At 38.9% G+C, this 270,017-nt stretch overlaps 15 protein-coding genes across 38 annotated transcripts; 6 read left to right on the top strand and 9 right to left on the bottom strand.

The window, feature by feature from the left end:
* Window positions 1-1,309: 1,309 nt before the first annotated feature.
* Window positions 1,310-8,976, bottom strand: LOC141798807 (chemokine-like protein TAFA-4). 2 transcript variants are annotated; one of them, XM_074680664.1, is made up of 5 exons: window positions 8,250-8,976; window positions 8,027-8,146; window positions 6,292-6,447; window positions 5,920-6,044; window positions 1,310-3,194 (listed from the first exon to the last, which is right to left on the bottom strand). In XM_074680664.1, exons 1-5 carry the CDS (start codon window positions 8,251-8,253, stop codon window positions 3,183-3,185), a joined length of 417 nt encoding a protein of 138 aa, XP_074536765.1. In that variant the 5' UTR covers window positions 8,254-8,976; the 3' UTR covers window positions 1,310-3,182. The 2 variants fall into 2 exon arrangements, with proteins under 2 accessions (XP_074536765.1, XP_074536764.1); XM_074680663.1 differs by having other exon boundaries at window positions 8,027-8,976.
* An 802-nt stretch (window positions 8,977-9,778) lies between these two features.
* LOC141799914 (NEDD8-activating enzyme E1 catalytic subunit-like) lies at window positions 9,779-15,478 on the bottom strand. 4 transcript variants are annotated; one of them, XM_074682333.1, is made up of 18 exons: window positions 15,402-15,478; window positions 15,261-15,299; window positions 14,475-14,598; window positions 14,291-14,371; window positions 14,118-14,200; window positions 13,776-13,856; window positions 13,616-13,659; window positions 13,464-13,528; window positions 13,215-13,370; window positions 12,656-12,758; window positions 12,438-12,548; window positions 12,237-12,290; window positions 12,051-12,087; window positions 11,876-11,957; window positions 11,672-11,772; window positions 11,522-11,585; window positions 10,409-10,463; window positions 9,779-10,306 (listed from the first exon to the last, which is right to left on the bottom strand). In XM_074682333.1, exons 1-18 carry the CDS (start codon window positions 15,419-15,421, stop codon window positions 10,218-10,220), a joined length of 1,389 nt encoding a protein of 462 aa, XP_074538434.1. In that variant the 5' UTR covers window positions 15,422-15,478; the 3' UTR covers window positions 9,779-10,217. The 4 variants fall into 4 exon arrangements, with proteins under 4 accessions (XP_074538434.1, XP_074538436.1, XP_074538435.1 ...); XM_074682335.1 differs by having other exon boundaries at window positions 15,237-15,299; window positions 15,402-15,442; XM_074682334.1 differs by lacking the exon at window positions 15,261-15,299 and having other exon boundaries at window positions 15,402-15,455.
* Window positions 15,479-16,545: 1,067 nt separating this feature from the next.
* On the top strand, window positions 16,546-20,148 carry LOC141798715 (PRA1 family protein 3-like). The gene is made up of 3 exons (XM_074680520.1): window positions 16,546-16,805; window positions 17,446-17,663; window positions 19,055-20,148. Exons 1-3 carry the CDS (start codon window positions 16,624-16,626, stop codon window positions 19,228-19,230), a joined length of 576 nt encoding a protein of 191 aa, XP_074536621.1. The 5' UTR covers window positions 16,546-16,623; the 3' UTR covers window positions 19,231-20,148.
* Window positions 20,149-21,014: 866 nt separating this feature from the next.
* On the bottom strand, window positions 21,015-24,251 carry lmod3 (leiomodin 3 (fetal)). Its single transcript, XM_074681902.1, has 3 exons — window positions 23,853-24,251; window positions 22,122-23,732; window positions 21,015-21,278 (listed from the first exon to the last, which is right to left on the bottom strand). Exons 1-3 carry the CDS (start codon window positions 24,138-24,140, stop codon window positions 21,231-21,233), a joined length of 1,947 nt encoding a protein of 648 aa, XP_074538003.1. The 5' UTR covers window positions 24,141-24,251; the 3' UTR covers window positions 21,015-21,230.
* Window positions 24,252-26,002: 1,751 nt separating this feature from the next.
* Window positions 26,003-50,277, bottom strand: frmd4bb (FERM domain containing 4Bb). Of its 3 annotated transcripts, none has more exons than XM_074682346.1 (24): window positions 50,061-50,276; window positions 40,750-40,815; window positions 38,741-38,835; window positions 38,515-38,607; window positions 38,217-38,301; window positions 37,818-37,874; window positions 37,700-37,722; window positions 36,545-36,628; window positions 35,769-35,834; window positions 35,410-35,467; window positions 35,237-35,323; window positions 33,645-33,721; window positions 33,340-33,478; window positions 33,108-33,249; window positions 32,722-32,855; window positions 32,434-32,550; window positions 31,421-31,649; window positions 31,289-31,342; window positions 31,028-31,175; window positions 30,627-30,794; window positions 29,717-30,501; window positions 28,177-28,312; window positions 27,845-27,964; window positions 26,003-26,838 (listed from the first exon to the last, which is right to left on the bottom strand). In XM_074682346.1, the coding sequence occupies exons 2-23, from the start codon at window positions 40,813-40,815 to the stop codon at window positions 27,847-27,849; spliced, it is 2,961 nt and encodes a 986-aa protein (XP_074538447.1). In that variant the 5' UTR covers window positions 50,061-50,276; the 3' UTR covers window positions 26,003-26,838; window positions 27,845-27,846. The 3 variants fall into 3 exon arrangements, with proteins under 3 accessions (XP_074538447.1, XP_074538449.1, XP_074538448.1); XM_074682348.1 differs by having other exon boundaries at window positions 30,627-30,701; XM_074682347.1 differs by lacking the exon at window positions 27,845-27,964 and having other exon boundaries at window positions 50,061-50,277.
* Window positions 50,278-57,604: 7,327 nt separating this feature from the next.
* On the top strand, window positions 57,605-94,722 carry LOC141799312 (microphthalmia-associated transcription factor-like). 8 transcript variants are annotated; one of them, XM_074681522.1, is made up of 10 exons: window positions 57,605-57,826; window positions 77,255-77,492; window positions 86,835-87,050; window positions 87,147-87,242; window positions 87,828-87,945; window positions 88,051-88,143; window positions 88,232-88,285; window positions 88,401-88,476; window positions 89,850-89,997; window positions 91,032-94,722. In XM_074681522.1, exons 1-10 carry the CDS (start codon window positions 57,723-57,725, stop codon window positions 91,425-91,427), a joined length of 1,539 nt encoding a protein of 512 aa, XP_074537623.1. In that variant the 5' UTR covers window positions 57,605-57,722; the 3' UTR covers window positions 91,428-94,722. The 8 variants fall into 8 exon arrangements, with proteins under 8 accessions (XP_074537623.1, XP_074537620.1, XP_074537622.1 ...); XM_074681519.1 differs by having other exon boundaries at window positions 88,229-88,285; XM_074681521.1 differs by having other exon boundaries at window positions 77,252-77,492; window positions 88,235-88,285.
* A 5,210-nt stretch (window positions 94,723-99,932) lies between these two features.
* LOC141799819 (forkhead box protein P1-like) lies at window positions 99,933-112,642 on the bottom strand. Of its 4 annotated transcripts, XM_074682191.1 has the most exons (17): window positions 112,492-112,642; window positions 110,010-110,150; window positions 106,257-106,406; window positions 106,075-106,164; window positions 105,420-105,458; window positions 105,041-105,161; window positions 104,538-104,640; window positions 104,344-104,451; window positions 103,942-104,029; window positions 103,536-103,613; window positions 103,233-103,428; window positions 102,955-103,031; window positions 102,742-102,843; window positions 102,504-102,631; window positions 101,145-101,199; window positions 100,817-100,977; window positions 99,935-100,728 (listed from the first exon to the last, which is right to left on the bottom strand). In XM_074682191.1, the coding sequence occupies exons 2-17, from the start codon at window positions 110,133-110,135 to the stop codon at window positions 100,566-100,568; spliced, it is 1,785 nt and encodes a 594-aa protein (XP_074538292.1). In that variant the 5' UTR covers window positions 110,136-110,150; window positions 112,492-112,642; the 3' UTR covers window positions 99,935-100,565. The 4 variants fall into 4 exon arrangements, with proteins under 4 accessions (XP_074538295.1, XP_074538294.1, XP_074538292.1 ...); XM_074682194.1 differs by lacking the exon at window positions 110,010-110,150 and having other exon boundaries at window positions 99,933-100,728; window positions 112,492-112,601; XM_074682193.1 differs by lacking the exons at window positions 110,010-110,150; window positions 112,492-112,642 and adding an exon at window positions 108,762-108,912 and having other exon boundaries at window positions 99,933-100,728.
* Window positions 112,643-115,728: 3,086 nt separating this feature from the next.
* On the bottom strand, window positions 115,729-119,717 carry eif4e3 (eukaryotic translation initiation factor 4E family member 3). The gene is made up of 7 exons (XM_074682434.1): window positions 119,172-119,717; window positions 118,165-118,237; window positions 117,398-117,492; window positions 117,248-117,308; window positions 117,092-117,158; window positions 116,829-116,984; window positions 115,729-116,734 (listed from the first exon to the last, which is right to left on the bottom strand). Exons 1-7 carry the CDS (start codon window positions 119,336-119,338, stop codon window positions 116,688-116,690), a joined length of 666 nt encoding a protein of 221 aa, XP_074538535.1. The 5' UTR covers window positions 119,339-119,717; the 3' UTR covers window positions 115,729-116,687.
* Window positions 119,718-120,584: 867 nt separating this feature from the next.
* On the top strand, window positions 120,585-125,487 carry LOC141799990 (serine/threonine-protein phosphatase 4 regulatory subunit 2-like). The gene is made up of 9 exons (XM_074682433.1): window positions 120,585-120,733; window positions 121,700-121,781; window positions 121,920-122,090; window positions 122,261-122,354; window positions 122,467-122,504; window positions 122,615-122,689; window positions 122,851-123,000; window positions 123,092-123,378; window positions 124,360-125,487. The coding sequence occupies exons 1-9, from the start codon at window positions 120,700-120,702 to the stop codon at window positions 124,647-124,649; spliced, it is 1,221 nt and encodes a 406-aa protein (XP_074538534.1). The 5' UTR covers window positions 120,585-120,699; the 3' UTR covers window positions 124,650-125,487.
* Window positions 125,488-127,401: 1,914 nt separating this feature from the next.
* guca1b (guanylate cyclase activator 1B) lies at window positions 127,402-128,733 on the top strand. The gene is made up of 4 exons (XM_074681849.1): window positions 127,402-127,605; window positions 127,959-128,108; window positions 128,223-128,337; window positions 128,609-128,733. Exons 1-4 carry the CDS (start codon window positions 127,402-127,404, stop codon window positions 128,731-128,733), a joined length of 594 nt encoding a protein of 197 aa, XP_074537950.1.
* Window positions 128,734-130,124: 1,391 nt separating this feature from the next.
* oard1 (O-acyl-ADP-ribose deacylase 1) lies at window positions 130,125-131,827 on the top strand. Its single transcript, XM_074681870.1, has 5 exons — window positions 130,125-130,439; window positions 130,569-130,734; window positions 131,157-131,215; window positions 131,311-131,423; window positions 131,537-131,827. The coding sequence occupies exons 1-5, from the start codon at window positions 130,266-130,268 to the stop codon at window positions 131,682-131,684; spliced, it is 660 nt and encodes a 219-aa protein (XP_074537971.1). The 5' UTR covers window positions 130,125-130,265; the 3' UTR covers window positions 131,685-131,827.
* A 1,284-nt stretch (window positions 131,828-133,111) lies between these two features.
* LOC141799569 (synaptotagmin-2-like) lies at window positions 133,112-205,282 on the top strand. 5 transcript variants are annotated; one of them, XM_074681841.1, is made up of 11 exons: window positions 133,112-133,185; window positions 133,412-133,475; window positions 165,781-165,848; window positions 188,004-188,219; window positions 188,559-188,719; window positions 192,667-192,804; window positions 195,132-195,299; window positions 195,776-195,943; window positions 197,338-197,455; window positions 197,793-197,926; window positions 199,289-205,282. In XM_074681841.1, the coding sequence occupies exons 4-11, from the start codon at window positions 188,024-188,026 to the stop codon at window positions 199,502-199,504; spliced, it is 1,299 nt and encodes a 432-aa protein (XP_074537942.1). In that variant the 5' UTR covers window positions 133,112-133,185; window positions 133,412-133,475; window positions 165,781-165,848; window positions 188,004-188,023; the 3' UTR covers window positions 199,505-205,282. The 5 variants fall into 5 exon arrangements, with proteins under 5 accessions (XP_074537942.1, XP_074537945.1, XP_074537941.1 ...); XM_074681844.1 differs by having other exon boundaries at window positions 133,175-133,316; window positions 192,676-192,804; XM_074681840.1 differs by having other exon boundaries at window positions 133,175-133,316.
* Window positions 205,283-207,227: 1,945 nt separating this feature from the next.
* Window positions 207,228-230,325, bottom strand: LOC141799570 (protein phosphatase 1 regulatory subunit 12B-like). 4 transcript variants are annotated; one of them, XM_074681845.1, is made up of 12 exons: window positions 230,250-230,325; window positions 227,040-227,130; window positions 226,746-226,946; window positions 226,551-226,662; window positions 226,341-226,471; window positions 215,511-215,527; window positions 215,279-215,408; window positions 214,735-214,839; window positions 214,578-214,628; window positions 214,375-214,425; window positions 210,270-210,521; window positions 207,228-207,716 (listed from the first exon to the last, which is right to left on the bottom strand). In XM_074681845.1, the coding sequence occupies exons 1-11, from the start codon at window positions 230,267-230,269 to the stop codon at window positions 210,387-210,389; spliced, it is 1,044 nt and encodes a 347-aa protein (XP_074537946.1). In that variant the 5' UTR covers window positions 230,270-230,325; the 3' UTR covers window positions 207,228-207,716; window positions 210,270-210,386. The 4 variants fall into 4 exon arrangements, with proteins under 4 accessions (XP_074537946.1, XP_074537948.1, XP_074537949.1 ...); XM_074681847.1 differs by lacking the exon at window positions 210,270-210,521 and adding an exon at window positions 213,566-213,636 and having other exon boundaries at window positions 230,250-230,324; XM_074681848.1 differs by lacking the exon at window positions 210,270-210,521 and adding an exon at window positions 213,566-213,633 and having other exon boundaries at window positions 230,250-230,324.
* Window positions 230,326-232,073: 1,748 nt separating this feature from the next.
* On the bottom strand, window positions 232,074-237,986 carry LOC141800063 (uncharacterized). Its single transcript, XM_074682525.1, has 5 exons — window positions 237,444-237,986; window positions 235,428-235,912; window positions 234,952-235,018; window positions 233,845-234,421; window positions 232,074-233,754 (listed from the first exon to the last, which is right to left on the bottom strand). Coding segments are annotated over exons 1-5 (1,410 nt in total). The 5' UTR covers window positions 237,723-237,986; the 3' UTR covers window positions 232,074-233,752.
* Window positions 237,987-241,227: 3,241 nt separating this feature from the next.
* On the bottom strand, window positions 241,228-259,197 carry LOC141798758 (immunoglobulin-like and fibronectin type III domain-containing protein 1). Its single transcript, XM_074680585.1, has 24 exons — window positions 259,191-259,197; window positions 258,247-258,306; window positions 255,894-256,016; window positions 255,588-255,727; window positions 255,331-255,430; window positions 255,053-255,095; window positions 254,756-254,930; window positions 254,089-254,245; window positions 252,021-252,293; window positions 251,435-251,890; window positions 250,190-250,292; window positions 248,697-248,842; window positions 247,970-248,094; window positions 247,337-247,478; window positions 246,946-247,239; window positions 246,114-246,410; window positions 243,429-243,608; window positions 243,219-243,347; window positions 242,812-243,120; window positions 242,411-242,496; window positions 242,087-242,279; window positions 241,712-242,008; window positions 241,315-241,641; window positions 241,228-241,232 (listed from the first exon to the last, which is right to left on the bottom strand). Exons 1-24 carry the CDS (start codon window positions 259,195-259,197, stop codon window positions 241,228-241,230), a joined length of 4,167 nt encoding a protein of 1,388 aa, XP_074536686.1.
* Window positions 259,198-270,017: the final 10,820 nt, after the last annotated feature.

The following is a 270,017-nucleotide window of genomic DNA, read 5'->3' as shown; positions in this document are numbered from 1 at the left end:
GAGGGCATGTACACATGTGGGCATGTGTAGACTGTGTATAGAATGGACAGCATGGCTCTGCCTTTTACCAATGTATGGTTTTGACGCCATAATACCCAGGTCACAAGCGTTACCATTGTGCAGAAATAGTCCGCGCAGTAGAGGCTACGGGGGAACTGAAAGAATCTGAGTGGAGCCAGGTAGAAAAATAATATTTGATCTTTCTTTCTTTTGAAAGTCTTATCTCTTCTTGGCTCTCCCTCCCAACATCTCCTATTTTTCCTGAAAAAGTCCCTAAGAACAGCAGCTGTCAGGCATCATTACATGTGACATAAAACAAACATGTAATGATGAAACAACATCATTACATGAAAAAAACAAACGTTTCAGAAAAGGACCAATGTGAGAAAAAAATTTATGAGTTTTTTTTTTTTTTTTAAGTTTGACCACAGCCCATTGACCGAAAAAAAAAAAAAGGACACCCGCTCGCTCGGCTCGGAGTGAGGGCTCCGCAAAAACTGTTCCCCCTGGTGGCTGACTGCAGTATAGATTAAAAAATTCAGCTTTCCAGTCATTCCAGATGGGCTGTGGTCAAACTTCAAAAAATTAGTACTCCTCATAGAAATTTAAGTCCTCTTTTCTCCCCCCCCCAGAGGGAGCAGCTTTTGTAGCAACCTCAAATCAAGCCGAGCAAGATGACGGCCATTCATTTTTACAGTCTATGATGTATACACATTGAGAAAAGCTGGTCTTTACCGCAAAATATACATTTACTGCCTGCTTAAAAAAAAATAGCTTGAATGGTTTACCAATTACTTGACAGTTTAGAAGTTTTTCAAAATTGATGGACAGAGGGGAACCATGTAGCTGTTTATGACGAGGCTGAGCCTGCCTGGATGCAGCCTCCTTGACTCCCAGGGGTCAACCAAAGTTCAGTTGTGTTCAACATTTTAAAAATAGCACCCATTAACATTTGGCTTCAAAACAGGTGACTATGTCCTTGTATTATTCAGTCATTGAATTTTTGATGTGGGGAAAAAAGAAAAATAAGAAGAAATCTTCCATTCTAACACTGCACCACGTGCCAAAACAGAAACTTAAACTCAAACTGGCTTTTAGATTGTGTGCCAGAAAATGAGTTTCTTAAAGAATTATAGGCTTGTACATTTTGGAAACACATCAGGGATTGCACAAGGTTACTTAACATCAGTATCTCATTCCATTTTGCATGAAGAACTAAAAAATTTTTTTCCAACAATGAAGTGTCTCCCAAGAGAAAACTTTTCTAAATTGTCAAATATGTAAAAATCAATGACTTAATTCAAGCCCTCAGTGTTATTCCACCATGTGGTTTAATGATTTTCAGACAATAATGAAGAATCAGTTGCCTGAAGCTTTCAGATGATGTCTTCATATTGGCTGATATTTCAAAATAGATACTGAGTCATAAAAGACAAAAACATTTCAAATTCTAACTGAGGTGGTAAATTAAACTTTTTGTTTAAACACTAATAAGTTAGAAATACATTCTACAAAAATACTGAATAGTGGAAGTTTATGTGCTGATAGGAATTTACATTTGAGGTATTTTGTAAACAGAATATGATTTCCCAGTAAACATGATTACCGTGTCTGATCATGTTGGAAATAGTGCTGCAAGCTCCATCAAAGGCATCTCATTTATACAAGTGGCAGCAATATGACACGTAGTAGTGGGGGAGACGTTGCTTTGTACAGAGAATAATAATTTGTGATAAGCATCCATTGAGTCACACACACTAGTCTAGAAAATGACATATATCATCCCTGAATCCTTAGGAGTTAGATGACAACATTTTTTTTTCCAATACTGCATGTTTTTGTTATAAATATAGTTATTATATGAATCTAAAATGACATGGTTTTACCATTTTTAAGACATTCACAACACATTAAATTATAATAAGAGCTTGAGTGTTTGAAAAGTCATGCATGAACTGCCTTGGACCACATGACAGCCTAGTGAAGAATCTTGTCAGTACCAAATAAGAAAAAAAGCATAATGCATAATTGCATTAAGTCAATGTTGAGCATACTGCTCAGAATTCAGCTGCTTTAAGCCAACACAGCATGTGGTATTCATACAAGCCTGATGGGATGATTCTCAGCTACAGTATGAGTGTTATTTCAAAAAGTCTCCTCACTGGAAAGGTAAAAGACTGAGCTCAGGAGATAAAAGAGAGGGACTCAGGAGGGGTCCACAAGGAATATTATTCATATAAAGAGGACGACTGATGAAGTGGTAATGACAGTAAACACTGTGTTCTGTTACTCGTTACCATTTGCTTGGAGGCACAGAATTTCCAATGTTTCCCATCATTACGATGAGCGGAGTTCCCTCCACAGGAGCACTCAGTTTAGAGAGACAAACAAAAGCATGATGTAAATACTCTCCACAGTGAAGGAGCGCCTCTTCTCTTCCCTCTCCCCTTTCTCCCCATGATTAGCATTTCAAACAGTCCTTGTTTTGCATCAGAGCTTCATGCTTGTGTGCGTGCCATTGCAGCCTTGCAGGTGGTGGCCTGTCCAACCAAAAAGCAGCCTTTCTGTGTGTGAGTTGTAGTGTAGGCTTGTTTGTCTGAGTGCCTCTTCGGCATAAGGAGGAGTCCATAGGGATGTGACCTCTTTACAAAGCTCACAGTAAGTCTAAGGGACAGCATTGTCAACAAATGCTACATAATCATAAATTTCTAAGTATTTGTGTCTTTCTGCTTTGATCGGCACTGAGAGTCACAAGCCACTGACTGGATTCACTTTCTGCCTCCTGAAAATCCACAAAATCTCTTTTTAAGTGTCTGCCAGCAGGCCCATCCAAACTTTGATTGAGTGCATCACAATGTGCCCAGCATATCAAGCACTGAGAAAATGATACACACTTGCAGTAGCTGCCTGTTTGAATTGGGAGAACAGAGCTGCCTCATTTTATCTTAAGTCAATTGCTAATAGATTGTCCACTCCATGGGATTAACCCCAACAAAATTGTGTTGCAGCCAAAAGAAATTAAAATAATGAGTTCCTGGGGTTTCTGGAGATATCTAATTAAATCTATATTGTTCTTCGCTCTATCTGACGGAGCGTTCGCTGTCCTCAGAGTCCAGTGTTAGTTGAGGTGACTGCCGCAGGCTGGGATGAGTTGGTGCTGATTAGATGAAGGTTCTTTCTCGCTACCGTGCCACCTAAAAACAAGAACATAAAAGTTACAACACTTAACAACTCAAGTTTTTTCATTTCTAACACAATTATTTTACTATGAATGAACTAATGTGTGTCTAGACAGCATGTGTTCCTATTTTAACCATCAACAGATATCTTCCAGCTTCCCACATGTTAAAGATCCTTATACTACACTGAATCATGGTGCCTGTTCAAAATCTATAATGAAAATCCCACTAAGTCATAGTTTGCTTTGTTTTTAAGTTCAGGATGCCAAGCAGTTTTAGAGGCATGGGGGTTATAACAGCAGCAAAAGAAAGAAATGTAACTTTTCGGTGTTGGATTTTTTTCCTTTATTTGCTGTAATACCACAAGTGACCACTGGACAAAATAGGGAGCTAGCTCCAACAACATCACCTCATTCAAATCCTATTACTATTTCTATATTTGCATGTATTGTATCTAGCCATGCATAACCCTTTGCCTCCTACTTATATTTTTCAAAGTAAGTTGCGTGGAATTCATAATAAACGCAGCTCCTTCAGAAAGATGTGGTATATAATATCCTTAATATGAAATGTAGTTTAGCCTTAGTTTCATAGCATAACATGATGTACACCACCTCTTGCACTAAGACAGCTGGGATAGGCTCCAGCCACCCGAGACCCTGAACAGGATTAAGCAGTATAGAAAATGGACGAATGAACTATTTTTACTGCATCAAGTTATAATAAACATATTAAAGTACCTAAATACAGAGATCCCTTAATTGTATGAGCTACTTGCATTAAAAAGTCACAAGAGACAGAAATGTATACAGTTTACATTTCAAGCGACAACACTTGAAAGTTGGAAACAAAGTGTCCCAGTAACAAATCCTTATCTATCTTTGTTTTATAACATACATGGTGCACCATGAGGCTCTGACTGCTGAAAATGTTTCAAAGAGGTCTAAGATGTTGAAAAAAGGTTCAAACATGAACATTTTTTCAGCATCCATGTATTTGTGGACATCAGTTGAAGATCTATTATTAAACCAGATTTTACCAGGACATCAGCTCCTGACAATCATTCACAATTAACAGCAGTTTTGAAGTCTCACTTCATAAATCTTACATCTATAATTGACATATTGTGGAATTTAGTACAGATCTTTGAGAAGAATCCATTTTTGCATAGCAATTCATGACAGATGTCAAAGCAACAAACCACCATCCTCACTTTTTGGCTCCACCCCTCACAGAAGCATGTAACCGCCTCTGCTCACACCCACCCAATCACTGGCGAGCTTTCTTGTGAAGTTCTCCGACAAAGGTGTCAGGGATGACTGACAGGCTTACAGGCTTTCACATAACACTGCTGTCAATCCAAAACAATCGCTAACATCAAGGTAAAGGCAGTAAATGCCATCGCAGCAGTTAACTTTGACTTCTTTTTAACAAAACATAAAGATAACAAAGACTAATTGATCTGTTAAATAATCCAGTGCATAACACACACACACACACACACACACACACACACACACACACAGACACACACACACACACACACAGACACACACACACACACAGACACACACACACACACAGACACACACACAGACACACACACATACACACAAACACCTAAATAAAATATAAATGAAAAGAGCTGAGTTTTAGTCCCGCATGAAAGCCTAGAGATAGTAGGATCAGGAATGAATAAGCATCCAGAGGTCTCTGTACCTACAGCTACTGAGCCAAAGTACAACTACATACCTAGTTTTCTTTTTCCTTTTTCTCTGTTGGAATATAAAAAGCTAGTAGTAGATATGATATTGAACATAACATAACTGTGTTGAAATTGCATTTTTTTCAAGCAAGGTCAGAAGGCTGGACATTAATTATGGTGTACTAAACTAGTAGATTCTAGTTCTTTGTGAAACGAAAGAGATCTGATTCAATAATTATAACCCATTATTAAGGTAAAGCATTTCTGAGGCTGCCCATATTGTAAGCATTTTCCTTTTGGCACATGTTGCTGCTGATGCTCTTCTAATAATTTCATGAAATTTTGAAAGTATGACCTTTCCTTTTCATAGAGTATTCATACCCTGTGGTTTTACTCATTTTACCACTGATTAAAAGATCTGACTATTCCTCAGCAGCTGTTCTCTTCTGCTAATTCTGTTGTTTGATAGTATAATCTGATGGACCACATGACTGCTGAGTATCTTTTGATCACTGGCAGCATGCTTGCCCCCTTTTTAACTATTAAACATGTCCCTTGGGGACTGTACATATAAAACAGCTTCTTATGAGAAAGTGCATGTCTTGATGCAGGAGGTTTCTTTTGCCCGTCAGATTTAATTACATGGGTTTTAGTGTTCTGAATTAGTTTACAGCTTATTTCATGTTTGTCCTCTTGGCCCCATCATTCAACAGCTTATAGAATTAGGTTTTCTGAGCCCACTGTGCCGAGTGGAGAGCAAGAGGGTTGATATGGCCAATGGGAGCAGTGATTATACTTGATTGTGAAATCCTTCAGCATCAAAGGAGGGCTTACTAAAGAAAGCTTTATGATGAGCATTCACAAGTCTGTCGGCCCCTGTTTGTATAAGAGAAATGCGATAGAAAGGAGATTTACTGTATGGCTGCACATAAGGGTCTATAAATACCGTGTCTTGAACTAAATCCATTTTGTGTTATGTCCTTTGTACAGCACAGGTGCCGCAGTGACTCAGACTAATGCAGGCCCCCTCCTCACCTTTGTGGTCTTCACTTTGTTCCCGGAGATGCACGACCAGCCAGTGAGGTCAGGGAGAACTCGGCACTCCTCCCCCTCAAGACACGGCTCCATTTTACACCACCACTTCTGGCGCACAATGGACGCTAGAGGAAAATACACCACAGTAGAAGGTCACTTTTTAGACGGAAGGACTCAGAAAAAAACTTGTTTGGGGAGGAAAAAAGCTCCATTCAAGATGCCACACACTCTGGTCCTTAAAAGCCTTGACTTTAGCAGATATAGTGGACTCTGGTAAAACTTACTCACTGGCTCTGCTTTGACTTTTAGTATTCATATCACAACAGAATATGACCAATTTTAAGGGGTAGAAGAGGGTCCAAGCAACATTACCCTCAACACAAGAGGGCAGAGCTCTCGTTGTCCCTGCCACCTGTCCTGGAAAGCAGGAGCACTTCACAGTCTGAGAGCGTTCTTCAATCTTGTTCTTATTGCAGCAACGATGAGCTGCAACCACTTCACAAGTCCCTGTCCTCTCCTCTGATGACCCTGTGGAAGAGAATTTAAAGGAAAAAGAGCATTATTTTGTGGTCTGTAATCCTTTCAGTAGAACTAGCCAGCTGTTACTGAAAGTGGTAAAACTGTATTTGATACTTTTTCTCATAATTTGATGTTAAATTCAAATATACACATGCTGAATTTGTCTAATTAATACATTCAGGAGACAGAGTACTATGCAGAGCAGCAGCTTTAGCCCTGATTTAGATTTGTGTAAAGCTACAGCCCCACCAAGTGGATGAAAAGTGTCATGAACGGGATGTGGGCAGAAGTATGCATCACACATCTGCTTCTGCGTCATTGCACATAGCAGGGGTGCAACAAAGTAGAAAAAAAAACAAATATGCATGCAGATAGGTGGAAAATAACTGAAGTGTCTGCCCAAATGCCTGCAGTATTAAAGGTCTATTTGTTAAAAGGGTGTAAATGCAATCAAAGAAGGGCTCAAAATGCAAAAACCATTAGGTGTATCTTGAATAATGCACTTTTTTGTGATGCAAGGCACTCATTCCCAAATGAGTTTTAGAGCAGAATATTGAACATTTGCACAAGCTACATTAAGTCTACTTTAATGAATGAATATTTTTAATATAAAATGAGTAATAGGTGTTGTTTATCAAAACAGTGTCTCTCTACTTTTAAACCTATGACACGAATAAACCCCTAAATAAGCAACTCAAGTATAAACAAACAATATACAAGTAAGTTTTTTTTTCCTCTGGCAGAATTGACAATGTTTGTGAGAAGCACTGTAGAAACTGTCCCGGGGTGAAATTTACTTTAATTTTTGTCTGTGCAATCATTAATAAGATATAAGTCAAATTGTTATTATTTGAGTACGATATTCCAAAGAGATTGTTTCAACAACAGTTACAGAAACGTAGCATTGGTAAATTGTTCCATCCCTCATCTTAAGTGTCTTAGTACTTTCTCGCCACTGTGATAATAAAACCTTGTCCCTTCCCCTCCTCCTTTGTTGTGCCTTTGCAGGGGTTAATGTAAAGTTTATCAGATACCCTCTCAATAAACTTAGCATAATTAGATTCAACTAATGATGCAGAAGAAGTACAAATGTGTCTCCAAATCCATTTTGCTGCAACTAAATTTATCCCCCATCCATTATCTTTACCATTTTTCCTTTTCAGGGTCATTGGGGATGAAGCCTATTCCAGTTGTCACAGGGCAGGAGGTGTGGTTCCTCCTGCCCAGGTCATCAGCCTATCTCAGGGCTAACATGTAGAGAGAGACAACTGTACACAGAGACACTCACATTTCCAGGCAATTTAGAGTCACACCTCAACTGAAGAAAAAACCTGAGTATGCACACTCCACACAGATAGTCACATTCCCTGCCGAGGATTCAAACTAGAAAGCTTCATGCCAGTGGTGTCAGTGAATTATCTCTCACTGCAAATAGGAAAATATGAATTGCAGAGTTTTACAAGTTTCTATACTCAATGAAAATCCCTGTGATTTATATGGTCTTGTTGCTTTAAATTTTTTCTTCCACTGGGCGGTTAACCTCAAGCTACAATGAGTCCCTGAGGGGAGAATTTGATCTGACACTTACCTGTTTGTCCTCGGGTGCTTTGGTTGCCAGTAGACGTTATCTGGCTGCAGACACCTACTACACAAAGAAGCAGAAGGCCCCAGAGAAATGGTCCAGCCAATATGACCATCTTCATTGTACCTGCATAAACACGTTTCAGGCTAGCTTTAACAGAATTTGATGATAGTTTCAGGGTAGTGTTTGAACATATAAAGTAGTGAGTAAAATAAATGTTCAAACTTACCCATGCTCGGTATTGATTCACATGATAAGCCTCTGCAGAAGTACCAGCTAGTATTTTGGGCATCCTCAAGGAAACCACGGAGCCTAGAGACTGGACGCTAAAGTTCGCAGCAGATTAGATCCACCAGCTCTCCAAGTTTTCTGCTGCGGTTGGAGCAAGAAGAAAGAAATCACGAGACCATCCGCGCGCTGCACAATAACAAACCCAGCAGACAGACATGACAGCTCAAAGAAAAGCTGCAGTTTCACACATCAGCTCCTGTCCCTGGAGCTACTGTACCTTTCAGAGAGAAAGAGATGTGTTGGCCTGTGTGAACGCAGAGGGAGTAAAGCCTGTCAGCTTTCCCCGTCAGGAAAATTAAAACTTAATCAAGACAGAAACCATCTGTCTCCCGGACAATATGCGGCCACTTTCATTAGCGCCCTAAGAAGCTTAAAGTGGGTATTGACATCCTGTCACACGAAGGATAAACCGCCTCTGAAGGCCAAGTACTGCGGTTTGTTCAGCTTTCTCACCAGATATTTTATTCGAGGGGTTTCTTCAAAGAATAACTCGGAATAAGCAACTTTATTTGTGCTGTCACTCTGCCAAACAGAGTGGTGAGCTTTCACACCTGTTAGTTTGCTTCAAATATGATGGCACATGAAAATTACTGTTTGTCAACCGGTTATAAAGTACGTGCACATCAAACCCATACGAGAAAACAAGCCCTTTCAACAGTCTCTCTAAAATTTTCCTTTACACTTTATCTTCATGTCTTATTGATTAGTCAGTGAATTTTACTTAACATCAAGTTTAAAACTAATACCTAGATAAAGTTATGAAGCTCAGAACAAAAACAGTAAACCTTGATTTGGAGTAACAGAGGACCATTCTTGCCATAAAAGGTAAGTCATAATAATGAGATACCAATGATAAGATAAGTCATAATTATTGATAAATTACCTAATAAACTGGGATGCCAAGTCATGAGATATCTTAATAAAATAAAGTCAATTTTATGGGGTATTACATCATCTAATATAAATAAGAGGCTAAATCATAATGATTTATTTCTTATCTATTCATTTTTTGTTTATTTGTTTTTACTGGCAGAGATGGGCTTCCATACTTTTAACTATCTTTCAAGTCTGAAAGATGGTAAAATTGATTTTCCCTTAAGTAAGCTAGCAGTTTTCTGGTGCTTTCAGTCTTCATGCTAAGCTACGTTAAGCTTTAGCAATTACATTAAACACAATTTGTGGGCAGCTACTGGCATGCTGCTCTGTCTTTCTTTGCCTTTTTCAACACAGAGATTCCTAAAGGTGCTTTGTGTGGACGTGAGAAGGATGCAATATGACATTTACATGTACACTGCAATACACCAAAAAGAGAACAGTTTCCTACCATGAAGTTCACCAAGATGTTCACAAAGTTTATCAAAAGGTTTTTAATTCAAGATGGAAATTTAGCACTTTGTTTTACATTTGATATTTACTTAAAAAACAGGTAATATCATCTTAAATAGATGCAAGCTTTCTTTCCATATAGTTCTTCTTTAATGTAGTTAAACCCAGTTATTTTAAAAATTAATGTAACAGTGAACAAGTTGCTAATGAATGAATGACTGAATAAATATGACAAAAAAATCTGGTGAGCGACACCTCTACAGGCATGATAATAAAACTTTATTAAAGCACAGTGCACGTCATTATACTCACTTGATTGACAAGAAATAAGCTACAACGTAAACTAATACAAGACAAATACACAAAGAAGTAAACAATGTTTTTAATAGAAAAGACTATGTTGTTAAATGAGTCATTACGTATATGACAGCCAATCCTACTCCACTTGGGAGATCTTACTCATCTTATATACATAATCACAATAAATGCGCTACTGCAGCATCACAGTAACCTTGTGATGCATGACCCAGTTTGCTTTCAGGTGCAGTCTGACACCAGTGCTGTGGACTGTGATGTATGTTTAGGGGGTGAAATTAAGCTTGAAGAGGACTGTCTGGGGCGTAGTGACATCTGCAACTGCTAGTTCCTGTCCATCCGATAGACCCAACTCTGCGCCAGAGAGGAAACGTAAGCCAGGTATGTAATCATGACTGTCAGCAGGTTCAGCTCACTTTGAACAGACTGAATCATTAGAGGGCAGTTTTTTCTCACCTTTCAAAGTCTTGCAGAGGTTTGGCCTGGTTCGCTCCTCGATTGATTTAACAGACTGAAATAAATGGTATTAAGTGTTAAAACAGGGCCAGATGACTAAAAATCATGCTACCGTCTTACACTTAAAGGTCCCATATCAAGCAAAAATCACTTTATTAAGTCTTTTAGTGAAATTTGTGGGTCTTTGGCTTTCCTCCCAGCCTACAAAATGTGATATTTAATGACAAAACCTGTACTTAGTAGCGCTTGTCAATGTAAAATCCTGACCTAAAACAAGCTGTTTGGATTTTGGGGATTTGCTGACATCAGCAATTCAATTTTTTGACCAATCAGGAACAAGTCTGACCTGATTGGTCCACTGGAGCAGATACCCCCGAACCCCCTCCCCGCTGCTGGAGAGAAGTTGAAGAGCCATCACTGCTTTGTTTTTGGCTGTAAACAGCCACAAAGTTCCATGCACAAGCTTCCCATCTCGGAAGAAGACAAGACTAAGTGGCTAGAGTTCATTTATGAGGGAAATGTGCCAGCTACACACAGTAAAACTGTGCATGTGTGTGCTAGTCACTTCACGGCCGACTGCTTTTCCAACTTTGGACAGTACAACAGAGGGCTAGCGAATAGACTGGTCCTGAAACCAGGCCCATTACCATCCATCTGCCAACAAACCTCGGACTCTGGAAATGTGAGTATTTTAAATGCTGTGTGCTGTGGAGCAGATGTAAGAGCTTTTCCTCAGTGTCCCCCCTGTCTCTGTGTTAGCTTCAGGATGCGCTCAAGCTGCGATTAGCCTGTTGTTTTAGCCTGTAATGTTAAGGTAAACAAGCTTCACTATTTTCTAAACATTGTGCACTCGGAGCTTGTGGTGACGCTCTCAGTGAAGTGGAAGAAGGGGGCGGTATCAGCGGTGGCTCATTTACATATGAAGGTCACGCCCACTAAATCAGACTGTTCTGAACAGAGAGGCTATGAGAGCCTGGAAACAATGCTGCTGCGCTTGATTTATTGGCTTTTTGGACCAAAACATGTAACTATCATTTCAGAAAGACATCAATGATCCATATTAAACTGCAGAAAAGGAGCATAATATGGGTCCTTTAGAATTCAGGATCCTACCTGCAAATACAGTGTCTTGTTCTTCCCTTCCAAAGTTGTGGTGATAGCAGGAGATTTCATTTGCCTGGAAAAAAATTACACAATCTTAACCTTATAACTGCTTTATTTATCAAAAGAGACATAACTAAATGTATCTTTCAAATAACTTACAAAGAGGCATTTTCTGTGAGGTACTCCAAGACCTCCTGTAATTTGGCAGAAGGAGAGAACTGGAGATCCTGAGGCACCTGGCTGCAGGCCGAACAGTTTTCCTACCCGTGAGAAATGATAAGGAGAAAACTAGTCCTTCTTTGTACGAAGACATGCACTCAAGGGAAACTGTGCTGACAGACACTCAGGGCACACCAAACAAACCTTTCGTTCAGCTTCAAATGTGTAGGTGTACAATCCGTCCACATCGTTAAATACCAGGTAATTATTTAAAGGAATATATGCACTGCAAAAATGAACACAAAGAACAAAACTGATGTTAGATATTATGTTCACAATGAGTCCTAAAGTGAGAAATGCAAACTCATAAACTCCTTACCTTGTAGCAATTTTAAAAACTTCAGTGGCACAGGCAGCTGCAGGCAAAAAAAATGCACATATGCGTTAGTCTGATCTCATGTATGCTACTAACAATTAAAATGAACCATGCATCTCATATCTAATGACTAGATACAGATGTAGATGTATTATGAGATTCTGGGTTGCAACCAGAAGCCTTTCATACCAGCAATAACAGCATTGGTTGAAGCTACAGCAGGGATGATCCTCTTCACAACTCCTGTAGCACAAAGAACAGACACAGGTTTAATTTATGGGATAACTGTAAAATACAATGAGAAGGGTATCAGTCCAACCAAAGACAAAGAATCCTAGTTGATGTAATGCACAATCTTTGAACAGATACTTTATCCGTTCATGTTTTCACCTTGAGTGAGCCTGTATGTCACTCCTGTGATGTTGAACTCTGCAGCTCTTTCTTGGGATCGATCATACACCCACTGAATGTGCTCTGGATTGTCTCCATCTAAACCGGTTTCTGGTTGGTTGAGAAGAAGATCCAGCTTGTCAAGTACTGATTTTAATTATGTCCACTTCTGGAGCTTTTAATTATTTGAAGTACAGAAATAGAATATTTAAGCTTACCTCCGAATGGCTTTTCTTTGGGCCACTGCAAGATTCGAGCATATTCAATGCAATGCTCTGGCAGCCTTGGCATTGATGCAATGGTGCACATGGGGAAGTTAATCTGCAGATTGTAAGACAATTGTAAAAAAAAATGAATTTAGAAATCTTAAAGAGATGCCACTCAGCAAAATTGTTCAAATATTACTTAAACAGTTAATCTTTTAAGTCTCTGTCAGTTTATTTCTTACAACTTTCTCTGTAAGTTTGAATAGATTTTGGTGCAAAACTGTCACAGCTGTGTTCATTTCACACATTGCTGAGCTGTGTGCGATTTGTTTTTCTTACATTTCTTTTGTTCATTCATTTTTTTCTGTTCAGTTTAGTTGTTATAACTGCCATTTTTTTACAACCCCCTGTTTTCTCAGAAAAAAAAATAGCTGTCACTGCAGATCGAAATGTTCAACATCATTACAAGCTCTACATAGAAACCATCTCTCATTTCAGTGAAAATACTAGTTACTAAAGTTGTATGCACTTTCAAGAAGCAACTCTAAGATTATTTCTGTTGGAAAGTCACCTGTGGCGGATAAAGCTCCAATGTGCAGTCGATGCAAGCAGTCATGCCGGGCAGAATTACTCGAGCATTTCCTTTAAAGCCCTCTGTTCCTCCATCGATGAGAGGGATGATGGAGCTGGGGTCCAGGACTCCATCTTCATAGCTTAGGAGGGATATCTAGACAATGAAGCATAAATCATACCGACACAGATTTCTTAAATCAGCAAAGTCAACAATGGAAAACAATCAAGTGTATTCAAATGTTCCTACAAGCATCCCGTTCATCCAGCGTCTGGCGATGATGGAGTCCAGTCCGCAGACAATGATGTGGAACTCTGCAAAGATAAATCCATTTTTAACCTGAGAGAATCTCCCAGCTGGAAAAGCTGCTAATAAACAGACCTTAAAAGAGGGATACTCACGCCTGTAAAAAGACTCATCAAAGTCTTGGATCTTTTTGAAGTGACTGTGTTATTTATAAGGAACTTAATTTGTTCTCCTTCAATATGTCTATCATTATTTGTAACTAGTGCAAACTGTGAAACTGATAAATAACTTTAAAAACATTGCTACAAAGGATACGGAACAACTTTACATCCCGGGACGCGGCTGTTTACGAAATCAGCAGCAACTTCTGCCTTTGGTCGTCCAACATCTTTGGGCCTAAACAGATGCATAATACTTTTACTATAGAACATACAAAATGCTAAAAGTGATCCTATTTCATAATAATGAAAGTTACAGTAATACAATCACCAAGAGAATAATCCATATTTCTTTATCACAGATTTCAGTCACTTTTGATATCATATTTTATGAAATAATCTATCTCAGCATGCCGGCAAAGTAAATTTACCACACAATCTCCCTGTAAAATACTAAACTACAGTTAAAACTGTCTGAGAAAACTGATGAGAAACATACCTGAATAGAAACTGTCTGTTGAGGTTAGACACATCAATTGTGTCCATGTCAACCACGTGAATAAGGCGAAACCCGGAAAGGGCCTAAACAAACCCAAAAAAAGCTGTAAGAACTTACTCTAACATGATATGGACAGATGCAGTCCGTGTTTGCTCAGGAGAACTGTGTCCTACCAGATCTTTGAGAAGCTCACATCCAAGTCCACCAGCACCAATGACCAAAATCTTACATGTCTCCAACAAAAACTGTAAAGACTGTAAAGTAAAAAAGAAGAGCATATAAAAACATGAACATACAACAGCAGTTTACAATAATGAGAGTGAACCCACACAGTGTTGTTTTAGTGCTTCCCTTCACCTCTGTGCTTGGCTCAAAGTCAGGATGTGTGAACGGGCCAGGTCGCTCCAAAAACTTCTTTACATGATTCCACCGACCGTCCCAGTCGCAACCACCATCCATGTGTCCGCCATCTACAGCCATTCTGGACACCAACACAGAGACAAGACTGAACTTGTAAAATAACTATAAACATTTGTCCCCTTCTTCTCCCTGTAACACCATCTGTTAAACTCATGCTGAAGAAAACCCCTACAGCTCAGTTGGGCAGGCAAAAAAGAAAGTTGTCAGTGAATTTTTTAGGGGGGCATGAAAGATAAAACCTTTAATTTCACCCAGTTTATCACGTGAACAATAGAAAGACTTTTTACTTTCCCAGCTTATTACAATTAATGACATGTATTGACTTTTCTCTCGCGTGCTCTGTTGGCTTATCTATTTATTTTCTCCCAAAATTCCTCTCCCAGTGCATCCATAATAGTACGTTATATTCATAAATGTCATTCTTAAGTATTTAAATTAGTACATTTGATGCCTTGCGTGGACAGAAATGCATTATCGCTGTGGTACAAATGACCATGTTTGGGTAATTCAGAGACCGATTTTTTTGCAGGGAGTAGGATACAGAACTATCGCAGTAGCAAGTTGAACTTTGTGAATTGCAAATCAACTCAGTTTTTGTCAACGGGGATGCCAAAATGAATAAAAAATGTAGATTTTTATGTCTCCTGGCCCAGCAGACGCTGCTCACAGTGCAACGCAAACCTGCTGCCAGACAGAGACCTTCAATTAGCATTCGTCACTAACTTCTCAGTCAGGTCCTCTATTCTCCTTCTTTTCTTCTCCCTGGAAGGAGAAAATATAACAGGACTTAAGCATGCAGACTTTACAGCAGAACGCGCGGGTTTAACAACCATTTAATTGTATTTTTCGTCCATTGAGACTTACGGCTCCTCGGCATCCGCCATACTTTCACGGTCCCATGTCCTCGATTGAGACTGATGTGTTTCCGGGGGTTAAAACTGCGCTCCCTAGCTGCAATGACGAGAAGATACACAGTGCTTTTAAAAAGTATGCAGACCCCTTCTCACTTTTTTATTTCCCACTTTTGTTATTTTGCAGCCATCCACTCACCGCTCTTATTTTGTTAGTTTTTGTCTCTTTTTGGGATTTGTTGACATCCTGAATGGCTGAAATATAGTCCTTACCACGGTGGTATGCTTTAATGACAGAAACATTAAATAAGAAAAAAAAAATTTCCTATTAAGCATGTATTCATATATTTATACATGCTAAATCCCAATATTGATAATCTGTGCCAAATCACACTAAAATATGAACGTTTATCCGATAGATTGTGGTATTAGGCTGCAGCATAAAAGTGAAGGGGTCTGAAATACACTGTGTTTAGGAAGTGTTTGTTGAACATACTTTTTTAGTATATCCCCAAAACAATAGGATCTTCGTAAAAAGTAGACGTCTCACCACATGTGATTCAAACCAGTCAAGACAGCATATTTTGTTTTGTTTAAATGTGAGATTTACTTTACTTGAAGTAACAAAAAAACAACAGCATATCGTCCAACTGGCAAAAAATATATTTGCAAAATTTTGTTACATTTTAATTCTATCTGATAAATTTTCCACCCTTCTACATTACCTATATGGTAAAAATATATATATATGTATAAAAGCTAATGTTTCAGCTATTTTTGATTTATGACTATGTGTAAAAAGAAGCGTTAATAAAACATTTTATTTGCTTTGGTCAGTCCTTCCCAGTCAGAAAGTCATGAAAAGTTCCTTACTTACAGATAAAATATGCACGTAATCTGAAAGTTTTCAAAGGTAAAACTTCATTGAAAAATTAAAAATAAATTTATTTTGAAAGAACTTTACCTGAAGTGGTTTGATTCTTTAAAACCTTTCTTTCTTTCTTTTTTACATACTTGTCCTTTAAATTTATTCCTCTGAAAAGATACTTCTGCGCATTCTACAGCGCAACCACAAATACTTCATCTCGAATATCTAACTCTCGTGAGACCTTGAGCGAGACTACAGCTTCTCGTTAACTCCCACTGATGCTCTACGCTCAGACGCAGATCAGCTGACCTGTCAAAATATCACGCAGCTTCTGTTGTGGGTATGTTTGTGTGTACACGTTGAAGTCATGGCAGCCAAGATGGAGCTCGCACCCCTCAGACCGTGGGATGATTTCTTCCCCGGGATGGACCGGTTCGCCAAACCTGAGTTCGGGGATTTGACAAAGTGGAACAACAGAGTGATCAGTAATTTGCTCTACTACCAGACCAATTATTTCGCCGTTGCAGTGGTGGTTTTTCTCATTGTGGGGTAAGTCCTGTTAGCATCCCAGGCTAGGATCTCTGGCGCTGTGTTTAATTAGCCTGCATACCGTCTATCCCCACCCTACATGACCACTCTGGCTATTTCTGAAACGTAAAGCACGGATGTGCCAAGCTTTGCGCCACTGAGGCGTGAAGTATTTTCTCCCCTCTTTGGTATAGCTTAGCTTGTTAGCTGTTACACATTCATTTTACAAAAATCCTCGACACTAGCTTCAAGTTTTTGTAGGGAAAAGCTGTAACAAGCTTAAATGTATGTAAATGCTCCAAAGTGTCAAAGAATGCTGTCAAACCCAGCTCCTCTCATTTTAATTTAATCTGACGCATGTGGCGATGACTATCTCCAATGATACACTATACTGCCTCGTAGAAATGGCTCATGCATTTACACACTATTGTTTCTACTTGGGATTTTGTGGAATATACACGCCGGATAGATAGTTTTCTTGGATGATGTAGTGGAAATAATGAGGCCTCACTGCAGGCATATGCCCTCAAGTGGTTTACATCAGCTGTCCAGGATGTTAGCAGTTTTTCTTATAACCAGCAGGTTGTGCTATTTTTTAATTTAAAAATCCTCTACCAAATTAAATACAGGAATAATGAGTCATTCTTCTTTTTCAATGCAGGTTCCTGAACCCATTTGGCATGTTTCTAGGAGGACTGGTGGTGACGCTGGTCTTCATGGGTTCAGTTTGGGCTGGGGAGAACAAAGCCGTTGTGAAGAACTTTAAAAAGAAGAACCCCACTCTGTTTGTTGTTGCTGTTATGGTCACCAGTTACTTTCTGCTGTCACTGTGCGGTGGCGTCATGGTCTTCATCTTTGGAATCACATTCCCTTTGTTGTGTAAGTTTGTTCCAAAGGCTTTTCTCTTGACCTTTGTAAAGGGAATTAGGGAATTAAGTCATAAAAACCACTGCTTAATAGCCATGCAGTGCACCCCATTTACTTTCCCTGCTCTTAGTAGTGGTTGAATTTCAGATTTAAAAATTCTGTTTCGTTTGTTAACATTTTCCAGCCTGTGTGATATTCGTAGGGCCCATTTTGTGTATGTCATACTATCAGTCAATCAACTTTATTTATATTTCACCTTTTGTACAAATAAAATGCAGCTCAAAGTATTTTAGAGTTATTGAAAATAAATATTGCACTTAAAAGTATTTAAATAAAATAATGGCGAGACAAATTTAGAAAAACAAATTGTACAGACACAACTCTAAAGATTCTAAGTGAAATATTTTGAAAGAGTCTCAACTAAAGGGTGGAGTTCACTTAGTAATTTTACACCTGTAAAAAGACTCATAATTTTCACTCAGCTGTTTTAGTTTCTTTTGGGTTTCTCCTTAGTCGTAATTGTAATTTTTTAGGGCTTGGACTGATAAATTTAGCTTTTGTGATGAGGAACTACACACACACACACGTGCGCACGCACACACACACACACACACACACACACACACACAGATCTTATAAATGTCCAGTGTAAAATCAGCTTATTTCTCATTCTTTTTCCAAAGAACTTTAACTTTTTTAGTATCTTGGTAGACTCTGGGTTCGACCTACTCACCACTGAATTTTATTTTGTGTTCCTATCAGTTTTGTTGCAAACGCTTGTTGGCTAATGCTAAACCATGAAAATGTCTCAGTGGAATCTGAGTCACACAGAAATTCATAACTGAGGTTTCACTGTGGGTGAACAAGTTTTTCCAAACACACTCTCATTCTGACTCACTGCGAGGTTTGAACTTTATGCACAGTATCCCTGAAATGTGTTCACTCATGATACAAATTGCAACACGAGGCCAGAGTTGCTTCGAGAGTGATACAGTAGCTCAGAGGTATTGTATTGAATTTGTTTGGGTTCTCTAAATACTTCCAGAGTCAGACCATCAGCGGAGTGGTTTGGATAATTGATGGGTGGGATCGTTGGAGCAAATGTTACCGCTCTAACATCACAGCTGATAGATGAGACAGTTTGATGGCTTCCCAGGAGGCTCGCCCACTACTGCCTGTGTTGACGGGTTGCTATGGGTTGTTGATTTGGACAGAACCACTTTTACCATCTGATGTCATGCGTGCAGTATCTGCCTGGCATGGGAATAAAAGACACGTTGATCCTCACATCAGCTTTATATCTGAGATGCAGTATCACATTATATTTCTTCTTTTCCAACATGTATTTATTTATATTCCCATAGCAAACTCATATCAATAACTCTCTGTTGTATTCCCTATAGTAATCTTAATCCATGCCTCGCTGAGACTGCGTAACATGAAGAACAGGCTGGAGAACAAGATTGAGGGTGTTGGCCTGAAGAAGACACCCATGGGCGTCATCATGGACCTCCTGGATCAGCAGGAGGAGAGAATGAACAAGATTCAGGATTTCATTGAGAGCAAACTGAAGGAATGAAGATCCAGCCAAAGGTGTACCAAGGGAAGTCAGTGTCCTAGAGTATGGATCAAAATTCACAGAGCAACATCCCGAGTGTCAAATTTGTACCCCTCATGTACATGTAAAGTTACTGATGTTACCATTCCCATACTTTTTACCCATTAGGTTAACCTTATTAATTTTTGCTTAAGTGTTTGTTTACACTATTAGAGGATGGATTATATATCATTGTCTGCAGTTGTGCACAATCACAGTGTGGATTGGTTAAGGAAAGTCAAAGGGCACCAAAGCTACCAAAGGTTTGAGCATTCCTGTGTCAAAAAATGATCCAAGAACAAATTAATTACCCCGTTAAAAATGCACTTTGTTCCACATTTTTGCCATCTTGTGTTTTGGCTGAATAAAAGCAGAATGTCTGAAGACTATATCAAATGCAGTCAGAGTTTAAAAATAATCCTTTCAGTTTGCTACCTCAAAACAAGCATGCATGATTATGTTCTCACTGACTAGACAACGACAACACAACAGAGCTGAACACCTAGTTAGCTGCTTTTAAACAGCAATAACTTCCGTCATGTCACTCCACGAGCTGAGGGGAAAATAATTGAAGGCAGTTAGCCTCTTGTGAAGACTTCGTATGGCCGACTGATAAAACTGGAATTAAGATGTTCCTTTTCTCAAAAGATTTGTGCACACAGCACCTAACCATACAGGCTGGCCTGAGTGTATCCATTTTAATCACAGCTATGCAATACAGAAAAATGAATGGCAAGAGCAGCTTTATTGTTTGAGTATTATGTCATGGTATGTATAAGCGTGTTGTTGTTTTGATGTGTTTTTATTTAAAAAATAAATAAATAGCATGCAGAGATCTACATAATATCTGCAGAACACAAAGGTCATGAATTGATCAATAAGACCAAGTTGTGAATAAATTACTTACCTTTAATTTCTCCTTGTTTCCTCTTCATTTACAAAACTGCGACAATTATATGATTTTCTCAATTGTTTTGGGGATAAAATCCCTTTTTTCTTTAAGTCTAAGTAAAATAAGGCATGCAAAGTGTTCACTTTGATCTCAAAAATATTGGCAGCTGTTTTTCACAACCTGCAGTTTGCACGCCACCTTCACATGTAGCAATTCAGCAAGATTGTGTTATCTATATCATCAATCATTTATGTTTTTATGTGACTTTTATTTCTTAGAATTGATAAGTTAACAAAACTTGAGGTTACATTCATAAAAAAATAAGGAAACCAAATATACACTACAGCCTTTTTGTAAGTTCCTGCAATAGATCTTGAAAGATCAGACTTTTCTTGCCTTTGTTGGGTCTAATACTTATGTGAAACAAAGTGGTAGAATTTAATGACACAAAGAGTGAAGTTTATTATTATTCAGCCAGATCATGACAAAATGAATATTAATGAAACTGTCATCTGATAGTCTAATCTGTGTGGCACCAGTTGCATAGGATTATGATAGTTTGGGGGGCACTATATAGCCTCTTTTCTTATTCAAGAATCAGAAAATTAGCTCAAATTGAATGTAATCATTTACTGAAGATCCATTCAATTTGAAACTAATAGCACTTTAACTCAGTGTTTTTACATCTTAATACAAAAATGGAAAAGAAAATCTTGTGAAGTTTTTTATTTATTTATTTATTTTACATGTTTGCTTCACCGTCTCTTTTATATCTCTGTAGTATGTAACATGAATTGCTCAAAAATCTTATTCTAAAGTCCTTAATGTATGTATACATAAAAATGAAATATGGACAAGCTATCAGAGTCCTCTGGATACAGACAATATCTTTAGAGCATGGCTTTTTGTCAGGGGTTAAAATGAACTGTGCACAAATATAAAAACACAAAAGCAGAATAACCACAAAGCAATATCTTTAATGTCTCATTAAACCATAATCTACGGTTCTTTTCAATCATACTGGTATGGCTAAATGTGTGTGATACAAACAAACAGTATGGTGATGAAGTCAAACAGATGAAGTTGAGCCTCAGAGAAGACTTGTTTCCCTTGATTCCAGGACTTTAGGGAGCGGCACCTGCAGGCGGTGACATATGAAAAATAGAATGATGACTTAGAGTGAGAGTGCAAGCTGAAATCATGCACCGTATGAAAAGAGAATGAAGATGCGGTTTTCGCATAGTAATCAAAATCTTTCACATTTTCCTGGTTTTGGACAGTCTTACTCTCACAATGAATGGAAGATTTATGATCTTTATGATCCTAGATGAGAAAATTACTCAATCTCATGTTTCAAGCCATCTTGAGATTGTTTCATTAGCTACATTGTGAGAAAAATGGACAAAAATGGCAGTGTGGCTGCCTGTGATTGACAAGTTTTAACCACAACAATTTGTTGATCACACGAGGCATTACATATCCTGTGATCCAAATATGGCCACTTCCTGTTTCAAATATCACTAGAAGCTTGAGCAGTTGTAACTCAAATTAGAAACATGTTTTATTGTGGCAAATTTATACTTTCAACTAGGGCTGTAACTAATGATTACTTAGGTAATCGATTAACTGTTGATTCAATTTTCTATGAATTGATGATTTGTAAATAAAATGTGCACCCTTAAACTTCAATTTATTCTATTAAAAAACACACTTTTCAAGTATCAGTGAAACTACTTTTAAAAAAGAAACATGTGACTTTTATTTGAAATGCAGTACCATCACCATGGTGCTCCCCTGCAACGATGTGAAGTTGATGCAAATTTTTCAATTGACACATGTTCTGGCTTACCAAAATAAAATGCCCCTGGTAATTTCTTCAGCCAAATCACTTTCTCTGCCATGTTTCATGTGTATCATTTTTTGCTTCAAATACCCGCCACAGAACTACAGCTACACTGATAAAAACGTTTTCGATACTCACAGATTTGAGATACGCCACGTTGCTTTTCTTGATCTCATTCAGCAGATCATCACGTGGTGTGGGGTCAACCTTTGGTGGCACTCGTCTACGAGGAACAGGCTTCAAAGTCTTAATCAGGGCGTTAAGGTTTGGTTTTTCATCCGTTTCTTCTCCACTACACACAGTTTTAACTTTGGGAGTCTTCTTCAACTGGAAACTTGCTCTCTCCGGTCTTGAGTTATCCCTGGGATCCAGGTCCAGAAAAGGGTCGCGTTTCTTGGGAGTCCTCTTTAACTGAACATCTTTTAATGGGTTTGATGGTTCAGCACTACGTTGTTCAGGCGTGCTTTTGTGCTTGAGCTTCTTCTTTGGCTCAGACTGCTGGGCCTGGTTGTGGGTTTGAGGGGCAGCGCTTACTTCCGCTGAGGGTGGGATGAGCCCATGCTGCTGCAGGAGTTCCAGAGATGGTATGTAGCCCAGCATCTCCAGTAAACCAGGTGGCAGGTTAAGGCTGTTCTCATACCTCTGCATCATCTCTTTCTCTTCCCGTGCCTGCTGCAGCCGCTGCTCCTCTTTCCTCAGCTGCCTCTGGCGATCGAGATTTCGGGTGAGAAGATTTGTCACCACCATCCTGGGCCCTGGCAGCTCAAAGTGGTAGCCCATTTTCAGGAGCGTGTTGTTCGCCTTGAGTAGGCGTGAGATCTCCATCTCAGCGTGGTGACCCAGCATGTGCCTCTGGTTGTGGAACCGCAGTTCTGTGAGAGTCTCGTTGAATTGGAGGCAGCGGATGATGGCAACAATACCCTTTCCGGTTATGAAGTTTGACTCAATGTTTAAAGTCGTGATGCTGCGATTCTCTCGCAACATATTTGCTAAGTTAAAAGCGATGTTTTCATCCACACCAGTGTTGGCGACACTGAAGGTTTTTACATGCTTGTTCTTCTTCAAAGCATTGACGTAGTCTAAGAGCATCTCTTTGGGAATGTTTTCAATGTTGTTGAGGTTCACCTCAGTGACAGATGGATTGTTTTTGCGGATTTTGTCGAGTGTGGAATCCAGGTTTGTCTCATTTCCAGAGGGTCTTGAACTCATCTTTATATTACTGAAGGCCAGCTTTGGGATTTTTAACTTGTTAATTTTTATCTCTTCCTTTGGTGGGAGATTGTCATCAGTTTGATTAGTCTCTGGCTTTTCCTGGGACTCTTCAGGACACAAAGAACCAGTAGATTCAGTCACCTTTTCCTCTTCAGCCCGAGATTCATTCTGTTCTGGGGCTAAGCTTACAATTTTCTTGTCTGTGGCTGAAAAAGACTTTTCTTCTGTTTTGGTTTCTGGTTCTTTTTCTGTTTTGTTGTCTGGAGGACCCACATTTTTGTCTACACTGACGTGTTCATTTGTGGTCACAGGTGACTTCACCTCCTTTTCAATTTTCTCCTCAGTCTTAACCGTCTTTTCATCAGTCTCTTCAACCTCTTCAACTATTTCCTCAATGATCTCCTCAATAATTTCCTCTCCATCTGCACCATCTGTAGCTTCTTCCTCAATGACTTCTTCTATCACTTCATACACTTCATATTCCCCATCATCCTTATCTTCCTTTTCTTTGTTTTCTGCTTCCTCCCTTAAAGTTCTCTGATGGAAACAAATCAAACCCAGGTTTTAAGCAGGTTAAATTGTGCCTGTAACATTTTGACTTTGAGCGTGTTGTAGTCTCTAAAGACAGACTGATAGTTTGAGACTTTGGTATCTTACCTCACTGGGCAGCAGAGTAGCAGGGACTCTCTCCTCCTCAAGCATTCGTTTGGACTCTTTCTCCCAGTAGAGGTAGTCAACCAACGATCTGTGGTCAAACCCCCCTGTCGGAGTTTTCTCCGTCTGGTCTTTCTGTCTCTGTCCCACCGGTACATTCTCATCTGGGGCGATCATAACATCCATCTCACTCTGGAGCTCCTGAAGCTCCTCAGGTGAAAGCATAGCAAGGATTTCATCTTCATCGATGTCCTCTTCATTGAGGTCTTCAAGGTCTCTGCTGTCTGACATATTTGTGCTGTGAAGCTTCTGTCTGCTGCTAATATCAAAAGAAGGGATAAAGCCTGTTCTATCTGTGACTCAGGACAGAGCTAAGCCAGGAGTCTCTGACTTCAGCAACAAACCTCCTGCCTCATGTGGAGTCTAAATTTAAACCCGGAGAAGTGTGTGGAAGATATTTTAGGGGGGAAAGACATGCTAGCATTCTTCTTTGAGCCCCCTGCTCCCAGCTGGCTCTGCCGTCAGGATCTTTTGGGATGACAGTTGCTTCAGGCAAAGTGTTGGACTGACAGCAGCAGGTGAAACATTTTCATAGTGTCAGTGGGGGGCGGGATAAAAGCTATACTGCACACTGAGCTCCTCCCTGTCTAGCACAGCTTTCTTTTGGATGTAGCTCTTGGAGTGTTGCACAATAACAATAAACATGAGATATAGCCAGGTGAGGTGTTATATCCTCCGGGAAAGTGATGCCAACATGGGAAGAAGAGACATTTCTTCTGTCTGACATTTAGATCTCACAGAACAGATGATTCAGAGCGAGCAGGATTTTTTAGTGTCATTAACATCCATGTTTTATTTACTCAAGAAACAGGACCTCATGGGGACAGACTGGTGTTTTGACAAACAGAAGCACTTGCTAACCTTTGCATGGAGCCAAACATGATGCTACTGCTTTTTCTGGTCTTTATGCTACGCTAAGCCAAATGGCTGCCAGAGGTTAAAAATAATAAAAGTACAAATGCTAAGTTAATGATCTCAAAGCCACAACGAGTGTGGATTTTAGTGCCTCTTGTGGTCAAAACTGAACCTCATAGCTCTGCTTATCTTCTTCTGTGTTTGAAACCTTAACCCTTGCAGAGGTTACATTAAAAGTAATTTTAAAGGAATAACAAATCTTTCAGCTGATGCTCTTTTGTCGACCATACCAGGGTCTCTATTTCTTTAAGTCCAATTTTGTTCTTAATCAAGCAACTGTTTATGTCACTCACTTGAATGCTTTAAGGAGAATTCTTACTATAAATATCATTAATGTACAGTACAGAAACACATGATTGAAGTTTGTTCAAAATATAGCATTTAAATTTGATTATGTTTTGAGTACCATGTCTTTTTTCACTTTGATCAATGCTTCTGTGAGGAATTTTAAAATTTCATAAAATAGACTGTAATTAATTTTGTTTTTTTGTGTTGTGTTATGTTGCTCTGTGTTACTTTGCGCTGTTACGTTGCACTGTGTTACTATGCACTGTTTTGTTGCACTGTGTTGCAATGTGCTGTGTTTCATTGCACTGTGTTACACTGTGCTGTTGCATTGTGTTGTCCTACACCGTGTGACATTACATTGCCCTACATCGTTACAATACATTTTTACGTTACATGGCTACATTACATTGTTGCATTACACTATTGTGTTACAATGTTGCATTGTTGTTGTGCTACATTGTTGCATTACACTCTTGCATTACACTGTTGGGTTACATTGGTGTGCTGCATTGTTGCGTTACATTGAGATGTTACACTGTGACGTACAGTGTAGTAATTGGTTTCACTTCACTACTAAACTGTGTTGTGTTGCACTGCGTGGCATTACATCACATTTAGTTATGCTGAATAGAATATATTTAGCACATGAACTCTGTCCACAGGGGCGCCGAAATCAGCCCAAGCTCAACATTCCTTTACCTTACATTTTTTTAAACATGTATCTTTATCTTTTACGTGTATCTAGAATTATGCAAAAAAAAAATTGGGATCATATTTTCAAAAATATCAGAGTGCGCACTTAAATCTCTTTTGCTTACGCAACATCACAAGCTGAACAGTTGTTTACTAATCCTCTCAAAGACAGTGACAACAAGTGTTTATTTGTCACACATGTATTTATTCACATCCTTGTTCCCAGTGGAAAATATTTTATGACAACATCTAACATATAACTACACAATGACTGTACAAATGTGTGAGAACACAAACTGTGAGACATGACTATGGTTCTGACGGCAGTGGTCTTCTGTTGATATAAAAACAAGTTCTTATCAAAAATCAAAACTCTTACCATGCATCTTAAAAACACATTACTGCACCAACAAAGACAGATGGGTCTATAAACAATATTGACAGAGTACATTCAAATTGTAAAGAAACAAAGAAATGGAAAGTCATCAAATACACAGTCTGCTCTAATGAAGGATCGTTTCATGCCACGTTGTGGACACGTTTAGACTTTGTTTTCAATTCTGATGCTCTAAGTTATCATATTTCACTGAGATGAGAGTATTGAAAATGTTTTTTCTTCTATAATCTACTGTTTTATGAGGCAGTAGCTAGTTCCAGTTAAAATGCATGGAGTTGGATTTCAGTTAAAAACACGTGTTGCCTTTTTTTCACATCTTGAAAACACAATAGGGGTTTGATTCCAGTGTGGTTGTGCAACACCTTAAAGTTTCCTGACACATTCTCATCTGCCTGTACAATTCATCCAATCCAAGGCACATGGAAAAAGTCATTCAAGAGTGTCATCACTGTGTTTGGAGGTTACTTCAGCATGAGGAAAGAAAACATGTAGATTCTGCCGAAAGCCAACCGAGAAAATGTTTGTGTCTGCTTGTGTTTGATCCCCCTCATGTGCTGCTGGCCATGGCTTTATTTTGCCAAAGTTTGGTTTGGTCCTTTTCAGCGGATACTCATGTAACTTCCATCCAGGTGGTATCTGTATAGGAAATAACATTTTAAAAAATCAAATCACATGTTTTACTTTTAGTTTGAAAAGCAACACACAGCTAACACGTAAGAATAAAGTAAAAAGTGGAAATGGAAGCGCGGTAAACCGGTCACTGTAATGGACAAGATGACATGCTCTGCTGATGATCTCCACACTAATGAGATACATTTTTCCAATTTATGAGGGATACAAGTTATGATCATCTAAAGTAAAATCTACGTTTTAAGAAACAAACTCATCCCAGCAAATTGGGCTAAAATGTGAGGGTGTTTGTCCATTTGGGGTTTCTGTGATGTAAAGATGCATTATCTGTTACTCATTTTGACTCCGGCTGACTTTTCCTCTACTGCCATCATAAGTTAAAAACTGTCTGATTATCTGACTTTAATAAAATGTCACAGTAGCCAAAGGATGAATTAGCTTTTATAATTTGAGCATTTATCATCTCCTTTGGGTGATTTTATTTTCTCCCTAAGCCATCACCAAGCTCAACAGCCAATTTTCCTGTAGTTTGTTTAAGGCCAATGATCTGCAAAACTAAAGACATTTTTGTTATCCTTGAATCTGTATTTAATGACAATTACTCCTGCACACCAATGACCCAACATGAAATAATGACTGGGATCAACTGTGTATGAGAAAAGCATCAGTATGTGAACTGTCTAATTGTTGTTAAAGCACTGCTCTGCCTTAGCACAGCCATACATTCTCCCTGGCCCGATTGCGGTGTCGAGAGTTTTCTGTAAACTTGTTAACTATCATCTTTTTGATCTTAAAAAATATCCCCCAGGTGTACTCTTGTCTGTCAGGAGCGAGATCAACCAGATAATGAGACATTTTAGTGCCTGAGGAAAAAAATCAACAAACCACAAAATGACAGAGCTTATGGTTCAATGTAATCAACTATGGAGGAGTGGCACACAGATGTCAATGGAGCATTAAAATGGAGATGACTTCCAACACGACACAAAGATGGTATCCACTGCGGTCTCACCCTTAAGTGCTAGAATGGTTCTCTGTTGGTTCATCTGCACTACTGGCTTCAGAGCCAACCACTTCAACAGACTCAGATTTTTTAGCCATTTTGTCAGATACTTTGTTGTCTGGAGAACATCTGCACACGTAAGCATTCATCACAAGTAAACACAGGAAGAAGAAAAGGCAGGGAGAAGAAGAGAGCAAAGTTTTAAGAAAGCAAGCACAGTGTTCTCTGAGATCACAAGAACATATTTCAAAGTAAAGAAGAACCACTATAAGTCTGTGATTCACTCCATCCTTCCTGTATTCACAGCACAGTTTGGAGTCAAAGTGAACTGGAGTACTCACCTGTGCGTGGGACTGCGGTTGTAAGGTGAAGCATGAGCTCCAGGGTGTGGGTAGTGAGGTGTGTCGGGTGAATCGTATTCTGTCAGGCCCACTGCCAGCTGGTTGCGCCAGTTACCTGAGCTTTCCACCGAGGAGACTGAAGACACAGAAGAAGCAATAAGTCAATTTATACTCCAGTGAAACTCAGCAATGATTGTTTGAAACACTCCCTAGAGCAGCTGCTGCTTTTTGATTTATTCTTTTAAAGTTTATTTTTTAATGACACATTTAACACAAGAAGAAGAAAAGGCAGACATTGTAATACAATGAAAAACATAAGCCAAATCCAGAATTTAAAAAACTTAATATCTGTGTTATTTTCCTTCATTTAAAATCTTGTGTCTCTGCTTTATTTTGGCTGTGAAGGTTATGCCAGGAATCCTTTTTTTTTAATTGTGAAGTTAAAAACAAAAATCTTACTTTAAAACTAGGAACTTGAGAATTAAGGTAGAACACTGCCTTTTATTTCTTAATACTGACCCAACAGAATACTAAGTTTTGTGTCAAAGTTCCTTTTCCCCAGAGTTATGAGAAAAATAAGATATCAAAGTCAGAATTCTTTTTTTTGTCACAATACCTGAAATAAATTTCAAAGAAAAAAGTTTTAAATTTTGACTTTTTATTTTGGGTTAAAGTCAAGATTTTTTTCACAGAAGTCTTTTTTTTCTTTTTAAAGAATTCCAGGAATAAAGTTTAAGTCCTAAGATTGTTCTTTATTCTGCTCCCGTTTATTTCATCATAAAGGTCAGGCATCTGAGTAGATGTCTAAATTCTAGCTTTTTAGTTGTAGTACTGGGATCAATGTCAGAATTACTCAATTTTAAAAGAATTCTAAAAACAAAGTTAAATATTCTGAATTTTACTCTAAGTTCAATTAAAAATTAAAATTCTGATATTTTTTTCTCAGATTTCAGACTTTGATTCCAGAATCTTCACAGCACAGTCAGATTTATTTTCTCAAAAAATAAAAAATAAAAAAAAACTCTGAAAAATAAATCTATTGAACCTAACCCTCCTTTGTAAAATTCTAACTTAAAACATTTCTGTTTTATAATTTCAAAGATTCATGTTTCATTTAATTTATTTTCTCAGTTTGGGACTTAATCTTAAATTGCTTCACTGAAGAGACAAAGTGAGGATATTTTTCTCTCCGAATTGTTTTCTTGGCAGTCTGAAAAAGGTTTGGGCACAGCAAATGAAGCTTTTTACTCACACCCACATGAATAAACAGAATAAATTACAGAATTGAAATAAATAAAACTATTTTGCTTGAATGAACAGCCCTTTCAGGCATGTTGGAGAAACTCCTCTGCAGGTTGATATCTTTCATGCTCCAAACAACGTTTATTATCCAGGTGTGTTAAAAGCTTGATTCTTATTGGCCAAACCAAAAGGCCAAAACAACTCGGTCACTCCTAGAGTAGTTTTATTTTTTTGTTAGGGTATTTTCCTTCTTTTGCAAAAACATTTACTTTGTACCTGCAGGAGGACTTTCACTCACCTGATGAAAAGGAGGTGGTCCTGCTGGAGTGGCTGAAGGCAGCTGGCATGGTCTGATAGCCCAAGCTGAGCTGAGAGCCGTTGTCAAAATCATATCCAGCCAGCATCCCCCTCCCTCCTTCCCTGTGGCCCTTGTTCCTGTGATACCAGCCTTTCAGATGCTCTGCCACCAGGGCCTTCTGCATGTTTTTGGCTAGCAGCTCATTTCTGGGCCCCTCTCTGGTGCGCGGAGGCCTCACTGTTGCGTAGGGATTCTGTGACAGCCCGTCTGCCCGGTCACTGCTGTAATGCCTGAATCTGTCATGTCCGTGATACCCGTTCATTTGGTAGGAAGGGTTGACGTTGTAGTGGCCTTCTACATCATTCTCATACACGTAGGCACCGTTAGAATAAGGCTCCATGTCCGGGGAGGGGTATCCGGAGACGTAGTAGGCACTGGGTGCATAGTGTGCAGGAGTCTCACAGGAGTAATTACAACCAGAATGATGCTGGACCAAGTTTGGCATGCTCCCAGTATTACCATAGACTTCCACCTTCCTGTGCAGACGGTGCATGGTGGAGTTTCGGGAGTCCAGTGTACTGTAGTGGGAGTTGGCCGCCCCACAGTAGTCTAGACTGGACTGGCTGGTGTAGGAGGAGCAGTCCTCTAACACCTCAGTGCTGTTGCTACGGTGGGCTGGAGACAAGATAAAGACGGGCTTCTCTGAGTCTGTGTCTTTTCTTGCGTGAGGCTGCGACTCCAGACTCCCACTGCGGTGCCTGAAGCAATGAGGGGACCCCTCCGACCTGAGGAGCAATAACAGTTCTTAGTTTATCAGAAATGGATTAGAATGAAAGTTTGTGAAAAGGTTAGTGGATTGGAGAGGTGCAGGGATTTGAAAAGGAAAGGGTTGAAAATGCAGGGTGCACACCTGAGCTGGTTGCTGCTGTAGGCATTGCGGGTCATAACCGGGGTGGGCGGCATGCTGCGTGGATCTCTCGGAGGTCTAGGGAGGGTTTTATAAGGACTACTGTGAGTGGAGGAAACCTCTCTTGGATTTTGGTAGCAGTGGGAAGCCTCCTGGCCTTCAAAAGCTAATCTGAAGGGGTGTGGTGGTTGAAGAGGATCAAATAAAAAAGGGGAAAAAATAAAAAGGTTGGGATGTGAGGAAAGGAATGAGGCTGCAAACATGACACAGCAAATAACGTGGGCTTTGCCAAAACATGATATCATTGCTTCACTCTAGGAACAGATTGGCTTTTCAATAAAACTGAAAGTTGAGCAACAAGGTCCATGTGTGGTAACAATAGGTTGCAGAAAATCTTTCCTAACCTGCTGTGGTTCTTGTTGTGGTGATTTTCTCGAGGACATCCCTGCCGCTCCACATCATATTCTGCTCCCAGCGATCGCATCGGGCTAAGCTGAGGGGAACCTTGGACTGACCGGGACCGAGGCCTTTGACTTGCGCTGTCTGAGTCATCTGAGCACAAAGGTAACAAAACTGATACTTGATCTTCCAAAAGGAGATGTTATAATAATTATAATGTCAGCTCATTTGATTTTAATGCAGTAGAACATGTTTGTCTTGCTCACCATCATCCAGAGGGAGACTAGACAGGGAGCTACAGTCTGATCTGATGAGTTCATCTGAGGAACAGAAAATAAACTCTTATTCCAAAGCAGATAATTTGGCTGAATGATATTTTTAATTAACCTGCTCTGTACCTGCAATGATAACTGAAGCCCGTTGCGTTGGCTTTTTTCCCTTCTTGATTCTATACTGGTTCATCTCATTCTCGATTTGCTGGAGTTTGTGCATGGCATCCAGACAGTTTCTCCTCCTCTTCTTCTTCACCGTCGTGCACAGCTCTGGCTCGTTTGCGAGCTTCTTGGCCGCCTCCACAATCTTTTGCTGCAGGGCGAACCTGCTCTCCAGGTTCCTCAGGAAAGGATCCTGCACCAAACAGAGGCAGCAGAGAGGAAACAATAAGTGACAGGACTTCTGCTGCATAGTTTCATCAGACAATAACTGGTATTTGCTTATCCATTAATGACATCTTAAAGAGTAAATATAATAAAGATTTGGTTTTTTTGTATAAAAGTAAAAAATGCAAAACTTTATGCACTTGAATTACATAAAGCAGCTGACAATTTTCACATTCCTTAAAAACACCAAAACCAATTAACTCATGTTGTCTCTCACTACTTTCTCTTCCAGTGTGAAACTGGGCCTGGGGCCAGTTAGCTCTCTCCAAACTCATAAATCTTAAAAGTCGTGTCATGAATATGACATCTCTGAGACAGGAGGGGCCACTGCATTTTATTGGCGACAATTTTCAACTGCGGGAATGGTGTGCCAGAAAGTATTCACTGCACCAAAATAGTAAATGTGGGTTGGCATGGAATGGAATGGAATGAAGTACAATGTAAGTGTTAATTGTAACAAAGGAACATGCGACTGGGTGGCTCGTCTGTGCAGTTGTAGCAGCTTCCAGAGAACAATGGAGCTTAATTAAAGCAGAAAATAGGACACTGGTTGGAATCGAAAAGATCTGTTTGTAGGATTAGTTCATTGTTGGCTCTGGGTGTTATGTGGGACTGATTGATAGAACAGTAAAATTAAAATGTCAACACATCAGTCATTTAACCTTGTAAAGAAAAACATGAGCTTTCCAACATTTTCACTCAGAAAAAAAAACACTGACAGCTTTTGAATGCGATGAAAGTGGAACACAGACCTCATTGTAAGGGAAAAGGTCATCCAACTTGAAAGCAGTGCCAACGCGCCGTCTGACCTGTGGCGGTCTCTCACCTGATGAGAGGGGATACTCTTTTGGCAGCTTGCCAGTGAGCTCCTGGAAACACAAAACAACACAGTCCCTAAATGCTCAGTTGAAGCAGCAGAAACCATCAATCTGGCAGCTGTGCAGCTACACAGTTTAATAATGGGAATTCAGCCTACTAAATGTGGCTCTTGAAAACACAGTCCCAGTTAAAGAGGAGTTGTAAAATGGAGGATTTCTTACCGCCTCTCTCAGGCAAATTTTCTTCAGCTCTTTTGTTTTCTTTGCCAGAATATCTTGGATCTCTTGCTCTTTTTTCCTTAGCTCAGAGAGTTTCTCTTTTTTCTGTTCTTCACTCATTTCTGAGTCTGCAGAACCTGTAAGAACAGAGCTATGACAGTTAACCTGCATAGCTAACAATAAACACCCTTATACACAGGAATTGGGTTCATGTCATAACACTTAACATCTCAGCTTAACCTCTGAACATAAACAGCTCAGAGTTTGTGTCTACATATCTTAGCAAGGAGAGCCTAGAAACACAAAAATGACCTAAAATTGGGAATTTTGTTGTAAAATCACAAGTTGAAAAGAAGTTTGCTTCTTTGAAAAAGATCATTATAGCTAACCTGTAGACACAAGGCTTCCATTGCTCGCTGTTATCAAGTTATTCTTCAGTCCTGCATCTCCCAGTCTGTTTATCTTTGCTCCACCGTGCTCTGTGAGATCCATGGCAAGTTCCTCCAAACTTCTTGATGTTCCTAATTTAGCCTGAAAGAGTACCAAAGAAAATGTTCAAAACTGTATAAAAAGATGTTCAGTTTTGAAACACAATCTAAGAGGGACAGATAGTGGGCTTACTTTGCTTTGTTTTCTGTCCAAGTAGAACTGATGCTGGCTAATAGCCATGACCCAAATGGTTTTGATCAAAGAATGGCTGGCATACCACGTGTGGATGAGTAGCCCTGTTTGTCCAAATGTGCGTTTGGTTACTGCCCTCCTGTTTGAAGAAACACACCAAAGAAGAAGTCAGATATTTAAAAAGAAACATGTGAATGCTTTTATGTGAAGAGCAACGCTAAGTTTAAGGGTTTAGCAATAGTTAGCAAAGACAAACGAATCCATTAATAAGCTTGCTGTTCAGGAATTCTTCCGTGAAAACTCACCTGTGTGGATCATTAACTTCCACAGCAAATTTCTTCTCCCGAAAGTACAAATTCTCCAGCTGCTTCCACTGGTACAGCTGGAGGTTAGGATGAAAAATGACAATGAAAATGTGCATCCCATTCACAACGTCATAAACTCAGAAAAGGGAAGTTTAGGGCGTTGAAATTATCAATTTCTCTCCTCATGAGTACGCATTCATCCATATTAACCTGGCCATCAAAACGTATTAGGACATTGGACCCGAGCTGCAGGTGTTTTGGCTTGCATGTTTCAACCACAGTCATTAAAAAAAAGCCAGACTGTAACGTGAGCTATCATTACGGTCTAAACCACAAAGCCTGCCAAGTCTGCAATAATGCAGGTGTGAAAAAAATGAAGAAACGCCACAAGGGGACATTACAAGAAGACTCATCACAGCTTATAACACTTTCCATGGCTCATCATGTCTCTCCACGTATCAGCCAGGTGCTCACTGACAGGAGCAAGATATGAACAATCTATTTGGGTTGGTGACTCACAGTATGTCTGGACACAATCTGGATGAGACATCCAGTCACAAAGACGCAGAAAACGGTTCAACATGTGAATGCTTGAGGGATTTCTGTATCATAGAGCTGCCATGTGTTTTACATTTTAAAAAAAGAAGAGAAAGGCAAACACAAGCTTTGTTCTTCCAGAAATATACCATCATATGGATGGTTAACATGCAAATCATAAACCAGTATCTTATGAGACAAAAATTTGTAAAACTCACAGTATTCTCTCAAAAGTCAGACAAAGATGTGAATATCCAGTCTTACCGGTATAAAAGACCTTCATGAGTTCTGTGTCCTAAGTTTAAATCCTCACAGCCTCTGTTGTCAACACAAACACATACTTCATTTCTTCTCGTGTCAGCTCCTGACTTGTCTCCTCAGGTATTCCCAGAACATGCATGATGACGCCCCAAATCCTGCCCCTTTGCCTTTTACATCACCAGATCCCTCCCTTTTCCACTCCTTCCACAACACACAACCAGCTGCTTTCTTGCACAACTTTAGGAACGCAGAATACAAAGATAGATTGCACCATGCCGAGTGATTACCAGGCTCGAAGAGAGTGACTGTGCCAGTAATTCAATGCGCATTGTTCAGACTTTTCCAACTCAGCTTTAACAGCATTTCAGTGCAGGTTAGCACCCAGCTGCAGAGGCAAAAGAGTGACACACTGGACAGCATAGCTGACAGATCACTCATATGGGTGTTTCTTTTGTCAACTTACAAGCTAAAACAACTCACATGAAACCAGAAAAGCAGGTTCAAATTGTACAGTATGTCTTATTCTGAAGGACAGAAGCATATGTAAGACAGCTCTCTAGACTGATTTTTCTCTGAATTTTCAAGTCTAGCCTCATCTGCTGCAGTTGAATCCCAGCCTTTGTTGAGGTAAAATGGATGATGCATGACTACTCGAGCGAGTGAATCATGTCTCTGTGTGCAGCAGCAGCAGAAGTAATCCTCACCCAGATCCTGAACTATTATAACAATGGTCAGATTAGAAAAGGAGAAATACAAAGAGTTATTTTAGAGATGGAGCAGCAGGAAATGTTTACCTTTCTGGGTTTTAATTTGTCCTGCAGGTCGTACTGCCCGATGCCCTTATAACTGAGCCCCAGCCACCACGGGATCCCTTGTTTATCCTGTGATGCAAGAGCACAGCATGATGGTTGACTCAGCTTCAGATATAACAGCTGCCATTTCCCGTAAATCATAGCAGAAAACCTACCTTGACTTCATAATAATGTACGCCATACGTGGGCAAGGACTCCACTAACGTCAGATACCTAGAACAAAAACAGTTTTATTAAAACCACCAGCTGCTGCACAAACATCTGCATGTGGTTTGCCTTGAAACATAAAAAGACAGAACTGTGAATTTGATCAGAGTGATTCACTGGACTCCGTCTAAAGAAGGGATATTGATTTCTATCAGATGATGAGAAAAGGCGTGCCAGAAAACGAGTGAGAAAAGGGAGGGGTAATTGAGGTGAAAGGAAGATTGATGGATCCAAAGCTTAACTCGTGTAATTAAAAGTGTTGAACCAATTACAGCAAAGAGGCCTCCACATTTGTTTTAATACTCACTGCACAATAGCCTGTCCTCGTGAGACTCCTTTCAGCTGTTTGTAATGTTCAATCACTCGATCCTCACTGTGGTGTCACAGAAAAAAGACATAGTTTTACACTTCACACATTGGTTGAGATTGTCTGTGTCATACTTATCATGTGTAAGCCTGTAAATCAAATGTAAAAGAGATAAATAAAAATAAAAGAAACCACAGTTTCTTGTTAAAAATTACAACAAAAAAGGAATAAAAAGAAAAAAAGCTGCTGAAATTAGCATCTATTTTCAATGCTAACCAGTTGAAAAACGCTTTATTTATGCCAAATTTGAGAAAAAAACATTTTTGTTTCATTACACGAAACTTACTTTTTTGGGGTGGGGGGAGCGCAGTTGTTGAACAGATTTTCACACTGCCCTGTAACTAGCTAGTTAGCCTAACTGACACTTGTACAACACTTGTAGCCAAAACATACTCAGCAAAAACCATTCTGTTAACTACAATACTTCTTAAAGTTATTATATTTGGAAAACTGCAAAAGCCTTTTTTAAGAACACTTGCTACCTACACACACAACAAGTTAATTATGTATCACTGTCTGAGCTTTTGTGCGCAAGCTAACATGTGTCCAGAAGAGTCATGCAAACATTTTAAGCAAGCTCGAGCTTGACACCCTGTGTTTGCCATTCTTTATCTTTAAGAGCATGTTAGTAGTCTTAATCAATGAAAACAAGATTTGATTTATTTATTATTATTTTATTCATATTATCATTGACATTTGGTGGATGTGTAACATACCAGTATGCTAGCGATGGATGCTCCTTGAGTACTTTAGTAGGAAGAGTGGGCAGTTTCTTCAAGTCTGCTCTTGTATTATCATCACTGAAAAAGAAGGTTAGAAATTTTTTTGGAAAAACCTCTCATATTTTTTGTCCTTCTGTAAAATGTATAAAAGGAGGAACATAAGCTCACTTTTTCAGGCATCTGTATGTTGGCATACACGTTATCTCAAAACAATAATATCTGCAGTTTACATATCCATTCCGCAACATTACACTTTATTTTTTAAGATGACATGAGTTTGGAATAAAAAAAAAACCTCCTTATTTCTGTATCAATTTCTAGTTTACAGAGGAAATTATGCCTTTTTTGAATATCTGCAATACTTAAGACATCCAATTAATACTCCCCTTTTAGCTCAATTTTGGTCTCCACCAGCTCTTTATGAGAAAGCTGGGCCATATCACTAAATAGTCATAAAATTTATAATAACAATTTGCACTAAGTATTCTGTCATTGGACATATACAGTAGTTTTTCACATAAAACACATAACTTCCTGCCTGCAGCACAGGAGCTTTTGCTAAGTCAGATGATGGGTCATAGAAGTGCTCGATTTTCACCAAGGTAAGTGTCCCATGTGACACCAAAAGTTAAAACTGTTACTCATCTGATGTAATATTAGTCACACATTCAACTTCCTTATTTCATATTTTCCCTTATCTTACTGTCTTGTGTTTGGTTATCAATCTCTCAAAAGGTGCACTCATTTTGCTTTACATTAAATAAGTAATTAAGAGAATTCTGTCACAGTTTGAAAATAGAAGTACATTTTGATTAAAACCAGGTGTTTTCTTGTATTATTCTCTTTCAACACTACATGTTTAATTTCTAAATGCTGCCCTGTTAAATATTGACAATGGTTGCTCTCTGCAATTCATAGCTGTCTCTGCTCTGCAACCCATGACTTCTATCATCACCGTGAGATTCATTAACTGCCTGGTGCAAGCTTTCTCAGCCCTCTGTGGTGAGCCTCACATAACACTGCTATTGATTTCTGTTGTCTGCACTCTGTAGAAACAAGTGACCTATTGAATGTCTTCACAAAAAGTTGGCTATTAACTTGTCCTGCTGTTGTTAAATACTTCTTACACAGCTGATAATGTGCACTTACCTCGTGTAGTCCCCCTTCGCCTCCTGGTGATAAAAAACACATCTTATTAGATTACATGCTATAAATATTTAAAAGACAGCCATTAATGTATGTAAATGAGATTATAAAAAGCACAAACCTGTAAGGCATTTGCAGCCAATTTGAAGACATTATCGCTTTCCACCTCTATAACCTCCTGAGACACAAGAGATGCACAGCAAGAAATAATCAGTGAAGAATATGTGTAAGAAAGCCTTCAACATCCAAACATAGCATCTTCTCTGTGCTGCTTGACAATAACCTCTGCTTGTTCCCCGAATGAACCCTTGTTTTTGTATTTTCTTAGACTGTCTACTTTACATTCCAGCCAGCAGAGTGAGAAAACTGTACCCTGCAGCCACTGTCTGCTGAGCTGAGGTGCTACAAGGGTCCAGAGACAGTGAATCATCAGCAAGCTGCTAAAGAAGGAAAAAAAACTACTGGCAGAGAACATTGTATATCACTGAAACCCTCAGGAATGCAAGAAAGCAAGACTTACATTATAGACAGCAGATTTTGCGTTCAGGAAGAATAGCTCCACAGTTATGATGTCCTTAAGCTGTGTGATGTTTTCAACATAAAACCTAAACAAGATTTTAAAAAAAAGATGCAAAAAAATTAAAGATTTAACTGCCTATTGGAAATCTTTCCTGGTTGTATTTTTAAAAGAGTGTGACTGGCAGTTTTTTTTTTTTTTTTCAAAAAGCCACCAGCTTCACTCCATGTCAACAAAGTAGCACTCCCTGCTGGACAGCAAGTGATTTGCATCAAAAAAAAAAAAAAACATGAATTATTACCTGACCAGGAAATTCAGAGCAATGGTCCCGGACTTCTTGGAAAAATCATGTTCAAGAACCCTGCGGTCCATCTGCAACCATTTACGCTGACCACTGCAGAAGAAAGCGGAACAGGGGCATCAGAACGCTGTGTTTGGTGCATACACACACACAGACACACACACACACACACCATCTGTAAATATTTAGAGCACTAAAAAGGCAGTAAACTTAACGATTTACATACTTGTCATCAAAAAATGCAAGTCCAAAGAATTCCTTCTCTTTGAGGTTGAAGTGGGAGGAAACCAAGTCGAGGAGTTCGTACGACAGCAGCTTGGGCTGTGAATGACATTCAAGATTTAGTTTAATGACTTCTCTCACTCAAAAAACAAGATAATTATCCCAATTGACATTAGTGAGAGACACATTTTCCTTAAGCAAATGTGCAACAAGTATGCATAGGCACACTAGAGTGAAGATTTTGCGTCTCGCTTGTGGATACTGTAACAGATATAAAATGAGGTAACCTCCTGGGGCGGTCTTCCCACCTGCTGACTTGAGCTACAACCCAGTCTTACACTTTTCCACTCAATTTACATTGAGCATATCTACTCAATGCTAAGTATCTGTATGAAATTGCTTTCAAACTTGAAATGACAGATTTTATTAGAGACACTTGGGGCACCAATATGGGCAACTTCTGAGAAAACTAGCTGCCTGTTTGCATCTTCTAGATACAGAGAAAAATTTGTCCCTACATGGAGTACAGTTTCAGGTCAGTTATTGATTAACCTTCAGATTTACTCTCCTCGTTCAGTTTTTGGCTCTTGAAAGGAAAATCTGGCTCCTGACGAAGTAAGAGTCATTGTAGTTTCTGAAATGGCTATAGTGGAAATTAACCTTTTGCTTTTAATTCATTTCTATAATTAAGTAGCTTTTTAAAATCAATACTTCTACTTTACTTTGAAGTTGACTAATTTTACTTCTTTATACTTCTATACCTGAGTAAAATTAGCAAACTGCATGGCAGCCATGTTACTGAATGATCAAATCTTACTTCATAAATTTGTCTTAATGCAAGACTACATGTCTCATTCCACCTGACTAAAGCAGCATTGACATGACAGGTCAAAAAAGGAATTTTCTCTTAAGATATTTTATGTCAACATTTCTTGATAAGTTGCTTGGTTAAAATGGTTTCAAATATTTCATGATTCAATAGAATTTTCAAAAAAATGCTTGTCATATTTGCAGCTATTTCTGCATTAAAACCATGAAAGTTGAAAATGCCAATATGAAACTCACATAAGGATCACTTTCTTAGCATTCATTTGACCTTCCTGCCAACAGCATACATACTTTCACCATCATGAGCTGTAATGTTCTGAATGTACTATTTTTATTTTCTATGACTGTTCCTCTTTCCAATCCCAAAGCAATAAAAGCAGATGGCTTTCTAACATGGGTCTGGTTCTTCTCAAGGTTCCTGCCTGTTAAAAGGAAGTTTGTTGTTACCATTTTAATTTTCTAAATGTTGCAAAGTGCTCCACTCATGGTGGATTAAATAAGATTAGACTAAGTCCTGACTGTGAGATAAGAGTGCATCTCTTTTTAATGTTATATCTTTGTCAATAATAAAATTTAGTGATGTCTAGACCAGCCCTTTTGGTATCTTCTTCTGTCATCTAGAGATAACAGTCACTGTAACAGTCTTTATAACTAAAAAAAAAAATGCATTGATAAAAAAGCCTCTCTGCAGAGCCAGCGTGGCAGGGACCATCTACAAAGTGCAAAACTGAAAGAAGATGCTGCTGTTGTATTTAAAAAAAAATTGAGTCAAAGCTTGGAAACATTAGCATGACTTGCAACAACTTGACAGCCTTTGGTAAGTCATGTGATGGGTCACAAAAACCCAGGATTTCACCAAAGTTCGTGTTCCATGTGACACAAGAAGTCAAAGTTGAGATATTTTGTGTAATGTAATAAATGTCATGCATTTATCTTCCTCCTTTCACAGTTCCCTAAAGCAGTGTCTTGAAACTGAGGTAATCATTACACTTCAACATGTTGCTCTGGTGTCTAATCCTAACCAAATCACAATGTCTCCACAACATTAAACATCCTGAAACAGTCAGATGTTTGTTCTTTGTGGGATCATCGTCACCAGAAAATTGTTTAATGAAACACAAAGTCATTTCATCCCCTTTAAAAAATATTGATTATAACCACTTTAAGTCAGGAGGGCATTCATACCTGAACCAGCAGCTCCAGCTTTCTGTCATCCAGCAGCAGCACTTGGCAAAGTCTGCCCTCAGTCATCTGCCAAGAAAACAAAACAGGAAGTTCAAGACAAAGAAACCAAGCTGTTCATTATCACAATGCACACTGATGATGAGTATTGGTAATATTTACAGAATAATGAAAGCACAATCTACAACAGGCCGCAAAAATCTTCAACATTTTATTCTGCAGAAATGGCAAAATAGAGGTAAGACAAAGCATTTTCTTTATGCCATGTGTATTTCAGGAGCCAAACTGATCAAAAGCCTGGAGGTAAACACAGACAAAAGAGCTCACGTTGTTTTTTCACAATAAATCCATTGTCTCAGGGATTTGTTGCTGCAGCAACCAAAGAAGGATTTGAGGTCTCATTTTGAACATTTCAGTTATCTTTCAGCCTCTCAGCCGTTCTGGCACGTGAGGCAAGAAATATCAAACAGACAGATGTAGATTGAAGCACTTGTTTGGGGCATTATATCAGTAAATGTACCTTTTATCAACTTTACTCTTTAACATTTCAGTGGAAACTACATGAATATGACATACATTCATTTTTTGACTGACAGTTTGCAGCATTCACACATAAAAAGTTACAAAAAGTGGTCCATTTCTAAAATATAACGAGTCAGCAGGTAGAGTATTTATAATTGCATCAGTAGAAGTAGGCTGCAAAATCATGATGCATAATTCAATAATATCAAGTTTATGCATGAAAAGTATCAAAGCTTAAAAGTAAGCATGTAAATACGAATTTTAAAACTTGAATATGGAATTTTTTTACTGGGGAATTTAACATTTTACTCCAGTGTTTTGTACATCTACACAATTGTGTCCTGGTTACATCATCCATCCCTCTTATTATCTCATAAAACTCAGCACTAAAACAATGAGTATCCACCCAACATGCAGCTGTTATACAGCAAACCAACACCTGATACAAGAATCTGACTGAGCTCTGCATCCATAAAACACAGTTTTGTTTTGCTTCCCATGCCAGATTAACAAAAAGGCTAGCTTTTTTTAAAAAAACTCATTTTCCATACATATAAAATGCTTCTAAATACCAAATGTACCTAAATGACCCAAATGACCTACCAAGAAACACTGTAACTGCTGAACTCTCAATAAATCAAAAGGCCAGTTAAAATGACAGTTTGAGGCTGACCAGTTTCACAGCAAACCCTGCTCAGGAAGTAAAAAAAAAAAAAAAAAAAAAAAAAAAAGCTAGAAGTCATGTCCAACATGATTCTCTTCATCTGACAGAATGAGGCTGAACTTCTAACACATGAACTGAGCATCTGCTGCACTACCTGGGGAACCTCTCCAGAGAGAACACAGGTGTAGAGACATCCCCGACCAGACCCCATCCTCTTATAAAAAGAGTGTCCTCCTGGATCCAGACCCATAGAGTTGGTAGCTCTGACTGAACAGCAGCAGGCAACAAACGATCGAATTCAACCAGCAACTTGTTCCTCTCAGGTTATTGACCAAGGCCTCTGCTGTGTGTGAGGCGACGGCTTACACAGTGTGACCACTTTATGAGAAATCAACAGCTGACTGAATGAGATCAGGCTGGGTCAGACTCCTGACCACGCTTGAGGGTTTACTGCTTCTTAACAAACACAATTAGGGTCAAAGAAGCATAAATGGTCAATATAAGGTAGTTAAGCTTGTCTTTATGGTTGAGTTTCCACAGAGCAGATTCCTCTGGCATGCCATTCTTTGGCTGAGTTGGAATCTAAATATCCGGTTTCTCTGTCCTCCTGCTCCACATTGCAGCTGATTTATTTTATTCAATAAAGGAAGCTGGAGAGGTTCCCTTCTACAGCAACTGAAACAGCTCACCAGGCTTTACCTTACACCTCTCAGTTACTCCTCTCTCACATTGCACTGATAAATGATTAAACAAATTGCTCTGCTTCCTGAATGGGATGACGCACACAACTTCTACAGTAAATTACACCATCTGTACCGTTTAAACCCACACTCTGTCAATTACATCCCCTGAATAATGTGTCTTTCTACTCTCCACAGACATAAATCTGCTTTCAGGATACAGATTAAATGTGCACATTCAATAAATCCAATTACTTCTGAATGTGGCTGCTTGTGACAATCAGTAGCGGAGTTATCCACTTGAGTTAGTTATGACCACACCATAGTGAGGTCATGCTATCTGTGACTGTAATAGGCATGACATTTCCCCTAGCTGGCGTGAACAGCAAACGCACCAGCCACTAGATGGTGCATGTTTCCTCTGTGTGGAAAAGTAGTTTGCACACAGAAAATGGCCTCTAGAGGAATTTTCATAGGCAGTTATTAGCTCAGCAGATGAGAGCCTTAATTCAGCTGGGATGACTCGTACTAATGCAATATAGATGAAGAGAGGAGGAGGAGGAGGAGGAGCCCAGGTTTTTAGGAATCTACACCGTTAATCATCCGAGAGCTGTAATCACTACAAGAGACGCTATTTATATCAGATGGAGCAACCCAGCAACCCTGATGAACCCAGCAGTTTCTATGTCACAACACACACCAGCCACACTCAAACACAACAGTCAGAAAGACCTGAACATGCTCTGTTTTAAACTGCATAATACTACTGTAGCATCAAAACCCTTACTTTAATCATCAAGTAAATCTTAATAAACAGTTAAAATAACCAATTCATTAAGTTGGAAATCCAATTAAAAACCTCTGAATCGTTCCCTTGTTTGGTCCTAACAAGAAAGATATAAACTAGATATAGACCAGTTAATCAGTTGAGCCAATTAAATCCTGCAGATTAGTGGCATCTTGAAATAATCAGCATTGACCTGAGCTCCTGAAGCCAATTAAAAAACTAAATAAGAGATGTCTGCAGACACTGCAGGCAGTCTGGTCAGTGTGGCTGCTGTTGATAAAATACTACTGTTTCTCTAAAATTAGCACACTTTTATCATCCTAAGTGATATACTCTATTGTGGTGTATTAAGTCATGTGGCTGAATTTTGCTTCTAATGTACTGTAAATATTGTATTAATATTAAGAATCCATCCAAAAATGACTCAAGCTGAGATATCCAAGTTTATTTCACAACAGTAACGTGATATCTGCCGCATTATATATCCCCATCACACAGCCTGCTCTCTTACAGTCGGCTCGGTCATCAGGCCAATTAAAAAAAAACTTGTCCAGAGCTAAAACATTTTTATTTAACAGTATTTATTCCTTCAGCTTTTTTTATCCCTTTGATCTGCATGACCAAAATTATCGTGCTAGATTGCACCCCTGTTGTTGGTATTGAAGCCATCAATCTTTATCATCTGTTGCTATGGTATTACTTTGTTCTGTTGTCTCCAATCATCTCTTTTATTGTCAGCCAAGCAGTTATTTCAGCATGTGTTAAGTATAATAAAAAAAAAAAACACCTGCACTTGTTTTATAGTTTATTTTGTGAAAATTTAGGGCTATTCAAATTTGAATTCAACGTTAAATCAATTCACCCTGATGCAATGAGATTGATTTAAGTCTAACTTCTGTTTTTTACTGAATACAAATTTAAAATCCAACAAACATATCAAAATTATACAAAACGTTAACAGGGCAAAATAGAGAATAACAGAGTCTGTAGTTTTATGTCTGTCTTTTCTTTAAATTTGCATTGGCTAACAATAGTAGAGCTAGCACCAACAGCTTCCATACAGGTCCACATGCCTGTGCTGGTTTCTGCTTCACTTGAGTGGTTATATACCAGTTTACCAGTAAACACATCTCCATTCCAGAAAATCATTTCACTGACCAATCACATCATACTACGAGATACCTTTTGGCATCTTAGCTTGTTTATATCCAGGTAGTAGAGCATTACAGTGCTATAGCATGAACCAGAGCATTTCAGTCCAACATTATTAAAAAATTAACATTTTAACCAACTACTAATTCTGGTAGCATCTAGCAAGGATGATGATATTTAATCATTTAGTCAATTAACGTGCACATCCACAGTCATAAAACAAGGAGAAATGGCCACTTCTTGTTTTTTGAAGTTTGGATCGGCACGTTTGACCTTTTTGTTTAACAAGTGATTTAGACATTGATTTAATCATAACCACTCACTAGGGATAGACTGATGTTGATACCAATACTAACATCCGATACCAGTCAGATGATGATTCAAATTGCTGGACTGAATATTACAGCAACAAGGCATCACTAGGTCCATTCATACATTTACATCTACACACCGGGTTATGGAAAGCAAAGTTTCTAAGATGTAAAAAAAAAATTACTGAAACAGTTTGATTAACTCTTTGCTATTAGCATATTACAAATGTATCTCTCATTATGCACCTTTGTTATAGTAGTGAAGCAGACAATGTGTTTTAGTCAGTCAAACACGATCTCTTTAAAAGGTCCACCTTTGATTCTGTTTGGTTTAAACAGGGATTGAAGCTTTTGTTGGAAAGACACTAAGAGAAGAGATAAAAGAACCTTCAGTCTTTGTCTCTCTAGAGACTGGACAGGCGCTGGTTGACTATTGAGCCGCAGGGTTTGGGTTTGTCTCTATAGACTGCAGCCTGAGGTTAGCATATAGACAGCTCGTTATAGTTTGCTATCGTGAAAAATCCCAATGGACACTCCTGAAGGGTGCAGTTGTGGCTGCTGTAACAAAAAACAAAAAAACTTCACTTAGTACAAGATGTAGTGATGTAAATCTCTTCTAATTAACAGATGGTGTTTTTGTCTCTTTACAGTTGAAAAATAACATCACATCTTTCTCCTGGAACAATTTCTGTCTCTCAAGAGAACTGCCTGTCAGTGTTAAATATGTCACACTGGTTAAATGTCATGTCCAGACCGGCCCCTGTCTTATCTCAGTATCCCGTTTTCATGAATTATTGATGAAGGTTGGTATCACATACAAGTCCGCGTCTGCTCCCTATGCTTACATGTCCTCCTGAAAACACCTTCTACTATTGTACAACAACAGAGATAATCATGGCTCGTAATTTCTCACAATATGATTGGTTCAAGTTTGCAAGAAAGCCTATATGTATTTACAAAATGTGGCAAAACTTAAAAAAAAATTGGGCTTGGGGTAGAAAACATCAAGAAATACCCAGATATGTTTGTAAAATTGTTCTAAATGCTTCAATGTTATGTTAGAAAAGATAAATGAAGGTTCCTATAAAGATGTAAATGCTGTAACCAACCTCTGACACCTGACCCTGACCTGTAATAACATACAGGTCTGCATTATTAATGCTGACTTCACTCCATTTGAAAAAGCTTTTTTACTGTCTCAAATCAAACCTTACAGAGTGATCCAATAGGTGTGTTTGCAGCACCCTGGTTACATAGGCTGCAGGGTACAGCACCAACTATCTCAAACATCTTCTGATATCTCATCATGACTCATTTTGTCGGCGGTCAAAAGATATCTGTCCACATCGTCTCCAAATAGAACCAGCCTGTCAGTTTGTGATATCCGGGAAATTCACGAACACAATGAGGCTCAGGATATTACAAAAAAATTAGAAAGTAAAAGAAATATTCATTATGTTCTTCTGACACTGTACCTCTTTGACATAACACAAGCAGGCTGCATCACAGAGGAGTGATTCATGTGAATGATGTCATCATGCAGTACAAGTTTTTATTTCCAGCCTGAAAAGGACGTCTGGACATTGTGATATATTTTCTTGAGGCTGTCCTACAAACACAAACAGGCTGGTAGGACATTTGATTAGCGGTCATAGTGATAGGAGCAGTCAGATCTGCTTCCATCATTCTCTGTTAGATATTTTAAATACATTTACACTTTGTGTTTTCTCCAGAGCTGCATGGTTTTTAGACCTTCATAGTTTTAGCTGCAGTTGTGAGAACTGACCTTGAGGGATTTTGCCTCTCTGAAAGAGAAGAAAAACTGCTAAACAAAAGGAGGGACCTGCATTTTATTAAACCTGTTTGGTTAAAAAAATGTTCACAAAAACAGTTTTTTACTTATGTGAATCCCCAACACTTAAAGTGCTTACTCTACCTTTGCCAAACCCTAAAAGAAATGAGTTTGTTATCATTTCTCTTTTTACAACGTGCTAAGAGATCACAGACCTGCTAGCTGGCAACTGGCTAGCTAGCCATGCTGCTTGCTGATTGGTAATATGTTCACAGTGACATTGCTGGCTTGTTTAGCAGGGATGTACGTATATCATGTTTCTCAATCAAAAAGACAAAAAATTAGTAATCCAAAAGATGGAACTAGATTTTCACTTTACCTGCTAGGCTCAAATATTCACTGAAACACACCATAACTTCTTTAGATCATTAACAAAGCTGCAAAAAATTAGCAAGAAAGAAATTCATTGTTAAGTCTATCAATATTCAGCATTTAAACTAATGCATTTTAAATAACTTAGCCAATCAAAAAGGACTAAATGCTAAATCCAGAATGCTAGTACACTCACAGTGCTAGCTTGTCTAGCACAGTTACTATCTTCATAGAGCATGCCAGTAACCGAGTGTGTTAATAAGGAAAAAATATCAGGGTGCTGGTCAGGCTCAGAGCTGTCTTCGTCTCACTGGTCATAAGAAAGATGAGTGATTTTTTGCATTTCATCCCACCTCTCTGCATATTTCCAGTCTCCTGTCTTTCTCAAATCAAGGGAAATAAAAGCAGAGAGAACCTTTTTTTTTACAACCGTATGACTAGCTGATAGCACCAGCATAAAAGCTAAAGGGTAGCAAGTTATTAATTCATCCTCCAGAGGCTGAGAATTTCTACAGAAAAGTTTAACCAGTCGATGTTGAGACATTTTCACAAAAATGTCAAACTGTAAGTCAATAAGGAAATGTATTAAATTCAAATGACATTTTTGACTTTTTTGGATGCAGCTGCAGACCCCTCTGCCATTCTTCATGTCCAAACTTCAAAGTGTTTGTTTGGATTCTCCATTTTTCCTTCCAGCACCGTAACTCTCCACCCACCTGCCTACCAGTCTACAATTCGCTCAAGATTCTTTCTAAATAAACTGGACCTTCCCATTGTGTTGATGCCAGTACGGATTCATATTACTCCAATTTGTTCCTTGGCTTCAATCACATTTTTTCTTAATGATTTTCTTTTTCACCTAAACCTGCTTGCAGTTTAACAGTTTGCCTGCCTGTAAACCAACCCAAACCTGCCCATAAGTTACCCATAAATTGAACCAGTTTGCCCTTAATCCTCTGTGCTTGGGTCCTGTCTGCACTAGCAATCATGGCATCACTTGTTTCTCCATCTGTGCATGTGATCACTACACAAAAGCCCACTATTAAAGCTTTGACATCTCATAATTAAGTACGCACATCAAGAGTAGTAACACACAATGTGGACTATTATTATTTTTTATGTGAAAGCAGTTCCTGCAGAGACAAGAGGCTACAGTGCTAAATGGTTGATTGGCTATGCCATCATGAGCACACTCTTTCACTTATACAAAAGGATGGAAAACGTGGGTACTTATTGTTCTTCACTTCTCCCCATATCCAGGTATAATGCATCCTCTTAGTTCGGAAATTATATTTCAAAGTGTACATCTGATTTAAAACACACAGATTTGTTCTGAAAGCAGTGCCACCAGTTGCCCTCATTCTCTGCATGGGTTTCCAGCTGTCCCCACTGGCACTCCTGATATCAAACTGCAGAGTTTTATTGGAGGGAACTGCAGTGACTTTCTGCAGAGCTCAGGGACGAAGCAGTGAGGCACGGACGTGAAGGGGTGGAGAAAATGGAACATGACCAAATTGCTTGATGTCGACCAAGGACCAGAGTGTCTGCAGAGACTGAAAATCCTCATGTCATCCCAGCTTTGACAGGGATGCAATCATGTTATCTCCATTGTCTGTACTTAGACTGAAAACAGTGGTCAGTTGGTATTTTGTGACTGCAATAATCTGCCATGTGTAATTTATGAATTCTGGACCCAAATCCTGGCGTGCCAACCTGTTTCACTTTAGTAAAGCTGCCTCAGCTTTCACCTTATTATATCAGCCTTAATCCCACTGTGGTAAGTGTATGGCTATAAGATTACACATCCAAAAATAGATCCTCTCTGTCTGTCTGTCTTTAGCACATTTCTCAGAAGGTCTCAGAGGCTTTGATTCCTAAATGGAAGGTTTCCAACTGATCGCTGAGACATATCTCAGACAGACAGAGAGAGGAGCGTCTCTGCCTTGTTAGGCTTTACACAGTTGACAAGTGAGAATGTTCATGTGAAAAATACATTGAATCCAGATTTGAGTTTTGACTCTAATGAAATGGAGGATTAAACCAGACTTAAGCGCCTTGTGAAGAGTTTGCGGGACAGTTGACATGTGAGATGGATGACACAGGACATCCTCTTTTCCACTGCAGAGGAAGAGCGACAAAGTTTCATGCTGCACAAGTGTGTCATACAAATGGAGGCATCACAAGAACAATTCCTGTTTACAATGTCTGATGCTTTAAATACTCCAAGACATGTGTCTCTTCCTCTAACTCTGAGGGAAAATCAGCAGGTCACTGACAATCTTTGCAGGGTTCATCTTTGTTTGTCACCAGTGGAGGAAAGCTGAGAAATGAATTTGTAAGAGGAAAATCAGGAAAGGACAAATAGGTAAAACAGGCCTTCAACTATAAATACAGCCTTATAAGAAAAGGCTTGTAAATGTAATCAACTGGGGGCACACATCTGCAAATTTCAAATGCAAAAGAAACAGATAAAAATAAACTACAATCACGAATATGAGCCAAAATATTGCAATTTCTGACATGCAGGCAGGATCCAGAGAGCTGCAAAAGGGTTAAGATGATGATTCATCCAGCATTTTTAATATTCACCCTACCTCACACTGCCTATATCAGCCGGCTTCTTCAGAATAAATCACATCAGTGTCATCATATAGCTTCAAAAGTACTTTTTAACACAACCACACATCTTAAATTAGCACCTCATATTCACATTGTCCCAAATTTTAATTTTAGCCCACCTCAAGGCCAGTTTCCACAGTGCAGGGAGAACAATGAATGAGCTTTACAGAAGGTACTGATCGAGGGTGGTTCCTACCTGAGCCCCATCATGACTACGCTGATGTGTCAAATAAATCCGCACAGCTCCTTGTTTCATAGAGGAAACACATCGCACACAGAGCCAAACCCATGCTGATGTGAATTCAATGGTGCTCTCTTTCCCCGGATCATGCGAACATGCCTCGGTTTACTTTGTCTCCTCACAGCACACATGAACCGGGCGAATTCAGCTCCATCGTATCGCACACAGCCTTACCTTTGCGCTCCTGATATCCTGCTGTAGTTATCGATAAGGAAGAATCTTCCTCTGCATAGCTAGCCGATCATCTTCCTCTCTGTTCAGCTTTCACCCTGGAAGCCTCCGGCAGAAAGAGGAGCCGCCGTGCAGCCACTGTCCGCGCTCATCCTCCGGTACAACTGTAGCGCACACACCCGCCTCGTATCGAGCCACACTCACCACGCCTTCACCCGCCGGCTATTATGTGAACAAGCCCCGCATCCCCTCCCTTCTTCCCTCGACCCCTCCCTCGCTTCTCTCCCCCCTCTCTGTCTCTCTGCATCCAGCAGCTGCCGGCCGGCCTGCTTCACAGTGAATTCCCACTACAATAAGGTGTGATTACTAGGAGACTGTGTGATACAAGTCTCCTCATCTTTAATACGAAAACTTAGACTTCATGTCACGCAAACGACTTTAAGTCACATAGTAAAGTCTCATTCAAAGTAGGGGAGACCAGGTGTGGTTGTGACACTTAGCTCGAGCACCTGTAACTCACCGAGTTTTAGCGCTAGGGCTCTCGTTTTTGTATACAGCATACTCATATTTGTTTACAACAAATGGCAGAATAAAGATCATCATGAGTTGATGTCAGAACCAAATGTGGAGATTGTAACACATGCTGGGGCTAAGTAGTAACATTTATAGAAAAGACGAAAAAATAGAGGCCACAGCACGTGAAATGCTCCAAAAAAGAGGTTAACTGAAATGTAAGTTCAATCCAGATGTTCTCTCTCTCTGACTTATCATAACTCCTCTTCCACTTTGACTCAGAGGTGTGCACATAAGCACTGTGTACATGTTTACAAAAAAAAAATAGCCTGAAAGAACAAATCTCCTCAATGGCTCATATTGATGAAGACTCATGTATAAATGTAATCAAATAACTCCATTAAATGTTTGCAGTTGATATATGGCCATACAGACGTGGTAGCGTAGCCGTCTTGGCTTGGACCTACCAGACCTTACTGATGAAGTCCTGTGACCCCGAGAGGTCATGCATTAGTATATTGTATGCTGGTACACTGTATTGAAAAAAAATGACATGACTGCTCCCAAAAAGTGAAGCAAAATATTTAGAGCGCCCCCTTCTGACTGACTGTGGTAGAAGTTGTAAAGCTCTTCTCCTTCATGTTGTTGTACATATCAGATTAGGTTTTTATTATGCCTGTGTCGTTTTGTGTGACATTTTATTCTGTCTATGCATTCTGAAGCACTTAACAAAGCTAACAGTCTTGATGAAACCATTACTTTATTACCTCATAATCCTTTTTTTCCTCTGCAAGCTGGACGCACACATTTAAAGCCTTGAAAATCTCTTCATGGGATCAGGAAGTAAACGGATAAACACTGGAATGATCATATGACTCTGGTGCTATCACCATGACAAATGATGTTGTCACAACTCCCCCTTCATTACAGCCATGCCCTGTCCCCCCTACTCACTGATGTTCATAAAAGCCTCATTTGACATTACAGTTCAGCCCACTTACAGGCACATAATCCCTGTAGGTAGTATATACCTTTCCCTGGTTTAAGGGTGACGTATAGAAAACAATAGTTATGGTGAATAGGATAATAAAAAAGAAACCTTGGCAGAAAGAATGTCTTCACATACATACATACAGATGAATACGATTACTCTCACTACTCACAAGTATCTGTGCATTGCCACAGGGTTACCTTAAAATATTTCAATTCTAAAAGTAATGCAACAGAGTGGCAACATGAAAGTATTTGCATTTTTCAAATCATCTCACGAAAGATTTCCAAAATACTCACCAAAGAAGATGTTCTTTAATGAAATCAATCAATATGTGTGCTTCAGTATATGTCATGCTTATGTCAAGGCATAAAGCCAATTATAGATTAAAAATCGGGAGTTGCCATTGGCCCTAAAACTTACCCTGCAGACACCAAACTTGAGCTAATGGAAAATAAGACAATGAGACAATGACAATTAGTCAAAGCTAAGAAAACAAATTGTGTAGTTGCGGCAAGAATGTAAGTTTTTTCTAAGACAAAAGTCTCAGAATAGTTAAAGATTTACATACTTAATTAAATCTAGGATTGCTTTTATTCTTTATTTTACATATTCTCACTTCAAAAAGTCTTAACTGTCTGTAAAAGAAATATTGCTGTGAATAAAAGTGAAATGATTGTTCTTTTGAATATCAAACGTCAAAATACTTATTAAAACTGCTTTCAAATATACATCTTCCTGATGATCTATTTTTGTTTTATCACCACATTTTTGGTGTAATTTCAGGGGAATTTCAGAAGTTATTTGGTGCTTTCCAGTTCTAAATTCCCACACTCCTATGACTCTGTTTTTGTTGCATAACTTTTTGAGGTGGTTAAAGTATCATAGGGTTAGGGTTATCATCATGTGACCTCACCTCAGTTTCCGTGTTTGAGAACTGTGGGAATTCAGACAATAAAACAACCGCAGTATTTGTGGTATTTTGGCACAGTTCTTGTAAGTTTTCATTATGATGTATGCGTCTATGAGGTTGGTAAATATTATTCAAGTGAATTACCGGCAAGCCAGTTAACAGTTTGTTTTGTGTATCTTTAAGCCTGCTTGGATGCCCCAGTATTTGCACAAAGGATTCTTTTTCAAACAGGATCTTCAAGACCAAAAATAAGCTGCTTAGGAGGACCCTGCTTGTATTAGACGCAACACAGTTTGAACATCTTTTTGCCCCAATATCTAGTATCTCGATCAATCATGGCTGCAACATGTAATTGTTTAAAACTGCCAAAAATTATTTTCAGCATGTCTAAGGGCTGAAACCTAATGCTGTGTTTTGTATAATTATACTATTAACAGAAATAAGAAATAAGAAAATTGCAAAAAAAAATAAAAATAAAAAAATTAATAAATGATACAATTAAGATAATAATATAACAATAATCAATGAAAATACAGAGTCCTTCTGTTTTGATGTCATGCTAAGAAAATACGCTGTGAATACCAGTATGACTGCTGTTCATAGTCTGCCAAACCAACCATGAACTTGATGTGCCCATACACATCAGTCAATATATTTGACATATTCAATTCAAAAGATGAATTACTACTAACCAGATCACCAGTGTGTTTCACATAGGATCTTCACTCTGCTGAAGAGTGACGGGGCCCCTGAAATATTCATTACTGTCTTTACATTTCCACTGAACCTCATACAGCAGCTTCTTTAAACATGTATGTTTCCATGACACACGTCTCCTATGTAGCTGATCACTAGTGAAAAGAATAAAGAGTTTTATTTGATTCCAATCAGGAGTTAAGTATTTGTATTTTCACAGCTGAATGTTCAGAGTCTACAGTAAATTCTGCAGCCTGTCAGCACAGTGAGGATCCCCACCCCACCCCCCTCCTCATGCTCTTGGATTTCTGACATCAGACATGAATAAGTATCTCATTAAGATCCCCCAAAACCATCTGCCCAGTGAGTCTCCTCCTTACAGGGAGATGTTCCCTTAGACAAAAGAGTGGGATTCCCTCATTGGCCTCGTTATCCTCATTAGGAGCTTAATTCCTCCATCAGTGGCAGGCTGTACTTGAATTCTGGGAACTAGAATACATCTAAACAGTCTTTTTTTTATGTAGAAATGGACTTGCTTAAGGCCAACAGATCCAACTTGACTCTAAATACTTCACTATAGAAGCTGGAATTTAAGAGGAATGACCAAAAAAACCTAATGATAAGATTTGTTTTAATGGAATTTTATTTATGTATGTGTATTATACCCTCAGGGGTTGATATTTTACAATTAAATCAGCTCTCCAAAATATGACCCCTTTCCATTGTTTGGCATCTAAATAGCCAATATGTTCTTTACAACCCCTGCATACAAGCTGTTTCTAATAGTGTGGGCCTAAGAATATGCGTGTGCATCAGTGTCCATCAAAGCATAGTCAAATCATGCATGACAGATGCTTTATGCAAATTAACCCACACCCATCACAATAGAAGCTTAAGGAGCTCAACAACAACCTAATGAAAAAAAGAAATATTCATAATTTGAGTTTTTAGCAGAAATTAATTTTCTTAAAAAAAGACCCTGGTTTGAAAGTCCTAACAACATATTTATATATTTTTTAAACTTACAGAGATGACTTTGTGTGTTTATTATTAACCAAGGAAGAAAGAACCTTTTAAAAAGCTTGAAAAGGCAGGGTTTCCTCATTATCTAATATCAATCATTGTGCTGTAATTTTAATTAGTTTGTTATGAAAACTGGCAATTAGCTTTATTCCTTGACTGATTTTTATCCAGTCTCCAAATTAACTGAATACAGAAAACATGAAATCTTGATGAATATGCTGAACACCCAGAGACACCTTGATCTCATATTTCAGGATCCTCTCAAACGACTGCAGGTCACTTCTGATTGGCTGACAGGTGTTTTCCATGAAAGAAACCAAAGTGAAAACAATAAAACAACTGTCCATTCACACCTGAGCTGAGGCGTTTCTCTGCTATTGTTGGCCCATGTTACTTACAGTTCATGCTTTGTGTGTTATTTGTCAGCTATGTTTGCATTGGCTTTCACAGCTTATTAAATCTGCACAACACTGTGTAAACGCTGCAGTATTAGCCCTTATTTATGTCTGTGTGTTATCTTGTGGCAAATAGCCAATATGTCGATGGACTTTTGCTGTCACTCTCCAACACTTTATTTGACTGTGTGTTTGACTGTGTAGCCCTCATGCAAATGTTGTAATGTCAGTAAGCTTAATGTGTAAACACGGGGGATGCTGGATACAACTAGGACATAAGGTGAAAGGTCACAGAGTATTTTTCTGTTTCTTGCAACTGTGTAAGAATCCAAACACTCCTGTATGCATCCAACATCAGTTTTTCGCTTGTAACACATACAGCTCTGTTATGCTCTTATACTTTGATGAGTAACATTGATTTATTTGTTAGTTGCAAATAAATCAAGGAAAACAACTTTGAATGGAGCTTGAATGATCATGATTATGATTATGAAAGATATATCCATTACACCCACTTGGGTGAATTACAAAAGGCATCGTAGTCTACAACTCTGTGAGCCTTACTCAGCAGGAGTCCCTGGGTAATCACTGCCGCCATTCACCCCACAACAACACCCAGAATAATATGCGTTGTCTAGTCTATTGTTTATCTGTCTTTGTCCTCTTTGGAGGAATGTGAAACCCCGCCAGTCAAGCATCGTGTCTCCAGCCTTGATAGTAACTGTGTACGAAACACAGAGAAACTCTGATTTCATTCACTGTCTTGCATCCTGCATGTGTCCATATCAACACATCATTATGGGCTCAATTTTTATGGCTTTTTCTAAAGTTGCACTTTTCCTGGGAGGCACACTTGCATGCTATTTGCATTTGTAAAAAGCAGACCCAAACCAGTTCAGCAAGATGAGGCAAATGCAAATATTGAACTTGAATTTCCATTCTGAGATAGAAAGTGCCCCCTCTGGGCCAACAATGTGAAATTATCCTGGCTTAATACTGCCACCAAGTGGTGCGTAGGAGTCAGATGAGGAGCAGAAATTTGGTAAGAGCTGCACATTAAGAGAGGAGAATGTCAGAAGTGGAGTTAACCAAGACTCTTCTGCACATTAAACAGGGAAATAGAGGCTTGAGGTTCAAAGAGTTTCCTGGTTTGTTACGATTTGAGCACAACACAAGCAGAATCACAACAGAGATGTTACATTTAGACAAAGGAACATTGAAATTTTTGATGGTTCTGCAAATGTTAAACTTTTTGTAAAGCTTTTTAAATATGAATAATGTGAAATTTTATTCCTGGATCGAGACATGCCCCGATTGATCAGTCGGTGCCCATTTCCTTAATTTTGGGGGATTGGTGATCGGCACATCCTTACATATGAAACTGATCTTTTATACCGCCGGGAAGGTCTGACACCTTTTTGCTCCGAGACCTAAAACTCAGGACACTTTATTGTTTTAAGTTAAAACATAAAGATTTTATTGATTCACAGGTATTGTTCAATGCTTTTCAATAAAATAAGATTGGAGTATTGAAGGTATATGCTGTCCGTAATAAAAAATAAAAAAATAAAAATCGGCCCAAATCGGTATTGGCAGGTCAGGCTTTTTAAAGATCGATGATCAGTGCCCCTTATTTGAATCCTAAGGTTTTTGCAGAAGCAAAAATGCTTAGAGTAAATCCTACAGTGGTGGCTGAAATTATTGTAACACTTGGCATATTTATGAGATTTCAGTTGTTTTGCTGAATTGACCATTAGATACCCATGAAAGTCTATCTCCTAATCTACAAAGGCATCATTATACTCTTTATACCCTCGAAGTGAACCATCATAAGGAGATTTAGGTGATTAAACTTGTAGAAAAAAACATTGAAAATGATGGACTGACCCCTTCAAGTGTGGATCTCAACCTTATCCAGCAGATTTGAGTGACTGATACAATAAAATAGACAGATCTACATTCAAAGAAACCTGGTATAACATTTGTGTTCAAATCCTCAGGGAACACATTACCACTGCGGCAGAGGTACGTGCTGCTGGAACTGCAGCCAAAGGTGGACATACCAAATATAAAAAAAAAAACATTTGAAGTGGATAAAAACAGTAGGACTCACTGTTGTGCTTGGAGCAACCATCTGCATGTTTCATGATCATGCTTTGGAGGCCAAAAGGTCAATACTTTTAGATCTGTTAGGTGTTCTAATTAATTTGGATACTACTTTATATCATAAAAAGAACATATTCTGATGGAAATTTTATTTTCATCGTACATGACATTATGAATTTTTGATCCATATATCAGCATGTAGTGCTTTTTATTTCCAGGCCCTATAGTTTGACCCCTGAGCGTAATCATTATAATAATTGACCATGTATTGATTCTTGTCCTCTTATGCAACACTGGCTTTACTTCCACTCACTGAATCATCTGCCATCAAGTTGTCATGTAACCTGCGTTATTGTTTAACTGTACAAGGGTTTTGCAGAACTTAAGTTCAGAAAATACTCATTCTACTTAATATCTAACTGGAATATTGTGCTATGTTCATGTTCATTTGATGTTCATATATCAATTAAGAGAAAAAAATAATGAAAATTTAAACAAAAGATTCAAAAAATAAAATTAAAGTACAAAAATTAATAAATTACATAAATATTTGATTTTTAAGTGATAAACTTCACGATGACTGAATGCTAATGGTCAAAATTAAACTCCCTAGACTCTAAATTAGTGTTTATACATAATTCAGATCAAGCACTGTGATAGTGAAAATATTTTGTAACGCACTAATTGTAAAACAGAAGAATTAAAACTCAGTGGCACTTGGGTTTATATTTGGGAACTAACAAGGATCAGCAAAAGTCCCCACGGATGTTGCAGCCAATGAAATCCCCGCTGACACTAACAGCTGCGGTGCATTCTGGGAGCTGCTGTTCACGCTCCACCGGCAGCCAGTCAACAGCGCTATGCTTGCTGCCGTGTTGGACTACAGAGCTCCGGGTCCTGGACAGAGGCGGTTTGCGTTGACAGCGGTTGTTGGAACTGACTGAGCGAAGTACGGCGGCACAAATATCGTCCGTCTGCCTGTTTTTTTTTAAGTGTTTTAACATTTCAAAAAGTTGACAGCTGCAAGCATGCAGTCTGAATCGGGAATAGTTCCCGACTTCGATGTTGGAGAGGAGTTTCAAGAGGAACCGAAAACGTATTACGAACTGAAGAGTCAACCCTTGAAAAACAGGTCAGTTGTTCAGCTGAGGGGACAGTTATTTCCCACGCTGCAGCGGTTTTTGTGTTTGGGTGATAATTAAGCTGCGGGCTTTCAGGATGTTGCTCAGAATCTGTGCATGTGTTAGGCTTGTTCACTGATATCTCTAAAGCTTCTGCTCTGCAATGGGATTCAACTTGCCTGTCATTCCTTATGGTTATCCAGCTGGCATGAAGTTATGCAACACTTGGGTGTTGTCTTGTCAACATCAACTTCAAATATTAGCTCTGAGTGGAGCAGACAGGTCAGGTTGAGATGCTGCTGCTCTGCCTCACTTTTGTCCAGAGATGATGTGTACACATTAAAACTGATGGGCGGGTTTGTTTTCATATGGATTCTCTCTGAAATCTCTCTGGTATATCTGGTCATGGAAGTATGCTGTACGTGGGAAAATGTTACAGGACATTATGCAATTAAAGAATGGAATTTTCAAATAATACTGTTACTTTTAAGTCAACCCAGACTCAGCTACAGTGGGAATAATGCATGTTGTTGTGAAAGGTTGTATCTAAGTAAACCGTTAATATAAACTATTTGAAAACCTAGCAGAGTGAGTGTAAGATTCTCTGAGAGCTGTATTTTACAGAAATAACTCTAAATTCTGACTAAAAAAAATAAAACAAGTGTTGCAAGACACCTACCTACAACGTTTCAGAACATAAACAAAGCCACTGTGTGAGTTATGCCTTTTTAGCTATGAGAGGTTAAGGCCTTTTCAACAACATCATTACCACGTTGAGTCAGGTCTGTGAGGTCAGATTTAACCTTTTATCCGATTCCTGGAGTCACTTCAGTGAGTGTGAGGTAGTCTGACATGTATGTGTCTGTAGTATTTGATACTAAGGTGATGTCTGTTTAGTCAAACTGCCAAGCACAAGAGTTTAAATTTGGACTGAAAAAGTTGATAAAAAGTAACTTCTCACAAACCTGTTTAATAGCTGAAACAAGGAGACAGTTTGCTCAGATTAAAGGTGTCTTGCCTTCCTGAATCTAAGGTCGGAGGGAGCAGCAAGTTCAAACAACTGGGCATAAATACTCAAATGGGGGACACAATAGGACTGGGGTGATGTGTTTTTGTTTTTGATTCATTTCCGATATTTGGGGTGCCAATTCAATGTAAATTGGGATTCTTTGATATTTTAGATTTTTGCCATTTTTAGTTTGCTTTTTTATCATCAGACCATGTCTACAGACTATTTCAGGAACCACATTTTCCCAAATAAATGCACACCACATGTGATTCAGTTTGTAGGATTCATTCAGGGGATCTGACATCTCAACTTTTTTCCAACCCATAAACAAAGGCAAAAATGAAGGATTTTTTTTTTTAAATCCTGGTATAAAATTATTAAACCAAAGATCCTGATACTTTAATACGATTTTTTTCCCACCCCTAGAACACAACTAGCTTAACTCACTACAAACATAATGAAATGTACCCTAAGTACCTCACGCTAATGCAGAGTCCTTTACCAAACCAAACGTCATTTCACACAAGAAGACTTCATCTGCTATTTCTCACCAGCTCTTTTCTCAGTATGTCATTATTAACTAATCATATAAACAAGAATGTTTCTAAAGCTCAACAACCATGCTCCCGCCTCATAGTTTATCACAAATCTTCATCACTGTTCTGCTTCTGTTGTTCTGTCGCATGAAGGCAGATATGAAACTCAAACATGCTAGACTTCCTGGCTGGAGATCATGGTGTGTGACCTTAAGTAGGGTTCACTGTGATGTAACAGGATATAATGATCAAATTTAGAGGCAGACAAATCCTGAAACACTACAGTGCATCTGGAAAGTACTCACAGTACTTCACTTTTTTCACATTTTGTTTTATTACAGCATCATTCTAAAGAGGAATAAATTTATTCTCTCTTTAAAATTCTACGCACATTGACCCGGAATGACAATGTGAAAAAAAAAGATTTTGTAATTGCTGGCATCAGTAAATTAACAAAGTTTTAAAGACAGGCTGTGAATAGTTTTGTACATGTGATTTCTTTGCTTTTTATTTTGAATATTTTTTTTTAATTTAAAGAAATGAATAAAATTGTGTGTGTATGTATATATATATATATATATATATATATATATATATATATATATATATATATATATATATATATATATATATATATATATATATATATATGTGTGTGTGTGTGTGTGTGTGTGTGTGTGTGCGTGTGTGTCAGATTCCCTGAATAAATTCTACAAAGTGACTCACATGTGACGCAAATTTTTTGAATTTTGAGATATTGCTCCTGAATTGAAATAGTGTGTAGATATGGTCTGGTGATCAAAAAAGCAAACTAAAAATGGCAAAAATCTGAAATATCAAAGAATCGCAGTTTAAATCGAATTGGCACCCAAAAATCGTAAATTAATTGCATCTGGACAAAAACATATCATCCCAGCCCTATTGTGTCCCTTATTCCAGTATTTATGCCCAACTGTTTGAACTCGCTGCTCCCTCCAGCCTTACAGATACTTACACGCATATGCACATATACGTATATTCAAATGAGGTTGTAACATAACAAAATGCGGAAAAAGTGAAGAGCTAAGAATACCTTATGGATGCTTGTGACACGAAGTCTGACTTCAGTGCAAAATGTGGTGAGCTTAAATCGTAAGTGGGTACAAAGTATGTTATCAGATTGGGACTCGGCTAGGCTAGCTGTTTCTCCTCTTTAAGCTGTAGCTAAGCTATCTTGTTGCTTTTTGTAGCTTAAAATTCAGGATTTAAAAAAAAGAGTAACAACAGTCTTTTAAGCTAGCTGTTATAGAAGTGTACTTGATTAAGCTAGCCTTGCTGTTTCTCCTATTTCAGTCTTGAAGTTGTAGCTAAGCTAACTGGCGCTCTCTTTGTCTCTTTTACTTAATATTTAAGACATAGCTAAGCTAATTTGCTGCAAATTCAAAATAGATAAATGAGATTAGCATCATTTTGAGCTAGCTGTTGCAAGTGATATGTGACGGAGAGATTGTTTGAACTTTTACGCACCAACATGTGATGAACTCAGTAGTAGCTAGACGTTTTGACCTCAGTTGCCCAAACTTAACAGCTGTGGTTTTCATATAACTAGGTTTAATTTGAATGTCGTCCAGACAATCTATGTTTTTTCTTTTGAGATTTTTTAAGGCATCATTAAACCACTTTTAAGCTGTGATATAACAGTGTATTTGTGAAACTCGCCACTTTGCCTCAGTGAGGATGACGATAGTGATGACGACAATAAATCTATTAACAGGATGGTGTGTGGTTATCTGTATCTGGTGTCTAAATGTCTGTAATGCTGTTTAGCAGTAGCTTCATTGTCAGGGTGAGACATTGAGAAGACAGTACACCACTGTGTGCACACAGAGCTCTCAGTGCAGATGTTTTGTGGATTCCAGTTATGTCTTCCCCCTCTGGCTCTTGACATTTTGTATCAGATTTATAGTTTATCTCCTTTTCTTCAGATGAAACCAAAACAGAAGTTCAGAATGGGGGAAAACAGTTTATCTCATGCAGCTTTAACCTTTAACCCAGTTCAGTGTTCTTTAAACTAATTTCTTCATTAGCGAAATGTCATTACAGTGTTACATGTATATCGCTAGAGTCTGAGCTATGTTGATGCAGGAAGAGCAGTGGTCTAAACTCTGGTTCTGGATGATCACAGATTATTTTATATCATGCTTTTTCTCTGGAGTATGTGCAGTTGTCTGAGTTGTTGTCGATTGAAGGTATCCCACTTCCTCTTCCCATCACATGAGAATGACCCAGCATAATAGTAGTCACGAGAACTGTGTGATGAGACACTATTGCGCAAAATGGATATAATTAGCGTGATTGATTTTTTTAACTTGTGTGATGTCTTGGCATGTCCGCCCCCACTATGCAGTTTCTAGACCTACAGTTTGAAGTGTGGCAAAATCAAATGTCATTCAGTTTTGCTGTCCTCTTGTGAGTTCGACAGAGCGTTCAGACAGCTGCCGACGATGTGACAGACTTCTGGTGCCTAATATAGAGGTGAGACAGGCACTGGAGCTAGTCTTCTATGCAGTGTAAATAAGAAGTACAAATTTAGCAGTGGATGTGTGATATACTAAACTAAGGGTGATTGGGTGTTTTTTTGCAGAAAGCTTGGCATGCAAAACTGAAGAAAAGATTCAGGCACTCTCAAATCCAAACTGAAAGTCACGATAAAATGAAGCTTTGCTCTCTTATGCAAAGATAAGCTGGATAAGAGGATTTTTTTTATTTTTTTATTTATCTTTATATATAAGGCCACAAATGATATATATATAGTTGTTGTTCTGTTACCTATCTAAAATAAGCTGTGATTTTCTCAAAGCCTACATATATATATATATATATATATATATATATATATATATATATATATATATATATATATATATATTTCTGAACACATGGGCGGATCAGGACATTCTTATTTTTGAACACAGAGAACGTAAAGAACAGATTTGACTCTTCAATTTAGTTTTTGGCCTTTAAAGCCTTGAAAAAACACATCTTTTTTGACTTGTTGGGTGATTTTTTTTCAATTATGTCTTAAGCAAAAAAAATTAGACATATTTTTTATAAGAGATGACACATTTTCAAACATGATATATGTTTTTTTACTAGGGTATCTATTATATTAGTTTAAAGGGTCCAGCATTGTTGTTGTTGTTTTGTTGTTATTGTTTGGTGTTTAAATAAACAGTTTTATGTCTGATAAAATCAGTCAATCATCAAAGTGATCATGTTGCATGTTATTATTCACATGAATTAGGGGGGAATTATTGCGGCTGTTATAACTATTATGATAAGCATTTTAACCCTGAATTAATAAGTGTTTTGTTTGGTATAGAAAGAGTCATATGTAAGAAGAGTTGCATCCTCTGGTTGACAAAATAGATAAACCCAGTACTGTATGTAAAAAGAGCTTTTTGCATTTGTTGCAAATGCAGGAGTTTGTAGTTATCTGCTGCTAAATGGAACTAGTCCTTAAGTAAAGAAGTTTGTTATGTTGCACAGTGCAGATATATTTTTTTTAACCGATTTGTTTCTGTGACGTGGGATAGAGAATGTATTCACGTGTAAGAATGACTGGTGTGAGTCAGACAGCTGAGTCACAGGCTGAAGGTAGGGGGACTTGGTGTTTGGACGGCCTGTCCTGGTAGAGATTCTTGGACAGAGATGCCAGAGACACCAAGTTTCATCTCCAGTTTAAGACGGACAGCAGGAGTGAATGACACAGGCAGGTGTTCTCGCTGAAGTAAAAGATGAACAGAACAGCTCGCTCTGACCTCTGAGCTGCATCTGCACATGATCTGTATTTTTTTTTTTAATCTCTTGTGCTATTTACACTTTACATTTCTTTTCCTGCATTATGCATTGTGAATGTGATGGTGAAATGTGACCTTTTATCAGCCTCTGTTGGTGACCACAAGGGACTACAACACCTAAAATGAAGCACATCCTACAAAGCAGGAAATGTCCTGAGCAGAAATTAGGGAGGTGACATGCTCTTCCTACTGGAGGTTGTTTTTGATCAAGTATCAACCCCTGTTTAATCTCTATCTCTAAGGTCAAATGTGTAGTCAGGGGCTGGGATTTTAAGTATGAGAAGTGTTTAAACACTGCATGTTCACAATTAGACTTGTAGCAGCACTTCTTTTATTGTGTTGCTCTTTTGCATCATTTTTAACAACAGTTTTCTCCAAGTAAGAATGCAGTATGTTAAATTGTTTTAATTACATGAAGTACAACCTGCTGACTGCCAGATCAAATGTTAAAACTCAGAGATTAGAGATAGAAGAATGATTTTCATCATTATCTACTAAAGCCTTGGACAGTTTGTACTTGTGAGAGATAAAATAAAGCATACTTTCTACTTTAAATCAATTTTTGTTATTATTAACATTATTCCTTGTTTAAGATGAAAGAATGAGAATGAAACTATTATGCTTTTATTAGAAGCACATCAAAGCAGCTCAGTAATTCAGTAAATTATAAAGCTTCTCTCTGCAGCTGGAAACTGCAGCTGCGTTGCTATTAGCTAAGATTGTGTTTAACTTCAGAGAATTCATTGACATCATAATTTGCTCTTTTGTAAATTTTTGTTCTTTATCATATTTGTCAAAAAATGTGGCTCTTGAAGCTTGTGAAGCTGATTTTGTGAATGAGGATGCATTATGGCATTATGCATGGCAGATAGAGCAGTTTTCAAAGTAATAAACTTAAAAAGGCTGTGAGGAGTTTGTAAGTGATCTTGATAAAATCTCCCTTCTGGGTATACGCGCGATTGTAATCCACACTTAAAAATAAGATTATCAGCGCCAATAATACAGGTTAAAATTTACATCGAAGCGTGACTTCGTAGCTTCCCAGGTTGGCAGGACCAGATTGATTTACAACAACATCTAAGTCTCTATGACAACACCATGCCGTCTGACAAAGTTTAGAAGTGAGAAGATAGATCTGTGTTTTTCTCTGCTAAAAATAATTTCTGTGATTAATTTTGTGGTAATGGTGGACATAGGAGCCTAACTGTCGGACAGATAAATGACAGAAGAGCAGAAGAAAGCCAAATGGGAGAGTGACAGTGCACAAGCTAAAGGCTAACACAGGGGCTAAGCTGTTTGTGATAATGTCCATTCCAACCCACATGCAGCAGTTATACTGCAGTGGTCTGTACAAACTTGGGAGTCAGTTGAAAAACGAAGAGCCACATTACGTTAGCTCTGCTTGGTAGATGATGGCAGGACATAACCAGGATTCACTCACGTTACACATTATTGACATGTCTTAAAGCACCGGGCTGCCAGCTGTGCTAAGTATAGACAGCTACTAAACTACATACAAACTGACAGTGTTTACTTGTTGTCATGTTAGCCTATAGATACACCGGAGCACCAGGCTAACGACAGCGCTGCTTATGGCCGGCTACTACAACGTTCACTTGTTGACACGTTTCCATATTATTACATACTGTACTGATAAACACCTTACTTTGGCGCGTTATACCCCGTAAAAAGTTGTCTTGTACAAAGAAAAATTGTTTCCAGTTAATCCCCTTTTAATTCCAAAGCAAACACACACACATCATTTAAAGTCATTACAACAGTGTAAGTGAGACTGTGGGCCAGAAGGTAGCGAAGCAGTTCAATCAAAACAGATCCTCCTCATGGCATGACAAAGCTCAGTCAGTGGAGTTTCGGTCTTGGGTTAATAGTCAAAGGATTAGTTCTGAATCATCTTTTCTTTCAGATTGTTTAGACAAGTACATTTCAAAGTTAGAGAACATGTTGACTGTCTGTTTTACCACCATCTCCAACAAATCAGCCGTTAAGAGTCACAGCAAGGGAAGCTTTGTTATGCTTCTTAAATAAACTTGAAAGCCTCATGGACTCATCAGCTGCAGCAAAGTGAGTTAAAACTGCTTCCTGACTGTCCTTGGATGGTCTGTTTTTTTCTTTATTTAACTGAGAGTGAGGAGAGGGAGATCTATGTCTTTCTGAAGGACACAGATCCTAATTCAACAAACAAGACCCAGCAAATTCAAGTTATACCAGCTGCTCCCAGCTTCCGGGAAACACCAATTAATGAACTTCTTAATCATACTGGGTGTTTTTTTGTGTCATACCAGGCCATATACCATATAATGATTAGTATTTGTTATCTGTTTGGCATTTTTAAATGAAAGGTGTTTGTTCTGAAGCTTCTTCAATCATGGGAGGCTGAAAGGAGCAACAGTGAGTTACCACAGGGGCCAGTTTTGCTGCAACTTTCCTAAGAAGATAGTGTGAAACCATGAATCGTTGGATTTTTTCCAATCAATTTCATGCTGAGTTGGACTCATCTATATTTAGATGTTGGGATGTTTGGGCCTTTGTAGAGGAAAAGAAGATGACAGGCCATGCCAAAGTTATGTACTTTTTCACATTTTTTTAATCTTCTTATTTTTTTCATTAAGTATATATATATATATATATATATATATATATATATATATATATATATATATATATATATATATATATATATATATATATATATATATATATATATGTATATATATATATATATATATATATATATATATATATATATATATATATATATATTTATATTTATATATATATATTTATATTTATATATATATGTATATATATATATTTATATATATATTCTCCATCCAGAAATGTCCCGCTGCAACCAAAAAATCAACATACAGGCAGAGGAGAGGGTTGAGGCAGACACAGACACTAACACACGCACATGTATAGAGGCCTTTAGGAGACAATTGAGCAGGATCCTGTAAAAAAAAAAAAAAAGACATTTTGTTTTTTAGGAAAATTCAGAAGACCTTACCTTAAAGGTAAGACAGTTAGTTATTTGAACACAGTAGTCACATTGTGGCTTCCCTTTTGGACTCTTTGTATGATGTTTTATGTTGCTTCCTGTGCTGTCCATTTTAGGGTGTCCACTTTATTAATCTGACACAATTTCTGACTTATTTTTAAACCAACTATTGCACTATACATGTATTAGTCATGTATTTGACGAGTCGCACCAATGTAAATACTCTGTGTCTTCCCTGAGTTGTTTACTTGGTTCAGCCGCTCACCTTATAGTTGTTCTGTGTTTTTTCTGTTTTCTGTTTCACCTATTTTGAAGTAAAATTTGTTTTAACAGTTTTTCACTCTGGATCTCAGAGGTACAAACCTTACTTGTTGTTCTAGACTCAATAGTAGCTTGTTTCAGAATTGCTCGTCGGTATTTCTTTCATGGTGGAGATGCCACCTGCAGCATGTTGTGGGGTTGTGATCAGCATGAGAGTCTGAGCAGATCAATGTGCTGTCATGTAGGATCATAATCCCTGCAAGTATTCCAGCTGTGAGGTTGTGTAGTCTACCAGGAGGCTCTTGTTCTGCCTTGAGAAGAAACACCTGCAGTCTGCTAGAGATTACAAAAGAAGACAAGATTGTTATCATCAGCTGTTTTTTTTGTGTGTGTGTTTTTTTTTTTTTTTGCTGGGTTGTGCTCTTTTGGCGCAGTTTTTTCACAGAGATCTCACCAGTTTGTACTTTACTGATCCCCTCTTACAGCTCTATAATAACAAACCAGCGTATATCCCCTCTTTTTCCAAATGATTAAGCAGACTTGTGTTAAAGCTGAAGTGCAATGAGCTGAGAGATGAAAGAGCAGACCCTGGGTTTCATCTGTAGTTATTTAGGTTTGATTGGAACTTTGAATTTATAAGGTATTTGAGTATGTGTGGTTGATTTTGACTTTAAGCAATAATGTTTTATAAAATGGCCTCATGGTACTTTAGATTCCTCTTGAGGCTTGTTTCGTTGCATATAAATGTACTCTGCTGTGAATATTTTTTTAACAGTCAGAACAAAATTAAATTTGTAAATATTTATTAAATACTTTTTAATTTATTTTTTCAGTGATTTATTAGATACTATGCTTATATATTAGTTGCTTTGTTAGTGATTCTGCTTAGTGAAAAATATCAGTGTATCATTTGGGCATCTTAAGAATGCCTTGTTAAATGGCATTAAACTTATTGACAGATTCACTGGACCATTGGCTTCCAGTATTGTGAAATATATTTGAACAAACAACTTAAAATTTGTAAACCCCTGCGAGAAATTTTTATTCTGTCCATGGGAAACACTGCCAAATTGTTTTACAGAGCTTTGCAAACAATAGCATTGCTAGCATCACCAGTCTTTGGTCCTCCTTGCATGCTAATGTCCACGCACCTGTTTGATTACGCATTGCTCTTGTTAAGTTAGACACCACTTGAACCGGACACAGCCTCTGTTTTCTCGATCAAAGTGGCGCCAATTGTGCAGTGCTGCGAGATGTCACCTTACATCTTTCAACTGTGTCTGTTTACATCTAGGTAGTAGAGCATTATGGTAATATAATAGTAAAGATGTACTGGAGCTGCAGCCCCAGCTGGTGGTGGTGGGCTGTTCTACAACTTAGACGCACAACATGTGATTGGCATTTTGAGACAAAAATGAAGAAAATAACTATGCATCTAATAACTAGCATTCCAAGAGCTGATAAGAAATTTTGATGAAGTTTAATCAATAGATTGATTAAGCATGCATAACCTAAGTTGCTGTTTTGGCACAACATTACTGGCAGATGCTGACTTAGGTCTTAAAGCTGTTGCATGCTTTTGAATAACATCTCCTCTGAAACCCTCTGTGGACAAATGGTAAGTCCTATTTCTTTGCTGGTCTCCCTGTGAACATGTTTCAGTCAAAACTTATTGAAAAAGTTTCTCATCCTGCTTTACTTTGCATGGAGAACTCACAGTGGACCTTTGGCCTCGGAAAATTATAAAAATAAAAAAGTTTAAAAACCTAAAGCAAAACAAGCTTGTTCTGAACTGCTTTTAAGGTGACTAAGTTCAAAAATTGAATTTAAAAAGTGTTATTTTCCCCTTGCCAATAGATACATTTCTCAAAAGTACAAAGGAAGTATCAATGTGACACTTTTGTTAACTGAGAGACAAGCTTAACACAGGAGTTTTTCCACAGTGCAAAGCCACCTTTCAGGTGTTGTCACAAGTTAGTCAAGGTGCCACACGATATTGTAAGGTTGCACTTCTTTCTATTGCAGAAACAAGTAATACAGCAAGTATGTATTTTTACTACATCAGTATCAACATCAAATGACCATACAAATATGCTGCATATGCACACATTAACACACAGCTATAACAGCTGATGGACAAAACTAAACAGTCTCCAAACAATCAGAGGAGAGTTTATAACTCGTACAGACAAATGGCAGCCTTTTGTGCGGTTACATAAGGACACATTCTCACATCCTGATTACAACCAGATCAATTATCCGGCACGCATTACTGCTTTTTGCTGTAGCTGAGGATAAATCTCTTGATGTGGTAAGACCAGTGCCACACAGGAAGGATAAAGAGATATTAAAAATGTTCTTCACTTTTGACAGACTCAGGCCATCATTTTTCCACAAAACATTAATTATGAATCTGCAGAGAAATCAGTACATGGATGAATGGGCTGAATCATTAATGACAATGCCATAAAGGAATGTTGTGAATGAACTTTACACAGGCATCGTGTGAACAAGACATCGAGAGACATTAACAAAACTTTGAGCTTTATTGATAATTATGAAACCAGCTGAATTTTCTATAACTGATGACTTAAGCATCAAAGATGAAAACTGTTCCTGTACCTAAATAAAGCAAACATTCTAGAGACGGTTTTGGAGTGTAAGCCAGTAAAACTTTGTCACAGGCCGTCAACTGAACAGCTTGGACACATGCCTGTCAGTGAAACAGTATCTGAGTGGTTTTAAAGCAGTATGTTGTTGGGCAGCGTGTCACCCTCTCCTCTGCCGTCTCACTGGACGGGGCTGGTCCACTGTCTCAGACTCTGAGCGGCGATTGGAGATTCCAGACCGGGCCCTGGAGCCTCCCCCCTCTGACACACTTTCAGCGCTGCACCACCGGCATGACTTTCAGTGCTCTCCAAGGGCGGGTAGTGCACCTTCAGGAGAAAACAAACAAATATGGAGGCCGTAGGAGTGCAAGTGTACAGACCCTGCTCATTTGACACTCAGTGAGTATTGAGCCTCGACAGTGACATTGTTGGCCTGTGTTGAAGCAGCTTGTGGAAGGTTATCACTACTTTTTTACATGAAGGACAGTGTGCACAGAGATATGTGCAGGCAGTATAAACAAAAAACTTCTGCTTGTGCAAAGTGCTTTGTTTTCAATGATTCTGGCTTTAACTTGTTAAGACTAATAAAAAAAGCAAAACTGATTGTTTTTTGAAATTTGCAGTGCCAAATTGCTGTTAAATATTTTCTTTTTGAGCATAATGTAACCAAGTTTTATATTTTAAAAGTTATACTAACCTTTGTAAGCAGCATGAAAAGGTTTTTGTATATGTCAGTAAATTATAATTTCAATGTTATACCATTGTTGTCCATTAGGCAGAGCTCTTACCTTGAGTAAATTAACAGCATGGGTGTTAAAGGTGCAGATATGTCTGTTTCCTTTAAAAGCTCAATTTTCTTTACTACGCTGCTTCTTACTGAATGCGAAACTTCATCTCCTGCCTGATTTCTGTACAAATGTCTGACATTAAAACATAAATAGTATCAAAACCTAGCTCTAATTGTTCGACTAGTAATGAGTTTGATGGAGCAGTATTGGGAGCAGAATCAGAGGAATCATGAGGTGTGTGGGTGGGGCTCCACAACACTGAACATCCATTGTTTTTTGTGTTATTTTTTCTTTGAGATACACATTAACATGCAAGGAGTTGTACACACACACACACACACACACACACACACACACACACACACACACACACACACACACACACACACACACACATTAGTGAAAAAGTTAAACAGGACAAAAGAGCTTTTTATGTGTTCCAGTGGTCTGTTTGGCAAAAAGCCACCATACAGTGGAGAGGAAAAAACAGAGAGAAAGAGAGAGAGAAGTGGAGCTTGATTCATGAACCCACTTACACTGAAAAACACACATGAGCAGATCAGATTAACAGAAATTTATGAAAGAAAATCACGGGATACTACAATTCACCATTAACATCTCGCATAACCTGAAGACAAAAATCTACTAGATGTAAACACAGTGGATTAACCCATTGGTTCATGCTCTTAATTTAACATTTGCTATCCTGATTTTATGGACTGAGAAGTGACAGTATGTGGGTAGAGTTGTAGTAATCACTAAATTATAAGTGGTGGTTGGCTTGGTTGGCACAACACATCAATATTATGCCAGGTTTGTTTGTTTTTTTAGATTCTAACTTTGGCAAGAAGGAAAAGACAATGGACATATTTACATTAAGAAAGTAAAATACTGACCCGTTAAAAGTTATAAAACAAAATGTTTCCATTTACAACCTGAAAACCATCTTGAGGGGAAAAACATTCTAAAAATAACTACCCAAATGATTATTTAATTCAATAAATGTTGTGAGAAGAAGGATTTCATTGATTTTCAGATTCATTTTTGAAACATGTTATTAGCCCCCTGCAGGCAAGTAAAGAAAAGGTAGGTTTCAGTAATTTCTGCATTGGCTTTACTTTGTGGACCAATGGGTTACTTCTCTTTTATGTAGCCTTTGTAAAAACTATTCTCCTCACATGCTGGTGTTTTTTTCCTGTAGCTATTCAAGTAAAGTTGGATTCCTTAATGAAAAATCATTAATTTAGATAGACTCAAAGCGCAGTCGTATGAATGACACTATTTTAACTATTATGTCCAGTGTTATACTATACTTTCAAGTAGTATATGTTTTTAATACGATTTTTAAAAAGAACAAATCCGCAACATAAGCTAAGAAGCTTTTGCTTTGTATCAAGTTTGGCGCCCCCTGTAGTCAAATTGGGTTACATATTTTTGTTGATGTTAACCAAAGCATATAAGAAGTGATTTTACTGTAAAATGTTGTTGGACATTTTTTTAAGCAGTAAAAAAAAACACATCACTAAGTATGTTTTGGAAATTAAAATTCAGAAAACTACTTTTAGTGCAGCATATTTGATATGCTTTAACAGGGGCAAATACAAGCATTTGATATATTATTAATGAAATTATCAGCCATGTCACTAATGAGTTTGTTTACTTTTGTGGCTCATACGTAAAGGCATACATAACAATTTGACTTCACATATCTAGCTAAAAACTCATTGCAGGGGCTCAGAAAAAAAAGTACCTCTTGCCTTTTATTTGAATGAATTATAAACCTTTGCCAAACCTAAACCTCCACAGATGTTTTGAAGTAAGACTTAAAAATGCTGCCAAGCTAAGTAGCTACACTTGAACTATGACAAATCTAGCATGTCAGCATGCTGCACCATACTCATTTTATTATTTCAACAATTTTCTACTAATTTTTGCATTATAAGTTTGTTTTCCATCAAAAGCCAATGTATATCAAAATGTGTACAGTATTTGTTTACTTACACAGTTTGTAATTAGTGAAGTGAAACATGAAGTCAGCAGAAAATGCCAACTTTCTACTTATACTTGAGTTCATCATCATAAAATATATTAAGATGTATATTTAATTTTTGAAAATTTTATTTACATGACTCTATGTAGTTGGATACGCCAGTTGTTGGAGCACGTTTTCTTGTCCTCTTCCAACCCATAAGTCTGAGACACAAACAGGTGTATTCTCTCTTGTGCCTAAAGCGCTGCTACACATCAGGTTGTCGTACTTGAGGTGTTAAGAAATGTGTTTTAACTCCCACTGCAGCTGAGAGTGCAAAGACAATTTAACAGCTGAGTCAGAGCCAAAATTACTCAAACTTTTACTGATGGGTTGAGGAGAAGGGTGTTGGAAATGTGTGGGGTAAACTTTGGGGTCAGGAGAGGTGAAGATGTTCGAGGAGCTTCCTGCACTGAAATATTTTGCTCTTTCATGCCTCAGAGTGACTTATTTGAACTTTTTTTTTGTTTGTTTTAAAGGATTTGAAGAAGTATCATTTCCTTTAACTAATCTCTTTGCACTGTATAAAACTTTCAGGAACAGCAGTCATTTCGATTTATGTCTTGATGTATCTGCTCAGGTCAGCTTTTTTCAGAGTTTGCAGCTTCAAGTACACGTCTTAAGGAGCAAAACAGATTTATGCAGAAGCCAGCATTGTTTTAGGCGACTAAGGTGCTGTGTGGTCTTTGTTGTAAATAAACAAAAGTAATGTTTACATTCAAAATTTCTTTCCAAACAAACCCTGTGTACCCTTGAGCCCTGAAAAAAATGTTGACCTATTTTCCTTCCTTTTTTCAACAATAACAGAGTTGATATGTTTCTTGCTGTGTTCACAATTTTTTTGCTAGTTCATGGTCTTCACCTACATGACCCTTTGAGGCTCCTTTGACGACTTTTTTCCTGGTCATGAAATGGATGCCTCAATGAGAAAAGCAAATTCAAGCATGACAGAGAATTTTGTTTATTTACAGACATTAATTTTGTCATTTGGAGGGAGCGTGGAGAGGTGAATAACAGCTTCAAATCCAGTCTTTAAAAGAAAAAAAAAAGTTTCAGGTCCTGTTGATATTTTTATACATTTGACAGAAGGCGCAGTTTACTTTTGACTTGTCACCTGAGCTGTAGCAGGTAGCAGGAACACACTGCAAAGGCAGGGACTAAAATGCATGCAATGTGTCAATTTAGTCGTGTAATGCATTGTGTTAAAACATTAACACTGACAGTCATATAACAGGAATAGGGACAGGTACCTTCACATTCGAAACAATACGGTACTGGCACCCAGTACCTTGCAATCGGTACCGGTACTCAACAGTACCAATTTTCGGTACTTTTCTGTGTTTATGTGATAAAAACCTCAAGTTGTTCAATAAAGTATAAAAAAATTTCAATTTAACATATTTATTCTTCAATATATAACCTTGTAGTGCTGTGTTCATGTCCAGCATGAAAAATCTCCTACTCCTCCACTTCCTCACAATAACAAAGATGCATTTAGGTACCTAAACATGGTACCTTTTGGTTTACATGAATCGGCACTCAGTACTTTTGACAGAATTCGGACGGTACCTTTAAAAGTACCTAATTAGGTACCCATCCCTAAACAGGAATGGTAAGCTTTTTGTCAGAAAGACAACAAGGGTAAGAGATGGACAGTTCATCCACAGGGGGCGCCAGAACTCATGAAACAGAAACTTTCTCTACAAGAGCTTTAATACAAATATGGGAGAAAAATAAAAACTAAACAAATGTTAGGGACTCATAAAAATACACAGTTCAACTCTAAAAAAATGTGTCAAACCATGTTTTCTAAAACATTCACTTCTTGTTATAGAAAAACCCAAATCATAGCATTAGATCATTATTATTTATGCATAAATGTATTAGCATCACTTATTTCTGTTACTGGGGCTAACTTCCTTAGGTTGTGTCTGAGTGTAACATGATTACATCATCTTTTATTATCATGTATTTTCTAACATTACTTTGTATTATTTATCTTACATGCAATTTAACAGCAGGTACAAACTCCAGTATTTACCTTTAAATTGTTGTATAATGTAAGGTAGGATCAGATTCAAACACTGAAAATATTCTTAGCTAGATTCAGCACTTTGATACTCAGTGCGCTGTATAGTTTCAGAAATTGACACAAAAAATCCAGTCACTGTGTTGGATATTTTTTAAAGAAATTTACTTGTTCAATTTATTCTTCCTGAAAAAACAAAAACAAAATGGAATAAAGCAACCGTTGTCTTACAATTCAAACCCCCAGCAGTGGAGCAGATTAAATTAAAAAAAAAAAAAAGAAATCAAAGGATTCAGCTCTGGTAGTGGAATTGAATGGAAAAAAAAAATCAACATTAATCTCAGTGACTTTTGTTCGAAACTTCCAAGATGAAAGGAAACACACAATCGCCTAAAGTCACACAGACAAAGGAATTATGCATATGCACACTAAATCTGATTCTATGTATTGGAATGAGTACAAAGGAACAAAAAAAGGAGCTGTCGGATTGAGGGTCCCAAACCGCTGCAGTACTTTCAGAGAACAAGCTATAGTCTTTGTTTGACTACAATTCAGTGGTTTAATCTACTATTGATTTATCCAGGATCAATAATCAGTTTAATGGGATCAGTATTGTCCTGGGGAATGAATGGAGCTGTTTATATTCATCTTAAAAAATGAAAGTGCGGGTTGTTATCTCATTGGACTTTATATAACGATCAGAAAATGTGCTTTAATTTGACTTTGTGGGGTATTTGTGCTCTTGTGCAAGGTTCAGCGGGTGTGGTATCAGACAATGAGATTATATGCTGTGCTGGGGGGAGAATTATGGTATGTTAGAGGCTCGACACCCACTGAATACGCTGTAGACCGAAAGCTGTGTTTGACTCGGCAGGCTAATTAGTGCGATTACTGCACAGCTGGATTGGCCAGACGTTTTACTGAGTTTTGTCAAAGGGATCACTCACTCGATGAAGGCCTCATACCCTCAACTTCTGCTTCAGCTGAGTCTCTCTATTTTAGGACCGCTGGAGAGCTGTCTGGAGAGCAGCCGTCTAAATTTAAGAGAGTGGGAAAACTGAGACAACCTTTTATGTAAACTCTTCCTCTTTCTGTTTTGTTCAAGTCTTTCTGATTCAACAGAAAAGCTTTGTAAGTGCAGCTGGGTGCCCTCTAAAATCATCAGAGTTAGATAATTCAGCTTTGGGAAAATAGTTTTTATTGAAGCTTTGACACTGAAGAAGTTTAATTTTTTTTATATTTCTAAGAAACGAAGAAAACTTATTTCAGAGAAGAAGCTTTGAAACAACTACCTTATTCTTTTCTTTTTCCACACAAAAAAATCCTCTTCACAGTTTCCCAAAGTGAAATAGATGTCTTAAAAGTTCTTTGCCTTGAAATCTGCACAAGACCTATATACATATTTTTTCTTTTATAAAAAGATTTTAAAAAGGGGTAAAGGGGAAAAAAAAAAATCCTTTTACTGAATAACCCTCTGCAGCTACTAAGGTAACTTTCAAGTTTGAACCAATAAAGTACATCAACCCTCAAGTTATCAATTTTGGGATAATGTATTGAGTAACCAATACATGCATAATCCCAAACCAAAAGTATATTTTTTTGAACAAATTAATAATGCTTTGTTTTTATGTAATTGGAAAAAAACCTTCACTGCAGTCTTATTATGTTGATGAAAACTTGCAAAATTTCTTGTTTTCTGTATTTTGTGTTTTTCCTCCAGCAGGAATTGTTTCTCACAGGAATAGGATACTCAGTGCTGGCTAAAAATATAGTCTGACTCTACCAATTTATATTCTGAACCAGAAAAAAAACGTCATTATGTATACACTGTCATACATTTATTTCTCCCTGGCAATGCATGCTTTATTGGATCAACACATCTTTTAATTACAGATATTCCCATATAGGTATACATTCTAATATTTGAATTTGTTTAATACTGGAATAAGTTTTAGTATTGATATTAGCACTGATATTAGTACTGATGTTTGTATTATCAATATTGATATAAGCATTGATAATGGTGTCAGTATTGGTATAGGTATTACCATTGTTATTGTTATTGGTGTTGACACTGATATTTGTTTTGGTATAAGCATTGGTAATTAAGGGGCGGTTGTGGCTCAATGGTAGTTAGTGGGGGTTTGATTCTAGGTCCTGCAGTCGCATGCCCAAGTGTTCTTGAGCAAGTCAGTAACCCAAATTGCTCCCACTGTTGGTCAGTTTTGTATGGGTGGGTATGAATGTGTTCGTTGAAAACTGATGATTCCCAATAGAAGCCTCTGCCATCAGTGTGTGAATGTGGTGTGGATGGGTGAATAAGACTGTCAGTGTAAAGCGCTTCAAGTAGTCAAAAAGACTAGAAAAGTGGCATATGCTAATACCATTAAATGGTCCATTTACCATTTACCATTTAATGGTATTGATAAAGGCAGGAAAAAACTAACTTCATTCACACAGTTAGATATACAATCACAGGGTCTACTGGTAGTTTAAGTCAGTGGGTTTGCAGTGTGCCCAAAGTAAACATTAACAAAGCACATCTACTTACGTGTTTGATACGTTTCCCACTGGTCGAGTTAACTAGACACGGACTCCATACAACCGGACCTACAGTGCCAACTAGTGGCAGGTGGCTGCACAACAGCTTTGATACATTATACTTTCCCATTTCAAGTCTACTCTTAAATATCAGTATCTTGTCTAACTAATTAGCAATCCTGGGGCCAACAAGAAAGGGTCATGACGCTTAATGATGTGGTCGACTAAAAGCACACAGCCCCCTTATTAGTATCATTAAGGTATTTGTCTGTAGTGCAAAATGCCTCAGAACCTGTGAACTCTATGGATATAATGATGTGGTGGTAAGAAAACACTTTTAAAAAATGAAGAGCTTAATGTTGGTCAAAACGTACAAAATTCAATTTATTTGTCTAATTTTTAATGATTATACCATTGGTCCATGTGATGCAAATGTTTGACCTCTGCTTTGAAGATTACAATTGTTCAAATAGTTGTTGATGTTTTTCTTTTACTTAACCGATTAGTTAATATCAACCAATTGTTGCAGCAAAGTTCACATTTTTCTTTTGATCTCTACCCTAACTTCACGTTAACCTTTTACACTGTCTGCCTTTCCTTCATCTTCTACCTTTTCCTCCCTCCGCTCCTCCTAATCTCCCTGCTCTCTCGTCTCTTTGCTTGACCTCTCCTTCCTCCTCTGACCTCTGTCTACCCTCTCTCTGTTATCACTCTCTAACTTCACCTCCCTGCTCTCTTCTAATTTCTTTTTTTCTTTCCCTCTCTCTTTCTTGCAGCAGCCCGTCAGACCAGCATGGCTCCTCCAAGCCCCCGCTGAGCTCCTCGGCCATGACATCACGCATCCTCCTGCGCCAACAGCTGATGCGGGAGCAGCTTCAGGAGCAGGAGCGGCGGGAGCAGCAGAGGCAACAGGCTTCTCAGTACCCTCAAAGCACAGCAGCACAGACCCCCGCCATCAATGTCAGCGTGCCTGCCAGTTTGCCGCCTGCTGCTCAGGTGCCAATGGAGGTGCTGAAGGTAAAAATGTGTGTTTTTTACAGTTAGTTGTTGAAGGGGAAGAAGACATGCAACATGTGTGATTACTCAAAATTTTGAAGTGTAAAGTTTCCACCTCTGGATTTAGAAGCTGCATGTGTCACTTTTGCTGTCAGAACAGCCCATGCAGAGCTGTATTTATAGAGTTTATTGAGCCGTGTGTGTGTGTGTGGACAGTCAAGCAATTGTAGTTTTACTACAACTGTGTGTAAAAAAAAGAAAAAAAGTCAGGGGAGTGAGTGAAGTGTGTTAAAATGCGTATATGGGGATTATCTACCCTGAGAGAATTCCTCTTTAATGCATGCTGTGCTTCCAGCCATTTGGATTTAGCCATCTTTAATCCTATTTGCTCAGCTAGATTCACATCTTTTCATAGCTTTGATTCGCTGGCAGTCTGAGGGACAGGAGACTGTTGAGATTTTCTGTGCGAGTAGAGAGCGTTGTGTTGAAACAAGGGCACGTTTTAACCAGCAGTTTGGTAAGTTTTACTTTTTGTTCATTATGAGTGATTTATGATGAAGAGTTGGTAATTTCATGGAAATACTTATCAAAATGAAAGTTTTTGGCTGTGTTGGGTGCTCGTACACATGTGCAGCAGAACTTGTGTAGCCACATGTACTCTTTTTTATCACTCCTTATAAAGCTCTTAATGGTATAAAACAGCTGATCAGTGATTTTTGTTGGCATTTCAAGGATTTTTCTTTGCTTTTTTTTTTTTTTAACTGAAATGAGTTGCTTTAACTTCAGTTGTGTATTTTTTTTTCTTGGAAAATTGCTATTTATATTATTTAAAGTTGATGGAAATGCATAAGTTTTTCACTGTGACATGTGTGCGTGTGAGCAGTTGTCTGGGTGTTTGAATAAGAAGCTTTTGGTGTAGCTAATTATTTTGGTTTAAGATTTTTTAAGAATTTGGGACACTTTGGAGAAGCTTTGTACAAATGTTTAACTGAATATTGTTGGTCTTTTACTTTGGTATACTTTGGTGCCCAAAAAATGTGTTTTTTTTAATACTAAATTAAATGAATATTTTTCACATAATTATTGCTTTTATAAGAAAGTTTTGTAAACATAGTTTGTTATATACAGCAAAAAAAAGATTGAACATATGCTATTGAGGTTGTGTGTTTGCTGGAGATCATTCTTCAGGCCCTTTGCTCTTACGCTTTGATCATTTCCCGTCACATTAGGTTCACTATAAAGAAATGATTTCTGGGAGCTGTTGAATAATCTCTGTTTAACCAAATCCATCAACAATACATTCAGAGCTTTCATGGCTGCTTGCTCAGCCACACTTTCAGCACTCTGGATGTGTGTGGCATGGGCCAGCAGCAGTGCAGGACAAATACAGTATATCCATTGAAAACACTTCCCTCCTCAAGCAGCATAAACATTACTTACTCCCCATAATCTGCAGCTCTTTGAGAGGTTTAGGATGCCCCCACCCCAAACCCTCAGCCTGCGTACAATACATCAAGTTAGAGTAATTTCTCTGCTTTGGCCAGAGCTTACAGACATTCTTCATTGACTGAAGCCCTCAAATGAAAAGGCCGTTCAAGCTTGGCGCTGTTGAGCTGGGTTAACCTGCTCCCCTGTCTGTGGGTAGATTAGCACAGTCCACATACAGCTCAGGGGTACCAGGCAGAGCTGCTGGACCTCAAAAAGTGCAAACATTAAGCTCAGATGAGTTTATCTAAAGACTGATTGGACCCTTAATTAACCAAGTGACCTCTGACCTTCTGGGGAATAAGTAAGGGATCAGTTTAGGGATCAAGACAAAGGCGAGCACAGCCTTACCACACACCAAACGCTAATTCAGTGAAGAATGCTCGTAATTAGCTCCCACTGCTTTCATTCCACAGCATATTTAAGAGAAAAAAAAACACAGCTTTGAAATTTGTGTAGCATAACTTCCTAAAAGGGTTAAAAAAATTATTTCTAGATTTTTTTTCCAGAGGATTTCTGCTACCATGAAAAGAACAAAGTACCCGTCAAACCCCAAAGTACAAATTGTACAATTCTTTTGGATTATACAATAAGTGAAGCTCGTGACCGGTATGCATCAGAAACTATGCAAAGATTTTTATATTAATGCAATGAGACATCTGATCAAAATGGACATGTTTAATGTCTTGGAATATAAAAAGCTTTTGCTTAAGGTTTTGTAATTTTTGAGAAATACATCTGTTGCTGAGAAGTTGGTGTATACATTTTTAATTTTCTGAAAACCAAAAACACAACTACAGTCCTGACTGAATGATAAATCAGTGATTTTAGTGTATGTAAACAGAAAATGAAATTTTAAAAATTAAAGTTGAAAACACCAAACAAACAAAAAATAGAATGAAAAGTTAGAAATGGAAATAAAACCCAACACCAATGTGATGAGATGAAGCAAAATCTCTGCCAGACGAAAGCATACAGCTAATATCACGGAATTGATGTTTTTAAAAACCCCTGTGAGTTACTTTGGTTTGAGCTGATTTGGCACACCCCTGTGGACAACCTAAGTTTATTTCTTGTCATGCTAACTTGTACATTTATAAGTTCTTCTGTAGCTTTTAAGAAAAAAATGTTACTCTTCTTTTTTTAACACATAATATGTAACTCCAAGGATTTTTGGTATCTGTTCATTACTTTATCCGACACCTACCCCAAAGCAGGGGTGACAGACATATTAAAATCCTGTACTTTCACTCAAAGCACTTCTTTTCTAAAGGTTTTATTTGTTACTATAGATTATTAAGTCATTGGTATTAAATTCAGTGTATTTTATAACCAGCCGTAAATCCTCACAGGAGCTTTAATAAATACAAATGAATTAAACCCTAAATGGGCTCTCTTCCCCCATCAACCAATTATTATAGGTTTATTTACATAATACCTTTTGTACAAATCAAGTGCAGTTTTAAGTGCTTTTTAGAGATTGTTAAACAAGAAACAAATAGAAATTAAAACATTATGGAAGGACTTACGACACAAAAAATCAAAATTGGATTTTTTTAAATCTGAGACTAATGACCAACAAAAGCAAGATAATAAAAAAAATAAAATAAATGATAAATAAAATATATAAATAAGTCAAAGCATAAAAAAATAAGAATATTAAAGTTGAAATAAATAAAAAACAAAAATAATGATACAGGTTTAAGTTATACAAAAGAATATAAGTCATGTAGCTACTGTTGTATCATGTACTACTATTTATAATTTTTAGCTTTTTTAACACATCTGAACCTGTGAACTCATAGCTTTTATGCTAATTCTAGCACAGCATGACTAATTGACGAATCAAAGGTTTGTTTTGCACTGGTAATTAGCTGTGCCTTTGCATAATAGTGTGACAATGAGTCAGGTGGAGAAGTCCGCAGGTAGCTCTGAAGTAGCTCCTCACATTAGCATCACAGTTGTGGTCTATGGCCTCCAAGGAACACGTTAGCAGCTTAACTGTGAGACAAAGTGGCCTATTCTTCCAGTCTGCGTCGCAAATGAGGGCATTCTTGTTTAATGTATCCTGGCTGGACCGTCATGGAATGCATATAGCACGCAAGTAAAAAATAAATACCAATGTGTCTCCTCCAAGTACAGCAGGAAGCTTTGTGCGGTTTCTGACTCTTTGGGGGTTATGTTGCCAATGCCTGTGGGGCTGTTGATGGCTAAAAAAATTAATGGCTAAACAAGAAGATGTGTTGTTTGCTGTGGGTGCAGATGCTGTGTGTTGGCAGTCGATGTCACATTTCCAAACAGTGTATTTTAGAAAGAGGACATGAAGTGAAGTTGGTTGGAGTAAAGGTCAAGTCCAAGATGTCTGAATAATTTATTGTTAAACATTTTAAATACAGTGTATGTGCATCACAGAAGACACTTATAGATTAATGACCACCATGTTTAGACTCCTTCTACATATGTTATGGTGATAAAGACCCTGTATGAGCCCTGTGTCTGTTAATGTGTCTACACTCTGTGTACTCACCATGAAAAGGAATCTGTTTCACTGCTCCAGCTCTTTAAAAACAGAGACTTTTCTACCCTCAGATCTGCTCATCACAACAAAAGCTTCAGTATGTACTGACAAGGCCGAGACGTTCCACCCTGACGCCTGCAGCCCCTGAGGTCCTCCAATGAACTCGGAGCAATGAGATCATCTAATTATGTGTGATAATTTCAGAAATCCCTGAGGACATAAACTATCTTAAAAAGTATGGGTTCTCATTTTAATGTAAATACAAAACTCAAAGATTGCAGCTGGTGTAATGCGTCAAGGATTTTCTAATCTGCCAATTAATGGAACAATTAGACTGATTTCAGGGCCGCAATTTCAAAACACACATTAAACACATTAGGTGAAATCAGCTAACAGAAAACCTCCCCCTACAAAGATTTATGCAGTTATAGCTTAAACCAACAACTTTTGTTATCACTTATTCAGCTGTTCTAATGTTGGCCTGTACAATCAATTAATTGCTCCAATTTATGAGACTAGATTTGAAATTGTTAAATATCTCTTCTCGTTTACAGTTTCCAAAGGCCTTGACTGACCTCTTCAGATTGCTCTTCTCAACCAAAACACAACGTTACTGAGTGTAGTTTTTAAAAAGCAGTTACTCCCCACAGTTTATGAGGTCAAACTGTGAGAAGTTTTGGTCAAAAAAAAACTTGCATTTACAGATAATTGCAGTTTCTAAACAAGACAGTTACAGACAGATACCTGACCCTTTTTTTTCTTTGCCTCAAAATGCCCTTCATGACCTCTTTGTTTCCATCCCGAGGTAGACAGTTGTATGAAGTTCCTGCAGTAATCCTTTGTTTCTATTTTTAGACAGTGACAGCTTTCACCACAGTGTATGTGCAGGTTCACAACAGAGGAGAACACATGTATGCAGGGTATATGAGTGCATGTATGCAGGTATGCATGCACTCAGTTGTTTCCCATCTGGTGGTCTGGAACATCAGAGAGTACAAAAGGTACATCAAAAGTTCACAGAGGGAGAGAGTTCACAAAAAAAGGAAAAAGGGAATTTGTTTTTGCAGATTTTTAGAAGATATTAAAGATGCTTTGGTTCAGCCTGTACAAATGTGCAACTTTTTCTAGGTACACGAAAATGAAGATGTTCAGAACTAAGCCCAAGCATAGAAATGATAATATCACCAAATATACTCAAAACCATTAAATAAAAGTATTGTACACATGAACTGACTTACTCTAATCCTTCCCAGGTCTTCTTTTAAACTTAATTAGAAATGAATAGCTCATCCTTTCACAGCTGCTGTTTCACAAAAGCTGTGAAGAGTATTTGACAAAACTCAAACTTGACCCTTTGATTTTCTTAATTTTAAATAAAAACCTTACAAGTGAATCATGAAGCTGACTTGAGTGGAGCCTCTAAGATTTTTTTTGAGAATAAATTAATATTTGCTTTTATGAATAAAAAGCCTCAATGAAAAATGAAATATCCTGAAACAAGACTTTAAAACATCCCTTCGGCCTAGGTACAGTGTTTGACAAATTCAGACCCTCAACTAGTGTATGGTATTTGACACAACTGCTCTAAATTGACAGTATAGAGGTGACTTCCAAAACACTTTTTATGTTTCTATAATAATTAATCCACAAAGATGCGCAATCTCTTTAATAATAATTAAATGTGTAATGCTAGAATATAGTTTTTGTTATCATCCATGAATCTTCATATGCACTGTTTTACAAAAGAAGCAGAAAAAAGTAAATCTCATTATAATTCTCTAATTGAAACATTACTATTACTTACTTGTGTTCCCCAACAGAAAATTGTCTTTTGGTAGTTGTATGTTATTTGGAAGTAAATTTCTGTTCTCTTGGAAAGTTCCAGTTTCCTGGCTTAAGTTCAGGTATAAAAACATAAAATCAGTTTGAAATAAAGTTGTTAAGCACCGTATTTTACCTTAAACTGTTAAACTGCCACTGCATGACTCACTGATGTTTCTGTCCTGCATGTTTTATAAACCCGACCTTCAGGCTTTGTTAACAAAGTGAGAGACAGCTCTGGTCATGCTCGTTAAAAAGCAGCTGTACCAAGATGAAGATAGTTCCCACAAAGGCAAGGACAGCACACTCTGTAATCCCCGAGGTCAGAGGGGACGATGCCAGGAGTCAACCAGATGAGACACAGAAGACTGACTATTTTCTATTTACACATTGTAGAGGTTTATATTTTCACAACAACTGAACAAGAAAGTAAAACATTATTTTGACTTTGAAAGCAACATACCTACCCTCAGTGAAATCCCAATAAGAGCATTCTAGTGGCTTTTTTATTCTTTATATTCAATTTGAACTTCCAGATCAAACACACTTTACAACTCCAAATGTGCTGATTTGATAAAAAATTGGTTACATTTTATTTAACTTACATTAAACATCTGGATTATTCAATATGATGCAAATATATTTATTAGAAACACATCCAAAATGGTCAAGTTTTGGGCATTGAAGACAGATTTCTACAGAGATGTTTCCTCTTTCCTAATTAGAAGAGAAATCAACCATTTGATAATTGATTTAAAAATATTTTGATTGTCATGAAAATGTATTATTGGGGAGTTAAGTGTTAAATAGAATAGGCGGCTTTTTCTCTTATATGTTAATACAAATACCTGTATGTTTTGGACTTTTACTCAAAAAAAAAAATCTTTAGCAGACCTCAGACTATAAAATAAAAGGATATAAAAGGGTATTTTAGAACTGAGTTAATGAGGGTACTTAATGAGATTTATAGGACTCTCTGTGTTAAACTCAAGCTAAAATTAGTTGCAGTTCAGTTGATTAATGAAACAGTTAAGAAGCATTCACGGTTGTTTACCCATTTCAACACAATAACAACATAATAATTGGATTGCTTATTTGTGGCTCAAGTATTTCCTTCAGGATTAGGTTTCTAAATACTCTGCTGCCCTTTACACGCATTCAGTCTATTTTCAGGACCAGCGTCACTGTGGTCTATTACGTATGAAGCATTAAATTTGGGGAGCTTTGGTGAAAGTTCTGCCTGTGAGCTGTTGGGGGCTGATGATCTGATAAGAGTGGAAATGATCAGTTTTTAAATTACACGAGTTTAAGAGCATCAGAAAAATAAAGTGGAAACCAGAGGATTCTGTGAGTGACTAGCACTGACAACTGATTGTTTTATACTTAAACACAAAGCGGCATTGACTTGCTAGCTGTATGCTTTGACCCCCCTCAGTGGCGTCAGCTTTACGGTTCAGTAATGACGATTTATGGCCTCAGGTGATCTCAGGCATACCTGAGGGATGTATCTGTTAATGTTGCTCTCACATGAGCATCTCCTGCAGAACAATGATTCTGTCTGTGAGCATGGACCGAGAACTGTGAATGAGTTTCTGTTCTGCTGCAAGGAAGGAAATATAGCAGTCATGGAAGGACATTTCTTCAGCCTGATGTGACCAGTAGTGAAATTGCTCAAAAGTGTGAATTCTCATGGGGGTGTGAAAAGTGAAAAGTGGATTACACACCTCCAAAAGTCACTTTGCAGAATTTTGATTTGTCAAACTATGCTAATTTTTAATTTCCATGTTTTTTTTAGCAATCAGTACATATCCCTGATTGGAAGCAATAAAAGTCTTCTTTTTCTTTTTCTTTTTCTGAAGCCCCAGTCGTTTCAAAGTTGCTGTTGTGAGTTGAACATTTCATGCACAGAGCCTTTCAGCGGACTGTCTGCTGCAGCGCACAGACTTAAGCACTTTTCACAGAAGCAGAGCAAATTTCGAGGTAGCTTAGCGTTGGTCTGCTGCTGGTGACCTCCTCAGCACTGTTAATGAAGCTAAATCCTCTGAGCTTAGGCAGAACAAATACATCAAGTTGAAAAAAAAATGAAGTTATTCATCGATTTTAAGACATAGAGTGCTTGTTTTTGTCGGTTAGCAATGTCATTTAGAGACACAACCTGCAGACAAATAACAATACAAAAGACTTTATTCAAGTCAATTTAGAGGGCGTTATGAGCATGAAGTTATGTTTCCAAAGCATTATCACTGTTTAATGTGCAGTGTTGCACTGAGAACACACACCTAGTGTGGACAGGGTTAAAACAGAGGATGCAGCTAACAGATAGCCCCAGGCAGGTTTTAGGAAAAGGGGTGGCCCTGCCAAACAAAGGCACTTAGTGTTAGGCCCACATCCTGACATCAAGTGATACACCATAAAGGAATAAATTCAGATTTTACATAAAACAACACAAATCTGAAGAAGCTCATTGTGCTTGGCTGAGATTCCCTGACATGCATAACTAATGACTTTTTCTTGCCTTTTAAAAGATGAGCCAGGATGTGTCTGTCCTCATACTAGCAGGCTCAGTCTCCTGCTGCAACCAAGAGGGAAGCAGCGACTGCTCTGCTTAGACTAGATAGCTGTTTAGAATAGTTTCTTTTGAACTGGGGAAAGTCTCTTACTATTAATGATGCTTGAGATGCTTGGATATCACCATTATGAGGTATGTCAAGAATCAACGCTATCTCTTTAAGAAAGAACAATGTTTTATTTTAATCATGCATGTAAAAATGAGAGCATGTTATTTAATTCCACCTAATCTACTCTTTTATAGCCAAACTTCTGTCATTAACTAGAGTTTCATGCATCTGCAATCAATGTTGCAGTCTTTAATTTTACCTACCGAGGGATGCTACTCAAGATACAAAAGCATGGATCAAAAGAGTCCAAATATGTGCTGGGAGCCAGCCGTTCTGCTCTGTTTTGTACATTTTTCACTGTGTTTATGAACTTCATTTGTCTGCAGATGCTTCTCTGCATCATTAGTGCTCTGTGAAGGATTAATTATCTGCAGCAATGAAATGTATCCGTAACCAAAGAGTGCAAAGATATGGTTGTGAATGTTAATTTTCTTCCTTAAAAGATGAGAGTTGCTAGTGTAGAAAAGCAGAAAGTAGAAATGTTTTTCCCGTTGAGACCCTCTGAGATAACAACTCCTGACAGCGTCAAAAAAATGCATAATGCATTGAAGGCTTTGAAATCTCTGCCGAGTTTATTTTAATATTAAAGTCACAACTTTGCAATACTGAGGACAGGCAAGACTTTGAGGTATATTTAGAGTCTTTTTATCTAATAAAAGCTCAAAAATCCTAAACTGTACCAACAGGAGCACTGCAGCTGCGGTGAAAGTGGGATTTTTAAAATGAACTTCTCTTTCTCAGAATTTTCATTCGCAGCATTGACTGGGATGCATACAAGTGTGATTTATCTTCACATCATCAACACTTTTTATAAACTCATGTGCTGTTTTTCTTCTTCCTCTTGTCTTTTTGCGCCCAAAGGTCCAGACTCACCTGGAGAACCCGACCAAGTACCACATCCAGCGCTCACAGCAGCAGCAGGTGAAGAGGTACCTAGGAAAGCTTGGCTCCCAGGCATTGAGCTTGCCCTGCCCCAACCAGTCCTCTGACCACGGGGGCATGCCGCCAGGGCCGGGCAACAGCGCCCCCAACAGCCCTATGGCCTTACTGACCCTGAACTCTAACTGCGAGAAAGAGGTGAGCTCCTCACCACACATGTTGTTACTTTTAGTGATTGTTCCTCCTGTTAGCATACTTAGCAGTTCTTCTTTAACCTCTTTCTCTTTCTTGTAGATGGATGATGTCATTGACGACATTATTAGTCTGGAGTCCAGTTACAGTGATGACATCCTCGGCCTGATGGACCCAGGACTTCAGATGGCAAACACGGTGTGTGTTCGTATTTTTGTTAAACCGTTCTCAACACGAAGCCTACTAACAGACAAAGAGCCGCTCTGTTTCAAAGGTCACCACACAAGAGTGTTTTTATGTGTGTTGAGAGAAAAAAACATCCAAATTCACTTTTGGATGATACAGTTGTAAAGATGAAATGTTAACCTTATGCTTTGCCTCTGCTGTTAGCAAAGTTGCTGTAGGAAACTAAAGTTAAAGTAGGCTTTTCTCGGCTGGTTTCAAACTAAAAGAAGTGGTTTGAAATACTCAAAGAAGTCACTGCACAAGACCAAGAATGAGTTTAACTTGTTACCTGTCTTAAAGGCACTGATTTTACCTGTTGTGTTTCATTGTGGATTTAACAGATAATTTATGGTTTTTCTAAGCAAAATGTTAGCTGGCGTTAAAACAATTATCAACACATTGAATTCTCAGCAAGATCAAATCCTTTAAATGTTGGACTGATCCTTTAACAGAATGTTTTAACTTCTTAAATACATTTTACAGTATTTTAGGCATTTTTATGCCAACACACTCCCTATACTGCAATTGTTGCTCAACGTCTGTGCCGTGTGTCTCCAGATTGCTGTTCCTGCCAACCTCATGGACATGTACGGTAACCAGGGAATGTCCCAGCAAGGTCTGCCCATCAGCAACTCCTGCCCTGCCAATCTGCCCAACATCAAAAGGGAATACTCCGGTAAGTGACAAAGAAACTTAGATATTTGAACGTGAAACACCATAAAATGCTTGTGAAGCTCTATTCTCCTGTGATTCTTCATCATTTCAATTCTTCATCACATAGTGTCACAGTCCCCGGCCATCATGCATATGCTGGATAAGTCTGGATCCTGTGGCAAATTTGACAACTATCAAAGGCCTGAAGGCTTCCCAGTGGGTACGTGTGGTTAGCTTGTTGCACATGTTTCCACACTGGCGTTCTTTTATTAGATAAAGTGGATTGATCTAAATGTTTCTTTCAGAAGCAGAGGTCAGAGCTATGGCAAAGGAGCGGCAGAAGAAGGATAACCATAATCTCAGTAAGTTTTAACTGAATTTAAATTACATATGTTTATGGTTGGCATGTGTGTTTTCATGACTTCTATCTTTTAATGAAGCATATCTCTGATTGTATTGTGTTTCTTTTCTCTGTAGTTGAAAGAAGACGACGGTTCAACATTAACGACAGAATCAAGGAGTTGGGCACTTTGATTCCAAAATCAAACGACCCGTGAGTAATTTTTATGACTTTCATTTATTTGGAAACGGCATTAAAATGGGTGCTTGAAAGACACCCTTCACTAATTTGATTTAACTATGAAACACAGATTGAGCTCTGCGCAAAAACTGTGTCCTAAAGTTCAGCTGAAGCTAATTTGAGGTTGCAGCAGTCTAAATCAGGGAAATCAAGACAACATCCTCCACAGATGCAGTCTTTAATTGCGTTGAACCATGTTTTTGTGTTTCTGAACAATGATGGAGTCACTGTCAGTGGAAACGCACAAAGGGAATGTGGAAGATGATTCATCTGAGATTTGAGTATCGCACATTAAATCTTCCTTTTGGCTTCAGTTGATCCTCGTAAAATGTTTCAACCCCTCATTTCCTTCATGCAAGCATTGTTTTTGAAGGACTGTAAAAATAAATATAACAATATATGATTTGAAAAAGTGGGATCATTTTTATTCACGATGATTTTGACATGAGCTTAGAAGTCAACATACAGAGAAGATATAGATGTCTTCTAAAATTAGTGGACAAATGTAACAACGACTATGATGATGATGACTAATGAGTATACTGATCCACACACTTTGAGGCTAAATTAACCCAATTGACTCTGTGACCTTTGGCCTGCCTGCGGTTCTGGGAAGATCCCAGCATCCCCTCTTTTGTTTTGTCTTCTCACCCGGGGATGTTATGCTAAACCCCAGCTGGGATCTCCACCCACACACACGCTACTTACTCACACACACACACACACACACACACACACACACACACACACACACATACACAGTAGCTGAGAGGGCCTAATATTCTACAGCCATATCGACTTCACATCATTCATTCTATAAGTGAGACATACATTCACTCACTGGCTTTACATGTTCTTCATTCTGGTTTGAATTTCTAGAGTTATATAGAACTATTCATGGGAACCATCTCATAATCCTGGAAAAAAAAAATTCTGTGTCCTTCAGGCAACTGACCGAAGTCTTAGCCAGAGACAACGAAGACATTTGGTCTGTAACATTTTGGCTGGTTAAAAATAGATTCTCCCCTCCGGGCAACTTCCACTGCAACCTTTAGTTCTTCAGAATGTTTGGGGTCATCCTTATGACTGCTTGTGATCTCTGAGTCCGAGGCAGCATTCAGTCCTGCAAAGCCCAGACCTGTATCTGTTGCTGACCTCTCTGACATCCTCATGAATCTCCTCTATCTCGTACAGAGCTGAATGTCAGTGAGAGGCACTTTACAGCCTCAGCTTTACAGCTTGAGTCTAAAAAAATAACTGTCTAATATTTTCTGTCTGGTTTAATTCTTATAGCTGTATGATTAAAAAAAATGTTGAAAAACAACACTCTCCTCTTTGATTTTTAGGGACATGCGATGGAACAAAGGCACCATCCTGAAGGCCTCAGTGGACTACATCAGGAAGCTGCAGAGGGAACAGCTGAGGACCAAGGAGCTGGAGAGTCGCCAGAAGAAGCTGGAGCACGCCAATCGACACCTGATGCTGAGGATACAGGTAAACCTTTCATTTTTACAACTTTATTTATTAAGATTATATTAAAGATATTAATTAAGATTAAAAAAAAACTTATGGAAAACAGAAGTAGTTCCTTTTTAACCCTACCTCACCCAAACTTTTCATTTCCTTTTTTCATGGTCCCATTTTATGAGTCTGGAAATTGTTGTCTTGGCTTTGATGTTCTTTAGTATCAATGTATGATCATGTCAAAGAAGATGTATTTGGTTTTACTTCTTAAAACTTTACATGACAGAAGTTTCTGATGGCAATAACCTTTTAACCACATTAGTTTGAAAAAGAATGGAAAGTGCAATATTCAAACAACCAAAAAGTTTACTAACAGGTCATTACTTACCCTCATGTGGTACCTTAACTGTTCACAAGAGTTGAGCCCATGCAAGTGTTCTCACTGAAAAAATAAATGTTTACAATTATTCTTTCCCAAATGTGTGCAAGCTAGACATGACATTATAGTTTACAGCACTCTAAAACATCAACATGCAGAACCCCTTTTTGATGGGCAAGTTAGGCAACTGTTCACAATTATTTATGGCCAAGATGAGAAGCGTTAGGACCTGTGTAAGTCTTCTCAGCTCAGACTGATGGATAGAACAGATTGTGGGTTTTTTTTACAGTTATTGTTGTGGGGGAAAAAAAACTCAGAATTTTAATTTTTTGGATAATGTGAGGGAATAAACATCGGCAGAAAATTCAAAATGAAAGATGAAGTTATAACCACTCACCTTGAGTGAACTCTGACAATACTGCGTCTCATACCAGAAATTGAGTATCGACCAGTATCCTTAACCTTTCTGGTGCATATGGCAAAAGAAAATGGAGTACATTACTAGATCTGTACAAGTATACAAGTACAACATGACATTTTGTTGCTTAAACTAACTATACACCCTTTTGTTTGAAATGCACTGTTATTGTTTGTTTTCATTCATTACTTTGCTTTATGTTAGCTTGTCCCATACCTGATGCTGAGGCAGTATGGGTAACATGTTGGTGTGTATGTGGTTTTGCAGGAGTTAGAGATGCAAGCACGGGCTCACGGTCTCGCCATCGCCTCTTCAGCCCTCTGCTCAGCTGAACTCGGGGCCCGGACCATTAAGCAGGAGACCGCTCTGGAGGACTGTCACCAGGACCTGTACACGCTCCACCCTCATCACCAACACCACCAGGCCTGCACCCCAGAACCACCCGGCACCCTTGACCTAAACGAGGGCCACTCTAACTTCCCTGAGGGTCACTACAGCGTCCATGGCAAGCCAGGCTCCAAACTCAACGACATCCTCATGGAAGACACCTTATCCCCTGTGAGAGGGGGGGACCCTTTGCTCTCGTCCGTATCCCCGGACGCCTCCAAGGACAGCAGTCGCAAGAGCAGTGTAAGCATGGATGAGAATGAGCAGGGCTGTTAGCACCCCCTGCTGGAAGACAGCTCGCCTGAATCTGCAACCCCTCAATCCTGCTGTTTCTGTCAGCAGCTAACACACTCCCGGCTGGAAGGTTTCTTGTTGTTTGTTTTTAATGTTTTTTGTTTGTTTGGTTGTTTTTTGTTTGGTTGTTTTCTCTCCCACTTTTGTTTACATGTGTTGAATCTTCTGTTTGTGTTTTTGTTTGTTAGTTTTTATAATATATCTGCTTTTTGAAGCCCTTGCCCTTGATTTGAAGGACTTGTTATGAAGTAATTTTGCTTTAATCAGTACTTTGATGACAATGAGATACAAACATAGAAGTTTTTTATATTTGGAAAGGTATGCATTTATCTTTGGATAGAGGCTAGATTTTGCTTAATTCTACTGATTCCAAAGAATCTAGGGAAGTTATAAATCATGGTCAGATGTGTAGATATTTAATGGTGAAATGAACACTGCTTTTTAAATCACTAGCAATAATAGAAGAAGAAAATAAATCTATTTATTACTTTAGTGCTTTACACTCCCCGTGTCTTAGATTAAACTTGAATGTGTTGATGCCTTATGAAGATGTATATACATCCATTTTCTTTTGCTATGCACATGTTTTGGCTGTTAGCTGCATCTCTGTCAGTCTTCCAGTTGAAATTTCCTCCCTGGCAGACAAAAAAAAATCACTTGTAGGTTTAATCTAATTTATGTTTCTTCAAAAACAGCTTGTTATGTAACATTCCCCAGAAAAAAAGTTTAATTTATGATAAGGCTTTTAAAGGAGACTAGTGGGATTATGATAGCACATAACAATATGACTCTCAAATGTATCTTTTAAGGAAGTCTTTTTTTCAGAGCAAAAAGTAACACTTGACATACACAAATAGAGATTTTATACTGCAAAAAAACACAAAAACACTGAAATCTTGCAAAGAATAAAAAAAAAAGATTCTTTTGTATATATATTTAAGTCTTGAAACTATGAAAATCTAGGCTCAAATCAAAGTTAGAAAGCCTGCTGTAGCCCCGACACATGCACACAAAGCTTATCGTACTTGATAGACCTGATTGTTACATAATCCTTTAAATCTTTCTCTAATCTGATTGATTCAAAAAGATGAATCACTTCACTTTTTTATTGTATTGTTGTCTGGAGTAATCGGACTGAACAGAACTGCTCCACACAGTGTAACACTTCAGCCATGAGTTGAAACAAGTGCTCGGTTTTTATACTTGTCCATCCATTTCCTAAATTATTGTTTTTTTTTACAACACTGTGGTGACATTTCACATTCAATATGCTTTTTTTCATTATGTGAACATTTGTATTGCCAAGGAGTATAAGGAGACTGCTTTTGTATGAAATGCATGACGTTGTCAAACACTGGAATGACCTCTGTAAAACGTGGTTTGTACGCCTTTTTTATCAAAGCATTAACTAACTGCTGTACTGGCTCTTTAAATGCGTACACTTTTATATGAGATAGTAGAGACTCCTCCAGTGTGCAGGTGTTGTTATATCGCAGCAGTTTGTTTTCAGCAGTTGTAGCACATTGCATATGTATGCCTTTGTTAAAACCTACCTGCCATACATTGAGAGCCCTGTTGAAGCACAGCCTCCATTTTTTTTAAACTATGCAACAGTTGTAGACAATGTGATCTCCTAACAAAGTAGTAACTGAAACGTCAAAGTAATAACCTTGTTGAGTGATTTAAGTGCCTTACTGTTGTTTATTCTGTTATTCTGGTGGTATAAGAGGAGTTTTAGACAATGATGCAACATTTTGTTGATGTTATTACAGTGTTTGGTGCTTCATGGTTACACTAAAGAGTGCCAAGTTACATGAGAAAATCGGAGGTAATGTCTTTTGTAAGAACAAGAAAACACTGAAAGCCTCTTAGACACGAGAACCACAAGAAAGGATTTGTTGTTAAGGAACCCCAAAGTGTTCAGTGTTAAATAAGTCATAATGTAACATGTAATCAGAGATGGTAATAGATTTAAAGTCAGTGATTAACCATTGAATTTTGAGACTATTTGATAACTTCTTGAAAACTATGATTATTATTTAATGATATTCAAAAATTTGTAGAAACACTCATGTCATTTAACTTGTGTAATCATGATTATTTACTTCGCACACCTTCATTTGACACTGAACACTTTGGGACAGCTGTGCGTTTTGTTTTTATTGTTGCCGTTTTGTGAAGGCAGTGTTTCCAAAGTTGAACTGAATATTTTGCATTCGTTTTAGACTAGCGTGAATGTAGCTCCAAGTGATGACTGCCAAAATGTGTTGTTGCCAAAATCGGATACAGTTAGTTTATTTAACACTATAAATAGCATTTTATTTTTAACAGCATAGCCGATGCACTTCTTTTAGAGTTATTACCCTACTATAGTTACAAACAGAACCTGGAACATGATGGCAAACAGGATGTACAAACTACAAACATTGCAGAACCTCATTCCTTTTTAAACGAAGTAGTTAACACATGAAATCAAGATCTTGTAATATCTCAAGAACTGTCAACTACATTCAACTGCCTTTATTAACAGACAGATGTATCATGGACACGACTGTGAAATGTGGTTGAAAGCCTGGAAAGAGCTCAGGTGGAACTTAAAGCTCCTGTGAGGAACTTTCTGTTTTGTTGATATTGGTGCCCCCTGTGGAGAAAACAAATGATCTTTTCTGATAATTTCATCCTATATTTATAAAAGTCATATTTTCAAACAAAAAAAAGAATGTCACACAGAGACTTTAAAGTTCTCTGCTATACTAGCACCCACCCCTCACAGGAGGTTTTAGTCATTACAAATAATTCAAAAAGGAATAATCAGTCTCGCTGCTGTCAATCAAGTTTGATTTGGTAGTTCAAAGGAAGCACCAGTAGTAGTTTCAGTACAGAAACCCCAAAAATCCTCACAGGAGCTTTAAGTTGAGAATTTATCTCAAAGGCAACATGAAGCTGCATAGCGACCCATATGCTGAGCCTTAACATAGCAATACAAACAGGCCTGTAAACTGCCATCTGACTGAACCAACACCTAGTAGATAGATTCTCCAAAGTTTAAAATGTGACAAATTAGAAGAAACATCAGCAATCACATTATGGGTCAACCACTACTGAAGAAGTGTCTCTTTCTGCTCACTGCCATTCCTGTGGTTCATACAGACATTGTTCTCTGCTGATGTCGCTACTGTTCTTATTGTTACACTTTGTATGACATGAATGTAGCAATAGTTACTGTACGCACTGGTTTCAGATTAGTGAGTTTGAACTCGTTGGTACTCAATGTGGAACTGTCATGTGAGAAATATTAAAAGTTTTATTTGAATGTTTGAGGAGCTTGTGTTTTTTTTCCTCCCTCAAAATTCTGAGGATTTAATATGAAATCTGAAAATGCTCATGCTAACTTATGTTCCACTTTCAAACCCAGTTTAACATCGATGTATAAGCTACATACAGTCAACTGGAGATAGAAGGAAATTTGTTTTTAAAATCAGCTGTAACATTTTTATACTGCTTGTTACCAGAGGACTTAAAGTAAAACTCAATGTATTGAAAGTTGTTCATGCACACACAAGTACAACCTGATGTTTTGATTTTCATTTCCCTCAAGAACCAACCCAAACTTCAATGTCTCACGAGCCATACATATTTATACACCCTAGGATTTATCCTGGAAAAGTGTAAAACTGTATTTGGCCAAGAAAACGCGTCTTAACTGTATTTTTATTCACTGGGGGGAAACTGTTGAGAGGACAATTTTATTAAATGTTATTGTGCTTGTTCGCCCTTGTCCATTGGAGAAGCGTCCTGAAGGCTGGTCTGCTCCTAACAGCTCCATCTAGTGGGCAATATACACGTGTTATGGCCAACTCCTTATGAGGCAACACTTGGTATGAAATTATGCTGTGGTATGTGATGGAAAATGTGTGTAATGGCCTTCTCATGACATCAAACACACAAGCCCACAGATGTTATAGAATTAAGTCTAACTCCTAAATCTAAAAAGCATCTTTTAGAATATACTTATATATTAATATCAGATTATATGTTTTAATTCTGGATTTATGATTCCGTTTTTACAGAAGCTCATTCTGTTTGATTGACCCAGACCATTCTGTCTCTTGGGGATGGGAAAAAAATACAAATACAGAAATGTAGATTGCTGTCCGTAGCTCTCCACTATAACTATTTTATCACTGGGGTCAAACATAATTTTTTTGATTAAAAAAAAAAAAAAAAAAAAAAAAAAAAGACTTTCCTTCCATTATGACTCACCATGATACTACTTCAGGTCACCTCAAGGTGGCACCACTGACATTGATGCCACACTTTTGACTTTCAGGAACATTTTGTACTGTTCAGTTTAAATGTGTGTCTTTCAGTTTATTAACAATCTAAAACGACTGTACTTTGACATGATCATCAGGGGTAATTAATCCATTATTGGACGGTGTCCCAATCTATCACAATGTGTCTAGTAATGATGACTTATTATTTGGTGTGATATTGATTCATTGATTCACTGATATCTTATTTTGATCATGTATGCTACAACTTTTTTTAACAAGTTACCAAAAAAGAAAAAAAAGAAAAAAGCAACAGTAACTTCAAACATTTTTTATTTCTTGAGCCTCTTAGCTTATATGATCAAAAAGGATAGGGAGAAGTATGAACTTATCTGGTCCCACCCCCTTAAATTTTACTATACTTTCTAACTAAAATCATTACTAAGTCTTATATTTACCAATAACTTTTGAACATGTACAGTGAACTCACATTGTGTCACTCATACAGAAAATATACTATCATACCTTTACCGTCTTCACAATTTATTCTACCATTCCCTGCAATTTTCATCCAACTAACAAGAAAGCACCTTGTGGTATTTGTTCATCAACATGCCTCTGGACCTTAAAACAGAATAATGCTTGAAATTTGTTTTAGTTCTGCACTCAGACTGTTTCAGTTTGACTCCACTAACAGTGAAACAAAAACATTTCAATGTTGTACCCACACATCTTACCTTTAGATTAGATTTTTTCAGCAGCAGATTACTACTCACTACGTAATAGATGCACTGTTTTGTGTTCCACCAAGTCACAAAATGTTATTGTTTGGGGTTTTTTAAAAAAAGTAATTTGTGTGTGCCTGAAAAACAGTCTTTTGAATTATTCTGAAGAATGAAAAGTGGCTGAAGTGAAGTTTTGTAAGTCAATTTCTATACTTCTTTACAGTATTCTATATAAAGAAGAATTAGTGAATTACACAGAATGTGGAGGGGTTTCTGGTGTAGTACATGCCTTGCTCCCGCAGGGACTAAAACACTGTGAGACAGTTTGGATTTGATATGTTTAATGTGAGGTTTCCTGCAAGGTATGTATGTAAAAAAATTTATTGTATCTTATCATAATACATCAAGTAATTGTTTTATAATACATTGATTCATATCGTTTTAAATTCCTGTCAAGCCATCTGATATTATTTTTGTATCCTGTAGGGTATCGTACCATGTAGTCACAAAACATATCAAATCGTGCTGTATCATGAGTCACCCTGCAATTCCTATCACTGCCGTATAACTCAGTTTGTTGTCAGTTAAAGTATGCTCTCAGCTTCTTCTCAGTACCTCAGGTCTATTCTGTTCCACTGGAGAGAGTGACAGCGGCGGTGTAAAGGATACCAGTATTAAAAGGTGGTCAGCTCTTATCAAACATTACCATCCCCTCTCTGCGTTTATGTCCTCTTTGCCCCCTGAGACAGAGAGTCTGGATTTGCCCGGGCTGGGTGTGCAGCGGTTAAAACAAATGAGAAATCTGACACGTAATTAGAGCCAAATCTGCTCTGTTCCAAAGAGTGGCAATGCTTAATCTGCTTTAATAGCACAAGCTACAGATCATGTGAATTTTAACATGAGGCCTTCATAAAATAAAACCTTTGTAAAGCAGCAAATGTATTACACGCATGTGAGCCAGATAAAAAAAAATGCAATGTAATGTTTGTGGAGAATTCAAGGTTTTTGTTGTTTTTTCTTTCCAACCAGCAAACTCCAGTCAGAGAGAGATTTGTCAACGGTAGCACACCTCTGAGATCTCCATAGCCAGCTCAATGAGTTCTGCTGTGTCTTGACAGCAGCTGCAGAAGTTACAGTCCAGATCCAGCTTACAGGTGCAGCAATCATTCTCCTGCTGGTCTCGCTCACTGGAGGCCTTGATGTATTTGTATGAGGGAAAACAGCGGCTCACAGCCCGCTCACATGTATCCGGTATCAGGACCATTATTAGCTCATGGAAACGACAGTGCAGACAGGCAAGAAGAAGTGCTGCACAGTCATCTGGTGAGATGTGATATGGACAAGTGAAAAAAAAGATGATGAGGTCAAAAGAGAGAAAGTTTAACTTCTTATCCAACTCATCCAAAGAATATTTTCTGAATAAGCTCTGGAAGACTGCTAAATACTTTAATAATACAGGTAACGTGCCTAAACACTTTTCTTATGAGGTCACAATGAAACATACTCAAAGAAGAAACACGTAAGAACATCAAAGTGAGGTAAAAGAATGGTTTAAATAAAGTAAAACATGAGAACAACAAAGAGACACATAAGGACTAAACACACTCGCAAAAGGGATACAAAGAGACAAAAAACTACCAAAAAGACAGATAAATACTACAATGTGACTCATAAGGACTACAAAGAGATGCAAAAGGACAACAAAATAACATATGAGGACTACAAAGTGACACATAAGGACTACAAATAAATGCAAAAGGACTAGAAGGAGACACAAAGAAACTCAAGGGACACTTAGGTCAACAGAAAGCTTACAAAGAGGATCAAAGAATCAAAAGGAGGCACAAAACCACCTTAATTGATAACGAAAATACTTCCAAGAAACTCAAAACATCTACAAAAGCAACAAAAAAGAGATTTACTTTAGTTTTACACTTGTCTGAACCCTTTTATCGGAGCCAGTCAGCCATATCTGCATGGAAACCAATAAAACTTCCATCAGCTTGTCAATAATTAACTCTTTAGCTCCAGGCCCCTGTACTTAAAGTGTTGTTTTTCATATGTGTCAAATTTTACCTGCCGTGTCGGGCTGATAGGACTCAGCAGAAGAGAAATGACTGCTGGTGTTCTGAAACTTGTCAGAACTTGTGGAGAAGCTGGATCCATCCCACTCACTGCCCCCTAAGGGATCATGGGAGCTGGGATCTGTGTCCAGCTTCTCCGGTTCTTTCTCTGAGATGGTGCTCAGTCTGCGGATTCCGCTGACAGACTTAGCCCTCGTCTTTCTGGATGGAGGGCCCATCCCTGGCTCGGGGGTGTTTTCTTGAGAGCAAACAGCAGATTTATGGTTTTACATGGAAAAAAAATTAATTGCTGCTTCAGCATCCAGTCTCTATCTGACAACTTTTTCAGATCCTCTCTGATGCCGTGTTAATTATTCAAAGCACCATCAACATGCAGAATGTCGGGGAGGTGAGACTTGGAGTGTATAATGGAGGAGAGATTATTGATTTGCAAGCTTTTATTTGGATCTACTCTCCTGAATTGAATCTTGCCTGAGGAAAATATATACTGTGTGAAAATACACTCTCCCACTTACATTAGGCATGCACCACATCTATAAATGAACCGCTTTAGCTTTTCTTCATCTTTCTCACTTCTATTCTGGTTGTTGCTAACAATAACTTTGTCAGCACAGCTTTTAGCTGGATCAGATATGAAGTAAACAACAACATACCATCTGACACATGGTCCTCTGTCTTCTCAAGCTCAATACAGTCCTCCTCATCAACAGGGCTCACAGGAGATGTCATCTTATACAAAAAGAGGATGAAACACATTTTGTACAACAGTTTAATACCATTATTAAAGAACAATACACAACTATTACACTACCCTTTACATGTTAATTCAAAGTCATGCAACTTCCTTTGTACATAATTTAAACAAAACACTTTCATGAATTCTGCCAAGTAATTCACTTTGAAGATTACCTGTGTGTACTTGTTTAATATCCAACAGTGTAATCCGCAGCATCCGCAGCTGTGAACCCCTCTGAGCTCGAGCTCCAGCACCTCCCATCGTCATGCACACACCCACAACTGTGAGCACAGTCCACATCGATCAATACTCGCCACTCAGGAAGCACGACTACAAATCTGTGCTGGCATAATGCACGGAAGATTCATTCAATTATGGCGTCATGTCGATGAGAAGTCAAGCCCGGCTGCTCATTAAACACCTGGAGATGACATGACAAGACAAGACCTCGAATTGGGAGTCTAACGCCATAATTATTTTATTGTTAAACCATGTTTTCTGATGTTATTTACGAGATTTATGAAATGGTTTCATCACAAGACCACAGTGGGATGTCTGCCACACAATCCATTTGTTTTCTTCCATTAAACAAAATTCCAATAATAAAAGAGCATAAAAGTGAAACAAAGAAACACACGGTGTCCACATTTATCATGAGGATTTATTTTCATAGAGATGCATTGGTTTACAATGATGGTAAATCTATATTATCTACTCTTACATGCTCACTTAGAGCAATATCAGCAATGTTCATGTAAGGGGTGAAAAAGACCAACAGGTATAAAGAAACTACTTCTGATCAAATGATTATACCTTAAATACAAATATATCAGATCATGTTGGCAGTGAACATTTCATTTTTAAAGCAATACTCTTTTTTTATCTTCTCCTACATTTTTATATTTTGCCTACTAAAATAAAATCAGCTAATGTGGCCCCAACATAGCAAAAAGTAGCTACAAAGTGGGAGGAAACTTTTCATTGTGAAGTGCTAACTATTAGTGTTCCCTTTCCTTTGGCGTCTCTGCTCATCATGGTCCTTTTTGTGTACAGATATATAAAATAGAAAAAAAATCATCAACAAACAGTTTCACAAATGTGTTTCTGCGATTTCACTCTACTGTACAGAAAGAATTCAGAGCTAGATTGAGAACAAAATAAAAGAAAGGCTGATAAATACAATGAAAAAAGTAAAATCCCCAAGAAGAGTGTTTGGTTACGTTAGATGAAGCTGTTTTTTGTTTTGGAATACAAAGTCACACAGAATGTGAGTGAAGTGGCCTTTTCTGTGGACCTCACAGTCAGAGAGAAGGCACGCGGTCGAAATGAAGGCTGGGCCTCTGAGGGCTGCCAATGTCTTCATCTCGGTGCATGTCCGGGCTGTGGCCATGCTCGTCTGTGCTCTCTGGAGACTCATAGGGATAATTCTCACATATCTCCTCGTCCTCCGGCTCCTCTTTAATGCTGCATGCAGAACAGAAACATGCTATCAGGATCTGTGACCACTTAATAAGAAGAAAACACAGCTGAGGCAAACATCGGGGATGCTTACAAAGCTTGTGGAGGGGACTGTGTTGCACTGCTATCACTTTGGTATCCAGATCCATTAGCAAGGGCTCCGTTCATCTGCTCCTGGAGAACATGAGGCAGGGAGTGCAGCGGGATGCTGCCCATTGAGCTGTGCAGACAGTTGTTACCGTCTAGACCACCACTCTGCAAAAATTAATTTTCTCATTATAAAGCATCAAAACAGAACAGATGCATCTCTCCTGAATGTCTTATTTTAGGAGCACCTCTCAGCTCAGTCTACACCACTCATCAACAGCTTCTAAGTCTAATACATAAAACTCGACAAGGCTCGAGTTTTGGGGGTGTCTTACCTGAAGAGCAGATCCTACTAAGTTCTGGCGGTTCTGTGAGTTCTTCAGAGGAGATCTAGTGGGAAAAAAGACGTAATTGATGAGACATAAGAACCAAAAACTTCTAAAGATAAGCTCCATAATTTGCAAGAATGCTTTAAATAAGCTCTCATATCTTTTCAAAGGATCAGCTACTAATTGTGATGGTGTCTTTTGGTCTTCTGACAAGCACATACATGCAGCTATTAGGTGAATATCCAAAGGGCAAACTTCACAACAGGATAGTTGTACAAAGTGCAGAGTTAGTTAAAACAGTCTCCTGCAAACTTAGCAGAAAAATCTGTGAAGTTGTGTTTAGTAGGCCATTTCTTCAAAGCTTCTCAGTAATAAATCTTATATCAATGGAAAGTCCATTTATTTATTTATTTCCCCTTTTAAATGGTTCCACATTTGTAACAAGGAATATTTTTTGCAGGATGAGCAGCAGAGTTGAGTATGTGGGCTGTGCCCATGGAAAATTTTGCCGAATCATCTCTGCCGATGCCAAACAGTTTATTTTACTTTTTGACTCTCTTTTTGAACTTCCGGTACACCCAGGTGTTAACAATTAGGTGCCTGACTTCAATCATCCAATCCACCAAACACCAAACAAGAGTCAATGGTTGAATGTGATGTTTGGCATTGGCTGAGAAGATCTGGCAAATTTTTTATGGGCACAACTCACATTCTAGGCTCTGCATGTTTCTTAACATGCATGACACCATTTAAACTGAGATCAACGGGATGTAAGATTTATTGCCAGAGAAGTGACAAAGTTTCCTGAAGTGGATGTACTTTTTTTGTGAGTGTTAACTGTACACTGTGTCTCAAACTGGCACAGTGGCATAATAAACAGTAACAAAGAGGGGTAGGGCTTAGCAAACACCCGGATGTCTAAACCATCAGAACAAGGAGCTGCCAACATAAACACTGCACCTCTCAGTGTGTTTGTTTAATACAATACACACAATTCAACAGTTTGAGTCATGGTGGGAGGACATGACAAAGAAATAAGAAACAATAATAAGACCTTTTTGACCGCAGAGTTACAGCTGTGTGTTTCAGAGCGATCAGATCTGTGTGATATTTCAAGGGTCAGCTTGTAGACGAGCACATTTTTTCATAAAAAAAAAAAACCTGCTCTGAAACGTCTGTTTGCCAGAGTCAACACCGCTCATAAACACGCAAAGACTCAGCCTTGGGAGCGCTTTACTTGCTTACAGTAAACATTGTGTTTACTTATCAGGTGGAGCTAAAGGTCAAAAATGCCAGACTTCCTCTGATGTCTGCTGATATGTGAAGACACACAGAAGTCTGGCTTCATGAGTAAGGTCAACTTACCCGTTTCCAGCTGCCTTCTGGGGCCGTCTCCTGTGAAACTCGATTTCATCTACTGTCCACACGGCTCCCTTTACATTCTCCAATCGGACAAAGCACTTATGGAGGCTGAGATTATGTCTGACAGCATTCTGAAAGATTAACAAAATTCAACTTTAGGGAATCTGCAATTATTTGGCATCTTTTACACAAAAGTTAAGTATTTAAGTTTCAATAAGACGTTAAATATGAACATGTGTACCTTCCAAGTAGCTGCGTTGCGCCTGAAATATGCAAAGTTTATTGTGAACCAGTTGTAGATTTCATTTAAAGTCAGCTGTCTGCGAGGTGATTCAAATATTGCCTAAAAAAGAGCACACAAATTAAACAAAAACATAAAGCACTGCTTCATTACAGTTGATTGTTTCAACAGTATATTTTTCTGCTGTTGTTTATAAAGAAAAGTACGAGTTACCTGTCTTATGAGAGAGGCATAAGTAAAAGGAGGTCGAACTTCTGTGCTCAAATAGAAGTCCTTGTTATCAATTATGTCTGTGGAAAAACATAAGTAGAAATTAATACATTAAGTTTTAAATTTGATAATAAAAAGTATCAGAATGATAATAACAGGATTTCACAAGAGCAAACCCTTCTACGTGTCCCTTTTAGATTACATTCACTTAGTGTTTATTTTCAGCTCCAAAATCAGCGGTAAAAAGTCTAAAGTAAGTGAGTCCATGATCTCACTGTTACCTTGGCTCACAGAGCGGCTGTACCGCCTCCGCACAGGGGTTCCAGTGAACATGCTTTTGGGAGTGAGGACTAAAGGGGATTCAGAGTGCGGCGTCAGGGGTGTGGACGGCGCCGTGGCACTCTGAGAGAGGCTCATAGGAGGTGTGCCTTTGGGCAATGTTGCCTGGGAGAAGGATACATTAGATACCAGATTCACCTGAAAAAAACAACAACAAAGCACTTAAGTCAGGAAAATATCAGTGTAGCTACCTGCAAAAACAATATTTACTTTAATTGAAGGAAGCAGCTAAAGCAGGTACTTACAGGCTGAGCTGCGGGTTTGGGTTCAGAGGACTTAAGATGAGCCATCATAGCCTGAAGTCGTTCTTTGTCCTTTTTCAGCTGTTAGACAAGGAGACAGAAATAGAAGTTGAGAGATGGGTGAATTCACAGCTTGTGTTGCATGATGAAATGACATTTGGTGTTGGAGCTGCTTCTTTTCAGGCATCCTGAAAAGTGCAAATATCTAAACATCACTTCTGTTTTTGAGTTTGGTGTGAAAACACATCAGCACTGTATGAAAAAAAAGTCACTGAAGTGAAAGATGTTCCTCCTTTTTTATAATAGTTAAATGAAGACTGAATGTCACTCTGTTGAGTTAAAAGTGTGTTGTCCTTTTATTATTTGGTATCATAGCAAGGTCTTAAGTCAATAAATTAACTTGTAGTACCTGCAGTTCCAGCTGCTGAACAACTTGCATCTGCACACGACACTGTGCTGTACTCTTGTCATCCAGTATGTGCTCACTGTTTAGATGTCTGCAGAGAAACACATTGAGTATCAGGATCACAAAACACAAACATTGAGGAAAGGAGCAATAATTAAAAACCATTAAACCTAATATATTTTTATAGCAGCTTGAAAAACCAGCACAACCATTTTAATACTTGTTTGTTCTCACCACTTAAACTTATGGCACAAAAAAGAGAACACATACATGATACAATCATACACTCAAAGATTAAACATCAGGTCTTTTCTCTTTCATTTCTGCATCCACATGATACATGTGAAAGATGTGAACATAAAACATTACACCAGCTTCAGAGCTATGCACAGATTCTTCACTCACTTGAGAAATGCCTGGAAGTCTCCAAAGACCGTCTCACAACCGGGCCATTTACACATGCCGTTTCCATACAGAGGATGGCTGTTCTGTGTGCTTTCATCCACAGAGCCACTGCAACAGGTACAAACCATGAATGAAATATTACACAGTCATCCTTTCAAAGTAGTAAATAAAAGCAGAATGTGCCTCTGAATCACCTTTCTCTTCTCCTCAGAAGGTTGTGATGACCATTTGACGAGGGGTGACCGGAAGACTCTCTGGTGTCGACGGCTGGAGAGAGCATGCTGCCATTCTCACAGCCTGAAAGACACGTAAGCACATCAAATGCATTGTGTGTTAAAATACCGTGTGTGTGCATGAGTCATTTTATTGCGTCAACTCAAATTAGCCTGAGATCAAAAGACTGAACTAAAAGTTGTGAGCATATTGGGTGGCCTCAACTCAAAATAATGCCATAAGTTCAACCTTAATGTGGGTTTAGTTTGTACTTGTACATGTACTGTGGGGCAAATTTTATTTTTATTTTAGCCTACACTCACCTATATAATTTAGTCGCTGTAAACTATTCATGGCTTGTTGCTTTGCTGCAGTGTTGACCCAGAATTGAAAACAATTTGAAGCACAAGAAAAACAACACTCAAAGATATTTGTCTTTACAATTGTTTAACAGTAATGCAGTAAGGTGTGTAAGGCAGCATACCTGGGGCTGTTGAGGGGCTGCTGGGAAGGACTGACAGCAGGCCTTGTCTCTGCAGGTTGAGGAGGTGTTGCTGCTGCACCTGAAGAAGCTGCTGCTGGATAGCTATCTGCTGGGCTGTCAGCTGTCACAGGGATAACATGAAGTTTGTCAGAAAACTATTTCTCTTTTAAACAGGAGAGATTCTTGATGAGGTTATGTTCAGTGTGATTCAGAAAGAAATCATTGTGAGGATTAATTATTTATAAAATACAGTAGCATAAAAATCTGATTAGGAGCAATGAAGATCAAACTGAGTGGATTAAAAATGAGAATGTTATCATGTATGATGCTTCTTAATTTTCTGTGTTAGTCTGATGTTGTGAAGGCGCACAAAACCTACCAATTCTTCCTTCACTTCGGTTCGGCACCTCCCAAAAGCCTTAGAGGACAAAAAAAAATCTAGTCTGGACACATGCAAACTAGGGGATATTTCAAACACAAATTCCTGTTAACTGTGTGTTCTGTTTTGGACACACAGGGATAACCAGGATTAATGATGTCATGCTGTCAGGCATAAAAACTTGTAAACAACTTGCTTGTGAGTGATTTTTTTTCTTTTTTGTACTAATGCATTTCAACCAGAGAGATGAGTTGAAGTCTTTATTTAAATGTGATGCACTGGTAGGTAAACTTGGGGCACTCAAATTGGAAAAAGTGAAACAAACAGCCTTGAAAGTGATTGGGAATATTTACAAATTAGCACCTTACACAACTAAAAACACCTCATGTGTAACCCAAGGCTGTTAAAGTTGCAGCTTCACCCTCGAGCGCTTTTTTCTTGTGACTTACACAGTGTAGAGCCAAGAATTTGTGACTTGTCATTGCCAGAGAATAACAAAAAACTAAAAGAGATGTTCCAGGAAGTGTGGTATGAGCAACAGATATGCAAGTGTTTTTAGTTTTAAATAGTAGCACTATTTAACCTCTTTTTATTGCTAGGATTATTAAATATTAACTGACTGATAAAAAAAAATCCAATATTGAATTCAACATACCTCTTGACTAACCATCCCAGCATTCTTCTGCTGCAGCAGCTGCATGTTTAGCTGCTCTTGTTGGTTCTTGAAGACCTCTTGAATTTGTTGCTGCAGAAATGTGATATGAGACTTGGGTTAAGATAATGAAATCCTTGTGGTCAATGACAAACGCGCGACTTTTCTTTCTAAAAATACATCACCTGGTGTAACATGAGTGCTTTCTGCTGCTGGAGCAGGGCTTGGAGCTGTTGTGGGCTGAGGATCTGCTGCTGCTGCTGCTGCTGTGGGGTCTGCTGCAGTTGTTGTGGGGCCTCTGCTGGTGGAGTCATCATGGACAACGACACTGGAACCTGCAGTGATGGAAAAGAATAGAAGCATTGTTCAATTATAACATAAGAAAAGGAAATATACAAGAAAATCCAGCAGCATAAAAGTAAAATACCACCTAGGCAGGCTGCTCTGTGGAGGTAAACACTCTAAAGCTTCTTCCATCTAATCTAACCTCTTTCCAGGGATGATTTGTTTATTTACTGTTTACATCTAAACAAGAGTCCTTATCTCTTTAATCGGGCTTAAGGATTTAAAGATACAGCTTCTTCAGCAGGAGTAACCTTGCTGTGGCAAAAGAATGACACATTTAGAAGACGAAGATGTCGGAACAAGTTTTTCTTTTGGCTGAATAAAAGAGCTAGCATGCAACAGTAAATAAAAAAACATTTCACCCAAAGTTCTGTCAAAACTGAAAAGAAAATAAAAAGCTCTAAATGTTCTCCAACGGCTGCACAGTGGGTTATTCGTGACATTTAAACACAAATGGAAAAAAATGTGCTCTCTCTTACAACAGAGTCCGCTCTATCACCTAATTGTAACAACTGAAGCTAACAGAAAAACCCTCTTCAGAATGTCCGCTCAGTTTAACATAGAAGACGATGGGGTATCACGACACTGTACACATATTACACTAATGAAAAGAGCCAGGGAGCAATTTATGATAAAATAAATGCAGCGATTCATGTTGTTCAAAATATGTCCACTGATCAGATTATATCCGTGCATGTCAACACATTATCTAATTTCCCCTCCTTTTCTGCTGTAATTACGTTCATGTAGATGTAGTTAGTGTACTTTAGACTCCTGTGCATAGTCGCTGACTTGTTATGGATCTGATACACACAAACATGTAATGGCTAACCTGGTGCTATGTACTGCTGAGAGTTCAAGATTGTTTTCAGTATTGATTAATCTGTTACACAATCATTTGCTGTGGCCGAAAATACTAGGATATAGATTAAAGTAAGGTGTATGAAGTGTGTCAATACTTTCTTTTTCCTTTTCGTCTGAGTATATTTAAGTTTTTTATTACGTCTTTTTTTCCTTATAAGTCATTTTATTGTCATTTTTTTCTATTTAATCCTACCTGATTTCTTGCTTTTTTCTGACCCTACTGCTCATGTTCCTTCCTGAAACCACTGCATTTTGACCATGACACTCCAGTTTATTGAAGTAATTTGTACACCCAATTTTTAAAAAGTGCTTGTGAGCAGCAGCTTTAAGATGATTATCTCTGAAATCATTGCAGCACAACCCAAAGCCTCATGCTGCATTTTAAAGAAATGAATCCTAACTACTTCTACTTGTTTATTATCCTCAGTTCACTGGTCAATCTAACAAGCTGAACTTGGCTCTCCTGCCACTGCAGCTAAAAATGAACCAAACAAAAACAACTCCATTGGATGTCTTAGGGGAATTAGAACTCCATCAAAACAACAACAACCAGTCCCACAAAAACAAAAACAACAACAACAACAGCAGCAGCAGCATCCTCTGTGAGGCATGCAGCAATTACCGCACCACCCCCCCTCACTGTCAAGCCCCACAGCTCAGGGGATGTTTACAGTAAACATAAACAGAGTAATCAAAATTGCAGAGAGAAATAAATAATGAATAAAAAAAGCATACAGAGCCTGTTTATGAAAACAGAACTTGAGATTCGTATTTTAATTAAGGTCTGAACCACAAACAAACATTTCTCTCCGAGGCAGAGTCTGTTTTGAATCGGGTAAACAAACCGACAGTGAATTTCACACAGGCTTTGGGCTAACAATAACAGACGGCTGCCTCCTAGTTTGTCCTTTCTTATGAAATTCAATGCTGCAGAGGTGGCCACCAAAGCAATGAAAACAGGTCTATCCCACAAACAGAGCCAGTTGGCCCCTCTATTTTTCTGTGGACACCATCAACACAACAACAGCCTTTGACTAATCCCTGTTGCCATGGCAGCCAGCAAGTCCAAACATCTTCTGTTGTTGTTATTGTTGAAAGTCATACCAGTGAGAAACGGAGTGTAAACACAGATCTGTTCCCGCAAGACTGGTCTTGTGAACTTTGAGATGACTGACAGCGAGTAGGAACGCTGAAAACTTTGCAGGAAAACAAACACTGTGTGTTTTCTTTTATGAGATTTATTTCTAAAAGGGGTGTGGTGCGAGAAAACTGACATCTGCAAAAACAGAAATGTTTGGTAATAAACTCAATGGAAGATTTAATAAGATAAGTTCCAAAATTACAACTTTACGTGACCACAGTAGTGGGACTTCACTTTCATTGACACGCACACATTTTCACTCAGCAAAGCAGAAGAATCTAATTAAAAATACCTCTCCATTATTATCACAGCAAACAAATACAGGCAGAGTTGGACAAACCTGATAGTCTCCATTGAAAGTCTGCACGGCTGCTGAAAAAACAAATGGAGCCCAGCAGTGAGGTTCCGCCTGACAGTCTAACTGAGCCTCACTAACCTACATGATGTGAGCATAAACAAAACTAACAATATAACGCTGATCCCTCCGCCCAGCAGGAGCTGTGCTCTCCCTCCCCTTCTAAACCTCAGTGCTAACCTCCCCCATCCCTGTGCTCCCCCTCAGCAGAAATATAAAACACTGCAGTTTGGAGGTACTGAGATAGTCAAAGTGGGAGCTCCATGGATACCTTTACATAAAAAACGAACACTCTGTGTAGCACTATGCTGTGTCCACATCTACCTGCAATGTGCACGCACTTTCCATAGATACCACACCAGCTAGACTCAGCCTCATCTCACAGGGATTCACATTTCACAGCTAAATAAAAGACGAAGCATCAGCCGCAACGAATGTTTGAACCACTGCAGACAAATAGTACAAATATGCTGCACAGAAGCTTTACAGTGTAGCAACAAAGTCACTGAAATACCCTGAGCAGCAAAACAAAACTTTTATGAAAAACAACATAAATCCCTGCAGAGCTTTTTGATGTACTGGGGAAAGTTTCCAAACACCTATATAGCTGGTTTACTGAAAGGAAAGGAAGCAGAGGAGGAGGAGATAGGAGTCTTGAGGAGCTCGATCCACGTCTGAAGTTTAACATCAAAAATAGGTTGAAAAGTTAAGACATATCTGTCTTTGACTGTTGGTTTTTCAAGCCATTGTTTCAAATTAACATATTAGCATTATGCTACAACATGATAAGAAATCCATGTCCATTCTTAGCTGTGAAAAAAACCTATGTTGGAACAGGCATGGAACTTTATGTTCTTTCAAGTACCTTTTGATCCCCCTCCGTCATTATGTAAATACACATTTTCAAATTACCCTTTTTAACACCAGCAGTCCAGAGTGCAAAGATATCCTGATTACTATCTCAAAAATCATAAAAAAGCAGAAAGTTGCCCTATTTGGAAAGTTGAAACTGTCTGCCTTTCCTGCTTGAAAAGGTCTCACACCACCAATCAGCTATCAACACAGCTGAGGATCGATTTCTGCGACACTACTCAGAACAAAATCACACTTCCTGTCTTATTATAGGGAACATACAGAAATCTTATTATCACAACCTATTGGTTGTGAAAATAAATGAGGCACCTTACAATCTAATGCTGTTGTGTTGCTTAAATGCAGCTGGAAATGACTGACCCTGGGTGCCTCTGGAGGAGGAGTTTGGTTGCTCCTCAGTCGACTCTCATTCTCAGTGTTATTCCCGTTCTCTGTGTGACTTGCTGGAATGGTGTGGCTTGTTGGTTCTGACCCAGACTCATGCATCTGGACTTCACTGACCTTAGAGAGGAAATGAGTATTAATGAAAGCAGCTGGACAAACCAGAAAAAAAACAAAGAAACACAAGGAGCCAAGTGACAGAAGAATGACTTTCTGGATGCTTTGGCATTTTACTTACAAGGTGATTAACAGTTCATTCTGACAATGTAAAAGAAACTTGTGCTGAAGGTAAAAAGAAACAGCACAAAAAGTTAAGAACTACCCTGTAACAGTGCTACCTTCCAAGACAAACATTCTCCTCCAAAGTGAGAGAGGAACATGCTAGGTCTATTTGTTGAATAAGCGAGTGCTGCCATGACTACTGTAAACACAGGGGCCCTGGGTCCGTGTTTATGTGCAAACATATCTTCCTTCTGGAACAATTTACCATTAACCAGGTGGTGCGATAAACGGCTGTGGCAGGTAGTACAATGCACAAGTAGGCTTTTATGTATACAGCTTGGGAGTGTTTGAGTCAAACGCTTGCCAGCATAAACAAAGGTAAATAAAAGTAGGCAAACAAATAATGTGAGCAGATGGAAACCTACACAGCAAACCTCGGATGAATCAGACCACATAGCCTTCAGGGTAATATAATTATGTTTAGGGTTAGTCAGCTATCAAATTCACAATCTGAAATCAATCAGAAAGGGCTCACTGTGAAGAAACATGGACATTTACAAAACATCTGTCAGATGAACTGATTAGATTAAACACACCCAATTAAACTTTAGATGCACAGTTGTCCTAGAGTTGGATAAAAACTTCAAAAAGGATTAAAAAACACTAATCGTTGCCTTCTGTTGAAGAGGACTAATAGATGATTACTGATGAAAAGTTATGTCTAGGTGCAGCAGCATATTTATATTCAAGTCATAACTTAGATGGGTAAAACTGATGTAATTCTTGCAATCCAAAACTAAACCCTATCTAATCAAAACAGGTTTCCACTCTGTTTACTTTTGCTTTCAGGATCAGGATTAGTTCTGCAGACAAAGGGCAGTGTTTCCTGTAGACATTTTTGAAGATGTCAGGGGTGATTTTGGAAGTAAGAACTGTGCTGACTGACAACTGGGTCCTTTCAACCTCAGTTTCCTCTCGTATTGTTTTATTTGGATACTGCTGGATAATGTGCTGCAGTGCACTTTTTCAAAAGATAGGCTGAGTAAAAAGAGCACAGTGAATTTTCATTTTATTTAAAGTACTCTCACCACAGGGGCAACTCTGCAGCAGTAGGGGCCACCCCTCTTCAAAGAATGTAAAGGAAACCCTGCAAAGAGGCCTTTCCTTAAGAAAGAGTAAACAATATACACCCGAGCTGAAGGTTGCCAATGACAAAAGGAAATCTAAATAATAAAATCCCCTTTAAGCAAAAACATTTACATTTTAATCAGCCATGTTCCAGTACATGTAAAATAGCTGGACGGGAGTATGACGAATGAGTCCATTAGATTTATCACAGCTTAACTTTTCTATGTTAAAATCCAAATATGAAAGACAATAAAAGTTAACACATCAGCATTAAGTAGGGAAAGACGTAAATTTAAAAAAGTATGTCATCACTTTCACTTAAATATTTCATGATCCAGTCATGTGTAATACCAATAACTACAACATGTCTGGATCAAACCGCTTCCATTAATCGATATTTGAGTTTGTGAGGCACTCACTTATTTAATCTGTCTGCAGTGGTTTCTCTTCTGCTATTCATCTGTGCGATCACACAACATCTGGGGCTGAATCGGTTGTCTTTACCGCTGAGTTACCACTTGTGCCCTTTTTATGAAATGAACATGTGGCAGATTAAGGGAGAGCTCTCATATTGTCCTTGTGAACAGTTACCCCGAGAATTCACCGAACAGGCGACGATTTCATCTGGCGATCGGCTTTTAAAACGTGATACATATCATATTCAAGACACATTATCTGGCACCAGTGATTGTTTTAAATGGAGTACTATCATTTCGCACTAATACATGAAAACATAATATGAATGGAAATAATATCCGTTAACAGCAACCATTGCGGTCTCAGGTTGGCGTGGAGGACTGGAGCTCTTCACTAACGGCAGGCACGTTCAGAAGGAAACGGGAGGTTTAAAACCAACTGTTTTGCACTTAACTGAGAATATATAATATATTATTCATACTTACAGCACTGGAGAACATATTTAGACCAACATTGCGGATGGCACTCTAACAACGTTTCAACAAAAGCTAGCCTGCTCTTATGCTGCTAGCATGTTAGAAACGTTTTTCTTTCCTCTTCGTTCTGGCACCCCGTTAAAAACCCATTAAATCTATTGTTCAATACAATATTTTCCAAATAAGGTCAGCGTGGTGTTGAAGAAACGTGTACTTACCGAAATATGTGGGGGCGGACAGTCTTTTGACTCGGGGTGGTGTCTGGAGAATGAACCTCGGATCAGCAGTAGTGCCTTCCTTGGTAGCGAGCTAGCCACAAGTTGCTAACTGGGGGCGTGGCTAATGTAAAAGTAAACAAAGGTGACGTCACGTCCACACGATAGACTGTGACAGTATGGAAATACGTTGAAACATTGTATAATATCTGTTTTATACAGTCTATGACAATATCAGAACCACAGACTGTGTGAAACAGAACGTGTGAAGCAAGTGGTTTGAGTTTTTGTTTACAGCAGAGCAAACAGCGATGTCAATCTGCAGAGGATGCCTTGTCGAATCTGTTTGATCCCCATTAAGAAGTAATATTTAATTTGATTTAAATTGTTTTTTACGAACATGCAACAAAAACGAATAAACGAAAGCGGCCGATAGATAAAAGACACTCAATACAGAGAAAAAAAAATACTGAATGCTCGAAAACGTGGGAAATAAATAAATATATATTAATAAATAAAATAAATTAATAAATGCTCAATTCCCTCTCTAACTTCCGTTTCATATGCAAATATATGGAAGCTCGTAAAAAAAATTAAAATGGGGAACTTGCCCTATAAATCAATAAATCAATCAATTAATAAAGAAATACTAGAACTTGTCCAGAAAAAGTCCAGATTATGAGATAACTCTCAATCAATATACAATGCAACAATTACCTCTAGTCATCAATTCGCCTGAACTTATGGCAGCTATTTTGCACTTTGCACTGCTTTGCACTGACTTAAGGGCCTCTGAAATTTCGTTGTACTTGTTACAATGACAAATAAAGTTCTATGCTATTCTAATTCATTCTATTCTAATTCATTCTATTCTATTCTATTCTATTCTATTCTATTCTATTCTATTCTATTCTATCATTGGATACTCCGTTGATAATATAAGAAACTATGTCATAGTTACATGAAAGACTTGGAGAGCAAGTCCTATTTTATATTCTCATTCTTTTTTCTTATTGGGGAAAGTTACTCTCTACAAGCAAAAAAAAAGTTTGGAAAGAAGAAAAAATTGATCAACTCCATTTTTCACTGCCAAATTATAATGCATTTCACTTCCTTTATAAATACTATAAAATTTTATAGAGTTTTATTAAACAATAATGAAAACTCTCCCTAGATATCTGATAAATTTCCACATCATTCATTTTACTAATAAATAATTTACTTACTTGTTGTCTTCAAAGTATAACACTTAAAAGACAAAAGTATCAGTGATAATAATATATTAATTATTTTTATATTTAACTATATTAATTGGATAACTAACTATTAATTATTTATATGTATTTATGAATCAACTTTGTTGACATCAACATAGAAATTCTTAACATTCACTTCTGTAATTTCATATATCCATAACACCTTCCTTGGATGTGCACAGAATTTCTATTTCTAACCAGAAGAAATCTGGATATGTGCAAAAATAAGAAGCACAAACTCCTGTTTCAGATGTCAAAATCCAGGTGTTTCTTGTCAGCTGAAATGTATTTTTCCTTTGGTTATTTTAAATTATTATTTAATTCATTTTAAAATCTAACTTATAGCCTTCTTTTCAGGTTTGTGTTCAAGTTATCTGACATTTTAAAAGGGAATTTATTTTCAATAAACATTATGTTAAATCTCTTAACGTTTTTTTTTATCTCTGCTAGCTGGTAGTGCATTCACATTTTCTAAAAATTATTTTTCGGATATCCAAAACGTTCATGTTGGATGAGAAGAGTATTGAGAAAATACTGGGTGATACATTCAAGGATTCTTCAAAATTTTAAAAGAACAGCATTTTTTATTCAATCAGGCTTTACTTCTGTAAAGTTTGAAACGGTGAATTTTTGCCTTTCTCCAAAGCTCTTGAAACAGATTCTTTGTGAACGTTTCTGTAATAGAAGAAACTTTTCGCTAATTGACATTTTTCAGGTGAGAATGAGAGTTAAACATTGGTTTAACGATTTCCTGTCTGAATGGTGTGATACTGGCAATTCCCATCAAAGTGTATGGTTTCATTGCAGAGAGAAAGACTATATCTCTCTACATTGTGTTTTATGTGAATTTGGGGTCTTTTTAGGTATTTTAACATACAAAGATATATAATTTATTCTTCTTTCATGCCATTTGTAGCCTTTTAGAAAATTGTATTTCTATGGTCATGCTGTGGTACAACCACAAGAGGGACTCATTCTCCCCTCCTGCAGTCATGAAATGGAGTCTTCACTCACGAGGTGAGGTAAGCCCACTGTGCACGATAAACCTGAGAGAAATGAAACCCTTAGTTGCTTGGTTTACAACCAAGGCCAAAGACCAAAGGCCATGAAATAACCTTTAATCTTTAAATATTTTACAGTAAAGTTAAACTTATTTTTTATGAACGTTTCCACTTCAAAAGGTAACATGAAGACACACAGAAATACTGAAAAACAAAATGGCAAAAATAAATCTAGAGGGTTCAAATAAATTAACACAGCTTTCTTGTCTCACATTAGAACACCAAAGGAGATATTCAAAATCCCATAGTATGAAAGTTGAAGTGTTTCTTTATTTTTCAAACATGTGTAAAACTAATAGAGAAACATGAGTATTTACAAGTCCAACATGCTGAACAGACGTGACATTCTAAACTGCTGGTGAACACAAGGCACCATCCAAGATCAACAATCAGATACAAAGTCTGAGATCTGAAGTGAGCGGTCAACTGTTTATGTGCAATGGTAAAGTATTGAGATTCTGCTACCTAACAGAATGTGCTTTTTGTGTTTGTACATGATGACAAAAACATACAAGATAAAAACAATAAAATTTTAGAATGTCACCCTGTGGATCCACTTAGGCATGAACAGGCTTGCTGTGGGTTAGCAAGTGTACCTAACTACAAAGAAAAGACATTGTAACTATAATTATGACTTTGCACTACACTTACTCAAATTCACTATAAAAGTGCCACAGGTGAGATTTGTAATGGCTCAACCTCTTAAATTTTGATTCTTTTTTTTAAGTGACAAAATTAACTTTTCTTACTATCTAGATTCAAGTGCCAGAACTTAAAAATCAGATTTCATTGACACTAAATTAGTTCTGTGATGTTTTTTCAGGGAGGCAGTGGCATTCATATTTATACATGGGCCAATAGTCAACAAAGGTTGGGAGTCAGAATTTTGTTGCAACACAAGTTAATTGAAAAGATATTCAAAAAAAAAACCACTTGTTTAACTTTGTCACACTTCAGCAGAACCTAATATGATGCAAAGTGAACAGAAACAATTACTTTATCAAAAACAGGTGACATCAAACCAAACTAGATTTGGTCTCAGTCATCATAACTCCATATAAAATCCTGGTAGGACTATCTGATGATTTACACACTGTAAGAAAACAAAGTGCTTGATTTGGGGCAGAGCTTAAACAAAATGGCAACCATGACACTACAAATTTTACAGAGTAAAAATGATTGCATATTTTTCTCAGCATCTACCTTTGATTTTGAGTGTGTGTGCACTGCTATCTTTCTGTTGTAATGTGAACATAGCTTATTCACAATGCACTCATATCAGAGAGAAAGGAATATAAAACAAATGTGCAATTTTCTGCTCAAATACTAGCACGACAGCATACCAAACATTTATGTTGTCTATTATAGGCAGCAGTGTTTTGGCTGTAACATACAAAAACAGAGAGAAGAGTGAGACTAGAAAAAAGCGTTGTAATGTATAGTGAAGAAGATACAGGCTCACTTTGAGGAACCTCCTCACTGATCTAAAAATTTCAAGACTAATCTATGTCTGTGCTCAAGAAGCTAGCCAAAATAGGTTATAATACATCTAAAAAAGAACTCACTGTACATGATCTGATGTTTTTGGTTTTGCAAAACTTTTCAGTATAAAAACATACAAACACTGCCACAGATAAAACCAAACTTAAACGGTTTTACCTTTTGAGTAAAATAAAAGCATTACACATGTGATGGTGGATGACAGCAGTGCTCAAAGACAGGAAATCCCACTGACAAAGATTAATGATACATTGGCTACAGTTTGAGGTAATTAAGATGACACATAAAGCAACTAAACACTCAACCGCATCAAATATGCCAAACATGATCCAAAATGAGCGACTAACATGTACATCTAAAGGGCTCTGATGTGCGAGACCTGCTAATGTCTTGATCGTCCTCCTTCAAATGCATGGTGCTCCTCATGTGCTGAAATGCAAGCATAAAAGAACAATCATAACCTATTTCAATGTTGAGATCAATGCATGATGTATGAGTGTTCATAATCCAAGAATATACTCACGTTTATAAAACACGGCTTTAAAGGGTATTTGAGGAAGGAGCTCATTGATCCTCCCTAAGATGTTTGACTCAGTAGCACAAGATGCATTTCCATTCCACACTTGAAAGACATCTTCTCTGTCTCTTACACTGACACTCACGCCAACCACTTCATCATCTGCAAGAACAGCAGGAGACGGAAATAAAAAGATTAACTCCCAAAGGTCAGTTTCTATTTGTTTCCCAATCTGAGAGCCAATAGGATTTCCATCCTAAAAAATCTACCTGAGGCACAATAATCACTGAACTGTTCTCCAATGGTCGCCAGCAGCAATTCTTTCCACACAGCTGACTGCAAATATGAACACAAATTTGTTAAAAAATTAAATATGAATTAATGATATCATATTTAAAAATAAAAACACAGAACCTGGTACTTACAGTGCATTCTTTGGGCACTTTCATTTTCCAAACACCACCTTTGGCATTGCTCTCTTCTTCCCTGTATGCAAAAAAGAAAACAAAAAACATATACATCACAATCACAATCTAAAAGAATCCTTAAAAAATTAATACTGAATTCAAACTTACCAGAGTGGCTTTCTCTCTCCTCGCATCAGATGATAGCTACATCTCAACGGCAGGCTGGAGACACCGGGTATGTTGTTGTAAACTCTCCAAAAGTTCTACTCAAGCAGAGGTGAAAGGAGGAAACAGATTTTTTTCATTTTATTGAACCGTTTACTGGTACAAGGAGTACAGACAGTCAGCTTGCTTTGTTAATATTTCACATATGATACAGTGTAAAAAAATCACTTTGACAGGGCTTTTTTATGTACCCTTGTGACACACATAAAAATTCAATGAAGGATTTGAAAAAGATATGCATGAACTTTTAACACTGCCCACAATGATATGCCTACAAAGTAGGTCTTTTTTATCTTTCATTTAAATGATCAGAAGCTTGCTTACGTATTTTTTCTAGAAAATAACAGTAAAAAGAAAAGAACACATTCTAATATAAGTATGAAAATCGTGTGAAAAGTCAAATGAAGTCATTTTACAAGTATGCCATGAAATTCATTTTCCAACTGCCATGTTGTTAAGCGCACAGTGTGACATTTATTGCAATATTAAGGGATGAAACAAAAATTTATATTCTTCTCTAAATGTTATATTTTCTGTTTTCCTCAGTGAGAAAATGACAGTCCAACAGATGTGTGGGAAAACAACATGTCTGCATATGTTTTGATCTGAAAGTAAATAAAGGCACTTGTGTTTTGGGTCCCCTTGCAAAACTTATAAACCATTTTCTCACTGGAGCTGTGTTTGTGTATAAAGATTGCAAAGTATCTAACCTGGACAGTCTCCACTGTGTAGATTTTCTTCAGGTTTGACTCGCATTCAGCTGCTGTAGTCCCAGGCAGAGATCTGAAATTCACAAATTATCTTACTTTATTTCCCATCTATACAAAATAATAACAATAATAATAATAATAATAATGAAATGAAGCCTGTCTTATCTTGACATTTCCAAAGTGGACATATATGCCAGGGCTAGATAACACAGGCATGTTGGAGTGAGCTGCCCACCGTACAGACAGGTTGGGGGATCAGATGACAAATAAGCCAGTAAACAGTAAACAACATTGACCCCTTTTGAACACAGCACCCTCTGATTTGAACTGTGGATGGTGGGCCTTGTGTAACTTATGGTCACCTGTGTTCAACTTTGAACTGAAAAGTTTCCTTTTTCAATAACTTCTAAAACAATGAAAACATCTGATTCTTAAAAAAATAAAGGTCGATTTTTAAATATATATCTGTATGACAGTTGTAAGATTCAAACATGTTTCATCAGATAAAAGGGGGGAAAAGGGGCTGAACTAAACAATATGGCAGCTGACATATATAGCAGTGACTCAACAAGTTTTCAAAAATAACACGAGTACTTAATGACGAAAAACAGCATGCTATGGATGAACTCAACCTGACCTTGTATGAGATCAAATCTTGTTATTATGTTTAGCCAGACAGTCATGATTACACCCCTTTGTTTATTTTAAGATCCCACAAAGTAGAGCGCTTACGTATGTAGGTCAGAGAGAAAACAAGTCCGTTGAAAAGCTTGGGGCAGTGTTGGTGTAATGTTAATTTACTGTGATTTATCAAGTCATATAATCCCCCTATAGCTGATAAACGGACTTATAATGTTATCTAGGTTGACTTGTAGCAGGCCTGTTATGTTCGTCATCTCCTTTCTTTGTTCTCATTTAAGGTCAACAACAAAGAGTTCACCTACTTAAAGCTAGTTAAAAACGAATGTGTATCTACAGACAGTGGAAGTAATCATAAAGTTTCTTACCTATCAAGCCAGAAAGTCCACGGAGAATGTAAAGGCAAAGTGTCGTTTTCATCGTTACTTGAAATCCTCCCCAAATCTCTGTCGTTGATGTGAATGTTGTGCTCCAGTAGACCCGGGCTAACATTAGAAGATGTGCTCAGTTGTAATGCAGCGACCGGAACTGCCATCCTTGCCTCTCAAAAGCGTCGTCAATACAAGCTGATGTCTGCTGTAGGTATTTTCAGTGGGCAGCTATCGATATATAAAGGTTCGTTAGGTAAAATTAAACCCATCAGCAGCTGACTCATTGGTCGCTTCCCCGGTTTGCGCCGCCACAACAACAGAGAAACGATGACGCCCGCTGACTGCCTGCGGCATCTACAGCGCACCAGAAAGAGCCCGAAGTTTCAGCCACTGCACAACAGCCATCACTTTATAGATTATAGGTCTGTTTTTCTGCAGCACACAAACAAAAAATTAACTCTAGGCTCTTGTATTGTAGATACGATGATATTCAAGTGCTTTGTTGTTCTTTAGCTGATATCGAGCATATCTTCCGCTAATGGAAATACGTAATTCAAAGATACATTCAAATACTCCTTGAAAATTCAGATTTCCTATTTGCGAAGAAATATAGAAAAAATAAAATTAAATAGGTAAATTAATAAATAATAAATCACTTGTTTCAATCCATTATTTTTGTTTCTATTGTTTTACTATTTGTTTTTATCATGTATTTATTGTCAATGTATAAATGTCAAATGAATGAACAGATTAATAATATAACCTTTATTCATAAAACACTTTTCAAAACACAGTTATAAATAACTTCGCAAAGTAAAATGAACAATTAAATATTGAAAACACAAATAAAAAAGGAGAATAAAAGTACAAATAGATAAGAACCACTACCAGATAAAAGGAAATAAAACATCAGAAAAATAAACCAACAAGGACCTGACTGCAGTACTGCCTGAAAAATTAATTAACCAATAAAAGCAGCATTTAAAAGATTAAAACACAGAGATAAATCTCTGCTCACATATCAAAATGTATGTTTAAAAAAAAAAAAAAAGATTTAAATGAGGACAAAGAGTCTGCCAATCTGAGCCCTTTAAGCAGGTTGTTTTAGAGGTCGGGAGCCTACAGAAAAGAACCGGTCACCTTCAGTACTCAGCGTTGATTTTGTGACAGCAAGCAGGGGCCTTGCTGAGGACCCCAGGTTACATTTTTTTCTTAATACAGTTGTCGAAAGCTTTCAACTCTTGAGTGGAGTTTCTAGCTCTCTGTGTTGAGAAATAAATGTGGTGAAATCTCCAGGTTTTACTCGACAGTAAATTTGAAGGAGTTTCGAAACTCCATATTGAAAAAAGATTCCGACTTGGAGGATCACGCTCATCTTCCAAGTCGAAACATTTTTTTCCGATTATTCGGGCATCACTTGAATGTAGTGCTAGACATGCGCAGTCTTTACTAGCACCAGCTTTGTTGGGTTGCTATCTGCTACTGCTAACTAGCAAGTATTTCCTGCCTCAGACTGGACACAGCTATGGACATCGACGCTTTATTGGAAGCACTTCAAGGCAGTATTTTCTCTTATTTGAATAAGTGATGTGTCTTATGTTTGAGATTTTTCGAATTCGTTACTATTCTCCCCCGCAAAGCTTGTGATGTTTGCTAAGTACGTTACGTACTGTACCGTAACTTAGCCTACTGAAACGATTAACAAGCGTGTTGTGGAGGAGCTTGGGGACAAATTAATTTCGTCTCAACTTGCCCTAGCTAGCTTCGTTGTTGTTGTTTATACGAAAGATGCTTCGTATATATTGAAAATATGATTAAAATGATGTGTTTTTTTTGATCGATGGAGGTTATGTAAACAGCTAGCTATGTAGCGTTACAAAAATGATGCTAACCGCCTAGCTACTACCAAAACTTCCCAGTCAGTTATCTCTCTATGAAACGTTGACTTGGAACGTTACAAGTGGGTTTACCACGGGTGTCCAGATTCCTCAATCTGTAAACCCGGGTTCCAAATCTGGTTACCAAATTAATTTAAATGTGTGTTGTGTGTTCGTTTGATAGCATTACTAACGAGACTTTTTTGAATGCTTATTTGATCACACTCATCATTTTCATTTGACTCTATTCACACTGTTAAGTTTTAGTCCTGGCCACACCGCTTTTTATTGAAACTTTAAAAAGGACAAGGCTGTCCTTTGCGACTTTCTCCTTTAATTTTTTGTTATCGTGCTAAACTCAGTGAAAGAAGTGATAAAGATTAAAGTAGACTGAATAGTGCATTTCCATGTAGTATCAAATTAACCTAGTAAAGAGGGCTGCATGGCTGGTGCCTCATAGAAAGAAGGTCTCGCCGTCTGGAGATTTGCATGTTTTCCCAGTTCATGCGTGGGTTCCTTCTGACTTCTTTCCGCAGTCCAAAGACTTGCTGATTTAGATCCATATTAGCCTTTGGGTCAGGCGGTGTTTGCTGTCTGCAATAACACAAGTACCAATCGACTAATGTGCCTTATTCTTCGGCTTTACAGATTATGAGAAGAAAGGCAAGAAAGAGACCTGTCCTGTTCTGGAGCAGTTCTTGTGCCATATTGCCAAGACAGGGCAGCCCATGTAAGTACACTGCTAAAAAGAGGGGTGTAAGTAGTCCCGCAGGGCTTGGTGTTTGCACAATCAGAAGACCAGAAGCTTTCCATTACTTTATTTGTTCATGCATGTGACATGTAAGCGCACATGTCTAATCTCTTTCAGGATTCCATGGTCCCAGTTCAAAGCCTACTTTATGTTCAAGCTGGAAAAAGTCATGGATGATTTCCATGCTTCGACACCTGAACAGAGGGGACAACATAACCCCAATGTGGAGTATGTTCCTTTCGAAGACATGAAGAAGAGGATCTTAAAAATTGTGGATGGTTACAATGGGTGAGTAGAGCTGATCCACTTATAAAACCCTCCTCGACAAACCAAACTGAATGTTCTTTTTTTCACAAAAGCAGTAAGTTATTTAGAGCTGTGGCTGGAGATGGCTTGGTTGTTTGTGTGATATTTGATGCTGGTTCTGACTCCTTATACTTGCTCTTAACTTTTTCCAGAATCCCTTTCACCATCCAGCGTCTGTGTGAACTCCTTACGGACCCAAAGCGCAACTATTCAGGGACAGACAAGTTTCTCATGGGTTTAGAGAAGGTGAGCTGTAAAGATACAATGTTTTTACGTGTTGTTGATTTTTAAAATGTGTTTAATAGATTATTGGTTGCATTAAATTTATTGAAAATGTTAATGTGTTTCTCATTTTCAGAATGTGATGGTGGTCAGCTGTGTCCACCCCACATCAGAGTAAGTACACCTGCTAGACGTCCGCTGTACTTGCTCCACTCATGGATTTGTTTGTTTAATCACACTTAATAAGGTTAACATTCATTTTTTTCTACCTTTTTCTTTTGAAGGAAAAATGGGGCATCTAGTGTTAACAGGATGAATGGAGTGATGTTTCCTGGTAACTCTTCTCTATACTCAGACAGGTAGGAGCCATATACTTGTCAGTGATGTCCGGAAATCTTACGCAGCCTCATACAGTCACAAGTAAAAAAGAAAAAGAACTGTATTGGAGGGTTACGCTCTATTGGGTTTGTATCTTGTGGTATTAACTACTAAATGCTTCTTCTGATTCTGATTTTTGCAGCCGAAACATAAATGGACCAGGCACACCAAGACCACTCAACAGACCAAAGCTAACACTGTCGACTTCACTTTCAACCAACGGGCTCCCTGAATGTCCAGTTGGCAAAGAGCCTGAGCCAACAGCAGAGGAGGTGGAGGAGCAGCATATCGGGTAACACAAACAAATTTGATTTAGAATGTACCTGTAGGGTTGAGGACACAGATAATATCTGTCTAATATCTAATGTCTGTCATTACTTCAGGGATTCTTCGCTATCAGAAGGGGAAATTCCACCAAACACTGGCATCAAGAACAAACACTCCGAGGAGGAGGAAGAAGAGGAGAACTCTGACACAGACAAGCATGAGGTCAAGAGGCTCAAGTTTGATGAAAAGGAAGAGGATGAGGCAGAGAATGAAGAAAAGGAGTCATCGTGCTGTAAAAGTTCGGAGAGCTCGCCAGAGACATCAGAGTCCTCTAAAGACTCTGGTGGTCAAGAGGGTGAAAATGAAGCATCTGATGACACAGCTGTTATTTCAAAGGATCATGGTTAGTCTTTAAACATCTTACTTTGGCTAGCACTTTATGTGTGCTTTCTGCTGTCAGGTATCATGACTGAGGTAAAGTTTTTAAAGAGATTTTTAAAAGCTATTCTTTTCTTCATAGTTATGATAAAAGAGAATCAGAACACAACTGTGTGGTTATAAATGCCACACTCCTCAAATGCCATTCAGCAATATCTTGAAACCAAAGTGTTTATGCGAGCACAAAATGGCCATGCTTGCCAAAATTCAGCCAACATGGCGTCCCCCTGGCTGTGCCCGACCTTGTCACAATGTAGATGATTGTACAGAGTGAGTATCAGCACTTTCATAGAGTTAGTTGGTATAGTGTAACAATCTGAGAGACAAACTTTGGAAAAGTAAAACAAATAAGAAGTGTAGCTAGCCCTACTTTTCCATCATTAGAAGAGAGTTTTGCAACAAAACAAAAATGACACCCACCTGAAGCAAACTGGTGCCCTTAATGAATTATAAACACTTCAGAAGTCTGTTTTGACGTTGGTCTAAAGCTCAGTATGGAGTTTCAAAAGGCTAGTTATATCCCATGTACTGTAATACGACCGTTTTTGATTTAACATTTCATAATCTTAATGTTAGAAATAGTGCATTGAGCCTGCAAACACAGTCTTGAAGCACTTCTTTTAAGATGGTTTACAGCAGCAAAGGTTAATCAACTAATGGATTGACTCATCCCAAAGTTTGTTAAAAGAAATGCAGAAAGTCATCAGATCCAACCATGCAAGTATGAATTGTTAGTGTTATTTGTGGTGGATGATAGTGAACTGAATATATTTGGGTTATGAAAGTTTATTGGACAAAATCAGAAATTTCAAGAAACCACCTTTTTAAAATTTGCGGTTGGTGTTTCTCACGACTTCCAAACAGGATATTCACTGGCTATCAGCAAAAATTCATGAACCGATAATAAAAGTAAGCTTGAAGTAATTTGGTCCACTTTGGTCCTCAGAGCCCTGCAGCACTGACGCAGATCCATCTGGAAAGGAGAATGACCCGTCTGATAGAGGGGATGTCTGTAGTCCAGAAAAAGACCGCAACCTAGATCAACCTCAGGAGCCGGACGCGCCGGACAAGGGTGAAAAGTTGGATGGAGACAGCAGCAGCAGAAGTGACGGAGAGGGCGTATCCAGCATCAAGCAAGCACCATCCTCTGCTGATTCCCCAGACTCATCAACAGAGGGCAGCGTTGAGGATTCAGACAGCACAAAGACTGCAACAGAGCCTGGTGAACATGACTAATGTGTAGCCCAGCCTGCCAGCTGACTTTTTTACACTGTATTATACCACACCAAGGGTATATCTGTAGCACTGTGGACCTCTAGACTCCAGGGCCAGGAGAGATGTGGACCACAAGATTCCTCACAGATGGATGTTTTTTTGTCCTCTGCAGTTTCAACTGAGGCTACACATCCCCTGGTCTTTTAACTGGAAGGAAATGATTTCAACAAGATTTCACAGACTCTGTTTTTTTCACTGTTGACTAAAAGTTTTTCTAATCTGTTTTCTGATTTTTATAAATGAGATTTATAATTTAACCTCTGACTGATTATTAAAAAAATTCACTCCGCAATTATTTGGCATGCATTTCTAAAATTGAAACATTTGACAGTTTGAGTTGGATTTTGGCCTCAGAAGACTTGATTTGAGTTTATTTCTGATGAATGTGTCTCTACAGTTGAATGAAAAACACTCTGTTTGCTTTTTCTATGAAGCACATACCATAAAATGTATTTCTTATTAACATTATATTGCACTTGTTTGCATTGACCCCTTGAAGGATATGAAACATGCTACAGTTTTGAGTTGTTACTGTATAAAGCTGATAACACACAAAAATTGCCAGTAGTTACCAGTTTTGTTAGATAGTAGTTTTGGCTCAAGGGAAACCTTTCTGCATCAAAATCTGTCAGCAGAACACAAGGTACTTTTTCACTCTCTGTATGTCATACCTTTGTTGTACAATTGTCCCTTTTGATAGCTTGGATTTATACAGTATGTATCTGTAAATCAGTTTTTGTAGACTTGTAATACTTGTCCACTGCCTTCGTAGATCAGTTCGCTGGAAATTGAGTGCTTGAGGTTGTATCATAGTATTCATGGAAAGCAATAAACGCTAAAAATTAAAGTGTCATGTGTTATTATTATTATTATCAGAGGAGTTGGAGTAGGTTATTTTGAGTTACAAAATTCCATTTTTTCCTGAAGAACAGTTAGTGCTCATTAAGGCCCAATATATAACGACCCAAAATGTAATTTTAAAAATGTAATAAAACCCGAAATGTAACAAGATGCTGATGCCAAAATTCAACAGCAATTTACAGTTTTATTACATTTTATGACATTTTGGGCTCAGCATTTGTGTTACATTATCTACCAGTTATTACATTTTGGGGTTTTATTACATATTTTTTTACCACATTTTGGGTCATTGTTTGAAATTGGGCTATAACACAGCTAATGATGGTTTGGTGTAAAACTGTTTATTCATAGTACCCAAAGGATAAACTTTAATAAAATGGGTCACTGAACTGCATAGTATCGCGGTGGTTTGCACTGTTGTCTCACGCCATAAGCATCCTGGTTCAAATCCTCTGTGTTGGCAGGTGTCTTTCTGTATGGAGTTAGCATGTTCTCCTTAGGAATGTGGGTTTTCTGGCTTCCCCCGTGGTCCAGAAACACACTCATTAAGTTGATTGGTAACTCTAAGTTGTCCCTTGGTATGAGTGTGTGTGTGAATAGATGTTTGTCTCTACATGTTAGCTCTGTGATGGGCTCCAGCGCTCCTCAACCCTTAACACTATAAGCAGTAACAGATAAATGCATGAATGGACTATAGGTCTCTGAACTATATTGTTAATTAAATTAAATACTTCAGATATGAGCAGCTACCTTGGAAAACTCATTACGTTCTTATTACCCTATACTAAAGTCAAAAATGGACAATTAGACATGAAAAAAAAAGAGATTTAAACACTTCTCAATCAAGATCAGTAGACTGTGGAACATTGGATCATGTGAAGATAACAATGAGTGATTCTAAAAATAGCCTTGACACCTCTAAGCTAAGATTATCACTCTCCCTGTTGTCAGCACATATCAGGGGCCAGCAAGGTATTGGTCCAGGCTGAACATTCAGCTGTAAACAATGGCTTTAGTTACCACTAGCTGTGACACTGCTTTTCTGATGGGAGCATGTTATTTTTGAACTTCTGAGGATTTCTTCACTGCCCGCGACTCTTACAAGGTCAATAAGTTGGTTTTTGTTTTCACACATTTCCCAAACACAACAAACCTCTTGTAGTGTTGCAATATCCAAAATCAGCTAATCTAGCCTCAAAATATTTATCATAGGCTTCAGGAAGACTAAATCAGGCATGTAAATAGTAATTAGGGGAAGGAGAAACCACCTGGCACTTGAAGGTCTGAGATTTCAGGGATAACAAAACACTTGGTCTGTGTGAGTCATCAAACTAGTCAGGAAATACCTGGAAAGATTATGAGCCAAATGGATTCTATCAGCTTTCCTCACACAAAACTGTTATTAAACAGAATAAAATTAACTCTATATAATATATTTGATGTAACACAGAAGAGCACAGAAGAAACCTACTATTAAGAGTTTAATAACAGATTTATGTCACTAGTATGTGAAGGTGGAGACATAGCTTCATGGCAATCCCCCTGTGATCTCTCATTGATCTAATAGATTTTGACAAGTGTCCATTTCTAATCCCTAATTATGTGATTTGTAACAGTCTGTGTCTTGTCTACATGTTCAAAAGGGGATTAGCCTTTAGCGAGAGCTCGATAGCTGTATTGTTTCAAGGTTTTTCATATTTTATTGTTACTTGCCGATTTAGTTAAGTATTTTTTTTGTACTTGAGGACAAGCATACTTGTGGACTTGCTGATGTTGAGGGATGCATTCAAAGATGCTGATGTAATGTAAGAAACAGTTTCCATTCTACACGTTTGAAGTGAAAGTCTCGGCCATGGGTCAGCGCCTGAGCGAAGAAGGAAACCCAGACAAAGAAATTGATGTTGCTGAGCTGCAGGAGTGGTATAAAAAGTTTGTTGTGGAGTGCCCAAGTGGAACTCTCTTCAAGCACGAGTTCAAAAGTTTCTTTGGTGTAACTGAGAACAAGGAGGCTGCAGACTACATTGAAAACATGTTTCGGGCCTTTGACAAGAACGGGGTAAGTATCAAGTTCTGTTGTGTATAAGCCTGATGTCACACAGCACTAAACTAAAACATTTTTAAAACTATTTGTGGTAACCTAAGTGCCTGTTATACTCATAGGATAAGGGGTATGGAAAATAAATGAATGACTGTTAAACCCATTATTATACCCATTGTCTTGTACATATCATCACACAATGTTTTTCATTTTGTCAGTCAGGAATAGATAATAAAAGGTAGTTAATGTGATGTGTATGGCAAAATGCAAAAACAGGAGCTTCTAAATATAGTTTATCATCTGAATATTGGAGTGAAAACTACATGTAAAGGGAGGTTCATAACATTTGAACTTTCTCTTTATATAAACAGGACAACACCATTGATTTCCTGGAGTATGTGGCAGCCTTGAACTTAGTCCTGCGGGGTAAACTCGAGCACAAGCTGAAATGGACTTTCAAAATGTACGATAAAGATGGAAGTGGATGCATTGACAAAACAGAGCTTCTTGAAATAGTGGAGGTAAAATTCACAATTATTCAGTAACTTTTAGCAATAACTTATCATAGAAACATGACATCACACGTCTGATAAACCAGGGTCAATGCTGGCTCTAACATCTCCTCTAACTCACAGTCTATTTATCGACTGAAGAAAGCCTGCCATGGAGAGCTTGATGAAGAGTGCAATTTGCTGACCCCAGACCAAGTTGTCGACCGCATATTTGAGCTGGTTGATGAAAATGGAGATGGTGAGTGTGTTAAACAGCTTTCTGACAACTTGAAATGCTTCATGCATCATTCAAAAGGTCGTTACTCAGGTTTGTGTCAAGCTGCTTTAATAGCTTTAATGGGACTTATGTAAAAATGTGTAGTTGTGGTCACTTTTGGTGGTGTTTATTGAAAAATGAGGTGTGTCAGGCCTACATGGTGTTTCTCTATTCAACAAAGAAACACAAATGCAGGAAGTGGGGAATAATATTAAAAAACAAGCCCAGAGAATAAATTTTCTTTGTTATTCAGGGGAGCTTTCTCTGGATGAGTTCATTGACGGAGCACGGAGGGACAAGTGGGTGATGAAGATGCTGCAGATGGATGTCAACCCCGGGGACTGGATCAATGAGCGCAGATGCAGTGCTGATTTTTAACTAGATCTTGGACTGTGAATCTGCAACATAAATATATCCTTCATAGGGAATCATGCAGAGATTTTATCTGGTTTATATAAAAATAAAAGCAAACAAACCTACAGACATCTTGCCAGTGTCCTACAGTATTTTCTTATACAGAACCTTTGGTTTCATTATTTTGTCAAATAATTGAGCAAAATTATGTGATATATTCTGTTAGCAACTCTGGTCTTTTAAAGTCTTTATATCTGTACATATATTTAGAGACACTGCATACAAATGGTTCTAGCCTCTTTTTTTTTCTTCTTTTTTTTGTTGTTGTTTTTTAATTTAAAGATGGTCATTCTACATATTCCTTTCCACAAGGCCCCCACATACCCACATCTCTCTAAAGAGGGTAGTTTTTGAATAATCAGCCAAACAATAGGAAACTTTCTGACTTTTCCTGCCCATTCCTGTTTTGTGGTATCATGTGTGATGAGTGGAAAACAACCTGTCTTTTTTTTTGTCAATACATTGTATGTATTTTAGAACATTGAATAAGAGCTTTATAAAACAGATAAAATAGAACAAAATATATTTTTACTGTAGGAGTATCAGTATTTTTGATTTAGGCACTATTAAAAAATCACAAGTTCTACTGTACAGACTATTTAACAAGTCAATTTTCTACTTAAGTGGATAATGAAGAATTATTCTGTTCTATTCTAACATTCATAAACCAAGTGATGGCTTAACAAGCACAAGCACAAGCAAAGTGCTTATTTAAGCCCAGCCTACTTATTTAAAATGTAACCTAAAAAACTAACAGATTCAAAAGTGTGGGAGGAAACGAGGTTGCAGTAACCTTTAGTCCCTTGCTCCTTCATCATGGCCTGAGCTACAAACTCATCCTAAAACTGGATAATTTTGTTAGTTTTATTTATATATATATTTTTACAACTACGAGTAAGGATCAACTGATGATATTGTGCACTTGTTTGTGTTGTTATGTACTGCTCTCCATGTAAAACTGTATGTGCTGTTGTCTTGGCAAGGACTTCCTTGTGAAAGGGATTTAGCATCTCAGTGGGAAATTCCTGGAAAATTAAAAGTTGAATACACAAAGAGAATAAAATAAAAGCGAATCACAGTTTTCCAAGTTTATATTAACATCAATCCACAATTCAGCTACAAAAACAGAAACAGAAAAAAAAATATTTTATAAGAGAATAAGTTATTGAATTGAATAATATTGGGACTGGACGTCGATTTGTTTCGTGCATATCAACGTTCGTAATTTTTTTTTTCTAGTTTTCAAATAAATTCAAGGCAGTTGTAGGCTTTCATAAAAGTGAAAGTAGCCATATAATGTATTACATACAGCTGCCGGGAGACGCCTACTTAAGAAGCACTACTAGCTACAAACTGTCGTTTCTTCTCGCGGGAACATGAGCATTTCGGTTGACTGTTTCACACAGCTCCTACAAACCACCCCGGAAGGCAATGTCTTTCACACCAGAAAATCCACAGGCAGAAAAAATACATGACACGTTAAACTTTCGAGATAAATGCTGACCGGCAGGTGTTTTGGCGGAAGTTGTTTTTTGCAGGTTTGTCGTCTTTTTAAGGCACGTTCACGACTGTTACGTTGCACACCTTCTGAACACACCACGCAAAAGCTGCTTTCACAGTTTCCAATGTCGTCTGAACCTGGAGAACCCGCTGAAACTGCTCAAAGAAAGGTAAAGCTTACATTTAAATGGAGATAACCATGGCTAGAATAGCTTCACATTCACGTCTCACTTAGTTGTGATTGTTGTAGTCTCGAAACGCCTTTTTTACACTATGCACTGCTGCCCCCCTGTGGCTAGCTCGCAGAAGACACCTGGAGACTGAACTATGTGACCGGGGACCTGTTCTCCTGCCCTGAGGATGAGGCTCTGGCTCACTGCATCAGTGAGGACTGCCGCATGGGGGCAGGAATAGCAGTGTTGTTCAAGAAGAAGTTCGAAGGGGTAAAGGAGTTAAAGGAACAGAGTGAGTCAGAGTTTTTATCAAATATTCATGAGCAGTGAAAATGTCTAATCTGGGAGGAGTATTGATTCTTAGGTGATCATTTGTTTCCAATGGAAGTCTGTTGAGTTGTTGCTTTTAAGTATTTAAAAAAAACATTTTGAATCTGCATAGTATGACACAGAGATAAAGAGATTCTGTCCCAATTTGTACAAAAATCGGATGCATAATGGATTCATCAAATCAGATAACAGTTAATCCTTTTTTTATATGTTCAATGAAAGGTCTCCAGAGCTTTAGGAACTTGGTTCTGTTGGTCTGAGTGTCACTGCTCCTTCTCTCAAGTCATGAACTTTAATAAAGAGTCCACCCTTTAAGAAAAAAAAAAAAAAAAGGCATTTCATTGTGATTTTTTTCTCATTTGCATGTCCTTTATGTCTTCACAGTGAAACTCCCAGGGCAGTGTGCAGTACTGAAACAAGACGGACGTTTTATCTACTACTTGGTAAAGATGTAGCAGTGTCTTTCCAGGATTTCCTTTGTAATTAAATACCATCTAACATAATAATTTTATTGTTGCTTCACTTTAATGATCTGCAGATCACAAAGAAGAAGGCCAGCCAAAAACCAACTTATCAAAGCCTGAAACAAAGCCTGGAGGACATGAAGTCACACTGTGAGCTGAATGGAGTAACAAAAATATCAATACCTCGGTGTGCACCTTACTTCATCTCAACTTCATCAATGCATCTAACGCAAAGATTTTTAAGGGCAGGGCAAGTTAAACAGCCTTTTGTTTTCTATCTTTCTCCCTTCTTTCTGACAGTATTGGTTGTGGCCTGGATCGACTGATGTGGAAAAAAGTGGCAGAGATACTGGAACAGGTCTTCAAACACACAGACATCTGCATCACAGTCTACAGCCTTCCTGAGAAAGCAGAGACCAAAGTGATGAAGGAAATCACACACAGATAACTGATAAACAAAAGTGTGTTTATTATTTGTAATTTGCTCAATAATGTTTTGTTTCATATTATTTTGAAAAAAATACTCAGTTTTTTCAACTAAACCCTGTACAGTTGATGACTCATTAGGCTTTTATCAATAAAGATTTATTGCAGCAATCAGTTCAATCCATTTCCAAGATAATTCATATTCATCTCTAAATGCAGATCTTAATGGAGTTTGTTCACCCATCCTGTCTGGTTTTACCTCACGTGGCTTAAATATCAGACATCTGTCTATTTGCCCTTTCATCCATCAGTTAGTCACATTGTTGACTTAGCAAACAGTGTATTTGTGCTTCGCTCTGGGCATCATTTAACTTCCAAAGCACCCATTGTAGCCTCTGCAGATGGCTGGGGTATTGTATGATCTATTATTGATCTACCCGGGTATTGTGCTTTAATGCAGCCCCATGCATGTTGGGAGGGACCAGATGTGAGTTAAAGAAAGAGGGGGTGGAGAACCTGACACCACAAAGTAGATCCATTTTCTCCCAACTGATAGATCCTTTTAACAAATCATGAAACAGAAGTGGAATGCAAAGAGCTCATATTTAAGATTGTGTATTATTTGGCAGCATGTTGGATGAAATACTCCAACTAAAGGGTGCTTCTTTAGGTTAAGTTGATGGCATGTGTGTGAGGTGTGTGTAATTAGCATAAAGCTCAGCAGAAAGAGACTGTCTGAACAATCTTAACAGTCTGACCCTCCCTCTCTCCTCTGGGGTACTTTAATAATTCATGAGAAAAAGGCATTCCGCCTGTTTCCCCTCTCCATGTATCCCAGCTGGCTGCTGGAAGACTGTACTTTAGCATCACTGCAACCAACCCCCCACTCTCCTCCTCCTCCAGCTCCTGCTCCTCCACCTCCTTTCCCATCCCCCCTTCCTTCCTGGCTGTTACACTCCACACTGCAGCATAGCCACCTAGCTGCGCTGCAGTGAGTGCAGGGAAATCTCCCTCCAGCTGACCCACTGTAACACCTCAACTTGGTGCAGATGCTGCATCCAAATCTGCCTCCGTCCCACTGAACAACCCTCCCCTCCCTCCTCTCTGTCTTTGTTTCCTTCCTCCAGCTTGTCCCACTGCGGTCCACTGATTCTCCGCCGATGCTCTCCCCCATTCCTGCTCTCACTCCTTTTTTTTCCCTCTCCCACATCCTACCCCTCCGTCCCTCCTCCCTCTGTCCTCCATTCCCTTTTTTTCTTTGCACGATGCGTATGAAATTGCAGACCTCAGCATTATTCTCCACAGGCACTTAGGGAAAAAAAAGAAAGAAAAAAAGAGGAGAGGGATGAGCTGGGCGGGAGGGTTTCTGGTGCACCACATAACTGGCCCCCCTTCCAATTAAAGAGGAGAGCTTATGTTATTGAAGAGCAGCTCGGCCAATCACGACACAGTGCAGGCAGAGACAGCAGGAAAAAAGCAGCAGAGCGAGTGGGCAAGAGGAAGGGGGAAAAAAACTGCAGTGTGTGAGTGTGTGTAGTTTTCATCCCTCCCCTGAGCAGATCTTAATCAATTTGTGTACTCCAGTCTTGGGGTGCGTTTGAATGGGTGTCTGTGTGTGTATATGTGGCAGAGTTTACAGGAGGACAGAGTAAAGGTGTGTCTAGAGGACTGTGTTAGACTCCTGACTTGTTCATGCTGAAACTGGAAATAAGTAAGAGAAGATTGATTCTTTTTCTCTCTATCTCAAAGTGTCTCGGAGTCTGAGGAGAAGGGGAAAAGCTTAGCATCCAGAGGAGTGCGACCTGCACGAAAGGTAAGCTGCTGCGCTCCGGGCATGCTTGTTTTATTTTCTGACTTCTGAAGTTGTTTCTCTCCTCTCTCTTGGTTCGTGTTCTACCTTTTTGCCCTGTTTGCAGTCTCTCACACATTCTTCCCTTCAAATTTGCGTTCATGTTTGTACTTTTTGTTTTTCTACATGATGTAGACTTGACAGACAAGCTGAGGGAGAGGCAGAGGGAAAGAGATGGAGGGAGGGAGGGGGAAGGTTAGTGCGGGACTCCCTGATGCTTCTAGGCAAGTTTCTCTGCACACGGTTCTCTAGTGCTGCAGTATCCCATTACATCCCAGAGTGAAGCTGCCTCAGCATCCAGCCAGAGCGAGTTAAATCATCTCCCAGCTTTCTAAAATCACCATTTTTTAACTCATCTGTCATCCCTACTTGGGATAGAAGTAAAGTTTTTCTCTTTCTGCTGTAAATTCAGACTGATAAGCTCAGTGAGACTACTGTAGCCCATTTTAGTTTAGTCAAGCATGCTCTCATTTTGTATTCGTTATCATATTATTATCATTGGGGCTGCTTAGATAACAGATTGAACTGGCTCTCATAGCGTTTGAGCCGCGTGATGAGCTTTTTGCGTTGTTTATCTGCTGTTCTGGGACTTCCTTTGAGTCTGTGCCTGCAGCAAAAGTAGGTTCTCTGATTGGGTGAAGCAGGCTCAGTGACTACATCCTCCAGAAAGAAAAGCAGAAAAAAAATTGTTGTCATGTTTGCGTGCTTTTAAAGAAGTATTTATTCAGTAATGATATGTTCTGTTTTTTTTCTGTGATGATCTCAAACAACACAAGAAAGTGAGGCTTTGTTTGTTTTCATTGTGAAGGACAGATGATTCATCCCAACACATCTCTGTTTTGTTTCGTTAATATGCTTTCATTAGCAGCTTTCACTGTTTATTCATTACATCTCGCTGCCTTTTTATAGAAGTCTGACCTTCATCATTTGTGAATGGAGATATTATATTGTCCAGCAGTGGGCAGTGTGTGTTTCCTCTGCTGATAATGTCTCTGAAACACTGGCCTGCTGCAGCATGGGAGGAAACATGCAAAGACTTTTTGTGTTTTGTGTGGGCATACTGAAAAGGCATCATGATGCCGAGGACAGCATGTTCTGGCGTTTATAAGTAAGACAGCTTACACCTTTCACCTCTAGGTTGAGGATAAAAGCAAGAGACATGCACGAAACTGAGCAGAATCTCTGATCCCTTTAACTGGTATTAAATTATGGTTTAAATTATTCAGTGTTGAGTTATATGCAGGGATAAGGAGGGAGCTGGGGAGAAGATGTAACTCATTTCAGCACCACGGACAGAGCTCAGAGCTGAGGCTTTTGATAAGCCTCTCCCTAAGATAGTTTGAAGCATAGCAGTGATTAGTTATACGGGTTGCATGATAGTTTTAAGGCTTGGCTATATTTTAATGCGAAACTGATAAACAGCCTCTCAACTAACATTTCCAAGTCTCCATTTTTTGTGCTCACTCATGTCAAGCCTCTTCTCTATGAGACACGAGGAATACACTTTTCATTATTCATGCTCTTCATCTTTTTTTAGAACACAGTCCATCGAAAAAACAACTATGTTCTTGCAGAGGTGCTGCAAACTCATCTCCAGTCCATTTCTTTCGTAAAGCTTTGCTGTGGCTGTCAAGCACCATGCTCCAGGTGGGAGTGTCACTACTGTGGGTTTGTTCTACTTTTACTTTCACACTGCTTCAAAAAAAAGTATCAAACTGTGTAATGAAACCGAAGCAGCTTGCATGTTCCACATCTGTTAATTGCAAGCAGACATCAGGGTATTAACACGAAATTACAAAAGTGGTACTAGAGATGTAAAAGTCTGTTAACAGTAGTAACTCATTATCTTTGTTCCAAATCAATCAAGAAAGAATTGAAGAGGTGTTTAAAAACACCGTCAGCAAAAGCCATAAAATTTAGATGTAAAGACTGCGGTCCGGACAGTTCCAACACCTGCTGTCACACCAAGCTTTGTTTCATGTCATGGTTGGGAGCCACCAGGAAAGAGTCTCTGCAGGATCCAACCGGCACACTGAGAAACTCATTCGAATAGCAATGTTCAGAGATCTCAGCTCTGTAATGAGAAGAGGAAATGAGACCCCCCCTACTGCTCGTAGGAATTAGCCAGCATCTCAATTTAGGATAGAGGCAGAGTGCGAGAGATGGAGGAGATTTAAGCAATTGTGATGAGAGAGAGAATAGCTGGTTTAAAGACACAGACCTGCCGCCTGTGATTCTATTCAACTTAAGTCCAATTAAGTGTAATAGCAGCCTCTTGAGTCAAGCTTTTTAGCATCACAATATAAACACTTTAGCCATGTGCAATATCAGTCAAGGATTAGCAAGTTACTTTTAAAGGTTTTTCTCTACTCTTGTGTATGCAAAGAATTATGAACTGTAACTCTTTGCTAGAGTTGTCAGGGATTTTGGAGGAAAGGAGCAGCTGTTTGGGCTTGTCATTGCTCATCCTGCGTGTATGACACCCTCTGTCCCAGGCTGTGCAACATGGGCGTTTAGTGTGGCCCCATAAATGATGGTGTAGGCAACACAGCGGAGCAACAACGGCTGTCACTGTGACAGACTACAGTTACAAACAGTCCTCAAACTCTTCGTGTAAGGACGAGAAGAGGGGCTCGAAAAAGGCTCCAAACAAGCTGAAATAGAGTTCAGGTTGCACAGATGGTAATAGTGCAGATGTTGAAGGTGAGGATAACCTCATGAGGATGCTGAAACGACAGTGTGATGAATACAGTGGTGTATCGAAGGACAGTGTGTGTCTAAGTGTGTGTGTGGCTTCTCCAAAAGCAGGAAGAGATCACTTAATCACCCTCTCCAGGGAAAGGTTACAGGATGTTTTATGTTGTCTTTGTGTAAACGTGCTTCTCTCTCTGTGCATGTGAGTGACAGAGAGTAAGGGAGGTAAAATGAAGAATCCAGGAGACGGTGTTGGACTCTTGGATAACAGCCAGTTGTAGGACCGGAGAAAAAATGTGCTCGGAAAGGACAAAAGCAATGAGGAGAAAGTGAGGAGAGGAAGGCATGACAAATGATATCAGTATGGGCGAGAAAGGGCGAGAGAAAGCGCGAGAGAGATTGAGAGATTGTCAGAGGCAGAGCAAGAATGGAAGAGAGTGGGTGTGCATAGCAGAGCTACGAGCACTGCAGTACATTGCGGTGCCCAGCCCCCGCTGTGTTCTCTGCTCACCATCCGGTTCCATGCACTGAAAAGACCCCTGCAGCAGCCGCGCTGCACAGCGCAGAGGGCTGCCTGCTGACGAACAGCAACCTCACAAAGAGCTTTTCTGACCAGACGTTGTGCATCCTGAACTCTTGTTGTTGCACAGATTTTTAGAGGCGTGATGGAAACAGTGTTCATGACAGAAAGGAAGGCGACCTGTGCCTGCAAGCGCATTGTCATGAAGAGAGAAGGGGGGAGTAGCCAATTCACGCTCCCCCTGGATTATGTAAGCGTATAACACACTCACTTCACCCAATACCAGCTGAATGATAGCGCCTACCCCGGCCATGTTTTCCTCATTAGGGACATCTGCCAGTGTTTGCTCTTGTTACAGAGGTAGCATCTTTGCAAACACACACAGACTCTATTGGACTTATTGAAAGGGGAGGCAAACATCATGTACCCTTAAATAGATTCTCTGGTTTGACATTTTGCTGATGATGCCTTGTTTGCTTAATGAGAAAAACATCCCATAAAGGAGTGCTAAGACCTTCATTAGATGAGGAAAATCAGTATTTATTTTATTTAAAGTCAGACTGTATGAAGTGTGTGTGGCAGCATCACACTTCTGTTGGATTTGGCATTCAAATAGTCTCCCTCTCTGTCACAGACAACTACATAAGCATATAAACACATGCATGCAGATGTGGAATTCATCTTCTTCATGTGAAAGCTCTAGGAAACGAAGGGGAAGCTTATTTCTGCTTCCATAAACAGTTGCTAAGTTTCCATCCCACTGCCTGCCTGCGGGCTGGACGACTGAAGCGTGAGAGCTCCCCTCTTTGTATGTTCTCTGGTCTCCCTCCTCTTCTTTGCTGATGTAGCCGATTCACATGGTGTAGTGTGAGTGTGTATGTGTGTGTGTGTGTGTGTGTGTGTGTGTGTGTGTGTGTGTGTGTGTGTGTGTGTGTGTGTGTGTGTGTGTGTGGACTCTCTCTGCTCCTGGTGACAAGTTCTGATTGTGTCTCTCTGTGTTCAGGACGAGTCGAGTCAATTACACCTTGGCAGACAGGTGTTTGAGCTGTTAAGTGTGTGTTTGCCTCAGCGCATCAGAGTGTGTGTTTGCTGTCTGATTTGCAATGAAATCAGCAGCTGGGTTTGACAACGACAAGGCACAAATACTGTATGTGCTGCTGTAGTGAGTCACGCTGCAAGTAGGGATAGTAACTCAACCGGTAAGCATTGTAAATGCATTCATTCAGATTAAGCCCATCAGATGTTCCTGAGCAAATGTGTCCGTAGTGAAGCTATTTGAATTTTAACATTTCATAAACCTGCATTTATGGCAACGAGAAAGATCCATTCCTACAAAATTCTTAAAGAAACAGAACAAGAATTCCTGCTTTTCCTTGCAACAGCACACTATTCAGAGACAGTGCTTGCAGGAAAATGCTGTCTTTGAGTATAGTTGGGCACGTGTGTGAGAGTGTGTGTGTTTGTGTGTGTGGGAGAGTCTCAGAGAGTAGGAGAAAGCAGCCGAGTATTATAGTGTGGGTGAGCTGCAGCAGGGATTCGGAGTGCTGCATTGAGCTGCATAATTAATGTAGAGAAGGAGGAGCTAAAGGCGGGGATAACTTGCCATGAAGAAGAAACCACCGCCTCTCTGCTTGAAACAGAGCTACCTCTCTTTTTTGTATGTGTGTGTATTTGTGTGAAATCACTCCACATTGGGGAATATGGATGGCATATTTTGATGCAAAACCAAGGAGGCACACCGGTCCAGCTCTATGTCCCCGTCCCATCTGCTCCCTCGGCCCTGAAAGCCAATCACTCTCCTGCGTGCTGCACAGCACAGCCAAATGCCTCAATGCTGGCTGCACGGCTCTGTTAATCATCCAATTTGTAGCAAAGCAGCTTCCTATATGACACATCTGGTATAACTCTCATCTGGTCTGTCTGAATTGGACCATGAGGAAGTAGGAGGAGGAGGAGTGGCTTTCAATCTGCAGGATGCTGTTATATTTAGTCTTTTCTGGGTTGTTGTCTGCGTGGGGAGATTGCACCGAGTGCCTAAAAAAAGGGAAGATTAGCTGTCTTTTCTTCTTCTATTATTCTCTTCGCTGTTTTATTTTTAAACATGGTTTCCCTGCATTAGAGATATCTGCCTGCTCAGCCACACATATGAGGAATGTGCATTAGGTGTGCACATGCATGCACATGTGTTGGGTGGGGATGAAGCTGAGCACTCTAAGATGAGGATAAATGTTTATGGAGGCATGTTTCAGTAAATGCCCCCAGCCTCAGTGTAAATGTAAATGTAAATGTATGTAGATTTGTATTCATTCACCAATATAGATGTGTCAGAATTCAGGACTCTGTTTGGCTAAAGTGATAACATCTATACCACACTGCTCTGCTTGCACCTCTGTCATAAAGCCTTATCATCATTCTTGCTACTCTGAGTTCTTGACATTTATTCTGCTGCAACACACCCATCCTCTCTGCCCTCACTGCTCCACACCAGAGCTTTGCACGACTGTGAAATAAAACCAAAGTGTTTTTCTTCCTGTCCATATGCTGCATCCAATCTATTTTCTTTCCTTTTTATTCTTAACTCAAAGCAAAACTGCTTTTTCTTAGGATGCCTCTGCCAAAAAAGATTCTTTGGGGATCTGTCCTTGTCAAAAAGGGCCGAGGGATAGCACAGAGGCTTTTGAAATGCACCCTGTGTCGGCTCCAAGCCTCTCAATACACAGCGAGGAAGCAGGTAATGGCTGCAGTTTCATTCTGGTCCCAGAAGAGCCACAAAATCAAACTTAAATTACAACCCCGACATTATTAAGCGCAGGTAGAGGCGAATGCAGCTGAACCTTGGAGGTAGAAGCCCCCAAGAGGAGTGAGGTGCTGCCTATAGCTGCAATATCAAGCTTGTTTAGAAGTAGTGATTTAATCTGTCTGAATAACAACATTGACTTTGTGATAGCCTGCCTACAGTTGTCTTCTCAAACGTGCCTGCGGGGTCTTAGTGTGTGGAAAGTGTAGTTCAAGGGTTTCATATTTATTTCTGCAGCATCTGGCAGCAGGATCAGAGTATTTTTCACTGCCTTGGAGAACGAACACACAGCCTCATTAAATATATTTTCTATGTCCCCTGAAATCTCAGAAACAAGAAGACATTTTTGGCTTTTTTTCCTCCAGTCCCATGAGGTTTTGCAGTGGTAGAGCTGAGTTGCCATTTCTTAGCTTAGCCAAGTGAGAATCTACCCATCTGAAATTCAGAATTCTTGGAACAGTGCAAACATCAACAAAAACCTTCAGAAATGCTTTCTTTCTTCCTTCTCTAAAATAATCACAGGCTTTGAGATGGTTCTGAGTGTGCTTTGTACGATGAGATATCTTGAAATGGACCTAAACCACCGGCTGTGCTTTCGTTATTGTTTCTTTGTACCAAGCTTCCTGAAAGTCTCTGGGATCTTTGCTATTTGTTTGCTTATCAACCAGAGGTATACAAGGACATATGCTTTTCTTCAGAGGAACACTGTGCAAAGCAGCATCAGCCAGAATAAGAGAAAGGGAATGAGAGGAGGTTGAGGCTTGTAGCAGAGTGAGTAGGTGCTCAGCATGAAGGCTGCTTCATTTCTCTTTTGATTTTTTCTTGAAGCAGGTGTGCAGGCGAAGGACACAGCATACAGAGTAAACAAAACCCCTGTGAGATCTATCAGCAGGGTTGGGCTCTGATGCATTCAAATTTTGGCCTTCGAATGTTCTTTGATGTTTCACTGATTGATTAGACGTAGCATAAGGACAGTCTGTGTATTCTGTGTGGATAGAAAACGACAGCCCAATTACAAATCTCTATTTTGTGAAGCTGCCAATTTTTAAGGTTTATAGGTATTAAAAGGGTGTTAATTGTACTCACTGCATATAAATCTTACACCATTGGAAAGCCTGTTTATTTCCACTTAAAGGGTGCTTCATGTATTTGTGGAATGAGCAGCAGAGTTTAACAGGTGGGTTGCTCCAAGAAGTCTTCTCTGCTAATGCCAAACAGGGTCAAAAGGAAACAGGCTTTCCAGTGGTACAAGATTTATTGCCATAAAGCATTGTTACAGCAAAGAAATGATCCACCAAACTCAAATGTCCTTACTTTTGTGCTAAATTTATATTCACCCATGTGCAAAGTTTAAAAAAGAGCATGTCACATGTGGACACCAACTTTTGTAGAGGTGGCATAAAGTAACGTGAGCACATAAAACTGAATAGCTTTTATTGACCATTTCTGTCTTATCATTCATGCTTTAACCAGATACAAGTTTGCTTTTCATCTTTTGTAAGATGGGTTGTCTTTTGGTTGTATAAAGTTCTTGTCAACAGTAGAATTGTAATACCAACAGGGAATGCTGACAGCCAAGGTACCAGAATAGAAGCTAGGCTATCAACCACTGAAATAAGAGTCATTTTCACATAATGAAGCAATTTTAAGAAACTCTTTTTGTCTCTCATCATGGTCATACTACTGTAATGTTATGGGTTTGATTAAGAGAACAGCACTGAACTACCCAAAACACTGAATTCCCCACAAATCATGAGCTACGGTATCTGTTAGCAAGTCAGCAATCTGACAATTCATCAGCTAATATTTTTATGGCTATTTTAGATATAAAATGACATAATGTGAATAAAACTAGTGTGATGACCTCATCCATCAAGATCACTTCTGTCAAATGATGTCAGATAGATTATCCTCTGTTTGATGGTTGTTAAATCATAAAGACAGCTCATATGACCTTGAGGTACTTCATGAAGTCATCGAACTCTGTCATGTCTTCATGTTTTGTTTGAGGAAAACAAGGAGCAGGACTAAGATACGCATACTTATTTCAACAAAAAGATTTAAAGAGATGAAACTATGCTTTTCATAAAAGAAATACAAGTCAAAATGCTGGATGACGGTGCGTGATTTCGGCAAAGTTTCAAACTGTTGTAAATCCAGGATGAGACTGCAGAGTCACATGAGAGGAACATGAGGTTGGTGATTCTCCCTACAAGAGCATGATAAATGTAAAATTTGCCAAACAGAAATATCCAGCTCTTTTTTTTGTTGATTTTTCACATTTTTCTTGCTAGATTCAGAATCTAAAACATACATATATTGTAAATTGTCGTTTCAGGTACAGAAAGATCAGCTAACTCATTTATGACAATTTTGTAGCATGGCAACAGCAGAGGATGCTTCTAGAGAGCTGGTCAATAAGGAAAAAGTGGACACTTGAAGGTATGTGAGAGAGGTCTTAAAGAGACAGTTGATAAGAAAAAAACAGATAAAGACACTGACTTGAGATAAAGATACATTTTCAAGCAGTAATTTATGTAAAGCTGCTGCAGAGGTATCAAAGGGGCAGTAAACAGACTGAAAATAGGCATAACACCTTTCTTTAAGTTGTATTTATACCATTTCAGCCTGATATGAAATAACTTTAAAGATCTCCTTTCTGGTCTGTCTAATATTTTTGTATTTCCATTTTCGATTACTTTGTAGCTAGTGCTTTTATGTTATCTTACTTGATTCCTGTTTTTTAATCTACAAAATATGCTTGATAATTGTGCTGTATACATAATGCTTTTACCCTGGAATAGGGATGGGTACCGATTCAGGTGCTTTATAGGTATAGGTATAGGTATAGGTATAGGTATAGGTATAGGTATATGTTAAATTGAGGAAAAAAAAAAAATGAATGGATATCTTTTTATCACTTAAACACAAAAAAGCACCTAAAATTGGTACCGTTGAGTACCGGTACCGATTGTCACGTACCAAGCATCGGTACTGTATCGTTTCAAATGTGAAAGGTACCCAACCCTACCCGGAAGCCAAATGTTGGAACCGGGATTGATTTCAGATTTGAGTTAACCCCGTTAATTCAGTAATGAGCTGAAGCCACTCAAAAAATTGTTTGACCATTAATTCCAATTGTTGTTAGCCCATTCCAGGCAATGAAACACACCAATTTTAGAATTACAAAGGATTAAAAGCACAGTTTATTACTGTTGATGCAGAGGGGCGCCATCTTGGATTTTGAGATTAGGGTTGCTAAATTGCTCAGATTTACTGATTTTGAGTTCAGACTCTGGAGGGTGTTCCAAATGATGTATCCAGGAGGCATGAAACACACAATAGTTCTCATTCTGAGTATTTCTTTTTACTGTTCTGCTTTTTAAATAAAGATTCTCTGATTCTGATTGAAAGATAAATTCTGTAATACACAGGGGCTAAAAACATTTTCATGGCAGATTTTTTTTTTAAACTGACCCAAAAAAATGACTGGGCACTAAAAATGCCCTGGTCTGCTGGAATATCACTAAGCTGTGTTTTTCAGCATGGTGTTAGTTTTTTTTGTGGGTCTTTTTTTTGGTACTGGGATGAACAGCTCCAGTTTTGTGAGTGGCAGGTCACTTATGTTGCTTTGTGAAGCTGAAGTTGCTCCACTGAGCGAGGAGTCATCCTCTTTACTCATTCTCTGCTCAGGCCATTGTGCTGCTGCCATTCCCAGAATACAAACCCGGTGTCATTTGTATTCTGTAAACGCTGTGGAAACAGTGTTGCTAACAAACACAAACAAACACCTGCTGCTCCAACTTCTCTCCCACTTTAAAAAGAGTAAAGTCATTTTTTGTGTGCTCTGACTGCTTGTGTTTGAACAAATTGTCAAGATTCGATCTTGCTCAAAGAGATTATTGACTTAACAGGAAATTGGCTGCCATCTCTTAGAGCATGATTGGGTTCAAAATCTATTTCCTCCATGATAGTGCTGGTAATAGTCGAGCTGTGCAAGGAGGACACGACATTCATTGAACCATATTGATCAAAATAATTGCCTCTGTATTTTGGTCCAAATGTACAGTGTAAGTCCAATCACAGCATTGTTATCTGGAGAGCTGTTGGTAAATACATTTTTTGCCAATCTTCCTTCTCATCTGGAGCACTCTCCTGATTCTTTTCTGCAAAGCCTCGTGATACAGAGAATCACACTGCACATCCTCTTTCCTACCAACTCAGTATCTTTTGTGTGAGTCAGAATGCATCTCGAATTATAGCATGGCTGTGCTAATCGCCCAGAGCTTGCATGAGAGTGGCTGTATAATATCTGACAGCTCAGGAGGGAAAATAGGTAAACAAAAGAGGAGGGGCGGAGGGTACTAAGATTCCTCTGTGGTGGCCCGGTATGCTGGAGGGAAGGGTGAACAAATTCTTAGCGTTAATGAATCCCGAGTGTTGCAGCGTCTGATTTTCCCCTCCATGTTGTCATATCAAGTCAATGAGGATCATCCTTTGCACGGATTCTTTCTTTACTTCCTTTTCTGTGTCGACATGTTGCTGACAGTACATGAAATTCCAAGAGCAGTCTCGTCAAACAGGAAGCATGCAACCTTTGTGCCTCTTGGGAACCCCTCGTCCGTTTTTATCTCTTTCTTAAAGGCCAAACCAGTGTTCGCCCATACTCTGTGCTGTCTCTGCTCTCCCACTTTTCCTTTTTTCATCTCTCATTTTTGGCCTGACCTTTGCTCAGATTCTGCTTTTCTGTCTGCTGGTTGCAGGCACTGGTCTGACATAGTTGACTCGCTGTTGATATGACACTGTGGACACTGACGAGAGTGAGCAGCTGGACACAAGACTATACAATAGAAGATAAAGATAGAAGATAAAAACAAATTGTTGACTTGGATGTGCACGTGTGAATGTGCAACACTTAACATGTATTTAAATATCTAGTTTTGAATAAATTTGCATCTTGCATTAAAATCCAGCTAATTAAAATTTACAATGTCTATTATACAAAACTATTTATAATATGAGTCATCCATAAACCCGTGTTGTGAAAAAGAAATCCTCTCCGGCTCCTAAACAGAACGGACAGGCAGCATTAGCCTGTGTTTTTTTTTTTATGCAGAGCTCTTGAAGTGATGTGCTTCCCCATGTTTTGTCTGCTGTTATGTAAACCTGGCTGCTGTAGAGAGTCTCTCGATGCAGCACAGGGTTGCGTTTATCTAGGACATGGCTGGCGTGTGCCCCCTCACAGAAATGCGTCAAAGGGGGCTGTGAAAATGAGCTTGATATTTAGCTTTTTTTTCCCTCTCACTCTGGCTTTTTGAACAGAAATGTCCTTGACAAAGTGGGTAATGATTCAGTTAGCTATTCAGCCTCCGGAGATACATGCAGGGGGGAAACACTCACTACCACTTTCGAGACCACTTTATGGTTAAGTTGGTGGGAGGGAACCTGCTGAGGGATGATGTCTTTGTACTTGTTGGTGGGGGTGTCAGAATGGATTCAGTTTAACAAACACCTGGGTGTGTTACACAAGTGTCCCGCCTACAAACAACAGATTTTGTCAAAGGTTGTTTGCAAAATTTTGAAATGGTCTCACCAATTTGGACTGATGAATAGGTAAATCTGTTTGAACTGTACATTTGGTTCCAGTCTGAAAAGGGAAAGTAAAGTAGTCTTGGTGGAGTGGTGGTTTTTCTTACTGCTGAAGATGTTTGTTTGCACTCTTTATTGCTCAATTTAAAAACTGATGGGACTCTAATGAACAAAAAATATGCTCTTTCTTCTCATATCACCCTCATACAAGGCCTGATTTCCTCTGCTGATTGGTCGTCCCTTTGATCACTGTGAATGCATTGGTTTCAAATACAAGTCTACACAAGAAACCAGTTTAGTTTACCCTGGTGGAGAGTTTGAATGTGTGGTTCAGATGATACAGCACATATTTGTTGTTTCACATCTTTCCTTTAATCTGTAAACTATCTTACACAGTCTATTTAATGTTGTAATAGTGTTTTAGATAAATAAGTTTTTCTCAGTAACAAGTTAAAATATTATACAATTTAAGTTAAGACAGCTGTCATCACTGCTGTTTTATTGTAATCAATTATGAGGCCAAAAGTTAAGTTTCAACTCTGAATCCAGGATTTGCCCTTGACTAAGGTGCAGGATCAGACTCTCATACTTGTTGTAGTATTTCCCAATTTTTCATTTATGAGACGGAGCTTTAATTCATAAAATAACCTCAAATCAGTTCGAAAACAAGGACTCACCACTGTTTGCGAAAAGAGGATGACTTCTCAGCTTGGCTCTATCTCAGCTGGCAAGCTTGTTGTCCGACACCACGTTTCCTGGGTTTCCCTGGTGCCTCCTCTCCGTGAGAAATGAATGGACTTGTGGGGACCCGCTGATTGTGCTCCTCTCAGCCTGAATGCTCTGTGAAACAGCACAGTGCCATTACATAGTACAATTTAAATTGGCATTTTCTCCTTATCTAGTTGCTGACATGTGGCTGAAAAGTTTGGGAATCTCTTAACGTCTCTTTTTATTTTTTTATGCAGCCTCACCATTTTTATATTGTATAAAAGAAACAACTGCAAATTGGAAAGTTAAGCTGCCATAGAAGTTAAACCAAGTGTACTCAGTGTGTTGGTGCACATTTTAAACAGCTTGTGCTCCAGCTAAGCTTCCTCTCCTTGTGGGGTTTCTCAAACATAATGTTGACGCTTTTAGCAGAGTCAGGGCTGAGCCCCTGGTTTATGAAGCATATGCATCCTGTAGAGTTTGCATATTTTATACTAAATGACAAACTCAGGATGCAGAGGATGATGAATTTTTATGTTTGCTTGTTTCTCTCAATTAGGAGGAATCTGTTTTTGATTGAGGTTTTAAAGTGGGTGCTGTTTTTTCCAGACAGAAAACTCACAAATCAGACAGTCATGGTGCATAGGATGTGCTCTTCCAATATTCAAGGCAGATAATACAACAAAGATATCAGAATATTCTCCAAATTAATACAGGTTAGAGTGAGGTCACGTGTTGTAGTCAAGTCACCAAACCTTGAGCCCAAGTCGTGAGTTACCAGCAATCAAGTCTGACTCAAGTCTGACTCAAGTCTGACTCAAGTCTGACTCAAGTCTGAGTCACCGGAGGAGACTACGGGTCAATTCAGAGCTGAGTGCCTGAGGATTTATAAGAAAGACTACTTTTTCATTCTATTCACTACATAAACCTGGACTTATCATGTGGGATTTTTCTGACACATCCTTTATGAACATTAGGTGTCAAATAAACTTTAAAAACCTAAAGCCCCAACTAAGAACTCTAACCAACCACACATCCTAGACCATTGCTTTTACCTAGCAGCCGTGTGACTCTAGCATCTCACCAGCACCGATGTCTGTTAAAAGTTAAAGCTGAGCCTTTCCTTCTCCTCAAGGATTCTTTTAAGTATTCACATTTTTCATCGCTCTTTCTTCTTTTTTGTAAAGTAAATTTCCCAAATGTTAGTGTTTCTTGGACACACTGGCTGCGACTGTTGATGAGCAGGACAACTCATGAACGCTAGCTCTAGAATACAAGTTAAGTATTCAAACAGTTTTTGTGTTTTTTAAACAGTTTTTTTATGTTTAAAATGATTAAATAAGAATCTAAGTAAAGGTGATAATACATTTTATAAAAGCCAATAAATATACCACAAAAACCAAAAACTAATATTGTCTAATTCAAGGTATAAATGTTTTATTAGACTTAGTATGTGTCTCATTAACTGGTCAAGTCCGGAATATGCTGGAAGTAAAATCTAAGTCCTCCGATGCTTGCTATAAGTACAAAAATATGCCAGTGGATTAAAATTTTACATAGTGTTTTCTTAAAGCGATATTAACCCAACACAAAAAAATATTTTAAGGTTGTATTTTTTCTCATAATAAGCAGTTCAGGCTTTAATTTTGACTCATTATATCTTGATATGAGTTTTTTTTTCTCAGTACTTGCCTTGTGGATCTAGCTCAGGTACATTTTTAAGACATTTTCACTTGAAATAAGACAAAGACTCTTGCTTTGAACTTTTTGCAATATAAGCCCTTTTCATCAACCCAGTCTGAATGCAGTAAAGTAGGACCTCACTCCAACTTCTAAGTAAGAATACTCCAATGCTGGTGAGATTCCCATTAACAACTATCGACAAACTGTATCTTGGTGTCCAGGGCTCGTAAACTGCTGTTGAAGTAAATGTCAGCAGTCAGGCTCTACTCTCCAACACTAACCTTACATTTAGCTCACACCAACGAGGTCATGTGGTCAGGCGTCACCACCTGAGGATAAGTACTGTGGTCGATCATGATGGATTTAGCCTGCACTCAGAGTATCAGTTTTCAATCAATATCACAGCAAAATATCGATTCTTTTAGACCTGATAATCAGGCAAATATATTACCCTTTCAACATGCTGAATGAAGCTGTCAGATCTGTGCAAAATTCAAACCAAGCAAAAGACGATGCTTGACACCAGCAGCTCTGTTGCTGAGGAATATGCTTTAATATCTGACTTTATTTTTTCACCCAATAAAATCAGTTATATGAAGCCCTGCTTTGTTCGTTATTGTGGGTTTTTTTGGAGTGTGTGTAAAGCACTTGGTAGTGGTTTGATAGGTGCTATACAAATAAGCCTTTCACTTTTATAACAGTAAATGTTCCTTTTTTTTATCACACTGAAGCTTTAAAATCAGTGCAGATTTTATATATTTATTCTACTCAACCTCTATCTAAAAGGGACTATTAATATTGGAACAAAAAGTTTCACATTCAGAAAAACAACATTCTTTAACAGCAGGAAATTTTTGAATCAATAAGTTGGCATTATTTATCAAAAACCTAGCATTTATAGGTGAAATAATCCCTTATTCTGGTTTTAAAGAGGATAATATTCTCCAATCAACAAAGTCAGACAGCAAAACGTAAATATAGATATTTCTGTGTTCTTTTATTGATATCTGGACCCTGCATGGACCATGGGGGCAGGTCATGATGACACATTGTGTTATATTTGCTGCATCTTTTATTTTAGAGAGGCTGTTTTGAAAAGTGAGACTCACTCTCCTCTTGGTCTGTTTCTCCTAAATTAATCCATAAAATCGACTAAAGGAGGATACATTTTTGTTTTGTGAACACTCCTCAGCCCTTTTAATGCATTGTAATGGCACAAATCGTATTAAAAGGCCATTTAGCTTGAGTTATTGCCTAGCAAAGACACTGTGGAAAGAAAAAGGGGTCAAACACGGTTGAATTATTTCACACAGAAAAAAATGTTAAACAGCAAATAATTACACGGGTTATTCTTTGAGTGGCTGAATGACAAGACACAATATTAAGTTTGACGTGCAGAATAACTGATAATCACCGGCATAATGAGAACCAGCAGTGATTCAGTTCTCCTGGCATATCAGCAGTTTGGGACAAAAAGCAGTTTCCTGAATATTGTTGTGACTGTTGAATATTTCTATCTCTCAGTGAGTTTTTGAATGGTTGAGATATGATGGGAACAAGCTATTAGTTCTTTGACACACCAAATAGAAGTGATTTGATCTAATTTTAGTAAACGCACTATGAAGACAGTTAATTAATCAAAACTGTCACCAGAACAGGAACACACAGACACAGTGAATTGTTCCAGTTTTCAATATATCATTTTAAGGTTATAATGGCGCTGAATATTGTGTTGTTTATTTTCCCAGAAACAGTGAGTGCACAGTAAGCTTGCAAACTGAATTCATGACTTTGTCAGCGATTAGTCAGATGTCAGGCGTAGCAGCCCTCAGCCCTCAAGAACGAAGGCGTTGCATTATTGAAGTCTGAATACGGGACATTTTGTCTCTGGAGGAGGAACGCTTTGAAACACCAACCAGGGTGAAGGACCCAAAGTCGAGAGGATAAATCATCCCTACATCCCGGCATGTGGGCGTTAAATATTTAATGAGGGATATTTTTTCATACTCCTTCTACTGTAGCATTCTTCAGCTCAGGTGAAACAGGAAAGATGGGTGCAAAAATATCACAGAGCACACAATGTGGTGTGAAATTACTTTATCACCTCAATAACTTCAGTTTAATCAATCTTTCTGCATGTTGACCCGTCAGTTTAGGCGCTCTTTGTGTTTTATGATTCACAGTGAAAATTAAACTGACCTTGAAGATCAATGCTGTTCTTGCACTTCTTTGCACACCTCAGCCTTAGCCTTGACAAGCAGCAGATGGTGAGCTCTACGATGATTTACTGCTGCGTAGCCGGAGGTGCCGTACTTTTTGTGAGCCTTTTTTCCTCCTGAATAATTGATCGAGAGCTGTCAGTTGGCTGTGTAGGATTTCATATACTGGCAATAGAAGGAAATGATTTGGAGGGTGTTATGAGTTTCTTCAACGCTTTCTGGTTTTTAATTGTTGGGGCATTATCTTGCATCTGTTAGGATGCAATAAGAGGTAGAATTGATGGTTATTTTTGTGTTGAAACCCAATAAAATGCAGTGTGATAATCCAAGGGCTTCCTGCAAACCTTGAGATGTTAAGACTTAATAACAAGGAACAGATTTTACATACTAATTCATTTTTAAGTAGATTTGGTCTAATTTTAAAATAATCTTAAAATGGTCAAAACAGGTTGTTGTTTGCTGTCCTAGAGGTTGAGATAAAATTTGAATTTAGCCATTTTCCACATGAAAGAGGAGTTATTGTTTTTTTTTTAGGCTTATACTGTCTGTATGGTTACCTCACAGTGCATTTACATGATTTACAGCTAGAATAAAATTCCTGTTTTTCTCAGGAAAAACACTGGTGTTTCAGAAAGCCTTTTTTCTTTATATGAAAAACTGCGTTTTGCAGCTGTCTCTTTAAGACTCCCTGCCCCAAAAACCTCCTTCCCTCTGACTGGTCAGCCCTGTGGGGGTCTGTGGGGGGCAGAGCTATGTACAGACTTTGGTATTTGAGGCCCACCCTCCAACATGAACCAGTTGGGAGGTTCCTAAGTGGTGATGTCACCATTTCAGTAGGACTTGTGAAGATCTTGTGTAATTTTTGTAACAGACTATTTCAAACAATTTATAGACAGTCATATATTTCTACAAAATTTGGATATATAGCAGTTTGAAAGCTTGCACGTTTAGTATGAAGCTTTGTTACTTTTTATCTTTGTGTAAAATATGGGAGGGCAGAATACCCCTTCTTTAACTTTACTTGTCTAAGTTAGGAATGTGGTCTGAAATGAGCCTGTAGTTATTACAGGTGTTTTCTTTATCTCTGCCGTTCTTCCAATCACATTTACATTCATGTGAGGATGCTTGTGGCCTGTAATGACCTTATTAGCTTTGTCTGGTGACTTGTCTTGTATTGCAATGAAGCTTTGTGAATCACAGTGACAAGGCGTCAAATAATATCCCTGCAAGGACAATTGAGGACATTTTGCAGTATTTTGAAGAAAAAAAACAAAAACCTGATGGTAAGCATCAGGTTTGTTACCAGGCCAACAAAAATTTGGGGGCTTGAACCATATTCTGGTGCATCATTTCTTGTATTCAAAGATCATTTTTAAGTGTAAACCCCGAATTATATCTTTGATTTTCATTTATTTCTCCTTTTTAAAATTAGTGGCTCGCCCCACACAATCTCTGTATTATATATCAACACATGTGCCTTTTTAGCAGCTTAACATTAATTATCACATTGATAAGCATTTGTGGAAGGATTGATCTTCATGCTGCAGGCACAATGTTGCACATATCCTCAGATCCTCACACCCTGCTCAGTGTTGCAGCTCTCACCACTACTTGTGTTTTTAAGCAAGAAGCCATGCTAGGCAATGATCTACCACACAGCAACATCACCGCTAGAGCTTACACCACAAGGCAGAATTATTAATGAACCAATTTTTTCTGTTAAAAGCCAGCAGGGAAAAAACTACCACCCCCACTGTCAACACAGAGGCTCCAGTTTGAAAAACATCAGCAGTATTGCCGGCTTATCCGTTAAGCTTTGACTAGCAGAACAGCTTGCAGCCACACATCCACAACACTGAACTGTTTCTCGGGTATTTTCACTCTTGCAAACACCAAGCATTCCCAGTTAAAGTCCAGTGTAATTTTAATTTTAGGTCCCTTAAAACCAAATATGAGTAAATATCCAATAAACAGTCTTCATAATTATCCCACAGATACAAACAAGCCTTCCAACAACAAAAATAGACTAAGCAGCACGTAACAGCTTTTGCAAATAAGGTTCTTCAACAATTTATTTTGCTCCTTTATACAATTTTGCATCGTTAAATACACCATAAAACAGGAAATCTAAATAGAAACAGTCAACACTGGAGGGACAACATGATTTCACTTTAGAGAAGAACTTCAGAGCAAAACAGCCTATTATGTAATATCTGCCTTAAAGAATAAAGCAGTGAGTGGGATTATTGGCTCCATAATTGAGCCTCTGAGTGAGTGTGAGCCCCTGGTTGGCCTCCAAGAGAACCTGCTGCTGCCTCCCCTATTACCTGAGCAGCTTAATTTGATGAGCTCATAAAACAGAGCCACGTTTGGGTGTTTGGCCCTTTTGGATTGTTCACTGTGTATTTTTCCCAAGAAGTAAAGCAAATTTGGAAACAATCACTTGCCGAGCAATGAAACTGTTTGCCTTTTGTTGCCAGCTCTCCCTGACTGCCAACAAAGTCTCACAACATCTGGGTCCAATCCTACAGCTACTTTTTCCACAGAGTGCAAAGGCTGAAGGTTTTGTCATGGATGGGAAAGTTTGCTGTTGGAAAGATCTTGATGAAAAACAAATAGAGTTCCCAACAAGCAAACAGAAAAAAAACATGCTGAAATAGATAACAGATTTGGTTTTAAACAGATATAATATCATGTTGTCATTGTTAGCATATCAAGTGGGCCTCTCAAGTGTATTTTTGGCCTCCCAAGTAAATTTCCTGGCCATTCAATCTGTACAAGATCCCCGTCTGCAATCAATGAGCTTGACATCTCTCATCTACTGCTGGCCTCAGGTGACCTGCAGTACCTGACACATGCTCTGCTGCAGGTCATTGGAGAGAGAGACAGAGAGGTCCTTTGGTTCGACCCCACACTTAATGCAGTGACTTTAAAGTGTGACCTCTCATGATACGTATGAAACCTCTTTCACCTCTTTAACTACCACTGCTCACATTCGGCTGATGCCATTCTGCACTAATGTTTACGTCCTGGTTCAAAAAATTACATCAGTCTGAGAAGCTGATTTCTGTGATGGCTGACTGTAATGGGGTGATTTTTTTAAACAACTCATTAGATTAAAAGATATTAAGAGCTGTCAGGATTTGATAATCATTTGTTTGAGTTGGACCCAAGGGCACATGGAGACAGACAGCAGTTTAAGGGGTTTATCGCACAAGTTGTATATTGATCCAAAGTCCACAGATCCAGAATCCACAGGGAGTGAACAGAGAGAGCTGGGCAGTGTGGATGAAGCAGGGTGGCAGGGCAGGAGCTGGTATTACACCTGAATCTTCATATTTATGTTGGACTGGAAAATGTGTAGGAACAAAAAAAAACACTGGTTCAAGGGTCGGTTTCCATCTATAGATTTATAGCTTGTTGGTATTGATTTTGTTTACCCTTGAAATTACAGCCCTTAATGGTGTTACTCTCATAAGCGCTTGTGTTACACTCAGTGCCAAATCCAAAAAGGAAATGGAAACGGAAAACTGTATCCATGCACTGTTCAGGTTTAATTCTTATAAAAATTCTACAACATCTTTGACTTCTCTGAAAATGGACTCAGATGCTTTATCAGGAATACTCATTCAATTTAGGCCCCCAAAGTTCAACTGTGCCAACTGCTTCAGACCAATAAGTGCACAGTTATCCTCGTGTTTCCAGCATGCATAAATTGCTCCTGTCTTCACTTTCTCTCCTTGCATTGATTCGTGATGCTCCTCTTAGATTACAAGGTGATGTGAGGACAGGTGATAATTCACCACTGTCTGTCTGCAGAAGTGTCTCTAATGTACAATATCTACCCTTTCCTTTCTGTCCGTGTCTGAAAGTCAAACATTTTCTCAAGGCTGCAGGACAAGGATTTCATAAATTTGCTCATAAATGTAAGTTAATATTTACAAATGAATGCATTCATTTGGAAGTATAAATAGCAAGTCATGAATATTTACTACTGCACAGCTGACGACCTCAAATATGTATTTTTAAGAAGCGTGTGTTTAAGGAGAACAACCTACCCTTGATTATGAAAACCACAACACATCCACACAATCCCTAAAACTGAAAAATATTTGTAAACCTTTGATGATTTAGATTTGTTGTTTTTTTTAAGGGTATTTTTCTTCTTTGATACAAGAGACTCCTGAAATATTACATTGAGAGATTTCTATTTTAATCAGAGATGGGTGCCTTAAAATACTCGTCTACCTCTCTCTCGTCTTCCCACTGCTAGTATGTTTCAAAGGTCAGTGCCTAATTTAGTTTTTAATGAGAGCTTAATTGAAAACGACTCTCTGTCTACTTTACAGATGATCTCAGTTAAATATCGCACTGTTCTTAGGTCAAATCTTTCTATAATTCAGCTGGAGGCAGTTTCTTTTTGAATACATGAGAGATTTCCTGAAAGGTAATGCCACTCGTTTTTAAGAGTAAGTAACACCACTCTTATGCACAACTGGAGGGAGTAGAGGAGAATGATGATGGATCTAACTTTTAGGAAGGCAGCCCTACTATCAGACAGAGCTGCCAATTTATAATCACATCTCTGGTCTGATTGGCTTTCACTCAAACCAAATCTCCAGAAGAAAGGAATTAACTTATCATTATTAACTAATCACTAAAAAAACAAATATCTGCTTTAGTTCAAAAGAATATGTCCACATTTAATCATCTCCTCTGGGTGGTTCCCACTGTTGTTAACAGCAGCTTAACAAAGGTGTTGGACCCACCTGTGGTGCTGGTTGAGTAACTGTAGTATCCCCCCTGCAGTGCTCATTGGACTGATTATAATTTAACTATAAAGACAGCTGTTTCATGGCAATGTGTCCAACCTCCAACCAGTCATTTATCTTCCAAAACCAGAGGTCCAGAAATGTTGGGGGGAAAAAAAGTAGAGGAAAAACCTTTCCCGAGTGTTTATGCTTAAAGCCCCGGTAATAAATTATATAATAGATTAAACAAATACCAATGGCTGTGTCTAAGCTTTAAAAGCAAACAGGAATAACACTCCCATCATGTCTCTCCTCCTGTTTAGCGTCAATTTTTTTTTTATTTAGACAAAGTTCATCAGCAGAGCCTTTTTAACAACACCTAAATAACAAAACTCACATTTTGAAATTTGTTATTCAGTATTTCGTTGTCACGACAGGGGATCTGAGTGAGAACTTGGCTTCTTATTGCCATACAACATCCAAAAGTAACACTTGACAGAAAACAGTATGAACGTAATTCATGTTTCAAATAATGAAGGGACGTAATGCGCGTTCAGGTGTCAGTCCACATATGCAGAGGGTACAATACACAAAAAGGGGTGGTCATCAATTATTGCTGATCAAAAAACTCATGGATAAAAAAAGCAAGTGAAAATGTTCAGCAAATATACTCAGGGGGCTGCAAATGTGTTCAGTTTTTGTTGCATGGGAAACACTGGAAATTTCAGGTATGATAAGCCAAGTGTATACTTCAACGTGGAATCAACCACATGCCGTGAGTCTGCGTAGCCTTATTTTGCACCTCCTTGTCTCCTCTCTACTTGCTTTATGATAAAAAAGCAAAATGTTTCAGCTTCAATTTAATGTAATACACTTAATAATGATGACACTGACAAACTGAAGAACGACTCAGATATATCAAGGTAGCAGTATGTAGTGCTCATAACTGCGTTGGCCATGATGACTCAGGGTCAATGCGATGGTGTAAACCAGGCTTTACTGCTGCCAAGACCCTTGTTGGTTGAAGCTTTTTTCCACATATGCCATTAAAACTGACACGATAGCATTTAGTTGAGCATTTCGTGGCTCTACTGTGTGGAATGAGTTTGTTCTTCATTTTACTATAATATTTGAATTTCAGGTTACAGTGTTCACAAGACTGACCTCTTCCATTTACAAAGCATGTTGTGAGTGCATTCATGTACTCTTGTTTGTTCTCTGGGCTATAATTGTGCAGTCAGACAGATTTTAGCAACTGGTCAGTTTTTCTGTTGAGCAGAGATCATCATGTGAGGTTGGCTGTCACACTCAATCTGTGTTTGACTAATGACGCAGTGGTTTCCAAGATTTGGGCCTGACTTGTAATGGAGTTCACTGATGCTGTGAAGGTGAATGATCCCCATGAGCAGCCACTCTGTCGGCCACTTGCGGCTTGTCTATGGTTTGTCCTACAATACCTTTGACCGCATTACATGGAGCAAAAAAGGACATCTGCAACTCCACTGACCCCTGGATCCAGTCTGTAGTTTACTATATACTACTGCACTGTACATTCTCAGCAATTTTAAGTCTCCTGAACACTCAACACGGTCACAAGAATAAGGAGAGGAGCATTATTGCAAATGTTGAGCAAAAAATTTGCAACCACTATGAGAGTACTTGCAGCTAAAGATAGAGGCCTTTGTAGGTAATGTGGTTTATTTTGTCAATAGGCTCTACCCAAAAGAAAAAGCTGCTTACAGAGAACATTACTTGAACCTTTCCAACATTTATACCAGTTTGTTTGTTCCCCCAGGAGTTTTTCTTGCATTGCTCTGAGTGTGATTCAGAGGCGTTGTGTGTTTCGTTAGAAGGTTTTTTTCTCTTTTATAACAGATAAATGATTATTTCTATTGATATCATAAGATGTTGATCCAAATGATTCATTGCACAATTAAATCTGTCACAATGTAGTTTCAATTTCTACAACATTAATGCTAAGCAGGAAGCAAATGAATACATATTATCATTGCCCTCATGATATGTAACCTCTCTTTCTCTGTCTGCTGTGGTTTGTCGTGTTATGTTTCATTCAGTGGGCAGGAAAGAGGGGAAGCAATTAATCTGGAATTGTGTGCAGTTTGGTCCCTGCTGTTGACCATTTTGCGAGGACTGGTGATGATAAATGGCCTTATTTCTGCACATAAACACAGGTCTTGTCTCCCAGTGAAGCAGGTAGCCAGGGAGAAGCAGGTGCCTTACAGCAGGATTTATGAGCAGCAGCACTTCTGAGAAATAGCACTTGCTTGAAATAAGTGAAGTAAGATCATCGTTTTCCTAAAAGCTCTGAAGACTGTAAAAAGGATTGGCGCTAAAGACAAATCTTTCTTGTTGGTGTTTATGCTGTGTCATGTGCATGATGGACCAGATACTTTTTAAGTGCTGCCAGGTAGGAACATTGGGATTGATATCATGGAGCCATTTTAAATTTAGCTGAGATAGAAACTGAAGATCTCTGATAAGAGTAATATAAGATTGTCCGACATCATCGGGATTGGATCAGTGTTAAATGGTTCCGGCTCAGAGTTCTTTATCACTTTCTGAGTCTCATTGTAGATTTAAGCACCACACTATGTGATTCAAACTCACTTCCTCTGAAAGTGAAAGCCAGGAGATGGTCTTTGTGGTTTCTTCTGAGAGCTGTTGTAAGAATTTGAAGAGGGTATTGCAACAAACTCTGTGAAACTGATCCTAAAACAATCAAACAAAAAAAAAGTACACCTTAAGCAAAATTCAGACCTGAGATACTACAAGACTAACATGAAATCCCACAGTGGTATGGAAATGGCTGTCTCTGGGCTAAATCTGTCCCCTTCAGCAACATTATCTGTCTGACTGTTACACATCTCTTCTCAAACTGATTGTATAAAAATGAAACAAGCCCATTTAAATTACACTTACTTTGTCACATTGAGTTCTGCCCCCCAGATATTAATAAATGAATGCAAACCACTGTGGCTGTTTTGCATCGAGCTGTTAAAAAAGAACACAGTGCTAAAATGAACTCTTATTGACCTGCGGGATGAATTACACAGAGCGATAAGATAATCTGCCTCATTTAAAGGAAAGAAAATAGGGCAGTTTGAGCCAATTTGACCTTTCAAAACCATTGTATAATGTGTGCAGACACTAATTACTTCAGAGCAACATAAAAACAAATGTTTTATGAGCAGTTTTTTCTTTTACCAAAGCTGCCTTTGAATCCAATTCAGTAAGCAATTTTTTAGGTGGCTCACACAAAAGCAGAAGTAAAGACCAAAATAGCCAACAGTTAGCAGTAAGCTCATCATTCACAACACAAATACTCAAACAGCCATGTAAGAGATTATACATGATGAGCAGGTAGCTATGAGTAATAGAATTTGACAGGGTGAGACAAGACTTGATGACGTAAGGGATGTTAGAACTCACAAGCAGCTAAGTGTGACAGAGAGAGAATCTGAAAGGTATTCTAATTCATATAACCAGCTGCTCACTTTGCATTATGCTTAGAATCTGTCCACTGATTGAGATTACAAGTTGCTAAAAGACAGTTCTGTTACAATTTTTGGGGTGCCGATTCAATTTAAAATGCGATTCTTTGATATGTATGTTTTATGACTTTTAGTGTGCTTTTTAAACGCCAGAGCATGTGAAAAAGTTAAATGATGATGCTTATGATAATGTCTACAGTGGCTGCACGGTGGCGCAACAGTTAGCGCTGCATCCTCACAGCAAGAAGGTACCCCGGATTCCTCCTATAGTCCGAAAACATGCTCATCAGGTTAATTGGGCACTATAAATTGTAAGTAGGTGTGAGTGTGTGTGTGAAAGGCTATCTGTCGATGTGGCAGCCCTGTGATTGACTGGCGAGTTCAGCCTCTCACCAAATGACAGCTGGGATAGGCTCCAGCCTGATGATGCCTATGAAATGCGCATCACGCGAGTCAGAGAGAAACATTTCACCGTCTGCTCAAGAAAAGTGGTAACTTTTTCCAATCCAGTTTACAAACAAAGACTGAAATGGAAAATTTGAATTTGACAAAAAAAAAAGACTTTTTGACAAAGAACCCTGATTTTAATATTGTCAAACAAAAAACCCTGATATATCCTTTATTAATATTTTTTCTCCCACCCCTGAAACTAGTCCCTCAGGGGTCCAACAGCATTTACATGTGCCAACTTGTGGGCTGAATTAAGATTTACTCAACATATTCATTCACAGTAATGTCCTAACATTAGCACGTTGACATTTTAATAGGGATGAGTATTTCGAGCAAAAATACTATTTAGCCGTCAATTTTAACTATTAATCATTTGAACAGTTCCCCACCACTCATGCAGACGTAAGGAGATAGAAATCAATTCAACGACTGCGCATAGTCATAGGTTTGCTTTACAAGCAAATTAATTTTTAGGATGAGAAAATAGTGACATGAAATATTTGATTTCTTATTAAACAATTATTCTACTTTTTGAAAAACAAACATAACTCATATCTAACTCTTAACAGACACTGAAAATATAAGCAGCATCTATGTAAGATTCTCTTCCCTGCACTCTTTGGTTGGCATTAGTTGCTCATGTCTGTTTTCTTAGTATCCATTTCCAGCTCTTACACAGTTTTCTTCCTACCATTTTCTTTACTCTGCTGGTTAATCTACAGTTCCTCATGCTATTTTCTGATGCAATAAAAAAATTAGACATTTTACCACTTTGCAAACAAGAACAGGTAAAATCATTATCCATACAAATGAGGCAGACTCCTTTACCTGGGTTGATCTAAATTGACATGTGATCTGATTGTCTGTGATGTCACTCTTTCTATTCAGATCTAATTACTGTTATGGGTTTTGACCAATCAGGATAAAGTATTTCAAACAGTCGGCAGATGAGTTTAAAAGATTAATTTGTAAACAAGTATAAAGGCAGATTAGGCCTTAATAAGGGCGTTTTGAGAGTAGATGGAGATGATTGCAAATATAAACAACTTATCGTGTCTGACTGAAACTGCCTGCATGTTTTAGAACACTTGCAGGAGATGTTTTAAACCATGAACAATTCTATTGGTCAAATGATGGCCAGCTCTTAACAGATATTTTTCCACAGATTAAAAAATATTATTTCAAGCACAGTATCTTTGAATCCCTGAGACGCTTTTGTAGATTTTACTTTGTGTATCTCTTTTCATGGACTGCAGTGTTTCTCTCTGTTGTCTCTGTACCGGCTGTATCAGAGCATGAAGAAGCCTGAGTGTCATCAATACCTTTTTTTTCTGCTGACTGTTAAAGACTCCCACAGTCAGCAATCTGTCATGTAAGCATCCACCCATCACGCTGTTCACCTCTCACACTCAGGGAAACGGTATGGACTAAACGCTGAAGCCCACAGCTGCCTCCACCTTTATTTCAGTACAGACAAATGGTGCAGTAAGAACTGTTGATGAAAAATTTACAGCAGTTTTTTTTAATAACCAACAACACAGTTCAGCCAGTCAACTCATGCTGTATTGATGAAAAATATATTTCAGCATCGCATTGTTTGTGTTTGGTGTCTAGTCTCCAAAAGTAATCACTGCTTAGATTAACGTGACATGCAGAAAATAAGGAGTGATGACATAATATCTTAAGCCTGCGGTGGTTGGAGCCTGCAGAAGGAAGACGAGCTTAACTGCCTGATTGGGAGAATATTTTGTCAGGTGATGTGACAACTACAGGTAATGTAGAATATAACTATGGGGAATATCATCAGTACATTATCTTCCATCAAACTTACATTTAAACTGACTGTTACTCTAAATAATAAATAATTAACATAAAACAATGATTTTTTTTAGAAAAAAATTATCTACACATTATCAGGTGCAAATCAGTGAAGAAACAAGAGGTAGTGCCTACCACAGGGGGCGCCAAAATCAAGACAGCCCACAAAAAAAGTTCCCCACAGGGGCTTTTAACTGTGTTTCAGTACACTTTATTTGAACCATTTTTGGCCTTTCAAAACATTTTTTTTTCTTTTCACTTTTTCTTTCTAACGTAAGATTTTATCTGAGGCCCCCCCTGACCTCGCTGAACACCAAAATGTATCATGTGACGTGATCTGCCTTTGAAATCTGTCAACAGAGTCCCATAAGGTGTAGCCTTAGCCCCTTATGATCTCCAGATCCCGCCTTCCTGCCTGTCAAACGCTCTGTATGCAGGCTTCGCAGATCAAATGAGCTTTTGTGGGTGTGCAAGCAAGCATTTGCCATCTGTGTGCACTTGTGTTTTTTTGTGAAAGAGTGTGTATTGTGTGTCGTCAGAAGGCCAGTACTTTAATGTGTTTGCCTGCCTTCTGGCTCCATGTTAAACCCCTGCATTGCAGCACTGCCAGTGGGATTTCAGCAGGCACGGCCCTTTTTTTTCCCTCTCACCCTTCAGCTTCACAATAGAGGGATTAAATTTGGGCCACATTTCTCCTGCATGGAAGCTCCTCGAACACGCATGCACGTCGTAAAGTGTTCAAACGCTACGCTCCAGAGAGCACAGGGCAGCTGAGAGCCCCTCAAAGTCTCCTGTAGGCTGCCTTTGCCCCTACATGAACCCCCATCCCCTCTGCTGTATGAGTGATGGAGCAACAGTCATGGGGAGCCACGTGTCTTGGAGACAGACTCAGACAGAGAGACTGAGAGATTTGGAGAAAAAAACAAGAACAGGGAATCCTTTGGGTGCTCAGCTATTCAAGAGCTGTCTGTGAAGCTGCACCTAAACACTGTTGCAGAACAAGAAGGCAGCGGTTAGATGTGGTCAAGTCTAAACTGTTTGGGCTGCAGGGTCTTCTGCATCAAATTGAGATCCCCAGGGGGATAGGAGGCAACATTAATAGAAGTATTGTCTTTCAGTAAGACAGATGTATGGTTTAAAAGTTTGAAATAAGAGAAGAAAGATTTAACCATAGGTTAGTTTTATCAAAAAGATGAGCTTTGGGACAGAGACAAGACAGGAAACAGCCGGCACAGATGGCCACAGCAGTGCTTTGGGAAATATTTTCAGTTTGAATGCTTGAACTGGGAGATGTTGACAAAACAAAACAGATCCTATTTTATTTTTTGTTCTATGAGAAAGAGGAACGAGTAACAATTGTGCAATATTGTTTTTGAGATGACTATTAGTTATTCAAAGAATGTCATAGCAAATGGTGTCAAAACATTGCACAACTAAAATTATCTTAAATAGAGCCTAACTTTTTAATAGTTTCACTGATCTGATGCCGTTTGACAGAACGTTTGATTGGCAATGACTAACAGCACATCAGTGCATACTTAATGTATTAACAAAGGTCATTTGGTCAGCATAGTCCACAGCACAACCTTTTTTTAATTGATTTAAAGCATACCTTTAAGTTTACAGAAAACTGAATGAATCTTGTGTTGTCTGTTCTTGGTCATTCCTCTCTGCTTTGCTTAACTGGAAAGGAGCCTTCATTTGTAAACAGAGCAATCAATGATGTCACATTTCCTTTTTGAGCCTGAAGTGATAAGCTTAAACTAAACCTTTCCAGAAAAAGGAGCATTTATAAATCAGCACAGTTGGCTGGCTTTATGGCCTACATAGTAGCCACTCTTAAGGAGGAACTCTGTATGTTTTGGCTTTATTTTAGTGCAGCTGTGGTGCCATCCATGTTTTCATACAGCCTTTGGGTAACATGAACATGAGTCAGGTTTCTATGCAGATGAATTGGCTCAGTGTATGCTGAGGCATGTTGCAGCATAATTTAACTATTCATACCACCTAGACCTGCTGAAGCCTGGTGATAGTTGAACACCTGGTGATGTCTCCTGATATTTAACAATTTGTCTTATCACTGTTCATTTTGACATGACTCCGCTGCCAGCATGGATCACTGTTGTACACTCGTAATGAAACCAAATGGCAGAGTGTTCATTAAATTCCCTTTCCTTTCCTTCAGCAGTTTGCTCTCTTGGGGACATAAATAGGTGCAGGAAAGATCCAATTATGTTCGCCAAGAGGCAATTCCCTTTAACGTGATTGTATCTGAGAATCTGCACATCAGGACCTGACGCCTTTGTCAGCCAGCCAATTTATGATCATTCAGGATTTTTTTTCAGTCTGACCTTATACTTGTCCCCACAGGATCTGAATGTTTATTTCTGCCATGAGACTTTATTGTTATCTGGCAAAAATTTGATGTCACAGTTAGAGATTCACATCAGGTTTATGCGAGTGTTTTGTTCTTTGATTTTGGATTCAGTCCTCGTCGCGTGACCTTTGGATTTCAAAAGAGAAAATGCCACTTGTATTGTTGGAGTGCTGCAGTGTGAAGCGGCTTTGAAGCACTGCTTTTCTCCTCCCTGTCACTGCGGCCCCTCAGTTGGCTGCAAACAACTCACTTTGACAGGTTCATAGTGTTTCCATGAGGATTGCACATATTTCAACATGTGGGTAATTTTGGTCTGCACTCTTTACTTTGGCATTAGTTCATTTTTCAGCACTCTGATATTTGATTTATTCAGCATATCTTCAAGTGTTAGTTGTTATTTAAGACTTTATGGCATTGGTCAGTCCAAATGATGTGTTATCTCAAGGGTTTTACTTCCTTAAATAACAACTCCAATAGAAAAACAAACTGTGTTGAACCCTCAAAGAAATCCCTATATAATACATACAAATCACAGAAGCAGAGCTGCTCTGTCGATGGCAGATTTAAACTGTATGAACTGTTTCTTTCACTTGAGAGCACAAATTGAAGTTGGTTATCTCTCCCTGTGGATTCTTTTATGATACAATTACAATAAAGCAATTAAGTCCAGTGAGTCATGAAATTGATTGTTTTGACAAAATAAGGGAGAAGGAAATTGGGCCACAAATAGAAAATCCTCAAAGGTCTGCCTAAGAACATGGACAGCATTTGACTCAGTATTAAAGTTCTTTAATTCTCTTGACAGAGCGCTGAATATTTAAAGACCAAGCCGATTTCAACCATGTAGGGCTGCAGAGTTGAAATGAGTTCAGCTGAGCTACCCTGATGGGAATTCTTCAACCAGTGGGTGGAGGAAAATACCGGTTTGCATTATTGCTTTGAGTGAGATGAGGTGATTGACTCGTCTTGATTGACTCTCATATCCTCAGTCTCATATCAGCAGTTATTTGTTGAGCAAAAGCACTTGAAAAGGCAGGGGGTAACAACACACCTGACCCTATCAGAGGTTAAAAAAACATCAGCTTCTAGCAGCACTTGTAAGGCTCAGTAATTAGCACATTGTGTCTCCTCTTTCACTGACAACCTCATGGTGTCAGCAAGACCACAGGAAGCCTCTGCATCCTGCCAAGAAATAGCACGGCGCATCACCCTCGGACACTAGCATTTTACACTCTTGTTTGCATCTGTCACAGTGAAAGTGGAAAGAAAACAAGCAGGTATTAAAAGTAACATCTGACTTTGACCATATCTGTATCCAGTCTGTCTCCACTCTTCCCTCAACTGTCAACCCAAACTCATTGTGTTTTCAGGAACTGGACTACAGGACAGCTAGGGTCACGACAACTTGGATTTCCTGTGTTTTCTTTCACAATGATAAGCCTCTGCTCATTCATGTTGTCTTTTATTGGCCTCTAAAAACCTCTAACCTGTTGACTCCAGACCTGGCTCCAGGGAATATGTCAGTTTGTTTTTGTAGTGAAGTGAAATACAATCTGGTGTCATTAGATATGTTTTTTTGTTTTGGTACTTTATTTCCTTACTTAGAATGACTGAAAGACAGTTGAAAAAAAAGCTTAACCAGTGGAAAGTAAAATATTGACTTGAATTAAAACCTATTAGCTCTGAGACAGACTGGACACAGATGTATTGTTTTAAGACGTTGAAGATAATGTATAGTGAGCAGGTGGTGGTGTGAATAGAAACATGACAGGGTGAGCAGGACAACTTGAAGCAGCATTTCAAAGATGCACACTGACTGGTTTGCAGTACAGGAATGGAAACTGCAATGCTTAAATGTTGTTTATGCTTCTTGAGAATACTGACAGAAACATCCTTTAATTGCCACACTGTTTACCAAATTGATGTAAAAACCAATGGAAGTGAAAACACACACATATCTGCACCCAAACATCAACAAGTACAGGTGGAATGTATCTGGCTCCTTTATATAGATTTATTTGATATGAAATGTTTCAGGTGGTTCTTAGTATCGCCTCTAATACTGAAAATTAATTACAATTGTTCAAGGATTTCGACCAATCAGAATCAAATATTTCACAGAGAATGTAATAGCTTAGATACAACAGGTTATTTAGCATTTAAAGTGTCACTAGATACCACATACATGCCCTGTAACTGTTAGTAAAGAGGCCCGAAGCTTGCCTCTTGAGTTAGCATTTCCAATATGGCTTCTGTGGACAATCAGCCTTATTTCACTCTTGCAAAAACAGATGGGTGACATCACCGAGACTATGTCCATGTATTATACAGTCTATGGTTTTGAGTCTGTGCTTTCATAGGCTGACCCAGTGGTTGCACTCCCTTGGCTTTACAGGCCAAGGAGTTTTTGTGGTTCATTGAGGTTTTTGAGTATTTCTATTTGGTGGCATTCTGTTGGCTTCTTTAGTGCCCCATTAGTGCCTTAATGTGATGAAATATTTACAAATTCGTATACACTGTCTTAATCTCATGAGGGTGGGTTCAATATGAGTGACTAAATCTCTGATACTTCAGGGTTTTATTAGTTGAACTTACAGCTTTTCAAACTCAGTGAAGAGGTGGAGAAAGCTACTTAAGGTTGAGCTTCTTGATTTACAGCCACTTTTCAAAAAGACATTCATTACAGCAGTACTAAGGTGATGACAATAAATGAATTCAATAGCTGGCGAACCATGGTGTGCAACGGAAAGCTGTCAGTGATAATTAATTCATCCTGCAGCTTTGTGGATCAAAACGGATGGCCTTGGGCGTATATCAGCTTGTTTATGTGAGAGGGAGACAGCTATCAATATTCCTCTCCTGACTCTAAATCACTGTTTTGGTTGCAGTGTTGTGTAGCGTTCCAAACAAAAGTTCTTTTATCATCAGTTTGATGCACGTGCAGTGATGGCATGGATTATCTTGAAATGATACATACACCAGTTTAACAGCCAGTCACACATGCTTTTGCATTACAAGGCAAATTTGGCAAATATTGTACAGGGAATTCAATTCAATCTACAATGAAGCTTTCCAAAAACTGCTATGTAGATTATTTTTTGCTGAAAGAAGGAGCTTTAGCCCTTTTAACACAGCTTTCTTTCTCTTTCAGGGGTTTCTATCTGACGACATCCTCACTGTGATTACCTCCAAACACATCTCACGATCCAAGATTTGGCTGTAAGTATCTTATTATACCCATGAAGATATCATGTGCGTGGCTCTGAGCCAATGCTGTGAACTTTAAGGTTGTGAGATAAAGAGAGAAGGAGAAAGAGGGTGGTGATAAAGGGAGAAGGAGGGGGAGGAGATTCTCCACTTCATCAGAGCAGTCCGGTGTCATTGCAGTGACCGTCCTCTTTAGAGGAGACAGATCACTGCACATTCTGAGATGCCTCCATCCTCTGCAGCTCCCCTCTTAGAAATATCATCCATTCCTTGTCATTGGAGAAATGTGGCCCTGCCTCTGCTCCCTTACTGTCCACTGACGGCATGGCCCAGATGGCGGCCTCTGTATGGCTGGATGCTCTCTGAAACTGTCCGCTAATAGAAGACTCTGATGAGCTGTGGGGCAAAGAGAGGGAGATTATGTTTATTATCATTAATCGCTTGTTAGATATGGATTGTTCTGTAGTTATTTACACTTCATGCCGGTAATTTCAGAAGAATATTCATGAACTCATCATAGAATCTGAGAATGAAATCAGTGTGCGTAAATAGATTGATGTCTCGTGTAATCACATGTTTAGACTCCACTAGATGTCAGCATGAAACGTGTGTGTTGGGTTTCCCAACACCCCCATCTGTTCCTAGAAAAGCTCAGCCTGTGCCAGGGAGGAGGGAGCCCACTGCAGTGTGCAGCGAGCCTGGAAGGCGTGGTGAGGATGAAGGTGCAGCCCACTGTGAACAAGCATGATTTACTGTAGGATTGGCTCCTTGTGCGCCCGTCTCCATCATACCTTGTACACTCCAGCACTCAGCTGATTAATCAGAGTCATTTCCATGAGTGATGGAAGCTGCGGTGCCTCAAGGGCTACAGAAAGCTAATAAAACCTCAGCGGACAATAGCCACACCTGGAAGGACGGGTGCTGGACGCTGCTTTCACTCTGGCTCTGTTTCTAAAGCCATCTGCCGTGATTCAGCTCACAGTGCCCTGTGTCAGCCTCATTGTTATTAACATTGATCAGCTCAGCACCTACAGAATGAGGATCCATACCCTGGGGACCAATGGGGGACAATTAGTGGTTTGAATATGCTGCATCAGAGGTTGAAGCTTTCAAAAAGTGCATGGTGATAGGTCGGGAAGGCACATAGATTCATCGTTATCACTGTCTCCGGAGCAAGGCACCTCTCATGACTAAATATTTGAGAATGTTAACACTTTCAACAGCAGATCAGAAGCAATGTATTTGCAACTGAGTTTATGGCCAGTGACTCATGACAGAAGTATTCAGCAGCTAATGTTCCCCTGTGTTTAGCAGCTGGGGGCTAACTGTGTCTGTTTGGTGCTGAGCTGGTTCTGCACAGTGACTTTTCAAATCTTTGTCACTCAAACCATCTGATTGCTACTCTGGAAAATTGATGTTATGAGTGCAAATAAAATACAGACACTAAGACAATACTCTGAAGGACACTCGAGTGGGCTTCAAGTTTCAACAGATTCAGAGGAAAAGTCCTCTGTTAGTTTGTCAGTAAGAAAAATGTCATGTCAAAACAAGAAATACTGATCTGCTGAAAGTACAGAATATGTAATCTCAAAGCCTCTGTAAGAACTATCTGAAATCTGCAGTGTTCCACCAGCATAAAGACTCCATGAGCCTCATCGCCCACTGTTGCATGGACGTGACTTGCAAAGGCGTGAGGTTTTGTTTTAGAAGCAGTTAAATGGAAAGCAGTTTTTCTTTTGAACTCTACTTCTCTTTGTTTATGACAACTTTTTAGACAATGCAAAGGGACAAGGTAATGTATTTATTTTTGGAGTTTTTATGTGGAAATGTGCTATTGTTTGGAAAACTTTGAATAGCGTAGTTTAGAGAACAGAAGGTGAGCAGACTATCTGTTAAGTGTTGGGGAAAATGGGAGTACTAACACTTTTATTGCTTTTCAATTATTGGAAATCTAATTAATGTCTTTTTCAAACGTTACAATGCCATCACTGATACCAACAGTAAAATGTGGCATGGTACTATGCACTGATATCCTACCTGGCCCATTAAGCCAGGTGTAGGACAGGAGCTTCCTGATTTTCCTTCTTTGGTTTGGGGTTGCAGACATATAAGTAATGATGACTGGCTTAAGACAGGTTACAGTATCATGATAAGCCAGAGTACCAGAGTTCAGGTAGATGGGTGTTGTTGTTTCAAACCTTGACACACTGCAAACAGCAGCACAAGAGAACTAGACGCAGCACATGTGAGATCGGAGTGGTCTGTGGGGTTAAAACTGGGGTTTTCAAGATGGAAGTACAGGCACTACTTTAACATCATTGATGTAAAAGGCAAGAACAAATATGTGAATTATGTTCCAGAACAAATACTGCCCAAAAACCTGAATTCTTTTAAATTATTGATGGTTTTTCAAAACAATAACACAATAATGACGTTCCCTGGTAACTAGTTATATTTATGAAGAAGTATTCATTCATTCATTTTCTGAACCGCTTATCCTGTCCAGGGTCACATGTGGCTGGAGCCTATCCCAGCTGTCATTGGGCAAGAGGCAGGGTACACCCTGGACTGGGCGCCAGTCAATGACAGGGCTAACACAGAGACAAACAACCATTCAGGCACACACTCACACCTAAGGACAATTTAGAGCGACCAATTGACCTGATGAGAATGTTTTTGGACTGTGGAAGGAAACCAGAGGATCCAGAGAGAACCCATGCATGCACGAGGAGAAGCTGGGAATCAAACTTGTGACCTTCTTGCTGTTAGGCTGCAGCGCTAACCGATGCACCACCATGCAGCCCATGAAGGAGTATTTCTGTTACTAATTTTATTACTTGTTTGGGAAAGTAACAAGCAACTATAACTAGTTACTTTTTTATATTGACTTTCCCAACACTGCCAACTACAAGCTCACCAAGCAGAGCAGACATAACCTCACTCTTCCTTTTATTGAAAGACTCTCAAGTTTGAACAGACCACTGCAGAATAACTACTGCATGTGGCTTGGAATCAACATTACCACAAACAGCTTAACCTGTGTTTTAGCGCTTGTTCTATCACTCTCCTGTTTAGCTTTCTTCTGTTCTTCTGTATTTTCTTGTGGAAATTCTTTTCTTCAAGAAAAAGGACAGAGTTTGCTTCTCACTTGGTTAACTCACTTCTTTCTGTGAAACTTTGACAGCTGGCGTAGTATCATGACAGGGACTGTCAGTCTATGTGCTGTAAATTGAAGTCCGACCTGACCACAGATACTTAAAAATGGTGTTTAGAAATAACTGATTTTGGCTCAGATAATCTTATTTTGAATTTTGAATCATGGATATGACCAGGCACATAATAGAAGTGACACTTTTAAAATTCAAATTATTATTTATCATGCATTAAAAATTGTTAATTAATATGCCTATCACAATCCTCAAAAGCTGAAGGTAACATCTTCCAACTGCTTTCTCTCAAACGGTCCAATTAATAATTAGTTGTCACACATTTTTCGAGAGGACCTGCAAATGTTTCACATTGTGCTTCTATCTGCACTTATTTCACCACACAAGACTTGGTGAAGACATTTATCCTATGAAAGTGTCCCTCTTTGTAGAAATTCCCTGTACAGTCTATAAAAGTTCAATTTCGATGGTCACAAAAGAAGGTATTGCCCTCGCAGATGAGTTTTCATTTGTAGTACAATCTGCAGTTGTTACCACACAGATAGTTTCTGAACAGCAGTGTGGAGACATGTTATGGAATGGTTTCTCTCTTTCTCTTTCTCTCTCAGATCTAAAATAGGCCAACACAATAAAACACAAAGAATATCATTGTTGCACCTCCTCGCATCTGCAGCACCACATCCCAGTATAGACACAGACCCAGATTTAATCCCTGACAACCAGCCACAGCGTTTCATATTTCTTACTCACACATGAAGATCAGTGCTTTCTAGCTTCATATTTAGGCTATAAATCTTTTAACTTCACATGATAAAACAAACACAAGATGTTGTGTGATGGTGCACGTGTTCTGTATTCCTCAGCTCTCCAGTCATCTTTCCTACTTCCTTTTTTCCCTGTTGAGGCTGTTAAATGTCTTTTTTTCTGCCCCTTGTTTAAACACAACCATGTGATTTAAATCAATACACAGAAAAACAAGAAGCATGACATGCGATTTTATAGAAGAGGCTGGGTTGGGCAATGCATCTTAATGGCTTCCTATAGTCATTGACTGCACGGCTTTAAAATGAGTCTTAAATCTCTGTGCAGTTAGTCTCCACCACACACACACACACACACACACACACACACACACACACACACACACACACACACACACTCACACATCTTATTAGATATGTATTCAGAGTTGCACTGCATTTCTCTGGAGTCTTGGCCTCTTTAGTTCAAAGTAAGGTCTGATGAGAGTTTTTTCTCAATGAAATTATTCTGATGATTACTAGATTATTAGCATATGTGTGTGATGTAACAGCAGTAGTCTGCGGTATAAAAATACTACTAAGAGGCATTCGTACTCTCGTCTGTTGATGCAAACCAGGATGTATCTGTGGCTCATGTCTCATGGGATATGTGCCAGTGTTGCTCACCATGGATTTACCCAGCATGCTATGAATCTCTGTTGGATCAATATCGCATTCCCACTCAGACACTGAATCAGACCCCGCCTGGGTTTGAGGGCACTGGGCTGTAAGAACCACGTGGAAAGGAGTTCAGGAAGAAATAGAAGCTTGGCAAGACCTAAATGTCATTCCACATTGTTGATGAGGAGGAAACAGAAACTATCAGGGTGAATTCAGTCAGTGGAAGGCTGCCATTTTACTCTCACCTTTCACAAAACAATATGGAGGCAGGAAGATGCAGGGGAAGGCTGGACCACAGTCCTCTCGATTTGATTTTCTGTGATCCTCAAGGTGTTGTTTGCAATATGATGGCTTTCCTTTACTTGTTATGAACAAGCTAACATAAAAATCAAAACTCATAATGAAGTGATTGTTCTAACAAGTGTTGAGTTTGATGCCAAAGCTGGGTTCAGATCCATACTCTGAGGTGCTGAGATGTCCCAAAAGCTTCTAAAACACATAAATGAGTCAGAGCGTCCCTATGGATGACTTTTATCTGTACAGCAGTGAGTTTTCTTCAAGAGAAGTCTGCATGTACTGTCAGTTTAGAGTAAAGTAATCTCTGCAAATAAAATGTGTGTCAGCCGGCAGGTGGAAATAGTCTCATAATTAAAAAGATCAAGGGGAACAAATGCACCACTTTCTCTTCTTTGAGTTATGTTTGGCTTAAGCTACAAGGTCCAGCTTCCAGAAATTTACTAGCATTTCCTCTAACCTCTCTCTCTACTCCCTATATTTCCTGTCCAATAAATGCAAATTGCCCCAAAAAGTTATGAAAAACAAGATGGATTTATGAATCAGTGTCCTCAGAAATTAAATGTGTTCTGGTAGGAAGAGGTCTAAGTATTGCAACTCATATATCTGCCTCTGTTTTCATGGGGTTTGTTATATACATGAGAAACCATAAAACACCCCCATCCCCTGTAGTAACATGGCTGCTCTAGAGTCATTTCTCCTTATGTGAGTGCCACTGAGACGGCTTTACCTCCCCTATAATTACCCGATCACTACTGATTCAAAACCAGCAGCCATACATTACTGTCCTGAACCACTGTGGGGGAAAAGTAATGCCACAGACAGAGAACAAATTACATTCTGCCTCCAGTAGTATGTTTTGAAATTACGAGAAGCCATCTCTCTCTCCTTTCCATTTTTGGCAGATTGAGACTTTATTGATTTTTTGTTCAAGCGCTCATTGCCGGCCAATAAGGAGGGTGATTCACTTAGGGGACCATGATAATTCTCGGTGACACACAGTAATACCCAAAGGGCTCCAAACTGTCTGGTCAAGGGTTGGTGTAAAGGGAAAGGGTGCGTCACATCATATCATTAAATGAACAGATTTAAGAGGAAGTAAGTTAAAGCGGGGTTGTGACACATTCTGAGCTGAAGGGGCTGGGTGGCTTTGCTGATTATAAAGCAATCTAAGTATTTCTCATAATTTTAAAAGCTGGTTGTGACTTTTAAACTTTTTCTTGTGATTTTTTTCCACATATAAAGCTGCCTTGGAAAGATAAACTGGTTTCCAAAGGCTTTTAAAACTCTAGAATATTATGTACATCTTAACACCCACATACAGCATGCCCTTCTTGCCTTTGTGCTGTTGTTCATGGATTAAAACCTTCCCTGATGGCAGTGGAAATGGTGCAATTCCAATGTCATAACTCGGATAAATGAATATAGATAGCATGAGCGAAAGAGGCTCAGCAGCAGACTTCTGCTGCGGTAAGCACACAGCAAATGACAGCTTGTCTTTGTCTTATTATCTAGAAGTCTCCTCTACAGTATGACATTTCTCTTCTATTTACTTATTCACATCCACTCCTCTTCTTCATGCGCTTGCAGATTTGTAATCATGGGGACACGTCTGAAGCTCAAAGGAGTCCCCAAGTGACAGGGCTGCAGCCTGAGCAAGGGGTTGAGTGGGTGGGTGCCTGTAGGCTGGCGGTGGAACATATGGATGCTTTTGGATTGCCCCTCATGCGTTGGACCAGGGCACATATTGCTGCATAAGGCACCTTGTGAGCGGCATCACAAATCAGCCGGCTGAGTACTGAGGGGCTGTAGTGTAGGGGAAGAGATGGAAGAGCGAGAGAAAACGAAAGGGGGGAGGAAAGGAGAGGGGAGGGGAGGGGGATCCGTTCAGTGGCAGAGATAGAAAGAGTGGAGAGAGAGGAGGAGGAGGGGATTGAGAGAAACAGAGGTGGGGGTAGTCACCGACAGAATGAGTGAGCATGTGTGTGTGTGTGTGCATGTGTATGGGAGAACAAGTAGTGCTGCAGTGGAAACAGTGCGTAGAGGACTGCAGTTTCTGGTGCTGATGGGAGAGCGGTCTAGGGACGTTAAAAAGGCTTTGTAACAGTACTCTCAATGCCTGTTTGGTGAATGGGTTAGCCTGTTGTGGACAGCAGGATTACGGAAATACAGTAGTGCTGGTAAGGGTGTATTTTAACTCTCTTCTCAACGTTGCTTCTACACTTCCTTTGAGGTCTGGAGTTACAGGCATCTGAAGCTGGGGGTTGCTGCAGTATCTGAGTGTTTTACAGGCTGTATCTGCTTTCCTATTCCAGTCGCTGTGTGCATGTTACTTCCTGATGCATGCGCTCCAAAACTTTCATAATTCATTGTGAGGGGAATACAGAACATCCTCTGGGTCTGAATCTTCCCCAGCATGTCCAGCGATGGATCTTTTCTCCGTGCAATATGTGTGCAATCTGTTGTGGTTCCACATCAGGCTCTGTTTGCAGCTCTGGATCTAGATTATTCTCATTGATCATGCCTCATTTAGCTTTGCCTGGTGGGTGTAGTACCTCTTTCCTGGAGAGTGTCCAGGAGGCTGCCCTGCTGACAGATGCTTTGCTTACCCCTCCAGCCACACCAGCATCTCTCACGACTTCCCTGAGCACTGAAAAAAACAAACAAACAAGTGAAGCTAAAAAAAGAAGACACCTCAGGTCTGCATCTGCATTAAAACAAAGCAGACTCAAGGCAGGGTGCTCTTTACCATTTCAGAGCGAGGAGTCAGACATAAAAAGGGGATGACAGTTGTGCTGAGGAGTATACAGAGGAGAGGGTGGGGATTTTTTCTAAAGTGCTGCAGGATGCTTTTTTTCTGCTGTCTCTCATGGGACATACAGCACGGGCAGCACCGAGGTGACAGTACCAAGGACAAAACCTATCCCAGGCTGCTTGTACTTCTTTAACACCTAATTCTGACACCTGCATGTCTGCAGCAGGCTCTTTATTAGAGTTTTCACTAGATCCAACACAAATCTAATTCATTACAACAAACTTATTGTGAAATGAAAGGGTTTTATTTTGAACTGTTATTAGAAAAGGGAGGATTTTATGCTCTTGTGAATCTCTCTGAGTACAAACATCCAAATATTACAAGTTTTCCCATCATGCTCTAAGAGAATTATTTATTATTCAGTGCTCACAAAGCTGCAAGTCCTGAAGTAACATCCTGAAATATCAACCTGATTTTTTCCCACTCCCTGAAGTCTCTGGTGTTGCAATTATCAGACAGTCAATGGTTTCTATTTGGAGAGGTCACATGATCACTCAGGTTTCAGGAGAGTAGTACACAAACCAGCATACATGCTCACTCCTCCAATATCCTTGACTATTTTGTTAGTGAGCATGCTCTGAAGGTTTCTCTTTCCATCAGGCAGTGAAACATTCAGGCAGGCTCATTAAGTCCGTACCTCAGGCGGCCGCTCCTATTGGCTCCCACCCTGAGAAACACTCTCTGAATCTCTCATACATAACCAGAAAAATGAGAGGATGCTTTGAAGTTCACCAATCTTATTCCCCTTTTCTCTCCCTCTCTCTTTCTCTCTGCACTTCCTTCAAGAAGGCAGCTGGCACCCAAAGCTGGAACTGCTCAAACAGGAAGAGAAAGACAAGGGGCTTATCCTAACTATGAAGCCACCTAGAGTGATTTGCTTGAGTGGGTGTCCCCATCTTGCACCCATATCAGTCTTTTTTTCTACTTCCTGCTACATCATTCAGCTGAAGTAACTTCTCTCTGCTTTTATTTCAAAGTATTGCAGAAGCAGGAGCACGTTCACTAAGATAAAGCCACCCATGCTGGACTCAAAGAATGAGTCAGTGATTTTCCCTCAGACACATTCCTCAGTTGCTGTCAATTTCTCACTCCAGGTGAGAAGCTGAGCCTTCCCAGTCCTGGCCTCGGCCCACTTGATGGCTGTTTCCTGGCAGGCGGTGGCAAAGAGCTTCAGCGTTAAACGTTCAGATGCTGTCACCAGTCACGACCTCCTGCCGGGCTGATGGCAGCGATTTCAGCACTCTTTAATCTTTAGAGGAAGAAAAATATGCCAATTTTTGTTGTGAGACCTCTGGCAGCAATTTTTTCTCCACTTGGATGAGAGGATGTGTGACGGTCAGAGGGAGTTTAACACGGAGCAGGATACCACTTTTCTGTGGAGAGTGAGAGAAATTAATTTCAGTTTGTTTCATCATACTGAGGTGTTTGTGTAACACATTGAATGTTGGTGTCAAATCTTTGACTTCACGCTTAGAAAGTAACACAAATACACAGTCGTTAGTTTCAAGTGATTTCTCCGTTCTTCATTTATGTAAGGTTGTTTGAGGTACTTGCCAATAAACCCTCAGTATGACATTTTTCATTGGGCGGAGTCTTTCAGACCTTTTAACCAGCACTACTGAGCAAGTTGTTTTTGTCTTGTCTTGGACAATGGAGGACAATAACACGGTCTCTCTGAATATGTGAGGTCACTTACCCTCCGGGACCAAGAGTGTGACTTGAATAATTCAACACTGACAAACAGGAGCAGAACGGCTGACCCTAACACCCAGTGGATTGGTGTTTCAACAAGACCCTATGTAAAGTAAAGATGAATTGAGGTCATATAGGTCCTTATTTGTCTCCATTTTTGTGAATGATAACGTATGTGCTACTGAAGTCAACTTAAAGGAAAAATTGAAATATTCCTTATAGTGTCCTTAAAACTCAAAAACAAGGCAACTGGACAGTGGAGAGTTTAGGAAAACATTTCATATCTCATCCAAGAAGCTTCATCAGTTCCCTTCTTCTTGAATCTTTATGGATAATAGGCAAAACAATCTCCTCAACTCTACACAGTCGAGTTGGATTGTTTTTTGAGTCCTCAGATCAACAATGACCCAGATGAATGAGAATCTTCGTGGACATTCCTCTTAATGCCTCTCCAGTTTCTGATGACAGTGTAATGATAACCCTTGGTAGAAATGATTTCATCAATTCATACAACAGTAATTTTGTGCTATACAAGGCAGCATTTTGATGATTGCCTTTGTAGGGGCATTTCATTCTTATTCTCTTTTGAGACAATACTATAAATGTTTCTGTCCTAGCACCAAATAACACAGGACAATATGTTATGACTCCAACATACCCTTCCACCCTGCTCTGGTTTCCTCCAGCTAATACCGTGACATCATTGTGATGATGATCAGTCTTAAAAGGGTCTATAGTCTGTTACCGACAGGAATTGCCTGGTAGCTTGGCCCCTTTGTCAATAAATGGTCAGAGAACTAACATGGAAGCTAAGCTAATGGCCTCTACACGTGGAGTCAGTTTTGAAAAGCCAGTTAACTAGTTTTAAAAAATTCTGATACAAACATCAGTAAGGGTGAAAATGTGTGCTAAGTTAAGATTTTTTTTTTTAGCAAAATGAATATTCATGTTGGTATTTCTTAAAATTGGCTTTCTTAAGTGGCAGAATTAACTCAATCTGTTAGATTTTATAGCCTGCATTTCCTGTAAGTAATACTCTTAATTGAATTTAAATTAACAAAAAATAAATAGAATAGGCTAAGGAACTCTCATTTTAAAGGAATAGTTTTGTGTAAGGTTACTTATTCATGTTATGGCACAAAGTAAGATGAGCAGACTGCCACAACTCTGATAGATGTTCAACTATCAGGCAGCTAGGTTAGGTTAGCTTAGCTTAGCTTAGCTTAGCTTAGCTTAGCTTAGCTTAGCTTAGCTTAGCTTAGCTTAACCAGAAAGATTCAAATCAGCCAGCATGGCTCTGTTTAACTTGCATAAAAAAATATATATCAGGCACTCAAGCTTATAAATGAACATGTTTCATCTTATCTCAGCAACTTTCTGTTTACTGGTTGATTTACTGGTTGATTTTCTAGTCAGTAAACCTGTATCAACTTTAAACTTTCAAGATTCAATGTGTTGGTGGCTTTTTGTTACCTTTTGGTAGAAGAAGGCAAGCTGTTTCCCAAGTTTCATGTCTTTTGCTAAGACATGCTAACTGCTTGCAGCTTGATATTTAATAGAAGTCAATAGTTGTAGCCTAACTTAGTGTCACATGGAGAGCAGCAGTGAGGAAGTCTGCAGGAGTTGTTCCTTTAAATGAGGAAAAATAAAACCCCACATTTCTGCTACTGCAAAGCTTTTATCTAAACACATATAAGTTTTTTCTAACTGAAACAGAACCCAACTGAAAAAAATAAAGTCACCATATCATAGTTATCCGCTAATAACAGTTGCTTTGTAGGATTTAACTAACAGTATTTTAGGTGCCACTAAGTAATCTTCAGAGAAACTGATTTGTGTTTTTTCCAACCTTTCAACTTAGCCAGCATATCTGTTTCCAAACGCTTCTAATTCTCTTTGCTGAGTTAATTAGTCGCTGGCTGTATGTAGCTAGTGTGTTATAGTCAGATGGACAAATGGGTATTTTTGTATTTTTTGTTTGAATAAAACTTTCTGGTAAAAAGCCTGTCTCTAAATACATTATACAGTCTAGAGTGATGTTTTGGTAACTTGAGAAACATTTTTCAACTTTCTGAGTTGCTCTCTGCATATCTTCCTCTTTTTTAATGTCAGTGGCCTATCTGCTGTGCTGCAGAAGCCCTCTCCTCTTTCACATTTTCTCCTCTCAGCTTTACATGCAGATTGGGTCACTATCTGCGTGACAGAATGATTAATCGACCTATCAGGGGACAGGGAAAGGGGCTGTGCTGAAGGGGGGGAGAGGATGTATGGCAACTGGGTGTAAATGATCCCTGCAGCTCCTCGCTCTGCATTCAAACCCTGGCGCCTCCTTCTTCCCTTTACAGCATCCCCCCTGATAATAGCTGAGTCACATTCAGCTGCAGGTGAGAATGAGCATTGTTTTATCTACACAAGCAGGATTGTAAATGAGCCTCTCCGGACAGCCCTCTTGGGTTGGCGCACAATGAGGTGTATGAGGGAGAGGCTCCTCTCTGTGAGATGATGAGCGAGGCTTTTTGACATCCTTATCTCTGCAGCTGGCCTCAGATCAGCTGTGGCAACCAGCAGGATTTCCTGATGCACTCGTGATTAGTTGACATAAAGGTGTAATTGCCCCGTTGACATCTCTGATTGATGGTCACGGTCTTTCTTGAGGATGCTTGTATTGTGCATGTTTGTATTCAAAGCATTTGTGCAGCCTTGGGGCTAAACACAGGGGTCTGATACCTCTGTAGAGTTCCTGTCCTGGAAGGCTGCATAAGCAGTTCACCTTACTGTGCTAAAGTTGGTTTGCTAATGTCTAAAACTGTTGTATTTCTCCACTTTTTAGGGAGAACAAAACAGATCATTTTGTTATGATATTGGTCTTTTAAATGATTAATGACGATAGAGCCGTTTATACATTAGTGCCACCATTAACTGAAGACTAATTATAGTTTTAGGCTATCTGTCCCACTTTAATCCAAATAAAGTGACATACACATCTGTACAAGTGTGATAGTTGGCAGGATTGTTCTGTTAATTGAAGCCAGTGCCTTGTTAGTTGAATTAAATTGCTTAATTACTGTTTAAGTCACATAAAAACCCCCTGACAGTTGTTTGGCACGTTCCTATCGACGCATGGTGGCAGGATAACTGAAGGCTCTTGGTTCAGAGTTTCAGAATCTGGCTCCAGTGTGTGTTTTACACCATGAGCTGTGATTTTTGGAATTGCCAGGGCTTTTTGTCAGTGTCTTGGCTCTCCACCATAAAATGACAAAAGATGGAGTGTTTTTGTAGCCACAGAAGGCTACCTTGCAGATATACGTCCCTGCCAGACACTTGGCATTTATCTGACTGTGGAAGCCAGCTGGGATGAGTGCAGCTGCAGGACGGTGTGCTTACATTACAAGAACTTGATGAAGAAGAGAGTGGTTCATACATCAATGGGGGAGAAAAGGAGCAAGATGATGTAGCAGTTTGTTGATATGTTAACCAATGGGAATTTGTGCTGAGCTGGGAAAAAAAGCTGCTTTTCATTATTGTTCTTTTTTGTTGTGATGATTTAATTGTATCAGACAAAAAATTATAACAGTTCCTCTTATTTTTTTTTATTAAAAGCCTACACATCCTGACGTGAGACTTAATGTAATCTTCCATCACATACAGAGAAGAATAGTGGTAAAAAATAATGTAGAGAAGTAAAATACCATTTCAACTTACAGAAAAGAGGTAAAAACAAAGTCCTCAAACCATGGCAGGAGTAATCTTTTAAGGCATAAAAAGTCGATATCACAGACATATCATGGAAATACAAAGTAGTGCTAGCAGCAGCTAGCATTAGCACAAAAAAACAAGTATAGCACTGATTTACACCCACCTTCCTTCATACTTTTAGTTTTTAGTCTTTATGTCGATCTCACACTGTAAAATATTTATCAGCACAAAAGTGGACAAAAACAAGCAGCCTCATAGTGTACATGAATAATAGGGCTGGGACAATATGCTATTCTCATGATTCGATTCTATTACGTTTTTTGGGGTGCTGATTCAAGTTAGATTGCGATTCTTTGATATTTACAATTTTTGCAATTTTAAGTTTGCTTTTTTAACACCAGACCATGTGAAAAAGATAAATGATAAAGTCTGGAGCCATATTTTCCCTAAAAACATTTACCCTCTGCTGGAGAAAAGTGGTAAATTTTTTCTAATTAAGTTTATAAACATAGACTGATATGAAGAATTTGAATTTGAAATTTAAAAAAAAAACAAAACTTTTTTTTCTAAAAGAATCTCAATTTTGATATTGTCCAACAAAAAATCCAATACATTAATTTTGGATCTTTTTTTCTCCCACCCCTAATGCCTAAGAAATAATAGTTAAGTAAGCAGACGTGAGTTAGTGTTCACAGATAGAAGAGAAGAGAAGAGAAGAGAAGAGAAGAGAAGAGAAGAGAAGAGAAGAGAAGAGAAGAGAAGAGAAGAGAAGAGAAGAGAAGAGAAGAGAAGAATTTATTTCTCTGCGATGTGGATAGAAAAAGATAGGGCAAGATATATTAATGTTCAGACGGGAAATTCTTCATAAACCCTGAACAAGTCAGAGAATTTAATGTTTTAACTTTGACTTTTAAGAGCTTAATAATTTATTTTCTCTTTTGTTGAGTCAATGGTTTTATTCTGGAGTCAGTAAATCTTTTTATTTCTGATGGCAGGGTACTCCCAAACTAACAAAAAAGGCTGGCCTAAGGCTGCATAGCCCTGTGCCCTGTAATGGCACAACAGTTTAGAATATTTAGTATCTAAGTTAACAGTCTTAGAAAATGCAAACCATTGACGGCAAAACATTTTTGTCATATGTCTTGATTTTTGTACCATTGTTCCCTGTTTTGTGTGTAATGTTTTTATTTTGGCTAAATGGTTTGATTGTAAAGGTTTTTTTGAGCAGGTATTGAAATCTCAAATGGTTTTCTTGTTTCGTAAAAATTAAAGAAAAAGTACCTGCAGTTGTAGAGACTGAGTTCATAGCCCACAGCATTTCAGTATATTGATCAACATAAGAGTTTGATCAATAACGAGTAGTTTCCATTCATAGAAGAAGTTGTGAGCACTGTTATTCTCTTGTTATAATGGATGTTTTTGCAAACAATATCCTCTCAGGTTGGACTTGGGCCAAGTTCCAAACAGTGTCTCATCCATCAGTGGTAAATAACAAGCAAAGCAGCCATCAGTATCTCCCCTGTAATCCTATTAAAACTTGGCTAAAATGAGACCATTACGACTGCGGGAGCCCCAAGTCCATTTCAGCAGGGCTAAATTACCATAGAGTAGCAAGAGTTCAGGAACAAAGCTCCACATTATCTCTAATTGAAACAACTCCACCATCTCAACTGAGCTCCCTGACTGCAGTAATGCTGCGTCTGATGGATCTAATAAAATACTACGCCTGTTTTTTTTTTGTTTTTTTTCTAAATGTGTTCCTTTACATGTCTTTGGCTGAAATGGCGTCCAAACTGATCAGAGGTCAGCCGTGACTCAGCTGACTGACTAAATAGTCTCTTCCCGGTTTCCTCAAGTGTGTTTGTCATAAATTCAGGTTTTGTGTCTTCAAACAATTACCCTTTAAATAATATCCTCGATATCTTGGCACATTGGCACACTACCTAAAATAGCTCAATGGGATCAGATGAAAGAGTCACTCAGCAGGAAGAAGAGAAAATACAGATTTAGAGCACACACATGCACCGCCTCGGAAGGAGATAATCTGCCCTGCTGTGTAAGAAATACCAATTTGCACATAAACTGCATCGTCCTTAATCTGAAACTATCTAATTAATAGTCTCCTACTACTTCTGGTACATTTTAAAATAAAATATCCAAGTGAACTAACGCAATCACATCACTGAGACGCAGAGGAAATGAAGCTGCGCAGGATGCTCAGCTAGTTCGGCTGGAGGCCAAGCACTCCACCCTCCCACGCACAACCCGTAATGTCACAGATGGCAAAGGGCCTCAGTGGAGGCTGAATCATTTCACTGGGGTCATATAATTCCGTGTCTTTGAAGACTCAGGTCGCCTTGTGGTCTGTGACGACTTCGCAGCCATTGCTCATTGTTCTGTCTTTGAATACAGCAACCTTTTCACAGCGCCTAATACTCAATACTTAATTTCTCGCCCCACTGCTCCTGACTGTTGCCCCGAGCTTAAGTCACATGACCCCATGACCACTTTTGTCTCCTTTTACAGATGACATTTGAACACATTTGAAAGGTTTTGAAGCTTTAATTTATAGAAATCTAAATAGAAATGTAAATCAAATCAGTACATGAACCAGCTCCTGGCTGACAGATGTGTTAGCTGCCATATCAGTGGGTTGTAAGAGCTGTGGGGGGAAAGGACTCTGCCGTCTGGCTCTAGGTTGATAATTAATTGCTTTTCAGGTTACTTGTTCTTGTGTAATGAAACAGCTGCATGACTTTAGCTTCACTCTCCTTGGGTTGTTTTCTCTAAGATCTGACCTGGGTGTTAATAAGCCCTCTGTTAAAACAACCCCCTTCCCGCTCAAGTTGTGTTAGCCGCAGGCTGGGCTTTCCTGTCACTTGGGAGGATGTCACAGTGTGTGGGCAGTGGGTCATTACACGCATGACGTCAGAGACAAACAAGGGTATCCTCTTGTCAAGTTCATATATATATATATATATATATATATATATATATATATATATATATATATATATATATATATATATATATATATATATATATATATACGTTAGAGAGCACAGAGATGTAGTTATTTCTTTAATACCCAGGTGGGAGGTAGTTGAGTATGTAGCCTGTAGGCAAACTGAGTTTTTCTTAGTGATGCACATTTTTCCTGTAATAATTAGAATAATGATGATGATGAAGAGATCATATGATGCATATCATGTGATAATTTTAACATGCACACTTAAAGCCTTCTATGACCAGACACAATTATGTCTTTAGCTCTCTGTAATCTAAATACACATGCAGTCAAGCTGATGGAACATGCATGAAACTACAAACCAGTAGCTCTGGGGCATAAAGAGGCCAATGACAATCCACCGTGTTGTTGCTACATGTCGGTCTGGGCAACTTTGTTGCATCTTTCTTGCCCATGAACAAGTCACTTTAATAACCACCAAATCCACCAAATCACTTGCTGCAACCATATACTGTATATAGAGTGGACTGTGTGGCTCCGCCATTTATCCTTGTACGGTTTTGAAGCCAAAATATCCCCGTCACAGGCGCAGCCATTGAAGCAGTTGTGCAGCCAAAGTATGCACAGTAGAGACGATGAGGGATTCTGGGAGAATCTGAGTGGAGCTGGGTGACAGAAGTAATAATTTTTTTTTCTTTCGAGAGTCTAATCACTTCTTGACCCTACCACCTGACATATTTTACAATCCCCGAAAAAAATATATGAGAACGGCAGCTGTCCATCATCATTAAACAATATAAGACAGCCAAATGTTATCTTCAAATCACTACAACAATCGGATGTGAGAAACAATGCCTGGAAAGCCGGATTTTGTAACCTATACTGCAGCCAGCCACCAGGAGGATCAGTTTTTGCGGAGACCTCACTTCAGGCCGAGCAAGCGGATGTCCATTTTTTTTTACAGTCTATGGCTGCAACAGAAGACATATTAGTGTGAGAGGTCCTCTTCTTTTATGGATTCCTGTTACATCAATACTGCAAATCATTAAGAGGAAGTCACGGAGAAGGTGAAGTAGTTCAATTAGTGAGACTTTTAGCTTTTTTAGGACACTGTCTCCAGTGTAACAAATGGCTTTTTTAAGACATATCTATAGAGTGTGCCATTTTGAGAAGTATATTTTGCATCCTTTTGTGAATTCTTTACTTTTATTGACAAAGATGCATTAAAAAGGGGGTATTCTGCTTGTTTTTCTCACAATGGTGTTTAAGAAAATACTTATTTCAGCCTCAGTCTGAAACACTTAAATTTAAATGCCCTCTTCAAGGCACGTGAAAACTCCCTTCCCTCTGATTGGCCAGGCCCCTGGAGGCCTGTCGGAGGTAGAGCCTTGGTGTTTGAGGCTCACCCCCATTATCATTTTATGAAGATCTTGTGATATTTTTGAAACAGACCATTTTGGGATTTCTACAACATATGAATATGTAGAGGTTTGAAAATCTGCACACCCAGCATTGTCTTCATATCCATATTTAGAATACAGGAAAAAGAATACCCCTCTTTAAAGAAAATTCAAGTTGATCTCTATCTAAAAAGAAAGATTCATATATCATCATTAGCTCCTCCACATACTTTATTTCCTCTCAATGAGATAGTAGTTTTACAAATATCCAAGCCATCTGTCTTCACTTTCTCGGGTCCAGGCTGATAGAGTTAAGTCATGTTTAACCTCAGTGCACCTCATTTTAACTGTGCAGTTCCAGTCACCGACGTTTTATACATGGGATTGCTGCACCATATTTGTTTATGCGCTAAAGATAAAAGTGCTTGATCCCCCTCCAACTTTGAGCCGTGTGTTTAGTGATAAGGGCTGGATCATGTCTGTAGCTGCGTTGCTCTGGGCCGTGGAGCCGAGCCATTTTGTTTTCACTAATTCTGATGACTCAAATGCTAACCAAATGAGACGTTCATTGGGAGATGGAGCTGAAAAGTCCCACACGATTCAGTAATGGAGAATTATCTGAAATGCATATTGGGTAAGAGGGCTGTTTGTGTTTTTCCAATAGAGAAATTTAAGGAAAACACCCATCTCGTTTCCACCTGGATACTTACCAGTAAAACCACAGTCTGATCTTCATACTGTGCAGCTCCACTGGAGCAGGTGGAGGTTAAAAGCTGAGCTCAAGGGCACCTCAGTAATAAGCAGGAGGCATGCGGTGCTCTATTACCTCCTCTCCAGGATGTGATAGCTGCTCCAGGGATTAAATCACCACCCTTCCACTTTTAGAAAAACTAAAGCTTTGTGTTTAAACTGAATTGTTGTTGCATTCACTTCATTTATCCACTCATGAGTAATTTCTTAGTATTTATAACTCAAATCTCTTTGATTTCAGGCCAAGTCTCCACTTTGGCTTCAAGAATAGTTATTTTTAGTTGCTGCATTGCTTTAGTTCAGAATATCTCAATGAGTGTGTGATTAGGTGTTATGAAACTAAGTAGAGAGATTCATGCTCATCTGAGGATAAATTACAATGAGTTTGACTTCTTTGGATTGTTTTTTCCCAAACAGCAGGTAAAGATCTTGAATTTTGCTGTGCTTTATATCGAAAGCCAAGGGATGGTTTGGTACAGAATAATTCTGTGATTTTCTTTGTGCACAGAGGATAAACCGCTAGATTTTTAGCTTTCCTTCATTTGTCATCCAGCATTCAATCCCAGCAATGACGATGGATTTATTTTAACCTCAGAATACCCTGTAATAACTCATTGACACACAAATTTGCCAACTATTAACAAAATTAAGTCAGAAATTTTGCCTTTCAGATCATTTTTTCAAAAACCGTCACCGGCAAAATGTTCCACTTTCAGTTTGGTCACATTTGCCCTCAGTTCTATTTAGTATATACACAAATGTTTACAAACAAACATCAGCTAACAGCATAGCAGGTTTGTCAGTTGTAGAACATGCGAATGCTAAAGGTAAGATTTAGCTCACAGAGCTCTCAGAGATCAGAGACAGATGAAATAATTTCAACAATATTTATGATAAGGTCTAAATATTACTCTGCAGGGGAACTAAAGATGGAACTAGATTTCATCATTCAAAAGAAGAGTACATTTTATTTGACTAGACTATTTGACTAATGCTCATAAAACACAAATGTATATCTGTGTGTCCTCTCTGTCACCCTGAGAGTGCAGAGATAAAAAATGTTTTAGCACATACCCATGAATGTTAATATAACCTCTGATGTTAGGGACAGACAGGTTTGAATGCACGTAAATCAGATGTAAGTGGGTGCTTTTAACATGGCGCAATATGTAATGTATAGTAATGTACAACACAGAGGAGAAAGTGAAGCCTGTTATTGCTGTTTTATTTAGCAGCACACTTATTTTCAAATGTGTGACAGGTCAAAGTAATTCTGGGTCATTTTCTCGATTTTACACAATAACTGAATCCCTATCTCAGTGCTTTATAAAAACACGATGGCTATTTGCATCATCAGCATGCAAAACAGCAGCACCAGTTATTTGGGAGACATATATTTTAAGACGTATAAACGGTTCCTGGCCCGTGAATAATACAAGCTTATCCTTCCAGCTGTCAGTCTGAATTTGAATAATTTATACGTGGCAATAAATAGAAGCAGAATCTCTGGAGCAGACTTGGAGAATTGACACTTGAGAAATGGGAAATTCCTCCTTTTCCTCGCTCTTATCACAGTGACTTTAATAAAATCAGCAGCAGAAGTCTCCTCTTGTTATGCTTGATCTCACCCGATCACCCATCACTCTGTGGAGAGGCTGCTTTCAGCTGCATTTGTCACCGTGTGATTTCTGGAACCGATAGGAGCTCTGATTGAACATTTGTTTGGCCTGTTGAGAGAATGGCTTGTAGTTGTTCATTTTCTTTCTGTATACGGTTAAACACCTCCCCTGGTCAGGCACTGCTGGCTTGAGTACAGGAGCAGAACTGAGCCAAAAGAATGGTGTGATTTATCATGGGAATGACCATATTCCTCAAATATTGTCCAAGCTGATCTCAAGACGGTGTCTACCAACTTCAGGACATCATAGAAATGAAGCAAAATCAGTTAGCTGTCATTGTCATTGGTTTTAGTTCAACTATCATAAATTCATTCAAATTTACTTTTCACGATATTAGGATACCATATTTGGATAGGATATAGTGGCAGATTTTCATCTTGTGAGAAAAAAAAAAACAAGACAAATATGGTTACTTAACACCAATCCCTGGTTCTCACTCGCAAATTGCCTAACAATCAACTAGAAGAAAAAATACAGTTGAATCCAACATTATGCTAACTTGGCTCTAAAAGTGCAACACATTATGTAATGTTGCAGCCAGCAAACTAAGTATAACATAGTTGTTCTAACTTGATGAAATCTGCTGGATGATGGTGAGTAAATTGTGGCTTCACATTTTCACAAACACTGTTTTTTTTTTGTTTTTTTTTTGTTTTTTTTTTTACATAATCCACTAAACCCCCAAATTTGCAAGGAAACTTTCGGTTACTGAGTCCTGATCTTCTTCGCATTTTGTCTGTGGTATTGTGGATGACAGCCCTATAATGCTTCTGACTCACCCAACATAAACTATGGTCATTTTTTATACAGTCTATGCCGAGAAATTGATCCACGTACAGCACATATCATTGTGATTGGTTATCTTGCCTTTTAATCCTGAGACACTTTTAGGGTGAAATGTGTCATGAGCTTCAACAGATCATTTTATGTCATCCCAAGAGGATGCTGCTAGCTGTGTGTGTTGTTAATCTGTTTTGTCATGGTTACTTTTAATTTGATAGACAGGGCGTCCTTTGGCAAAGACAAGAAATGATTTCACTTTGATAATTACTACGACAAGCAAGAAGTTACCAGGCTGGTAGTTTTACTTGAATAGTTAAGTGACAACAATCTTTGCACAACACACTTCACAAATGGCAACAAAACAAACCAAACCACAGACCGAATATAGAATAGAACAGAATGGAATAGAATAGAATAGAAAAGAATAGAATAGAAGAACTTTGCTGAATCCAAAATGGGAAATTGTTGTGTTACAGCAGCGGTTGTTGAAATCAGTAGAAAAATAAAATATATACGGTACATAAGCACTCTAAATTTAACAAGAAAGATTGTAAGAGATATATACACCAGATTTAAATTAACATACCTAGTAGTTTGAAAATGAGAAATTAAATACAATATTAACTTCTCTTGACATGTCGACTAAAAGTAAGAAATGTGCAAATACTGATACTTAGTATTGAGAAGTTGCTTTTTAATATCTTAGTTAATTCTTATGATGTAACAGTTTGGCTCTGGGTAATGACAGTTTGCTGAGAACGGATCATCATGTTGTTATATTTGCTAAACAAGTTGCTTGTCTGGCTGTGTTTGCTGTGGTGTGGCGGATATAAAGTGAAGGTAAATGACTCGGGTACAGACACTTCAAAGATGCTATTTCCTCTCTGTCCCATTAGCTGCTGCTGGAAATAATCCACAGTCGTCTCACTTGTGTTTCGAGCAACATTTTGAAGTTTTAATATGTAAAATTAATTCCCTCGCTTCTTGTTTGTTATCTTAGGAAGTTTTCATCAGACTTTGCTTCATGTTTGATGAATGTGCAAGCCTTAGAAAAGCTTTTGTTCCACACTCTCTGTCTCTCTTCAGCTGTCAAAAAAAGGCTAAATAATCCCCAAAATGAATTCAAACAACAGCTCTTTGGACATGTAATGCACCAAACCTTATCATTCCATTCAGGCAGACAAGTTAAACAAACCATGTCTGTGAAAAATGTCCTCCTTTGATTCTTTTCTGGTGACTTAATGCAATATTATTACACCAACTGTGTCGTTACCTTAATCTGTGAATGGTTTTCTTTCTAAAACACATAACTGCTTTTCAAACTTGAATCGTGTGTGTAATTTTCTTTTCACACGGCTCCAAAAACACAAAAATTAGCTTAATGAGCCTCTCTGAATATCTGCATGCTAGATGTGACACTGAGTATGACGTGCAAAAGAGGAGATTCTCACACTTGTCACACACTGCTTCTCCTTATTAACCATGTTTATTCTGTGTTTCAGGGACTGTGTGTGCAGCCTAAATGACGAAGTGGAACTTGTTCAAGCATCAGACAACGCCCATGGTTGCTGCTAAGCCAACGGGGGCCAGTGCCTTGACTGTGACTCCAGCCCCCGTCGCGTTAGTGTCCGCCGACAACTCCACTGAGCCGGTCAACAAGAACGATGCCTTTGACGAGATCAAAAACAAGTTCCTGAATGAAATCGACAAGATCCCACGTGAGTGCTGGACAAAACCCGCACTTGTCCAGAATGGCCAACTTGGACTGATGTGACTCAGAGCAACGATTTTAGGATTAGATTCTCTCTTTGGCTTCAGGCGTTGGCAGCCTCATAATGTCTTTATTCACTATTGATCACTGGCTGCCCTTCCTAATGACAGCGAAATCTAATTTGCTCCCAATCTAATCGCTAACCTAGCACCTCTCACTAAATATGTTTGGCCTGAGACATGTCATGAAGAAGGCTAAATGATTGCTTGGTCAAATGTCAAAGTATTTGCTTGTTTTCCTCTCTTTTCATGTGTGGATTTGCAATCGATACTTGCGTCTTCCTCAGTGCCGTCCTGGGCCATCATCGCTATTGCCGTGGTCGCTGCTTTACTCATCCTAACATGCTGCTTCTGCATCATCAAGAAATGCTGTTGCAAGAAGAAGAAGAACAAGAAGGGCAAGAAGGGGAAGGGTGACATGGGGATGAAGAACCTGAAAGGGGGAGAGGTATGTTCCACCGGGAGGAGTCCCATCACAGCCAAGGGGAATCTACACAAACACTGTAGACTGAGCATAAACAGAAGCCTGTTTCTGAGCTTATTATGTAACAGCTGTGAGGCTTACAGTCTCACACTGTGCTGGAATATGGAGAAAACATGCATGTGATACCTTTGACTCAGCTATTTATGTAACAAACTGTAGTAGCATCTTTAGGTGCAGTATGTTTGATAGTAGGAATCATTCCTACATGCTGTTTAACTCTGATGGCCTCTAACCCACTTTAATTTTCACAGGTTTTAATCACATTCTTTACCATTCTTTCTTCTTTTTTTGTCATTTAATGTTTGTCATTAATGTAATTGTTGCTCTTTCTCTCACTATGCTTTTTGGGATTTGAGAGGAAAATGACAGGACTTTTATCTCTTCATCCCAGCTTTTGTTTTCCAAGTCATTAAAGAGTAATTATGAAAATTAGAGGTTAGCACAATGTGGTTGTTTTCAGGCCTGTAATTATAATTTTTACATACATGACTAATTATTTGACAGTTAAGGAAGCATCTTAAAAAAAAGTTACTTAAAAATCTAGCAGCGCTTCTGCACAAGATGTGATCACACTAATGAGCAGGCTCCTCGCTGTCATTTTCCTCACTCCCGTCCAGCGTAGCTGACTGCATTTGCTGTGATGACCCTTCTTTTGGTGTCTGCTGTGAGTTCAATCTCTGCCTTTGTCTCTGCTCTCCTCCTTCCTGCTTTGTGTCTTATGTGTGCTCCGTGTATCTTGACTGTGGTGGACTTCTCTGCCTACGGTAGGTCTGACAGCACGCGGTGCCCCTCTCTGGCAGCTCTGTGTAAGCGCAGACCAGGGCAGGGGGAAGCGGTGGTGGTGGTGGTGGTTGGGGGGGTGGTTGGGCCGGGCTTGGAAAGGGGGGTTGGATTGCAATGATGATGACAATGAGTGCTATGGCTTCCTTAGTTTTTGCAAGCTTAGGTGCTGCGGGTGCTTGAGGAATCTATGGGAGCGATTAAGCTGCTTCGCAAACCCCACTGAACTGATATGCCGCACCAACTGCTATGTCTTGAAAATCCAGAGTTTGCAACTTTTTGGCAAAAAAAATAACTAAACGGAGATGTGTTTAAGTGCCTATGGATTGAAATGAACATGAAACTCATCCTCTGGTTGAGCCCTTGAATGACGAGTGCACTCAGCAACTCACTAGAGATCACTAACATGCATGTGCAAGGGGTAAGCTGGGTATTTGTCAAATTATAGCTGGAACCTCAAATAACTCAGAGCTTTGAGCATGTTTCCACCATGACAGGCCAAGATTCTACAACACAACCAAAAGAACTGACATCTTACACACAGTTTCTCTTATAAGACACATTAAGTTGGGTTAAAATTTCACAAGCTGTGCCCCACTTGTGCAAACATGCTCCAAGTTCCACTCCAATTAATGCTGTTTGTATCTCTTGACAAAGACCAGCATATGCCCTTGCAGTAGGTACCATTGAATGGCCACAACTTGACTTGAGAGTAACTTTCCTGGATGACCCATGCTGCTGACATACTAGGTGACAGCCATTGACGCCCTCTCTCCCTGAAGCACACGGGTCTCATTGAGGAGAAATGGTGGGCCTGAATGTTTGCCCACATTTGCACATTCAGCAGAATTAAAGTTAAAGCTACAATTAACTGTTTTAAAACATAACTTACAATATTTTTCAGTTCAGAGGGTGCAAGTCAGCCCATTGAGTTGAGCAAAGGGCAATACATTAAGACACACCATGTCTTTATCTTTGAACCCCCACTGGAAGTTTGACAACATCTAGAAGTTTTCTATTTAGCATGATCCCTCCATGGATATGTACATTTCACTCAGAAAACGTGAACAAAAATTTTTGGAGTTTGACAAAAATTTGTCTCAAAGGTTACAAAAAAAAAGATCTTATTAGGTAAGGTGACACGTTTACATTTTCCATCAGTAAGACACTCAGATCCTGCATTGTGTGGCCTGGCATGCGTGAATGACAAGCATTTACCACGATAAAGATAGAGAATGCCACATGTACTGTAAGGATATTGTGTGAGAATGTGAGGGAGTTTGAGTGAGTTTTTAAGCATGCATGAGAGCCTGCATGGAAGAAAATGTGTGTGAGAGAACATGCTGTACAGTATGCTGTGCAGTGCGTGTGATAGTGTGTATTATCTGTTTGTGTCTATGTGTGTGTGTTTGTGTGTGTGTGTGTGTGTGTGCCTTGTTCCTCTTCCAGCTCATCAGTGAGTAGCTGGACCCTCCAGTCTTACGAAGACATCAGTGTTTTTTCAAGAAGACAGCCATAGGAAAGTAGGCCATACTGAGATATTATCAAGCTTTGTATAACACCCGGGATGAAATTTTTACTTTAATATTCGTATTAGAGATGAGTGCTTCCATTCCCTGAGACAAACTGACTCTAGAGAGACTAGGCTGAAGAGTGATCCAGTGCAATGTTAAAGAAAGACGAATGACCACTTGATTAATCATCTTTATCCTGCAGCAGTTAGCTGTCTGTAAACAGATGGATTTTGTCCTAAGATACAACAAATGTGACAGTTAAAATCTGGACTCCATTATAAATGAATTGTGAAATGGATCGGTAATTCAGTTAGCCACAATATTTAGGCCAGATGACTAATCTCAGCAGAATCCCATCAGCTATACGAGTGTAAACACATTAATGAGACTGTGGGATGTCAGTAGGAGATAAAAAGCAAACAGCGGTATTGTCGAGGCTGAAGTGAACCTGTTCCTCAAACAGCTCACACATCAGTCTGAGGATTTTTCAGCTCCCGTTTTCGCAACTTTGAGAGGAAAGTGTCAGGAATCACTGCGTCAGTGGTTAGATCGAATCACATCTCTCCCTCTGTAGCCTCGTCCTTCAATTCCTCTCAGTAAGGACGCGCTGCTTCCTGTGACAGCTTGGATTTGAAACACAGTACATGAGGTGGATACAGTAACAAGAACACCTTGCACTATAGAGCAATGCACTGCAGCAACTCTGCAATAAATTCTTGAATAGTCCAATTTCTTTTCCCAATGAGCAAACTTTGTTGCGTTTTAGAGGAAATAAGCTATAATATCTTTCAGCTTGCTCACTTGTCACATTGGCTCATCTTTGCTGATACAGCTTTCTGCTGTGTGGGATCTGCCGTCACGATTTTTTAGACTTTTTATTTTTTTAAATAACTTAATATGACTCACTTGGGTTTAGTCATTTTTGGGATTTGTGTAGTTGTCTGTGTTTTTGCTTGTGTAACTGCATTGCAGTGTCTTCAAAATTGATAATCCTTTCCTTTTATGTTACTGTGCAGCTACACAAGTGAGATGTATTAATAAGATTAAAAAAATCAAGGCACTAAACGAGTCATGAAGAACTGCAGGTCTGAGACTGAGTATGTTTGTTGCGTCAAAAGAACTTCCAGAGGTTTCTGCATGGCTGTTGTTTAAGATTGCAATATACTGTAAGGTGCTCCCGTTTCTCTGTCCACCCCTTGTATTTTGACTGTTTTTATTCTGTTGTTTCTTACTCTTTCTCACTCCTTTCTTTTTCTGTCTTTCTCCACTTTTTGCACAATTAAAGTTCTAAAGAAATGTACACAGCATGTTGTCGAATAGGAAAACTCCCCTCTACTAATAGCAGATTCTTCTAATACACTCGTAAAGCCCATAAAGTAAAAGAAAACAGCAAATGGTGTCACCCAAGAAACAGTGAAATCAAGTCAGGTTGCAACCGTGGTCATCGATGAACAGATTGCACTAGTTGCACCGGGGTGAGCGGGGGTAAGTGGCAGGTAGGTGCTGTGACTAACCCGACTGCTGATGCCCCGGGTTTAGAGTTCAGCACAGCCGCCACCTCACAAACGTCCAACTCACTCCTTCTCCTGCCGCCTGCCTCCCTTTTTGTGTCTGCAGAAACAACAGGATGATGATGATGAAGAAGATGATGTGGAGCCTGGACTGACGGCAGACGAAAAAGAGGAGGAAGTGAAGGAGAAAGAGAAGCTCGGGAAGTTGCAGTACTCCATTGACTATGACTTCCAGGAGAACAAGGCAAGCAGTTGTTCAAGCTTATATGTTTTCATGCAGTTTTGAGGAGTAGTTAACATAATATTCAAAACAATGCTCATGATGGAAACACAAAAAGGTGCAGGTCAAAGACTCGGCCCATAGGGTTCTCATTTCTCGTGTGGTCAGACAAAGTTAAGATTTGTCCCCAGGCTTGCTAAAATACCTCAACTTGGAAACCTACTTCCTGAATAGTATCCGAGTGACAAACAATCCAAAACCAGAGCTGTTACTAACCACACTCAAGGTAGCCAAGTTTTTTGCTTATGAAGGACAGCCCAATTTAGTGATACTGTCACACATAAATCTGCATTCCAGGTTTTTTAAATTTTGGGTAACTGACAATTTATTACAATTTCACTGCTTCATGGTGTATCTGTACTGAATGGACAGCTAGAGAAAATTCAGAGGGAATGACTTCAAGTTATTATATTTTGATAACCTGTTTGTTGCCAATTCAACTAATTTTGCTAGCTTCACACCATAGCTACAACAACCATAGAAAATTGCCAGCTTGTTTTGTGGTCAGCAAGTTGGATTAAAGCTTATATTACTGCGTGATAGAGGTACACCATGACATAAGACAGTTGTACAATGTTCGCTAGCATTACACTTTAAGTTAAAACATTTTGATGACCCACCTACATTAGCTAGCTTTGCACAACAGCCAACTCCAGAAAGTAGCAAATTGTTAGCTCACTGTAAAGCAGAGTTAAATAATTAGAGGGCTTTTTTTAGGTAATTTTTAAAACAGGAAATGTGTACATGGTTAGCTTGTTTTTTATATTTCAAGTGTGAACATTTCACAGTGTGTTAGTCACAGCTACTTCTATGTTAGCCAGTTTTATATGACAACTTACACCAATGCTTTGCCAACTGCAACCTTTTTTTACTGGTAGCAAGTTAGCTGTTGGGTTAACTCCATGAAATAGGAGAGGTGTACTTTGTTATCTGTCATTGTACTTAATTCTTACAAATTTTGATAACCTTATAGTCACTAGTATCGTTACATTAGATAGATTCCTGCTATAGCTACCTAAAACATTTAGCTAACTTTTTGCTTGTTTTACTGCCAGCAAAGTTGACAGTTGACAGTTTGATCAGAAAATAGGAAAGGTGTAAAATTCAGGTTTTAAGATTCTGATAATTTGCTTGTCACTGCTACAGCTACATTAGCTAGCTTTCACAACAGCTAACCCCAACTCTTAGCATATTGTTTTATTGTTAGCGGTTAGTTTGAGAATCATATCACCACTTCTTAGAGATATATCATAGAACACAAAAAGTTTAAGTTTCTGTCTTGTTAACCAGAACGTTAGCTAGAGTTTGTTTCCCTCTGAAAATACAAACTGGTTTCTCTCCGAAGTTGTTGTCAGTTGTCTTTTCAGTTGTGTATCAAACAGACTGTAGAATTAATGAACATAGTTTCCCCACTGTTTCTGAAACTGATTTCTGAAGCCAATCAGCTATCGTAGCCATATTGGAAGTGACGGGGGGCTTTGAGTACAGCTATGGGCACCTGTCAGTCTTGTGAGCTGAGCTGTGGCTGCGATTGGGCGAGCTCGTGATCTTAATATCCTCTAAATTGCCGAGTTAGAAAAAAATCACACACTCCCTACAGTGTTTGCTGATTGTAAAATAAGCGATTCAGACAGGAGATTCTTTTTGAACACGGCTGTAAAAGGTTTAATTCTGCTGTAAACATGGCCCTTTTTTGGCTTGGTGTGTATGTGACTTCTGGTACATCCGGAGCCAGCCTAAAAACGAACACTTGACAAACAGCAGGTTTTAGCACTTCCACATTGTCTCATACTTTTAGACTGGAGTTTGCCGCTTGATATTAAACCTGAAGTGCTGGAATAATGACAAATTTCAGGTTCCATTTACAACCTGAAGTACAGAGGGACAATATCTTATCAACATCAATGCTATCCATGCTGTGTATGACAAAAATGAAGCAGTTTACTTATTGTTTTTACTTAATTATTTTGATGACTTTTCCTCTGTATATTTCCCTCATGGTTATTTTTACTGTATTTCATGTTTCAATGTGAAATACTTGAGAGCTTTTACCTTCTCCCCAAATACTGTTACTGTTGTATACCTCACCTTTAAAATAAATGAATAAGTCCCACTCAGCCGACCAGGAGGTAGCGAAGCGCACTACTATCTCATATCTATGCTACTGATGACACCTGATAACAGACGTTTAGAGGGCTGATAACACCTGAAATCTGCTGAGGGATTGCAGGGCACGAGCTGCAGCAACTCTCACTATTTAATCTCATACCTCTACTCTCCTCTCTCTGCAGCTGACTGTGGGAATCCTGCAAGCAGCTGATCTCCTCTCCATGGACAGCGGCGGCACCTCTGACCCCTACGTCAAAGTCTTCGTCCTCCCTGACAAGAAGAAGAAGTTTGACACAAAGGTCCACAAGAAAACTCTCAATCCTGTCTTCAATGAGACTTTCACTTTCAAGGTAAGCTGGGACAACTCTCGGTCACCCTTTAGTTATTACTTATTAAAACAACATGTGCGTCATACTGTTTGATGGGAAGACAGGGATCATTAGAGGTGAAATGTCCCCCTCTGTCTTCTGTGTAGCCTTAGACTCTGGTTTCTTTCCTACAGCGTTCAGCTTAGCAGTGATAAAAAGCAGCAGACATATTGAAGTGTCTGACAAGGAGACTGTGGTAGAGAATCAAATTAAAGGAGAGGGCCACCTCTGGTGCACTGTGCCTGCTGACACAGCTCTATAAAACACAATTCAAACAGATTTCCTTGCTCAAAGTCAGGTCAGCTCTGCTGAAGCTGCAGGTTTCGGCAAATATAAGCTCCAGGTCGAAGCCACAACCTGCAATACTGAATACTTCCGATATGAATTGTGCTTTCAGAGGAAAGTATGTCAAAACCATTTTAAAAATGAGTTAAACAGGCTTGGTTTCTGTCTTCCAGATTCCCTTCGCAGAGATGGGAGGAAAGACTTTGGTGATGTCCGTGTATGACTTTGACCGCTTCTCTAAACATGATGTCATCGGGGAGATTAAGATACCAATGAACACCCTTGACCTGGCAAAGCCGATTGAGGAGTGGAGAGACCTGGACAGTGCGGATCAAGAGGAGGTAAGAGTCATTCAGAGGAGAGCTGTGCTGTTCCTTCTATGCTGCTGTTCTGGACCATTACTTCTATTGATGGGAGCTGAAGAGATGTATGTTTCACCTAATTCTTTAGGCCAGCAACGCTTAAGATATCAATATTTCAGAGTTTGGTGATGTGTCATGAGATCAAAAGGAGGACAGGCAGATTATCTTGTTTCATACAAACACATATTTACAGTTGGGACCCACTAAAGAGGCTAACATAGATGTCTTCACAACAAAACAGGGTCTAACAACAATCTAACAATGTAGGATGGGTAGTGAAAAACTTACAGAGCTTATTTTCTGAATCTGAAACTTTTAAAGTGCATTTTTCAGCTTTGTTGTTTGGTGCCCTCTCACTCTGAAAGTGTAGATGTCAGCTGCAGAGAAAAGCGTTTTTATTCTACTGTACACAAGCAGCCAAATGCCAAACAGCAAACAATGAGCAACCAGCTGGTGAATAAAACGCAGCATTTGGAAGCAAAAATGACAAATGTTCCCATCAGGAGGAGAAGAGTGTGAGGAAAACCAAAAATAAAGTTTAATGCTCTACTTATATTTTATTCTTAAGTGTGAAGAAACAGAGCTCCAGATGAATGTTGCACTGTAACTTCTGAAAGTGCTGACGGGTTGACAAGACACCCAAAGGTGTTGTTGTAGGTCTAGATTGAATACTTAAGGCATTCCCCCCCGAGAACAGCAGTTTACAGTCATTAATGAAGTCATTAGTGCTCTCCTTCTAGCATGCTGTCTGATGCTTACGCTACATTAACTAAACTACATCTTTTGTCTTTGTCTTGCAGCTGTTAACATGCATGCTGTAAAAACTGCAGACTACTTAAAATGCATCCTGTGAAAAAATATTCACATGACTCTATTTCAATGTACTCTAAACAAAACCACGTCCCCACAGAGCGACTTGACCAGCTGACTCAGCTGATGACTTGGAACTAAAATAACCAAGGTGTCAACTTTGTCTGTTTACCAGTGTGATTCAGAGGGCTGAAAGAAGCACTTTTTGTTTTTCTTACCAACTGCTCTACTTTCTCTGTATTTGTGCAGCCTGTTGGGTGTTTTTTCATCTTTATGCTGCACCTGAATATGAAAAACTGTGTGTAATCAATTAAACCTCCCAAGAGCTCTCGTAAGAAGAAATACTCATGCTTCAGTTGCCTGTAGGCTAAAAAACGTTATGTGTTTAAAGAGTAGGTGTACTTAAGATGTCTCAGGAGTTCTTTCAGTTTAGAGTTTATACTTAATATTAACTTCCAAAGGGACATTTTATGTGTGAATATGGCATGCTTTATGTGAACAAATGCATACAGAACTCTTGCATCAGACCTCCTTTAACCAACACCTTGTCTCCCCCCTCACAGCCGGAGAAGCTGGGAGACATTTGCATCTCTCTGCGTTATGTCCCCACTGCTGGCAAACTTACCATCTGTATTCTGGAAGCCAAGAACCTGAAGAAAATGGACGTGGGTGGACTGTCAGGTATAAAAATAGAGCTGAGGATGAAAAAGTACCCTTTATTATTCAATTTTTACGCTTGACGCCATTTCTACACACACCGCGGGGCTTAATGTGAAATTTGGACGCTTGCAGCGGGACTGCAGTGAACAGAGCAGTGTGCCTGTGAGCTCAGCCATTAGGTCGGTCCGTCTCTGCTCACGTGCTGACGCTGCAGTGCTTACCATGCACCAGCTTTCGCTCTCTGTGGCTTTAGTATGAGCCCCATCTGTTGGTGCATCACAGCACTGCAGCTTCAAACATGCATGTGCAGAGAGTTTCACAGCCATGGGATGATTTTTTTCCTTCTTTTTGTTTTCAGATCCTTATGTGAAGATTAACCTGCTGCAGAATGGAAAGAGGCTGAAGAAGAAGAAGACGACAGTGAAGAAGAACACTTTGAATCCGTACTACAATGAGTCCTTCAGCTTTGAGATTCCTCTTGAGCAGATGCAGGTATGGACGTGGACATGTTTAATGAAATCCTGTTTAAGATCAGAGGCAGAAAGGGTGTAAGGGTGTGTTAAGACAAGAAAGTGCTATGCTTGAGTGTTAATGGTGATGGATAATGCAAGTATTCCAGTAAAAAACAAAACTCGATTTGCAAAAGAAAAAGTGTTCAGTTCAGCAGTTCGTCAGATGACAATTTGTTATTGATCACTGTTAATCACTGTGTTCACTGTGCGGTGAATGTGTCTTTTGAAACACCGCCTTGCTCATCAGTGTCAATTCTCCCTCGCACCAATCAAAATCAAGAAGGTGGTGGGACTTCTGACATTAACTTTGCCAACAACCAAATCAGACAAGGTGAAACCAGACTATTTCTTTTTCAAGGATTTAATTCCCAGGTCTGGACAAGCTTCTAATGCCAATACATGATACCGTTCCATTGTTTTGATCTTTTTATTTGAAAATTACCTTGCCTGAAAGTAAATATATGAAACAGACTTATCATTCAAAGGGGGAACTGGTATCAGACTACTTTTGCAAGCAAGTTAACTGAAAATGCTGGAAAGAAATGCTTTTAAAGTTAGGTTGCGGGAGCTGCCATAGCAAAAAAAAAAAAAGACCATTAGTGGACAAAAGGCTTTTGGGGATGTCTCACAATATGATCTTGTACTGAATTTTTCACACAACAGTTTTAACAGTTATATATTCTGCTTTTATAAGGATTTGATCTGGTCCTGAAGACATGAGAATAAAATGTATGAGAGATAGCAAACTCGATACTCTACACCTAAATGTGATTATCATGCAAGAGGGGGGAATGACTAATGCCACAACTTAATCTTCAATGCTAATATGCTAACAGAAACGCCTTGAAATACAATGTCACAGGCTATAGTCCTACAGTCAGGAAGCCCAGGATTAAATCTGTATTCCATACCCTCTGTCTTTCTTTCTTTCCAGTTTCCCAAACTATCCACTGTCCTCTCTAATAAAGGCATAAAAAATTCACTTTGATATTATAACAATTCTATTGGTTTTCCTATATTATTTGGAAAAAAAAACCCTGTCATATTTGAGCCAAATACTGAACATGTTTGCTTTCCACTTTTCAAGCCCCAGTCCCCAGCACCCAGACAGAAACCCCTGAGGGCAATGACACCAGCCACCATGACGCACACACTAACACTGAGCATTATTCACCATCAACCTCTAAAACTTGCCTCAAGCATTTTAACATGGTTTTGCTTTGAAAACCTCAGTAATTCCCCTCTTTGATTTAATTCCCAGTAAAAAAAAAGCCTTGTTTTCACCCCTTGTACTTGTATCAACTTTGTGAATTTTTGAACCTTGTAATATTTCTGTCTACAGAAAATCCAAGCCGTGATCACGGTGCTGGATTATGATAAGATTGGCAAGAACGACGCCATCGGGAAGATCTGGGTGGGAAGCAAGGCCACAGGTGCCGGTCTGAAACACTGGTCCGACATGCTGGCCAACCCCCGCCGCCCCATCGCCCAGTGGCATCCACTGCAGCCAGAAGAAGAGGTGGATGCCTCCCTCGCAGCCCTGACTGCCAAGAAGTAAACTCCCACCAGAAATCCCACCTCCACTTTACCTACCCATGCATTTCCCATCATGCCTCCCGGATCCCACATATCAGTGTATATTCCAGAAGAACCCCCTGACTGTACATCTGCTCCCTTCACCTCCTTCCCCTTTCTCCGCCACCTTTCAAAAGATCCATAAATACCATTCAACATGATGGGAAATATAGTTTAAAAAAAGCATCATGTCAAAAGAAATTATGTCATTGAAAAAAGAAGACGAGTCGCAGGATGGACAGATACTCCGTTGATTTCCTTTAGATCTATTTTTGTATTGGGGTTGTGGTTCCATGAATAAGAATACAGAGTAGACTATGAAGAACAGTGAGAGTGCTCAAAGGGAATCTGGTGATAGAGGGGATAACACAAACATTCACTCATGTTGTACTTCTCACCCTTTCCCTTTAGTGACACACTTTGCTTAGAATAGTGCTCAATAATATTAATAATAAATGCTTTATACTGCCATATATGATAGAGGAATAACACAAGCAGGTTCATTCCTTAGGTGTATTTATTGTGCACCATGTTCCACACCTGCCAGTTAACATTCTAGATGATTCTGTTTGTTTGACGTACATTCCTAGAGTTGGGTAGCGAGTAGGGATAGGCACATATCCAGTTACCCACAAACACACTGCCTTTTTTTGATTTCCACCCATCGTCTCAGGAAAACTGAGAGGAAACTGAAGCTCCATGCCTTTTTTTCTAAACGGGTTGTTATCATTCAAATATTGCAAGAAATGAGAAACCGTCGGGTTCGAGAAGCTTGAGCGCTTGTTTTTCTTAGGGGTGACGTAAGGCTCAGTTTATCCATGAAATGGTATGTCAGGGAACAGGGAGGGAGGGATTTTCAGTTGAAGAAAATGTATTTTTTGACTGCGAGTGTCATCTGAAACGACAAAAGAAGCGAGGTAAAATCCGAGCAGGTTGAACAGAGACTGGTTCCACCCACCAATGACATGATATTTACAATATGTCGATTACTGCCTGCAGTCTACCACCTCCCCTCCCAACGCCTCTGATTCTGTATCCCACTTGTTCAGTGCTACTGCCATTAGTCATGGACTTGACACAAGGGTTTTACTTCAAAGAAAATCCCTATAACCGTCTTACAGTCATAAAGGAGACAAGCCTTCAAAGTAACAAAATAAGCAATTTTCAACTACCAGGGACGCCTTCCAGTTAAGCGGTGTTGTTCTCTTCATTTTTTCTTTCTCCTTACTTTTTCTATCTCTTCTTTTTTTTCTTTTTGATTTATTTCTTCTTCCAACACTTTTATTCCTCAAGCACTTTAAATCCAAATGTTACATTTAAGTACCCTCAGAAACCAGAGCTTTAATTATTTATTTCAGAAATATCTGCTGGTTAGAATAAAAGAGCAAGGGTGTGCATTATGTCAGCATTTTTTTGTTGCTGTTGCTTTTCATGTTTGTGTTTTTGGTTGTTTGAATATTATGTTTCTCACTTGGTTGCAAGGACACGGTCTGCAAGGAGGCACTGATCCATGTGTATCTCATACACAGCTTACCAAACTGTTGAATTTAATTGCACTACTGGATATTGACTATTTTGTTCTGTGGTAATCGGACGCTGTTCTCTAATCTGTGCTTTTATTTATTTATTTATTTTTGTTTAGTTGATCAAATGTTGTGAGATTGAATTTTTCTGTGGCACATGTAACATGCCCGACACATCTCCTCGTTCCTCTGACAAAAAGAGACAAGTTTCTGTCCAATGCTGCTTCCTTTTCAATCAGTATTCTGTTGAAGAGAAATCCTGAGGATGAGCTTGTGAAAAAACAGCTCTGAATAAATTGGTGAAAGCTTAATTCTAATTAAAATCCAGATATGCATCAGTGCCGAGTTGATAATTAATATCAGTGCTGCCCGTTGACTGTGTGCCGTAAAATGCAAAGTCAATGTAGACTTTACCACAGCTTTTTGGGGTAAATTTATGAATGTTGGCTCTTGTATCTTTTCTCTGTAGGAAAATTGTAACTTTTCATTTTTGTAAAACCAACCTAGACCATGCTTAGCTTTCTGTTTTCATCTCACATCATCAACTTTTTTCTTCTGTTAAATGAAGCAGCACTAAAGAAAAAGGCAACATGGAAGCAATCAAGCAACCCATTGGTGTGTAGTTTTGCCTATATACATAGTTCATACACGTTGATACTGCATGTTTATACAAAATACTGTACATAAGAGCATGTTTTAGAGACAAAGCAAAAATATCTCGTGTACGTAAAATGGGTGTCATTTGTCATTTTAATAACACAACGAAGGAAAAAAAAGATGCACTGTATATTTTCTAAATGAAACAAATGTGTATTTATTTTCCATGAGGGTCATTGGAGAGAATGTCATACAAATATTAGAGTACTACTACTAATAAGAACCTTTCCACGCCTGAAATTCTTAAGCAAGTGTGTTGTCCAGTACTGTGTGTGAGTTCATGTAGGATGAAATGTAGCCGCATGCTTGCTATCTAATTCCTTGTGATCCAAATCATTATTTTTCTGCCATTTTTTGTTACAGCACTTATCTGAAGGCTGATGTTTGACTTCTTTCTGGATTGTATTGCTTTGTCAAAAGATTTGTTTTGAATTTTTACTCTGTGGGACGGTGGGAGGGGTCTCCAAGTCTATAAGGAAACTATTTTCTAATGACAGATCTGGCTTTGTGAAAAATTGCATTTTCAGTAGGCAGAATAATTCATAATCTGAAGGTGGATTGTAGGAGTTGACATTAGTGCCAGTACTGATACAGAATCAAGTCTGTTGGACCATATCTTTGTATAAATATATCTCCAGGGGCCAAAATATGAGTTATCTCATCCAGTGAACACAAACAACTTGGAATCCTTTCCTCTCTTTCTTCACATGGAAGTTTATTTTTTATTTCCCACTGCTATTTAAATGACCTGAAACCCTTCACGGCTGTGTCTCTTTTACTGTGTTTATTATACAATATGTGTATGTGTATACAAGATAAATGAATAAGATAAAACTAAAGCCATAAAACTCAAGCACTAACTCTTTAGAGCTCAGCTGAGTAGCTAGAGTTTATTTACGAAGAAAAAAAAGATCCAACATGTCTGCGGTGTCCTTGGCCAGTGTTTCTCTTTTACATTCGGTTCAGAGGTCTTTGTTCATCAAGAGGGCAAATCCATTTTACTGTACATGTGAGCATTGAGAGCAGTTGTGAGTTTAGTAGAGTGAGTGTGTCTTTTTCTACTTTCCAAGCTGTTGATGTCCTTGTTTCATAGAGGTAGCTGATTTTACAGTATTGTGATTCGTATTGTATATGCCTTGTTTTGATAGTAAAAATAATAGATCTAATATCACAATAGGTTCTCAATAATACTGCTCAAATTATATACATATATACATATATAGATATATGAGAGTGTGTGCTATTCTTTGGGCTGAGTGCAATTAATGAACCAAACTAGGCCACTCTTCTTCAAGTTTCTCTTCTTCCAATTTAGCAGCAGAATGTAAAAGTGACTTTATGTACAATCAGTAACATGCTGATGGATATTTACTGCTCATGCTGATGGTTTTTGTTAGCCTGATTAGCTTTGTGCTCAAGCAGCAAAACAACATGGTTAGAGATCCAAAAGAGGAACGTAAAATCGTGGCACCCAAGATTAAGACGTGAATCCCTCCCATAGAACTATGCATTGAGCTATGATTTTTAATGAAATACATATTATGTCAAGCACATGATATAATGTTCAAGTTAGCGAGAAAAAAATGTTGATTATATTTCTTGTCAAGATATAAGAAAACTAACACAACTCTTGAATCAATGCAGGAAATATAACCCAGAAGCCACAGCTAGGAGAATGCTAGCCTGGACTTGGAATAAAGGCAAAAGCTTGCCATGCTCCATCCAAAAGTAACAAAATCCACCTATCAACATTTGGACAGCTCAAACTTTTAGACATTTTATTAAGATCAAATGCGTTTTGGCATTATTGGTAGGAGTCCTCCCAACTCTGGATAGAGCCTGGCTAGCTTTCTCCCCATTTCCAGTCTTTGTGCTAAGCTAAGCTAGGCTAGCTGTTACCCAGCAGCTTAAAACTTACAGGACTCATAAAAAGGGTTTCAATCTTGTCTCGAATTCTAAAACATTCCTTTCCTTCTCCTGTTCCTTTAAGTTTACCTCAGTTGCCAATTTTTTATAAAGTAAACTGCCATCGAATCCGTCTGGCAACAATCCTCAATGTGCCGTGTGAAGCCGCACATTGTCTAATGCAATATTATAGTTCCTCACTGTCCCATTAATGCTACTGACTGTGACCAAATAATGCACTGAGAACAATTCACATACAAGGTTTCAGTGTGTTTCAGATATACTGCCAGTACCGGACACAGCTGCCTGCATTCGTCAACACTGTTTGAATCCGCAAAGCCAAAATACTTTATTTAAGCAGAAGCAAACAGAACGCATCAAGTGACTGATGAGGCAGCTGTGATTTCAGGTTAACTTATAGCACATTTAACCAATTGTTTTTACTGTATTTTCTGTTACTGTTCGGGTCACCACAGTCACATGAACACTTCAGTTCTATGGGGGACAGAAACCAGGAGCTGTGTGTGGAAAATTAATGCAGTGTAGGCCCTTTAGCAGACATGGTGCAAAAAACACAGCACTAAAACATATAGATATACAATATACAGTACAGGTCTGCATGTATGGGACACATTACTCATTCCTTAATGTACATCTATGTGTGTATGTCTGTAATACTCAAACAATCTCACTTTAAGATAAGGGGTTTTCTGTTCTGTGTAGATGTACAATACCTTATGCACAACTGCACCTGAAGCTGTTTCAGCTGTGCAGACACTGTTTTAAAAGCACCGTTAACGCCACCCTTCATTTCTTTTTGTTTGAACCAACGCTGGAATTTAAAAAGGGAACTCATCCAGAAGTTCAGACGATCATTTTACCACCTTGTCAAAAAGTGTTGAGAAGCCTGAAGGCAGGTGCCACTCTGAAACATGTTGTCTTGTCTCCTCTATTACTCGCTGTATTTCTTCTTTGTATTCTTGTGCATATGTGTAATCACTTCTGTCCTTTCTTTTTGTGGTGTATGCCGTTAATGTAGAACCTAGGTCTGTATTTGAGCCGATGCCAGAATCACGTTTGCTTTTTGTTTGCGTCTGTGTCCTGTTTCAATGTAATCAGCTATGTTCCATCAGTATCCACAGGAAGCAGGCTCACTGATTCCTCCACTGAATCTGCTTCTGCTGAGCGTAAAGAATGCCGGCCTTCATGTTTACAACATGGACATACTGTATACTGCCAAACATGCAGGACCGTACCAAACTCCCCTCTTGAGCGCTTAGTCCTCCACCTCTCATCCCCCTGATGCAACTCTCAAGACTCTTTTTTTCTTTTCATTTCTCCCACCTCTTTCTCTTCTTCTTCTTCTTCTTATTCCTCATCATTTTAAAAGTGTGGGAGGACAGTCAGGTTGTGTCCTCTAGCTGTGTTTCTTCTTCGTGTCTAGTGTTGTGGTGCGCGTGTTCATGTCAGTACTTGTGCCTACTGTGGATCGCATGCTTTAGCCCTTGACTGGACACAAACGTTGCTCACAAACTCCTCTTGACCCTTATGTGGACAAACGTTGGGATCCTTATAACGTTATCAAGGGAACCAAATAACTTATTACAAATTTATCATATGTGTTACCAGTTCTGTAAAAAAAAGACAAATAGGAAATAAAGGCCTTTTAATTACCATGACGTGTTTGTGTTATATTTGCAAAAGGTTCATAAAGCCACACAGAGAAACACGATCACTGTTTTACAGTTCATTATGTCGGTTAACCTGTGTGTGTATGAAGCTTTAATCAGCTCATTTCAAACATTACAACACAATATATTGCATAGTTTAGCACATCTGCAGTACATTCCTTAACCCTTGTAGTTTTGAATAAACGTGGCCAAGGATAACAGCTCGCTATCATGTTTGGACTCCAAAATCACATCAGTTTGAAAGAAATACAGAAAACCCTGGACAATACAGCACTAATACTGAAGTCAGTTCCATCTTAGACACAGCATCTATCTGTTGCAAAAACACTTTAGCTGTTGTAATACTGTCTGTTTGAGACATCAAATATGATAAGATATATAAATTAAAGGCTCATTTATAAGGATCATTTTATCTGTAATGAATTTCGTTGACTGGCTGAAGGTTTAAATAATATGCCCTGCTAAAATCAGGTTTATAAGATGCATTTATTTTGCAAAGAAGAAACTCGAAGCCAGTATTTCAGGAAAATTGCTGCAAAAATAAATCATCCTAAGGTTTCTTCTAGGCTCCAGAGACAAATATGGCCAAGTGGAAAATTGTTAAGTTGCCTTCATGTCCATTAAAACCGTCAAAGGGTAACTTACCTCGTGCCCAGAATTTCTTAAATGTGGACCAGAGAGTCATTTGATTTATTTCAGTAAATGTAACACTATGCAGCTGCAGCATAGTGTGAAAGAGCCAGAAGAGAAAGTTTATATGCGTAATGAAGTTAGGATTTATTGCTGCTGTATCAGATTGCATGCGTACTTAATGAACTCTGAGCAACAATTGATAAATCCTTATTCAGCTTAACAATATCATAACAGCATTACATTAAACTGAGGGTAATTTACACCACATTTAATGAAAAGTGCCAGCAACAGTTTATTTCATCCACATTTAACTAAGTTAATAAGATCACACAATACTGTGCAGGATAAAAACATCAGCAGTGATTTTACAACACATTTGTTAGTGGACGGTTTGTGTTTTCATTACTTCACAGAAAGACAGCAAACAAGTCAGAGAGGATAATCTGTGTCTCAGTTTGAAAAAAGTACTCAAAATATAAAGATTAAAACTAAGAAATGCATAAATAAATAAATAACTTAGTACGTTCTTACACACATACGTACATAAACGGCTTCTTGAAGCTGAGTTGCTGTATAAAAGAGTCTTCATGAAGTGTTTGTAAAAGAAAAACTGAAAAGTGGCTGAAACAAAACAGATATCTGAAGAACAAAATCTGGCAAACATTAAATTATATTTTATAGTGAAGCTCAAACACAGCAACTTCCGCTCTGCACCGAGTGTTTATGACTCAGCTCTGCCTTTTAAGTTGAACATATGGTCCACTTCAAATGCAGGATACACTGGGGACATTGTTACATGAAATAAAAAATGATAGGTGTTTGACTGAAATATCACCAAAAAATCTAACCACTTGGAAAAGGTTGGCAGCTTTGCTGTTATGTAATATTTCTGACTTTGTCCCAGGGCTCTGACTCTTGGACTGCAGAGCGGTGTCAGAATTATTTATGTTTTTTTTTCCTCTTCTGACATGGTTCAAAAGTTCACAGGATTGCTGAGGAGTGGTGAGGCGCAGAAGCAGGCACAGCTGAGTAGAAAACCTGAGATATTTAGATATTTCAGTATCATGGCATAAAATGTTCATGTCATAAATCAACTGTTTTGAATCAAATATGTGAGTAAAGCTGGGAATCGTTCTATCAGTGAGGTGATTAAAAAGCATTTTTTAGCTTTTTTTGGTGCATGACTGGACCTTATTTCTTCCTGCAACCATCATATGGATTCAACATTAGCTTGACTTTGCTTTTAACATATTTTCAAGCCAAAAAAACACAACATAACTGATTCATAAAAATAATAATGACATAGACCACTACCTTAGCTTTGCATAACTACGAGCACATCAAGGTATTTTCTGCAGTGCATTATGTTGCAACAAATGTGAAGTCTGAGAGTGATGTGTAGGAAACAATACCTTCATGCAAACCGCTAGATACGTCAAACTGAGCTTTTCTCAAATGGTCCCCGATGAGACATGTCATGATGCAACATATTTGTAACAAAGCAAGTTGTGACTCTGTAGCACACAGACAGATATTTGAAACTTCTGAACACATCTTGTGGAGATTCACAAGTCCCAACAGGCCCAAGGCAGCCAGCACCATAACTCAATTGACAGTCATCGTGTTATGGGTAATTAAACTGACACATCAGTGTTAAAGTGTCCACAAACACAGAGGAGCAGGAGCTTCAGATATGGTTTCATTTGGACAGTTTGCTGATGACCCGGATGAGAGCCCCGTTCTCATCCTTTAGCCTCTGGTTGTCTGACTTGAGCTCTGTTAAGATCTAGAACAGCAGAGGGGAAAAAAAATAAATTAGAAAATGATATCGTCATCATCACACTTACACACGCTAAAATGTATGTTAATGTGAAGTTTGTAGCTGCAGGTGGTTCAGGGACACAATTCACCAGGGTTACTTACAGGAATGGAGAACTACCTCCAGTCACAGCATAAAAAATATGACAAATGGTCGTTCTGTGTAATTCAAGGCCAAGCAATGAGGACATGCTTTACAGTACTTCATCATGCAAGTGAGGAGTGACTTTGACAGTATGGCCTTCATGTGAAATGTAAGACAAAAAAAAATGAAAAAAGGACCAGAATGAATGAAAACTAAGAGAGGGTCAGTTTCCAAAATCTGGGTCATGTCTCTGATGAGATTCATGACTAAAAATACCCAGCCTCTCTGCCAAAGTATTTCCCCTCTACTAGAGACAAACAATAACCCTGTGCTGCAGGCTAGCTGTGACACACAACCTAAAACTGGTGAGTGAGCAAAGGAGCAAATGTGAACCAATATTATCATAACCTGTCACAAATCACAGGTTTGGAGCTCTTTTTGTAACTGTCTTGTGTTTGCATATTCAAGAAATCAAGCAAATCCCAGCAAAGAATGAAAGCCAGTCACTAGTTAGCATACAAAGGTTAGCATACATCGAGTTGAAAAACAGGAAACAGCTAGCTTGACTCTGTCAGAGAGCACAAATTCTATCAACCGGCAACTCTGAAACTTATAAGTAAGCACTATATCTTCTAAGTCTTCATGTTTAATTCACAAGTAGCTAAGGTTGAGTACCTTTCACATATAAAACAATACAGTACTGATGCCCGGTAGCTGGCAATCAGCACCGGTACTCAACGGTACCGATTTACAATCCTTTTTTGTGCTAAAAAAATATTGATTTGTTTTATAGTATGTATTCTTTGTTTTTCAATTTGACACATGCAGTGTTCATGTCAAGCATGGAAAATGCCTACTCTTCCACTCCCTCACAGTCAAGATGCATTCAGGTACCCAAACATGGTACCTTTTGATTTTTCGTGAATCAGTGCCCAGTACATTTGACAGATTTCAGTCGGTACTTATAAAAGTACCTAATTCGGTACCCATCCCTGCAAGTAGCCCTCTATTGAGCACCCATCGAAACGCTTTACAATTTAAATTTCAACTCTAAAGTGCAAAACTGTTTATAACTTTTTTGACATTATTCAATTTTTTCCAGTTTTTAATGTGGACACACATTACAGAACATAACTGAACACAACCCCTGCAAAGTATAATATAAAACAAATTATTAAATTTTTTGGGGGTCAAAATTTAAAGACTTGAAGGGCTGTAGTAAGGTATTTACTTTAATGGAAGCCATGACTTCATGTAGCTTTAGTGGCACCTTGAAGTTTCCAGTTTGAAGACATTCATTAGAAAGTTTAAAGGCAGTTAAGGTTTGTTTTGTTAATTTACCTCAATGCAAAACAAGTTTCTTAATCCCTTTAAGGCCCCCAACAAATCTTGAGATTTGTTTTGTCTTTTTATGCATTTCACTCATTTAATTTCCTGTTTTATTCTGCAAATCGTTTGTTTTATTTCTTGTTGTCTTGTAGTTTTTATCTGTGATCTGTGTCTTGTTTTGAACTATTTGTGCATATTTTCTTTTTCTTTTTTTCTTCATTCTGTTGTGTTTCCTGTTTTATTTTGTGGTTCTTGTTCCTTGTGTGTTGGGTTTGGTTTTACTTGCTGTCTTTGTGTTTTCCCCCGATTCAATCGCACTTTACACTTTGATTAGTTGTACTTCATTTTGTTGATGTGTTTTGTTGATGTTGTGGTTTGTTTTTTTGCATTGGACTTTGGATTTCTTTTGAGTAATTTTTTTGTATTCTAAATTGACCCCTTTTATCTCTGAACTTTTGTTTTGTTTTGCCCAACATTTCATGTCTTGTAGCTATATGCTTAGCTAAGATAACTTATTCACGATATAAGCTTCATATTTACCATACAGACAAGAAGCAGAACTAATCCTGTTGTCAAACTCTCTGCAAAGAGGGAAACAAGTTTATGTATCAAAATATCTCTCTTAACTTTTTGAATTATATACTCATTAGCCTTTTTGACTGCACTGGACCCTGAACCAAAACACACTTATCTGCACCCATGTCTCACAGCTGTTATTATTCATTTTAAAGGCTGATGAGCTCACACACAGCTCAATTTCTCCAGAGGGTTGAAAAAACACATTGCAATGATTTCACAGCACATTACACAAGAGCCACAGATAGTATTTTAACTATTTAAGGTCAATAAATGCTAACATGTTTGTTTCTTATGGTGCAGGCTGCTATGGTGCATATTCAAATCAGATGGTAACAAAAATAGATAACTGTTCATGTCAAATAAAGTCCCATGCAGGTTGAGTATAGATTGAAATGCTCTTCAAATAAAGTTAATTAGGGTATTTTAAGTGGAGTGAGGTCAGCAGGGTTGCAGTATGATAGCACTAAAGGGTTCTGGGTTAAAGAGTGCAGAAGAGGATGCATTGTGAGGGGAAGGTGCAGGACCTGCCTGAGAAGGACTCAGCAGAGGACGAGGGGGGCTGAAGAGGCACCAGAAGGAGGGAGGAGTGTAGAAGTTATGAGGCTGAGATAGAGGACAGGAGAGGGGAGAAGGGAGGACAGAGGATCAGAGGTCCTCCGTCTCTGGCATTGAGGCCGTCTCAGAGAAGCGGGCGAGGACGCGCAGCATGGCTCTGTTCTCAGCCAGGAGACACTCGTTCACCCTCCGCAAGCTTTGGGCTTGAGCCAGAGCTGGGAAAGCCTGCATATAGGAGGAGAGATACAGAGAGAGGAAGCATGCAGGGGGAAGCAGGCCATGTGCACAGAGAGAGATTCATTCAGAGACTGTATACATATCCATTCCTATAAGCATGCACCCACACAGTCACACAGACAGGCGAAAACAATAACAGATCAGAGGGACTTATAGCTACCAGTATTTAGACAAGAGGGAGATTTAGAGAAGGAGAAGCAAAAGCTGCATCAAGCAAAGAAAATGAAGCCATAAACCTGGGCGGTATAAGGAGAGTGGTGAACAGCTGGGGTGTGCAATGTTTTAAGATGGAGGTAATCTGAAATTCACTCCACTGTGTCACACTTTGCACAAGAGCCAGGTCAGAAAAAAGTCAGAGGAAACTAGAGTATTCATTCCCCCACTTATTGGCTCGACTTTTTAAGGCCAACCTCGATGTGGTTGGACTGAAACATCTGTGGTTTGATGTGATTCCTGAGGGTAAACCCCGACACTCACACACACACACACACACACACACACACACACACACACACACACACACACACACACACACACATACACACACACACACACACACACACATACACACACACACACACACACACACACACACACACACACACACACACACACACACACACACACACACACACACACACTCACTCACGCTTTAAGAGTGTCAGGCTAGCCCAACATAAGTGGGTAGATTATGGTTGTGGGTAAGTTTAAAGGAGCACATCCAGCTGCTTCTCAAAATACCAAAAAGCTTCTTGGTTTCTTAGTATTAGCACAAAACTGTTTGCTTTTTTCTGACACGTCGTTGGCTCGAGGAATGAGAGCCCCAGAATGAGGCAAGAATACATGATGACAGTATCCTTTATTAGACTCTTTTAATATTGGGTCCTTTGATATGAAATTAGATGTGACCACACTCTCAGGTCCTGCAGATAAGTCTTCACAGTTGCTATTAATCAAGTTTCATAGGCTGTCGAAAATGATTCAGCCTGTCTGGGGGAAATTTAACACCCTGCTAAGCAATCTCACATTAGCATATCGATCTTATTTCAACAGGGGAAACAGGAAACAGTGTCTTTGATGTGAGACACCTGAATTCAGACTCAGTCAGCTACAGAGACACAGTGTCAGCAGGTTCAGACCTCAGGAGGTCGCTCGATCGTGGACTGTGAATTAAACACTGAATGTAGCCTTCAGCCCTAGAAAGTGCAGTCTATAGTAAAGGGCCATAGCTCTTTCCCAATGGACAGAGGGGTATGGCACAACTCGTTGACAAAAAAAGGCTTTCAGAAGAGTTTTCTTTAAAACAGCATGCGGTTCATTTTCTATTATGTTTTTGTAATAAAGAATGAAAAAAAAGCAATAAATCTGGTTATGGCCAAGGGTCTAACAACCATGCTTAACAAGTCATTTCCATTATGTCTTTGACATATCTTGTTAAATTCTCTTGTTTAAATTTGAATATACATGGTAACTGGCTGTTTGTGTTTCAGTACATTTTGTTGAAAAATAATAAAACAATATATTAAGATATAATTCATGATACAGATACAATACAGATACAAACCAATAGAATATGATCTTATACATGATTGATCCAATATGACAAGCCGCAATCTAATATGATACAGTATGATCTAATATAGTTCGATACCAAATTGTTTAGTATGGTATGATATGATACAATATTAAATAACATGATATTACCCTTCTGATGTGATTCAAATGATCTGTTATGAAACAAAACGTAACAATACTTTAGATACTTTGATGCAACATTATACAAAATAAACTGTAACAATGTTAGATAGGATAAGATATGATACAATATGATAGGACATGATACAATACAAAATTATATGATGCGCTGTAGATTGATATTTAATAGTATATTAGAATTTGTTCTAATAAGATATGAAAGCGTGTGACGCATCCTAAAAGTAAGTATGATATGATACACTGTAAATTACTGTAATTTTGATATGACAGAGTATAATACAGACGATACAACATCACACATTATGTGACGATACATACACCTTACTTTTCTCTAAGAAAAAAGTGTTTTTTATCGTTGTGATTAAGCTATCTTCACATATAACCCCTTGATGCCTGTTGTCTAATATTTGCGACATACCTTGACGGGTCTTGATGCAGCTGAAATGACCTTTGTATCTCATTATTATCTATTGATTCATATTCTATACACAGCAAAGACTGTATCAGATCCACTATGTCAGGATACATTGGTCAGGGGATGAACTTCTCATGTCAATACATATAATATAACTTAGTTATATATTGTGTGTACTATGCTCAAATTTACACTCTCTCCTTAATTAAACATCTGTAAGAATGCGAAAACACATTAAAAAAAATCTATTTTATAATTGTTAATTAATGCAGACATTAAAGGGTTAATAGCACAGCTGTATACTATATGCACTTTACCATAAAGGCTAGCTTAAGTGTTTGCTGACTTATGACAGAACCTAGCTCCACTCAAGCTTGTAACACTCTTTCCTGTGACATCAAGTCTTGCTGGGATCATTTACATTTCATGATACGGTTAACAGCTAAATTAAAAAATATGATCATGTGTGATCTTTAGGCAAGAGGTGGCCTAGCCTTCTAACTTCTGTTAGGTGCAGAAATTCAAATGTGATTATTATTTCACACACACAATATATAAGCTGTTCTGTTATTAACCAGAAAAAAAAAGTTCTTTCAGACATCTGAAAGTCTAAAGTGTTTTTACCACAATTATTATTTTTACTTATTTTTATTTTTCCCAGAATGAGGAACAGGTTCACAAGTCTGACAGAAACTGAAGAGCTCCCCCTTGTGGACAATCTGTAATTTCCTTAACATGGACAAGTGACTTTGTGAGTGAGTGTCTGATCTAAATCTAGAACTTTGGGGTTTCTCTGTGATGTGTCCACACGTGTAAACATGCCTGAATATCTGACAGAACAGAACCATGTGGGGTGACAGGCAGGTGTCAATCACTCCTAAACTTCTCAGAGACCACTCACCATCCCCCCTCCCCTGAGACAGCCTGCTCTCAGGGCTGGTACCCACAGCGGAACCGCACTGGGGCACCCTGCTGAGGGAACCACGACAGCACACCAAGCACACCAAACTTAAGCATGTATTCGATTTATAGGGATGTCATCACTGTCTGCATGTTGTATTTTCTTAGACTGGAGCCGGGATTTTATTTCTCTTGAGTATGACTATGTTACTCTTAAAATCAAATTATAATCTCATTAATTTGTATCTGCTTTCACAACGTGTAAAGTTCGGATCACGTCTCCTCAGGCCTTTCTGTGCAGCACTGCCCTGTGTTTCTCTGTGAGACAGAAAACAGTGCAGTGCAGGAATGTCTCACAAAAGCAGGTCTTTTGCTCTTGGACGGGGTTCGGTATTCAGCTGGAACTAGGTCACAGTGTTCACCCCAACAGTGGGATAAGTGGAGCAGAGGAGCGGCAGGACAGGCTCCTCCTTAGCCTGGCAGGAAGTGGCCCAGCAGAACACTGTGGGTAATGAGCCTGAAGCATTAACCTTCCCTCTCCTTGACTCCAAATCCACCTGGCTAACCAAAAGCCCTGGGGTGGGCTACATGTGTGTTTTCTTGCTCTGTGAAAACACTTTTGGCGTGCTTGATTTAGCAAAAGTGAGATGGGCCTGGTTGGAATGTATTTCTTCAAATACTGTTGGTGTTTTTGGGGGGTCTGGTAAAACATCAACCAAATAAATGACAAGGAGCTTGTATTACAGAGAAAAAAAATGTGTCATTGATATCCAAGGTGTGTGAGCAGTGTTTATTTTTGTGTACACTGACCTTCAAGTCCTCCTCCATGTTTGACACTCTTTTCTCAAGAGCTTGTTTTTCCTGTAAATAAAGACAAACACTAAAATAAATATCTGCTGTGTGAAAGGAACAAGAAAGCTCAAGGAGAGATACAGCTGTTTATCCATTCTCATTGTGCAGAAAGCATGACAAAAGAAAATACCAAGAGGTCAAAAGGTTGCCCTGACACTTACCCTCTTCTCTGTATCAAGTGCTGAAGATCTCTCTGATATTCTGTCATGCCTCTGGAAGTCAAGATGGGGGGGTTAGTGTGATAAATATTTTTTGAGAGCTAATGAACTTTGAACATTATTTCTCAAAACTACCAGACACAGTTAAAGCCCTTTATACCTGGGTAACTTTCTCCAGCTGGGAGCGAATCTTGACGAGCTCTTGTTTGCTGTCCTGCAACCTGGATTTGAGCCTCTCATTCTCATGCAGTGCTTCTGCATACATCTGGAAAATTAAAAAATAGAAACTTAGACATTCATGGCACATTTCTGGTATTTTTTTTTTTTTTTACATTTCATTTTGAGTTAGAAACACTGTAACAAGGGGAGACAGAGATGATTACTAAGCTTTTGGTAGTGAGAATTTAAATGTTGTTCAAAGCTGAAAAATACAGGTTAGCTAAACTTAGTTTTACATTTTTGCAGTGCAATTCACTTAAATAATACAGTTTTTGTGACAGAGGCTGATCTCTTTATTGAAATAATACTGACAACATTCTGTATGAGCATAATGCTACCTGCCTGAACAGTGTGGTCTCAGCCTTGTACCCTCGTATTACTTTGTCTTACAGTTTTAAAATTTGCATCCAGCAGGTTTATAGGGGTGAGGACCTCAGTCTTCTGCATTTATCATTCCTATTTGTTTGAAGTGAGGTAAGAGTTACCTTCTTATAGTCTTTGGTGGTGGAGTCTTCCTCCTGTCTGTTCAAAGCACCCAGCCTCGTCTCTCTCCGTGTGTAAGAACTGGTACGGCCTAGTGGTTTGTCTGTTGCACTTTCCCCACTGGAGTCATATCTAAATGTAACACAATAAGAACACATTTTTCAGAATCAAAAGCACATTTGTCAAGAAATATGGATATTTCTCAAGAAATACAAAGCCATGCAGAAACCATACCTTGACAATCTGTCATGCTGAAAAAAAAGAAGAAAACAACTTATTAGTTTGATCATTCTGCACCACAGCATGGGAACAACACAGTGTAAAAAAAAATCTTCTGTGATGGTTCCATCAAGATTTATTTGCTTGATAAGAACCAACCGAGGCTTGGCAGTGAAATATTTTTCCATTTTGAGGCCGCAGAGAACAAAAACAAAACTTCCAAGTGAATTATCACAGCGTGTTCAGGGACCTGAAGTCCCAGAGGGAAGAAGTGCATGATGAACGGAGATATAATTCACCCCAACACTGCAGCGACAGGGTTCATACAGGTCAAACCTCCCCGTGTGCCCGGTTAATCTCGTAGAACAGGCAGCAGCCACGCAAAAGCCAGCAGCATAAAGATGACATCATGACATCAGAAGCTAAGTATCTCCTGTGTGGCTGGTTGACGTCCGACCCCAGACAACAGACTGATAGCAGACTGTCCTGGCAGGTTTTTCACAGCCACTAGCCCAGTGCACGGAGCTGCCAAGTTGTCTGCTGAAATCAGGATTTGTTTTCCATCTCACCAAGGAGTCCGGATATTGGGCTCAAATCAGAGGAGTTGTTTGCGTATTTCTCAGGTCTGTGTTTTTAGAAACCACATTACCTCACCAGATTTCTTCATTATTGAACACAGAACGGCTACCTTAATAGGTATGTGGACACCTTACACAAAATCAGCTGTGAAAAAAAGTCTGCAATTAAAAAAAAAAACTCATCCAGGACTGCTGCTAGCCTTTTGATGCAGTAGTCCTGGAAATGAGGACCACAATCAGACCCCTCAAACAAAACAAAAAAAAAAAAACTTGTTATTTTTTTTTTAAGCAGAGAGCAAATTCATTTTATAGCTAACAACAGTAGCTACAGCTCAAAATGAAGCATGAAATCTAAGGCAATACTGATTTTCAGGAGGTGGCGTTAGCAAAGAAATGCATTGTCATGCTAATGGAAATTATAGGCTTAAGCTAGCAAAATGACAGCTAGTAGATTGAGAATCACAAATTTTAAGGCTGTGTATTTTTTATTTGATCTTAGGATCAATTTAACATGTAAAGAAAAATTTCAAGATAGTTTGTCATCAAAAATCTGGCACACGGGTGAGAAATATGGTTGCCATTGCTAACATTAGATCAGCTTCATCCATATTTGATGGTTAGCATATCTTCAGGATACTAAAACAGGCAACAGAATAAAGATAACATTCAGACCTCATGTAAAATATATGTTTAATAGTTATAAGTGTTAAAGGTAAAGTCTTTAACCTTTATTGGGATCTTTTTATTGCTGCACCAGGAAATTTCTCTGAATCCACCGTTACTCAGCTTACTCTAGAGTCAAGGAATGAATGAAAACTGTAATGGGAAAGTTTATCTTTTCTATCAGCCAGAGACTGGAAAGGAGACAGATGATGCTAGTTCGAGGAAAGACTGATCTATGATGTCTTTGCAGTGCCTGATGAAGTCTCATAAACTGTTAAAATATTTGAAGCTGCAGTCCTGCCAAAGAAACAGGGCTTTAAACACCTATTTTTGGAAACAGCTTTGCAATAAACATCTTGTGTGGTTGTCCAAGATGTTCAAGACAAGACACAGATGTAGCTGCAAAATGCTCTTTATAGGACAATTCATGTCAAAAGAAGCAGAGCTCACAGTTATTCATGCGCTCACATTTGGCTAGTTGGGGAATATTTCACGCAGCGTCAAAGGAGCAAGTGTTTACATAACTGAGCCAGCGCTGCCTGTCCTTATGTGGTCATGTGCTTTAGCAGAGCCATCCAGGAAAAAGCAGACCTCCATGACCTCAGATGAAAAAGGGCCAAGGATGGGGGCAGAGGGAGCTCACTTGTTCCGATATGTCTGCAACAAAGAGGATATTCCTCTGCAAGATTTGGTGAAAATTCATAAATCAACTGGAGTGATTGGCCGCCTGGTTTTCATGAATAACTCATCGCAGACTCTGCCTTCTGGGAACTTTTTCTTTCAACCACTCTTCAGCAAACTCTTTCAAGTTCTTACTTCCTCTTCCAAAAACTATTTCACACCGGAGGATTAGCAAATTGGTGAAATAACTTTTTTTTTTCACTAACATAATCTTATTCTCTTACATGTATGCCTGCATTATGGCACTTATTATTCAAATTGAGCCACAGCCAGAAACAGGCTGAAATTCTACGTCTGATAGCAGCTGCTGCAGAGTGATTCCCTTGTTAGGAGAAGAAGAGGGAGTCAGAAGTGGCCTTTGAGGCTCAGTAAACTATGTGAGGCAGAGCAGATGCAGGAGGAGAATATTAACTGGAGGGGGAGAAAAAACAACAGAGTGTCAGGCTGATGGAAACAGCCTCCAAATGGGTGCATACTTGAATCACAGGCGCGCTGTAAACACCTCCAGTTTTATGGTTTGCCAGGACCGATATCATGCACATCATGCAGGGGGGCAATGAGGGCAGAACTGCATGAGCTCAGTGTTTACACGACCGTGTTAGCAGGACCTAGTGAAATCATCATCAGAAGGCTTTCACCCATCCTCTTTTTGTTTTTCCTCTTCTTTATTTTCACAGCATCACTGCTTCTGAGCTGACTGGATTGTGAAGTAGGAAAATGTGAGCTGCACACACACACACACACACACACACACACACACACACACACACACACACACACACACACACACACACACACACACACACACACACACACACACTTCACCCGAACGACTGGGACTAAAACAGTGCGCACAACCATAAAAGACGTTTCTTCCACATTCACTCACCTTTCCTTACTCGAGCTGCTCCTCCCTTTCCTCTCTTTTAACTCTTAACTGTACATGTGAGGCTGTTCTGCTACTGAGATAATCCTACTTTTTAAGAGCACTCACTCTCCAGTTCTACAGTTCTACAGTTTCATATAGCAGACGCTTTTGTGCAAAGCCCTGTATAACACAAGCAAGAATTAAGACAGAAGGAAAACCTAGTTAGTGTGACAACAGTGCTACAAGTTATTCGGCTGCAGGTGCTGACATTAAGTGCATGTTTTTTTTCAGTTTGTCTCACATTCAGTTGTGACAACTTAGATGATCAAGTCAAGTAAAAATCCAAAAACAACAACAGAGTAGAACTTTGCCCCAAAAACAAATCGTACCAAACTTTTGATTACAGACTACTGGAAAACTAATGCCGCAATTCATTCTGAGTGTTTGTTTTGCTGTAGCTTATTAGTTGTTTTTCATGTAAAAGATCAAGATTTTGTGACTAGACTAGTTGCCTACTCATTCAGACCAAGCAGCAACCTCTGCCTGCAAGATATGAAGCTGATATGGAAGTGCATAAAACTGCAGTTAAATGTGTTTAAAGTCTGGTATAAAATGACTTCTGTCTGAGTAGCTCATTTCTCTCCGGACACATACTTTGAAGATATGAAGATTCAGAGTTGCCCAATAAGACACACAGATTTTCTGATTGACAGGCAGACGCCCCAACTCTGCCTCTTTATCTCACAATACTTTGAGTGAGGTTAGGTAGTGTTCATCATTTCCAATCTGTCAACTGACAACAATTGGCTTCAAAACTCAGCTTTAGAAACAGATGGGTGACATCATGGAGACTAGTGTGTATTATACAGACTATAGTTTGAAAACAGAAACAGTCAAAATTGTGTGCAAGTTATTTAACACAGCTTAACATGCTTTCACAGAGTCTACAGGTAAGCTATTTTAAATTGTTTTGTACATTGTGGCTAACATTAGCAGAGCTAGCGCCACTAGCTTTCAGTTCTCCCTGCAGGTTGATGTCCACATGACTGCGTGTGTTTCATAGTCATCTTTAACCAGACACAGCCCGCATACAATATTAAAACCATTTACAGCTGTTATCTCTGCTTGTTTATGTGTGAGTAGTAGTAGTCTATAGCTATAAAATTATCATTTGCTCCTTTAACTGATTTGTTATTCTGGTGCCAACTGTCAAGAGTGATGAGGATTGATCATTTAGTCGAATAATTGCAAAAGTCCCAGGGGTAAAGAGTTAGTGTGAAGGCTATGCTATTAGCTTTCTCTTTCAAATGTACACTCGGTTTAGTCAACCTTTATGGACCTGACTCAGTGTGAGTGTAGGCCACTCACTTCCAGCTCATACAGTCACATGAATAAGACACTGAACCCCAAATTGCGTTCAGTAACACAGCCAACAGTGTCAAAATGCACATGAATGAGAGTAGTTAATGGTGATGGGCACTTCACAAAGCATTCTCTGCCATCAGTGTATGACTGGTGTGAATGGATGCATTGGAAATGTAGTGTGTTAGCACTCTGAGTGCTTGGTCAAGCAGTATCAGTTCAGTCCATTTACTAAAGGTATAAAGTAACATTACTCAGAAATACTCAATTACACCTCAAGTGCCTCAGTTTAACAACACGTAAGTAAATAAACTTAGCTTCTCCCCATCTCTGTGAACATCTGCCAAATGACGAGTGTCATCCAATTATGTTAATTTGTTCCTGTTTATACGGCTTCCTGTGGTTCACAGCTGTAACACAGATTGTATTGAACTAAGGAGGACCAGGTTTGTTCTCATCAAAACATTGAAGAGATCTAAAAATACTTCATCAACCTGATTCCACGCCCCCCTCCTTCACCACATTTTCTCTCCCATTAAAAGTGCGATCAGATTTGGGCTGACATCATGGAAAATGAATTCCTGAGTCTCACCATGGATACAGCACAGAGAGGCTGACACAGGAAGAAAAAAATGTAGAAAACTGACAGCATCCAACATACCATTACCCTAAAGACTGTTTCTGAAGAGCAGAGCAAGATTTTGCACGAGAAAATGCGCGAGTCAAATTGAGACATTTCCTTCTGTCCCTTTAAGTGTGTCTGTCACGCACAGAGTGCTGCTCAGTCCGCTGCTCTGACATAAATACAACAGTCAAACAACGCCCATGAGAATACGCCACTTAGACAGAAAAAACACAACAGGAAATTACTCAAGGAATGCTTCAATCCAAAGGTCTTTTCCAGAAAGTTTGGTCAGACTGAGAGCTTCAGAAAGAATCCTCGCCTTTCTTTCACAGAGTATCTCATAGTGTGATAATGAGTGGTTCAAAAATTATCTGATTATTACAATAAAGCACTCCAGTGAGCCAGCACAGGCTAATTACTCATCTTAACTGCTCATAATTACTATAAATTAGAAAAAAGCTACTGTGAGGCGTTTTATTAGTTGCTAAAACAGAGTAAAATTATCAGGCTGACTCTTTATGATCCATAAAAGTAAATGGAGCAGAAAGATTGACAGTCTTTGGTATTTTAAAATCTGTAAATGCTGAGAGGGGGCAGGTGTCAGAAAAGGCAATTTAAGACATAGCTGAAAATACTTTTTACTAACTTCCACAACATAGTAATACTTTACATGGTTAAATGAAAATAGAATGAGACTCTTTTGTATACAAAACCATGACACCTGTAAGAAAATTAAACTTCTTGTAGGTATTAATTTGTCCACAGGGGGCGCCAAAAATGATGCAAACAAAGTGCTGCTCACGGGAGCTTCAGATGTGTTTCTTGTCTGACAGAAACCTTATGCATTACCTTATTTATGCATTTTTACAAGCTGTTTAATGCAGGGAATAATTCCCGCTTTTCTTTTCCATAAATCATACTGTCTAAAAAATGTTAAACAGTGAAAAATATCTGGTTTAACATAAAACTTTATATTTAGTTTTAGTTATGTGAAAGTTCTATTTTGTGAATGTTGAAACCCTTCGGAATAGCTTCTACAAAGTTGCGATTGCTCATATTTGAGAGGCTGAAATGAAAAAAAAAAACTTTGTTTTTTCCTTAAAAAAACCCTGTTAAATATTGAAAGTGGTACAGTGTAATTCACCTTTAAAAATTCCTTAAAGCTCTTTTTATAAGGGCTGCGCTCTTACAAATGTCTCATAATAGTCTAGTTCATAAATGTTTGACACTTTCTAGAAATAAATTCATATCTTGTAGTTTTGATCAAACAACAAGGATGCTTATTAAATGAACTAGGATTTCCATGATAAATCGTTATCTGAAAATAACATGAAATAACACAAAAAGATGACCACAAAGTTAAAAAAAAATACAGGAGAAAACTTCCTGATCTTACTCTGTAGTTTTTGTCTGTAGGGGATGGAGAGGATGGTGGTGACTCTGTCAGGGACTTCCTGGTGCGAGTCAAGTCCTTGGTGCGCGGGTAGTATGATGACATTTCCCTCCACATCTGTCCGTTTTTCACAGGTCAACTTCTACTGAAACATACACCGAGGCCACGGTCAGTTAAAAGCTGCACAGACACACAGATTCCCTCAAGCAAGAGTGACGCAGATGCCCATGACTGTGCTCCCAGGGAATCCTCAGCAACAACAGGTGTGTATGTTAAAGAGACTGAACGTGTTTGAGTCCCGCTTTGAACTCTGCAGAGAGCAGCTGCTAACTTTGGAAGGATTTCAGATCTTCAGTGTTCAGTGAAGCAACAATCAGATAAAAATGCCAGAAATCTAAACAGGATTATCTCGGTTGATCACAAAAACAGAGGAAAAAATGTGACACTAAATCAAACTAATGATCAACTCTTATTTCCGCTCTGTCAACACTAAAGTTTCTGATGAAATGAGAAGTCCAAAAGGAAGAAGCCAAGAGAGAAAAGTTTGTTCCCAATGCTTCCTCTTCCAATGTTTCCCAAAGTTATACACACTCTCTCTCTCCATCTCTCTTCCTCTCCTTTCACTGCTTGGTCGCCCTCCCAGTCCCCCTCCCCCCTGTACCCTCTCCTCTCCCTCTCTTCTCCCTCCTGTCTTCAGTGTTGGCAGCCTGCCAGAGGCTCTGCTATGGCAGCACTCGGCACCAAGGGCTAAAATTGTCCACTGATGTGGACGGGGATAAGGGGAGGTGGAGCACAAAGCCAGAGTAGAGAGGAAGAGCTGCAGCGGTTTGTGTTGAGAAAGGTCAACACACCGTATTACCTGAGGAGCCATCAACAACTGAGGGTGTCAAGTAACTGTGCGCGCCCTGCAGTGTGATGGAGAGAGGTGCTGTTAGTGCGAGTGTTAACACAGAGTACTTGTGCCAGGTTCCCCTGAACCAAATTATGTTGAATCAATTTAGCCCCATGGCTCATCACGCAGCCTTAATGAGGTTTGCAGAAAATAAATGAGAGGGTTTTTGATACATCTTTTTATGAAGCTACAACCTTGTTAAAGAAATCATCTTGAGGACTGTGCTTGTTTACTTTCTTTCAAAGTAAGATGAGGTGGTGGTTGCCACTTCAAGTCATGAAACAGGAAAGACAGCTTATCAAAGATAGAGAAAAAAATTGCTAGTTTGGAAAGGAAAACCGTCAGGTTATTGCCGTGTTGGGCCAGAAATTACTTTGACTTAGGGCCAACACTCTTATATCTCCACCAATTTGTTTGTAATCATCCCAGCCTCTGTAAAATGAAGTAAAGATCTTGGAAATCTTATATTTTGTCTCTTTACCCACAGAAGTGCTAGTAAGTATTCTTCATGTGTCTGGTCTTCCCTACTAAAGACACTATTTCTACCAAAAGTACCAGGAATGTTAAGTTCCTGGAACTTTTCTTTTTGGAGCTGCATTGTCTGTGGCTTCCTGTTGCTCATTTTCACTGCAGCCTAAAGTCCTCCAAAGATCATACACATCAGACCAATGATATCTGGAAAACTAGTTCAAGTGTCTGTCAAATAAAAGCACAGCTCAGCTTTATCCCAAGATCCCACAATCTTCCTCTGATGCTTCTACCCATCTGTCCCTCTCACTGCTTAGCTGGTTTCTTTGAGTAAGTGAAGCACCAGTTAGCAATGTAAAAAATAGTTTCCTAAAAAGATCAACCCCCCAAACCCCAGACAACACCAAAAACCAAGCTCAGATAAGAAAAACTGATGGGGATAAAACACCTCTTCTCATAAAAATCAGTTCAAGGGAGAATCTGTTCACTGACAGGAAGGCTATGATGTAAATCTATGAACTTTAATTTGTGGGAAATGGCTCAATTGCTTTTGGGCCATTTCATTTAATAAAACGAACAGCTCAGATAACAGCTGCTTTTAAAACCTCTGTGAAGAATTTTGGGATAGTTGGGATTGACTGAAAATCAGTATCAAGGGCTCTTTTTGAACTGCTAAAGTAAATCAGCCTAAGATTGATTTTTCTACGTTTTTACTTCCACCAACTGAAACCAGCACTGTGGGCCAGGTGCCAGTCAAAGTGTCTACTATACACTGCCAAAATGGCTTTGTCTGACTTTTAAAATTAGCAATGATACACACTAGGTACATGAAAAAAAAAACAAAAAAAAAAACAAAAAAAAAAACAAGAGATACAACTTGCAGCTTTGTCCAGAGGAAAGCTAAAGGGGATGTAAACTTCAGTCAGTTAACAAAAAATAACTGCAGTTTCTCAAGTCTCCCCTCGAGGCTGGTTCCAAAAGCTCAGGAGGCCCAATTTAGACACATTACAATGCCAATTTTACAGCAGAATAATATCTGCTTCAAGCCTGGTGTGAACAAATAAAAATAAATTGAAAAATTGGGCTAGCCCAATGTTTTATTCTTACACAATGTTGAGGAGTTGGTTTTTTAAATAGGGTTCGAATTATGAGTTATTAAGCATTGAAGGAGGCATGGTCGACTCACAGTCACAGACATGTGAGAACATTGTAGCTTTGTTTCAGAAGGCTTGGGACCCACCTCATCTTTGCCTCTTTGCCAATTTAGCCAAAAAATGGGTAAAGACAGCATTTCAAATATGGCGACCGCTTTTTTACTTCAGAACTCCCCCTCACAGGCAGTGACGTCGCTAAAACTATGTTCATTCTATCAAAGAAATGTAGAGCCAGTTGATTCCCACTTTATCTGGGCAACACGCTAGATTTAGCTGAGAAGATGCTGGCAGGAACCTTATGATTGCCAATACAGACCAAAAGAAGTATCACCAATAATGCAAATGTTGTAATGTTCCTTTAAACAACCCAGCAGCCCCCTCTTGCTTTTTTTCCCATGGCCCACACAAGCCAGCTTGTGCTGTCTTCCTTTTATAGTGAGGTTTGCAGAGCCTTGCTGTTCCCAAACTCTCTTATCCTTACTCAGGGCGAAAAAGATACAAAGAGAGATAAGGGTGAGAAGAATTCAACAGAAAGATGGAGGAGAGATGGAGCAAATATGAAGGAAAACTACACAGGAAGTGACAAAAGATGTGATCACTGAAAAGAGGAGTAAGATGAGCTAATGTGGTTTAAAATTTAGTGAGAGTGGACAACCCCCTAAAGAATTAACAACCAAACAGAAGTGCTCATTTTCTAATACAGTTTATCCTCAATACTTTAACCTTTCTGAATTGTATCAATGATATCTGTTTAGGATTCTATGAGAGATAGTTTGAGGTGATTTAAGTTATAGCTCCCCATCTCTCCTCCTCATGAATACAGAAAAAACCACTAAGTTCAATGTTTTTTTTGCAGTTAATCTGGTAAAAACTATGATCCCAATGCTGAGTCTTAGTCCAAATAGTGGCACTGGATTCAAAAAAAGTGGCTGCAAGGACAGTCCTGTTTTCTCAGTTTCACTTTCAAAGTATCAGTCTTCTGACTGACTTGCTCTCCACCTGTCTTTCTTTCCGTCGCTCAGAGTCATTGTGGAAAATCTGCTCCGATCATCATGGAGTCATGCAGAGGTCGGCTGCAGTGATGGGCCGCCTGTCATGCTTCTGATGAAACCTGGCTGCTCGGTATGATTATCACAGACAGATATAGTCCTCTCTGTAACGCTGAGAGACTCTCATGTTACCAACAGATCTCTCTGTCAGATTCCACCATGGGGGACAGCTGAACCAATGGCCTTGAGTCGGCTCACAGGGAAACCAATTTCCTTTCATACTGTACGGTATAATCTTGTAAAAGTCACCCTCGGCTGCCTTATCATCCCTGTGTCACCTCTGCTTCCTGCTCTCTATTTTTATCTCACTCATAGAAAGACAAACAAATAGAATATCCTCTGCGTGAACAGCCAGGTTGCACCCAGTTGAAGGAATTAGCAATGCGGATCAGGGTCAGGGTTTTTCACAGGCAGCACACAGGTGGAGAATGAAAGAGAATAAGAAAGTCAATCCCTCCGAATCCAAGGCTAAGACCAAGCTGAGAGCGACTCACTTTTGCCCAATAAGGTATGGAATGCTGAGACACCTCTGCCATGTGATGTGAAGAAGCAAAGCGACTCTGAGGGAGAAAAGGGGGGGTTGGACTGTCTTTCTGTGAGACATTAACCAGCACTTCTACTTAAAAAGAGTCTGTGAACACACGCCTCACATCCACGGTTGCTGTGCATCTTGAAATGTTGCATCAGAGATCTGAGCTCAGCTGCCTTTGAAGCATTACTAAAGCTTTGGGCAAGGGGGGAAACAGGATGTGAATATGAAACAATGATGCTAATAAATATTGAATGGTGAAATGATGGTGGCATAAGATGTAAAATATCTGTTATCGTTCTGCCTTTTTCATAAATACAAAATATTTTTTAAATTGTATCTATTCTTTTTTTAATAGTAAAAGCCAAAGGGTACTACCTCCATACTTAAACACACCCCACTATTCCCAAAGGTTTGTCAATACTTTGAATTAAGTCAGCTGTAAATATCAGTAAACCCAGGCATGAAAAACAAAAAAACATTGGATGTCATCTGGTGCCATCTAGTGTCAGAAAAGGAAAACAACAGGGAAAATGTCATTTTTGTTTCTCTGTGGCTATCTGTGAAAGATGTTTCTTCAAACCTCTGAAGTGTTGTAGTCTAAACTGTCAATATCCCAGCAGCGTCGTCTCTGTTGCTGCTTTGGTGTTAAGATGGGCTGCGCTGTTTCTTCAACGGGGTTCTGATTTTCATCTTTCCGCCATCGCTGACCAACTGCAGAAAAAAAATTAAATAAAAAAAAAATGACACACCAGCTAAATACAACACATATAATGTCATGTATTTCTCTGACCTCTGTAGGTGCTAAATTGGGCCAGGCCACACGACTCAGCAGCTGAGGAGTTAAAAAGATTGGACACCTCGCCCTCCACAACTGTTTCTAACCTGGTGTCAATGTTCCCTTCCTGAAAATGCAAAAGATAAAACATCTGCCTCAGTTGAGGACCATCAGTCTAATCTGAAATCTGCATGGATATCATTTACTAACCTCGTCCATTTTGCTCCACTTGCGAGTGATCTCCATCATCCCACTGGGCTCTGTCAGGTCCGTTCTGACCCTCCTGTCTTCTGCAGAATCTTTCCTCAGACAGGATCTGTCGTCCAGACTCCCTCCTTCTGCTGTTTGCCTGTCATGAGAAGGCAGACTGATGGTCTTCTGAGCTTCTTTCAGGTCTGTCAGAGTCACACCCTGCGGAAAAGAAAGCTTCAAACTAATTTCTTTATGTCAAATTTTCAGTCCAGTTTAATACACCTGAACATCTGACAGGCTTTTGTTTCTTACTTGTGTAGACCTGCGGGTCTGTCTGGCATGACGGGACTTTGCTTTCCTTTGAGACTCTGCTTCTTCATCTCTGACTGGAGTCAGATATGACCTGGGTCAAGGGAAGAAGCAGAAAAAAGAGAGTCACACAATGTTGTCCTCCAAAACTTCTCTTGGACAATGATTACAAAATCAATCCCAACAGAGACATTAAACACACTGAACATTATTAACCAAGCCCAAAAAATACAACTGTAAAAGAAACCCCTGTAAACATAATGTGGTTTATATTTTGTGAACTATCACAGCTCTAAAAAGTAAAGTCATCATAGACTCATCAATTATAACTCTTTCGTTTTTACCCTTGGACAGAAAAAGCTTCTAAAGAACAACTTTCCGTGTCAAATTTAATTAATTTACAAATAAGAAGTCTTTTTTACTCCAACCTGTAACTAAATCTGCTTTCATTGTGAATTTCAGTGGGGGTGGAATAAATACACCGAACTGAACCTCAATCTTCTAAAAATAGAACATCAAATTTGGGTCAAATCATGCATAAGCTATGTGTTTGAACAGTTTGGCTGAATCAGGGTTTAAGGTGCCTTAAACCACCAACCCTGCATCACACCATATTCCCCTGCAGAGAAAATCATCACTTCAGTCAGCACCACTCATGTCAAAGAGAAGTAAAAACTGCATGTGATGAGTTATATTTAGCAGCATGACTCTGTTATGAGAACTCTTCCCATGCATATGTGGAAATCCAAAGGCAGACAGAGCACATCCCCCTTAACCAAGGCAGGGAGAACAGCAGTAGTTTTGGTGAGGCTACACCATGCACATCACATATGACATCAGACACAGCATGACAAGTGAGTTGCACTGATGCGGTGTGTCAGTTCTAGAGTCATCATCTCACAAGCTGCAGATTGGGGGTTTAACCTCAGCTGTTGCTCAGTGGAGTGTGAACATGTATGATCGAGGTTAGCTAATACTAACAGTCTCCTTCTATACCAATCTCTACATCAGTGTGTGAATGTGGCGTGAATGGAAGTTGTAGTGTAAGAGTGCCTTAAGTGCTCAGAAACACTAAAAAGGCACTATGTAAGTACAAGTTCATATACCACTACCACTCTGTTTACCAAAGTGGTTTGCAGAAGAAGCAGAAAGCACAGACAGTTTAATTGAATGTGAAGAAGGTTATCTCCAATGCTCAGTTAACTGCCCTGGCCTAAAGGGACTGTGAAGACTTTCTAAGTGATCTTGAAAAAAGTCTCTCCTCTAGATATATGCCTGATCACAATCAACAATTTACAATTAGATTATCAGCACCAAAATAGGTTATTTCTAAATGCAGGATTAGCTTGATCTATGACATGTCGAAGTCTATAAAAACAACACCAGGCTGGCAAGTGAGAAGAAAGAGGTCTTTTTTCCCTGCTGTAAATAATTTCTTGAATTAATTTTGTTGTTACGGTTGACACTTGAGCTGAACTGTCTGACCGAAAAAAGACAGAAGAGCAGAGGAAAGCTAAAGGGGAGAATGATAGAGCTTAGGCTAAAGGCTAAAACACAGGCTAAGCCATTTGTGATAATGTTCATTTCAACCCACATGTAGCAGTTATTCTGCAGTGGTCTGTTCAAACTTAAGAGTCTATCAGTAAAATTAAGAGTGAGGTTACCTTTGCTGTGCTTAGTAGATGAGCACTGACAGGACAAAATGAGGATTCACTTACATATGAACAATACAAAAATGTCTCAGAGCACTGGGCTGTGAGTAACACTAAATTTAGCCAGCTATTAAACTATGGTGCAAACTTACAAAGTTTACTTGTTGACACGTTCCAAACAACAGGGTTAAGTAACTGTTGATAAATACATTACCTAGTCACATTTTGACAGGTCAAAAATTGTCTTAAACAAGTAAAAGTTGAGCTTAAAAGATAACCAGATCTCCATTAGTTTTCAAAACAAACACACCCCTTGTTAAGAGTCATGCCATCACGACAGTGTGCGTGTGATTCCAACCGAATGTGTCACTGGAATTCACTGCAAACAGACAGTCCTCACAGTTCCTACCAATTCACTACTTTTTTCAGGACGATGAACCACAGATACATGCATTAAATTAAATAATGAAGCACAAAATAAAAATGTTTGACTTAGTAATTCACAACCCTTTGCAACATTGAAGTTATTTTCCATTAGAAAAGAAAATGTCTGTCATTTCCCCCAACATACCTATCATTTAGGCTTAGTGAGAAGCATAATATTAAAAAATGGTCATTGCATTTTTTATGTTCAGTGGTTATGTTGTACTTCTAATACTTATTTGCCTATGAGTCTCAAAACTAAACAGTTGAAAAGCTGAATTTCTCATGGATTTAGCCGTGCATGTTCCCTTAGCAGATGGAAAACTGCACTGATTTACCCCCTTGAATCATTTTTACCTATGTCCTTGTCAGCAACATTTAAATTTAGGATTCAGGATTGCATCTTTAAGCCCAGTGGTTTACAGAGACACAGAAAGAGCTGAGCCAGCATCAGAGCAGAGGCTCATGTTTTACCCAGAGAGCTGCTCTCTTCCTCTGCTACGCTTTTACTGGTATTGATCTCAGTGCTGTGGAGTCACCCTGAATCCTCACTGAGAGTTAGCAGGCTTGATAGCAGTATGCTTATCTCTGTAGTGCACAAAGCAAAGGGGATGGACTCCATGACTGTGCATAGTTTTAAAGGCTGAAGGTGCAACCAGCACAAGGAAGTAAGAGCTACCTACAGATGCTAACAAACACATGCCTTAATTCTAACAATCTCGATCATGAGTCAACTTTATATCTGTGCACCCATGTATGAGAAAAAACTAAATCTGCAGCAAAGTGCCCTTTCATGCAAAAAAATAAATAAATAAATAAATATCACTGTTGATAGTTAATAAACTACTGCAGTTGCTAAGAATAATATCCTTCAGCTAATCATTAGCAATGTAAATAAAAGGCTAATCGAGTACATCAAAGAGGGTAACATATTTTCAGTCCCATGGCAGCAACTACAAGCTCACATTACATTAGTTCATTAAGGCCCACAGCATCTCGACAGGGCACAGTTGCTCCAAATTAAAATCACAAACAGCACCAGCTTTGCCAAACTAGAGGCCTGTCAGGGTGAAACAAAGTAATTGGTAAAACAAGAAGTAGGAGCAGAGCAGCACGAATAAGTCTCTCTGAAACTCACCTGGGAACAAATGCCTGCATGGTCCCCGATGAGGGTCAAAGACTGAGGTGCTGAGACACTGCAGCAGTGATGAGCGGGAGAGGCTGGAGCAAATGGATCTGTAACAAGGAGAGTGCAGAGAGGGAGAGGGAGGAGAGAGGAGAGGGAGAGACTTCCTGCCTATAAAGTGGATGATGCACAAATAATCAATTTCGACTTTCTGTCCACCGGAGTCTAGTGTAAGCATCTCTATATGTGCTCCAGCTCAGCTAAACATGCAATACATACAGTATATTTCTTCATCTGGTTACAACAACAAAAAAGTGACTTAGTGACCAAATAACAAATATTTTCAAATTGTGTGGATCTGCTGTCAAAGCTAATCATGTTAAAACTTGGGAAGCCTGATTAAAGATCCATTCATTCACTCAAGAATCAAGTGTGCATAGGGCCCGATTTAGTCATCTGATGAAAAATCTTTGTTTCACTGAAATGCAAAGAAGCTGCAAGAAGTCTGTTGTATTGAAGCCCAGATAAATTAGTTTATTCCATGTAAGCACTACATCTGATAAAGTACTCCTTGCTGGTGAGTTGTTGCTTTGTTTCAAAGCAACGTGGGTTCAGATTCTTTGTGGAGCTGTAGAGTCAGGAACTAAGTTTCCAGCTTCCTCTTTCTAGAATGTGGACAACAGATTTTGAACTACTACAGTGAACATTACACAAAATAAAGCCCAACAGAGTAACGCTGACATAGAGTAGTTAAAGCTTGTGTTATTGGTCCTCCCTCACTACAAGACTGTTCTGAGTTCAGCTCCTCATTTGGACTTATAAAAGTATATATTAAAGAGGGAGTGTTCTGAGTTCCCATATTCTAAATAATAAATATGCAGATTATCAAACTACTACATACCCATAAATTGTACAAATCCCTTAATATTTCTGCCCTGTTAAAAAAGAAGCACGAGATCTTCACAAAAGCTTGCCGAAATGATGAGGTCATCACATAAAATTGGTTGATGACAAGTTGAAGAGTGGGGCCCTAAACACAAGGGTCTGCCCAAGGCTCGATCCCCCGACAGGCCTCTGGAGGGCCGGCCAAGGGGCAAAGCATTTTTGACAGAGGCTGAAATAAAGGTTTTCTAAAACACCACTGTGAGGAAATATGAGATACTTTTTACATTTGAATAGTCTTAAAGCTACAAGGATGCGAGAGGGACAATAAAACTCTAAAAAAGCACAATACACCTCTTTAAGTGTTCTGACTTGCTCTTCCTTGAGTGTGGACCACAGATCTTGAACTACTACCCAAATAATTACAATACTTTGTATTCAGGTTACAGTGCTGCATTGGTCATGTGTTCAATACCTTCTCCACAGATTTGAAGAAAAAAAAACAATAAAGAAAAAGAAGATGAACCCAAAGTTATCCATCAAGGGTCTGGTCGCAAAACAAATTGGCAGTCTGAGCAAATCAAACCCAGACATCCATCTCCCAGCTGGATGAGGGGGTTTCTAAATGTTGTAAACTGAAAAAAAAAACTATTTACAGATTAAATGTGGCAGCTTCTCTTTTTCAAGTATTTCAAGTGCTGTGCAATATTTGTAATTCATGTTTGAAGGGACATCACAGCAACACAGATACAAAAGCAAAAGAACAAGATTTATTTTCAAAACACGGAAACAAAGGAAGTTTCACAGATAGAAATCAACTTCTTGTTTAGTAGAAATTCACAGTGATGTCAAAAAGCCTTGTAATAGTCTTTACCAAGAACTAGATTTTTTGTAACTTGACCTCACAACAACAGTCACGTCCTTTGAAAAGTCTTTTTATTATGAACATTTCAGACATATCAGCCCCCTGCCCCCTATTGCATTCTGAACAGCAGAGAAAAAGATGAGAATTCACATTCTTTCTGTTGTCTTAAGAGCATCTCAGTGAAGCAGTTGGTGTACTTTTTGCTCTTCATTTCTCTCCTGTGTTCAAGTACGTGTTCAGCAGGGCTCAGATCTGATGACTGTCGAGATAGGAGCCATGAATTCCTTGCTCCGTCTTCACATTTCACAGTCCTTGCATGGTTTCCACCCATGTTTGGGGTCAGTGTCCAAGCAGAAAACTCAACTAGAACTGGAAACTTGACTCTGCAGCATTGGTTGTCCTTGTGTTTCATTCACTAGAGCACTGAGTGCTGTTTTTAATTGTTAGACTTGCTTCTCAAGGGGCAAAATGTAAAAACTATGGAGTCATTTATCTTTATTTTGGACAATTAGTGATAGGTGCAGGGTATTATGTGGACTTGTTTGGCATTAAGATGCAGTAGTGAAACTGCTACAAAACTAACATATTAACTTTGTTTGCTTTAGTTGTCACAATGATTTATAATTGTAAAATCTTCAATAGTCCAATAGTTGTTTCAGATGCATATGTCTTGCCTGTAATATCCCTCAGCAGGTAAATTAACGCCATCAACACATTTTAATTCTTAAATCAAGTTTTTGGCATTTTTGCCTTTGTTGCATAAGGGACATGCAGTAAACAGTCATGGCAGAGAGTTGAACCAGCAACTGCTGCAACACCAGCGACAAATTTAGCTGCAACATTTCCATTCATCGAAATAATTATTTGTTCCTGAAATTTTTCAGTCAGCTTTTGTTGATTTCAAGAGCAGCGTCTTTTATTCAAAGTTATTGCAGTTATCTGTTGCTAAGGCTAAAATAAAAATGACCAAAATCAATAAAAGCTGTAGGGGTGATTCTTGTAATACAGTTCTTGGTAGAGATCCCAGACTTTCAGACCACTGAAATTCACACAACTATAGCTGTAGTGAGTGCAAAAAACACAATGAGCCAAACTTAAACAACCAAACGTTCATTTTTAAGCACTTAACCACAGTTGGTACTTAGAAAAGTAAATAAAAAAGTACTATCATCTACAGTATGTTGTATACATTCAGGAATCTTCTTGTTTCTTATTAAGATGCTTCGTTTCTTTTTGCTAGCTCTGCAGCTGGCAGTGTAAACAACTGACAAACATAAAGTTTCAGAAACTGTTTTTCCCTTTGTTGTTGTCTAATAATGCATTTCAGGCAGTTGTAAAAAGAAACATATTTTAATGTCACCAAAACAGGCATTACTTATGGCTTTAAGTGCATTGAAAAACAGTGTATGCATTGGCTTCTTGTGATATCCTTGGCGTTTTGTGTTCCAGTTTAGTACAGTCATGTGAAGAGTGGAAAAAGGCTCTGCAGAAAGAGATTTTCTGGATTAAGGCTTCTGAGGTTGTTATTGGCAGAGAAATCATGAAGTATTCATTTTCTTATACATCAGCCATCTAATATTTTGAGGTAAAGACTTCAGCCTAGCAACCGACCCTCTGTGCCTTTTCAAAGAGCAACCACAAAATGAATACTTCGCCTAACAACAGTGATCAATATTGTCTCCCTAAAGCATTTGTCATATTGTAGAGTGAGTCCTTAGACTGAGAACATTCCCATTCTGCTTGCTGGAGATGTGTGGAATCCAATGTGCTCTGCAAAACACAAAAAGAATATTAGGAGAGATTGTTTATCGAATGGATTATGGGAAAATTAAAGAAACAATCAATGATGTTCATACGTACATTCATCTTCAGGTAAGTCATTATTTTCTAACGGCTCCTCGCTTTCTTCTACCAACTCCTCCTCTGCTTCTTCAACAGGCTGATCTTCTTCTAACACTTCCTCCTCTACATCAAGTTTCTCCTCCTCCGTGGTTACCTCCTCTTTAACTTTCTCATCTGCAGCTGCCTCCTCTTCTACACTGTCTCCCTCCTCTCCTGACTGTCTTGTTTCCTCTTCCTCCTCTTGCTCTATCTGTTCCTCTGCTGCAGCCTCAACCTCCTCAGCAGGAGCTGTTTCATCCATCACAGAGTCCTCCTGCTCAACAGGGGCTTCATTCTGTGCAGCTGCTTCGGCTCCTTTATCTGCCGCAGCCACTTCTTCTGTCACTGCCTCGGCCACTTCTTCTCCTACTGCCTCAGCCACTTCTTCTGCCGCTGCCTCAGCAACTTCTTCCTCAATCTCTTCAGAGGGAGCAGTTTGATCAGCAGGAAGTGCTTCTTCTTCAACTACTTCAGCTGCCTCTTCATCAGCTGCTGGAGCTGTTTCTTCCTCTGTTTTATCACCTGACTCGATTGGAGGTTGAGTTTCCACCTCCAGCTGAGAAAAGGAGAATAATTAAACAATTTAGATTTATTCATAGCAGATCACTGATTCATACTTTAAGAGGACAAGAAGCATCTTTACGCAATGAATGTAACAGAAGATGCAAATTCAACTGAAAATCCACACCAGGCAATTAGTTCATTTGTTTAATGGAATGAAAACTGTGTTATGGCTCCCTATGGGTGAACAGGGAACGGAAATAGTAATAGGACCATGTGTGCTGATAGAATAAACTTAACCTCTAACAGCAGATCATATATTAACCACACACCACTTCTTAATCTGCTTTCTTGAAGTGTTGAATGCATGCATGTCCTCTTTCTTTTTTTCCACACAAATTTGATCTAGTCTTGTTTACCAGCCTTATTTATTTGTGAGTAATTTGACCTTATTAATACATACAGTGGAATAAATTGGACATGCAGTCTAATGCGAACCTGCTTCTGAATGTTCTCCAGCTGAGCCCTGACTCCTATGTGCAGGCTGTGGGACTGTGAGTTCTGATCCTGCAGACTTTGACGTACCGTATTGAGCTGCTCCTCCACGCTAGCCTGCTGCAGCTGCTGGGACTTTTCACTCTCAAGCAGCTCTCTGAAAGAAAAGACAAACAAAGTGAGACTTCAAAGTGTGTGGAATTTAAATATCCACTTCTGCAGCTGTATGAAGTTTTGACACCTATATCTACATCACTGGCACAAATGGCTGCAACAACTGCCCTCTGAGTTTAGCACGCAATGTTTGCCTGTGAACCACATTTGCAAGTTTATATAAGCCTTAAAGGATGCCAAACAAAAGGTAACATCAAATAGAGTCAAAACAAAAGAAATGTTTGCACAGATCAGGCGATCTTCCAGTGTAACTATGAGGCCTCGTGCACCCACCCAGAGTAACACAGAGACAGTGGCAGCCAACAGGCTTTGACAAAGTCAACAAAGAGTCATGGGTCAGAGGAGGTGAGCTATTTTCCTCCACAGTCAAAGCAGCTTTGTACACCACCTACCTGACACTAGCCATCTCCTGCGTGCTGGCCTCCAGTTGAGCCTCATAGGCAACCAGCTGCGTCTTCAGTCTGAGCACTTCTGCCGCCTGTTCGTCCAGGGAGGCGCTGAGCGTGCCGACCTGTTGCGCTCTCTCCTCCAGCTTTGATTCAGCTGCTCCCAGGCTCCCCACCAGGACCTCGACCTTCTCAGACAGATCCTCGTTCTGCTTGGCCAGGCCCTCTACCTGAACCTTTACGCCATCAAACTCTTCACTCTTCCCCTTCAGCATGCTCTGGAGCTGGCTCAGCTGCTCCAGAGACACGGTGGCTTGCTGCATCTCGGAAAGGCGGTTTTTCATCTCGGTGTGAAGTGAGAGTACCTGAGCGGGGAGGTCAGATGTCCTGAGTTGTTCAGCTGTAGCCAAGGCCATGCCCACCTGCTTTTGGGCCAGTGCATACGACTCCTCCAAGGCGATCAGGCGGGTTTCAAGAGTCTCTGAGAAGGGCTGCAGAAATAAAACAGACAGAAGGGATGAGGAATCTCACTAGCCAGTAGAAATAACTCTCATCTGCCTGGTGCTTTGATACGCTCTTAAATTCTTTGTAAGGGAAGGATGCATGAACATCCTAATTCTACTATCCTTATTTCTCACCTAAACACTTCATTTCTCCACCATGCCAGAAAAAAGAAAGTCAGAGAAGTGAAGCTTGTATTGACTGGTTTGATTCTTAAATAATTTTTCTGCTCAAATTTTGTCAGATATTGTAAGAAAAAATCTTCCATCACTATTCTTTTCTTTCACTCATCAAAATTGTCGAAGCACACGTCTATCTTAGGAGAGCACAGTGTATCTGAAGTAAACTTCCTGCATATTATTACATTCAAAAAAACAGAATTTGCAATAGGCAAACATTTGACTTTATAATTTTGTTGTGTGTGTATTGTGTTCACAAGGAGCCAGACTCAGGATAGTTAACCAACCAGTAAAACTTTTGCGACTGCAGAGGCGGGTTTATGAGTTTACTGCATGAACAGGAAATATTTCTGTAACAAGACTGAGCTAGCAAAGCTGTTCACACTCAGGCAAGGTTTTCTGACACATCATAGGCTTGCCCGAACCTAATGTGGAGTTGCATTAAAGTAAGGACTGAGGGGAGATTATCTTTTTGTTTTGGATGAGTGGTGTAAAAAATCCTGCTCGTCTACCTAAAGTGGCCTCGAGCAACTTTGAGATACCTGAAATACTGTGAGCTCCAGAGGAAGAGAAAATGGTGCTCAAGGCAGCTGTGAAACTTTGTGACATAACAGGATCACTTCATCCAGTCTCTGACAGAGAGCTTTAAACATGGTCTAAAGAAGTGAGGACTTTGGATGTCATGGGGACACAGCAATTATAAGTTTCACATCTTTGCAAAAATGCATATTAAACAAGTTTGCCTGTTTGTTTCTGAGAAACTTCCAGCAGCCTGAAAACAACCTCTGAACTAGTGTTAGGTATCAAAATCTCAGACTAAATTTAGCCCTGGCACACTTCTGTCTTGTGTATTATTATTTTGGCAGCATCCTCCACACAGCCCAGAGAGCATGTTCTACACTAGTATTACAACACAAACACTTCTCAGGAGAACTTTTCATGCTAATTGGATTGAATTCTTGTCATATAATGATAAAGTGAGTGTCCCTGCAGTAGTAGGTCAAGAATAATCCTCATTACAAGAATCAGCAGCTGTGTGTGGATGTTAGAAATAGCAGCGTTTTGTGCTCACTCCAGTGAGGCTCTTGGCATTTTGAAATCTGATAGAGGCCTGCAGCTCCTCACTTTCCTTACTTGAAGGTGGCAACGTGGACATGTGCACTTGGGAGAGGCCTTGACCGATTTCTCCAAAGAGTTAAAGCAAAGGAGAAAATTTAAAGAGCTCTTGGGTAAAGGTCATAGGCCATGAAAGGGGGCGTCTTGTGCAGCTCATGGCTGCAAACTAAAGATGCCTTATCATACTTCGACTGGAAAATGCTGCTTATCACTCTTTTACGCTTACCTTACTACTTGACTGGCGCAAATCTTCATGAGAGGACTGCAGCTTCACTATTTTCATCTGCATACCCAGGAGATTGTCTGTTAAGTAGGTTAAAGTTTGGTGCTGCTGGAGACAGAACCACGCGCCTATGCCACCGCCAATTACAATCAACAGGAATAAAACCAAGTGGAGAGCGTAGTTAGTCGCTCCTGAGCGAACTTCTGTCTCAGAGACATCGTTTTTGAAAAAGTTATCTTCATGTTTGTGGTTGTTCTTTCCTCTCCGATGCTTGGCAGTCATTTTCCCCACACAAAGGACACAATGTTCCGGTTAGGCAGAAAGGTGATTTTCAAGGAGCTGGTGGGTCAAAAGGCGTGGATCAAAGTGTGCGCGGATGCTTTTTTCAGTAGGCGCTCCACAAAATCGACCCGGATTCAATCACCGCGCAATAAAGTACCGAGAAGCTGCTGCAGCGAGCTCCAGATGAAGAAGAGGTAGGGGAGAAGATGAGGCAGGGAGGCGTGGACCGTAGGCTGTAGGTTCGTCCATTCAGGAAGAGGAGGGAGGAGTGAGCAGGGTGAGGGCTGAGCCTGCTGCACCATGTGCGCTGCTGTCATCTAATGGAAAACCTACACGTCCGGCTGCTGTACTGTGCGCTATTTTTTACTGCGGCTGAGGCCCCAGCAGAGAAGTGACATGGAGCCCTTACACACCTCTGTCATCAGCAGGGACACCACGGGTTGTTGTGACACGAGGTGAACGGCTGCGAGAAAGTATTTACATTGACCTTACTGAGCAGAAGAACCAACATAAGTCCCTTTGAAATATATTCATAATATGAGACATTTCAGAGGCATTTTCACAATTTCTCAAAGGGCAACTTCCTCTTAAAGGTCACATTCAGCTTTTCGAAAGTTATCATGTTTTTTCTTATATTTCCTGCTGATTTGCATATCAAGTTATAGAGAGATCCACAAAATACCCCTTTATTGTCCCCCGTTTCTGTCTTTCACATGTCCCACCTGTTAATGAGACCATTGAATAGAGTCAGATGAAGGAGCAAAGGCCAGGAATCCAACCTGTATTGATGCATTCAGGATTTCATTGTGAGGTGCTTGCTCTACACCCAGAGATAAACTTAACAAAAATCTTTCTGTCTGTCTTTCTGTTTCTTTGAAAAAAAAAAAAAAAAAAAAAATGGAATCATTTATCCACCCATTGATTTAGCTTCACAGATTATTAATTTGTTAACTTACATTTTTCAAGTTTCAATACATGCAAACAAACGCACAAACAACAACAGAAAAAAAAATCTTTACAGGACTTTTTGAACCTAAACCAATTTCAGTCAGAGAACTTGTACTTTTAATAGTCTGCAAAGCTGCAGGGAATTGTTTATGTTTGGTGTCCAGAGTTTGTCCTCATCACTTGCAGTGATGGAGCAGGATGACGGTATCCTACCAATCTTAGTCTGTTTGGATATGTTTATAAAGCGATTGCCTGACACACCTCAGCCATAAAATCAGTGCAGCTATATTACTCATCTACCTTGCAGACATTAGTCTACCTAATCTTGAAGGTTGTGACATGAGGTTTCTTTGTAAGGTAGGTTCCCCCTATTAACTGGCAGCAGTTTATGCCTCTGTGCATGATTTAGCTTCACCAGCTCAATATATGAGGGAAGTTGTCCCTTTTTTTTGTTCACAGTGCACTCTTTGTATACAGAAAAGGGGGACATACAGAAGGCAAAAACCTTGGGTTGTGAACACAGGAAACAGTGTTTTAATACTGCCCTAGAGTGTTCCTCTAAGGCCAGGCTGCATACAGTGATGTCAAGCATTTCTTCCCTGATATTTTAAGGACCTTATACATTTAGTGTTCACCTACTGGTCTTGCAAAAGTCTGAGATGAGTACTTCGATTTTCTACTATTGTGTGGATTGGCTGTTTCTATGTAACTACCCAGTTAAGCCAGAACAAAGGTGAACTTTGAACTGTAGCTACTCCTGACTTACCCACACGAAAACAGTTGGTAGGGCCTCAACCGAGGCAAACAGAGGAGTAAACAAATATTTGCTGAAGTAAGATGTAAAAAGCTGTATCTTAAGTAACACAACATGTTCAATTCCATATGCGTTCCAAGTTTTACTCCACCCAACATCGATCTGGTTGGGAAATCATCTGCACTAGTTCAGCACTTTACATAACTTAGTAAGTGTATTAATAGGCAACTGTTGTATAAAGTGATTAATATATAAAGTGATTAATGCTTCAACAAGATCACAATTGGGTTAACTACCAGTAGTGTTAATATGTAGAGGGAATTACCTTTTTATTTCAAACACGCAGCATTTCAGTGAAGGAAATTATTGCAGGCAAGCATGTCATGGTTAAAAAATAATTGTAACAAAGATTTGTAATTTGGAATTTTGTTATTTGCTGTATTCAATCCAAGTAGCACTACCACTTCAACATTTTCACTTTATCTGAAACTACACCCTACTCATGGAAAATCCCAGTTTACCTTTTATGGTGCTCTGACTCTTGACTGATCACTCAGTGAATTAGCAACTTCAAGAGGTGGTATTATGGTTTTTCATATTTAAAAATTGTAAGGTTAAAATGCAGGGTGGTAACACTGAAGATAAGCAAAGTTTTGAAATGTGGCTGCTTGGAACAACTTGATCAAAAAGTCATTGCCAACATCGTGACATCATCTGTGAGTGAAATTCATTAAAAAGAAAAATTCCTCTCTTTTTGAGTTTTGTTTAAAGCTATATTTTGATTTTCAAGTTATATGACAGTGGATACAGAGGAAACCTGGGGAGAGTTCAGGAAATGACACGAGGCAAGGGGACTGTACCTGGGCTACCTGCATGAGAGCAGTGGCCTCTGAATAGAGCACTTGGTGATTTCCTTTAGGCCAAACCAGTGCCCACAGATTTGCCATTTTACAAAGAGAAACCCAAATTTGTTGCAGGGCAACAGTGAAAGAAGCTTCCAGAATGCTGGATGGGGCCTTAAAGAGACAATAAAATAATCCCAGTCATTAATTTGTAAGGATTTTTTTGAGTTGTAAATAGGCATGGGTACCAAATGAGGTACTTTTTTTTATACCAACCAAATTCTGTCTGTACTGAGTACCAATTCACATAAAATCGAACAGTACCATGTTTAGGTACCTAAACACATCCTTGTGGCTGTGAAGGAGTGAAAGAGTAGGCAATATTCCATACTGGACATTAATATAGCATTACATGTTTATGTATTTAGAAATAAATGTGTTAAATTTAAAAACTTTGAGATTTTAATATTAGACAAATTAATATTTATTATCACATATCCACACAAAAGAACCAAAACTTGGTACTGTTGAGTACTGATACCAACTGCCAGGTACTGGGCATTGGAACTGTATCGTTTCAAATGTGAAAGGTACCCATCCCTAGTTGTAAATCAAGTTAAAATACTAAATAAGGACTCAAAGGAATAATATAAAGCTTTAAAAATCACGTATTACCCTCGCCTTAAAATTATCCACCAGGGCCATCTGAATATTTTTACATATGCCAATTAGCTACTGTATATTGTGTGGAACGAAAAAAACTAAAATGCTATCAGTAACAGAAGGACTATCCGGTTGGGTCCCAGGGTGTTTTTTCATTTTGCAGATTAGTCCACTTTCTTGTCCTGTGCAAACATTTCTTCACACAGTGAGCATGTAGAAGTGAATCAGAGCCAGTTGAAATTCAACCTCTGTGTTGAACAAGTGAAATAGAGTCAGCGTCATCAGGCCTGTAGTTTCTTCACTCTGTTTGAACAAGAGAGAGAAGTATTTAGCATAACAGTTTATGAATACTTTCATTGAAAGTGCAGATGTGTTCTTTCTTCACCTTTGACATTGAGCATGGTGGAGCACTCAGTCCGCCCGAGGGCATTCTCTGCACTGACGGTGTACTCGCCCATGTCTTTGGGGCCTACGCGGAGAATGAGCATGGAGCAAACCCCGCATGTGTCAGAGATGTAATAGTTGGTATTGGTGTTCAGGCTGATGTGGTTTCGATACCATGTGATGCGGGGTTTGGGGTTTCCCTTCACAGCACAGCTCATGTAACATTCATAACCTTTGGGAGCATTGTGAAGCTTTAGAGGCACAATGAAGGTTGGGGCACATCGCAAATCACAGTCCTCTCTGGTCGGTACGCTCACCACAAACTTCTCTGCAAGACAGAATACACCAGTGAGATGATTTTCTTTTGTCTTTTTGGGTTTTGAAAATTACTCACATACCTTTCTTCTTCTCCATCCACCAAGTTGGAGACTCTGAGGGCGCAGATACGCCCATGTCATTTTTAGCATAGACCCGGAAATGATATTCCCTCCCCGGCATAATGTTGCAGACTGTGAACTTGTTATTAAAGAGCCTGTCTGCCACTGTGGCCCATGTGCGTTTAGTAGAGTCCAGCTTGGACACTATGTAGTGGAGGCGGTCATCTCGTTTCTCATCAGGAGAGGGCTCCCACATCACTGTGACTGTGCCAGGCACGTTCTCCTCAAGTTCTACAGGTCCAGGAGGCTTTGGATCATCTGTAACCACAATGAGTTTTACTACCTTAACCACTGATTTAACATTAAAACACAGATATCCAGATGCTTCTTATTTACCTGTGACCCTGACCTCAGTACTGAACGTCTCCTGCCCTGCAAGATTCTTGACCAAAATGGAGTAGATGCCAGTATCAGAGCGCTCAGAGGAGGGGATCAGCAGCTGTGATGTGCCATCAGAGTTACTGATTGTAACTCGCTTCATCACGGGCACGTTGTCCTTTAGCCAGATTATTTTAGGCTGTGGGGAGGCCTATAAGAAATAAAACTAGAATATCTCAGGATCTAAGGCTTTAGTCTGGTATTCTCTGTTTTCGTTTTTGTTCAGTTTGATAGAAACAATGGTTTGGGATTTTTAGTGTCTCACCTGTGGGCAAAACTCACCTCAAAGTTCATTGTGATCCTGACAGAGTTTCCTGCCCTCACAACCATGAAACTCTTCAACTTGTGGTTCGTGAACTTTGGCCTCACTAATGTAATGAACACAAACAATGAAAATTGCTTTGGAAAATATTTAACTCCAAGAAGTTGTTATATAATAGAGAATGCTCAAACATGTATGCATGCAATGGAACATTGTCCCCACTGCTGCTGCTGTTAGTACGTGCAAGAATTAACAATCTGTGAGTCAGTCCTTAGAAAACAAAAGTAGACTGATCCTACTGTTTTAAAACATCTCCAGTCTAGAGTATGAATAAAGTATGATTGACTAGTTTATATAAATACATAGCTGCAGCTAAACAGCAGAACATTTTTTCTTTGATTTCCGAAAAGTCTCTACATACCAGGTGAAGGCATAGCAAGGACATAGTTCTTGAGCTCCTCAGGACCACTCTCTCCTCCATCATTACTAGCAATCACCCTCAGCCAGTACATCCCCATGGATTTAAGGCCTTTTACACTGTAGGAAGTCGTGATGAGAGGTATGGTATTACATCGGGACCATTCAATGTCCTCAGCAGGCCTAATCTCAACAAAATATCCCTTTGCTTCATCCTGTACTCCTGGTTTATCCTCAGGTTTTGTCCATGTCAGGGCAATGTGAGAGTAAGACGTTTCTGTCACCCTCAGGCTTGTAACTTTACCAGGAGGCTCTGGGACAAATTCAAAAGCGAGATAAATTTTGACAGTTTTAAGATTCTAATGAAAGTACATATAATGCAATCTGTGTTTTGCAAAGTGGATTACTTACTCTTGGGATCCCGTGCAATAACAAACTCTGATGGGCTGCTGAATTCACCAGCTCCTGAGAGGTTTATGGCTGTAACTCTGAATTCATACTCCATACCAGCCACTACATCCTTAACTGCATACTGTTTCTCTGGAAGTAATTTTTGAAAGAAAAAAACATAAGTGGTCAAGTCAATGCCATCAGTCTAAAAAGTCAAATTAAAATACAGACCTTTTATTAGTTCATCTAAGGCATTCACAACAGTCCAGAGATTACTGCCTTTTTTGCGCTTCTCCAGAATATAGCCCAGGATTCGTGAGCCTCCTTTGTTACTTGGTGAATCCCAAGAAAGGTTGATGCAGTTATCATAAGCACTGACCACTTTTGGAGGTGCTGGAGGTCCGGGAAAGGCTGGAACATACAGAAACACAGATGGTTTTGCTGGATAAGGCTGTAATCAGAGAGAGCAAAATTATGATGCAGTTCCTTACACACACAAATTTACTGGTAGTCATGCTCAGAAATGTTGTTATATTAGCACAACATGTAAATTGAACTGACTGTAAACCACAAATCATGTGCTGTTTTTTTGTTGCTGATATACTCCAAAACAAAATCCTGCGCTACAGAAAACAATAATTTGACATTTCAATTTGTGTTCATTTCAAAAGTGGATCCATGTTCAGTATGTGTAAAATGAAAAAAAAAAGAACTAAACATCATAAATAGAATAAATCTAGGTGATCTCAAATATATCTTTCAATGTAACCTGTGACATAAATTGAAACAAAAATAAACCAAAGCCTAACATCAGGCCCTCAATGATAGTCAAATGGATAATAGAGAACAGCAGGGGGCAGTAGTGACACAGATTCAGGTGATGATCAACTGGGTCTCTGTCACTTAGCACAATTTGGCCTATTTCCATTCCATAATTGAAACTGCAGTAAAAATAGTGGTGACAGAACTCCACTGAGGATCCAGATGGCTCACTGTGATAATATCGTGGTCTCCTGGGCAGAACTGTGCTGTTTTTGTTAGTGGTAACATCCGTAATGCCTTGTCTTAAAAAAACAGTAGTCAAAAAATATATTTAAAAAAATATCTATTTAAAAGGCTAACGAAACCCTTAACTGTTGAAGAGATGCTTTTACATTCTGGGATTTTCAGATAAATCACACGACCGTTCAAAATGTACTTTTTGTACAGTTTCTAGAGACATTACGGTATTTTACTCACTGGTTGACGCCCTTTCTTAAATTGGACTGCGTCACGTAAAACCGACGGCAAAGTGCATCCCCGCCGGTTTAATACACACGACCCGAGATGTCAAAAAGATTTCAAAAGTCCTTACTATTTGGCACGAGTAGTATTTTCGATGAAACAGGAGTTGTAGTCTTTGGGGGATCCAGAAATGTCAAGAAATCAGTGGTAAGCGTTGTCTGACCTCAAGTTGGCTTCATTTAAGTTTGTTGCAACTTTAGTGGACGAATGACGCATTTTAGCTAGCTCCACAGCGTTCGTTTAAATATTAAGCCAACCGTTAAAACATTTAAAGACTGATACCTCTTCTCCTCAAAGCAACAACTTGGCAGGCAAGACTTAATTTTACCTTCCACTCTTTTTCTTTTTATCCAGAGGTTAGTTTTATTTATTTATTTATATATATTTTTAAAGGAAAACATATATGTAATAGTTCATGTATGTAATATCCGCTAGCCTGAAGCGAGGTTTTAAGCGTGGCTGTATTTGGTCGGGCAATAGTTGGCCATAAATTATCTTACTGTACACCATTATGCCTGTCAGGACATACATTTAACTTAATAACATAAAAGCTATAAAAGTTAGTAGCAGTGGTACTAGTTGTAGGTTATGGCTCTCTATGAGCAGCCTAGCTGGAAAGACAATTAAGTTTTTTTCCCTTTTATTAAAGAGGAAAATTTGTTTCCATGATAATGGCTTAAAGTTCATGAAAAGAAAAAGTCCGGTACTAACCAAATGAGGAATTTGAAACACAGAAAGGTTCAGTTTCTGAGAAGTATGTTCATTCAAAAATTGGTAAGGGCTCCTTTTACATGAGTTACTTTGTTAAGTAGTCGATGGAAAGAACTGAAGATTTTCACAATATTCTTATTTGCTGAAATGCACCTGCACTGGAGATTTATTTAATGAACTCTATAAATAATAAACTATACACATTTATATTAGAATTCTGACACACCGTGTACATCTATTTTCAGACCTCAAGAGTACTTAAAACTTTGGGATTTAACCTTAAAGGAGGCCTTTTATGGAATATTTACTTCAAAAGGAAAGACCTGAGGAACAACCTTTTTAACCAGAAGACCTCAAAAGTAAGTGCAAATTCATTATTTTTTGCTTCGTGTTAGGAGTGTTTGTGTGCGGCAGGTTTTTCTTTTTGTGCGTTGTCCTGCTGACATGTTGTCACGCTGAGGTTCTCTTGATTTTGTGTTATTTTTTTGCTGGCTTTTTCTGGTTACCATAAGCTTTTGTTATACTTGGCGCTCTAAAGAAGTTCATGCTTGTTTAAATTATCTATAAATTTGAGTAGTACAGACTTTTTGTTGCTAGGAAAGAAGAACGAGGTCTCTCTTATGATGTCAGTCCTGTGTAATTGGACTGTGGATTGTGGTTTGACTTTCTGATGAGTTTTAAAGACATTGGTATTGTCTTTGACTAGTTTGTGAACATTGCTGTTGTTTTCAGCAGTAAAAAACATTGTTGTATAGTGATTCTTGTTTAACAAGGTTCAGTCACACCCTTGTTGAGGCATTTTGCTAAAGTTTAGAGTCATTGGTGTAAGAAAATATGAGGAGTACTTGCAGTGTGTCTTTTGTTACCCCCCTGTGGAAGAAAAAATGTTTTGACAGATATTATACAAGTACTTTGGCTCACCTAGAGTGCCAGCCTGCATGTCATCTGTCTCCATGACCTCACTTGTGCCTTCAGCAGTCACTGCTCGGATTCGGTAGCAGTATCTTCGGCCATGGTCGACGTCCGTGTCCTTGTAACTAGGCACACCTGGGATTTCCCCCAACTTCTTCCAGGTGTTTCGCCCCACTTGCTGTCGCTCCAGTGTGTAGTTAATAACTGGTGAGCCACCATCATCTTTCGGAGGCCTCCATCTAAATTCTATACACATGGCGGAGCTCTCTGTTACCTCTGCAGGACCCTGGGGTGGGGTGGGTTTGTCTAAAACATGAAAAATCCAACAACAATTTCAAGTCCAATTTTTTAACATCTTGCTTGAAATTCATCACTTTTGAAGTTGAATCTCATACAACAAAAACCTAAAATCCTTGAACCATCCATGATCACAAACTGGTATTCTGCTTAAGGTCCAGTAAAATACTAGCCTGTTAGTGTGAGAGCTTCAAGAAAAAAAAAGAAGTCTGTAAACCCCAGCAGCCCCAGATGGGCTCAGTAAGACTAGAAATAGAAAAACGAAAAAAAAACACTGTCCTGTATTTAAAGTCCATATGAATGAGCTAAGGACACTTCTATTTTCACTTCATTTGGAGAAAAAGCACTTAAAAAAAATCACAGCTTTTATGCATAAATGAGGCTTTTAAAGATAATGTTTATCTTGAAGGAGTTTGGAATCTGGGGTTTCCCTGTAATTTCTCTTTAAAGCTTTATTGCAGTGTTACATGTGGAGCTTATCAAAACCAAAATGACAGGGGACTTCCTGTTTTCCAGTTTCCTGCTGTGTCCTTCGTTGACTCACCGAGCACAATTAGCTGTGAAATTGCCTCGGTGAAGCCGTCTTCATTCTTGAGCTTGATTTTGATCTCCCCTGTGTCTTTCCGTTGGCACCTGCTCAGGAGCAAGCGGCTGTGACTTGCAGATTTCTCAATCCTTGTATTGTTGTCTTCATGGAGCTCATCTCCCTCCTTGTACCACTGAATTTTTATAGGCTCATGACCAACGAAGTGCATTTTGAAGATGGCAATGTGTCCCGCTTTAACTGTCACAGGCTCTGTGAATGCTCTGAGGTCTTCAGAGTCAAACCTTGGAGGATCTTAAAATAGGCAGATTAGTGTCATTTCTAAATCATGCGCGTCTTGCCTCACAACATTGGTTAAAAATGATAGTTGTTTTGATTTAAATGGTCAAACCTCTGATGTTGATCATTGCTTCAGTTTTGCGACCATCTGCCTCAAAGCGGTATTTCCCAGAGTGCTCTTCCTTACAGCTGATGATGACCAGTTTATGGATTGCGCCATCCTTGATGATAGTGAAACTGTCATCTGGGAGTATCTGTTGGAATGAGAGACAGATGATAAAAATAAACAAACTGAGCAACACAACTCCAAGTTAATTAGTCATTCAAATCAGTAGCACTGGGTGGCTTAGAGGGCTTTGGGACCAGCTGTGTTTTGCCTGAGAGTATCTTATCAGAGTATCTTATCCTTTGCCAAATGTTTACCATCAAGAAGTTATACTGCACTATAATATGAGAAGCTCTATAACTTGATGCTTTTCAGAGTCATGGTCAGGGTGTGACAAGACAAAGAAGGGCAACATTCAACAAAGTTCTCTTGGACATCATAAAGGGGTGTTACCGTTACATGGCATGCATCTGTATACTTGAAGCTGAAACTTACCACAAGCACAAAAGCTTCATTTTTTTCCTGACACTAAATGAAAAAGAACTGCAACTCTGGAATCCCAGGCCTCTGTAATGCAATTTCTTGACAGACATTGCCACAGTTCCCAAGAAGAAGATGAGTTTGACCTTTAAAACTAACCTTTTTGCCGTCTCTGAACCAGACGCCGTCACAGTCTTCACTGCTGAGCTTACACGTTAACTCAGCAGTCTCATGGATGATGGCACTGACATCCAATAGACCGCAGACAAACTGAACCCCTGGATCTAACGTACAGATAATAACAGTTATTTAACATGATGATCATTGTGATATGCATGCAAAAGAATCCCTGCTGTTAAGCTCTTATTTACAAAAACAGTTATTTATATTTTCAGGTAGTTTTTGGGAACTACAATTTTTTTCTCATGCAGTGTCCTACATTTGCCAACAGAAAGTCAGAAACACATTTATATTCAATATGTTGTTTTGTGTAGAGAAATAAACTCTTTTAGCCAAATATGAATCGTCTGACCTATCAAAAATTCACATTTTATTAAGCAAATTAAACTAAAATGAATTTGCTCTACAGGCTATTTGTGCTCTGAAGGAGGGTCCCTGCTGTGTCAAAGCAGTGATCAACATGCTGTCTAGAGCAGTTTAATCAACAACCTGCAGAGGTAGTAGCACAAAAATTGGTATTAACTTGAAGAAGGGAGATAATGTACTCAGCAACACACTTTGAGTGGAATCAGGATTTATTTTTGACATATTATTTACTGGAGCATTATACAGTTTTATATTGACTCAAAGATTTGTGAGAATCAACAACTTGTTCCCTCATCGCTGGACACAGTTATTCAGTCATGACTCTGTTGTGGTAACTTACCAATTACTGTGTCTTCAATCAGAGGGCCTTGTCTTTTACGCTTTGAGGGTTTAACTGAGTCGGCTGCATCTTCAGTGTCTTCATTTTTATTGTGATCTTCAGGACCTAAGCTTTCCCCTTTTAAAAAGTAAGGAGCCAATGCTGAACTTTTGACACATAACAGATTAAATTACATTGAAATTATACGAACTATCTAATTTAGACCTGTCACGGTAATCAATAAATCGATTAACTGAACGATAAATAAAAACGTCCTTGGTAAGTTTGCCAGCCTCAATAAACTGACACGTGCATGCATGTTTGTTTTCCTCTTCTCTTTTGACCAAAGAGGCTGAATGAGAAGTTGGCTCACTGCGTCTTTCTTTCCTAACATTGGGGTGCATAGGTTCTATAGTGGATTTGGCAGATTTATAGCTGCGTGAGCATCTGTCAAAAATGCGATCTTTGGCATCTTTTGCGACGGGGCTGCTCGCGCGTACACACGGAGAGAGCTGAAATGAGCGTCCTGAGGGGTAAGGAGGAAACACGCTAATATGAGTGATGGCGCAAAAGATACGGTACTTAAGCCGCCTGCCACAGTCCCAGTGTGGGAATATTTTGTTTTTTATCAGAATGAAAAAGTGTGAGCTCATGAACACCAACGAGCTGATATGCCGCATTTGTTTGAAAATAGTGGTGAGGAAGAAGAAGAAGGGGAGGTGCAACGGAGCCTTGTTCTTTGACAATCCGCTCTTACTGAGGCTTTTGGTCTGCAAAGTAAATAGAAATAAAAGCGCCAAATGGTGGGCGCTCAAAGACAGCTACATTGCCAAAGAAATGCAGCCCTTCAATATGGTTGAAAGCCAGAAATGTTAAAAATGTTTGACAGACAGTACGGATTGACCGGGAAAAAGTGTTTTTTTTTGGAGTTTCGTTTTTCTTTAGAGACAGGGTCTATGTTTTATTGTTTTTGATTAGTATTAATTATTTTCATTGACATGTATTTTTTTCTAAAGAGAGTCTATTTCATTTTCATTGAATTTTTTTCTCTTTCTTGTTTGTTAAATTTATTTTATTTTTTGTTAAATTTATTTTATTTAAAAGATCCTGACCTTTTAATTACAGTTAAATACTCTTAAGAAAATAAAGTTTCTTGCTTTTGATATGGTGTACTCACTTTATCATCCCATTTATCATAATTACATCAATGAAAAAATGGGAAAAAATCAAAATTATATTGACAATAATATCGTTTATTGGCAATAATATTTTGGAAAATTATCGTCTAGCAAAATTTGTTATCGTGACAGGCCTAATCTAATTATACCAACAATCTCAGGAAGTGTAAAAAAAAAAAATTAGTTTTCTTCACAAAAGGGACTGGGCTGCAAATTGCAGCTCTTCTTGGGGCATCAAAGATGAAGGAATGTAATTTTCTATCCATAAAACTTCACCACACCCCCATGCAATGATGAACCACTTATGATCTCTTACCATTGATTGCTTTTTCTGACCGTTGACCTTTCTTAGAACTACCTGAATGCTTCACCTCGCCAGTAGACTCATCACACTCGTCACTGTCACTTTGTCCACTTTCACTTTCTGGTTTATCTGGGTCTGTGGAAGAATGAGAGTCTCAAAGTGGTGGTGATAATACCCAAACACTATCACAGTACATTTGCAGCGCCCCAGATGCTCTCATGTACCTTTTAGTAATTAGTAATTATATTTCAAATTTCAGTAATTAAAAGAAAAAATAGAAAACCGTGCTTATTCTTTTCTTAAATACAAATTTGTTAACAAATGTTCTGCAAGCACAGAAAACATAAATATACTGTCTGTCTCAAGTACTCTCAAGAACTCTTTCAGCTGAGCTTTCTGAGGAGATTGCTTTCAGCTGAAATATTACTGGACACATACTCAAGGGATGAGCAGCTCATCTGTCCTTACTTTACAGTGTATCAGATAAAGATGTGATTCATCTGTAGAGGTAATAGTAGCAGTTTTTCCCCTACCATTTAGGCCCCCGTTTTCCATATAGCACCAGATCACAGCAGGAGTAATTTAGGGTTACCTCTCTCATAAATCGGGTCTATACCTTGTTTTTTTTAATTTAACAGATTAATTGTAATTTATCTAATTTACATGATGGGATGTTATTTGTAGATCACTGGGTTCACATTTCTCCTTATGCTCTTTCGCGCACAGCGAAGTTCTGACTCCCAGCGCATTCACAGACACACAAACACAGGCGCATATTTACACACACAGGCAAGCACAAGCCGTAGAAAGTTGTGAAAACCACCACAAGAATCATCTTCCAGCGCTTTCTCTGTGAAGATGCAACATTTGCTCTCCTGCATTCCCTGCTGCCAATGACGTAGCCGCCTGTAAACCTAGGGGAAACACTGAGTAGAGTATGTTTCATCTTTCAGTCAGCAGGGTCCTCGTCTCTTACCAGATGTGCGTTGTTTCCGCTGGGACTTCTTTTTGGACTCTTGGTGTCTAGCAGACCCAGAAGAGTCTCCATTTTCTTTGGATTCAGCATCTTCATTTTCACCCTCTGCAAATAACTGAATGTAGTTAAACTAGTTTCACTGTTTTCAACATTTTTGCCCTGTTCACTCATCACAAATACAGACTCAATAGAAAAAAACTAAAAAATACTCAAAATACTCAATTAGGAAGTAATTGTTTTATAATACATGACTATTGATAAAAGAGGTGCTGGAAAAACATCAAACATCAATTGACTTTACCTGTTACCTTATCAGAGTCCTCTTGCCCTCTCGATCTGATGCATTTCTCTTTCTTTGTGTCACCTTCTATTGGTTGCCCTTCTCCATCTGAGTCGTCTAATTCTTCTTCTTTGCCATCTTCTCTTAAGATTTTGAACTTCACTTTACCTTTCTTCCCTTTTGACTTGGCTTCTGTAGCTCCGCAGTTTTTACCTGGTTGGTCTTGATTGACTTCACTTATTTCGCTGCCTGTTCCATTGACTTCACACTTTTCACTGTTTACTCCATAAGTGGTTAGCATCTGCCCATCTTTCAGCTGATTGTCCTTGTATTTTGCTTTGACTGCTGCTAAAATCTTCTCCATCTCTTCTTGGTTTTTCATCTGTTGCTCATTGGCCACTTTCTCAAGATCAAACCGTGATCCACCAGCCAAAGAACTGCGCACTGTTTTCTTCCCAACTGATGAAGGGTCCCTCTCTGTTCAAAGAACACAAAACTCACCATGTGACACCCTCTTCACCTCAATTTGTGCTTATGATCACTAAAATTTCAAAACAGCAGTTGTCAGTATCACTTCTTTACACTGTGCAGTAGTAAATTAATCTACCTCCAACAACCAGCCAGGCACTGCAGGATGCTTTGCCTGCCACAGCTGAATATATGCCCTTATCCTGCAGCTTGCAGTCTTTAATCAGCAGACTGTGGATTAGTTGGTGGTCTGATACAGAGATGCTGTATTTCTCCCCATCCTCCAGCTCGCCATCTTTGCCCTTCCATAAGATCCTGGGTAATGGGTGTGACAGGACACACTCAAAGAGGGCATCATCTTCTTCTTCGGCATTGATTTCCTCAATTTTGACAATGAAGTTCATTCTTGCAACTAAAAAGCAACAAAAAGAAGTTGACTTTAGTTACACCTCGGTGTGGTTTAATTTTTGTTACCCCTCACATACTGTTACCTTCACTGCATAGTTTTCTCTCACAGTGTCAAGGCCCCCATTGAACTCTGTCACCACTGTCCCAAAGAAAACACCAACATGGCCTGTACAGTTTCAATTAGGGTTGTCACGATACCAAAATTATGATTTGATGCGATACCTGCCTAAAAAATTTCAATATCGATTCTAAATCAATACCATGGCAAACTTAAAACATCAGAAAATGGACAAAATAAACAGCTTGAAGAGAAGGCTGCCTCAAGTGAGTTATCTGACATCTGTTTGTGTGTTTGTGGGGCTAAGGGAGATTTGTAAATCGTGTTAACATTTCAGAAAACACACACACCCGCAAAGTCTTTTAGATTACATGCAGAATCAATTTCTAGAGGGAACCTGAACTCATTTATTATTCTCAAGAATAATTCAACTAAATAGAAAATGAGAAAATATTAATTGTTGTACAGTAATGAGCAGGTAAAATAACCCTGCTAGACTTTAACAGCCATCTATTGTTTTCATGCTCAGCACACTGTAGTTTAGCCTACATTGTGTATGGTGAGACACTGAAAAGCACCCTTTTAACATGAATACTCAAAAGAAAATGTACCCGTGTTATTTAAGCTCTTTCACAGATGCAACACTTTAGTGTCTCCTATATGTTTCTATCATTGTTAAAGTTAGAAAACTACTTGTCACTTATTTAAACTGTGTCAACACCACAGCTCTGTGACTCAGGGCTGCGTGTGCTCTGCAGCTCATGTTTATGACGCTGATTATTCGTCGTATCAACTACAAGCAGTGGTGAACTAGTTTGCTGTCACAAAGTAACTAACAGTCGTTTGACTTTTGTGTTTGGGCACGTCGTTTGAATCTATCACTCTTGCTCTTTAAGTAGGTGAGGAAGCTGAACTGTGAGATGCTTCTTCATGTTCGTAGTGTTCCCTTTGTGTGTGTGTCGGTAGTAAGCTGTACAGACGGGCTTTGTTAGGTCTATTAGCCTACAAAGCCGCCTCGCCTGTCGGCTTCACTAAGACAATAATGCTAGATTTCGCTCCGTGCACCGGCTTTTTTGACAAGCTGTGGTCGGTTCAAAGGAGCGCTGGAAACTTGGAGCCATGTCTGTAACTCCGTCTGTACTTTTGCATCCAGCTTAAGAAATCAAACTGTGAGGTATTCAGGACGAGATTGGATAATTAAGATGCACGTTAACAACTTTGTCGGACTGAAAACGGCCAAGCATTGACACGTGAAGCTAATACAGGCTCACTGTCTAGCTTCACAACAACAAACACACTTTGGAAAGAGAACAAGCCTCCGCCCACTCCTCAAAGAGGAGAGAGGACCCAGCTCGGTGGCTGCAGGCTCACAAGTTGCCTGAGTCAAAATGTCTCTGATTCAGACGAAAAATTGCCTTGGAGTATCGATACTGAAAACACGTGGTATTGTTTACTTTTTAAAAACAGAGAGAATAGATTTCGACTTTCTCAGTATCGGTATATCGTGCAACCCTAGTTTCAAGATACCCTGAAATAACGGTTTTCCTTGACCCACTCTGGTAGATCTAATCCATTCTAAGATGCCAAGTCAATTTGACCAGTGACAGTATGAAAGGGTAAAGTTTTGTCCAAATTATAAACTGCTGGTACACATGTTTATAAAACCAAATCAGCTGTGATCACCCTTTCACAAGTTTAACACAAACTTTTCAAATTATCATCGTTTCCTACTTAAACATACGTTTTAACTCTGTGAACACCTGGTTGACCTCCTCATCTACTTGTTTTTGCGCTGTGTTCTTCTGCATCAGACCATTGATTCTGTAATCTTTTGTCCTCCCAGAGTTCTTGATGCCATGCTTCTCTGTTAATTCCTCATCAGATGGTACTTCACCATCCTGCTGGGCACACAGAGAAATTAAAGGCAAGACCACATATTTGCATTTGAACAATGAAAGATAACATTAACAACTATACATTGTGCATATTTTAAATCCCAGAGAATGGCTCTAATTTAATTATACAATCTGCTTTGTTTCAAAGTTTGAGTTTATTTCTGAAATAAATCAGAAAGTCCAAGACAAAACTTCAGCATGTTGCATTCTTTTAGCTATTCTTGCATCAGTCTATGTGCCATAGACATTTGAGGAGTATTGAGTGCAATATAGACCTTATGAATTTCACACAGGGTCTGTATTTGCCAAAATATGCCAGGGTAAAATTTATGAGCAGGGTAAACTGAATCATTTGGATAAACTCAGCAAGAAAAATGGATTATGCTTCCAAATAAATTTACAGTGAAAAATAATTATTCTTTCCATGCAGAACTATTTTCCCCAAAACAGGTAATGTTCAGAGTTGAATGATTTAATTTTGTGTATACATAAAGAGCAGACAGGTTTTCATACCGTACAGTTTTTTTTCCTTCTCTCCTTCTTCTTCTCTGCTAGCTTCTTCATAATCGATTGCATGTCTGTAACACCAAACTCGGCACAAATACGCTCATAGTCACTCCTGTCTGCGTTCAGCATCGCGTTCCAGAATTTCTCATCAGTGTTGTCCTCAGTTTTACTCTCAGCTTTGCTAAAACGTGAAAGAAAAAGATTCAACAGTTGTTATAGCCAAGCTTGAATCAGTGGTTAACTTAAAATGTATAGAAATAACATTTATTTGATATTTTAATCTCACAGTATTTATGTTCTTACCTTCTTCGTAGCAGTCTCCTGAAATCAGATGGGTTTGCTGATGCTAAAAGCAAAAAAGTTCAGTTACTATACTCTACAATATTTTTAATGCAACGCTGCAAATTTATAACTTATTTATATGAAGCTGTAATAACTCACTTTTCATAACTAAATTAAAATATCATTGAAAGAAAGAAAAATAATTTAAATGCCATTGTCAGGCAGAATTTTTAACCCTTAAACATGCAAATTTCAAACAAGTGTTTATACACAGAATGCATTGTGGGAATGGCTCTTACCATCACTAAGGTTTAATGTTGTTGTGCAGACAGCTTTGCCAAATTCATTCACAGCAGAGCACTTATAAGTGTCTGCTTCTTCGGCAGACACTTTACTGATCTAGAGGAAAAGATAACGTTCAGCATCAGGAGTTATCAGAGGCAGCAATTGGATCCTAAAGGTTGCAGGTTTATGTCTGTACTGTACTTTGGTGTATTGGTGGAGGAGTCAGTAGCCAAAGGTTGTTTTACCGTTTGTTTACCAATTTGTCACTAACCTCTAGTATATGTTCTCCAGTTGATTCATCGTATGTACTCAGAAATTTCTTTTTGTCTAAAGTATTGCCTTTGGTTCTTCTCCATGTCACCTCTGGTTTTGGATCCCCTGTCACTATTGCCCTGAATACGGCTTGTTGTCCTAAAGAGATAAAAGCACATCATCATTATTTCACCTCAAGTGCTTCAAAGAATCAACCAATCAAGTTGACTTTCCCTCAGGTGAAGTCACTGGTGTTGTGCATCATATTTATGTGACACAATGTTTCTGGATGAGTGCCTCTTTAGACTGTCATAATGTAACCAACCTTCATTAACTTCTACTGGCAGAGGTTTTGACTGGAAGTCTGGAGTGGTTTTCCCCTCTGGCAGATTCACTACATACTGTGTGATCATCACTCCAGGAGTCTTGGATCTTTTCCGGATGGCAGCTACAAGGGAAGAAAAAATAGTGTCTCAAAAGTAACATGAAATGATGCAAAGTTTTATTCAAAAACAACAACAACAACAACAACAACAGCAACAACAGCAACAACAGCAACAAGTAAGTTTTAACAATAGCTTTGTTATGCAGGTCCAAGTGGACCGCAATGTTTCCAGTAGAACTTAACAAATATCCTGTTTCCTCTGCCTCCTTGTGTGTTGACAGAACCATTAGCTTGCTGCCAGCTAAATAATTGGAAGCAGTTGAAACTTAATTGGAACAATAGTGCACCGTTGCTCATATAAAGATGTATGGGGTACATTAATTTCTTTTGTTTAATGAATGGGTCAAACATTTGTCTGTCCTAAATTGTTTAAAATGTGTTGTTAGAATATCTAGAGATAATTTTTTTATTGCTTAAGTATTTATTTTTTCAATTGAAGTTAAATGATTGCACCATAGATTAATCAGCCTAACATTTAAAACAGAAGTGTATTAAACTCAGGATGTAATTAGGGATATTGGATATAGGACACGATACAGAAATTTTTGCTGATATATGCCAGTATTTTACAACTCATTCAGCCGATTACCGATATTAATACTTTTTCCACACACCTAACTGCAGAGATAATCAACTTTTTCATGTATTGGAAGAAGCATAAAGTGTTATCACAATTTTTTGTATTGTTCATTTCTTGTGTAAAATAAGAAAATACATAATTCTTAAAACTGCATATTTGTTTATGGCAGTTACTTTCAAACAAAATAATACCAAGAGATAAATCCTACTCAAAACTTGGATGATGCTCTCCCTGAGACAATCATAACAACCAGGGAATCTGGCCTATTTAACAATTGACAGTCAGTAATTGTGACCTCTTACAGGGAACTTGCGAGAAGTGCAAGTGTTCGGCAATTAAACCCAAATTAAATGAAATGGTTTGCTCTTTGACAGTAAATGCACCTTAATTAGTCATCTACATGAACCACACAGACTGTTACTTAAATTGGAACCTAACTTAAAACAGGGGCCAAATATGAGACTACTCAATCAAATTATACAGATTCAGCCCCTAATCAGAACTGAAATAAGTAGGTGGATTCCTTCTACACTACACAGTTCTATGAGCTACAAACACAGTGTAACAGAGAGGTGCAAACAATAACAACAATACAAAACATATTAGCAGCCTCAGCTCATGGCACAAAGGTCTGGCATTTAATCAAGTGTGCCACAGCACATTATTTTATCACTTTATTTTATCTGTTGATATTGTCATGTTGGCAGATATCAGATATTTCACTTTTAATCCTTTATCGGCAGATACCGATAACGTGCCAATATCATCATGCATACCTAAATGTTATTCTGTTTCCTGGTTTGCAGTGTGGTATGTCTTATAAGGCTTGAGGATTGGAAAGATAGGGGATCACACAAAAGCCAACAAGAAACAACATGAATCCAAGGATCAGTGATCAGTAAGCAAAGCCTTAAAGGATAAGTTCGGTTTATACAGCTTTTACATTGTTTATAGAATGAAGTAGAACAAAATACTCACCCAGAAGGCTTTCCTGATCCAAGCAGTGCTTCAGGAGATATTTAGATCCAAAATCGTGCAGCGGACGTCCGTATAATGGGATCCATCGGGGCATAGACAGCGCCGCTCCTAAAACTGCATCAGTCGAGAGGTCATTACAGCCACACAGCGCTGTCTGATGTGACACAGACTGCAGCAGAGGACTAACCCGGAGCGGACCATGATTGAATATGGGTGAAAAATACGAGTTTTTGGACAATTAATGCAGTTTTAGGAGTGGCGCTGTCTTTGCCCCGATGGATCCCATTATAGGGACATCCGCTGCACAATTTTGGATCTATATATCCCCCGAAGCACTGCTTGGATCAGGAAAGCCTTCTGGGTGAGTATTTTGTTCTACTTCATTCTATAAACAATGTAAAAGCTGTATAAACCGAACTTATCCTTTAAATAGGAGAACTGCCATCCAATCAAACACGTAACGGAGGGCATTTGACTAATAAGGCAGTAGATATTTCAGGTTATCTACACAATCACAGGCAGAGAATAACACTCTTAAATTATACCTCAAGTATCATTCAATATTTATCCATCATTCATAAAAATGGATATAGGATATCCTGTTCAAACTGTTGCCAGTCTGCAGAAACCTGAGAAACCTCCCATTTTCAACAGAAAATAAAACATTTAATTCACCTGACTTATTGCCAGACACCTCATTGAAATGTTGAATGTATTGATGAACGAGGGAGAAACCTGGGTGAAAGAAACAACATGAGATCAGTTACAAAAAAGGGAGTGAATACACCAAGACATAGTCATCCTGGACAGTATTGATACATCAGGGCAGAACATCATTAGTTAAGTTGAAAAAGTGCATCACTCAGAAGACATTTTGGCTCACTGTAGTCAGGCTACTGACATAAATATGGGGAACCTGAGCATGAATGATAGAAGGATAGATAGAATTTATTTCAGACTCAGATAGGTCCATAAGAAAGGCATACAACAAAGAAAAAATTAATACAAACAAACAAACAAACAGACAGCAATACAGGAATAGCCTAGGTATCCAACCTAGGCATGTCACAAGGTGAAAAAAATAAATTAATGATTTGGGCAAAGAAGAAGTTGCTAGCTGTATAATACCAGAAGAAGACTTTGGGATATCAGACAGTGTGAAAAAACCCTGATGAGTCCCGTCCCATCCATAAATGCCTTCTCTGTAGGAGATTGCTTTCTATACAGTATACAGGTTTTGTCTTGCAGAAATGGTCTTTTATTTGAGAAGTCAAACTTAGACAAAGTTTTGATTTGCTTTTGAGTATAAGTGATGGATGGATACGAAAGGAGTAATGATAAAAGCGTGGAGGATAAAAAGCGGAGAGACCAAAGTGAACATTGGTCAGAGAGGCTGAAAGTGAAGACCCAGACAGGCATAATGTGGAAAAGGAAAGCTCATAGAGGCTTAAATAAACTGAAGCTCTGAGAGGGTCACAACAAAGGGCAGTAGGCAGGCATCTGTAATCCAGGGATGTTTTCTTCTCATCCCCAGTTTATCACTGAAGCTTGAGAGAAAAGACCTTTAATCAACTGGATGTTAAAGTGCCTGCCAGTTGGGTCAGCTCCAACCTGCTCACTTGACATGAGTATTCCAAGTCACTGGACATAATGTACATTTGTGGCTTGAGTGAATGTTGCTTAATTCCATTTTATGTCATATAAAATCTACCAAAACAGTATTTTGTTGTGCAGTTATTGATTGTTGGCCACTTGAGGGCAGCAGAATTAAGTGTTTAATGCATCGCTGACATGTTATCACCTCAGCACTGATGAAGCTTAGCTCTGCTTTCAGTCTCCACTAACGCCTGAAAGAAATGTCCGCCTCTGTAGCAGCTAAATGCTCCAGTACAGGCACCAGCTAGCTGCCAAATATGTTTGTCTGCTTGACCAGCTTCATGTCTCAGCCAAATGAACAGTGGCATTCACCGTAAAGATGTGCACAAGACAATCAAACAAAAATGTGAAAGTCTGAAGTTTCTAAGATTGTACACATATTTTTATAGATATGAAAGTATTTTTCCTGAAAAGTGTAGGCTTACCACGCAGTTAATAATCATTCACAAAAAAAGTTTGGCAAAATAAGTCACTTGCTGGATTTCCTTTCATCTTAGTAACAATGAAATAAATAAATCAAAATAAATAATATCATAGTTGTCTAGTAATGAATCAAAAAGTTTAAAATCCCCTAAATCTGCAAAATTGAACAGGAATAAGAAAAAATGACTGAGAGGGGTAATGTAGTATACTTTACATTGTCTCTTGTAACTTCCATTTTTTCCATTTTTCCACATTTTGGCGAGAGTTGATGGTCAGAAGAGTGACCTGTCAATAGAAAGCAAACATTCTCATGAGTACAAGGATAGAACTTAATGACCTTCAGAACATTAACATGGTGACTTTGAGAGTCTAAGTCATATCCACTGCAGGACAAACACTGATGGTACCCAGCTCTCATGCCCTTGAGCTATAGTTAGCTGTGACCCTGTATAACTTTATGTGGTTCCACAAAGTCTGGCTGTGGACTCTTACTGCTTCCAGATCTCAGGTTTTAAGAAAAGAAGAATACCAGTGTAAGATATTTTCCATACATCACATCAGTGTTTTAAAGTATTTCAATTACTGATTTATTTATTCAGAATATACCATTGTTAGAGGAAACAGTATATGAATACAACCAAATTCTTTGCATTGCTACAAAAATATACTGTATTTGTTTAGAGTATGCCAGTGATACTGAAAAGGGTATCTTTACATACTTAACTTTTTTTTTTTTATTCCACTGCAGAATATTGAATTGATTTGTTAATATTACAAACTTGATGATGGTTACATCCTGTTTCAAATAAGTTTCTAGTTAAAAGAATGAAATAAACTTAGACCACACAAAAACACCAATCTAGACCCTTCTTTAAATACTTAACATTTTCACTTTCACTTTCAAACTTTTCTAAACTATAACCCACCTGGATGTCACAAAAAGTAGGGGCTGACCTTTCAACAAGATAGGCTTGATCATATCAATACAAACAAACAAACAAACAAACAAACAAACAAACAGGAAGAGCTGTTTACCTGTCAATAGCTCTGTCCTCACTCCCTCAGGGATCTGGAAAATAGTTTATGGAGGTTGTAGACTTAGGCCCTCTTGGGTTTTACTTGAATATTAAATCCTTTGGGGAGGCACATCTGATTTTACTGCCTGCAAGCTTGTGCTCATACTGTGACTGTTGAGGGGAGACTTCTTCTGTTGAAGCAGGAGGATGCTCACAACATTCGTGTTGTTATTAAAGCGTTTGGGGGAAGGGGGTGGTCACTCAGGGTGGAGGTGATGAGGTAAAGAGAGGTAAATAGAAGAAGAGGGAAGGGCTACCAATGACAAGTTAGTGGTGCAGTTATCTCCTGGTGTAGTAATTACTGATGACAGCAAGCTCATCTTTCACAGACAGCTGCTGACAAGAAAGTGGCTGGTGACTTCATTTTGTTTGTGTAGTGTGGACCCCCAAGAAAATACCACATTACAGATAGCATACATTTTTAACTGTCAGAAGGAGGAAAGTGGGAAAGCAGTTTGTTTAGTATGGTTGTCAACTTTTGTTGTAAATTGCTCAAATGAAAGGCCAATGGGTTGTTTTTTTTAGAAGATAAACATAAGAGTTTTCTGTCACCTGGGGTTGTTTTTACACACCCAAAATTAAATTCTGCTCAAATTATAACTTAATGGTGACCCTGGAGTCTCACAGACAGGCTTTGTTTTAATTTGGGCTGTTAAGCTAATGGAAAAATTTGCCTAGCAGTCCTCTTACAGTGACCTTGAACCTGTAATAATGATGAAACTGAAAATTCAGACTTAGATTCTGATTGGAGACCCACCCTTGAGTTTTAAAGCAGTCATCCCACTGTCTGCTGTGTTCTTCTTGTATTACAATACATGACATAATCAAGGTTGTGGCATTTATGTGATTTAATCCTTTCATGTCGCGGCTTTGAGGCAGTTGTGTCTTCGGAAAAAGTTGACTGAATGAAGAACAAGGCATTAATTGTGCCAAGGTCAAATACTGAAGTCTCCACTGCAGTTGGTACATACCGGATTAATTGTATGTGCTGATTGCTCTGTCTTTAAAAGCAAATATTGACATAAAACAGATGTCTCTCCAGCAGGTGATAAACATCAACGGCTGACTTTAACACCCTGGGTTTTTGTTGCTGATCTAATTTCCTTATGGGAGGTAACAAAGCTTGATTCCTGGTATGTCCTCTCCATGGAAACCAGTTTGTTTTTTGCCACATTAGCAGCAGAGCCCCAGAGATGGCCATGCTGTTCAGTCCACCACTCTGTAAGTCCACTGGCTTGTTTTTTTCCAGAGGGACAACTAATACAAGTGATCGCCTTTGCCAAGTGTGACACGCTTATTCATGGTACAGAGAAACATGTCACCATGCAGACATAACACTTAGCACCAACGTGTTAGCATGTGAGATTTACATTAACCCCAAAGCCCAGCAGAGCCTTAGAGTGACAGCTGATGGAGCGAGCTCCATCATTGCTCACTAGTCCAGTTCAGGGTATTTTTCTGTTCTCAGATCAGTGAAATTGAACACTCTGAAAACTGGTCGCAGAATAAATAAGACATGGAAAAACAGACCTCTAACACCTTGGACTGGTTGGTCTTACTGGGACATTCATAGCATCCATCAGCCCAAGGTCCAAGCAGTGCCAGTGTCCTATCAAGCTTGTCCTTCCATGTGCAGTCTCTCTAATGCATCTGAATAGGTTCTTGAGTATGCCTGAGCCCGCATAAACCAGCTGGATTAGGAATTAAACCCCCACCGCCTACCCTGCTTATATTGATGAAATGTCATCCTGCATAGTTCTCATTCCAGTCTTGGGGAACCACAGAGAGCCGCCAAGGTGCTAACTAGACAGCCTGGCCTGCTTCTCTGTGGTAGAGATTGCTCTTCTGAGGGAAACCTCAACAGTACATCAGGTGAGGCCTTGTCACTCACTCTCAAACAAGGAGCAAAGATATTCTTAATTGGGCTTCACTAGTGGAACAAAGAGTAAGTCCTGGCCTCTAAATTTATAGAAATAGCTTACCCCTTAAAACATGCCAGCTTTTCCAACATTGATGATTGGATTGGTTCCTTGTTTCCAGTAAACATAGTATGTTGATGAAATTTTAGTTGCAAATCTTTGCCCAAGGTTTACATGCATGTGGAATTTAATATTTTAATTGTTAGCATTTTTGCTAAATGTACATACACTGGATGATTAAAAAAAGTGATGTTTTATCAGATTTATCATATCAGCTGTTTAAGATTCTAAAGGACAGGATTTGATGTCTGTTGTCCATATACTTATTATCATGTCAGAACTGAATACTGAGACAAAATTGGTCGCACATGCCAACTTTTTTTTAATGTGTCCAAGTAAAAATTTCATCTGGCCGCGTTTGTGCGAGTGCAAATTAGTGCTGCACGATTTGGGGAAAAGGTGCGATTGGCGATTAGGTGGATAATATTGCGTTTGGGATTGTGCTTGCGATCTAATAAAAAAAGTTGTGTCATGAGTCTACAGACTTGCTTGGTTATCATGGAGAAAAATCAAGCAAAAGGCAGAGATGGATTACTGAGGATTTTAATTGTGTAATAATTGTCAAAATATCCAAACATACTGTATACAAACAACAATGGACAGCACAACAGTACTGTTTTGTTTGTATTCAAAATAGCACATTTTTGCCTCTTTTGCTTTCCATGTTTTGAAAATTACATCTTTTTGCTGTCATTCAACCTGTAACCAAAATAACACCAAATAACAGAGGTAGAGTTTCTTTTCGTCTTGAGCGCCTCACTTACTTCTCTGTGCTCCATCTTGTCTGATTAAACTGCCATACCAGGGGGGCAGGTAGTCACATGACCAGTTGAAACAGTGACTGATTTGTCATCTCACGCTCGCTCTCTTACTCAGTCTCTCTCACACACACACACACACACACACACACACACACATACACACACACACACACACACACACACACACACATTACTCACACAAACACGCTCATTATTTTACACTTTTTTAAAAATAATTGCACAATCGCACCACTTTTGCGATTATGTAATAGCATGTGCTGACATTGCGATTGCGATAATCGTGCAGCACAACAGTGAATGCACCCAGTGGGGTGAAAGGAACAAGGTGGCTGCCCGCATGTATCCAAGAGTTTGAGCACGTTCCTAAAGCTAGGGAAGGATAGAAACTGCCAGAGCTCTGGACAGTTTACAGCAGTGTATATGCACATGGACCACCTGGCAGGTGCCTCAGCCAACATAGACATAGCTGACAGAGCAAAGAAGGTTGGTGTTATTTTACTGTTTCAAGTGTAAGAGCATTTCATTATTGAAATCATTTTTATCTATGTCGTTGTATGAGAATTGAGAATGAGAACTACACTGATATATGTATGTATACATATATAAGCCACCATGGAGGATGGGACATTTGTGGCATTTTGCCACTTCCTGTCAACCTTTTCTCATCCATCAGCCGATTCAGCCTACTGCTCCAGAGAAATGATGTAACTCTACCCCAGGTAAGGGAGACGGAGAGAAAAGGGGGCAAGGGGTAAAATTACTTTTTTGCGTCTTCCTCTTATTGTGTTCTTTATACGCAAATAAGAGCACAACTATGTCTTCCCAGGCTGTTAGTAACATTAAAAGTCTCCATGCTACCATAGTTTCTATGGCCAGACCCTAACCTGATGGTAAGCTGTCTGAGTTTGTGGCAGCCATTGAGAGGCAGCACCAACAGAAAGGAGGAGAAACTGTGACTTATGTGTAAGTATCAGGAACACATACCGGTATGGGTTTTTTGGGGGCCGATGCCGATGCTTTCCAAATTTGGGCACACAATGTAACAAGCAGTAGTAAACATTCACACTCTTCTTAAAATGTCAAAAAAGAAATTTAGACTTGTTAATATAATTTGAAGAAAAGTATGTAATGTATCCAAGTGGTTCCACAAGTTTGAGGTGCTCATCTTTTTTGTGCCTAATCAAAAACTGCGTCATTTTATACAATGGATCAAAAATTGGCTTTTTAAAAGAAAATACGGCCAATGGCCGATAGAGGCAAATGTCCAAATATCGGCCGCCCGATATATCGGTCTACCTCTAACACATACAGTGCGTACTGTACATATAAAACCTTGTATTTATTTACTGTTAATAAAATGTCCATAGTGTTTTAATGTTGTATGCTTCATAGGAAGTTACCCTTCTTAAAGGTGAAGCTGCAAAGCTAGCTGAGGGTCTCTAGCCATTGTGCCCTCAGACTGCAAAGAGTCATTGAGCTGACCTGTCTGTTGTCTACAGTGAAGCACCTGAAGAACAGATTTAACAGCCTACTTGATGTGTTGTTGCATTTCACTGTTATATCATAATTATGTACACTGACATATTTGCAGCACTGGGTATGAATTTTACCCTTTTGTCTGTCTTTTGTTGATAGAAGAGAACAGAAAGGATACACCAACTGCCAAGGCAGTGAGTTGTTTTAATGTCTTTAACCATTAGGGCTGCAGCTATCGAATATTTTGGTATTCGAGTATTCTACTGAATATCCCATTGATTAATCGAGTAATCGGATAAAATACATTTTTGTTCTGTTAAAGAGCAGTTATTTTTGGAATGAAATGTTTTCTCTTTAAGAAATAGAATTTTCTGATACAGAATGTCAATAAGAGCACTTGCTTTGGTAGCTCCAAAATTTGTAAACACACTTTGACACATATTTTGTGCCTTGTACATCTCATCAAATGTTGCGGACCCAAATGGCACCCATTTCGTAGAATGACCTATTAGTCTCCAAACTCCAGAAAAGAAGCTAGATTTGTTGCTAGTTGCTATTTTGTATAAGAGGTAGCTTGAGGGGTCTGAAAACTCTCTTAATATGGCCTCAGCTCTATTCAAAATACCACTCTTTGATCTTTTTTAAAATTAAACGGTTTCTCGAGGCAGAGATTACTCAAGTAATTTTTGTAATTGAGTACCTCGAATCATTTGAGGGATCGTTTCAGCTCTATTAACCATGACTCTTGGCTAGATTATAAGCTGGAGCTCTTTGGACTATGGTATAGAAGAGGGGAAGTTTCTCCTTGAGCACTTTTTCACTGTCCTGGACAGGTTGGTTTTTATGTATTACATGTGTCATTTCTGTTGGCATCATGCCTAAAATTATGTTGATGAGGACCTTGATTTCCTTGTCTTTATCCCATCTCGTACCAGGAATGGGTGCAACAAAGAGCAGGCTAAAGATCAGTTCCAAAATATGAAAATGACAATGAAAACATCATTCAAAGAAAAAAGCTGTCCTGGACTGTGGGAAGTCATCATGACTGCTCAGACAATTTGGTATGGTCTGTAATTTTTAGTATAACGTCATCTTCTTTTCCCTGTAGATAAGGGCAGTTGGTTTGATAAGTATATTTGTTCTTTTTACAGCATATCCTAGACCTGGTCAAGACCGTGTTGGTGCTCCCAATATGTGCAGCAGTCTGTGAGAGAGGCTTCTCAACACGAAACAGAATTAAGTCAGATGTTAGGGGAAGTCTGAACACTGATACTGTGGATCTGTAGATCTCATCCGAATCAGTGTTGAGGGGCCAGAATGGATTGATTGACGCCAGGCAGGATGTAAAGCTATGGTTCTCCCAGGGGAAGAGGGTTTGGAGGCCCCACTGTAAGACAAGAATTGCAGGGGGAAAGCAACACTTATATTAAGTTAAAGTTATGCTGCTGTTAAGTTTACAGCAGTCATGAAAGATAAAAACAGAACACATATAAACACATGCACACCTGTTTGTTATTATGCTTTTACTTGATTTTTTTAGGTCTTCTTTTAAACTTATATAAAAGTAATGACCTGTTCTGTCAGCCACTGCCTGTTGCAGAGATACTTCATATTTTCAGTAAAATATTTTGCAAATATCATAACTCAAGTCTTTGTCAAACGTAACTTCAAATGAAACTATGGTATGCCAATGAAGACAACTATTTATCAGCATGCATAGTCTTGCTGTACCAAAAAAAGGGTGCAGCCAAATCGTGTGCGGCCAACTGAGAAAGTTGGTTGCACCAGTGCTACCAGTGGAAAAGTTAGTATAGAGCCCTACATGTTGAATGCATGCTTGACTTTGGAAACTTCACACAAGTCAATCTGTGAACACATTCATTGGGTTCTTACATTGCTCTTACTCCCAGAAAATAATTGTCTATCAACTTTTTATTATTGTGTGGTTGATCCTTAAAGTTTTGAACCGCAAAATCAGTTTGAAATTAGTCAGTTCTTATTACAGCTGCTTTATACATAAATTGAAGACAGTTTTGCTGTCACCCTTTTATTCTTGCTATATAGCATGTCGCCTCACTTTGGTACAGCGAGTGCCTTTCACATGACTGTGGCAATGCTGATGGCACTCATAGGCGCTGATGGCCTTAAATCATATTGGACTCATGGCAATGAGGGTGCTGTGATGTGGCACTTAAATTTGTTGGTTTGCCATCTTGCCAAGATGTGAACTACTGGTGTATATTCCCATTTTTGGGAATTTGTGAAAAAGCCTGTGGGGAAAATACTTTGACTAGACTGTTGACTAGAATAGGATGGACGTCTATGATCAGTAATGGTAGCTTTGTTTGGTGAACTGACTGATGATAACACATCATCTAGTACTAAAAATTAAAAGCTTTACATTGAATTACTTCTGGCTTTAAATTAGGACACTCACTTTGAGTAAGTATTTTTTTAGCAGGTAGGCTTGTGAGGAATGATGCATCAGCTGTGCAATTCATTTGTCATTACTTAGCAAATGTAATAAATTTGAAAAATTTAACTTTATGGGGGTGGAGTTTCTCTTTCGCTATCTAACCACTGGTGACAAAAAATAACACCCACATTCATTCGTAACAGAGGAGCTATTAGGATTTGTAGCTAATGCTTGGAGCCAGATAAAAGTAGTTTTAACTGTAAAAGCAACAAAACGGACCAACATACTAACTCAAAAAGTGGTTCATCAGTATCTAAGCTCACACATGTAATTATGTAGTTAGTTAACTGCACATTCAGAGTTCAGTTAAATAGTGCATAACATAAAGCAGCATGACTTTACATTCAGTATTCAGTGAATTCAAAGATAGTAAGACAGTCATTCAATATGCAAAAGCCCTCTGTATGATAAATCACACAGGGAGGGTTAAGACTTGAAAGTCTCTGTCAAGAAAAAGAGGAATAAAACGACAGCTTCCTCTTGGAGCTAGGGTACTTCCCTGCCGTGAATTGCATTCTTAATCCACATCACATCCTCCTGGTGGCCCATCTCTTTCCTCATTACTCACAGCACCAAAGACTCTGTGCTTGATTAATTCTCCTCACTGACAAATAATCTGCTTTCGACACTCAGGCTTCAGCCCTCTGATTGTTCCCGTAACACTCCCTCGCTACAGCTACATTTTAATGTTGTACTCAGAAGCTGACCACTCACATCCAGTTATACACACTCAAGCTTCTATGAGGCCAAATGGCATTCTGTGCATTCCCCTTTGAAAGCGTATTAACATGTTTTAGGGTGTGTCCAGGAGGTGGCCTCACTCTTTATCCAGCCAGGATCAACACCATACCACACTGATTTCAAAGAGCTGAGGACTGACATAAACATTGCACAGTCCTCAACATCACGCACAACTTTGAGCTGGTAGTCTCATCACACAGGTCAATCTGGATTTTCACGATGTCATCACACTTTCTTTTACTTTTATAGATGTCTGCAGCTGCCTTCTGCTCTAGTTTAATTCCATAAGTAGAACCTGCTGCAAACCAACTAGATAAAATGTGTTTACCTTCATTCACACTGAATGTTATAAGGCTTTAGTGTGAGTGCAACAGAATGTGCAACTCAAGTGATTAGGGTGAATTTTATATGAATAGAAGAGGAAAATATGCACAATGTCAAGGGTTTTTTGCAACCACAGGGTGAAATACTCGACTGGTATTGGTTCTTTCTTTATCTGACGTCACATGCTAGAAATAAACCCCTACCAACAGGGTGTTTTTTGATTCATAGAACAGCTTGTGTCCTATGGTGTGCATGCTTTGACTCATACTTTAGACCCAAACCAGGTTGATTTTCTTTTCTTTTGGATCCCACAAGGTGGCAGTAGATTTCCTTTATGAGCAGTCTTGGTGAAATTCAAACCAGTTGAAGGGTGCAACATGTGAAGAAACCCTGTGCTACCTATTACAATATCATTTGCATTACTTGCCAAAGAGCCATCCATTTGTGTGCTTATATCAAGCATCACTGGACCATCTCATATTTTGCTGACGTAAAGCTCTCTGATGTATGTGTTGAGGTAAAATTGATTTTTTTTCTTGAGTGGGTTCAGTGCATTTCCCTTCACCTGGTAAAACTGAAAATGTATGAAACAGAAAAACTGTAATGAAAAGTAGGTTGAAGAGTGGAAAAATGAATTTCATTACATCATATTCAATGAAGATTTAATTCAGTAATTTCTTCATCGAATTTCAGGCTATTTCTGTCTGTTGAACAGCTTTTTCATTTAGCTGGATATGAGAGAGGCCGTATATGATGATATGGGAAGGCTATCTCACTGAGATAAATGAAAGCCTCTTGGGAAGAAAGTGAGACCGCTGTTCTTTCTTTGTGACCCAGGGACCGTAGAAACTAGAATAAAATACCCTCTAACCAACTCTGATACACATTTTTTTCACTCATATCTTTTTTTCATTAACTACTTTACATTATGGAGGGACAGGATTTATCAGAGCTGTTTCATAATCACTGAATGACAGCTTTTGCCAATCATGCAGTTTGTTTTTGAAAACCAAATCATTATGATAATGTTGCTTAAGCGGACTTTGAAAAAGCAGAAGTCATCTAGAAAATAAACCACCTCAACAACAACCAGCATCAACATTTTCAGCACCATGCAGCATGACAAAACATATACAACAGTACACAGGCGGATCTTGATTGGGCATTGATTCTGCTGGAAAGTGCAGCACTTCAAAGAGTTGAATCACATTGAACATAAAGGGTAAATGGCCCGAAATAACATGGCATAGCACCATCGAGAGGTAACACCCATAAAAGCTGGGGAATACTGGAAAAGAACTAAGAAAGTAGACACAAGAAGAGGTGGGAAAACTTTGGTTTTTGCCCCATGTGCCAGCTGTAGAGGTGACTTGAAAGAAATCCGAAACAATAAACCAGAAAGTTGACATAAAAGAAATGTTCAGTGGGAAGACAGCACAGAAAGTGTCATAGTTACACCTGCAAGACAGTCTAATCATATCCTGGAGATCTGCCTCCATGGGGAGCATTTGTC

Source organism: Halichoeres trimaculatus, unplaced genomic scaffold (assembly GCF_033239565.1).
Source record: "Halichoeres trimaculatus isolate MK-OKI-2021-1 unplaced genomic scaffold, fHalTri1.1 fHalTri1_scaffold_11, whole genome shotgun sequence".
NCBI lineage: Eukaryota > Metazoa > Chordata > Actinopteri > Labriformes > Labridae > Halichoeres > Halichoeres trimaculatus.
This window is presented reverse-complemented; position numbering and strand designations above follow the sequence as displayed.

What these genes read in the sequence shown, in the direction of transcription:
- LOC141798807 (XM_074680663.1), bottom strand. Translation starts at nt 8,312, where the DNA reads ATGCCCAAAATACTAGCTGGTACTTCTGCAGAGGCTTATCATGTGAAT. An exon ending in AAGCACCCGAGGACAAACAG is followed by an intron (nt 6,448 to 8,026) that starts GTAAGTGTCAGA and finishes TCTCTTCCACAG; the next exon opens with GGTCATCAGAGGAGAGGACA. An exon ending in TCTGCCCTCTTGTGTTGAGG is followed by an intron (nt 6,045 to 6,291) that starts GTAATGTTGCTT and finishes ATTTTCCTCTAG; the next exon opens with CGTCCATTGTGCGCCAGAAG.
- LOC141799914 (XM_074682333.1), bottom strand. Translation starts at nt 15,421, where the DNA reads ATGGCGGATGCCGAGGAGCC. An exon ending in TGATGAGTCTTTTTACAGGC is followed by an intron (nt 13,529 to 13,615) that starts GTGAGTATCCCT and finishes TTATCTTTGCAG; the next exon opens with AGTTCCACATCATTGTCTGC. An exon ending in ACAAGACACTGTATTTGCAG is followed by an intron (nt 10,464 to 11,521) that starts GTAGGATCCTGA and finishes CATTTATTTCAG; the next exon opens with TCTGTTAAATCAATCGAGGA.
- LOC141798715 (XM_074680520.1), top strand. Translation starts at nt 16,624, where the DNA reads ATGGCAGCCAAGATGGAGCTCGCACCCCTCAGACCGTGGGATGATTTC. An exon ending in GTGGTTTTTCTCATTGTGGG is followed by an intron (nt 16,806 to 17,445) that starts GTAAGTCCTGTT and finishes TTTTCAATGCAG; the next exon opens with GTTCCTGAACCCATTTGGCA. An exon ending in AATCACATTCCCTTTGTTGT is followed by an intron (nt 17,664 to 19,054) that starts GTAAGTTTGTTC and finishes TATTCCCTATAG; the next exon opens with TAATCTTAATCCATGCCTCG.
- lmod3 (XM_074681902.1), bottom strand. Translation starts at nt 24,140, where the DNA reads ATGTCAGACAGCAGAGACCTTGAAGACCTCAATGAAGAGGACATCGAT. An exon ending in CTACTCTGCTGCCCAGTGAG is followed by an intron (nt 23,733 to 23,852) that starts GTAAGATACCAA and finishes TGTTTCCATCAG; the next exon opens with AGAACTTTAAGGGAGGAAGC. An exon ending in ACGTGGCGTATCTCAAATCT is followed by an intron (nt 21,279 to 22,121) that starts GTGAGTATCGAA and finishes CACCGCCTGCAG; the next exon opens with GTGCCGCTCCCTAAAGTCCT.
- frmd4bb (XM_074682346.1), bottom strand. Translation starts at nt 40,815, where the DNA reads ATGACTGAGGGCAGACTTTGCCAAGTGCTGCTGCTGGATGACAGAAAG. An exon ending in GAAGTTAATGATCCACACAG is followed by an intron (nt 33,479 to 33,644) that starts GTGAGTTTTCAC and finishes TTCTTCAAACAG; the next exon opens with GAGGGCAGTAACCAAACGCA. An exon ending in TGGACAGAAAACAAAGCAAA is followed by an intron (nt 33,250 to 33,339) that starts GTAAGCCCACTA and finishes GTACTCTTTCAG; the next exon opens with GCTAAATTAGGAACATCAAG.
- LOC141799312 (XM_074681518.1), top strand. Translation starts at nt 57,723, where the DNA reads ATGCAGTCTGAATCGGGAATAGTTCCCGACTTCGATGTTGGAGAGGAG. An exon ending in GACTTCAGATGGCAAACACG is followed by an intron (nt 87,243 to 87,827) that starts GTGTGTGTTCGT and finishes GTGTGTCTCCAG; the next exon opens with ATTGCTGTTCCTGCCAACCT. An exon ending in CATCAAAAGGGAATACTCCG is followed by an intron (nt 87,946 to 88,050) that starts GTAAGTGACAAA and finishes TTCATCACATAG; the next exon opens with TGTCACAGTCCCCGGCCATC.
- LOC141799819 (XM_074682191.1), bottom strand. Translation starts at nt 110,135, where the DNA reads ATGCATGAGTCTGGGTCAGAACCAACAAGCCACACCATTCCAGCAAGT. An exon ending in CTGGGATGGTTAGTCAAGAG is followed by an intron (nt 105,459 to 106,074) that starts GTATGTTGAATT and finishes TTGTCCTCTAAG; the next exon opens with GCTTTTGGGAGGTGCCGAAC. An exon ending in CTTCTGAGGAGAAGAGAAAG is followed by an intron (nt 104,452 to 104,537) that starts GTGATTCAGAGG and finishes TACCTGTTGCAG; the next exon opens with TGGCTCTGTGGATGAAAGCA.
- eif4e3 (XM_074682434.1), bottom strand. Translation starts at nt 119,338, where the DNA reads ATGGCAGTTCCGGTCGCTGCATTACAACTGAGCACATCTTCTAATGTT. An exon ending in TGGACTTTCTGGCTTGATAG is followed by an intron (nt 118,238 to 119,171) that starts GTAAGAAACTTT and finishes TGTGAATTTCAG; the next exon opens with ATCTCTGCCTGGGACTACAG. An exon ending in AAGTGCCCAAAGAATGCACT is followed by an intron (nt 117,159 to 117,247) that starts GTAAGTACCAGG and finishes TCATATTTGCAG; the next exon opens with TCAGCTGTGTGGAAAGAATT.
- LOC141799990 (XM_074682433.1), top strand. Translation starts at nt 120,700, where the DNA reads ATGGACATCGACGCTTTATTGGAAGCACTTCAAG. An exon ending in GCCAAGACAGGGCAGCCCAT is followed by an intron (nt 121,782 to 121,919) that starts GTAAGTACACTG and finishes AATCTCTTTCAG; the next exon opens with GATTCCATGGTCCCAGTTCA. An exon ending in TTCTCATGGGTTTAGAGAAG is followed by an intron (nt 122,355 to 122,466) that starts GTGAGCTGTAAA and finishes TCTCATTTTCAG; the next exon opens with AATGTGATGGTGGTCAGCTG.
- guca1b (XM_074681849.1), top strand. Translation starts at nt 127,402, where the DNA reads ATGGGTCAGCGCCTGAGCGAAGAAGGAAACCCAGACAAAGAAATTGAT. An exon ending in AGCTTCTTGAAATAGTGGAG is followed by an intron (nt 128,109 to 128,222) that starts GTAAAATTCACA and finishes TCTAACTCACAG; the next exon opens with TCTATTTATCGACTGAAGAA. An exon ending in GGTTGATGAAAATGGAGATG is followed by an intron (nt 128,338 to 128,608) that starts GTGAGTGTGTTA and finishes TTTGTTATTCAG; the next exon opens with GGGAGCTTTCTCTGGATGAG.
- oard1 (XM_074681870.1), top strand. Translation starts at nt 130,266, where the DNA reads ATGCTGACCGGCAGGTGTTTTGGCGGAAGTTGTTTTTTGCAGGTTTGT. An exon ending in GACGTTTTATCTACTACTTG is followed by an intron (nt 131,216 to 131,310) that starts GTAAAGATGTAG and finishes AATGATCTGCAG; the next exon opens with ATCACAAAGAAGAAGGCCAG. An exon ending in ACAAAAATATCAATACCTCG is followed by an intron (nt 131,424 to 131,536) that starts GTGTGCACCTTA and finishes TCTTTCTGACAG; the next exon opens with TATTGGTTGTGGCCTGGATC.
- LOC141799569 (XM_074681841.1), top strand. Translation starts at nt 188,024, where the DNA reads ATGACGAAGTGGAACTTGTTCAAGCATCAGACAACGCCCATGGTTGCT. An exon ending in ATGACTTCCAGGAGAACAAG is followed by an intron (nt 192,805 to 195,131) that starts GCAAGCAGTTGT and finishes CTCTCTCTGCAG; the next exon opens with CTGACTGTGGGAATCCTGCA. An exon ending in GGACGTGGGTGGACTGTCAG is followed by an intron (nt 197,456 to 197,792) that starts GTATAAAAATAG and finishes TTTTGTTTTCAG; the next exon opens with ATCCTTATGTGAAGATTAAC.
- LOC141799570 (XM_074681845.1), bottom strand. Translation starts at nt 230,269, where the DNA reads ATGCAGGCATTTGTTCCCAG. An exon ending in ATGCAGGCATTTGTTCCCAG is followed by an intron (nt 227,131 to 230,249) that starts GTGAGTTTCAGA and finishes CCCTTGACCCAG; the next exon opens with GTCATATCTGACTCCAGTCA. An exon ending in AGTGGAGCAAAATGGACGAG is followed by an intron (nt 226,663 to 226,745) that starts GTTAGTAAATGA and finishes TTGCATTTTCAG; the next exon opens with GAAGGGAACATTGACACCAG.
- LOC141800063 (XM_074682525.1), bottom strand. Translation starts at nt 237,722, where the DNA reads ATGACTGCCAAGCATCGGAGAGGAAAGAACAACCACAAACATGAAGAT. An exon ending in TGCGCCAGTCAAGTAGTAAG is followed by an intron (nt 235,913 to 237,443) that starts GTAAGCGTAAAA and finishes TTATTTCTGCAG; the next exon opens with CCCTTCTCAGAGACTCTTGA. An exon ending in TGGAGGAGCAGCTCAATACG is followed by an intron (nt 234,422 to 234,951) that starts GTACGTCAAAGT and finishes TCCTTTTCTCAG; the next exon opens with CTGGAGGTGGAAACTCAACC.
- LOC141798758 (XM_074680585.1), bottom strand. An exon ending in GGACTCTGATAAGGTAACAG is followed by an intron (nt 250,293 to 251,434) that starts GTAAAGTCAATT and finishes ATTCTTCCACAG; the next exon opens with ACCCAGATAAACCAGAAAGT. An exon ending in TACTGAGGTCAGGGTCACAG is followed by an intron (nt 242,009 to 242,086) that starts GTAAATAAGAAG and finishes TTGTGGTTACAG; the next exon opens with ATGATCCAAAGCCTCCTGGA.